The sequence below is a fragment of the Nipponia nippon genome, unplaced genomic scaffold, assembly GCF_047370975.1.
Source record: "Nipponia nippon isolate SJK-2023a ecotype South Korea unplaced genomic scaffold, ASM4737097v1 scaffold_5, whole genome shotgun sequence".
NCBI classification, from domain to species: Eukaryota; Metazoa; Chordata; class Aves; order Pelecaniformes; family Threskiornithidae; genus Nipponia; species Nipponia nippon.
In genome coordinates this window covers 26,241,315-26,492,212 of record NW_028262369.1, presented here as the reverse complement: position 1 = coordinate 26,492,212, position 250,898 = coordinate 26,241,315, and the positions used below count along the sequence as shown (strand labels likewise).

Sequence of the window (250,898 nt, the reverse complement as noted above, 5' to 3'; positions counted from 1 at the left end):
ACAGTAATTATTTAAGACACAAATACACTGTGGTAATGGCCTAAACCCCAGTGATGTGAAGAGGCAGTAAAATTTACTGAGGGAAATATTATTCTGGAACGCAGTGTAACCAGGGTAATCCCACAGCTTCCAGCTCAGGAAAAAACTAGGGTTTAGGTGGATCCTGAACATGGCCTCAACTTGTGCAAATTATTACACCTATATCGATGCACAGTGTCTAAATATCTAAACTAGAGGGGTTTTCCTAGAAAACAGGTAGTTTTGGATACGTTGTATAACTTCCTAAAGGGATTTTCTTTCATGGTTAGGGATCTTCCCGCAGCAAGCAGAAAAAAGGACAGACTTCAACACTTCGGCTGCTCTCACCTTGTTAACCCACATCATTCTGAATTCCCTACCTCAGGCCACGCGTGTCCTGCTCTGAACCGCTGTTTATTTCTTTTTCTCACCATCACCATTATCCAGAATATTCTGCAAAATACCGGCAGGTGCCGCCACTCGCTCAGCAATGGCCCGGGGCTGGGCTGCCCGCAGGCAGGAGGGGGCACAGAGCCTCCTCCATGCTCCGAGCACCCTCGGAGGGGGGAAAAAAAAAAAAAAAGCCTTTTTCACACAGGTGGCCAGGAAGGCTTCGGACTGAAGCATATCACAGCTCCAAGCTTCAACAGCACGTAGGGTTAAGGCCCTTCACAGCGAGGTAAATTTCTCCATGGTAGATCATCTGACAGAGATGCAGACTGCATAGCTCAAGCTGCAGGTACCCCCATTCCTTCAAGCCCAGTAGGAAATGAGGCCCCATGGCCTCAAACCTTCTCTTGCACCACTATTTCCTCAGTTTCAAGCAAGACATTTGGCAGCTGCCCTGTCTTTGCCAGGATTATCCAGCTGGGGATGCCCATCCCTGCGCCTGAGCAAGGGGAGCAGGCGGTGGATGGACATCCTCCTCCAGACCTAGCTGTGCCTGATAGAGACTTGACACCCAGCGCTCTTCCAAAGCAACGACGACTTGGCTCCTCCGGCAAGTCCACAGACCTGGGAGGAACAAGTGGTGGGAGGAGCCTCCCTGCTGAATCAGAAGCTTCATGTGTTTTGGTTCTGGAACGAAGGCCAAGCACGTGCAATCGTGGCTGCTAAGACTGTTTTATGCCCTGGGTCACCATGACTTTGCTGTCTGCACAAGCTGTGCAGCAAATACTGATTCACCCAATGTTGTCACTACATCCACAAGCTAGATAGGTGTGTCCTTGTGTAAACCTGACATTGCCTCTCTCCCCATGACAGCAATACCCTCCCTTTAATAGGATGGGGGGAGATTTCTCCATATTAGCCTTCTTGTTCAACATTCCTGGTTGCTGAGGGCTGTGGTCATGGGTCATAGCATGACCCACAGCTGGCCCAGTTGCCTCTTCCCTCTGTTAATGAAGTTGCCATCACCAAAGCAGACCTTCCAGTTGAGGCAGATAGGACACTCTCAGTCCCTGCAGCTAGTCCCTGGGAGTTGCTTCATTTCAAGTCAGGTGTGAAAAGTGTGGTTGCAATCTGGGTTAAAAAACATATAGAGGAATGCAACTGCTTGCCTGAATATCCTCTCCCTAGGTCAAGTGGGTAGGACAGAGGTGATAAGTGACCACAGACTTGCCCATCTGCCCATTCACTCCTAGTTGGTGTCCAAAGAAAGAGAAAAGAGTAGTCTCAGGTGAGGGGCTCAGGCTAGGGTGAAATCTTATCTCACAGCAACTAAGAAAAAGCCAGGACAGACAATTGCTGGTGCAACAGTGCTGATTGTGCTGACTGGTGTCCTTGTAGGCAGACGGAGCTGAAACACCAACAAGTTCCCTGCCCTCGTGGTTCTGGGCATTGGTGGTGGCAGGACAAGTCTGCGACACCAAAACCAGCTCCTGGACCATGTTAGCCACAGAAACCAGGCAGTCCTGCACCACCACAGCACAGTTAGCATAACTGTGCCCTGAGCACACACAAGGCCATATCACACTACGCCCAACTCCAAGATTACACAGAGCAGTGAGGAGAAAAACAAAGTTTAAACAAGTTTGATACTTCAGTTTTTCCCTGCTGATACCCACCAAAATCAGGTCATTGCCACCACAGTGGTTTTCTCAGGGTCTCCAGGTGCTTTTTGCAGACACGCAGCCTCTTTGCTCTGGACAGCATGAGTCCCTATGGTCACAGCTGCACAAGCAAGGGCGCAGCTGTCCTGACTTGAGATGAATACGCCTGGGAGGTGAATACACATGACGACAATGAGAGATCACCTGTAAAATGTGAGGGAAACAGGAGGGGGGAAAGGACATTACCTGAAGGGGACCCCAGTTCACCAAATCTAGTCTTCAAAGCATGCTCTTTACCTTTGTCAGGAACGGATGGTTGTAACTGGCCTCAGCATTACGGCTGGTCACAAACCAGATCTTCAAGAAACTTGTAGAAGCTGAAAACTCCAGTTCCCTGAGCAGTTCTTCTGTGGGAGGAGAGGAATGAAGCAGAACGGATACAGGTAAAGTGAGCTGCGCAGAGCAAACAAGCAGAGTTGAAGTATTAATCTCTAGTTCGCATACTGAAATCCCTGCTTCTACTCCAGCAGGCAACAAAAATAAATTTCAAAAGGACACCATTGAAATTGTGAGGCCTTTGTGTACCTGCTACAGTATAGACAGAGGTGGGAGGCGTTAGCATAAGCATTCTGTTAATATAGGGCAAAACAAGCTCTCTGGTGGGAGAAATAACACACTTTGTTATAAATAACCTGGTTGCAAACGAGCTGTCGATTCACACACAGCAGTTTATTTACTGGCACTGCATGCCAAGTCCAAACTTGTTTTTGTTTTAATTTACTGCATCACAGATAGTAAAAAAGAAACAAGCAAACAAAAACTGAGCCAAAGGGATTGTCTCTGTAAGTATGCCTGTTTCGTAGAGATTGCCCATATCCCTTTAAGGCAGCACAAAGCCTTTCTTTATAGTGGTTTTAAAATGACCTCCTAAATTAAGACAGCAGGGTCAAACTGACCACACATTATCTAGCGACGTACTCAACTATTGCCTCATAACTTACAGATTTGTTTATAGCTCTTGTAGTTAGAAAAAATAAATTTCTCAGATCACTGTGACTTATCTTTTAAAAACAAGTCTCTTTTCAATAGCTAGCATATTTTAGAAAAATCATACGATAATCTTGAATCCACCTTTGTCTTGCAGAGACTGCAAGACACAACCAGCATCTCCAAAGGCCACTGTAACACTACAGATTTCTCCTTCCCTCCTGCCTCCCCAGTTAATTGGCAGATTGTTCTAGAGGACTTTGAGGGGAAAAAAACCCTTCAATGAAGGGTTCAACCAGCCTTCGTTCACGACGTGGTTGTTTACACCTGAAGTTAGCTTCCTCAAACATTCATCTGTACTTTCTCTGCATCAGTCCATAAGTAGATTCATCTCTTCCACCATGCATACACAACACAGGTAGTAAAAGAAGCTTAAGTTATAAACAAACAAACAAAAAAACCCAGGACAGCACAACTTAAGAATGTTCAGCTTGTAAAATCCAATCCTCAGCATTGGGACATGTCAGGACTAGAATTACTGGTACAACCTCAATTCATGTCTATTATAAATGAGTTATAGTACTGGCTTTATAACATGGCTCCACAGTCATTTTGCCTGGGGATCCATATATTCAATGCACTGAAGATAGTCATTGCTGAATGAGCAGCTAGTCGCTCTTCTCTCTTTATTGGCATAGCGTCTGGACCACACATTGAATGTATTTACTACACATCAGCCAAGCCCTGTGAAGAATACAGATTTATTAATTTGTGAACAAGTATTTACTTATCATCGTTGGAGGTGAGGGAGGGTGGGGTTAGACTAAGCCCCATTTTACAACAGAGGCCCAGAAGCCAAAAGCTTCAGTTTGAGTGTGAAACCTGTGACAAAGACTGACTGCTTCCCCCACCCCCAGCTCCAGGTTATTTAGCATTTCCCATCATTATATATGGCAGAGCATGTTTCTAGTTCCATCTGTTAAACTCAACCCTTGGTGTGCCAAACGGAGCATGCAGAAACTGGGAGTCTTACACAGAGCGGCCACCTGTGAAGAGCTGAAGTGCTGCACAGGATCTCTGTGATAAAGGCAAGGACAAACCATTTCTCCCTGGCTGTGTCCAGCTTGCGCTATGAGGCTGGGCTTTCTCTTCCTACAACGCATTGTGGTTGCTGATCAGTCCTTCCCCAGACCCAGCTGCCAGGGTCTGCAAAGGCGACAGCTCCCTCAGTACCTAACTTTGAGCTACAGCCCTGTGCTCAACCCAAAACTTTGTACTATCAAAGGTCCACAGCCTGGTGCATCCCCAAACCTTTTTTGAGCAGTGACCTCTGCTGGTGACTAGACAGGGAACCCAGCGGTTTACAAAGCTGGTGCCCCGCCTACCTAGTCCTCAAAGCTTGCCCTGAAGGTAGTCATCCAACCCGTCTCTTCATCTAAAACATCCTAGCATTAGTAAGCCCACAACTGGAGCTTGCTAAGTGAGAGTGGAGAATGATGTTTACGCATAACCTATAACAATCTTTGACTCGCAGGAGGCTATATAATCCAACTCCTGATTTCTTCAAAATTCACTCCAGGGCTCTCACGGTAGCTTTTCAGACAAGATGCAGTTAAATACAGCAGCCTACCCCAGCACTGTTGTTTTAGTAGTCTGATTTAAAAATTGAGTTATTCAAGACACCAAAGGCAAAGCCTGTATTTTTGTGTGCAAAGCCTGTATTTTTGTGTGTGTGTGTTTTGGGCAGGGGAGGGAGAGGACCTCACAGTTCACTCCGCACTTGGTTCCTTTGATGACTGCGCGAACACACACACGTGCTTCTTAGGCCACAGTTTTCTCTGAAATTCTTCCTACTCCTGGAACTGACTCTTTAGGGGGATTAAAAAAAGAAAGAGAGAACTCCTATGCCATCACCACCTATTAGAAGAATCGGCTAGTGTATCCAGCAGGCCATGCAGGGAACTATTCCCCCTTGAATTTGTGCTTTGATCTCATGGCAGGCTCCAGAGACACCATGTTCATTTATCTCCTGACTGACTAGCTCTACTATAATCCCAAGATGTTTGCAAGGGCAGAAAAGTGAGGTCTTCTCTAATTTATTTTTTGTCCTCTGAAATCAGAGTAGAATGTAGGTTTTGCTCTCTCTCACAGCCTGTTTTCTCAGACACAAGGGAGCTGCGCAGTTTGTTTATACTACAGGTTTGTCCAAAGCTGATATGCCAGATGCAAATCTTTACCATGAGTCTGCAGTGAGGGGAAGCAATATTCTGATGGGAGAACATCCCCTTACAACACAAGAGCTTGGCAAACCACACTCCAGGTATGTCCACAGCACCCAAATGCGTTTGATCCACATAGCAAATATGTTAACACACTACCCGTGACGGAAAATATCAAGACCACAGCAAGGGGAGGGTGTGTGGGTAGTGGGGAGTGTCCTCAACTTGCAGCATCTGTGAAGATTCAACCCCGACCTTCCATCTTTTTATTGCATCTTTGTAGAAAGGTGGCAATGGGAGTGGTAGAAGCATGGCTGCCATCAGCTGTGAAGGCCTACAGCTATCAAATGCCTGCCTGAACACACTGCAAGCTGCCACCTTTCATGAATTTGCTGGTACCTGGTCAGTCACAGGCAAGTCGTGCAGCAAATTCATCAGTAGGAGACTGATACTTCCATAGTTGCAGCTGGATGCATCTGCAGGGGTGCTCGCCTTGCCCTTGGAGCCATCCGTGTATCTCAGTAGGTGGGAAGATGGCTGCTCGAGGCCTTAGGACACCAAGCGCAGTAGATACAATACAGCCTCTGTTCAAAGTAAGCAGCAACAGAATCAAAACCACTTCATTTCAAGGGTGCATTCAGGCCCTGAGCTGCAATTGGCATCAAGACAATTCTCCAAAGTGGCAAAGTGCTCCTGTTGAGGGAGCAAGTCCTGCCTGGCTCCCTCAGACAGCAGTGTACAATCATTTCAAGAACTAGGGCCACTGCATTTGTCCACCCACAGCCTGAATTTTCAAAGTTACATCTCGGAAAATGAAGCAGGATAGGGTTTTTTCCATATTTATAAGAGACTGCTTAAGAGCTAAAGCCTCTATTTCATTACTCCATTCTAACAGGAAAGCAGATTTAAACCATCAACTGCGTACCTCTCCGCAGCTGCAGTGGAAATAATTTCAGATACTCTTGCCTACAGCTAACCTGTAGGGAGAGGCAGGTAGTTCACAGGGCTACCAGAACAGCAATCAAACCAAATGCTGGCGGTTTCACTTGTGCATTTGGTATGCAATCCAGCAAGAAGATGCAGCTCAGCTTTGAGATGATTAAACAGATGAGAAATATTATCAGGCTTGAGGGATCCAATGTAACTACAGTTACATTAGAAACCAACTGTAAAAAGGCTTTATTTTTTTCCTCATTACCCAGAATGCAGAAATGAACTCAAGAGACTCCTCCCATACCTCACAGAGGCTTCACAGACTCATTATTTTTATGTTAAGACAGAAGTATATAAAAGAACTTGAAACACCAGCAGTTTTCCAGAGGAATATAATTATTCCCAAAGCCAAAACTAGAATGTTATCCCTGTTTGAGTTCTGTAAGCCAGCTATTGCATCTTCAGAGGGCACTCAACGTAGAGGGCACCCAACGTACACTTTTTATATTCTTGTACACTTACATTCATGAGCATGAGATACTGTTAAAGATGCACTTTTAAGTAAAGGCTTAAAAAAAGAAGTCTTTAAAACTTGGAGCTTTTAAAGAAACCACAAAGCGATCAGCTTTCGAAAGCTCTTGTCATAGACAGAGAATGCCATAAATCACACATTAGCAGATGTCGTGTGCAAATCTCTACTGCAACACAAAGAGGACAGACCTCAAGCACTTTGGCATCAAAAAGAAGTCTACATTTTAAGCCTGCTGCTGACAGCTATAACACTGTTAACTACAACTTACAGCTTATAGTTGTGGGAGTGTTGCAGAAAATACCAGAGCAATAAAAAAAAAACAACAAAACCAAAATATTCTGCACCTGTTTAAGTGCATGAAAAACGTTATTTTAAACTTTTGGCTGAAGTATTTGGGTCAACAGTTGCACCGGAGGTACCAGCTAAAGCACCATTTTAACTCCAGGTGCACATTGCAATACCAGAAAATAATCAAATTAAATTATTTAATAAGCCAGGCAGGCAAGAGGCTTTGACATGAGTCAAACCTGTGATAGAAGTTAAGCTTGGGGAAGCTTTAAAAGACTTTGTGCCTAACCTTTAAATATAGTGAAAGGCAGTCCATCACCTCGCTGCGTTTGCTGTAAGCTACCTCAATGCAGAAGGAACAATATAGTTCTAATACCCACTATCACATCTAACACATGCAGTGTCTGCATTACAAGAAAAGTTTGCGTCTGTCTACTGAGGAAAGCGATATGCAGGTCTCATTGTAGATTTGTTTTTTTCTTTTACCCAAACCTTACAGGCTCCCTAAAGAATTATTATATACAACCACTCACTATCAGCTGATCATTTCATCACACCAACATAACTGACACTGTGGCCCATCTTCAGATCTTAGGTCCTCTAGCAAAAAAACCCCATCCAAAACCCCGTAGGGCTAACAGCACTGAAGGGAACGGAAGGAAAATTATCCAAATTTTGTTTCCCCTTATCACACTAAATTAATTTGCAAGACCATTTAGCTTACTTTTACCTCAAGGAAAGTTCAGTGAGGTACTGCAGGTACATCTAAGCGCTTCATATTTTCTAGTGTAGGTATCACAATAAATGGAGTCAGTTTAAAAATAGAGTAGTTAATTTTCAAACAATTCGGACAGGTTTACTTCCAGATGAGAAGTTTAAAAAAATGCTTTGAAAAAGTCATAGTTTTCACCAGAAGCTACCAATAATGTATATTATTTTGAAAAAGTTGGATATGCTGCAATCATCCTTGTTATCCACCTTAACAGAAAGCTGTTGATCCAAACTTTAATTCATAGTATCATTACTTGGAGTTTTACTAAATGCACTAATGTTCCTGTATGTTTCAGTGTAGATTAGAACTTAGTTTCCTAGGTCACCTTAAAGATAAAATCCAAGCTGCTAGCTTTTTAAGCAGTATTTGTGTCTTAACAATGTCTTTCTGTCTGACCCATTTTAGTCTGAAGGAATATTTCCATCTTACAGAAGAGTAGCATGTTTTATTCCTGGGCACATCTGTTTCCTGCTCTTAAAGTACACACTTCACCTGCACTAAAAGTGTTATCAACTAAATTTATGAAACACTTAGGCACACTAAGTATCTACGTAAATCTCTACTCAGCCCTTTAACAGGAAAGGGTAGGAAAAGAATACATTGTGAAAAACAGTGAAGGATCTCAGTGGCAAAGTAACTCTAATAATCTCAAATGTCATAGTCTTACATAAAATAAGAACTGACACCTTCTCATTTGTAACTGATATTAAAAGAAGGCAAGATGAATGTTAGAAAAGTTTTATTATACAAAAGATGATCCAAACCCAGAAGAGCTCTTCTACAGTTCTAAGAGTTTTGTTCTGTGACTTGTACTTCCATATGCTTTTCCAAAAAGCCAAGATAAAAAGGCTCATTAGTCCCACTTTCTTCTTACAAAGACTGTTGAAAAAAAGACGTAGCTGCATCAAAAGCTGTTATTTATTCTTTGTATTCCAAGAACTGCTGGAGTCTTTTCTTATGTTCTGCAGACACTTGCACTGCACTAAAAACAACAAATGCAGAACATAAGATTTTACATGAATTGTAATACACCACAAAAACAAAGCCTCATGCCAAAATTAAGTATACATTGAAATCAACAATTACACTGAAGCTAAATTTTAGAAAACCCAGCTGTATGAAAAACCTACATTCTGAGAAAAAGACAAAAAAGTATATTAACCCTTAAAACTGACAATTCTTACTCTCAACAGCTTCCACTACTAAAAGACACTTGTCCCGAGAAACCTAGCCTATTTCCTTACCTTTAAACACACGCAAGCAATTGTTTATCATGCAAGAATGACTTAGGTAAGAAAGAATCTCTGAAAATTATCTCTCCTGTATATCTAGCACTTCCAAAGTGAGTAACATTTCATTCCCACAGGGTGAGATGGGCAGATACTGCAGGAAGTTTCAGTCCCACGTATTCAGAGGCCAAGTATGAAAGTCTTCCTGCTGTAACAGTAGCTGAGAAAGAGCCAGACAACCAAGCAGAAAGGGAATTTGATTATTTGGACTCTTCATAGGATTCTCTGGATTCTCTCCCTACAGAACAGACAATTGTCTCTAGTTGATTTACTTTCTTTTCAACAGTTAAGATTTATTAAATGAGTGGTATTCATGGACTGCTTCTAAAGAGTTCATGACAAGTCACTAAGAAAAATTGCCCAGAAATCTATGAATAATAAGTTTCTAAAGGGGACCATGTATCTACACAAAAATTTAAGGTTCCACAAACGAAAAAATGCTAAAATACCATGTTAGAATAATGACCTGAAGGGGTTTTTGCCCAAATCTCCCTTTCCACAGGTCCTACAATAACATTAATTAAAACTAAATTTAGCAAGCAAGCAATCATGAAAAAGTTCTTACTTTAAGTGTTCTCCAAAGACAGTAGTTATCCGGTATAGTGCTGTTTTCAGGGATGCTCTAAGTGCAAATCGTAGCGTTTTGTAGGATGTGTCCACCAGTCTTCCTGAAATCCTGGGGGACTTGCTGGAAACATGAGGGAGTTTGAAATGTCTGTCTACAACCTGATTGAGAAAAACATAAATGAACTTGTTTCATCTGTTCAATTATTTCAAGATGTGACTAGCAACAGGTTTATGTCAAATAAAACAAAAAGAAAGTGCAAGTTCAGAAATTCCACCAAGACACACAAAAACATATTGGAGACTGAGCCTGACCTTGCATTTCCTGGCCATCGACATGAACAGAGAACCAAGTTCCATGAAATAAGATTCTCTGTTAACGAGTCTTAAATGCTAAGCACAGCACAAGCTGCACTAGAAATACAATTCTGTCCTGTTTCTTTCAGAAACAAGGGTATTGGTCATTGTTTTTTTTTCCCTGGTGCCTGTTCTTGGAATAGATGACTTACTGAAGAACTTTAATAACCTCTAAATTCTTTCCAAGAATCTCCATTAAGGCAGTGTAAAGTGATTACGTCAATAGGACATGCATAGCCTTGGAAACAAATCTGGATTTTTTTTTTTAAAATACACATTACACAAACACCAGCAATTTGAGAGTAGTATCTTAGTATTAGTAGAGAAACACCACACAGATCTTATCTCCTGTGACTTGCAATATCTCCAAGTGCTCCAGGTTGCACAAGCAATTGTGTACAGCCAAATAACGGTGAAGTCCTAACCATGCATAAAATATAGTATTATAATTGCTGCACCCCTAAAACAAGGTATTTAACTGAGCATATAGTACCTTTTTTTTTTTTAATTAAACATTCCATTAAAAACATGCTTTCTACTTCTACATTTTAAAAACCTAACAAGTTTTTTTTTATTCAGTTGTTTCATAATGCACTTAGTGGCAACTAGCTGTTTTGTTTAGATTAATTGCAGAAGAGAAGCCATTTACAGTGGTAACAACTTGAATGTTGTGACTGGTCAGCAATGTCAAAATATAAAGTTAAAACTCCTTCTCTTCTCCTAAACTTGTTCTGCAGTAAGAAAAAGTTAACAGTTTTTACCTCCTGAAGAGTCAGTAGAGTATTCAGGATAGCCGGCAGTGTAGTTTGGACAACTCCAAATTGGTCTTCAGTAAAGGAGGCTGCTACCAAATGAGACAGACCTTTAAAAAAAAAAAAAAAAAGTTTGCTGTAATTACTGAATTCTCAACTTCTGAAGCATTAACAAAGATCATGGTTTTGCCTGAAGATTCTACTAGTGTGGTGGAATTCTTCAGGACTTACTGCAGCCAGGTGACAGTTACCTCAGCTTCAGCTTGCTTCAGGACTAAACCAGTCACTGGTTTGACAGGTGTGCAATAGTTTAAAGGTTGATGATAATGCAAGAGAGATTATATATTAAATAAAATTTAAAAAAGCATTGGCTCCCTCTTTCCACTGCTCTGGAGCTGTACCTGACATCAACCAAGAGACAGGACCTACTTCACACTCTTCTAGCCACACACAAACATTTCCAGATCACTTAACTTTCTTTGTTCAGCTTGTATGAGGAGAACTCTCTACTACTTTGAGGGAAACCTTGATTTAGCTTTAAATCCCTTCTCAGTTTACTTGTTTATCATATTTTAAAAAATTACAGCCTACCCCTCTGCCCTTAGTTAAAACACAAATGGTATCTTCTGCTTTTCTGCAAACTGTGTGTGTGATTCCTATCTCCCGACTCTGTACGTCCCAACTCATCACCATCACTCTGACACAACCTGGCATATCTCCCCATAAAACATAACCTACGAAAAAAGATCACCATTTGCACACACGAAGCTAACAAAAGATTCTATCAATACCGGTATTTGCTCATGACTTTGAAACAAACAAGAAAATCCCATAGTGCAACCACATACTGTCACTGTTTTTTTAATTCTTTGCAGACCATCTTTTTCCATTTAAGTTACTGCCCGAGTGCCTCTCTCCCTCAACTCAACTCTCCATGATTAACAGAGAAAAACTCAGAGCCTTTAGTGCGAAAAGCTGTTGTAAAGAGACATCATAAATCTGTTACTGAAAAAAAAGTAGAAGTGATACATAGGTTCCTGTGGGAGAGAAGCAACAGAAATCAAGTTTAGGAATCTCTACCAAACGTCTGCAGAACATAAACTAAGAGATCTCGCGTGGTACGCCAAAACTAACAAGTGAATTAGACCTTTATTCATGTTGGTATCTCAAATGCAGCTGCGTTTCTGTCAAAATACATTCAAAGATTTTTCTTCCATTACGTTTGTAAAGAACAGAGCCCCAGAAACCTGGAATCAGATCCTTTTAGTTGTAGTTTCATGAGCCAGAGTGGATCACCTGGGAATAGAAACTGCTTACCTTCCAAAGCCCAGATGTGCATTTGGGCATCAGAGAAGACAGCTTGGATGGAGGCTTCTGGGTGCTGAGAAGAAATCAAGGCATTCTGAGTGCACTTTATAAATAATATCACCAAAATTGCAGGTTTCAATGAAGGTATTACACATTTGACAGGGTCATCTCCCTCCCCTCAGAAAAGACCTGCAAGGCTGACAGATCTCAGGGAATACCCAGAAAAATCTGATCTTTTAAGAAAGTAAAATTCTTTTTGGACAGGAGCTGCCCACAAAGCTATAGCTACGGTTGGGACTTCCAGAAAAGAATGTATATTAGCTAACTAGTTTTCAAGGGCTAAATGGGCAATACAATTCCCCCAGGCCTATTTCATGATCTTGCTTGCCTCAGTCTCTGCTCCAGTCTATAACTGATCAGAAAACACTGCTGTACATGTAAGCGTAAACCATTATCACACACACAGAAAAGATCTGCACATAAAAATATGATCTCTACTTGCAGAAAACGTTTAAGTCCCTGAAAAACAAAGACCTAAGGTAGGGGGGGGATGCTTCTGTAAAACTTGAGTTATTGTTCAATTATGCTAAGGGAAATACCCAATTGGTTTTCTGTGTAAATACTATGCAAACTTAGTTTAAGTATTCAAGTTCACCTGAAAAGTAGTAGCAATATTAGCACCAATATTTCATAAGGAGAAATTCCCAACATTCTAGCTACCAATTCTCCCACAAAAGAAAACTGCAAAGAATTAATTTGGTACACTGATCTAACAAAAGGTAGTTAATTGAATTTCAACATTAACTAGAAGCCGTGTCATCTTACAATTAGTATACCGAGACAATTGCATTTGACTTCTTAGTTGTGTTTTACTAGTACATGATGCTTTAAGCAAAATGCAGCTTATAATCAGATGAGTTTAAACAAGTGTTATTCCTTTTTTATGCAGGGATACTCCTGCTATGAAACTCATAGTAAGTACGAAGTTGTACTTATGGAAAACCTTAGATTAAAAGAAAGGTTTTAGCATCATTACTATATGCAAAAGGTACATAGTGCCACAGCAGAAGCTATACGCTCATGCATTTCTAGTCCATGCCACTCAGTCACAAAACATAAGATCATTATTACCTTGCTGAAGAAATACATTATCAGCACTCGTTTTGACAAGAAGTTTTTTATCTGGAAAGAAACAAAAGGTTAAATATAATCTGTATTTATCTAAAGGTATGCACAGTTGGCCCTCCTCAGCCCTTCTCAGAGTATAAAGGGATTGAAGGGGAAGGGGAAGGATTTTTGTTATGTAAGCTAACTGGAGAAGGAAGTATTCATTAACAAAAATGGAAAAGTTCTTTCAGAAGAGAGAACACCTAAGCTGCACTGACTGTAACCTATCTGTACCGCAACTTTTACTCTACCTGTTCTTGCTTGTTCTGAAGCCATGTGTAAATAAAGCTTGGCTGTACTGCCTCACTGCCAACTCTTGCAGCAGAGAGCACTGGGAAGGATTCGTGGTGGGAACCATTCATTTGCAGATCTACAAAAGAAACACAATATCTTCAGAAAAACTAGTTGCTGTCGCTTTAATCCTCAAGATACAGATCTCTATTGACATGCCTACTACACTTATGACTACAAGGCTAAAAAAAGTGCCGTGGAAAAATCTCTACCTGAACCTGACGTCCACAGCTTTGGTCCCCTTCTCATAACATGAGGACTTTGCACTGATCCTTGCCAAGGAGAGTTTACATCCAGAATTCCCGTCTTGCAATTTAAAGCAGGTGAGCTGAAAGGCGAACCAACATCAGACCCAGGCGATGTCTTTAAAGGCATTAGGGATGATTTAACCAGTGAAGACATGGAGGCTCTGGGAACGATATTAGACCTCTGTGACTGGGAAGACATGTCTTCTGTCACAACAGCTCCTAATGACAAAGAACACACTGCATTAAGACAAACAGGCTGGAACATATGAAATAAAAGATGGGTTTGTTATTTGAGTGCTATTTCAACCTCCTCTCTATCATTAGAGCTTTTATTAAAGGACATTGTTTCCACTGTGGTTTTGCAAAGAAGTACACATCCACATGAGCATGAAGTGTTTTAAAAGTTCATCAGTTTAAGAACAGCAAGTGATGAGACAGATCCCTGTGGATTTCCTTCTTTTTCTCCTTTTGCTAGCTAGCATTATATAGATATATACCAGGGCATAGTAAAGTGTGCTTTTAGGATTAAGTACTAGAAAAAAGGCTACCTATGGAAGAATGGCAATTCTTTCTGATTCTGCCTGGTACATAAGAAAAGACGTCAGTCACAAAACCCAAGGCACAGCAACACTAGAAGAAATTCACCTCTGGCATACCAACAGTCCCCTGCTGTTCCTAGGGCACTGACTGCTAAGGGATTCAATTACCTGGCACCCCTTGTGCTAACACAGCTCTGCTGCCAGGAATGATGCCTAAGTCTGGCATCTAAAACACCGGAAATGCTTGCAGGCTGCACGCAGCTCAAGAGTCAGACTGGCACTTCTTATTCTACAGTGACATTAAGTTCTCCCTGTACTAGGTTCAACCACTAACTAAAACTGTAATAATTAGACTTCCTTAATTCATGCAAGTGTGGAAAAAATACTGCATTGAACATAACATCATGCAAAGTAAACAAACTGAGTAAACATGATCCTTCCAAGTTTTCTAGTTATTTTGGGATTATTTCAACAAGAATACCTAAATTGAAATTGGGGGAGAGACTTTTTTTCTTTGCATTTATTTGCAGAAAACCCTGTGACTCATTTTCCCCATACAACTTAGTTGAGACTAATGTACCTATGTAATCTACTGGTACTTTCATGCTTTACAAGTATTATGAGTGTTTCCTCACGTACCTGGAGTCTGCGGAGACACTTTCAGCTCTCCTGCTGGCTGCTTTGCTCTCCCATTTGCTGCTGCAGCGTCCTGCTGTGTGATCAGCCTCTGGGTCAGATCACTCAGAAGACTCAAACACTCCCTTGATATTGCAGTCCAGTTGTGCGGGTGCCCACCTAGCAGTACGCACACAAAAAGAAAATACAGTAGGTATGTTTAACCCAGATGATCATCCTTGCATCTATTCTGATAGTGAACACGTGCTCTCATCTAAAAAGACACAGTGCATTTTCACTGTGATAGTTTATTTGTATTGAGAGGAAGATGAAAACATGGACAGACTCTATCCTCCTGTCAATGCATAACTCTAAAAAGACTTCAGTGAAACCTGCTAAGCAAGCAGGAAAAACAGGCATTTTGGCCCATCAGACCCAAAATCACTAAACAACTACAATGAACAAAGTAATACCAATGGAGACGGTAAAATTTTGAAGTAGTACAAACACTAGAATTCCTGATGAGGTGTAACAAGAAATTCCTGAAGGCTTTTAAGCAGTTTTAATTGACCTTCTCTGCCATATCTTTGTATATAGCAAGAGGCTTGAATACTAATTGAAATTATAGCCATTGTTTGCTTTCACAGCTCTAGTGGTGACTCACTGTTTATGCTTGATTTCACCTCACTCACATCTCAACATTAGGCTTTCATGCCCATCTGTTAGATTATTCAGTTTGGACTATTTGACTGGTGGTGTCAAGAGGACCCTGCTTTCAATAGCCTAAGACCTGTGTTTCCTCATGGTTGTCATTTAAATCAAACAACAGGCATCAGAATTTGTTGAGTTTCATAGATAAAACAATATGAATATAGATAATGAAGCATCCTTTTGGAAAAGGCATCGCAGGGATACTTTTACTTATGAGGCCTTCCAGCTTATGTAGCATGTATCACAGCATTAAATAACTTCTAAAAGCATTTGACTAACACACTAAAAAAAAAAAAAGAATCAATATGGAATAGTTTTTATAATTACCTGGCTGACTAAGGCTAAAGACTTCCTGTCGTCGAACAGGAGAATATTGGGAAAGTAACATCAAGTCTTGTAAGGCTAAAAACTACAAAGAAATGAAAATGTTTTAGTACATGCAAAGTCCAATGTATTTCCTTAAAAAAATGTAGTTATCCATACAAAAGCAATCCCTAACAAAGAATCAGTTCACACAGACTAAAACCAGCCATGTAACAGAAAAAGAAAGAAGGCAAAGGATTGCACACATCCCCAGAACCACTCTGGATGGGACTGCTGAGTTAGTAAGAGCTTCAGAGAACTTTACTGATAAGTCATTTCTTTGGAGTTAAAGAAGATCTAACACCATTTTCTATCTTAACAGCTAACAGCTCAGACAGAAAGAACCTAAGACACAAAAAAGTCTAAGGAAAGAACTGTTTTGGCAAGCCAGAGCTCAACTACACATACAGTATCGCGCCTAATACTGCTTCTTCATGTGATTAAGTAGTTAATGTGGCAAACCAAAAATAACCAGGTTTTTCCCACTACACAAGATACAATTAGAAATTACACACTTTAATAACAGCTGAGATTATAAATTAGATTTCCTCTAACTTTAACTCTGCTGTGCTCGACTCTTCCCCACCCATCCTTTGACAGTGCAGCAAAGCTTAAAAAAGGATTCAAATGGATTGCAGCCTATTGTATCTCCAGTCTTACCAGAGATCTGTATAATCAGTAAACGTGGATTTTGTACATGCATGAGAATATTCTTATCTTTATTTACATGATACTTCTTATACAAGGTCTCCAATTTTTAAGTATTACATTCAGTAAATCCCATTAATGATTACCATAGTCAGACCAAAATTACTGTCCGTTACCCACAGGTTTTAAGTAGTTTTTTAGTATTTTCTTTTTTAAAAGAGAAACCCAACTTCCAACATAAATGTGGAAATAATTTTTTTTAATTTCAAGAGAGAACACACATGTAAGAACTCAAATATAAGTAGCAGGGGCAAAGCATTAAGAGCGTACAAAGAGATAAAACACCTGTTTATGTGACAAAGACTCAAAGTTGAAAGAGTTAAAAAACGTGAATGCCACTAACCTTCTGTTTTAAGGTCAGTACACACTAACATACTTATGCTGCAGACAAATAGATCTTACCTCCAACTAAATGAGTCTGTCCAACTCAAAGTAACACAGTGTGGTGAGCACCAGCAGATGTCACTACTAAACAAATTTTCACCATTAGGTGTAACTGCCTCCTCCAGTGTTCTCAGGCAGCTTTTTAAAGAACTAGCACCTCAGTTAAAATAACTGGTACCTAGAAGGTCTGATTACATGCTTTGAGAAACACCTTCTCAGCACACACCTAGCTGGGAAGATGGTGGGAATTCAATTACCTTTATAATGAGGGGAGGGTTGCTGTTTAAGATTTTAGGCAGGCACTGGTCTGTCTCCTCAGCAAAAGTTGGCTGGACAGGAAAATGATGTATCTAAATATAAACATCAGAAATTGTGTTACACAGAGCAAAACACAAGAACACCTTATGAAAGGCCACACCTGAGCTGCTACTTGTCAGATGAAGGATGAACTACAAAAGCACATACCCCATTGCTTCAACTTACTGTTAACTAGCCTGAAATTTCTAACATTGAAACAAAAGACTTTACTCCTTATGTTTAAAATTGAGAAATCTTATAAAATCCAGGTATCTTTATCTTCAAATACATTCCATGTACCCATATAATTCGTATTCCCATATAAAGCTAGGGGCATCACATCATTATGAAAAGAAATTCCTCTAACCACATACCCAGTAAAAACTAGTGACACCATATTCAGAAACAACACTGAAATTTAAACTGTGATGTCTATGTTTAACACTATGACCACTCTGGTGAAGAACTGAGGGTTCTTTTACCAAATAATAAAAGATATTTTTAATTCTTTCGCACTGTTTCTCTGATAAACTAATTAATTCTTATTTTTATCATCATGATATTCATATTCTGTGTTTTAAAATGTAAATTGCAATGCTTAAATTGTATCAAACATTGCGTCTTTTTAACGCTGTTTAACATGGACCAGTTTCGGCACAGATTACCTGTCAGTTTTGTGTTACTGCACTCATTTTACATATCATAGCTTTATCCTCCTGTTTCCAACTGCAAAACTGAAATTTGAGGTAGCAATTGCTTTCGGAGTGTTAATAAAGTGACTTCATGTGGACTAAGTTCACAATATCTTTCTTGACTTTTCAGTTAGTGCTACACAAATATTTACAAACAGCTTTGGAAGTTTTTTAGCTCATTAAAAAAAATAATGTGGATAAACAAATCTTTTGTTCAACAGTCAAAAGGGCAAGGTCCATTTTATACCTTCAAAACTGTATGTTTCTTTTGTCTTCCACAGTTTTATAAGCAATACAATAATTGCAGACATTGACACACAATGTTCACTGGTGCTTCAACTATTACCCTTTGAGATAGGCTGTTCACACCTCAGAGTTGTTGTTGGAGCGGTCTGCAGATTCTGACACATCATTACATCAGTTATGCTTAACTTATTGTTAATCTTTTCTCCATGCAGTCACAACAACTAGACCTTTTTAATTAAAGCTAACCCTCCAAGCACTGTATACCATTTAATTCCATAAGTGTGTTTCACCAGGATTTAAACCTCGCTTTTTTTTTTTCGCTACTGACCTGCACTCTAGCAACGTTTTTAAAAAAAAAAAAAAATCAAGTTAGATGAACAATTTTTTCCTCTGTATTCTTACAAAGAAATATCTGGATTTGTCAACAAAGATCAAGTCTTCTTCAATTCTTTGTTGGCAAGACTTCCCCCCCCCCCCTTCAATCATTTGATGGTCTCACATTTATTCTAATATGATTCATTAGATATTTAAACAGTCTTTTTTTAGCCATATTAATTTGTAACTTTATGATTGAATGAAAAAGCACAAGTGTCTTAATTCCCAAGATTGCTTGAAGTCTATTTTAATACTGCAGCCTGAATTAGATTAACATGTCTCTGCTTTGCAGAACTGTGTACTTTGATAGTTTGCTTAAATTTGAGATTTCTAGAGCTTGGCTCACAGAAAATTGACTGCATTTTGTTCTCTTTCGTATTGTAAAATTGGATTAAGAGCTATACGGTTTCTGAATATTATCTTCCCATGTAACCTGTAGGTGTTTGTCACAAGTCTTCAGCTAGTCTCACACTCAAATACAAAATCATTGCATGGAAACACATGCAGAGACCAAGCTAGTAAGCTCTACCAGACACATACGGGCCCTGCGCTGTCTTATCTGTATTTACACCTAAAGAGGACGAAGAACACGGTGCAGACTCCATGAAGCACAAAGTGGTTCTTTGTTAGGGTGGCCCCTACAGCATCTGCAAGGATTTAGCATCAAACATGAACAGGAAAAGAGGGACACAGAAACAGAAGTAGTGGAGTAAGAAGAGGAGGTGGAAATAAAGCATTACTTTTGTAAGCAGCACAGGCTTGCCTTGCTATAAGAAGAGAAAGGGAAGGTCAGTTAACACCCAGGCCTCTTTTGACTGTTCAGTTATCAGATATTATCTGTAGTGCATGCTTTGAAAATTCAAAAAATCATAATAGGTTTTTTGCTAGTAAAACTGCTTTGAAAAGAAAGTATTATCTGTGAAACACTGATGTTATACCTTTAGCACTGTCACTAAGTACTAACCTCTGTAGCATAGATTTTGAAGAGTAACCATGCAATGTACCAGGTAATCAGAAGAAATACGCCACATAACCAGGCATGGTAAACCAAGGAGAGATCCAATAAGCCAGTCAGAGTGTCAAGAGGATGCAATTTACTGCAGATAAAACAATCAAGAAGATATAAGTATTTTTATTATAGAAGACATCTATAGTAAGCTGTTACAGTAGCAATAATTGCAAGAATAAAGTTGCATTTTTTTTTGCAAAAACAGTTTCTTAAAGATGCTTGAGATACCATTTCTTTATTTTTTCAGTAACTGTGATGAAATGAAGTTAAGAAAAATTAATGAAATCAAGGAAAAGAGAAAAGAAATATGAAATAAATAACGACTACAGTTTTAGTCAATTAAGGTATTAAGACTTCAGCTTCCCTATTTTAAAACAAATGTTAGCTATATAAAAACGAAGACACGCCCCCCTAAAACACATGTGTGAGATTTGGAGAGATTTGCCTTTCTAATATTTTAGAGACTTACAGAGATGAAGGAAACTAGAGAGGATTTCTGAATGACTATCTACAAGATGGTTCCTACAAGGGGATGTTGGTTCCTTTCAGATCCATTTCAGAAGTACCCAATGCTCCTCACGTTCTGCGTGCGGAGGCAAGGAACCGAGTCCTACTACACACAAAGAACCAGCTGCTAAGCTGGACTTCTTCAGCAAAGGGAGCTGTCAGCAATGTTCTCCCGCAAGTTTTCAGCACAATGTACTACCTACCTGTCTATGTGAAGATCCATTGTGGTACTTATCCATACCTTTGGGATATAACCTAGGGGATCAAAAAGAAACACTGAAACGAATATGACACTGCAAAACACATACACAAGAGGCCAAAAAGACGACAAAAGTAGAATGCACGTATAGACAAGCAACGGGTCTTGTAACACGTGTGCACCAGGCAACCATCTGCCTTTGGGGTTTTTTTGTTTTGTTTGTTTGTTTGTTTTTTAAGAAATAGAAACAAGAGAATGAAAAAAGGCTTCAGGCCAGCAACTATACATTGAGAGATGTAGACCTTATCTCTTACTGCTAGCTTCTCAGCACTGAGTTATTTGTGTTTCTTCACTAACAAGAGGGTTAATAGTAATTTAATATTAATTTTCACTACAGCTCAGGCAGCAGCAAAGTGCTTTTAAAGACTTAATGGAAACTGATATAGAAGCACCATACTTCTAATTTATCCCCTAATGTAAATAAAGTGGAAATAATTCTAGCATATTTTGACATCATTTAGGAGGATAATTACAACCATAACATTAAAAATTCCTATTTTCAGAGTCCAGTGCAATCATCTTCATCAGCACAGATTTTTTTACCATAGTTTTAAAGACCAAACTTCATTTTCGTATGGGAGGGAGCCATACTGCCTTTGTCTCCCTTGCTTCCTCTAAATAATATAAAAGGCACTTCAGAATACAGCCAAAGTGCTAATTTTTACTTAAAAATAGTGAAAATATAGCAACATTACATACAATGAAGTCATGCCCACTGCTGGTATGTCAGGTTCAGCTCTGTGGTTACGTTTCCAATACCAGGTAATGGAAAGAGCAGTTCAAGGCATGGAGGTGTTTATCCATGTTAAAAAATATTTGGGAATATTTAAAGAAAAAAGGGAATAAAAATTACAAACAAAAACTTTTTTTTTAAATTTCATTGTGTTTTCAAATTTATAATCTTTTTCCCACAAACCAGGACAGGTATGTAAACAGTGGCCCAAAGCATCAGGTTTTAAAATGCACACTTGTAAACCACCAGCTGATTAGAATTTGGTAGCTCCTCTTACATACAAGTTATTTCACAACTGCCTGCAATAAGATTTCCTGCACAGAAGAGATCACCAGAGACAACAGTCTATGTTTTGGCACAGTGACCAAACACAGACTTCAGGTTAGAAAACTATTGCTCCCCGCTCCCTTCTCCTTAGAATATTGCCATCTTCTTATAACGTTATCAGCTAGACAATAAATTCTTATAGAAGGTGTTAATCTCTTTGGAGAAGAGACATTTCTCACACGCTAAACAAGCTTCTGTGAGGCTGTAAGAATTGCTGTCATACAAATACTGCTGTACAAACCCTGGGCCTTTTCTTACTGTTAGAGAAGTGTTAGATCTCTTTATTTGTTTAAACAAGTCTATGTGCCTTCAAGCAAGTTACCTGGAAGGCTGAAAAACAGTATAACAGGCCTGACTGATTAAAGATAAAGTTTTCAAAATACAGGAATTAAAAAAAAGAGAGAGAATTTCAGGAACCCTTACCAAAAAAGTAATATGCAACACAGAAGTTCCTAACAAAATATAGTGATTCCACACAACTGTGTTTAACCAGGAGAGGCAAAGATCTTCTGAAACGTAAGTACTTGTATTGCTAAAAACAAACAAAAAAACATTTAGTATTCCACATTCAGAACAAATCAATGAAATGGTAAAAAAAAAAAAAAGGGACAAGACACTTGAAAACCTGAAATCTAGATGAATTAAAAACATTAGTTTAAAGCAATTCCATGTGTTATACCTACTATTTATTCTCCTGATCCCTTTCTGCCATTTTATAATCATCTCTAGTTCTCATGCCTTTTCCTACTTGTAGCAGTATGAAAATGGAAGGATGGGGTAAATTGACTCTATACACAGGGGAACAAACTAGAAGAATGCTGTCTAATACAAAATGAACAAAAAAACCCAAGGAAGGCATATTTAATCGACTAGATTTCATTTAGATTAGAAATGTTCCATTAAAATATAGGGAAAATTCAGACAAGCATGAGTTACAGAGTCAATAATCCTCCAAGTAGCGAAACCAGTGTAATACTGATGCCTTTCTCCATACGAACAAATTATATGTCTTTCCAAACGACTAAATCAACTGTCTGACACTATATGCAAATGAAACCAAAGTGATTTAATTTTTTACTTGGCTTAGTTGCACTAAAAAAAAAAAAAAAAGGAGAATTAACAATATTCAAATAATAGAATTTTTAAAAATACTGTAACTACAGCATTGCCAAAATGATGTTTGGTTAGCTGATAACCTGAATGGTCATGACTTAAATGTTTTCCATTAATACAACCAACCTTGTTTAAAGATAACTTTGCATGACTCCCAGATTTACAAAGTCCAACCAATTTGGCAAAAGGTAATGGCTGCTGTGAGCTTACACCAACAGAAGAGATATTTTTAAGATGATGCTTCACAAGCCACTCCTCACCATTTTGCATTGGTATAGATTTCTGTAGAACTGCTAGAGCCCCTTCCAAACGAATTAATGGAATTTCAGTTTCCATAGCACTACACACATGAACAAGCTTTGTATGTGGAGCTTTAAGCAAGATTTAATGTGCTATTTAGACTTCAAGTGAGCTGGTACCCAGTTACAACTGATAGTATGCTTTTTTTTTTTTAAACTCTCAAGATTTTCAGCTTTTAGGTGACCCTTGTTGTCAGTCCCAGGAGATAATATTCAGTTTGTGTATATTGTCTCTTTCCTGTAGTTCACTTTCTGCAATGCTCCACCTCAGCCAGCCTTTAAGATGGATCAGAGGGGTGTAAGTTTTATAGTCACAGCATCCCGGATTTCTGTGTTCATTTGAAAGGAGCTGAGCAGGAAGGAGGAAGATGAACACTACCGGCATTTAAAGCTAACTGAGCATTTGCTTCATCTATTAGTGAAAGCACGCCAACAGACAGCTGCTACTGCCATATTCAAAAATATAAACAATCAAGGCTTTTTGATCACTGTTTTACTTAAATATGTCTTTCTGCAAAAGGATTTAAACCTCTTACCTGTATGATTGGAAACGGCAAATAATTCATATTGTTAATAAGATACAACAGACTATAACTGTATCCCATGAAAGCTCCAGAGAGTAGAAAAAAGAGGTGATACTCATTTAGGCACATCTGAGGAACAGCATCATCTAGGCTAAAATAGAAAACTTAGAATTAATTCTGAGTTAAAAAAAGAAAATCTTTCTAGCCTTAGGAAATTCAAATCAGAAGTTTGATTTTACTTTCCTGATCAGTACATATGATGATATCTCAGTAAGTTTTTTCTAAGTTAGGAATCCCACCACCTATTTTTGTAATTTATGCACGACGATGCTTCCGACATTTATGAAGTATGTCACATTAACCAGAAGACCAAGACTTAGTTCAAGTGACAACCAAATTGTCATCATTCAACTTTCCATTAAGAATCCTGGCAATTTAGTTTTTCTGGCCCAGTTATTTCTCTGTGCATTGTAACATTTACAAATGAGGGTATTTCCTATCCTTTAATAAAGGGTATCAACATATAATTGCTTATTTTTGACAGTACTCAAATTTTAATATTTTGTTTGAAAGAAGCCATCAGTAAATATATTTTACAATAGAAGTTCTTTGCACAATTTAACACACACAAATAATTACCTTTCTGAAGGCATGCAGGGCACAGCAAGAAACTGGAACTTCCCTTTTGTCATAACTGCAGCGCACCAAGCAACCAGCATTCCCATTACAGCATGAACAACTGAATGAATAACTTGCTGAGGGTGAATAATCTTTCCTATCAGTGCTAATCGAGAGCATGGTATTGATGGCACAACTGTAAATAAAAGCCGAAAGTAAATTTCCACTTCTTACTAATAAAACCCTTCATTAAAAACAAAAACAAAACAAAACACTGTCACCAAAGAACTTCTCACAGTTGGAATCAGTCACTAAAAGATAAAGAAATCAACGAAGCAGCTGAGCTAAGAGGGTCTCAGCCACAAGGTAAGCAGGAATCTGGGATGGCTTACTTAAAAATAAGCTTTGCATACTGTCTATATTAATTTTAAAGGAAATCTACCAACGTTAAGTATATCAAATGTAAATATAAACCTCTTTAAATGGTCATGCCATTTAATTCGGGTGTCACAGACAGTTTGGCAATTTACATAACCCACCTGCATAAAATTCAGCATTGAAGATGCTTATTACTAATATCACCACAGACATAAGGAGGATACAAAAGATGACGTAGGAAGTATATAAGTCATTGAAAGAATCTAAAATTAAAAAAAAAAAATTATTGCTCAGAAGATTGCAGTAACACAACAGTGACACATTAAGTAACAGAAAAGAACACTTAAGCAGTTAGCAATTATCCATTAAGTGCATAAAGGGGAGTAACATTCAGTGGACTATAATCTCATACCAGATCTCCCAGCTGCACATTTCTGCATAAAAGCATATTTATATTTTACAGAAACTGTTTTATACCCTTGTAACTGGTTTTCTCATAAGTGAACACTCAGAAATTTGTTTTTTTTAAAAAAAAACCCAAAACTTTCAAAGTTAATTAAACTATGGCTCAACTAACACAGCTTCCCTTCACTTAATAAAAGCTGCAACCATACCCCCACACTTAAAAGGTAAGAAATTCCTTACAGAGTAAATTGCTTTTGATTGGTTCTTTTGGGCTTTTGTATTTTTAAAGGGGGGAAAGAAATCAAGTCTCTGCCTGAAGCAACTAAATGATCACAGGTATCAAGCTTCCATCTAAACATCTCTCAATTTTCTGTGCGTGCACTCGAGGGAGTTATTCTCACCACGTAGAGCAGCTGTTTCAGGAACTTCACTTCTGATTCAATGCAGCAAAGTTAGAGGAAACTTAAGCTCTTTATGCAAACAGCAGCTGCACACGGCAGAAAGGGGAAGCATGTCCAAGTACTCGGAACAGACAACTAAGTCACTTCACCTAATTGTTTCTCCGAAGGATATACTTACATGAGCTTGCAACAGTTATTTCTACCTAGGGAGGATTATGGCTATTATGGTTATAAGCAACACAGAGACTTACATTTCAAAGCCTAAAGACCATTCAGAAACACGCAAAGTAGAAATGCGACACAATACCATAGTCGGTTCCCCTTATATGAGACTGAGCCCAAAACAACAGATAGGGGAGAAAAAAACTGCAAATACAAACACGTGACTGTGAAAATACAAAAACATCAAAGGGCACCTTGTCAAGTACTGCAGCAGAAACTATTTTACTTTATAAACGGATTTCAAATATTAACATCGGGTCACTTCATGTCACAAAGCACTTAAACGATCCCTGCCATGATCACAAGCAGATCCGAAAGGTAAACGAAAGCACGCATCCACGCACTGCGTGCTCTACTCATGCACCGACACACGCTCCCCTCTCTCCCAAGAGCCCCTCAGCAGGCGAGTCCCGGGCTGCTTCCCTCCCACCGCCGCGCCTGCGGTTCACACCGCGGCGCGCACCGCAGCTCACGGTTCCCGCGCCTGCCCCCAGCCCCGGCCGCCCCCGGCCGACCCCCGCCCCAGCGGGAGAGGCCACAGCACCTACTCGAGATCCAGCGCACCGGGTGGAAGGGGTCGAGGCCGCTGAGGACGACGAAGGCCGCGGTGCAGACAGGCAGCAGCAGCACGGACCAGGCGACGGCGGCCGCCACCCTCCAGCCCAGCACCTGAGGGAAGCACAGCGTGAGGGGCCGCGGCGGACGGGGACCGGGGGCCGCCGCCCCGCCTCAGGCCCCGCACTCACCTGGCGGAGCAGCGCCCGCTGCCGGCCCGCCCCCGCCTCCATGGCCGCGGCCCGGCCGCCCGCACCGCTGTTCAAAGTCTCCGCCGTTCAACGGCCACCCCCGCCGGCCGCACGCCACTTCCGCCGCACGCCGGGAGGCCGGACGGTCAGCAGCCAATGGGAGGCGCGCAGGCCCGCTTTCCCCGCCCCTTGAGTGGAAGTGACGAGCGGACTACCGCCGGAAGGACTACAAGTCCCGGCGTGCCCCGCGCCGCGGCCTCAGAGCGGCCCTCCCGCAGCCGCGCCCCGCCGGGCCCGGGGCTCCCCGGGGCCTCTGCGCGACTGCCGGGCAGGGCCCGTCAGCGCCGGCCCGACCAACAACGGGAAACGTTACGGCGCCCCACGGGGAGGGAGGGCGCGGCTGAGGGGAAGGAATGCAGCGGGGGCCGCTTTCGAGGCGGCCTTTGCTACTGGAAGCGCTCGGTGGCTACATACGCGCGCCTCAAGGCGGTTCAGTAGTAACACGGCAAAACCCTGCCTCACCTCCGCCCCGCCTTCACACCTCTTGCCAGCCCTCCCTCGACAGCTTTCGAGGAGGAGTATTCACCTTCAGAACATTTTATTTTGCCTCTGAATAGCGTGGGGAGTGCAGACAATTAAAAAAAAAAAAAAAAAAAAAAAGAAAAACTGCTGTACAGGATTAAGATCAACAGCGCGCTCTCCTTATGGAACCAGTCAGGCTGCAGTGAGCGTGGAGATGTCCGTCAGTCCGTGGGATGTCACTGTCCTTTCTTTTACAAGAGAACATCCCCTGTTCTTGCACTTCCCATGTTCTTCAGTGAAAAAATAATCTAAAATAAAATTACTGTACAGATGGAGAAACAGGCATTGTAATCTGAAAGAGACAAATAACTTCTATGAATATTACAGGTACCAGAGGACACAATAAGGCACATACTTACATCTAAACACTAAAATTCATTACTATCATATTGAATCTCAATAGGCACCTGGGATGAGAAACTGATTTTGCAGGAGGAAAGCTTCTAAAATTGCTCTGCATTATTAGATTGTGTCACAGCTGGTAACTTTTTATGAGCATTTTTGCTAGGCATATTTGGGCTTTTTTTTTTTTTTCTCCTTTAATCTAATCTAGCTTCTAGTCAGTAAATACTCTGATTTCCACATACACACTTGTGGCTGGTATAGTTCCAGAGGCCTGGCCTCTGCACGTCTATTAGCCTTTTCCTGGACCTGGTCCACGTCTCATCTCTGCAACAGAATTCAAATGTCATCTGCCGCTGGCAACACTCGTAGCTACCAGGAAGCAAACCATCCCACGCAAGGAATGCAGTCCGTAGGGATGGCTCAGGCTCCGAGTCAGCCCTGCTCTGAGAGTACATGGATGTCCCCGTACACAGAGCTGCGGCTCTGAAACACATTGTCGCAAACATCAAGGGGAAAAAAAAATCCAATTTTTAACAATAAATGGAAAGGGAAATAGGAGTATAATGGTTTATTGCTTAAGTTTTACTTGTGCAGTACAAATTCTAACAAACACTTTTGGACTTTTGCAAGGGATTGAGGGGGGAAAAAAAAAAAAATCTTTGAAAAGACTTATGGGACTGAGTAGATTATTTAAAGGTGTGTTTCCTTGCCAAGAGTAAATCTCAAAGAAAAGAAAGATAACATGTCTTTGTTCCTCAGAGTCTTTTATGTTTTTATGACTATACTTAAAACTTACAACTGGAAGAAAAGTTAATAAATGGTATTTATATGTAGGCATCACTTGGCAAAATTGGTCTGTTAAACCCTTTTCCACTCAACCATAGTAATGGGGAAAAGTTTAAAGATGTCTGTGATGACTACAGAAGAAAGTTTAGATTGGATTCTTACCTTGTTTACTGACTCTTTGTTATTACTGTTGTTCCATTGTGAGCAGGGATAATAGGTGCAGGAAAATCCAGTTCAGGGGCATCAAAAAAGTATGCCTACATTACAGAGGAGAAAAAGACTGCTTAGAGAGAAACAAGCAGTTCTGCCTTATCCCAGCTCTTTCTTCCCACACCCACTGTTCACAAGGCACAGACACAGCACTGAAATGGCAAATTTGGATCTTTTCTGTTTTTCTCAGATTAGAAATGTCAACTAAAACGGTGCTCCAAACTGTACTTTTAAATGTAACATTTAGCAGCTAAAGCCTTTGAAAAAGACCTGTACTGGAAGGGATTGGATTGCAGAAATTTGACTGTTTGCTGGTTTAACTGATGAAGCCCCAGGCCGTCTCCAGTGACAGGAGCCCCACTAAGTCAGCTGCAAGTCTCCTGCTGACACAAGAGTTGTGTTTTGCCTCCACCTCCCTGCACGCTGAGCTGCAGGGAACCAAATCTGTCTACTCTGGAATCTGGCAGGGAACAGAACTGAAGCCTGGATGATATCATTCTACCTACTGCAACAAAGAGCAAATAATTTAAGTTCTCATCACTATGTATTTCAGTAGCGTTAGGGACTTCTGTTTTCATAACACTGATATTTTACTAAGTTCTAGCAGGTTTATGTTTTTATACATAAAATTCATAAGCACACACTACATATTGAACATTTAATAATTTTAAAGGACTAACTAAGCATAGTACTCATTGGAATAAGCTGCGACTGGATACAATAAAGATTAATGCTTTGCTGATACTATGACGAATTCCAGATAAATTTAAGACTATTCTGTGAGTGGCATCAACTTTTGCTATTGGAAATAATTGGAACTCTTACTTTGGAGGTTTTTCAGAAGTACTATTTCTTTCTTTATTAAAAAAGATTTTCCATCAACCAGCCAACCCCTTCTTCCCTGCACCGTAATGTCACCAGTCCCAGGAAATAACAGGTTAGAGAAAAAAAAGGACAGTGTCATACCAAACAGCCGACAGCCAGCAGGGCGTGAAGCAGAACAATGGTCCCCACAGTCGCCAGTGCGATCCTCCGGTTGTCATCTCGGACAGCGGGCCAAAAGGTCATCACCAAAACAGACCCCGAAAGGCACAGGGAGAACATCACCAGGACCCAGCGCACCACTTTTTGTGGAATGATCCATAAAATCTGTAAAAGGGAGGAAAGTGATTGTTAAAGAGACTGTGTGAAATGGAGATTCATTTATTTAATGTATTGTTCTGTGACATTTCATCATTTCCAGCCAATTGTGCACACATTAATTCATGCCTTATCTGATATATCTCTGTTGTTTGAGGAAAGAATAACAGCAGCGATGAGCTTTAATCCCGGATACAACAAGAGTGTGTCCCCTGAGTTATGGCACTCCCTCCAAGGCCTGCCCTTTGCCAGAGTGGCCCAGGATGGTCCCTGCCAGGGAAACTTGTCCTCAGAGCCATCAGCATTGCCATCCCACACGCATGGAGGTCTGTACCCTGGGGACACACACATCCCGATTCCTCAAGTTGCCTCAGGCTGCCTGCCAGGCTCGCTAGCAGCACCCTTGCTTGGATTTGCTGCCTCTGGGGACATAACCGGTCCTGGGCTTTTCCAGGACCCACGAGACATCTTTACACTAGACAAGCTTCAACAAAAAGCTTTATTCTAGCCAAACAAAGGAGCAAATGATTTGCCCAGTCCCCGAGATTTTGACTAATGTGAACAATATTATAAGAAATAGCAGATTTTCTAAACCAGGACCTTTTCGCAGGGCATGTAATAGAGGTGCACTCTTCAGGCCGTACGTACCGCTGTGGGAATGTAAATGAAGAGGGAGTAGCCATATACACACACTATCTCCAGGAACGAGTAAGAGACAATGTTCATAACTTTACTGTTCCTCCACATCAGGAATCCCCAGAGAGCAAGGGGAACAAGCCAAGCGTATGCATAAATCGTTGTTGCTGCTATGGACACTGGAAATATGACAAAAGATTTCACGCTTTACATAGAATACCAGCCAGAATCAAACGTGTAGAAGCATTTAGTCTGAAAACTAGAAAGCTACCTTTGAAGTTACTTTCAAAATATACAGTTTGAATTATTAATAAACTGAGAAAACTTTGCATTTATATCCAGTTTACACCCACTACTTTTCCAGTGCTTCAAGTTAGTTTAAAAGTAAAGACTCCACAAAGTATTCTCTTGATATTTTGAATTTCTTTATTACACCTGTGTACAAAATTCTGTTGGTTTCGGTGTGAAAGGAAGAGCCACAGAGGAAAGAAAAACTTAGTTAAAAACAGAAATCCAGCTACTAACACCTACTGAAAAATGAGAATAGAATGCAGACATGCTAAAAAATTTGAAAGAGAACACAGACAAGAGTGTCAAATCTGAAATTATTCAAGTGATTGGATTCCCAAATGGCAGCATTTTTCCAAGTACGCTGGGGATTTTGGAAACAAACAAAAGCCATGTCCCTCTGCAAGGATAGCAGTCTCCTTCAAACTACAAGGACAGGTATAGACGATTGGCTCCTCACTCTGAGTTCCCTGGGGCACGTATCAGTTGAGCATCTTTTGCTTATTTTCAAGTTTGCCAGAAGGTAACAACTTCCAGCCCTCGGTAGGTGACGTGAGTAATACTCTAATTCAGTCATTTTCTGTCTGAGGCCTGCAGGCTCCTAGGAGGCCATCGATCCAAAAAAGGCACCTACAAAAGCACCACAGTGGCCACTGCTGGGCTTTCATTCGCTGTACAAGGGGGCATTCACTCAGGCTAGAAAAATAACTGCTCTAATTACTCCTGCCTACTCTACTAAAACCCTGTAACTACTTTATGCTCTGGAGGAGTAGGGTTCTGCCAGTTACAGCCCACTTTAAGGACTTATTTCACATCTCTAAAAATTTAAAGAAACCAATCAATCAAAAGACTCTGCTAAATCAAAGCTGTGACGTGTTTTTATACTACTTCATTAGCGCACTGAAAAAAACAAAACAAAACAAAAAACCAAACTCACAAACTCAGGACTGTATCGACTACTTACAAACCTTTTCTGAACTCGGGCACATAGTGGTATGTTGGTTTGCCCAGATGGATAAAGAAATTGGAGAGATTGCCACTAACAGCAATGGTAAAGACGAGCGTGGCACATATCCAAAAGGGACCTTAAAAGGAAACAAACAAGTTCAGTAACAACTCCTCTGCCTTCTTGTTTTTTTAAGGTTAGCAAGTAAAAGGGAATACAAACTCAAAACATTTAGCACAGAAGAGAACTTCTCTCACCTCATACCTACCATAAAGGTCGGGATTGCTGCGGATATACAGCCTTACAAAGTTCTTCCCTGGTACTGGGAAAACCGAACCTTTGATTCTGTCCAGGACCTGTGAAAACATACAGATTTGTCTGGCTGAAGATGCAAAATGGAAAAACCTCAATGTCTGGTTAAGGCATAGTTCAGACAATAGTTCTCCTCTGGACTGAAGTATTAACCTGGTAAGTGTCCACATCGAAGAACGTCTGGTAGTACTCAAATGTCCAGAAAGGGGCACTTTTCTTCTGTCCTGCAAGCAGCTGTATGGTGGGAAAGGCAACATGAAAAGCATTACAAGCATGCAATTTATGCATTACTAGTTCATTTACACAATAGTTAAATGATTGCTCTATGTGGGTAGAAAACAAACTTAACATGGCGGCGCTTATTATGGATTATTTAATGGTTTTCCTTTCCCCCTCCAGTATTTATTAGCAGCAGATAGTCTCTTATCTCCCTGCAAGCAGAATAGCGGCCTGGTGTTCTAAGGAGCAGCCAGATACTACCTTTCAGCCCATCATTTATAACACATGCCTTCATTGGCATCGCAAGTTCCCTTGCCGTCGTTGCTGGCTGCATTAGCTGAGCCTTCACACAAGCCCTGGCCATTTACAAAGTTTTCTGCTCTCCTGCCAGAGCCACCAACCCCACAGCAGAACAGACAGAAACAAACACAGTGCTGGGTTTTCAGCTGCTGCTGCGCTCATCTCTGGGCATATTTGCTTAGCTTAAGTCACCACCATTTCGGTTCAGTTTCCTGGGCTGCAAACCACAACAGCTGAAGAGCCAACGTGCGTTTGCTTCTGCCAGCTCTGCTATCGAGAAAGTAACCTGCAACGGAGAAGAAGCAGAGTTTTAAGTCACCCAGCATAAATCCCTGGTGTCCTCTAGAAACCCCTTAGTCTTGTCAGCACCGTTTGTATACATGCCGATGGAGGCACTGTAGGCATAAGAGCATTACCTCTGTTTTATCGGAGTCATCAGTCCCCAGTAATTCATCATCCTCTTCTCTTCCTGGCTCTTGCAGACGGCCGTGCTGATTCTTGGGGATTTCAACTGGCTCGTCGATGCTTATTGTGGTAGCGTCAGGATTTGCTGCAAGCAAATTAGCTGCATCGTCAAATTCTGCAAATAAGTACATTACAAGAGAGGCAATGATCAAGCTACCAAAATTGTTGGTTTTGTGGCTCAAAAAACTACATTAAGACCCCTACACAGCCCAAGGAAGGATACCTCACTAGTCTACGCACGTCAGATATGATCTGTTTCTTAAAGCCCAAACTGACACGGATCAAGCTGGATATTTACTTAGTCAACAAAGCGCGAGGCCTCCTTTCCTGCTGATCTGCCTTGTGTGACAAACCAGTACTGCCGAAACCTGCCTGTCCTTCCTGCAGTCAGCCCCGACCTGAGGACCAGAGCAATAAATATGCTTAAGCAAGTCTGAAGCTACAGTCCATTCCAAATTACAGAGTGCTCTGCCCGTTTTCAGCTTTCGCTTCCCATCACCAAGGATTTCAGTCAGCACAGGTAATGCTTTTTAGCTCACCGACAGCCCAATCTCATCTCAGAAAACGGGAGACGCTCCTGACACTGCTGGCAAAACCTGCAGGAAGCTTTTATTCAGAGGAACCCAAAGCGAAGCTCAGAAACCCTTCCAAGCCTCTGGGAGTTTGACCACTCCGTCGGCTGGGCCCCAAACCTGACGTTTACCTTGGAATTTGAGGTCATCCACAGTCGCCATTCATCCGCTTGGTTGAGGAACAGGTCCCCGAGGCCTCGACCCTGCTGGAAGACAGGCGGCAGCGCTGACCCGCAGACCCCGCGCGCATCCCCTCCCCTCCGTGCCAGTCCCAGCTGCCGCTCGCGTCCCCTGCGGCTGCCCCAGGCCGCCTGGGCCACCCCCGTCACCCCGCCCAGGGCTGGCCGCGACCCCGCCGCAGCACCGGGGAAGCCCCCGCACCTCCGGGCTCCGCAGCCCAACCGCTCCCGGCCGCGGCCGCTCCGCTCCCTTAAAGGGCCCGCAGGCGCTGCGCGGCGACAGCCAATCAGCGACTCCGCTGCTCCCCTCTCCTCCCCCGCCTCTCTGGCTCGGAAGGAACATACCGGCGACGCTCGTCGTGCCGGCCAATCAGAAGCCACGCGGTGCTTCCTCTTCCGCCTCCGCCCCCTTAAAGAGCCCGCGGCGCCCGGGGGAGGCCCCGGGACGGCGCCGCCCCGGCGCCCGCAGCCCCGCTGGGCGGGCGTGACAGGAGCGGAGCTCCGCCTGCTACGTTTGCGCGTGTTACACACATACACACGCGCATAGATTGTACATATGGGTTTACATATTCTATTATAAATGCACATTAGGTATTTTGATAATTTCTATATTTATATATATTGAGGTATATATATTTTGGGGGTATCCTTCCAGCCCCAAAGTGACAGATACCGGTGTGCAGCGGCGCACCGAAGGAGGCAGAGCCGTAGGAACAGGACACTCTGCACAGCACATGCAAAATGCAAATGGCTGCACCAGCCCGCGGCCCCGAGCTCCAGCGTTGCTGGTCCCGCACACGCAGGGACTGAGCGCGTAACCGCTGGCAGGATCAGGCCCTCGAGGACTGCTAACGTAATTCTTACTTTTAGTCTGTGGTTCTGGGAAAACGTCCTGATTCAGCCTCTGTCATGAGTAAAATACACCACATATTTGTGAATAAGCCTTATCACTGTGCAGTTCGCACTAAAAATCTGTCTGTCGCTGCAATTAATGCCTTTGGTGTAGACGGAGATAGCACAGCTGACGGGCTCTGCGCTCGCCCAGACGCTGAAGTCCCCGGAGAGGTGACGGGGTGCAAGGCAAGGCAGGAATTTGGCCAACCACGTGAATGTTTTTCCTCCCCCCCCCCCCCCCCCCCGCTCTCTACCTTTGCCCCTACTGTCGCGCTGCATTCCCATCGGAAGCGGTCAGACCTCCTCCACCACGATGTTCAGAGCCAGGGTATTCCTACAAAAAATTCTGATTCTTCTGCACGTTACTACGTGCGTCGTCGCTGGCAAAACACTGATGATACTGTTCCCTAATGCCATGAAAAGATACATCCTAAAACAGGGCGAAAAGAGCAGAATGAATGAGAATCCAAAGTTCAGCTACGAAAACTGGGGTCCGACTTTTTTCAGCTTCAAGTATTTGCTCTTTGTGCTGAAGGTGAAGTGGAAGAGGCTGGAGGATGAAGCCTACGAGAGCCATCCTGCTCCCAACACGCCAGTGGTGACTTTCAACGGGGAAGTTCGTCACCTCTTCGATTTCATGCGAGGTCAGTAAATCAGCCGCGTAGATGGGTTTAGTTTGCTAAGACGGTAAATGAGAAGAGGTTGCTGAGGGAATAGGGACAGGCAGCTGGTGTGAGAGTGCACGACAAAGCAGACCAGACCAGACGACAGCACCCATTCGATGGAAAAGATGCAGCAACGTTCATGCCAGCTGTCTGCCTCTTGGTTTTCAAAACCAACCTGTATTTATAATCCTGGTTACAATACCCCTTCATGCCAGTGAGCTTATGAACCTCTTGCAAAAGCTGGCTCTGCCTGGAAATACCTCTTCACTGAAAGCCAAGGTAATAATTCATTTTAGGGAGAGAAGACCCAGAATTGGAACCGTGTGCAGTGATTCATGAGCGTTGGCTGCCATTCCCCGTATGTGAAGTCCCACACCAGCTCCCTTAGCCAGCCTAAGGCCCAGAAAGCACACGGTGGTTTTTTCCAGATTCAAAGTGGCTAGAAATAAAACAGAAGAAAAAGAAGTTGCTTTGTACTTTGCCTGCTGCCTCCCACTGAGATCTCTGTAGAACGTGGAATTAATCATTAAGCTGCAGTCCCAATCCCCATGGGAGGGATTACATCCTTCTCTAACTCTGCTTTTCTAATTATATATATGTATTTATGTAGAAAATAGGGTGCAAATTTGGAAAAGAGATACACGGTATCTACAGGAAGGTACCCCCTTTATTAGCTTCTTTAGGATGTGAATCTATGCTAGCAGCAGTTTTTGAAGTTAAGCCCAGCCAGAAGGAAGATCTTGAACAAATTTCAGATAATTTAGCATGACCATAGACTAAAAGAGGTGCTTAAAAATCCTGCAAGTGCCCTTAAATTGAAGCCTTGCAATCCATTAAACAGATGCTAACACCTGTGGGCGCATACAGTGTTAATTTGTAAGCAACTGCACAGCCACTTCTGCCAGTCGCTTGTGTAACATTACTTTAATAATGTATAACCAGAGTTCTGTTTGGACAGGGAAATGCAGAAATACATTGAAAGCAGGAAAGCCTGTGATGCATGACCGCAAAGTGCAGCTTCCACTCAGCTCAGCCAGAACTGACACCTCTGAAAAAAATCAAGACATGTCCAATAGGTTCATTAAACAGCATTAAGACATCTCTGAACCACTGTCCTTTGAAAAACCTTGCAGATGATCATGTTCAGTATTTTTGAAGTTCCTTCGTACTAAGGATCTCGGGGAGGCTGTGATGTGCTACATGCTGTATCTCCGTTTTAGATCAGTTCCCTGTCCCAGAATGCTGGTAACTTGAGAAGTGGCTCTCGTGACGAGGACATGAGAGAAGCCGTGTGACTGCACGGTGCCTTCTGCCTTTACTGGGCTGTACAAAGGGCTTAACCCCCACCTCGGTTAAGCTCATTGCTGGATCTGGCACAGTTCAGAGCCAGGCTAGGGAAAAGAAAGCATCTTTATGCCTGTTTTGCACAGATGCCCATGTTCTGCTGCCGATTTTAATGTCCTTAGAAGTTATGGGATAAGTGACTTACCTACCATTGGGATAAGTGACTGACTTACCTACCATTGCCCAGGAAAGTGCAGCAGAGGCTCAATTCAGTCTATGGATTTAGTTCTGTCCTTCCTCCCTCCACTGATTTAACCACAAACTGTCCCGTTTTTTTCCAGATAACCGACCTTTAATCCTGAATTTTGGAAGTTGCACCTGACCTTCGTTTATGTTAAAATTTGATGAGTTCAACAAGCTCATCAAAGACTTCAGCTCAATAGCAGATTTCCTCATCATCTACATCGACGAAGCTCATGCCGTAGGTACAGTACAAACATCCCAGTAATGCCTACCAAAACTTCAGACACATTATCATTGCCTTTAGGAAGAAAAGTATGTTAGCAAAGGAGGGAACTGCAAACGGGAAAGAAATCTTCCGCAAATCAAAAGTGGCAACACCAAATCTAGGCACCAGTTTGTGTTCCTAATTCTCCAAAGATTTTACTCACACATCTGACTTTACACCGAGGTACTCCTGCTGAAGACACTCATCTCTGTGAAGGTGAAGCACATAGTTATATCTTTACAAAGTTTCCTCTCAGTGTTAGTATAGCTCCTTTTGGAAGGAAAAAAAAAAAAAAAGCATTTCATAGAACAAAGGTTACGTGTACAATGCCAGTATGTTACGTGTTTTTTTTTTTAAAAAAATCATTTTAACATGTCTCAAGAACAGGATGCAAACTCTAATTTGAAAAATTTAGCAAATGAACTATACACACTCTTTTATCTACACAGGTAACACATTTTATCCCAGGTGGTTTTCTAAAACTTAACATTTACCGTTTTCAAGTTTCCTAACAATACATCACTTTCAGTAGTTGAGAAACAGATGATAACTAATTCAGTCATCAAAACCTTTTACTAGTTTCTACTTTACTAGGAGGAGTTATGTGCAAATGTGTTTGCATACCTCTGAAAAAGGAAAGCGTGCCCTGGCTCAAATGTTTCACTTCTCACAGATCTGAAATTTTGTTTTATAGGCTTAACAAGTAGAATCAAGCAGAATGAACAGTACTATTGTTGCAAATGTGCTAAATGAACAGGTATCAGCTGATAACGCTACTTGCCATTTTACAATCCCCTCTGTGACAATAATTTTGACAAACCTTACCCAAATAGGATACATGTCTCCCACCTGATATCTTTCTAGGGTTGGCTTATGTGAGAAAATTTCAGCTAAAATACATCAAATATTTACAAATCCAGGGCAAGGGGAAAATACGGTTTGATGAAATCAAAGAAAAAAACCAAATAAGATCTTGGGACCATTTATTTGAAAAGCCCTAGTGCTCTCATACTCTGAGGGGGGGCTTTCATTTCATGGCAAGTTTTGGTGCTAGGAGTAAATTGCAGTATTCTTTTATCACAGTTTTGGGATATGACACACAGTACATCTCCGCCCTTAACACCTATTCAAAATGTTCCTTGCTAAACCCCTTTCTCATTTGTTTTAGATGGATGGGCTTTTAAAAACAATATTGTTATTAAAAATCACAGAAGCCTTGAAGATCGAAAAATTGCAGCACAATATCTTCAGAAAAATAATCCTTTATGTCCAGTGGTTTTAGACACTATGGAAAACCTGAGCAGTTCAAAATACGCTGCGCTGCCAGAACGACTGTATGTACTTCAAGGAGGGAAGGTCATCTACAAGGTAAAAAATATCAACAATAATAATGAACACAATATATTGAGATTTTGAAATTTCAAAATAATTTGAGGATGCTTTATATTTAACAGTATTTCATGCTGTTTGAGAGCTAAAAGTTTCACAATTCACTCTAACTGTGGAGAGAAAAGGACTTGCAGCAAACCAGTCTGGGCCTTTATAATGTACGTATTTGATGTACACCTCCATCTTGCTCAAATATTTATCTTTTGGCTCATTAGGAAACCTAGGTACATCTAAGCTGTGAGATCTAGGAACGCTTTCCAGCTCCAGGATCCAGACGTTGGCCCTGTCCCAGTTACACAGCAGGGTGTAACCTGTGCATACAGCATCTCCCACGCAACGGCTGTCATGCAAAGGAAGCCCAAGCACACCTGCCCACAGCTCTGGTGCAGCGGCTGTGCTCAAAAGGACTTCTGCTTTGTCTGCTTGGGCATCACTGTATAATTTTATTGTCTTTGCAGGGAGGAGTGGGGCCTTGGAATTATCACCCCCAGGAAATACGCGTCATCCTGGAAAAACTGAAATAGAAAAAGAAGAGGGCTTCAGGGTAAAGACTATCTGGATAAAAAAGCTCAATGAAGTTTTCATAGATATAAGAAGAAAAAAAAATTAAAAATAACAATAGAGACAAGAAGAATAATATATGTGTATCTAAAGAGCATCTGTAATGTGGTTCATTACATGTTTGTACAGAGGTTTTCAAGTCTCATCACTACAACCCCAACTACCGCACTGTAGTATCTTACTATGCTTATACTGCGTGCAGTAACGAGTAGTAGTTGGGTCCATTGAGCTGTCAGGACTGGATACCAACATAATGATGCAGGATAAACTTCAGGGGTGGTGACATTTGCAAAAGTCGACTGGGACACAAAACAACCGATTTCATGTTATTAAGATTCTCTTGTATACATACAATTTTCCTAAATGTTCACTTTCACTGACTTCAGAAGGCTTCTGAATAAGACAATCTCTATCAACATTTGTTTCTATTAATACTTGTTATGACAGTCATAGCATAAAGCACAGACGGCTGTGACCCGATTGTAGAAAATATTTATAGAAACAAAGGATTGATCTGCAACTATTAAAAATCTATCAGAGCACTTCATATGGCTTCAGATTATTTCCCTCCCCGCCCTGCCCCTCTCCCGCCCAGGTTATTTCTAAGCATTAGTAGATGTTTACAGTCATCCTATTAATCTTGAACAGTTTGAGTTGATGAGAAAATTACCAATTTAAGAACTTTTGAAGGACTTGTTTGATAGTAGGAAGTAATACCTCCCATTTAAATACTTCTCACTTGTTTTTCTATTTAACTCAGAGTGCAAGGGAAACATTTTACAGGAAATCAAGTTTTAATTCATGTATTAAGAAAGCCTGATATAAACATACTAATTTAAATGGACTCCGTTATGTTCAAGTGTTCTAGGGTAACAGTCTAGGTTATAAAACTGGAAAGCTGTTACTACAATTAACAGGAGTACTGCATTACATACATTAAACTGGTGGGGAATACATACTACATCCAAACCTTCAAAAACCACTTTAATACAAGGTTTTAATAATAAATATTCTCTGTGCTATAGATATCAAAGTGTAACTTTTTTATAAAAAAACCTGAGGTACAAATTTAAGCTGGACTTAAGTGTTTTCTGCTGTGCCCTCTGCCATCACCCGGTGCACTGATACAAAATGATCAAAGGCAGATTTGATGATAAAACGCAAGTAAGTGGCTTGGAAATCAGGAAGCTGTAGAAGGGAAAAAAAAGTTATTGCGTTCTCTGTAGTAACATAACTGTCAAACAACATTTGCAGAAGTTTGTTAGACAGAAGAATCTAGAAATTTCTGTGTCTGTTTTCAAATTACACAGAAATCAAGCTCTTTGAATACATCTAGCCAGCTTCAGCGCTTCTTTAGATGACAGCGATTCAAGAAAGTCCCATCGCTCCCAAACACTGCAGCCTTAAAGGCAACAATTGAAGGAGAAAAGATTGCCAGTCTTCTGCAAAGAGCTCCTTCATATAGTTGGGAGCAGTAGGCAGGTGCAATTTCATACTATAATCTACAAAGGAGCAGTTGGGAAATGCAGTTTCATACTATGATCTACAAATTCCTGTATCTAACATCAATTTAACAGTAACTGTAAATAAAGACGCTTCATTTTTTCATGGTTTCTCCCCAGTTAGTCTAGACATCCCATGTCATGAACCACTACTGATGTACACTGTAAATACTCACTAGAAATTCTTCCATTTGAAGCTGTCCTTCGGTGTGTTGCAAATCTAGAAAATACATTTTAAAGCAAATAATGAATAATAACGTGCAACGCTGTGAAAATTTTTCACTGGACTTCAGAGTTGAGGGGAGTTTAAGGACCATGAACTTACACTGCATATAGAAATTGTTCTTTTTTTACAAGGTGATTTAAGAGAACAAATACTTTTTGCAATATCCCAGTGTATATATATCCCCCTCATTACACTGTTTTATAAAATGTCACCCCAGAGGCATTAAAAAAAAACAAAACCAAACCAACCAAACAATGCAGGAAATGGCACTCTATTATACTATGTAAGTCTGGTTTTAATTTTTGGAACATAAAAGCGAGTGCACGAGTAGTGCTTTTAGCCCTTATACAGCATTTTACATCTCCAAACTGCTACACAGACCATCAGTGTTCATAAACTTCATTTAAATGTGTCTGTTACATTAACATCTAATAAAATAATCATCAAGCCACACTTGATTACTCAACAAATGGACATGGGGTTAAAGTGACTCACTGAAAAAATTATAGTGTATCAATAATAATAAAAAGGATGGTTTTATCTGTATGGCTAAACAGAATCTAACAAAATCTAAACTCAATTTTATAAGCATAATTTTACAGCCTACATATACTTAGTCAAAGGCATAAAATTAAGATTTAACTTTAGAATAAAGAGTATTGCTTCACAGTATATTTGTTTATCATTATCCATCTAAAATGCATTTTTCAAGTTGGGAAAATGGTGCTATATAGCACCAGGCTACATGATCAGACACCTGGCTCTTTCTCCAAAATGTCCATGTTTTCACCTGATGTTCAAAGAAACCAAGGGGGAACCCAAAGAATTTGATATTATGTATGCAAAAAGTGATAGTTCCCTCCAGAAGAGCATCACCGAAATTATTCAGGCAGCTAAGGTGAAAATGTAACTAAGTTACTGTGAGAACTACTCCGTGGTTTAACATCATAAGCAATTTTTGCAGGAAAACAGGGATCGTTGTGAAAAGCTCCAGTAAAATACTAACCAAGACTAACTAAAATTAACAAAAGTAGTCTAGGTCACAAGGCTTCACCAAGGGCTGACAATGTGACCGATCTTGTTTTCGGACACCTGCCAGGGCATCTTACTGTTATCCTCCCTTGTTTTGCTAGAAAAAAAATCATTCCCAAGCTTCATTAGCAAGTTTTATTTTTGATGAATTATTTTAGTAGTAACAAAAAAAAGTCAATCAGAATCCTTCCTAGTTTGCCTAACACAAGCTTTGGTATTCTTAAACCTAGAAATAGTAAATGAATCAGCAAATACAAAGATCAACATAATTCCCACAAAATCCCCACTGCTTCAGATTCAGAATCTTACCTTTTTCAATGCACTGTTCAAAACCTACTGGGTCTTTAGATACGCTTCTTTCAATCCTTAAGGTCCGCACTAAAATATATATATATTTAAAATATCAGTACAAATTCTTTATTGATAATGATATTTATTGCATCACTTTTCATCTACAAAGCACTTTAAAAGCATTAACTAATCCATTCTTCCTCTAATTTATGGGGTAGGACTATAATACAACCATCATCCTCATGTTCCAGGTTTGACAAATGACAAGTTTTCATGTCTTTTGCATAGCCTCTGCTAACGGTCAAGCTCCTGCCTCCATGCTCTGACCTTGTTTTAGAACTCACATTTTCCTTCACATCCTTTAAAAAAAGTAAGACTAAGAGAGTTCTGTCCTACAAAATTATAAAAATCAATATTCAAAATAAATAATTAAAAGACTAAGTATTGTAGTCCTGTCCATGGAATTAGAACAGCCATCACTGTGCAACAGAACAGTTAATTACAAGCTCAATACAAGGCGTTGTAAGAACAGAACGAATGCAGGTGGGGTAGATTTTCCATCTTTTTTCTGATTTATTTCTGAAAAACATTGGATGTGGAGGACAATGGCTTTGCTAAGCTAAATGAAACCTTATGAATTAAATTAAGCTTTATGAATGTTAGAAGTGACTACTTACAGGATGACACTACTGTGAGAATTTACATATAGGCGCACACACACGTATTTAACGTAGTATGTATTACGTACTGCAATACATGAAGTCTTACCCAAATAACACTGGATTGCGACTTTGCTGATTTTTACACATTTAGGAAAACCAATAATGAATTCCTGCGGGAACATGCCTGTCGTTGTCCAAAACGTTTCTGAACTTCTGTAGAGAAAAAGGGACAAACCCCCCACCTGCGGCTTTCCATCTATAACCATCTCTAAATTTATCATTTAAAAAACAAAAAAAGCTACAAAGCCTTTTTTATTTGGGGTATTTTAAGCAAACCCCAGTGTGACAATGGGGAAGCTCTCTGGAGGTATTAGAGGTATTAATACTTTAACGTTCAGACTCTGTACCCGAGCAGTACCACAACAGGGCTCACGATTGGGGGCGGGGGAGGGGGGTGTCCCCCTCAAAAAGTTAATTATGTGCCAACACGAGCGGGTAAGCAAAACACGGAGCCTGGCAGCGACGGGCTGCGGCACCGGCAGCACCGGGAGGGATCTCTGCAGGGAGCGGCCGCCCCGGAGGAGCGGCTTCCCGCCGGGGCCCGCGCACCCCTCACAGCCCCTCAGCGCCCCGCGCCGTCCTCACCCGTCCGCCATGTTCTCGGCGGGGTGCTGCTCGTCGCTGGAGGTGGCCAGGACGACGGCAGCCCCCGCCGAGCTCAGGCACCAGTCGGCGGCCCTCATCCCCGCCGGGCGGCCAGCAGCGGAGCGGCGGGGCGGGGAAGGCCGAGCTCGCCGCTACCAGGCAACGGCGGCGGCCCGGCGCAACCCGCAAAGCCGTCCCTGCGCGCCGCCCGCCCGCGCCCGCCGTTCCGCCCGCGGGAGCTGCGCGGTGCTTCGCGGGCTGCTGCGGGACCCGCCACCTCGGCCTAAGCGCCTCGCAGGCGCGGGGCAGCGAGAGCCCCTCACGGCCCCGGCGCCCCCTTTCCCGGCTCCCCGCCGGTGCCGTGGCCTCCCGGGAGCCTGGCGGAGGGGTGGCGGTGCGGCTGCTGCCGCGGGGGCGGGAGGTTTGGGAGCGGGGAGCCCGCCCCACACCCGGGCGGGGGAGGCTGGACGGGGCCCCGGCGCACCCCACCGGCCCTCAGCCCCCGCTCCCGGCATGCCCCGCGCCGCCCCGGCCCCGGCCCCGGCCCGGGCGCGGGCCCCGCCTCCGGCGCGGCTCCGCCCGCCGCCCGCGGGCGCTGCGGGATGGGCGGCGGGAGCGCCGAGCCGCGGCCCGGCTGACGGCGCGTCGGGGTGGCCCCTCCCGGGGCAGGTAGGTGGGGGCCGGGCCGGCGGCCCCGGCGGGGCGCGGGGAGCGGGGCGCTCGCCTCCCTGCCGCACGCCTGCCGGGCGGGGCGGACCGGGGGCCGGGCGGGGCGGGGACCCTTCCCCTTGCGCCCCTTGGGGCTGCCCCCGGTCACGGCGCGCTCACCCCCGGGCAGGGCCCGATCCCTTCACAGACCCCCCCGGGCAGGGCTCGACCCCCCCTCCCGCCCCCTCAGGGCCGGACCCGCTCCCCTCGGCCCCCCTCCTCCCGGGCAGCGCCCGATCCCTTCAGCACCCCCTTCCCCCGCCTCAGGCAGGGCCCGATCCCCTCCCGCCCCGCAGGACCTGAGCCCCCAGTCCCTCAGGGTAGGAACTGACAGGACCCCTCCATGGCAGGGTCTGCGCCCTGCTGCCCCTCGCCAGGACTCCTGCTCGCAAAGCAGAGCCCCCCGGCACCGGCTGGGCTAGGCTGGGGAAGGGGCACCGGGAGCCTGCCCACCCTCCCAGGGAGGGAGATTCTCCAGCAGGTTCCATTGCCCTGCTGCAGTCGGCCATTTGCCCTCCTCCTCCTCCCCCCCGCCTGCAGCAGAGCCAGGCCAAGCTGTGGGCCCTGCTTCCCACGCAGCCCCAGACCCCCTCCCGCTGCCAGTGCCTGTGCAGGACTGGGATCCAGCCCCAGGCCGCTGACGGGCACCAGGCACAGACCCTGCCAGAGCAAAGGCACTTCACCTCTCTGCCAGCCCTGGGTTGGGTTCCCACTTGACTGGTGTTTGCCGTTTGATGGCAGACGGCGCACACCCTTGTTCCTTGCAGTGCAGGGTTACGTGACCATGCTCAGGGCGTTGAGGAGAACTGCCAGGGCCTGGGGTCTTTCCTGACTGGTGTTTTCCCCTATGGCGATTCTTTACCTGTCTACGGTTTGTTTTTGCAGAACTGGACGAGGGGAATGTCTTACTGTCTCCACTCAGAAAGCCATTTGGATACTGGGCCAATATATGTGCGTGAAAATGGGAAGCTGCACGTGGTAAATCAGGGTGCAGGCGGCATACAGAATGTCACTCCCAAAACAAGATCTTTTAGGCTGTTTTCCAGAGGATTTTCGGTGGAGCTTTGTATGAACAGGGAGGACGATAGGGCAAGGAGGCAGAGGACTGATCATTTCATCTTCACGTACACTAAGGAGGGGAACCTCCGGTACTCGGCCAAGTCTCTCTTCAGCCTAGTGCTGGGTTACATTTCTGACAATGTTGATCACATTGACTCGTTGATTGGCTTCCCAGAGCAGATTGCTGAAAAGCTCTTTTCAGCCGCAGAAGCAAGACAAAAGTTCACAGAACCAGTAACGGGACTGAGAGCTCTACAGAAGTTTACTGAAGCATATGGCAATTTGGTGCTATGTTCATTATGCTTGCGGAATAGGTAAGTGTGTTCAGTAACAGATATCGTCGTCTACTAGTGCTTTTTGCTAGCACACTTAAAGTTTCCCTTAAATTATTTACTCTCAAAAATAATTTAAAAAAAAAATCTCTTGGGCCTTATGACACCACATAATTTTAATGAAATGACCTGAGCCTTGTCTCACTCTCTACTGCTTGATTCCTTTTGTCCCATTCCCATTTTGTCCCAAGTAACAAGTGATAGGATGAGAGGAAACAGCCTCAAGTTGCGGCAGGGGAGGTTTAGGTTGGCTATTAGGAAAAACTTCTTCCCCAAAAGGGTTGTCAAGCATTGGAACAGGCTGCCCAGGGAAGTGGTTGAATCCCCATCCCTGGAGGTATTTAAAAGACGGGTAGACATGCTTAGCGACATGGTTTAGTGGTGGACTTGGCAGTGCTAGGTTAACAGTCGGGCTCAATGACCTTAAAGGTCTTTTCCAACCTAAATGATTCTGTGATTCCTTTCCTACAAGTGCAGCTGCTGGTTTTATTCTAAGATAGAAATCATAACTCAGGTAATATCCATGTTAACTAACAGAGGTTTTTATGTGAAGGATTAAACCTGCAACTATTTTGTGTTTAATACCTTCTCAGGTATTTCATGGGATGTTTTTGTAGTTGCTGTTTATAAGCATTTCAACATATTTAGCTGACTGTACAGACAAAATACACCCTTGCAAACTGTCTGTTTATTTACGATAAGCTCGCTATCCTGTTTCATTTTGGGGGCTCAGAAGAAGATGCAGTCTTGTAGGTAAGTTACAGGCTTTGAAGTCAGGCAGGTTTTACCGTAGTTTATTGTGGTTCCCATCCCCCTATTGAATGTGCTTTAATGAGGGTCTGATGAGAGTCCAGCGCCAGTTTTTCCATCTTCTCAATGTCTTTCACTAGAAGAGTCTTACCAAGCTTAAAACTGGATTATGTTTTTAAAGCGTTGCTCCTACTGAAGTCTTTCCCAGTAATATAACCAGTCTATCTTCCATCTGTACACTTGAAAAAGGGATGGTTTATCCAGTTTAAAATCAAAGTACAGGCATATTCATCTGAAGTGCCAAGAGCGCAGTAGGAATGTTTGAGCAGAGGTCAATTATCCTTTGTTTTATCCTTTAAACGTACTCCCTTTTTATCTCCAGTACAGATACTTTTTATGGGATTAATTCAGAAATGAAGTTACCTCTGGCATCTTTTGCCATTACAGAAAGCTGAGTTAAGTATCGAGTCTTTGAAATCCAGGAAGTAAGATATTAAGGCATTTTCTGACGAATCTAAAGATTCATCATCTAAAGATTTCTAAAAGAGCCCACTCTTCTCTTTATAAGCCCCTGAGCTAGGAGTATCTCTCAAGAGTTGGCTTGCGCTCTGACTATATGTACTGCCTTCTGCATAGCTGAATTGCATGGCAAAGGGATTTGGTGGGGTAGTTGGATAGGTATACTTGCAGTGGGAGGATATTAAGGTCCCCTTATTTGCATGGCCAAGGAGGTGTGCCTTGAGGGGTTAAATTAGTAAGCACCCCTCATTTCAGCAGTGAAGATGCTGACCTCGGGGTTTGTCTTGCCATGGGGAATATAAGGTAAATTGAGGAGAGATTAGCGAATTTGGGGCTTGTCTTGCCACGGAGACAATAAGAAGTAAATTGGTGAGGCAGTGACTGCTACGTGCTTATTACTGGATATTCGTGCATGTCATTCGTTAGTGGTTTGTTCCAATCTCTAATCCTCCTACTGAATAGTTCCAGCACAGATGTTTGCATGGCTGCGGAGTGAATCAGATCAGGGAACCAACACAGCTAAAAAAATAACCCACTGAGTAACTACTGCCTGGGGTGTAGTCACAGTTCTAGTTGGAGTCCTGCAGGTGTCCTGTAGGACTTAGATATCTAGTGAAGTATTTTATTTACATATATGAAAAGTAAAGTTTTGCCATTTGACAAGCTATCCTGATACATTTGAAGTAGATTTTAAACCTGCATGAACCTGGGCGTGTCTACCCATTTCCTAGATACTGAGGAAGAGCAGTCTGTGAAGTTGATTTACGGTGAACTGGAATATATATTCTGCATTATTCTGAAATAATACAATAATAATCTGTAAAGAAGTCCCCAGTTGCACTGTTTGCAAGTTGAAGTCTTAATTGTTAGTCCAACATTTTGAATCAAAGCAAAACCATGACATTTGTTCAAGGAGAAGACTAGGAACTCAGATGTGTTGTGTGCAGACTGCACATAAAAAGGTACTTAAGACAGCTGGCTAATTTCTGTCAATTTTCACATAGATACTTAAAAGAAACGACTGCATTATGCTTGTGACACTTGAGGATATAGGTGCCGCCTGATGTGCCTGAACGCTTGTAGCTTTTTGGTTTTTTTTTTCTCTTTGCAGATACCTGGTTATCTCTGAAAAGCTAGAAGAAATTAAGTCTTTCCGGGAGCTGACGTGTTTGGATCTCTCCTGTTGTAAACTTGGAGATGAACATGAACTGCTAGAACACCTCACCAAAGAGGCTCTGTCTAGGTACCAAGTTCTTGACACATAGCTAAAAATGACACTTTCTTTTCCTATTACTAAACGGTTCAAAGAAGCAGGCTGCGACTTTAAAGGAAAGTTTCACAGGCAGCAATGTGTCAGTTTGAAGATACAGAATTTATTGTACACAATCCAAAGCACATACTGAATCATAAAAGGTGCTACAAATGTGCAAGATAATTTACTGTCTCATGTTTTTAAATCAAGTTTTTATAATTTCCATTGGCCAGGTAAAAACTGCATCTTAAGCATTTGGAACAGTTTTACGCTTTTATTTCCTTTTTTGAGAGGGAACAAGTTTTTTAACCAAACCGGTGTTCCAGATGAAGATTTCTGCAAGCAGTAGGTCGAATATTTAGTTAATTAACATTTCAAAAAAACCCCCCATAATACTAAAGATTGAAAAGTAGAATATTTTGGAAATCAATAGGCAGGATGACTGCTAATTAGGGGATATTATGTTACTATAAGATTTTGGTGCATTTTGCATCAAGGTTGTGTCTTGAAGTGCTCTGGAGAATGTTTTAGCGTCATGTTTTTCACTGAGTTTTGTTCATCTATGTTATAATACCTCATTGCTTACTTAAAAATCATTGCTGGATCTCTTACCAAATCTGTCCTCTCCCATTTTGCCAAGCATTTTTCTCTTTTTAGTTTCGAGTGGAGTTGAGATTGGCAGCCTTGGTTTAAATAACTTCAGCATATAAAGAACCTTATTGTCTCTGTTAGCAAACGCTTGTGCTCTAGGATTGGTTTGTCACTGGAGCTCTGGTCAAGTAAGCACTTCTGTTGAGCTAGCAGAGGCAATAAAAGATATTTGTTAGTCCTACTAACACAGGCTTCTTTCTTATTACTTTTTAGTAACATTAACAAAGTAGACTGAGGGGTAGGCACAGGAAGACCCTGGCCTTCCGACAGAGTTTTAGCACATTTTGCAAAACTGTCTAAAATAATGACTATAAACTATGCGTTTGTATCTCTCCTCCCAGCGTAAAACGGCTTCTCCTGAAAGACAACTCTTTATCAGATGCGGGCCTTCGCAGAATGACAGCACCAGTACGAGTATTGAAAAAGGGACTTGAGAATCTTTTGGTATTAGACTTGTCTTGTAAGTACTTCATGGTTTAATATGAGAAGCAACCTGTATCCTTTCTGATAAAAAATTTAGCCTCCTTAATATTGAAGGAATACAATTAATTTGATGGTTCCCATGAGCCAAGCACTCAACCCCAAATTTCACCAACAACTTTCCAGAAGGCACAGGTCATATCTGTAGTCTCAGCCACTTGGTACTTACATATTTTTTTTAATAGTTTGAGAATTGGTATTGTAATACTTGTATTTTGATCGTTAGAGGGAAAAAGTCAGTTTTGACTCGCTTTCAAAACATGATGCATACTACAAAAAAAGGCCAAACCCGCCTTGTTCCAATACTAGCTTTTGGAGCAAATAGTTTCTTGGTATTCTGATCATCTTTCTCAACATCTTGCAACTTAGCTAACTTTACTTGACCTTACAGGTAACCCTAAAATCACAGATGTGGGAATTGGATACCTTCTTTCTTTCAAGAAATTGAATTGTTTGGACATTTCTGGGTCAGGCCTCAAGGTAAAAGAGCATCTGCCTAAGTTTTACTAGACAAATGTAATCAAATGTTCTTTCCCTCTGACTACTTTATTTCCCTTTTCACTAGGACGTTAATGCTGTCATTAAGCGGATCCAAATGCAGATAGGCCTGGTTCACTCAAAAGTGCCTCTGAAAGAATTTGATCATAGTAACTGCAAAACAGAGGGATGGGCAGAGCAGGTATGGGGTTTTACGTCTGTTTTACTCTCTAGAAATTGTCCTTATGGAGCATTAAATCACTGAATAGGAAAGAATAAGGGATAGAGTTGTTTCCAGTGATATTTCTGTAAATTTTACAAGAAAAATGTTAACTCCTTCAAATGTTATTTCAGACAGTTTTGCAGTGGGAACAGGCAGTTATGGAGGCCATCAAGCCACAAGACGACTTGAGATCCAGAACAGCAGCTCTGCGCTTCTGTACGTAACTGCATAGAGACCACGTTGTTTGTTTGTTTCCTTTTCTACAAGGAATATTTTCATACTTTTTTAATAGTACAAATAGCATCTCAGGTGTGCAATTTCAGCCATTTGTGTGACTGCATTATAATGTGTTTGAGTTTTTTTCATTTGTTAGACGGCTGGATAACTCTTAAAGTACAGCATGGCAGCATGCTTAGGGCAACATATAATAACTGAGTTTTCTCCTTAAAATTCTGAGTCCAAAATATAAATGTTATTTTTCCCTCTGCACATTTCAGCAAAGCAGTCCATATTCCAGCTTGGCTTGGCCAAAACAATTTGCAGCACAAGTATGCATTTTACAGCATAATTCTGTTTTTCCCAAAATCTAAACTTGATTTATTTTTCCTGTAGATGGCAAGACACACAGAAAAGAGGAAGTAGGCAAATGCAAGTTGGTGGAGGCAGAAACAAAAGCATCTGGAAACTTGCAGTTTTATAAGGAAAAAGTTCAAAATTGCCACGTACCTTTGAAAAAGGAGGTTGCAGGCAGCCATGAATTAAAGAACAATAAAAAAAGAGCTTTGGCTGAACAGGAGAGAGAAAGGACTTCCAAACAGAAGCATCTGTGCCTCACGGTGGAGGACTGGGACTTGTTAAATACCTACTGAGTCAGAAAGAAGTGGGTCTTTTGTTTGTTGTTTTCTTGCTGATGACAGAATTTAGACATATTGAGAGGGAGTAACAAAGGAGACCAGTATTGTTAAATCTGGTTGCTGTGATATGCTTGTGGGTTAACCTATGCTTGGGGAGGGATAGAGTCAAGGAGAAGGTTGATGATACTACTGTATATTTTCAATACATAATAATTTTTGCAAATAAAGTTTTTGTTGTCATCCTTAACTAATTCTTCTGACATAGATATCATTCACAACAATAGCTGGTCCTATCCCTCCTCCTCTCTTGCCTCCTGAGGGGCAGAAGACTAATCACTGCAGCTCATCTGAAATGAAGCTGCAATGTGCTTGTCAAGTGCCCTGGGACTTTAATAGTGCTGGTAGAACATAAACCTCAGCCTGTCAGCACCAGGCTCTGCTGATAGAGCTCTGACAAAGGGAGGCAGCAAAGAGGATAAGCGCAGGCCCCAGGGGAGGGAGGCAGAGAGACAGTAACCCCTCACTAACAGTTATTGCCGAAATCCAAAGTAGATCAGCAGTCCCCTATCTCCCGCCTTTTAGCCCAGGAAATGAAAGCTGAAACTGGGTTACCGTAGAGATTAGACTCTGCAGTTGTAATATATTTTCCCTTATAAGCAAATTCCCTGCATTTGAGCACGTTCTGTGGTTTAGAACGCATTCTCAGTGTCCATGCATGCCTGCAATATACTGCTTCTCCGTGAGTTGGGCGCTGCGACCATCATTGTGCTCTTAGGCCTATAAGGCCAAGAATTTACTGCAAGTTTCCTCTACTAGTGCTTATTTAGAAGATACCTTCCTTTTACACTATTGTTTACCATAATTCAGCGACAAGAAAAGCAACACATCCTTGGAAATCATGAAGAGGCCAAGAAAAGGAACTTCACCTCAAAAATGCATAAAGAGCTAAACCCCCCTTTCTCTCTTTGTTCCTTTATTGCTGAATTTTCCTCAAAAAAGGACTACGCACAAACAAAACAAGCCTACTTGCATTCAAGCCCTACATTTTTTCCCCAGAAACTCAAGGCTATTAATAGCTTCCACTGACAACTAGATCAGCCCTCTGCTGAGGCAAGTAATGGCACAAATAGTGACTTAGCAAAACAGCATCTCAACAGGGAGGAAGATGGCCGTGGCGCTCAAGTATAATCCTCCTCCTGCAGCCGGCTTCTGGTTCAACAGCCGCCAGGGATTTCTTTTGCTAGCCCTTCCACCACTGTGGAGATCTGCTAATCTGACCGTGGAGAGGTGCACGTCTTGGAGAATCGTATACTCCATTTCACATCGCTAAAGCAGCCGGGAGCTGATGCCTTGAGCTGGAAAATAGGCACATTGTGATTTGACAGGAACGGTCTGCCCAGGTCACAGGCTTGTTGGTAAAATAATACAGTACAGCTTTCCTTTTCAGAAGAGGTGGTTTAGAGCACTGTGTTTCTTATGCTCTCCATCCCTGATACAATTATTCGTTTTCTTAGGTTTCTTGCTGACCAGCAGACTTCCTCTTTTAAACACACCACTGTGTAAATTTTATCATAGGAAGACTTAGACACGCTTACCACTATGTCCTCAACCCGCTAATCTCTGTTTATTGCTCTCTGTAAGGCACACAGCCTCTGCTGACCAAGAGCAGGGCAGCAAGTAAGGAAATTACAGGAGGAGACTCACCCTGAAATAGATAGGCTCAGCCAAGTGCCCGCTTAATCTCCCCACTGTGTCCCTGGCTGTTTCCAGGCTGGTTTCTGAGTCTTGCTGCTGGTGGACTGCTGCTTCCCATGTCTCTCTTGGCTAGTCTCTTCACAGATGTAAATCCAGAGCACGAGGAGTCCTCAGTTCCTCTGTCCTAACCTGGAGCCGTTAATCACAGCTCCAGCATCTCAGGAGCGCTCCCTGGGAACTGATCCAGGGACATCAGCCAGAGAGCAGCCCTGCACGTACCGGGTGGGTCAGCTCCTCTGACACCAGTAAACCTTTACTGGCTATCTTAGATGCAGAGATCACATTCCTGACCCCATTTCTTTGTGGTTCAGCTCAACTACAAAGCTTCTTAGGAGAGGGGAGTGTGTTTGGTTTCCTCTTTCCAGCCAGGGATATCCTCCATGCCCCCTAAGCCTGCCTCTGTTTCCTCACCCTCCTGCTGAAGGAGAGAGAAGGTGGCACAAGGATCTTTCCTGCCTTTAGCCAGGCATTTTTCTTCTTTATCCTGTCTCATAATAAAGTAAGAATTCCCAGATCCCAACATTGTCCCCATCCAGCCAAGGCAAGCCACTACTTGACCTCTGCTGTGATGGAGAAGCAGCCTTCCTACACAGCAAGCACAAACATCCGACTCCCCACACTCACACGTTGCATGCCCAGACCCTTTCCTCTTCGCCATCGGGAGCATCTTATAACTTGGCAGAGGTGAGCTGTGGCAATGATCAACAACTATTGGACTGGGAAAATACAGCAGTTGCCATATGGGTCAGCCTAACCAGCATCCTCTGCCCAACCACAGAAAACATCAGCAGCTCCAGAAAGTCATGGCTGTCCCGATATCTTTGATACAGAGCAAATTTTTTTTACCAATCATATTGGCTGGGCACTATGCTGAGTGTGAGGGTTTCTTTATTTTTTTTTCACAGCTGATTAGGTCAATACTTACTGACTACAGTTGTTCTGTTATCCAGATATAGTTCCCATCACGAGGGATGAATTCTTCTTCCCCTTCTCTCTCACCTTTCTTTGACCACTGCCCCGTAGAAGCACGCAGCAGCTATAGCCCACCTGCACCCTCCCAATGCGCATCCTCCTGCTTCAAAGCCAAGGACAAGGCTAACAGTCTGTGGCTGAACCCCATCTGAATTGGAAAGAAGCTCTTCTTCCCCAGGAAAGAGAGGCTGCCCAGTAGCGCTGCCTCTGAATCACCCCTCGCTGAGTTCCTCTTAAGAAATGCTGCAAGACTTCCTCATTGATTGCCCCAGAACATACTTTGGGCTAACAAGAGGAACAACAGCAACTACAATAAACCAGGCCTTATTTACCAACCCCAGCTCAGCCTTGTTGAAGCGTTAGATGCCTATGACTCTCCAGTAAAAATGTGCATCTCTATTTCAGGCTTTGATTGAAGCTGGAAGCTTGCAAGTGAGAAATGTTTACCTCAAACTTGTAACCTCTCTTCTGAGCTGCAGCACTGAATGCACTGCAGTAATGTTTTACAGGCATGGAGACGGCAAGCCATCCATGCTAGCCAGGTGTGGAGAAGGACAGGTTATTAAATGCAGCTTTAAAAGTTTCCTGTAGTACCGGTTCCGTCATGCAGAGTTTTGCCATCTCATTCCAGGTGAAGTATGAGTCAGAATACAGGAAAGCTATTTTTAAAAGATCTCTCAGATCTAAAGCTGTATCCCAGCTACAAATTAGAAGAAACATTCAGCATTGATACAAGCCATAGTGACATGCAGAGTTGAAGATCACAGGACAGAGAGGAAATGATTGAACAGGGTTTTCTTGTTAAAGATATATGACCTGGGATGGTAGTGGGAAGAATACTGCCTGGTGTTTATTTTGGGCCTAGAAAAGTAAGGGCACTCACTATAAATGCATTTTTTTTCTCAGAGATGATGTTTTAGAGACAGATGAGCTCTTCAAAGGAGCAGAGAAAAACCGCATCTTTCTTAAATTTCAGTGGCACATCCGTATCTATATCCTGAGGACTGCTTTGAAGGTTTGGCTGCCTGATCCTGCTCTGCTGGCAGACGAATGGAACGAGCAACGAGCAGACCCTGTGTCATCCCACACCGCCCCGGGAGCAGCTGCGGCACTTGGTTTTCTGCTGCTCTCTGCTCCAAGGCTGCGACATTTTTTTCTCCTTTCCTTGCCAACTTCAGTGCAAACTCATCCCAGCCCCATGGCTGTTCTCAACCTGCTGAGCTGCTGCTCCAGAGCTGCACAGCCCTGAGAGAAGTACATTTCATATACACGCTGGTTCCCTGCCCCTGCCCTGCAGGGACAGTTCCTTGGTGACAGGGACATGGTGATTCATCCTTGCAAACCCTGAAACCTCTTCACTTCAGTTTTCCTTGCCGTTACACTCTCCATGTTGGCCTTCATGGTTTGAGGTGAGCGCAGGGGGTGGCCCATGCATCAGCTCCCCACCGTGTCACCCTCAGCACAGCGTTCCTGAGGAAGCATCCTGGGAGCATCAATGCAGAGCCTTCAGAGCCACTGCTGAAACCATCTGCAGATGTGCTCTGAACACAAACACAGGCTTCTCCTCCTGCCCATGAGGATCAGGAGTGTGAAGAAGTGCCAGAGGGAAATGCCAACCCAAGGGCTAGAAAGGCTCACCGCACTCAGCTCCTGCTCTTTAGGGTAGTCCTCAACGTACCTTCATCCGGCTGCCTGCAGAGGCACCAGCATGTCCATAGTGGAGAAGCCCCTCGCCCAGGGTTGGCCAGACACAGTATCTGTGTTGCCAGCAGCTGGTAGTCTCCAGCAGCCTGCACACAACCCATCGAGCTATTGAGGCAATGCTGCAAGACAGTGCTCTGCCCAGGTAGAAAAGACTCACCCTCAGATGACAGGAGAACCTGTGAAGGTGTCCCACGGCTGGTGCCTAGCCTGCAGCATGGGCTGCCATAGGCTGGAAGCGCAGCGCTTCATCCCTGTTCAGTGTCGCTGGGTGCCGGTCAGAGCACTGCTGATGAGGGCTTGCTGGGGTTGGAGCTTCCCGAGCAGGTTGCAGAGCAGGAGCACAGCAAGGCTTAAAGGTGACAATGCAGGAAGCACCCTGCTGTCTCCAGCGCTGCTGGGTGCCAAGGCTTCACGGTCTGCAGATGTACTCATCGGACCAGCTGAGGCAGTGCTGGACGCCGTCCTGGCACAGCCTCCTGGGGACGCAGGAGCAGTACTCGTAGAGCACAGGGCTGCAGCTCCACCACTCCGATCCGCATGGGGGGCAGGCAGCCGCTGGGAGGGGTGGAAAACAGGGAACAGAAATGCTTCTGTGCACTGACCCCTTCCCTCCTTTATTATGTGGGTAGCTACCCTTTCGTCCCTGGCAGCTACTGAAAAGCCACTGGTGATGACCCTGAGCCTGTGAACCCACCAAAGAGGACACTTGCTTGATGCTACTTGTGGGAGACAACCAGGGAGCGTGACATTGCAATGACCTTTGTGGCAGACATGCCATCCTGGGAGGAACTAGATGTATTTTATTTTTTTAGCAAGCTACTCTAGAGAAAGCTGCTGATACAGGCGGGTCTCACCTGAGGTTCAAAACCACAGGGGTGACTTTGGAACAAATCTGCTGCTCATTTTAGCGAGAGAAGAATCTAGATGGCTTTGAAGCTGTGGAGGCACGCTCAGTCCCCCTGGCTCAGAGATGTACCCATCTCCTGACCAACAACCAAAGGCCAGTTTGAATGATCGCTGCTGCCTGCAGCTACACATCACGATGAAACTGCTCCACACTCAGCAAGCCACAGAGGAGGAGCGACTTTTGGGGCTGGGAGCAAAGCACAGAGCCTTTCCCCTCTCAGTTGCCACCAGGTTTTGACGCAGAGCCCTTGGCAGCTGATGGGATGGAGCCCGCATGGTTCATACGCACATCCTACCCCAGCTATTTTGTGTTTTAGCGGTGGATGCCAGCCTTCAGGTGTTTCCAGCAGGATCAGTGAGCACCACACCTGTACAATCTATTCCAATCCATCAGCAGAAAAGACCTTTTGCCCAACAGTAGCCAGGAGAGAGACTTACAGCTCCCCATCTCATCAGAGCAGTCTCCGCAGTCATTCATCCCGTTACACCTCTGATCGGCATAGACCCAGTACGCGGGGTTACTGCAGCGGAAAACCAAGTATCCCGGAAGGCTGTGGGGCAAGTCACCTGCAAGGGTGGACACAGAGGACACGTGCTCAAGTCCACTGGGCACAGATGCACCAGCTAAAATGGGGATGGCAGCTACTAAAGGCTGCTGTCACGGCGGGTCGGTCAGTCCTTCCCCGTGCGGTGTCAGGGCATGAACAACACCGCAGATGGGGAAACTGTGGTTGGAGAAGGAAAAGGATGCTCGTGGCTGAGCCGTAAACAGAGTCCAGGTGCCTCAGGCTTCTGCTTTAAGGAGGTTTTTTTTTCCAGGGTAACTGGATAATAAATTAACCATGTAGGCATACAGCTTAACCAATGGAGGAAAACTGCATCATGGTTTAAAAAAAAACAAACCCTAGGAAGATCAGAGGAACTTGGAGTCTTTGATTCCTGGCACTCCTGCTAGGTTTTGGGCCACCTCTCAGCATCTGCCCTACAAAGGATCTACCAGGCTTATCTGCTCAGGTACGCAGCCAGAAGCACGAAGCAGGATTAGAGGGACCCCGGCTGCTCTGTCTCACAACAGGAGGACCAGCACAGGGAGGGCGGTCACAACAAAACTGCTCACCGCAGAGTCTCTCTTGCTCATCCTCTCCGTTCCTGCAGTTGCTGATGCTGTCACAGACCTGGCTGGCCAGGACGCAGGTCACTCTGTCATTGCACAAGAAGCCTGTCTGGTTATTGGAGGCTGCACAGAAGCGGTTCACTGAAGGGAAAGTAAGAAATACTTTATTTTCCAACATTTTCATGGAATGAGGAACAAATCAAGGGGAAGAAAGTGGGATTTCCAAAATCCACTTGTTGTTCTGGGAATAACCAGGGGCCAGGATTAACCTCTGGTAGGTTCAGGGCAGAGTCTGAGAACTATACCAGTAGTCCGAAGCATGGCTGTGCCACCCAGAGTTACCACAGCCCTATGGAGCAGGACGCCAGAGTTGAGGAATGGCTGGTGCCGACTGGGGCTGTGCAAGGCTGGCACAGCCCTGCACCATCCTGCTGGTCTGTGCTAGGAAGCGCCGCTTTACGCACGGTGATGGACACAAAGGCTCTTCTCATGCAACATCATTTTCTGCCTCCCTTACCAAAAAAATGACTCTTGGGACACCGACCTGGCGCACGTGGCAGGAGTCCCAGTGCCACCGCCAAGCCCACGGCGGCCGCGAGGACGAGCAGCGCCGCGGCAGAGATGCAGGCGCGTCTCCATGTGCAGCCCGTGCGGGCCCTGCGTGGCTGGCAGCAGTCTGTTGGGAGGCAAGAGTGAGAGGTGAGGGGCTGGGGAAGGGTCCGGCAGGGCTGAGCGGGGTCGGGGTGTTTTGGAGGGGAACCACACAGGCCCAGGAAGGTGATGTTTCAGGGGCTCTGCATGCGGGACTGGCAGGGGGCCGCTGGGGTTTAGGGGTTGATAGTTGAGTGTGAATAGCCAAACTCCGACATTAAACACCTCCTCATAGGGAATTTCGCTGCTTGCAGTGTGGAAGAGCCCATGCTGCTGCTGCAGAGCACTGGGACCGAATGGCACAAATAACTGTGTCTCTGTCGGAGCTCACCCAATGCACTCAGATGCAGAAGGGTGGAGAAGGCCAAGCCCCTGCCCGACCCCATGGGACAGCAATGCCCTTTTCACGGCAGGAGCAGCCAAAACACAGGGCAGGCTGGTGTAAGGCTGGGAAAGGTACCCTCCCAGAGCCCATAGCAAAACTCCTCGAGAGGTAAAATTTCATTTTACAGCGCTTCAGGCTTTCTGCCCCAACCAGGACTTTTAACGTTCCCACAGAAGGAGGCTGAATTATCAGCTCAAAACGGTGAGAAGTGGCGGAAGAGCAGCCCTTTCCCCCCCCAAAGACATCTCCAGGATACAAAGGGCAGCAGCCTTCCACGGACTCCAGCCTTCAGAAAGTCACATACGTAAATCAAACCAAATCCGGAAGCTAAAGGCCAAACCCGCAGTCATTGCGACACAACAGCAGCGCGTGCAAGAGCAACCCCGATCAGCCACCCTGGTCTCTAAATCAACATTGTATCTGCTTGCATTGCTTCGTATTTCCAGACCAACAGAAAAAAAATTGATGTTGTCATCTGAGAAGCACATAACTGGTCACTTAAGACAACCTTGCATGTATAATTGGATTTTGGTATTTCTGAACTTAAAGAGCTTTGACTGAAAAGTTAGAATTTGTCTTAGCTGTGCTTTGTATTTACTTAGTTGTTGTGTTGTACAAACACAAGTGAAGGCACGGCCTTTGCTCAACAGCAAAGGATCCCGGTTGCGGTAGCCACCCCCTCCGTCACGCTTGAGCAGGAATCAAACACAGAACATTTCAGCTTGAAAGAAAAGTGGTGAATTACAGCATGTCTGTGTCTACAAGACAACACCTTTGACCAGAAAGCACAACAGTTGCAAACAGACACAAGTATAAAATAATGGCAGTGATGAAATGTTGTTGCAACCCAATCTACAGGTTTGCTATTGATTCTGTTTGATCTCACCTTCTCCTTCTTAAAATGGTCAAAATTTGCTGAAGTTTGGCTATTAAAAATGTATAAACAGCCTATAGAAAGTTCATTAGGAGCATCTTCTGTGACAGACAAGGGTTACCTATCATGCTACTATACCATACGACTGCCAACTCCAAGCCAACAAAGAACAGCTTCAGTTTATTAATTTTATAGTCTGGACGTTTCACTACACAGAAGGGGGGCAGGGGGAAATCAGTCTCAACAGACCATAAATACAAGTTGTATTTTACATTACATAGTTTAAATTGATTTATACTTTAATAATAAAAATGTTAAGCTCTTCATTTTATTTGTTACCTCTTTCTTCAGAGAAGGACTTTGTTGGATCAAAAGTAGCCACATCACCATTTCTCTAGAAGGAAAGGAATAAAAGACTGTTTACAGAAGCAGCGCGCAGTAACCACACAAGGTATGCTTTTCTAGTTCTCATACCATCTTACCCAGGAACACATAATGTATTCCTTTATTTTCACATACAAGCAAAAATCACCTCGGTGGAAACGTGGCCCAGATTTAGCACACAAAGCGATCAATCAGATCACCTTTTAAATCTTAGTTACCCATTTGTAAAACAAACACTAATGCAAGTCCAGCACTTTATATCAATATTGTGTCCAAGTAGGTTAAGTAGAAACAACTCAAAATCTCACAGAAACCAGTGATAAAGAGGTCAGACAAACAATGTTATCAAGAACACATGTCCTTTAGGAAACAGCTGCATGTAAGATTTTTCTGAAGAGAAGGATGGTACCTGGGGGTGAGTTTTGTTCATGCCTCCCAGAGCTACAGCCCTCACAGCAGCGCAAAGGACCACAGGGAGTTTTCTGCGCCTAACAGGAGCGATGTTACCAGGATACAAAACCCAACAGAGGCAGGAAAGCAAGGAGCTTGCTGCTGCCCAGGCACGCAAGCAGGAGAGAATGGGGAAGGCAGTGCCAAGCCTGTGCTCCAGCTCCGGTTGGAAGTGGGGTTTCTGGTTTGCTTCTCATTCCTCCTGGCTCTGTCTTGGTTTCACAACAGAGCACTAGAAAAATTGTAAAGGACACGGAGATTTTGGATGCAGAGAACCCCCTGCCACTCCTGACACCAGTTTGGAAGATGAACGCTCACCCCAGCTGATGCCGACTGCGTTTACCCTGTGCCAGCCAGGGAGACCCCCCCTTCACGATGGAAGCTTGAGGGAAGAGAGTCTGATCGTCTTCATGCAAGTCTCCCTTCTCCCCACCTCCTTCCCAAGAGAGAGCTGACACGCTGACCTCGTAGCAGCCTCAGCTCAGACTCCTGCAAGACGATCAGATCTCAGCAGAGCTGCGCATGATACAACCATCTGGAATAGTTTCCCTGCTTAGGCAACGAGCACAGGCATAGCAAATCCTCGAGGGTCCTCTCTTTTACTTGTGTACTTGAATTTCCAGGCCTGCAGTAAGTCTTAGCAGCTCAGCCAGTAACTAACATGAACTTACAAATAGATTGCAGCCTTTTAAACTGGCTGCAGGTCTCAGCACAGCACACGCAGAGTGGCGTTTTACAGCTTCAGGAATAAAATGTCATGAGCAGGCAGCTTTGGCACAGGGGTAGGGGGGAGAAAAAGCACTGGCATAAAGTGTTCAAGGTGCCTGTGTTCTTCTTGCTTGCAGGAGTGTCCATAGGACACAAGTGCCTCCAAATTCTTGCCACCTCACAGATCATAATTCCTGCCCAAGCACTAGCAAAACTAGCTTACGAGGGCTTCGGAGGAGAAGCTGGCAGCTATACTGCCTGTAAGCTGGCCCCGAGACAGTTGCCTCAAATTGATTCAAAGCACCAAATAATGCCCAACATGGAGGAACAATTACGGCTGCTTCCCTCTCCGTCCCCGCACACACAGCTCATTCTCAGTTACGTTAACATTGAGTCAATACACGCTTCGGGACAAGGGCATCTGCCAACGCTGCACTCACTTGTTCACAGACCAGCCGGAATTAAATACGGTCTTTTAGGAGCTCCTCCTTCAGCCTGGCAGCACCAATTTGTCCAAAGCAGAAGCTTCTCACAGGAATACATCACTGTTAAACTTGGTGCTAGAAAGCTTTCCTGTTCCGACAGGGATTTTAGGTGAAAACACCAAAGCCCAAGTAGCAAACAGTCTGCAAGTCTGAGCACCTGCTACAATATGGAAGACTGACAGATTAGGGGTTAAAACCTGTGTATCCTAAATTCTGGATCTGTTTAAAGAGGAAGTTTTAGTTTCTAATGAGACTTGATACAGAAGGACTATTTTGAGCCTTTAAAAAGCTTATTAGGTGAATGTGAGTTTGCTCAGAGTCCTGTGTAAGAGCCAGGTCAAGCAGGCTAGCTATCCATACCCAACCAAACAATCCATGATGAAAATGTTTAAAATGCAGAGTAAACCCACTCTTACAGGCAAATGTCCATAAGACCAGATACCTACACCCATCTGTTTCCTACACCAAGATTACCAAGCTCAGCTGTGGCCAACCAGGCAGCTGGGTTTTAGAACAGTTACCCCATATCAAAGACCGCCAGTTCAGAAAAATGAGTTCATGAGGATGAGGTAACAAACACAAGCAAGCCTTTCTGACAAAAAAAAAAAAAAAAAATCTTTGCCAAACATCAGAGGAGCTGGAGAGGGAACACAGATTAAGATATCCAGTATGACAGGAGACTATTGTTAATCCTAGCACCTAAAAAAAAAACAAACCACCACCCCCAAGCCCCCCCAACGTACCATGGCTATTTCTGCCAGCAGTGAATTGCGCACAAGTGAGAGGGCTGCCTCATTTGAGTCAAGCTGATTCCATTTAAAATCTGATACAAGTTCAATTGAACACACGCCTGAAGAGAATATAAGATGCTTTCCTCCTGCAATTTCAATAATTTAAGGCCCTTCATTTAAACAGTGGTCTTGGGCAGAGATGAAACCCAAATTGCAGCCTCTGAAAATGAAGATGTCGGGAAGTCAAACATTTAACAAAAAATGAGTAGGACAAGCCATTTTGCAAAGTCGAATGCCAAGACAGCTTAAATAGTCCATTTAGATTAGAAATCTTGAGAAACAGTTCAATTACTGCAGCCTAGCTAGTATCTGATTTTATGGAGGGAAAACACTTTGACAAGAGCAACGCTTACCAAATTCTTCAGACTCTGGCTCACTCGGGAAGCAGTAGTGCCAAGTGACAGATTGCCACAGGCACAGCGTTCCCTGTGACCTAACAGCCCGCTCCTGAATCGCTGGCTTCGCTGCACAGATCACTTAGCTGAGATGTCATTAAACAGCAAACAAAAGACAACACACCTAAAACTTCTGCCGAGCTTTCTCGCTTTCTCGTAGGCAGATACGACGCCAAATGAAAGCAGTTGTTTGTTTAACTCAAACCTAGGAATTTAAGCAGTGGAGTCAAAACTTTTTGGAAGAGAAAGTTTTGTGAAATCAAGCCATCAACACAACGGAGGCTGTACTGTACACATTTGAAACAGGCAAATAGCCATGTTTTTGTGAAGCTGTAACACTCCCTCTGCAACTACATGTAATAGTAAAGGAAAACATTTTAACAGACTTGAAACCGTTTCCATGTTAGTAATTCCGTTAGAAAACGTGGGACTGCTAAAGCGTCTTCTGGAAACGCAATTCTGAACAACATACTGCTAAGAAGACAGGCAATCACCAGTGAAGTAGAGCCGGTATTTACACAGCAATTTTTGCACATCCGTTGCACACACCACATTGGATAGCGCTCAAAGCGGAACGCTGGCATCCCGCACCAAAACAGGGCTGCATACCGAGGTTTGCACTACGCGAGCAGAAATGCGTGTTGCGACAGCATCACTGCTGCAGACAGAAGGATTTCCCACCCCCTGCTATCGTGCAAGTGAACAGTGTTCCAGAAATGTCACACCAGCGATTTTCACAACAGTCACGCTTGAGGCCTTTGCAATAATGCCACCTGCACACAAAGGTACCTGTCAATGGCTGCTGGCACCCAAATTTCTGGGCTACCACGTTGTCCCACTGAAGAATTCAGCATGAAGAGGTACCACTAATTTAAGGCTTCAAACTGCAATTTCTGCAGGTTGATACAAGCCTGTGTAAAACAAACATCGCTTAATGCTCTTTAAACCTCTCTGACAGAAAGACTGCTTGAGTGCTTCCAGGCTAGGCTTCTCAGCAGCACTGTACAGGCTACTTCATGCACATTCCCGTGTAAAGGCCCCTGCAAGGCTCCATCACCTGTAGTTACACAACCAACAGCGTTACAGCCGAATTCAGAATGCCTACTGAACCAGTTTTAACAGTGAGGGAACATATCACTGTATCCTCCAGAATCTCCACAGTCCTCACCAGCATTCAAAACCTGAAGAGGTGGTGTTTGGTTTTGTTTCTCTCGTAAACCTTCAAGGGAGTTCTGTATAATCAACAAAATACCACGATGAGTTGGAGATCCTGCATTCCATCCAGCTTTCAAACACTGACAGAAACCTCTAAATAAATCACATACACCCCCAACTTGCCAATGCTATGGGAACCAGCATACAGTAATCTCCGCAAAGAAAAGAGCCGCAAAAAATATATTAGAAATATGAGGGACATCGTTAATTGTTGTTGTGTTAGTGAATCACATAGCAAAATCAGGTCACATTGCCCACGAGAGGAATGCTACAGACAGGCTTTCATACTGAATATGTTGCGGTCAATAATTAACCAGAGCAAAAAGCTATATAGTCAACAATTTCTATACAGTCAATTTTATTTGTCTGTTCTCAGTTTTCAGGAATCAACTTGTTTCTGTAAATGAAGTTACAAGACTAGAATAGTTAATCAAGAACAGAAAGTAGAATTTCTTCAGAAAACACAGGCGCTAACTTTACAAGCAATTTAAGACTTAAAGGCTAAACTTTGACAAAATAATTGACCATGTTATGTTCTGCGTGTGAAGGGATATGTCCGTAAGTTTTAACAAAGTTTCCATCTTTCAAACGGAGTTCTAGCCTACAGTACCTCACAAATGCTTTCCATCTTGAATATTGCCACACTGTAGAAAAAAATATATTTCTATTTTTGGAGACAGGGTTGTTTGTGCATGGACATTAACAAGTACAAAAATTCAGCAGATAATTTTATAGTATTTTCTCTTAACTACAACAGAAAGTGCAACACTAAAAAGGCATCTCCTGCCTACTTAAAATTTCTTATACCTTTACAACGCTAACTCTGAATGTACACATTACATCCTAGAACACACAAATAAGTTTGAATGTGTCATGGCAGAATTAGGGAAAGCATGCTTACAGCTTTTGTAAGCAAAAAGACACATAGCAAACACCAGTGAAAAGTGATTATGTCTGGAAACAAACATAAATTCAAGGTGTCTGAATCTTCACTACCAGCTGAAGACGAAATCCCATGACATTTGTTGATTCTGTAACTTTATTTGCATTTAAAGACTGGCTGCTAAGCTTCTTAGCTGAAGAACCACCACAAACAATCAGGAGTTGCTAGCTCTGTTAGAATTAGTCTATTGGATCCAATGGAGACTTATTTAAATTGCCGATTGAGCCAGATTGACTTTTGTAGGAAGAGGTCCTGCTTCTTCATGTTCCTCAGTCTTGCATCTAACCACAACAAGTGCAGAGGATGGATATCTGTTCAGTTTTTGTTCATTCATGTATTCCAAATCTCCATAGATGCTCAGCTTCTGAAATATTTAAACAATTTAAGACAAATACTCTCCATACTGTGAATGAAATGCATTTCATTATGCAACTACATTGCTGGTTCTGATGGCTGCAGCCCTTCAACACAAAGTTAACCCAGGCTTTCTCTAGCATCTGAAATTCATGGCTGGAACTAGATTTGAGCCCAAAAGAAATGTATTAAATCTGCCAGAACAACAGTAGATACAGTGCTTGCTCCTTTAGTTTGCAAATACTGTAAGCCTTGCTTATATCAGAAGCGTGGGGATCCCTCTGGGCACTAGAGATGCTAGTTCAGCCAGCTCCCCTCTGATCAGACTCTCTGTGTTCACCAATAATATGCTGTCACTTCTGTTCCCACTACTGATCCTCCTGGATTAAACCCATACTGGGTTCCACCTACACCATCCAACCCTCAGTATAGCTCTATTCTCAGAGAAATTAGAAGCAGCCTCCATTTGTTAAGAGTAATCCAAAGGTTGTTGAGAGGAGAGTGCTACAAACAAAAAGACATCCTATCTGGGCTGCCTGAGTATGCTCAGGGCACCTGGCAGCCACAGGATTGAGCAAGAATTGTTCAGCTATAAAAATCAACATTTAAATAACAAAATTGGTTTGCTAACCACATCCACAAAATAAAAAACAAAAAAACCCACTCTTTCTAGTTGAAGCTCCTCCCAAATGTTTTAGTCTCTAGGCAGCTGTAACATTAAAAGTAATATAATGAATAAATTCAAAATATCGTAAGTTATAAAATAGAGTTACCTCAGATGGAACATATTGCTCTACAGCTGTAGCTACAGTTGCACAACAAATCCAGAGCAGCACCAACACTGACAGGACGAGCGTAGTGGTTAAAATCCAACTGGAATTTCTGAAATGAAAAGAATGTTACTAGATTTCGTATACTGAATACAAGAGAATGGACTCTCTAAAGTACGGCTCAATTTTGACTGCATTTCCTGCTGATTCACTAGTCTCTAGCTCTTCCAGCTACAAGGCCCACTTCAGGCTCCTGGGTACTCTAATGCTTTTTAGTATTTGACTTGAAAGACACAAAAGACTTGCTGGATTCCATTTATTCAGCCCTAAATACGCTCCCATTTACAGTTTTAAAAACAGATTATTCTGTTACACATTTGGGGTGCAATTCACTGATCCTTCATGTGTAAGCTTTTAAGGAGAAAGTGATCAGAGTAAGGGAAAGAAGAACCAACGTGCTGATCTTCAGCAAAGCTTTAATAAAGATGTACTGGGTATTTTCAGCCTGGAAATGAGACACAACAGTGTCTTTTTTATCAGACAATCCCAAAACAAAACACAAAATAAGTGCTTTGCCCTGAAACATATCCAGAGCTATAAGAACAGGCAAAACACGGTGTTGGTTAAACAGTTCACAGAACACACTCAAAAAGCAGTGTGGGAAATTATCAATGTGACATTCACTTGAAATGGAAAGGAGAATCAAAAGTTTGCAGAATAGCCTGCAAATAACATGGAGCCAGCATGGAAAAGCAGCAATAACAAATGGTCAGATACACAATTTTAACTGCTACGCATCCTGAACGTAGCAGACTTGTAGCACTTTGAGATCTTACAACAGTGCCCCCATACACACACCAGAAAGGCCATTATCCTCCTTACTAGGTACAGACATTCTAGAATATACATACATGGAAAGACACTTGAAAAAGCTGTCATTTTCTCGCTCTTCAAAAAGTCCTCGGTATGTCTGCGAACTTCCTGCACGTAGGTCTGCTGAAATACAACAGCAGAAACAGCTGTCAAGAAAGCAATAAGACCCAAATGCCCCAGTTTGTCTATACAGAGAGCATAAAGGGAAGCTTTTAAAATGGCCCTAGCTTGTATGTTTCTATTTCCAGCAGAGCTTAGTTTCTACCACAGAGTTTGCTAAGCGTACATAGTGCAGTCTACGTGGCAAATAATTATATTTCAGCTTTCTAAAAATTTGCTTTCATGTGCCACCTGCAACTTTTTTTTTTTTTTTTTTGCATGACAGGGAACATTTGCATTTGCTCTTCCAAAGCACAAAGAACAACTTACAGGCTGTTTTACTCAGCGACAAGGATCCTCTTGTATCTCCAGTTTCCTGATCAAGCTGTGGAACATACTGTACTTCTGGCTTTGACTAAAACAAAATAAGGAGTTAGGAGATCCTGCTAGCAGGCTTCCACTGATCTTGATTGTTTACATTTTCAGAATTAATACAGAAGTTAATCTTAAGACATGCACATTCACATAAGTTTGATTTTCCCCATCCCCTGCACTGGCCCTAAAGGCAGTGAAATACTAGCAAAATCTAAACACTTCCGATAGTGCTCCATAGTTTTTTCTGTGACTGGAAGGAGCAGGGTTAAACATTTAGCAGCCAGAACACCTTAATCTCAACAAAAAAGGCAAACACCTGGAATATGACAATTTTGCCATCATCTGCTTGAAGGTAGAAAGTCCACGAGGATGTTATGAAGCTCTGAGCAGAATCCATCATGTCACTCCAGAATGATCTCACCAGCGTCAGAGGAAAGAGGAGATGAATTCTTGGCATCAGGGACATTAACTGCAAGCACAACATTAACTGGTTTTCCATTTGTTTTTATATGAAAAGAAGTCATGTTCTTGCTCACCCCTCACCCCACGTCTAGATTTCAGTCCTTAGGAAGATTTATCTTCCATTTCAAGAAATTCAAAAAAGAGAAGACACACACTGAACAGAAAACAAGTAGGTGGTATTTGAAAAACATGTCATCTACTTACTTGCTCTTGCCTTAACTCAGCAAATGGCAATTGGTTCTGGCATCCAAGATGGCAAGCATATTGTTCATCAGATTGGGAGTATGCTTCAGTACAGGCTGCAAGGAAGAAGTTCCCCAAATGAGAAGACAAATTCTGCATTTTAGTTAAGAAAACATTTTCAGTATAAGTTGGATCAGAAACAAAGCAGCAGTTAAAAAACTGACAATCCCATTTGCAGGGAGAGATACGGCAATCACTCCAAGGCTAGCATTTGCTCTGAGCTCTAAAGACGGTTAAGGAATCAGAGCTCAGACAGATGAGGTAGCTGAAATCTGAATGCAACCAATCAGAAATGTTACTCCGGACAAACTCAGGGATGCAAGTTTTCATTGATCCTCCCACTACCACTATACTTTTTCCTCTACACATCACGTAAACATGATTTTTTACTTCAGAGAACAGAGCTGGAATCCCAAAAGACCATCAGTCCGTTAAATCCCTCAGAGGTAACAGCAGAAGTCATGGCATCACAGGAAAACCAAAGGAGCATTTTTCTGCTACTGTGAGGAATACAGAAACTGCACTGAAAGTATTATGGAATCGTTTTTTAATGAAAAATGAAGCCAACTCTTTGTTCTACAGTAAGCTTCTATTAATTGTTCACTAGAGACCATAAAGACCAAGAAATCTAAGTTATTCAGAGAGAATAACTTAGATTATTCTGCCCATGGAGATATTGGGCAAACAATACATGGGCATAGCTCTCCCCCAAAACGCTAAAGCTTAGGTGGACAACATTGCAGTACTACCTGAACTAAAGACTCAAACCAAGTAGCAACACATACCACAGTAGCTCTCTCAGTTTTCCACAAGAACAAATGGACCATCGTAAAGGCTAAGAACAGCATGACATCAGCAGCTAAACATTTTGAGTATGCAGCTCACAGCACCTGAGCAGCAATTCTATGGCAAAACTGCCACCAAACTAGTGTTTGTAGGCAGAAAGAAGCATCAGAAGATGGAATTGAGCGGATCAGCCAAGAAGTACCTTGCCAAGCACAGAATACTTAGTCAGGGCACCAACCAGTGTAACAGATTACAGAACATAAGCCAGCAAAAGACAACAGCCTCAGGAAGGAGAGTTAAACCAGAAAGTAAGCAACTGTTCAATTACCTCTACATGTGGTCTATTGCTACATTACTCTTTTTTATGGCATTCTTTCATGTGTGGTTTGACAACTAGATTGACATGCTGTATCACAGCTATACACAGTGTATGACAGACTACAGCATTAGCCCATTTCTAGAGTATTTAATGCAGTTTTGTATCACATTAGCATCTTTGCATGTCAGGCTTTCTACTTGCGTACCTTACATCAACTCTCTGAGCTAGCTGCTAGCCCTCTGGTTTTTATGAGCTACTGAGAGGACAAAAACCTCCTTTGAGTGCTGGCTTGGTGCTTAATTGTATTGGAAATATAGATGGAGGGCTCCTACGTTTGCTGCTTTGGGTGGTTACGTTCCACTTAATCTATGAAAAAGTTGTGAATCAGCTGTCTCAATATCATTGTATGAAAGTTCTATACAATTCCAGAACAATATTAATTGGCCTATAGTACACTTATTTCATCTTCACTATGAAATTTTTGCTCTAACATAGATAATCTGAGAGAATTAGTCACAAATACTTAATGGCCTATTTCAAACAAAACACATACCTCATTCCCAAGAGTTTAGCAGTAGGTAAGCCTCAGGATGTAGCCTAGACCACAAGTTACAAGGCAGAAAGCACATTAAGATCTGTGCTCTGACTCTGTCTGAACAATTCACTTGTATATACAAGTTTGTCAGGAATTGTAAATGGGACTGATTGTCACATGGAATTATTAAAGGCAAAGTGTTCATTTGACGGGATTTTTTGACTGGATTTTTTTCCCAGCCATTTTCTGTCTTCTATGACAAACTGTTTATAGCAAAATGAAGTATTTCTAATTTATTTACAGAGACTGATGATACTTAAGAAATTCAGGAAAATAGCAACACTAAGGATCAGGTAAGGAGAAACTCACAGAGAACAGATAACTTTTTTTTTTTTTTATATCTTGTACATGAATTTTAAGAAGTTGTTAAAACCAGAAAGCAACTGAAGTAATCCCACCAATTTAACAACACCATTTCAGACGTGCCTGCTCTTCCCTCTGTTATGCCTCCACATTACGGGATGCTGAAGGAGTAGTGAAGTCTTACCGGAGTCGCATTCCAGTTTGGTTCGATTCAAATCAATGCCATCGTCCACAAACTGACAAATGGAAAACAGTCTGCAGCCTCGCTGGCACGCGTACAGTTCCTCTTCCTGGGGAGGCACAAGAAAAGGCCTGCATCCCTCCATTCAAGAATAAATTGTCAGAAAACAAACAATTTTTTTTTTTTGGAAGGGCTATAAAAAGCCACCCACCAGAGCACCACCCTCCTTCCCTCCACTGGACCTAGAAACCAGCTAAACGTGACACTCTGGATCATCTGAAATAAAACCAAGCTACAGCTCTTTAACACTGTAGTACAACTATTGATTTATTTCAAACAGAGCTCTTCATTCTGTGGTGGGGCAGACCTGGAACAGCAAATTCTATTTTGTAATTCCAGTCCTACAACTCACAAGCAAAGTTGCACCGCGTTGTTTTAGAAAAGTGTTGCTTTTAAAAATAAGAGATATGGCTGTAAAAGATTTACTGACATTTAATCCTACAAAGAGTAGATAGTCTTCGATCTCAGAACTTAAACAATAGAAGCCAACAGGAGAGGACAAAAAAAAAGACTAATTTTGACAGCATATTACAATGTATCTACCAGACTCTAATCAGAACTACAACAGAATTGTCAAAATAAGAGATTACCTTCTGACGTACTAAAGTAGTTAACCAAGGTACTGGTAACTTGCCAAACCAGTTCCACAAACACACATTTTTATTTATGATGTTGAACTGCAGGGGAAAAGTGCTTCCTCACTGCAACTACTAAAAATATGCAAATATAGAAAACCTACACCTAGTATTTCTTCTGTCCACGATACCACAGGGATGGACGTGCACTTTCCACATACAGTGCACTCCATATTGCAGAACTAAAGACAGCTTCTGTCACGTGAGCACTCCTACTTATGATCAAAACCACTAAGCACATAACCACTCAAATGACTGCAGCCAGTTGCTATACAGGTGGAAAACGGACTTTGAATTAATTTAACAAAACCCAAACGTACCACACCTTCTGTATAACCTATTGTAAACTAACTGGCCACTGTTTGTCTCTGAGAGCACAAACTCACATGCTTTAAAGGCACAGAAGTAGAAAACTGTGAATGTAAATTAAAACTTAAGTCTAACAACACTGATGACGTGGCTAAGATAGTTATGCTGTTGCAGAAAACATATTTTGTAATCTGATATCCAGACAGAATTAGCTTTAGCAGACAGATTTCTAGGGCAGTCTTCCATGGAAGTCTCAATGAAGCCTGTTTTACTTTCCAGTAACAACTAAAACAACTTCCTTCAATTCATCTGGTAGTTTTGTGACAAACGGAACAAAGACTAAATATAAAGGAAGAGATGGGTGTATTATTCGACAGCTCCAACACCACACAACAAAGAATTCAAAAGTACAGTAAAAGTCACAGAATTATCAGCTTTCCCTGAACTTGGAAAGAGTCCTTTAACAGAAACAAGAGCATTGCACCAAAAGAGTGTGGAAATATATTAGCATAATGTTTAGTCCTGTTCTCTCAGGTTTAGTTATTTCTCCTCACTATCATCACACGAAGGCACCAAAACATGCCATAAGTACAGAGGTAAGTCTACCTGTATTCCACAACACTCCCTGTTACTTCCCTCTGTGGGGATACCAGTATCAGCTAGAGTCACAAAATCCGATTTAGGTTTCACATGAAAGCAAAGCCCTGTTACCTAACATTGTCACTGCTTCCACTTGTCCACTGCCCTCATGTGAAATCTCAAAGATGGGGTAAGAGCTCCCATCATTTAGAGTTCAACCTGCTACATAGCTGCAGCTGATAATGAAGTATGTTGCCAAGAAAGAACCAGGAAAAATGAGACTTTTGGTAACAGACTTTCCAAATTCAAATCACTAGTTAAAGGTTTACAACTTTGAACCAACAGCAAACTCTGGAGTATGAAATTAGATTCCCATTAGACACTATTTCAGTGTCTTATCATGAGATGAAAATGTGATTCATGCAAGTGAATCAAAACACAGGTTGAAGGTTCTGACAAGCTACTTGTTTATCATCATTCACGCTTTATCTTTCAATATCCAAGCGTCACACTAGTGCCCTGACTCAGGATCTTTGGCTTGTCATGCACACAGCACTGTGCTCTGCCCAAAAATATGGAACAGACAAAGTCAAATTACAGCTGCCACTTTAGGAACAGGAGGGAAAAAAAGCAGCAAATCCCCCAAAACCCACAAAAGTACCCAGCACTAACAAAGCTATACTTTGAAAGCAGCAGTTCTTTGGCAAGCTGCAGCCTAACCATCTATTTTCAAAATGAAGTATCTATCTTTAGAGCAGCCACTGCATTCCCTGCTTTGAGGGGAAGAAAATCTAAACCAGATGAGAAACGCCACAGAAGAAGAGCAGCAGGCTGCTGACTGCACCCGAGCACTGCCAGCATGAGCTTCCTTCGTGTTTATGTTTACTTAAAGACACGCCCAACACTGCCCGAGAAAACATGCCCGGGGACAGGGCTCCTGACCGAGAAAACCCCGGCTGTCTCCTCTCACTCTGGAGCACAAGGGCCTGCGGGGGGAGAGGGGCAAGCGACAGGCCAGGGGACGGCCGCGCCGGGGAGGCCGGGGCCGTGCTGCCCGCCAGCCCTGCAGCACAGCTCCCGGGAGAGGGAGAAGGGGAGCGAGGCCGAGCCCGGGAAGGGGCCCGCCCCGCCGACCGCCGCCGCGGGGAGCCGTGAGGCAGGGCCCGCCCGTACCTTGGGGTAGGTGTGCAGGGAGTAGGTCAGCTGGCAGGCGCGGTGACACGACGCCGTGTTGCCCAGCACGGAGTCAAAGGCCTCGGACGAGGCGGCGGGTAACGGCCCGGCCGCCCGAGCGCTGCTGCTGCCGCCGCCCGCCAGGAGCGCCAGGGCGAAAGGCAGGCAGAGGAGGCCGCCCCGCCGCGCCGCCATCTTCCTCCTCCCGCAGGCCGCCACTCACGGGAGCGGGCGCCGGGCGACTCGCGAGATTAACCCCCTCGCCTCCCCCGCGCGGTGCCTGCTGGGAGATGTAGTCCGTGCCTCGGGGCAGCCCCAACCACCCCATAGGGCCTCCTCTCCGGTGGGAACTACACGGCGGAAAGGGCGGGGCAGCGGCTTCCGGGAGGGCGGGCGAGCGGCACCGCCCTGGGGCGGCGGGGCGGGAGGATGGACCGGTTCGTGGTGCGCAGGGCCCGCTGCCCGGAGAGCCCCCGCCGGGCCGGGCCGGCCCCCCGCGCCTACCGGCAGGCCACCCTCGAGTCCCTCAAGGCAGGTCACCGCCGGGCGCCGGCACTGGGCGGGGGGGTGGGGTACGGCTCGCCCCGGCCTCCCGGGCCCGAGGGGAGGTGTGCACCCCTTGGCACCGGGTGCTGCTGCGGGGCCCGCTGCCTTCGAGGGCATGAGGCGGGGCCTTCCCCGGCCTTGCGCGGGGGCAGGACCGCGCTGTTCCCCAGAGGCTGTGTGCAGGGGGGGCGGGAGAGCCCCAGGAGGAGCCGGGCTGGCCCTGAGGCGCCTCGGACAGAAGAAAGGGTGTCAGGCCTTGGCCAGGCCGCCGTCCTGCCTGTGCGTGGAGCTGAGCAGCATGGGGTGACAGCGGGAGGGACGTTTTGTAAATTAAACCCAAACTGGTGTCCATTACGATCAGGGAAGATGGGGAAGGTGTTAATCCCAGTGTGCCTTCCCAGCAGGCGCTCTGCGCCCACGTGGGGATTCACCTGTCCTTCCAGTTCTTCACCAAAGTCTTTGCAGCACTGAGGTGGCATCCTCACTGAGAGTGGGGTGGGTGCGTTAGGAAACAAAGTTAGAAAGGTGCAGAGGGCTCTGCTGCATTGAAAGGGATTTCCTAAACTGACATGGGTTATAACATGGGTCCTTCCTGCCCATTTGGTGTGGCGTAGGGCCAGGCTGGGTGCACAATTCGAGTTCAGCCAACTGGCGCCACCAGCTTCAATGTTGCCAGCTGGCTCACTTCTCTACCCAGCGAGGAGAGCCCTTCTGTGGGTTGGACGGTGGTTCTGCATGAGACCTGTATAAGAGCTGAGCCCCTCTTTGCCACCTGTTTGTAGAAACAGAACAGGAAAACATTTGCTGCACCAAAGAGCTTATTAATGTAAGGCAGAAAGCAAAAAAATGGCGCATAAAGCGCCCCAGCTGTCTGACCACTGCTGAATCTTTGCAAGATGCCTCACATCCGAAATACGAGACTTGCACTGTTTGCAGCCTGTTCTGTCAACGTCTGTGGCAAAAACAGCTTGGGTGAAAAACATTGTGCAAACAGCCAGTGCACTTTAGTTTGTGTTCATGCTCCGTAATGCTTTGTTTCTCTCTCTGCTGTTATTTTAAATTTAAAGCCAATCTGAGCAGGATTCGGATTCTGCCAGGCTGCAAAAGATAATTAGCTGCCTCCCTCTTATCCCTTTTTCTATTAAGAGACATTTATACAATGGACTCCTTAAGTTCAAAGCACTTCTCTTCTAGCAGACATTTGCTATTACGTGCCTTAAGTTTGGCAGACCAAGGTTAAGCATCTCGCTGTGCTTTCTAGTTACTCTGTCTTGATTTGCAGTAGGGTGCTAATCTCAAGCAAATATCCATCATTCTGAGCCATCATGTATTCTGTGCTCTGGTTCATGCCATAATCAATAATTCGTGTGTTGATAACAGCCCCATTAGCTGAGAAGAAGCCAGCGTCCTTATTTATAAGAAGAATATTCTGCTTTCCTAATGGCTTTTCTCTTTTCCAGAGAGTTGTGGTTGTGGAAGACATAAAACGATGGAAGTCTATGCTTGAGCTTCCTGGGCAGCCAAAAGAGAATCTGATTGAAGCTTTGGAGGAGCTGAAGAAGAAAATACCTTCCAAGGAAGTGTTACTTTCAACACGAATAGGTACATCTTGTCTGATCTAGGCCATGAATATTAGACTGTCTTGTGTCTGCTTGGCTTGTCAGTACAAAAGAGACTACGTTGAAAGCTTTTTAAGAAATTAGTGTAGTTGTGGTCTCAAAAGGTTTATCCAATCACTGAATAAAAAATTGTTGGTATTCAGCCTGCAGTTTTCAGTAGTTGTACTGAAAAAGTCAGCTATCCTGTAATTCCTCCCAGGTTGCTTGCTTATTACCAAGTACTACATCACCCCTTCTGTGGTCAAATTTTTGAAGAGCTCTTCTTGGTGCACCTGTGTGTGTTATTCCTTCTCCTGCTATCTGTCAGGGGCATGGCAGAGTGCTCTCTTGCCATCCGAGATGTGGCTCATCTATTTGACCTGGCTGAATCCTCTGAACTCTGAATGTGAGAAGTTCTCAGATTGGCCCAGAACTGTTTGCTGCATCCTCACACTGAGAAACCCCCAGCAGATGGGCAGCTCTGTGCAATGACACAGCCCTGTGTCTGTCTCTTTTCCGTAGGACTTGAGGGAGGGATAATGTGAGACAACATGGTCCCTGCCTTTCCTGCCTATGGAGGGCATCCTGACAGAGAGACGCTGGTGCTGGCCTTTGTTTGCCATTAGAGCAGCTGGATCTCTATTCAAAGAGCCCCCCTAGCCTTAGAAAAGGAGATGTGATCTGCCCCTTTCCCCTTACTTCTGAATTATTTCATTTGCCACATTCAGCTCATTCAGGCTTTTCCCGAGATTTTTCTCCCAGTGCCTGCCTGAACGCGGCTGGGCTGGAAGAGCCACCAAAGCCTAACAGTGACATCTCCTGGCCAACAGCGCTAGTGGTCAGAGAGAAAAACCCCACTGGAAGAAGGTCCCTTTTGTCTCCCCTCAGAGGAAACCCTCTTTGCAGGCCCCGTCGATGGGAAAGATTCTGCTTGGAGTCACCGTGATGTTTGCACGTTAAAATGCTATAGCCATCACCAGCAACATCTGCTTCCTTAAAGGGGTTTTCAGGTTAAAACCAGCATTCTTTGTAGGCCGATCTTACAGACTTTCACCAGATCTAGTATCTGTGTAGAAAATTAATGTAACCCTGTGTTACATAAGTGTCTCTCCACACCTTGGTGACTTGGGAAGGTAATTTTCACATGTGTATGTCAATTCCTTGCTACTTGGTCAGGCAAAAATCACTGCAGAAGTCAATGAGTGAGAACTTCAGGCTTCATTCCTAATAATTTTATATTTATATTTGTGTCAATGCTCTGGTTATTTTGCTGACACTGCCTGAATTAAAAATGTGTGTGGCTGCTTTAGCACCAATATGATTTGACGGGTGTCCATTATATTTTGTCCACCTACCAAAGCTGAAGGGAGCTGTTGCTGTTTTCCAGGTCACACAGTGAATAAGATGCGCAAACATTCAGATCACGATGTGGCCAGCCTCGCCAAAGATATTTACACAGAGTGGCGAACTTTCATCAAAGACCATTCAAACAAGCCCTCAATAGAGGTCAGGAGTGATCCCAAGACTGAGGCTTTCAGAAAGAAGGCACGGAAGCTGCTTTGTGAAGCCCTGGATCTAGAGGTAGCATTCAGATCCATTTGTCTTTGGCTCAAAGAGTTACTTCTTGTAGGAAGAAGTTAAACAAACCTTTTTCAGCCATAGCTACTGTAAAGCTAGTCCTGCTTGCAGAGTGGGGACAGGGCCAGATGATCTGTTCCTATTTTCAGTCATTTGCTGCATGTCCCTACTTATAAGTAGCTTTGTTTTCGAGGTAGATAATTTTTTTTTTGGTTGTTAATCAAGTAAACATGCTAATTGTAAGTGAGGTGTATTTGCTCTCATTTACATAACCAGTCAACAGAATAGTTGTGTATCTACTGCAATTGGGCTGTATAAGAGAAGGAGGAAGTTAATAGAATATAAAGTTTTTCCTGCTACTTAACAGCTGTGAAAGCAACACTGGGACCTTTTGGGTGTTTCATATTTAAGTAATTAAACATTTGTAAATTTAAATCTATTGCAAAAACAGAGGCAAGGTTGACAGTATATAAAGTGGTGATAAATACCAGATCCCTCAGGTATCTTTAAGTAAATGAACAGGGCTTTGCTGTAAGGCTTAATGACTAGTTTGCTTGGTCTATGAAATGCCGTAATAATTATCCTTTTTAATTTATTCATTAATTATCCTTTAAATGGCAAGTCAAGTGATAAGCACTCAAGAGTTTCAAAGCTATGTGTTTGCTAGCCGTGAGAACCTCTCCAGCTTCCAGTCCATCTGGACTGAGGCAGCACAAAAGGATGGTTTGCTGTGGCAATGCCTCAGAAAGGTGGGAGCTCCCCTTTGCCAGACTGCTGGGTCAAGCTTAGTTCTTGGAAAGCACATCTATACATGGTGATAAGACTGGTAGGAAAGTCTGAACCTATGGGACGTAAAGGCTATGGTACCACCCTAAAACAAGTAAAGCAGAATCACCTCTGGGCAGGACTCATCTGAAAGCACAGTGAGGAAGACTACCCTTCTGGCTTACAGCTACCACCATATGTGTAAGCGGAGCTTACAGCAGCAGACGAACAGCGTATATAGGCAGGGGAGCCACAGAGGTCCAGCAAGTGGGGACAAGGACACCTGAGAAGGTGACAAAAAGGAGAAGGGAGGGTGGGGCTGAATGGATCCAAGGAGCTTCCAGTGCTGCCCAGCAGAGCAGCAATTTATTGATGGGTAGCAAAAACAGAGCGGGCAAAGGACTTGGAGGAATACTACTTGGCACGCTGGAATCTCCTGCATGCAAAGCATGGGAGAGTCCCCATCACAAAAGGCAGAAGTGAGATTAAAACCATTTTTGATGGGTGGGGGATTTTTTTCTAAGCTGTGCTAAATTACAGGTTTTGGCACATGTTGAAGCAATAACTACATAATTAACATTTAGCAAATCCCTTTCTGCGTTCTTAATTATACCTCCTTCTCCACACATTTCCCTTTATAGCACCAGGCAGAGTTGCCAAGTGTTTGGCATGTCTTAGAGTTGCTGTTGAAATGAAGTTTAAAATAGTATCCAAGGTACCTTATATCAGCAAGATCAAAGGTGAGCTTTATGGAGACAGTACAACGTAGCTTATAATTGCAGTTGAGCTTGATACCCAAAGCTAGTTGCAGATTAGTTTCCTGTTGTGACGGCAAAGTACTGCCACCCAGCTGGAGATGTAGATATGTTCCCTGCTACTGACCACGTTACCTTGTTCGTTAATCGCTAGGGTGGAATTAAATTGCTCTTCCTGTTGCACTTGTGATGGGAAGTAGATTTCCTTGAATCTAAGCTGATTAATGAAAAAACACTGAAAAGCACCAAACTCCAATTTCAATCAGTTGGTCTCCTTATTAAATGTAAAGATCTAATTTTATACTTTGCTGTTTTCAGATTGATCACCCACTGGCTGAAAATATTGAGCGAGAAGCTTTTCATCTCTCTTCCCGTCTCATTAGCGCACCGTATCGCAGAATGGTGCGAGCTCTTGTCTTCTCATTAAAGCACAAACCTGAAATCCGAGCAGAAGTCAAGACTGGCATGCTCACTGTCCCTGCATTTGTACAGAGCCATAAAAAGTGAGGTGTTGTGCTTGATCCTGAGTGAGAACTTCATCTGCCTACATCTCTGTGGAACTGGAAGCCCTTTCTGTTGTGAGGGGAGTGGAGAAGCACTGACAGTGTGACTCACTTGGCACCACTCTATGAACAGGGCTGCTGAAGACAAGAACTACTAATGATGAAAGTGGTGCTGTAAATCTGACTTGGTAGAAATCCGTGTGGGCTTGTTGCAAGAAAAGTTTCTTCTACTCTGCTGTATATTCTCCTGCTACAAAACCATCCTTGCTGACTCACCTGTTTCTCACCTCTGCCTGTTTGCCATATCCCAGTTTAGCTCCATCCCTGATGTGGATCTTCAGGTGTAATCAGCTGAATAACATAGAGGAGCAGCTCTGTGCTGCGCTGGTAGGAAATAATGGGAATTCAGGGTAATTGGTCCATGGGAGGAGATTCCTAGTGGATAACTGCAAACTTCAGTTAACCCTAAATCAGCCACATCTGCTGCAGCTGAGCACTGCCTGTAGCAAGAGCTAGCTGTTTTGCCAAGCCAGGTGATTTCCCTTTGCTGCATTCCAGAGTTGGATGCAAAATGGGTTTCAGTAACTTGCTATCCACCATTCCGTAGGCCCAGTAATCCTGCGATTGTGGGCATTTTCTAAAGCCCTGGGGTGAAAATCAAAATGCCCTGGAGTAAAGGTGCTATATAATGCCTCTGCTGTTTAATGAGCAGCTTGCTCAGACTTCCATACCTCACTCATGATTTAAATGTGGTGCTTGTTCTTACTGTAACATGAAAAAAACTTGAAATTAATTTTCTAAATAAAATTAGGTTATAAGCAAAATACTCATTTTAAAGGCTTTTTTCCTCCAAAAGGAACATGGTTCAGAATGATTGTGTTAACAAATCTAAGCAACAAACTATTGTTTTAATTCCTTCTAGTTATTAAAAACTGGAAAACTTGCCTCTCATATTTGCTCTGATTTCTTTAGTGCCACAAGTCATCTTGCTCTCCATAAGCTGTTATTAAAGCTGTGACAGGCACAGTGTTTCTCTACTGGTAAGTGATAAAGTGCTCTCTGTTCTCTGTGTGTGTGTGTGTGTACGTACACAAGGGACTGCTCACAAACCATTTTCTGAGTTATTGGGGTAGATAGCACCAAATACGGGGATGAGGGAAACCTCCCTATTCATAGTCATGGAAATTGAAGTCTAATACACCGCAAGGAAGTGTCTTTTGAGTTGTGGTCAGCACTCCTATTTCAGAAGCGTCACTTAAGGACAAATAATGCAGGGGGGGAAAAAAAAATGACACTTCATCCTAAAACAGGACTGAGTGTCATTATGTGGACCTGCTAAATACTTTTTTTCTTCTCTGGACACTAAAAGCTAAAGAAACACTCAAAACTTACCTGAGGTGTTGAACTCCCTAAATTTCATTAGATAATTGCAGGTTCTCTTAAGAAGATCTAAATCCCGTTTTGTTTGCTTGGGTCAGTGCAAGACCATTTTTTTCGGTAGACATTGTGACAGTATCTTCAAACAGCTGGTTTTTCTGAAAACAGTGATGCTCTGGTGTACAGACATTTCATTTGCAGAAAGTTATGGTTAAGTGTGTTGGACACAGTATGAGACAAACTGGTGGATATGTGAGTGGTGACTATACAGATAATACATCAATAAAGACTTGACACTTGTTGACCAGGCTGTAGCAAGAGATGTGAAAACCCTCAATTTATTTCTTACAAGTAATCAGCTCCATTTCCCACTTAAATAACTTCAAACTGCACAGCTGTAATTGAATTCTCGTATCCTGGACTGTCATGGAAGGGGTTCAGGATCAATGAACTACCTAGGTTTTGCTTCCAGAGGTGCAATGCCAAGATCTGCAGTATTTATTTTCAGCTTTCTGTTCCTGGTGCGGGGCTGTTTTCTCTGTTTAGGTAATGTGTGAGAAGCAAAAATCCTGAAAAACAAGGAACAACTGATTCCAATGAAAGCCAGGCCAGAGAAGTTCCCCACACAGGTCAGATACCGTCAGAGAACTTCGGTTTATCTGAACACACGGACGGTTTATGCTGTGCTGTGAGTTGGTTTGCAAGACAGGTCTAGGAATCACCCAAATTGTTTGTGATCCACGGTGCAGGTAACAACTGAGGGCGATTGCTGTCTGAACACGAGCCGCTGCATAGCGATGGCAGTTCTACTCTGAAAACAGCAACTCAGCGAGATCTGCTTTTGTTTTTACAGTTTACCCTTGGGAACCAACTGAGAGAGGGGAAAGTGATATGGATGATTCTTTCCCCTCTTATCAGTAAACAGTCCTGTGGACGGGATGCCATTCATGACACAACACTGTACAATTTAAAAGCAAGAGCAACATCGATATGAAGAAGGACCTGACAGGCCCAGACTACCCCGTGTTGTTTGCAATGTGTGGAGGAATGGGAAGATGGTGGGGAATACCAGCCTTGTCCTCAAGGTGTATTTAGGAAAAAAGCAAAACTAAAACCTGACCACATCTCATCCTTTGTGCATCCCTTTTGAAGTGGTGCAAGCCAAAAGCGATACCAGCCACTGTCAACAGGCCTGTCAGATCCGTTCGCTGTAATCTCACAAGCTGTCCAAACATCGGCTGGGGTTAGCGCGGGACAGCCAGTGTCTCCCCAAGTCCGCAGACAGCACAGAACAACTTAGAGGTGCACGTGAGCGCTTCTGCTCCACGCAAACTACAAGCTCAGTCTGTCCTATGCCATCAGACTGTTCTGGGATGTAAGCAAAGCTCTGCCAGGCCCATCTCTTCCAGGTGACTTTTCCCACGCCCTCTCCTGGTCCCTGACACCTTCGTTTTCAGAGCAGCCTCCAGGGAAGAGAGAGAAAACTCTCCTATGAATTTCCTCTATTTTATGGCTAATATTTTTACCCAACTTATTTTCAAAGGGACCTAAGCGTGTAACTCTGGGTCCAGCTCTTGCAACTTGATGTTAAAGCTGGCAGTATCATTTGGGCCGAAGATTCACAGACTCAGCTTTGCATAAAACTGAGTGTCTGGAAGAACTGCAAGAGAACCCTGAGAATTGGACTTGAGACCTGCAGCACAGGATGAAGTACAGAGAACAAGGGAATGGTTTAAGGACAAAAACAGAAAGGAAGGTGGGGAAGGAAGACAAAAAGAGAGACAAAAAAGCAATAGGCGAAAATAGGGCTTCCTTTTCCCAGCGAGTGATGCTGAATGTGACAACGATATACCTGATACCTGAAAGTAATCAAGTTTTTAATTATGCTATGAAGACCAGATTCCCCCATTGGAGCAATCTCACCTACACAACTGCATTTCCTTATGCCTAGTCATATGCCTCGGAAGCAGTTTGCTACTCCTCCAGCTAAAGCTGAGCGCAGCCCATTCTTCCCTCCCTCCCCTGCCCAGTGCAGCCAGCGGTGAGACCGAAGCTGTGCGGCTCATGGATGAAGCAGGAGGCCAGGGATGGCCGGTTCCCAGCGCTGTGAGCTGTTCTGCACTAGCTGTAGCCTGTGTGACTTCTGGAAATCTCTTGAAATAGAGGGTGTGGAAGGGCACAGGCACCTGAACGCTATGGAGTGCATCACTTCTAAGGCTGGCCTGGCTCTGAAACTTCTGATCTGCTATAGTTTGCCTGTGGCAAACTCACTCACAGAGGGTCCTGCAGGACCCTCACCAGCTTGGGTTCCCCACCACATGGGTTACACATTGGGCTGGGGGAAGAAGGGGCCCCTCACACATCCTAAAGTTTGGCCTCACTGGTCCAGGCATGCATTTCTCCTAAATTCTGCTCTTTCTCCTCTGGTTTTACTTGACAGCTGCTGTGCAGTGCAGACCAGCCACAGGGTACCAGTAAGACACATTGCAAAAGCAGGGACTCTCCACAAGCTCCTGTCTTCACGCTGGGGAAACCCTTTTAGATTAAAAGGGAGGATGAAAGGTCTCAGCGATGGCTCCTTTGTGCTAGGTTTCTCTGGCATGGTGCCTTTGAAATAGCTGGTTCCCTTTTTACAGGGGAAACATTAAATCAAGCAGCTACCCAATCTGAAGAAAAGGTTCTTCTTTTCCTTTTCTTACCAGATTAAGCCCAGCCCACAGATTTCTTTCAGTGAAAGAGTACATAAAGCTGACGGACCTATAGAGACCTGCTGCACCCAGCTGAGAGAGGAGCAAAACACCTTCTGGAGGTGAGTGACATCTCCTGCTCTCCTCCCCTGCCTGGGCTGCTGGTGCTTGGGGAATACAGGGTGGGCTCGGGGCAGCACCGGGAGGGATGGAGGGGGAATTCACCCCTGCCAGAGCTGACTTCTGACCTTGGCTTCTGAAGAGCAAGTTTGGGAAGGCACCAGGTGACAGCTTGCTCCGTTCCCCATCAGCAGCCACAGCTAAGGAGAGCTTTGTCCTGCTGCAAATTACTTGGGTGAAAGAAGACAGGAGTAGACAAGACCCTCCCTGTCCTTCAGAAAAGAAAGTGCACAGCAGCTCACCATTTTTCATCTTTTAAGAGGCTCTTCAAAGGTTTCTCCACAAAACCCCTAAACTTTTAGATCTCATTTGCTTCCCTGGCAGATCTGTAATATGAAGGGTTTGCTAGGCTGGCCCCAGATTAAGAGATGTTAAGGCAAGGAGCAGCCACAGATGTCTTTTGGAGCCCTGATTATTTGAAGTAGGCTCCAGGAACTTTCCTCCCAGGATATGTTAGCACACCATGGGGCAGGACCATAAGACGGAGCAGAAATTGGGGGCTGGAGCAGAGGAAGGATGGAGGAAAGTAGAAAAGAGGAGGCAGAGGGAGGGAAACACGTCAGGGAGTTCCCTAGCACAACTGGACGCAGCCAGCAAACCCTTACTCCTCTATGCAGCGCACAGCACCAGAAGCACTGAATCTCCCTTGCCGCTTTAAATGGCTGCAGCACCTTTTAAGTGGTTTTAATGCTAATGAGTGAGCCTTCCCACAGCAGAGATCATGTTGTGGAGGATACCACAAGGGCTGGAGAGCCCTCCTGCATTTGTTTAAACACCCACCTGCACAGGCGCTGATATTGCAGGATAAATCCCCCCCCCCCCCATTCAGGTGGATGTACTGGCATTTCACAGGAGGGGAAACTGAGGCATGAAAGGACTCCGACATGCCACAGGATACAGAAAAGGGAAGCCTGTGCCAGGGTTACACTGCAATTAATGATGCTCTAATTCTTCTGCTGGCAGTCCACTGAACAACATCCACGGTCTCTGTCAATTAGACTAGATTATGGGATAATCCTTGCTAATTATATATCATTATATAGCAAGCAGTTATCTCCTTATAAAGGGTGCTTCTATAATGGACATATGCTGTTCCTCTAGCACAGCCAGCCCCAATGGCAAAAAAAAAAAAAAAAAAAAAAAAAAAAAAGCTAAAACCATTTCTGCTGTGGCCAATATTTTGCCTAAGCTGAAATTTTCACATGGCAAACACTGCACTCCTGTCCTGGATGGATGGAGGAGGACGGCTGCAACAGGCTGAGCCAGCCACAGAGGGGATGCAGAGTCAAATCCACACCCCCTGAACCTCCTGTGGGGGCATGGCTATAAGCTCAAAATCCAGCTGTAAACTCTCCCATACATCACAGAGCAAATGCCCTATTCAACCTCCACATGCCAAAACCCCCGCGAGCAGGGGAAGAAGCCCTCGCTGTCCCCAGGGCCACGATGGCCAGGAAATGGGGTTTAAAATAAGCTGGGAAAACAACTCCCAGTAAACGCCATCATTGCATTTTTAATTGTCCATATGTGTGATCCATTATGTTTCCCCAGGTGGCAGGGCTGCTTGACTCCTGCCTCCTCATCTGTGCCACCACGGCTGGGGTCTCTGGCGGGTACCTGGATCCCCAAGGTAGAGATGCCCCCGTGGCAGGCTGGCATTGCCCACTGAGCAGGCAGGGTTATCTGCTTCCCTGCGGAGAGGGGGGCTTTGCTTACGGCTGAGGCCAAAGGCGTTGGAGGGTCCTGTTTTCCTTATCGCTGGTCTGGATCATGGGACTTCATTCCATGCAGGGATGCTGCAGGGAGACTGGATGACTGAAGGCTGGGCATGAGTCACTGATGGGGAAGGAAAGAATCCCAGGAGCGAGGTCTGAAAGCCACACAGCTCAAGAAACAGGGCTTTCTACTGCTCCCCCATCCTGGTTCTCTCCAAAACTCCTTTGCCACTTTACATACTCAGACGCAAGCAAAAGTGACCTGCCCAAACCATGGGCTCAGCCAGAGCAGAAAAGTACCTGGAATCCTACTTGTGCTTTGGCTTTTATACGGTCCCGTGAAGGAACAAATCGATGCTTCTACCAGATCTAGAAACAAATAACTCCCTTTTGGGGAGCCAAAACAAATCCCACTTTCGCAGCCCAGTGACCCCCTGCAAGCAGGGCTGGAGGCACTCACACCCACCCAGCAGGTTTCGCTGGGACAGCCGATGTGGTTTCTGTCCCCATCTGCCCCTTTTGCAAATGTTATGGTCCCCATCCCGGGGACAGGGGAAAGAGAGGGACAAGCTCCTGGTGGCCAACGCTGCTGCTCACACCAATACCCCAGCCAGCAAAATGTGCCAGCTCCAAACTGGTTACGCCTCCCTTTTCCCACAGGGTGCAGAGGATGGCCAGGCAGCCTGGGCATCTGGGACCAGCAAGTGCCTTGCTGCATTCCAGTCTGCGGGGGCTCCTTGCCCTGACTGGCACAGGACAGTGAGAGCCGTGGAGAGATGAAGGAGCGAGCTCTATCCCAGACCCATCTCCATTTAGGCTGACAGTTCCCCCATCCCTGTCCCCTCTGTCCCTGCAGAGGTGCCCGGCCACCCAGGCGTGCACTGCATCCTGCTCTACCCCAAGCACATGTGGTGCCGCTGGCCCCCGCGAGACGGAGCCCTGGCCAACACCTCCCTCCGCCTCCAGTGCAGGATGAGGTAAGTCCCAGAAAGCCTGGAAACCTTATCCCAGCTGTGAAACACCAGCCACCATGAGCAGGAGCAGCCGAAAGGAGGCATGGCATGGCTCGACGCACAGCATGGGGGGGTTTCCCTGCTCCCTCAGCCATCAGGGGGTACCAAAATGACATGGCTCTCCCCTTCCCCGTAACAGGGCTTGGGGAGATGTTCACCGAGTGGTTTTTCCACCCACAAATAAAAGGAGAGACTGCGGGGGTGGCTTCGTGCTGGGGAGCAGCGCTGGGGTGCAGAGCAGCACCACCTTGATGAGACTGCTTGCCTTGTACCCGCTGTGTTTTGGGGGGGGCTGGGGTCACCAGCTGGCCCCAGGGCATGGTGAGGAAGGGGGCTGCCAGCATCCTCACCGCCTCCTTGGGGTGCAGAGGAGCCCAGAAGTGGAAGAGTGCAAAGACTATTTCACTGCCAGCCCCAGCTCCTGCTACTTCAAGCTGGGAAAACTTCGGCCTCTACCCAACGTACAAAATCTGGGTGGAGGCGGAGGGCTGGGCATCCAAGAGGCTGATGGTGAACATGGGGGACATCAGTGAGTCCATCACTGTGCTGGGAGGGAAGAGGGGGAGCAGGAACGTGAACATGGTGGCACCTAATGGTGCGGGCTGGGTGGGGGGAGTCTCCCACCCCGACACAACCCCCTGTCCTCGGTCCATCACCAGTGGCTCAGGGGAAGCTGCCGAGCAGCCCCTTGCTGCCCATGGTTGATGCCAACCCTGTAGTTCGGTTCCCCCTACTTGAGCAGCCAAGACGGACTCCCCGCGGGGCATGACGGCCAGCGGCTGGGGCACGTACCTGTCGGTGGACAGGCACTACCCGCCGGGCATCACCCCCTCCTACTTCCCGCTGCTGTTTCAGCTGCGGTACCAGGAGCTGGGCAGCGGTGCAGACCTGTCCATGCCAAGGTCCTGGGGAGCTGTGACTGGCTTGGTGGCAAAAGTGGCTGGGGGCCTTCTGGCTTTAAACACCAAACCCCTGAGAAAACTACCCTGAGGAGCAGCAAAGCTGCTCCTGGTGTAAGCCCACAAACCGCCCTTGCCATTGCTCAGGGCCAGTTGCTATTAAATTAACCATAAAGGCCCATTTGAGGAAAGGGTGCACGTTTGAACCAGGGGAACGGATTAGGGGAGCCCAGCTGGCCTCATTCCTGGCATTCCTGGGGAAAGGGAAAAATAAGGTGAAGAGCCAAAGCAGGATCAGAGCAGGACTTCCCAGCTAGGCTGTCCCCAGCCGTGCCCCAGCGTGGGACTCGGGCTGGCCAGGCAGCGCTCACATCGGGGCTGGCAGTGGTACCAGCCTCAGTGTCCAGAGCTGCCCTGCACACATCCTGCATGGGGAGCAAGGAGCTTGCAAGCAGCTCTTTGCTGGCTGGCACCATGATCAGCCACTCCCCAGGTCTTCACACCGCAGCTTTTGGAGCTAGTGGATTTCAGGGAGGATGGAGGACCCAGCGCACACTCCGAGCCACGGGGTACATTTGGGAAGAAGGAAAAAACCCCAAACTATTCACCAAAGCAGCAGGCACTCACAGAGGGAGTGCAATGCTGCACGCCACGAGCACCGCTCAGAGATACGGGGCTCAGCTCCAGCACTGGCTCCCTGGGTGTCACAAGCGTGCCAGTTCTCTGCACTCCAGTCTCAGACTGTGGAACTTGAGTATAAAAGCTGAAAATACACAAATAACCCTCTGAGCAGAGGAATAGGGGGAGAGGGAAGAAATCACTGGAGGAGAGCTGTGAGAGTCATTTAAATATATTTCCCCTCCTCTTTCTCAGCATGAGCCTGACGTGGGGGAAGCAGACCAGCTACCACATCTACGACCCGAGGCCAGACATGTCCTACATCCTTATGGTTTGCTGCAAGAGCACAGAGGGAAAAACGGCTTCTGGAGTGGAGCACCCCAGCCAGCGTGAGCTCGGGGACCGCCGGCACCCACAGTGAGAGCACACACCCCACGGCAGCCAGGCTGGCCCCAGTTCCCGCTCCCCTTCCCGCCCCAGGCACTGCTGGCATCACCACAGGAAACTTCACTGAGTATTACATAGAATAAACCACCAACGGGTAGTTGCCTGGTAAGGGGTGAGCACCCAGCTGGTGCTCAGGAAGCTTTTCTCTTTCTTTCTGCAGCCACCAATGTAACACACTGGCCATTTTATTTTCATTTTAAGAAAAAGACATGAGTCAGCAGAACCTCACTGCGCCTCTCGGGCCACATAAATCTCAAGCGAGCAGAGCATGTGATGCTTCTGCTTAAGAAAGCATCAGGACATCCTTTGTTTTTTCCAAGCATGGAAACCTGGGGTCTATAAAGCATTCCTGGAAGGAGAAGGACCTGAGCTACCTGTCACAGCCAAAGCATCGCTTTGGAAAGGAGAAGCCCCTCAAACAGCCAGCTCCTGCATGGTGACCCCCAGGGCTGGGTTTGCAGCCCCTGACCTGCAGCATTCATCTGCCTGCAGGAGCAGGGCCAGACCTGGCATGCTGAGCTCGTGTGAAAAGTCAAGCACCCACTCCTTAATTACAGCACTGCAGTCAGAGGGGCCCCGTCCCTCTCCCCACGCCAGCAGCCCAACAGTGTGTGCAGCCAGGCAGCCATGCATGAACAACCGGAGAGCCCCAAGCTCTACCCCACGCTGCAGGGACAGACCCAGTGTCCCTGGGGGGCTCCAGCACAGCCACCAATGTGTCACCCAGCCCCAAGCGACCCCAGAGCTCACCCAGCTGCGGTGCTGCTCAGCCTCTTGCCTCCGTCACACCGGGTGGCTCCAGGGAACTGGAGAGCAATGATGCCAGCACAGGCAAGCTAGCACTCTGCCTGCACCACACTCCTTCACAGCTCCACAGTGCCCTCCCTGCTTGCCCACAGCTTTGGGGGCATCAGAGAGACTCTGTGCAAGTCTGGGCACAGCTGTGTCCAGTTTGCATCCTCAGGAGCATGCTTGCATCCTGGGGCTCCAGGTCGCTCATGGCCATCAGGGCATGACCGCCTGCACCTGAATGGGCTTGCTCTGGGTGCAGGTGGGATTTTTCCAAGGCTGCCAGACCCTTGTGCTGTGGATCATGACACCATGTGCTTGCTGGCAGCTCCAATGGGATGCCCCGTCCTGCCCAGCACCCCAGGGCTGGCCCTGTGCCTCCAGGCAGGGGGAGCAGGGTCCTGTGCAGGCAGTGGTGCCCGTTTTGGGGCACTTCCACCACTGTTGCACTTGCCCAACGCAGTAGCACAAAAGCATAGTGCCCGTCAGCACATCCCCCATCAGCACATCCTACCAGTGTGACACATTAGGAAAATCTTCCCAGTAAATAGAGAAAACGCAGGGAGCATGGCTGGGATTTTTAGGATGTTTTAGCTCAGCTTCTCTCTGGTAGAAGTGATTCCCCCAGGGAGGGAGAGGAATAAACCAACCAATCTCCTGGGGGCTCTTCCAGTCCTGTTTTCTATGATCTACGATTTTCAATGATTGTTCTTCATCAGATTTGCATGCAGACACTCACAGAGAGATAACAGAGGCTCTCCCTCCTGCAGAACAGCAAAGCCTTTGTCTGCTCTGGAGGGACGCGACTCCACATCCATAAGCAAAGCCAGGAGATGGAGTGGCTGCATTCAGCCCAGTGCAATCAAATCATCAAGCTCTAAATAAATAATCAGATGAGTAACGGGAGTGCTGCCTACACCCGCCGCTCTCCCTGCCTGCTCGGGAAGTGCTGCGCAAACACCAACGAGGGAAACTGAGGCCCGATGCGTGACAAACGTGGGCATGGCAGAGGGGAAGGAGCCCTGGTGATGGATTCCTCATATCTGTTTGCAACTCATCTTAGCGGCTTTTACATGAGAAAGAAGGTTTGTTTCACAAAATGACCTGGGCAGTCCCTCTCTTCAGGCTGTGGGCTTGCACCGTCCCCTTCCCCAGCTGGATTTCGCACCCGCTCACTGGGGATCTTCTCCCCTCCTGGCCATCCCAACGCGACCTCCTGTGCTGCTGGGGTCTTCACTTGAAGGGAGGAGGACGGATGTTCTTGCTGAAGGAGAACTGCTGTGGGTGCCACCCCTGCTCCGGCCCATGGTGTGGCCACACTCAGCAGCAGCGCGGGTGGTGGCAGGGACAGCCTCCAGGCCACAGAGATCTCATTCAATCCACTTCTGGAGAGCTTTGGTTGCACACAGGAGATCAGATGAACACAGATTTCTTATTAAAATTAATTTGCAAGGCCAGAATAGCTCCATCCCCTAGTTACACCTCTCCTTTCTCCTCCTGCCCCCTTTCCGTAAGCTCTCTCTGCAGCTCCCACTCATTTTGCATCGCATTGCTTATCGCAGTGACAAATGAGCCGGAGCCTCCCCGAGCCCCCTCCATGCCAGGTGTCCCTGTCACAGCCGGCTGTGGGCAGGGGCTGGCTGGGCCACGGGAAAGGCAAGGGATGGCTCTGGGAGAGCCAGGTGAGCCCCAACCCCGGAGGGGAGAGCACAGCCACTCCCCGTCACGCTTGGGAGCCGGGCGAGCACGAAGCGCCCTGTGCAAAGCCCCATTGACGGGGAAAGGTCGCCTGAGGCTGGGAGGGTGATGGCTACAAGGGGCTTTTGCCCTGGGTGTGACAGGGACAGGGATGGAGATGTGCCATCGGTGCTGCCAGGTCTTTCTGTGCACTGCTGTGGGATGCTGGGGCTGTCCTGCTCTGCAACCACATCTCAGCCAGCAGCATCACGCTCCTGGGCTGCCACTAGCCGCTGGGAAAAGGGTGCTGGGGAGGGGGACAGCCAGACACTGTGGGGGGAAGGAAGCTATTGGGTGATTTGGGGAGTGGGGAGGCAAGTGGGATAAACCAGCTGGAATCAGGTTTGGGCTGGAAATCCGGATGGAGTTATCATGGGCAGCGCAGGAGGCTGGGGGGCTGTTGCTGTTTTGGATGGAAGCCAATCCTGCATCATCTGGGGAGAGGTGGTGCTCCCATGTCCTGGCCACCAAACCAGGAGGATGACTGGGGCCCCAAACTCAGGTGTTACCTCTGTCCCCATGATGTCCCCTTTGCCCCATGCTGCCAGCATGGCTTTAATTCGGGCACGCTTGGTGGTGTTGGGTATCTGAGAGCACAGAGGACTCCTGGCCAGCGCTGGTGGTGACACCGCCAGGTTTTTTGCCGCAGCAGCTTCCCAGGGTGTCAAATTTGGAACAGAAAGGGAGGGCCCTGTATATCAGGGAAGAGGTGGTTTAACAGGGGACGTCAGTGAGCAAAATCCTGCGGGGCAGGGAGAGACTGGATGCCAAAACCTAATGGAGAAAATGAGAGGCTGAGACACGCCGGAGCATGACCGGAGGCCGAGGAGGGCTGACACTCAGTGAGCACGGGAGGCTTTCCTCGCTCCGAGGGGGATGACTGGCTCGAGTGGCTACATGGCCTCGCTCTGCCCCGTGCTCTTATGGCATCTTCAAGTCCTGTTAATTGCCCCGGCCATGAGCTACTGGATAATGCCCTGCAGGGCTGGGAGTGCTGGGGAACTCCTTGGCTCAGGGGAGCAGAGCTGCTCCTGCAGCACCAGTCCTGCATCCTGCATACATGCAGGCGAGTGCTGCACCTGGGGATGCTCGGGTGGCTTCAGACCAGAGCTGGAGCTGGAAACCCTCCCTGGGGCGAGTGCAGCAGCAGCCCATATTGCTGCTGGACTCTGGGGCCAGGTCCAGCTCCTTATTTGAGTGCACCACCAACAGCTGCCCAGAAAAGCCTTTTTCCTTGCAAATCGCAGGGTGCTGGAGGCTCTGGCAGGGCAAGGAGGTGCCTATCCTGCAGGTGAGGGGCTGGATGCTGTTGGGTGCTGCGGGGTCCCCGCCAGGCACGAGTGGGCTGCGGCGTTCTCCTGTTTCAGCAAAATCTGGGCTGCCAGGAAGGTTAATTATATCTTTAAGTTTCTTCAGTTGTCAAATCTTGTAACTATCGTCTCAAGCTGACAGTTACATACCTAGCAATTAACTGGTAGCAAGGCTTTGCAGGCAGCAGCGGGGTCTGGCCTTGTTTCCCGTCTACGTACACAACACACTCTCAAAATGTTGCCTTAATGGAGCTTAACAGTGCTGGCAAATATTTCACTCAGAAATCTCACATTTGCCGACGTGTTGCACCAACAAACACCAAATCAATCAGGGCTCCGATAACGAAGGCTCCTCATTAGGAGGCATGCGCAGATTTGTGCCTTCTTCCCTCCCCAGACACGCTCTTAGGCATCCATGGGCTGGTGCAAACCAGGAGGAAAAGCTGCTTGATCACCATCCTTTTCCTTTACTGCTGCTTCCTCTGATGCTCAGCAGCAGGTACAGACCTGTCCCAGCAGGTGTGGGAAGCAGGAACATCGGTCAGGAAAGCCTTTCACCTACGAGACTGTCCTGTTGACCCCTGCTAAAAATCCTGCAGGTGGATTCAGCAGCAAGTGGGGTTTGCTGTGCGGTGCGATGCTGTCACAGGAATAGCCAGTACCCTCCTTAGGGTGGATTCCCCTTGGGAGGTAACACTACCAAAAAAAGGGCTCCTGGATTACCTGCTGTCCTCAACTTCAATTTTTTGCCCTTGAATGACCACATTTGAACATTTTAAGATCTCTCCCTGCACCACAGTGTGTTTTACACAGGCTGGGGTGGGTGGCCCCTACGCCAGGCTCCCAGGGCTGCATTCACCCTGCTTCTGCAGCGAGATTTCACATTGGCTTCACCATACGCTGGCTCTGACCCATGCCAGGACAAACACAGGCTGCTCTGTGATAGCCACCCCCTGTGTGATGCTGAAAGGGAATTTCCTTGGTGTTGGTACAGCAGAAGAGGCAGGCGGGGGTTATTTGGCCATCCAGCAGTCAGTAGCATCAGGGCTCTTGGGGAGGAACCCAAGTTTTCTGGAGGTGCAGGTGGCCACAGGACTCCTATTTTTGTGCTCTCAGCTGCTGAGCTCACCTTCTGTGAGGAGCAAGGGTGGAGGTCTGGTGTCACTGAGGCTGGCAGCAAAAAACGTGTCAGTCCCCAGGGACCCAGCCCCTCCTGCTGAGGCCATCTTCAAAAGGTTACCAAAACCTCTGTGCCCATGGTTTCAGACTCCGGGAGCAATGCCAGTATGGAGCTCAAACGGTGGACACCTGGGCATGCTGGAAAGCAGGAAAACACAGGGAAGAGAGATCATTCTCCTTCCCTGCAGCTGCTGGTGGCTGAAGCACTCAGGTGAGTCCTGTGAGCAACAGGTGGATTAGACAACATGCGAAGATCAAACGAGGAGCTCCAGGGCACCCAGCGAATGCATCTCATCACATTGCCTGTGGACATCCAGATACACCGCCTGAAAGCATCTACATGAGCTACAACTATATTTGCCAAGCGGAGATACCTATAACACAGCTCTGCGGTACCCCCCCGAGCACGGGCGGGAGCGTGGAAAATATTTGTTGGGAATATTGCTGTATTAGGGGATGGTTTGTACCTTCAAGAATTCAGCTAGAAATAATTGACAGGATGATTTGCAGCCATCGGCAAACAATGTTACTTTCCCGAAAGCAGCAGCACCAGAGGGAAAACAAATTGAAGCAGGTGCAGGAAGAGTTAGGAAGTACAAGAATTGCATTCCTGAGCCAAATGGACAGATTGAGACAGAAGAAAACAAATTGGGAAGGGAAACGGCTGCCCATTGCCCAGATTTTTCAGGCATTGGGAGGAGGTGGATGTTGCGTTCAGGCTCTGGTTCGGGGCCTGGGAGCTGTGACTCCATTTGAGCAGCTGTGTTGCTAGTGCTCAATGTGGAGTGAGGGTAGGTTTTTGGGGTGTGTTTCCACCCCGAGCAGGGCTGGCATCGCAGGTTTGGGGAGCAGCATCCTACAGAAGCACGAGCCCCACCACTGCGATGACCATGAGAAGCCCAGCCAGGATGCAGATGCTGATGAAGACGATGTCGCTGGTGTCCTGGCTCTTGATTTCGCGGGTGTCCATCGGTCCCCCATCCCGCTGTTGGGCATCTACCAGGTTTTCTGCCTGGCTGAGCCTGGATGGGTCAGGGCCGGCGATGAGGGTCACTGAGGCTTCCTTCCTCTTCGGCTCACATTGCACCTCGTACTGGTGGATGTCCTCCCGGTCGCCCACTGAAAAATCGATGTAGAGGGTGCTGATGATGACAGACGTGTTGTTGCGTTTCTGCAAGACAAGGGTTGCGGCTTGTCAGGGCTTTGTGCAGCTCATTTTCACAGGGGTTTGGAGGGCAGTTGGCCATGAATTAGACAAGCATCTTCTGGGAAGATGGGAGAGGGACTGGGAACTCCTCTCTGCGGCCGGTACAACTGGCATGGGGCTAACCATCTACTCAGCTTGCTTTAAAGGAAGGTTTGCCAGCCGCTTACCTGGGATTCAGTGCCGCAGGTGTCAAACCTGGTGTGTATTTTAAAGTTCCCACCAACCACCTGCGCTGCACAGGAGGGGGTCCCCAAATAAATCCTATTCCTCTCCAGCTGGGCTATGGACTTCACGGGGATCTGGATGTGGAAGTCTGTCCGGGTGCAGCTGACGTTCATGGGCACAACTGTCGGGGCAGAAAACAAGGTACATGTGAAGGTCTGTCAGGAGGGGATTTCCCCAGGCTGCAGTGACTGCAGTAGCTCAGTGCAGAGCCACAGACATTTTCAAAGCTTGCTGTCCCCATCACACATGAAGCAGGCGACTGATGGCAGCAGGAGTAGCAGGGACATTGGCCTCATGAGTTTGCTGTCATCGCGCAGTACCTGGCCTTACTGCCGCAGAACTCACGTGATGAGATGAGTTTTCAGGCAAAAGGGAGCTACACCCAAAATGCAGAAAGCATTATTTTATACGTCCATATTTTAGCCCTGCCCCATGCCGAGGTCAGACACGGCTGGCTCCCAGGCACAGCCCTGCTTTCTGCCTTGGGGAGAGACACCACCAACAACCCTCTTGAACCTCATTCTCCTTCCCAGCTCTCCAAGTGACACCTGAGTGCCATTACAGGCAACACCATCATGCTGTCACTGCCATAAGCAAGGAAGGATATACCCTGTGAGAGGAGCTGCTCTCCATCATTGCAAAGCCAGCAAAACATTTGAGTTGCTGCCCAGGATTAGACCATGAGAGCTTTGCTGATGGCTTGCCATGGGCACAGAGCTCCACTACATGTTACAACACTCCTGTAAGAGAGACCCTTACAGTGACAAAATGGAGAAAACGCATCTTGGGGGACCTCCACACCTGCCTGCCCTGGAATGGTGCAGCTGCGAGGCTGCCACATGGTCCCTGGGGAAGGGTGAGCCGGGTCCTCAGCCCCGGGGCACCCTCCTGGGGATGGCCCAGGCCAGGTCCTGTCCCAAGCATCATTAGCCCTCCACCACACCCAGAACATTATTTTTTTAATGGGGAGCTGGCGAACAGTGCATGGAGGGAGCCGCTGTTGAGCTGCCCATGATGCCGAGGAGTGGGGCAATGGGGAACCCAGCCCCTCTCCATCACTCTCTGGCACCGTATTTGGCCCCTCTGGATGCAGAAAGCATCCATACAGGGAAAGGAGCAGGGAGAAAAATGCCCACCTCTTTAAAGTTAATCCTCACTCAGCTTGAACCAACCACTTGGGCAGTATGAATTATTGAATTATTCCAGCTCCCTCTGAATCTTGGCCTTATGAAACTGGTAAGACGCAATAAAATCAATATGAAAAAATAGTGTCACTTTGCTTCACTTAGTGCATTATAAAACCATTAGACGATTTACCAAATAACTGAAGTGCATTAGATCAAGAGGAGGAGGAAAAGAAAATGGATCCTCTCTCCTGGCATGAAGGCTTTCATTCAAATGGCCATAAATCATACATGCCCAGCCCAAGTCATGCCCTTTCACGGGCTCGAAAGGAATATATCTGCATGGTTGAAGAGCTGTGGATGTGGAGGCTGAGGTGCTCCTTTGCCACCGAGGGCTCGCAAGGAAGCCAACAGCAGGGAGAGGCTGGTGCCTCCCGGTGAGAGCAGCCGCTCTCCTGGCAGAGCGCTGGTGGTTGGATGTGCCACACAGGCTGCTAATTGCAAGCAGATGCCCGAATTGCCAGGCAAACATAGCAGGCAGCCTTAGCTTTACAGAGGAAGGCTTGGTTTTGTGTCCAAGCTTTTGTCCTCCCCCAACACACATCTGCCAGCATGTACCGGGGGATGCAGGAGAAGTCATGTCCCCCTCCGTGATGGGGCTTTCCCCCGCTCTTCAGCTAGCATCTCATCTATCTGTCTGCAAGCTCTTCCATTGGGAATAGGGTTTCTCCATGACCAGACACAGTGAGGCCAAGATTCCTCTCCCTGCACACTGCTGTAAAACAGTAAGAAATAAGCAGGACAAGAACACGGACAGACCTGTTGTGCACAATAAAGCCCTACTAGATGTCCAGTACAACCTCTCTTCCTCCAGAGGCTGCAGAGGCTCAGGACAAAATTCCATCTCCTCCCTTACCCCTAGAGCCACATACCACCCAATCCCTTCTGCCACACTGGAAACGAGGAACCATTTTGCTGCTGAGGGATAAAAGCTTGTAAACCCAGGGCCAGCCACCCCCAGCTCCTGTGCCACCCGTCCAGCAGCCCTGTTCTGGCTCCAGCCTGTCGGTGAGGCTGCCCTTGTCTGAATCATCCCTGACACACAGGGCAGCTCAGATGTAATTATCTTGAAATACAACAAACGCCATAAATTTGCTGGCTTTTGAAGTGCAAAGGTTGGCAAATACATGAGGAAGGTTACACACTGCTCCTCCCACCAGCTGCGGATGCACTAGCTGGGACACGGGGCACACTGGTGGTGGGGAGGTGCCGGGCAGGGCTGGCTGGGCGGATTTGGGAGCGCTGTGCCCCGGGGGTCCTGCCCCTCTGGTGCTGCTGCCAGTGGAGGAGAGGACATGGTTTATGTCTGCCTGCTCAGCCATGTGCCGGTGAGGCCGGAGCATCCTGGGGAGCAGGGAACAGGGTTGTGAGGCTTGAGCTGGTCACCTCCCCTGGAGCTCTGGTCCCCTAAAAACCCCCTGGGTTTTCTCTCCTTCATGCCCTGAGAGAGGAGCAGGAGCATGGCAGCAGCAGAGACATGGGGAGGAGAAGCTGGAAAGCATCTCCTGAATACTAAATACGACGTGGAGCATGTGCATCTCACACTCTGTGAGAGCTGGAGCTACCCCACTGCGTCTTCTCCACCCCATCCCTAAAAGCCATGTGCTCTGCTCCTGCAGACGGGTACCTTCACTGCAGGGTCTTTCTGGAAATTACATGGTCTCAGGCATGTGTCCCAATGGAAATAAAGCATTGTGGAGCACCCAGGTGAGACCTTACCTCCCACATAGGTGATGGAGAAGCCCCTCTTGGCCATGTTGCGGTCAGTGTGGAGGACCAGCAGCAGCTGGTTGTGGCGGGAGGTGATGGGCGCCGGGCTCTCTCGCCCGCACCACTGCCCCAGCAGAGACCCATTCTCGGTGCTGCCATCGAAGGCAGACAGGCGGTCATAGTCGCAGCTGCCTGTCAGGCTGCTCCGGTCCTCCAGCTCCATGTCCAAGAAGAAGACCTTGACCCGGTAGCCTGGGGGCAGGTGGATGCTCCACTGGCACTTGAGGTTGTTGGGGTAGAAGTTGGGGTACCGAGGGCTGGAGAAATTCCCTTTGATGGCAGTGAACACCTCCTGGCACTCACCTGCTCAGGGAAAAAGGGGAAAGGAAAAAATGAAAGCAAACCTAAAGCCCCCTCAGCATGGACAAGCCGGCAGCTGAGTGATCACTTGTTTTATTGCTAAAGCATACTCTGCTCTCCACCTCACTGCTCCCCAGCCTTGTGTTTGGTCAATGAACACCCATGAGTTTTGGGGGATGGCAACGCCCAAGGTGGCCAAAGTTGTACAAAAGCAGATGGGGAAAACCCATATCCCCAGGGAACGGCATGAGCAAGGGAGAAGGCTGTCTCTTGCTCAAGAGAAAGACAACCCAGGGCCTGGGAGAGACACAATGATGCCATTTGCATTGTGTGTTGGTTTACACTTCACACCACCATCTCATGAGCTCTCCCCAAAGGGCTCCCCTCCACTGTCATCTCCTCTTGCTGCCGCAGGAGGGAGAGCATCACCACCCCCACCCTGGGGACCCATCCCCACATCCTTCCCACCACCCCACCCCCCTGAGACCCCCGCACCTGAGTAGAAATGTGCCTTGAAGCCCCTGCCGCCGATGTTGAAGTCCGACTTGAAGAGGACGAGGAGGTGCGGGGCAGAGGAGACGGTGCGGGGCGGGCGGGTGCTGCCGCAGTAGCGTCCCAGGCAGGGGGCGGCGGTGGTGGGGCCATCGAAAAGGACCACATAGTCGAAGCCGCAGCCCTGGCCCCCCTCCACCTGGAAGTCTGCAAACACCAGGGTGAGGGGACCACTGCCACCAGCCCCCCCGATGCTCCAGCGGCACTCAGCATCATTGGGGTAGCTCTCGGGGTAGCGGGGGCTGGCGATCTCCCCGGACAGCCCCGTCAGTTGCCCGCCGCAGGCATCTGCAGGGAGGGATGGATGATGAGGATGGTGAGGGAGGACAGATGGACAGACGCTCCACCACTGCCATCCCTCCCCACTACCTTTTCGGTAGGCAGCGGCGAAGCCACGCTTGGCCACGTGGCGGTCGGAGTGGAAGACAACGGCCATGACATGCCAGGCGGAGGCAAAGGGTGGTGGGGGGCTGCGGCCACAGAAGGTGCCCAGGAGGTTGCCCCGGTCCCGGGCAGCCCCATTGTAGACCTGGAGGTAGTCGTAGGCACAGGCGGCATGGTACTCCAGCTCGAAGTGGCTGAAGGAGAGCAGGACGGAGGAGCCCTCGGCCACCACGATCAGCCACATGCACTCTGTCTCGTAGGGATACGGCCCTGGGAAGTTGGGGCTGGAGAAATTGCCAGAGGGTGCTGAGAGCACCCCCCCACATTTGATGCCTGGGGGACACAGAGGTGGCTGTGAAATCCCCTTTCCAGGGGAAGCCTAAAAGGACGGAGACAGGGTGCACAGCACCAGGTCCATCCCACCACTGGCACTACTGGAACACCAGCACCCTGCAGACCCCCATTGGGCTCGGCCACCCCTTCTCCCTGGAGGACACATGTCTCCCCCATCACCTTTCATCCCTCCACATAACCCCTTTCTCGCCCTGCTGCCCCCGTGCTGCCCTGTGGCATGGCTGCAGCAGGGCTCGGCCGTGCCTGTGAGCTCATCCTCCTGGTGACGGCACGGTATCCCCATCCATTTCTTGCTGGGAAAAAGAAAGTAGGGAGTGAGTTTTAATCATTCAGTGGTTCCAGCCTCCCCGGTGCCCCCGCTGCCCAGCCCTTCAGCTTTGTGCCTCCTGCTGCTGATGCTCCCTCCATATAACGGTAGTATTGGTGAATTCAAGCTGGGAGAAAGAGGGGTGAAGGGCTTGATGCATTTAACAATGAGTTACGCATGTAGGGATCGATTTTCTAATGAAATCTTTATACTGAGACATGGTTATTATAAAATAAGGCGGGGGGGAGGCGGCTGCCACCTGCCCCTGGGTCTGATTAGGGTTGGGGGTGAAGAGGCTGATATAGCGGGCACATACATCATGTCTGGGAGGGACGCAGACCCTGTGTAGCCCCCGGGAGACACGTGTGGGTCCCTAAACAAGACTGGGCGCTCACTGCCATCAATCTGGGCCAAGCATATTGCAAATCAATAGTCAGCCAGCGCGCATTGCTTTTCATCACGCTCGCTGGTGTGGTGACCTCCCGGTGAGGGGGGGATCCTGTGGATGTGTGTGATGCAGCACCACGGCAAATGGGTAAGGGGGGTGTGTATGTATGTGTGTGTGTGTTGGCACAAGCAGCAGAGCTGGCCAGATCTAAAATCGCCTTGCTAATTACTGGGGATAAGCAATAAAGTAATATGGGGCTGGTACTAAAGGAATAATGTTATTGAAAGAAATACCCAAGAGGGGAGCCCGCGGGAGGGGTGAGCAGCCACGGGGTGGGCAGACTGATGGATTAAGGGCTGGATGCCTCAGGATGCTCTGGGAAGCCCAGGTGGGTGCAGGCAGGGGTTGAGCAGGCAGCACCAGGCAGCGGGGCAGCCGCTTGCCCCTCAGGAACACCCACACCGGGGCCGGGATGGGTTTTGATTTCTGATGCAGCCCTTTTGTGAGAAAGACCCTGCTGTTTTCAGGGAGGGGTATTGCTCGTTAGCCGAGCTACTGGGCTGACCTGGCCCACCCTGCCCCCCAAATTAGTTGTTGTCTGCTAACCCCTGCCCCGTGTCCCGGGGGGCATTTTATCCAGGTAAGGTGAGGGGTTTATTACATGCATAGCAACATACACATGCATAAATACATGCACATATATTTGTATATGTGTATGTGTGTGTATATTTATATAGGCACGTGCAACTCCAGAAGATAACAAAGGCTTCAGCAAAGCACCTGGACACCACAACAGGACAACCCCTACCTGCAGTCTTCAGTAAAACAAGCATGAAGCAGAAACTCACGCACATGGCAGTGTCCTGCGCTTGCTGCCACGCATGGTGACCGCAGATCCCAGCTCTTTTCCCCAGGCCAAGCCGGGGGGCCCCTGGCCTGAGCAAGCTGCTCTCCTTGCTTGGGCTGAGAGCCGGGACCCGCTCGCACCCCAGAGCCACTGCAGTGCCCACAAATAGCCCTCTCCTCCCCGGGGACCATGGATGCCCGTTGGCCCCAGGGTCCGCACTGGGAGCAGGGACCGGGCTCTTACCTCTGCTGGGAGCATCCCCGAGAGCCCCGCACAGCACGGCCAGCGCTGCCAGGCAGCCCGCCCCCACGCACCCCATCCTCTGGCTGGCAAATCTTCCCTCACTGGTGCCCGAGCATCCTTTCGGAGCTGTCTATCTGGGAGGAAAAAATAAATAAAGAAAGAAAGAAAGAAAGAAAGAAAGAAAGAAAGAAAAAGTGGGAGGACTGTAGAAATAATAGCAGAATGAATAATTCATCGCTTGTTTGAATTAAGAGCAGCAAGGTAACTTGATCTATTCCTCCCTTCCTTCACTCAGTTTTAATGATCTGGATCAAATGTCCCAAGGATTTACACTATACCAGATACCTTGTCAATACACTATATTTAGAAGAGATATTAATGTTTCAGATATGGTGTATAACGGCAGTAAGTCTGGGCTGACAATATGCCCTTAAGGGGCTATGAAAATAATTTAGTTCACCAGGCAAGCCAGCGAACCAAAATGGGAATTTCAGACTTACCGCGGAAAAGCACCTCAGGAATTAGCGTGATTTATACTGCAGCACCCACTGCACAAAGCCAACCGGTGGTAAAGGCTAGAGAAACAGGGAATGGGATTTAAATGCAGCCGCGTCTCCACGTCGGCTGCCAGGTCGGCATCCGTGCAGCGAGTGCCCAGGCTCAGCGGGATGCTCAACCCAGGAAAGTGGCAGTCGTGAGCACTAAATATAGCAAATCCCACCTCCCCTGAGGAAGATTAGAGATGAATTGTGACTCACAGGCAAAAAACACCGATTATTATAGAACCTGCTAAGGCCTTGGAGAATTACCATCTTCTTCCATGCCAGCTCATGCTCCTTCTTGCCCAGGCTCTTGGATGCGCTCGGCTGAAGATAATCAAGCCTTTGCGTTTGGTGGGAAAGATGTGCTCCTCATGCTGTGCCACGTTAGCTGGAGAAACCCCAAACCCAGCAGCGTTTCAGTTCCTTCCCTCCTACCCAGGAGAGAAAAGACTTTCCTGCTGCCATGACCCACACCCAGATAAATGCCAGGAAACAAAAACCCACGAGGGCCTCCCGGCATGAGGGACCTGTGCTAAAAAAGTCACCTTCAAAGCAGTAGGGAAAGAAGCAGCGCGTGTCTGTAAATCTCAGGCGGGGAGACAAGTTGCATTTATTAATTAAGCAATGAGGATCGATGCCTGAGACTTTTCCTGTGGATTAATGATGGGCTGGGAGGAGCTGATGGCCCGAGGTGCAGCTAAGGACCATTAACGCCAACTGGTCATTAATCCCCAGGAAATGCTCCATGCCAAGGTCGTTAAGTGCCTGCATATATTTATGGGTAATAATAACAACAATAATATTTGTACAGGCTCCCTCCCCGCTGCCCGGCCTTGCTGGAGCCATGCCGAGGGCCGGTGGGAGCATTGGGGCATCCCAGCCAGGAGCCCTCTGTCCTGAGCCCAGCTGAGGCGGAGGACATCGGGGTGTCTGTCCTGGGGCGTTGGGCACTGCGTCACCCCACGAGCACCAGGAGTAAGTGCACGTTCAAACGAGGAGATGCAAGGCAGCCCTCTCTGTCCCGGGGCGCAGCGCAAAGCTCCCGCTCTGGTGCAGACTCTGGGAGACGGCTGCGGCACTGGCACATCTCCTACCGACCTCCCAGGGACACTGCAGAGCTTAGTTAGCTGCTTCCCTAACGGGCTTGGAGAGGAGGTCTGTCCCTGTGCCTTGTACAACACATGCAGGGCCAGCACCCACAGCAAACAGGCAGGAGAGGTCTGGCGCCACATGCAGCGGTGCAGGGGCCTCTGCTGGGTATTTCCATAGCACAGCCCCGGCTCAGCCAGGAGGAGTTCTCAGCCCTCCCTGCCACGATCCCCCGGGGTTGGAGTCAACGTGCTCCCTGACTTCGCCACCGCTGCGTGATGGAGCAACATGTTCATCCTTGCCTCATCTATCTCCAGCAACACCCACTGTCCTCCAGCCCTTCCACCACCAGCCTCAGCGCTGAGGAGCCAGTGTCCGGGACACCAGTACCTGTGCGGCCGCTCTTCTCCACCCCTCCAGCTGTGCTCTGTGGTCCTGCTTCGTGCCACGGATCAGCGATATCCCCAGGAGATGGGGGGCCGGGGCTGTGCAGCACAGCAGCTGTGCCCCTCTCCAGGGAGACGGCATCCATCAACCACCGGCACATTCACCCTCTCCTGACCTGGGGATGGCCATTCCCTGGCTGGGCCTGAGCCCAGGCAATGGCAGAGCCAGGCGGGAGGGCAGAGGGAGGCAGGGGGACGACGAGATGCGGCAAAGGAGCGGGCAGAGGAGCCAGGCAGGTCCTTCTGCACGGAGGTCTGGCCAGAGGTGCTCTGGATCAGCCCAGGGTGCTCCAGCTCCTGCCAGAGACACTGCGGGTGATTTCGAGGTGTGCCGTGTCCGGGCTGCCTCTATTCCTCTGTGGGCAAATTTATAAATCATGAGTCAAAAAGGCATTTGATTCATTTAAATAGAAAGGATGTGATCAGGACTGTGAGACTTCAGAGAAGATCAAAGGTTTAAATATGGTCCCCAGGAGAAACGGGAATTATTTAGGCAGGAAGTAATGAGATGAAATTAAGGTGTTCAGGCTGCACATGAGGAAGAAGAAAGGAAGCAAAGCAAAGCCCCTCTCCCCGGCACTGCGCTGCAGTGGACAGCGGGGACTTCCTGGGGGGCAGCCAGAGCACCAGTGCATCCCGCCAGCACCCCTGCCCCGGCAGGAGAGGCAGGGTGCGAGCCCCTGCCCCGGCCTTGCAGTGGCCACCCACTGCTGCCGGGAGCTCAGGCACCTCCAGCTCCACAGATCCCCCCATAATCGACAGCATCACCACCATTTCCCTGTAAAGCTGTCACCGTGGGGTAGTTCCTTGGCCTCCAAAGGGAAGGAAACCTGTCATCCTCCCTTGGTAGGGAAAATCCTGCCCAAGAGCCTTTCCATCCCACATCCCTGCTTTCGCAGGAGCACCATACAAGCCTCTGAAAGGGGCTGTCCCCACAGGGGACGGGTTGGGAAGAGGGGACTCATGTGAGAGCCAGCCTGAGAAATGACAAAAGGCGGGAGGGGGAAGGGAGAGAAGGGCAGAAAATAGAGAACAAAGCGCCCACATGTGGTTTAAAGGCCCCTTCGAGTTCATACTTCCAAGGACATCATCTTCCCCACAGAGAATGTCTCGCAAAGACCCCCGTCCCCTGCGGCGCAGCAAGCCGGGCTGCCGGCTCCGCATGCATCGCCTCCTCCTGCTCTGCCTGCAGCCTGCCTTTGCAGGATTGCAACCCGCAGCATTCACAGCTTGCTCCGTCTCTCACCACCCTCCCTTTTAGCCACGAACAGAACGGCCGGACCAGCTGGGTAAGGTTTAACCATCGTGGCCCATATGTGCTGAAATACCCAGACATATTGGGGTTGTGTTTAAAGGAACAGTCCCAGCTTTCACACAGAAAGTCGTTGCTTTCCCAAAGAGAGCGTGAAGTTTTACCTCAGGCCTTTGCAAAAAGGCTGGGTGGATTTTTAGCAAAATGTCAAAAAGGCAGAATATTTAAAGCAAGAGGTATGTAAGGAAGGTTTTCAGAGTATGTAATATCCGAGGGAAATACTTTCTCCGTGTCCCTAGCTAAGGCCAAAGCAGGGAGAGCGACCGGAGAAAGCAACTCCTTATTTTATCAACCCCACGCTGTGCAGAAGCACCTCTACTATGTCAGTGCCTTACGGCAGCTGAAGCAGGGTTTGGATAGGAGTTGAGAGCTTGCCTTGGACCCACCATGGACAACTTCCCTAGATCTCTCTGCGTTAAAAGCCAGAACCCTATTTTGGGTTACAAGATGCCTTTCTTGTCAGCCCTTGCTTCGATGAAGTTAACGTAAAAACTGCAGCTACACTGGATTAATTTCAGGCATTTGGTAACTGGAGACAAATCTCACTAATGTGAGGGGAACCTATGCTCCCTCCCAACCTGTGAATCAGAGCCATCATTTCAGTGCACACTGCTCATTTTGAGTAACTCTTAAACTACATCTCCTTTGTGTAAGGTGTACTATTTGATCCAGGTAAAAAATGAGACAGGAATGATAATGCAACATCATCTGTCACAGCCTGAGAAACCCCAACACAGGATAAACTGGGAATGAACGGAAAAACACAAAGGCATGCAGAAAGGCTGTATTTCCAGGTGTAGTTAGTTTTTACTAAGAAGGTAAAAGAGTGGACAGCAGGTATCTCAGAGGAAAGGCAGCAGCATCTTGGACTGAAAGAGGAGGAAGGGGCCGGGGTGCCCAGGCTGGGTGCTGTGCCAGGGCAACCACGGGGCTGCCATCCCCTGGGGCAGGCCCTTGCCTCTGGCCCCTGCCCCATGGGGGAGTGCCCCAGCAAAGCTCCATGAAGCTTTCACTCCTCAGGCAGCGTTCTGGTACGCTTAGGGAACCCCCTTGCACACCCGTGAGAGTCCTGTGAGAAAAAGAAACAGCTGTTCATTTGAAAAGAGGTTCAATTTAATGAACCAGGGCTATTATACAACACTTAGGGGACATGGAAAGCAAACAACCATCCTCCCTGACAGATAGCAGCTACATCCTGGATGCTTTCTCACACAGAGTTTTAGGACATGCTCTTTCTCTCCCCAGGCAGCATTTCAAGGGTTAAGGATCAAGGTAGGCAATGCAGGCTGTGCTAGGGCAGGAGGGCAGCCTGCCTAAGTCCTCAGTGGGCATCATGTATAATTCCATCCCCATGTATAGCCTTCTCCGCACATGGTGGGAAAGGCTCTTTTCAGAGGAGATCTGTACCTTCTTCTCTATATTAGTGTATAATGGGGCAACTGAGGCACAGAGAGGTTGAAGTGACTTGCCTGGCATCCCCCAGTAAGATAACGACACAACTGAAATGAACCCCATGGACTCCAGAGTGCCGGGCCAGTGCTCTGCTGTTCCCTTGGCCACGCTGTCTTCTCCTCAAGGATTAAATCTCTCCTCTGGACATCTGACAGGGCACAATACCACTGCAGCCTAACATGGAATGCAAAGCAAGTCACCGGTCTTCGTATTACAGCAGAGCTGTGTACTTGGATGGTTTTTAGTACCCTTAGGAGATCTCTCTCTTAAAACTGCATGTGAAGACTTCCATTAACATTACCATGCTGTTCCCTGAGGTGTGGGTGATCACAGCAGCCACTTTGGAATGGCACCTGATCCTTAAAACACTTTCAAGAGCGAGAATCATACCGGAAGCAAATATTTGATCCAAAGGCCTATGAAAGTCTATGCACAAGGAACTCAGTCTATGGAGATGACTGAATTCGAGCACTGTCTGCAGAGAAACAAGGATGTCCAAGGCTCAGCCTAAGATTCCTTAGGTCAGGAATATCCTGCTAAAAGACAAAATAGGAATTTTCTTCAACTCCTGAGGCTTTTAAGTATCTACTCATATCTTCATTGAATGCAGAAGAGCCACAGATTAATACAAATGGCTTTCTTCGACAGGAATTTACTATCGTCTTCATCAAGTCTTCATTGAGACGACCGGTGTATGTGTTTTCCTGATAGCTCCACGGAAGTTTTTCCAGTGATGTTTCCTGAAAAGACAAAAGATTTGCAGTATGCCATGTTAAAAAGGACAATTGATTGCTTACAGCCAAATCTCCCTCTTCCCCTCAGTGTACTGCACAGGATGTTTGTCACCCTTGTGACTCCATCTGAGCAGAAGTGACCCATCCAGAGAGCTACGTTCCTCTTCCAAGCCCAGATCAAATCTTTCCCTGTCACGAGACCTAGCCACTCACTCAAGAGTGGACTGAACAAAACTAGAGTGTAACTATTGCCAAGAAACACTGCAGAACCTTCTCCTTTGAGAACCACTTCTCACCATGCCTTTTCTATTCCCAAGTCCTAAATCCCAAGTCTGTTTCTCTCCATTGCCTCTTCCATTCCCAAGTCTCTTTCAGTCCCATCTCCCTCAACCAAAACTGAAAGAAGCCACCCCTGCTCCAAACACAGCTCCGATCCCATGAGAAATGTTAGATCCCATGGCATTAGATCCAGCAGGGACTCCCCTAGTGCTATTAATTAGAAGCAGAAGGTGCTCAGATGTGTGACAGGCAGCAGAGTGAACTACTGAGACAGACAGATATATAATCCTAAAAGGGAGGATGCACAAGTCAGTGCTGGACTACAACAAACCTGCTAACAGAAGAGAAGGAAGGGAGAGATGTACACGCAGGGCAGACAGTGTTGACAGGGGTCAGGTGGGTTTCTTGCCCTTCACTGACTGAATTTCAAGACCTCCTTCATGCTCTTGAGACAGCACTGTCCTGAAAAGGGTATTTAAGCTATGTCACCAGAGACTATTACCAGTTACGCTCCTATAAAGTAGTTGGGGGGGGGGGTGCCTAAATCACAAGTACTTTTCTCTATACCCAATCTCAACTTGCTGAGGTCATATTTGGAACATAATGTATGAGGCAGATCCACCAGGAGAGATACAAAAAATCATTCATCTGAGAAACTAAAAATGCAATGGGATTCATTCCCTTAGCATAAATAATTCTTTCTATATCCTCCCTGCAATGAATCCTCATTTCTGAGGGAAATAATTTTCAACTACCAAATCTGTGCAGAACACAGGCAACTTTGGGACCAAATGGAAATGAAAAAGACTGCTCAAAATGTAAGACCACTGAGAGGTATGCTCTCATCCCATGGATTTGGCAGAAAAAGTAATTTTACAGAGGGGGAAACAACTTTAAGAAGTTTAAAAATGGGTCAGCTGGGAAAAATAATTGCTGGGAAGTTGGTGCTAACATACTAGAAGAAGAGAGCTCTAGCCATGAGCAATGAATAGAAGATAAGGACAGATTAAGGCACTGGTATTAGGAAAGAAGAAATAGTTTATTTGCTGTGAGTCTCCCAGAGTCAAGTTTTCTTTGCACAAATGTTTAGGTGCAACAACAACCATCTGAAGTGGGGGAGAATAATCAACAGTAACTATGAATCAGTGGGTCCATCCCAACAGAACAGCCACCAAGGAGGTAAAGAGGAACAAGCAGCGACAGTTGCTTCCCTGAAATTCTCCAGACTGGTAGCAGTGTGAGAACATGTAGCAGATTTAAGAACAGCAGCTACTGGATCACAAAATACCCTCGATGACCGGGAAAGAATTAACACCATGCTGACGGAAAAACAGAGGAGGCAGAGGCTCATCCAGCACCCAGAACCCTCACACAAACATGCTTCATATCCATTTATTCACCTGGCTTAGGACGTAGAGTATTCTGATGTTCCAGTATCGAGCCAGATCCTGGAGAAGAGGTTTCAAATAAATGTTGTCAAACGTACGGAAGCAGCCAACAAGAGTTACAAAGGTTTCATCCTCTTCATCATCTGTTATGGACTGGAGGATGGGAAGCATTGGTGTGAGGCCGGTACCAGACGCCAGCATGAGGAGTTCTCCATGCTGACAACAAAACAGAATTTTGAATGAGCTGTGGTGACTGGAAATGGAGGTACTCATTGTCAGTTCCTCCTTGCTGCCACACTGGTAAAGGGCCCCTCGAGAGAGAATGTATCAGAAGGTCATGAACTGGCAAATTCAATTCTCAATGTATTTTTCTGCAAAGGATTACAGATAGCACTTTCAGGGTTTATATATCACATCTAACAAAACTGTATTTTACCCAAATATGAACATTTATCCTAACTTTAGCCTTGATTTCAGTTAATTTATATTTCAGTTTCAATTCTGCAGTACATTTGCTGACCCACTGTGTGTTGTCTTCCCACTGGAAAAGATCCCTGTGTTTATCTTGGATGCTGTAAGGCATAATCCTGAATGTTCTCTGGAGGAATTGGTTTCGTCTCCATCCCGATCCACATATCCTCCTGGTGTATTATCTCACTTTTCTCAAAGAGCTACCCACAGCACACGATAGTGCTTCCCACCTGCAAGGGGGGACATTCACTCTACTCGCGATAGGGGTGTTCAGGCAGTGAGGTGCTGCGTGTAGGAGGACAGAAGGTTCCCCGCACTTTCCCCGGCTGCCAGCCAATGCCAGAACTGGGACTTAAGCCCCTATTAAGCCCACAGAGGCTGCTTGCGCTCTGTTTTGACTGGGCAGTTTATTGTGAATGGATCTGATCTGCCTGAATCCGAGTCCTATTCTCCTGGCAGCAAATAGAGATAAAAGAAAATTTTACTATGAAACTAATATTCGGGACCTATGTTATAATTCCTAAATAACAGACAGTTCTTCTAGAGCAAGTTGTTTTAAAGATTGCTCAGGTCCTTTGCAAACTGCATGTACACAGATCACCCAGACAGTCCCTGAACGCAGCCACTTCTAGGCATGACTGCCATGTTCTGTCCCAAATGATTATCTGGAAGCTTTTAAGAAGAGAACAGTAGCCTAAACCAGCAGGGAGAGTATTTCAGGAAGCAGAACACAATTGTTCTGCATGGAGCTCGGCCACTGGGATTTTACAGCCTTATTTTTGTTGGGGGGGGTGGGGGAAGAAAAAAACCCAAGGCTTTGGGATCTTAAGAAACCAGTGTTTCAATTTTGCTCCTCATTTGAAAGGTCAGAATTAAGTAACCGAATTACTATGCGTGAGAAGCCTTCCCCTGAAACTGGATCTGCCTTTCTTTGCAGCGAGCGTGGTATCAGCAAGTGGGATCAATCAACATTTGCAGAGTGGCTGGGTGACGTGACACCTCACTGGAGCTGCCACAGTTCAGGGAATACCCAAGAGAAAAAGATCAACACCTCCCCTTCACTTGTGCTCAGTCACAAAACAGCAATATGGTTCAAACAAGGCAAAACCCGATCCACACTCATTGCTGGTGCAAAATAAGTTCCCTTTGTTAAACACATCAGGAACTTCTAATGCAAGTGATGTACAGAGAGCCTTGCTAATATTTTCCAGTCTCCCGTCCACCTCCCTCTCCTCTTCCTTCTTAAATATTCTGCGGTTCAGTAAGGTGTACTTTCTCCAATTGACTGCTAACGCTGTAGCACTGTACAGTAACCCAGGAAGTCCCTAAAATAATCATGAAAACAGTAATCAAATTGATGTCTTCCCTTTAGAGTATTAAACAAAGCTAGCTGCCACAAGCTGAAACATCCTATGTCTCTTAGGGAACTAACCTTATTAGGTTGATACGGGAACCCTCCAAACGGCCCACGCCAAAAGACCATGTCTCCTTTTTTCCACGTTTTTATGTATTGTGACATTAGCCCAGTTTCATAGCACTAATAAAAAACATTGCACAAAAGAAAAGAATAATTATACTCTGTTGGAAAGTTTCCCAGCTTAAAGTCAATTATAAAGTTATCTACATTTAAACAAGAATGGGGCAAAAAAACATTTCATGCATTTAAAAAGAAAGATCATTCTATTTGAAAAATAACTCAAAGTTATACCCAAAACAAAGACATTTAAATTAAATCATACTGGATCCATTCCAGCTTGACTATAATGTAAACACAGCCCACTCTTATGCAGTCTGAATTTCCAAAACTGGAAAAAGCTTATCAGAGTTCTTGCTTACAAAGCACACAGAGAAGAGTGTCTTGAATGCAAAGCACAGTCCAAGCCTTCAAGTGTTCTCCAGATCTCAGGGTATGGGGTCTGGAAATGCCCTCTGGGTACTGATAGTTATATAAACACTGCATAGCTCTTGCTTTATTTTAGTCTCTCAGATGCTGTGTTGATACAATTAGTGACCCAAAGTCAGGTTTCTCATTTATAAAACTTTTGTTTTCAGAGGAGATCATCTGCATGCTAAGGGATGCCTTCACATTTCAAAAAAAAAAAAAAAAAAAAAAGTTAATTTGGGCCTCACGGAAGAAAAACATTAGCAAAATCCACCTTACTTTCTACCAGGCACAAACAATATTATCTAGGCTTTCGCCTGCAGGAATGCTAACCTCACTCATGACTGATGAAGAAGGATCACTGCTTGCTAGAAACACAGAAGCAAGGAGAGGCTGGAAAATGAAGGGCTCATCCAAGCAGTCTTGTTGCTATGTGCTATATGTATATGCCCTATACGTATGACCACTTTATGGTTAATGAGAACAAACACGCACAGAACGGCGAGTCTATGGGATCTGGCTGGAGAACCAGGTCTGGTCCAAAGAGCAAGAGCAGATAAGCCCAACAGCTGCAGCAGACAACTGGTTTTGCACAGAGGCGATGCCACTGATAAGCCTGAGCGAGAGCAACACAACCAGAGGTCAAAAGATGGGATGTGACATAAGCCTTCAAAGATTCCAGCCCATATGAAAGAAGCATATTTTGGGGTATTTTCTGTACACGCATTGGACAGAAGCCCAGCTCCACACCCCAGTGCGTTGGCTGGCCACCAAGCTGCACTGCAGGCAAACGAAATTGGTGAACCACAAAGAAGCTAAGAAAAAATGAGTGAGTAAGCCGTGCTTGTGCTTGCAGGCAGTGTTAGCTAATCAAGAACACAGATGCTCCTCCCCTCCTAACAATCTCACTTAAACAAGATACCTGAAGTATTAAGAATTATTAGCACCAGTTGTTACATTCAAAAGGTAAATGCATAACATACACGCATCCAGGCTCTGAGTTACTGTCAGAAACATTTTACCTTCAGAGAGCTCTGGGCAGGTACTAAGCCTCATGCAAAGAGTGCTCAGTGGCATCAAAGGAGCAGTATTTTACACCTGCCTTCTTCAAACATATACGGAAACCCAAGGCAAGAGCAGAAAAGTCAGCCCCACTCACTGCCTATTCCCAATGGACCAGGGTAATGGAAACTAAAACAATCCTTCTTTCACCAAAATTATTTCCAAAAATTGAAGTGAGAAGTGATTGAGTGGGTTTAAAATGAATTTTTCTAAGTAAAACGAAAAAAATAATTATCTCCTGGGGGAAAACTTCTACACCCAGTTTTACATGGAGAGAAACCCTAACATTATAAAATCACTCAAAAAGAGGGTTATGCTCTGTAAATGGCAACTCCCTCACTCTTAACTGTAGTATCACAAATGCAATGCTATAATAACAGGAGACAGAAGGGTTTGAACAGTGCTTGGATTGCATAGTAATAATAATAATATAGTACTTTCCAAAATTGCCTGAATAGTGTGAAATATACCACAATCTACAGAGTGAGTTATAAAAATGGCTGCTTTACACTGGGTGTTACCAACCTCTTTTGTCACTGCCAGAGAATAACTATAGCTCCCTTTGGGATGAAAGGTTCTGTATAAAGGAAAGGTATCATTACAATCATTACTATTATTATTGAAATGCAAAACCTGTGAGTAATAAGCAAGTATACATGAAATTTCACAGTCATCCTGTGAACGTATCCTATTAATGCAACTCAAATGCAACATTTCTCTCCCCTACCACACACCAATTGCCACAAGAATGGTGAAATGACCCTCCCACAGGTGTCCTATAGAAGCTGTACACTTTTCTAAAGAACAGGGTTTGTGTTCGAACGTATAATGCATAACAAACCCCAAAAATGTGAAATCCTGGAAGACAGGCAGAGGACGAGTGGTCATTCTCTGCAAACCACCTGGGATACCCAGCACTCTGAATTTCACACCTATACTGAAGTCTGTGTCTGCCCTAAGGAATCAGTAGTGACATATAAATGCAAGATCAGAAAAATTTTCTTCAATTCGATATTCTCCACAGAAAGTAATCATTTCTGAGGGCCCTGCAGACTTTATTCAGACAAATTTCCAGCCACGTTCTCCTATAAAATCCTTTTGAACTCAACCAGCATTTTGTGGTGGCCTCCAGCAAGGCCAGGACACTCGTCCAAAACAGGGCTCTGCCACCTCATCCACCCCGATAGGGGCAGCCTGCGCCCATGGGCCACCTCTCTGCCCCATGGGCCACAGGGACCCTCTCAGACTGCAGGCAGCTCCAGAGCCCTGCCCACAAACCAGAAACAGCTACCTATTGTCTATCTACATTTTTAACCAAACTGAAAAATTTTTCTGAGGTGTGTTCTTAAAGTAAAATAGAGGGGGGAGGATAAGGGCTGGGCAAAGACTTCCCAAAATCAGTGGTTCAACTGGGCTGACAACTGGGTGCAATTTCAAAGACAGATTGAAAAGGCAAAATTAAATCAGGGAAGTGGAATGGGCACCTCTTTCCATGCTGGCAACCGCGGGGCTCCCGAGAGGCCCTCCCAAGTGCTTAACAGGGCTTATGCTGCACAGCACTTGTTTGTGTGTCACCTTCCTCTGCTTTCAGTTTTGTGGGAAAAACTGCAATTTTTATCAGCAAAGCACAACTGCTTCAAAACAACACAGAAACAGTCCATGAGGGATTTGAGAGAGTCTCACTTGAAGTGCTGACAGAGTGCTTGGTTCCTAAAGAAAACACAGTCCCCAGCACCTTAGACTCTAATCCATATTGTACAGGCTTACTTACTTTCATTAAAACTTCAAAGTAACCTTCTGCATTCCCTGGACTAATCGGAGTATAGGCTCGCTGGACCTCCAAACCATTCACCATTCCTCTGAGAAGAGAAATATAGGAACCCACTGTGAGTTGGGTCATTGACTGGTATTACCAAACTTCTGCAGTTCTCTGGGGAGACAAGGGAGGCAGCAGGTCCTCTTCCCAATGGCCCAGCCCATGCACAGATGCAAAACATTTCCCTACCAGAGGTAAAAATCCAGGGGGAACATAATGGCTAAATGCACCTTTTGTTTTCCCAGTAGTGGCCCCAGCTGTACCACATATTCAACTCAGGGACACATCCCTGGAAGGATGTTTGAGCAGTTTTGTGAGAAGCAGCTGAACATGCAAGACTGGCAAAGGGGAGAGAAAAATGTTTTTGTGGTAGGTTTGCTATATGTTTTGGGCTGGGGTCTACTTTCCTTTCTGTGTTCAGACAGCATCTGGTAATTAAATAATGAAAGCCAGGGCACGGCCTTGACCTGAGGTCTTGTCAATAGACACTGTATTTTCCTGTAAGTCTTCTCTTTCCATAGAATATATCCACCCTGCTCTTTACCACTGACTATGGTAATTGATTGAAGTGACCGAACCTTTTCCTCTACTGCATCATGAGAGATGGCTGAAGGGAGAAGCGTGTACTTTCAGCAGCCAGCCAGCTGTACACATCAGCTGTTAACGTACAAATAACGTCAACAGATACAGATCAATGGCATCATAACATGACTTTTTCTATCTGGCAATGATCACCACAGATGGCCGAGAGAGACACAAACTTTTCCCAAGTGGCTCCTTTCTGGCAAGGAATAAACTATGCAGGAGGGTTGTTTTGTTAGAAATCAGTCAAGAAATTCCTGGACACTAGAGGTAACACCCCAGGTGCTGAGTTACCCCAAGATACACGGGCTCAAATACCAAGCTCTGGGGTAAGCGCAGCTCATTGTCTTCATCCCAACACGCTGGAGTAAATCATCTGTTGTAACATCTATTCTTTGACTCCTTCTTTCTGCAAATGCATTTTCTTAATCACACCTAGTTCTTTCTGAACCACCGACGCAAGGATAATGCTTAAGAAAAATACAGCTTTGGAATGGCTTCTACCATAAAATTAGTAGAGCTAACGAGCTCACAAGTTCTTTCATCTGTGTCATTGTGGAGGTATAGAAATTATGATTTGCCTGGTATGAAGCCTTTGTCTATTGACAAAAACCTACGTATTAGGTTACATAATGCAGACTGTTTAACTAGCACAGAGAACAATACCTTAACACGATATGTTGTCCTAAACTCAATTGCAGACTGCTATTTCCTGGTAATTCAAATTTGTACTGGTAGGTGTCCTCTGTTAGCTGCTCCACTGAGCTTATGTTGAATGCAGTAAATGTATCTGGATTCAGTTCTGAATTACTGCTCTGCAAGAACAACAATAAATAATTACTCGGTTAGATGGTGTCTTTTATTATTTTATTTTTCTTTGGAAGCAAACGTGCGTGCTAATTTAGTGCCGGAGATACTCAGGACTCCAGAAGAACATGGATTAAATGCCGGGACCCAGCACAAATTTCAGCACTCTGCTGATTCATTATCATGTTCTGCGGCACACATTTTGGGATCTTGCATTCCCCCCCCCCCCTTTTTTAAATTACATTTTTACACCTTACAGCAAGGTCATCCTATTATGACTCACTGCAATCATTTTCTCACGTCTGGAAACAAACAGAAATAATACTGCTAAAAGAGCTGAGCGTTGCTTTGGGGGCAACTTTGAAACCTGCTGATGACCACTGTGAATAGGAAATATTGTTAGCAGTTTCAACGCTGACCATTTTTGCTTGACCCAGCATAGTTAATCCTATGCAAAAGGGTACTGACAAGGTTAAAATTATGCTCTGAAGACAACTACTCCACCACACACAATGCAGGTTTCTTCGTCCTCAAAGTATGAGTCTAAAAATCAGGAAAAGATGAAAAAGGTCACGAAAACGGAGCTTCTCCGAGGAAACTGTCAAAGAAAATCATGAATCTTTGTACCTTTCACCCATTCCCAGTTTCCAGAGAGGCTGGCTCTGGCTGGCTGGGGTACCCCAGCAAGGAGAAGCTGCAGACCCAGGGCTGTAATGCGACACCAAGGCGAACTCGACACTTGGAAAATCACATTACAGCAGGGAGAGAGCAGGCAAGGGGGAGGGTGGCTGTGAAGGCAGAGTTTAGGGAATTGCATTTACAGCCTTCTCTTAAGACATCGCTTTAATCTATTGCTGCATCCCTTGCCCATCACCACAACCCCACACGTTAACAAGTACGATCAAAGCACTGGCTCTAGGATGTGATGAAGATAAATTGACCTGCTCCTTCTTTTCCATGAGGAGGCTTTTGTCTTGCTTTGCTTTGGCCCTCTCCCATTGTGCAAGCTCCTTCTCATACACATCATAGATGCAGGGTTTGCAGCCGCTGCCGCAGCACTGGGATGGAGAAGGTTCCTGGGGTTTGAGAGCCAGCCAGTCGTCCTCATTTCCACTCATTGTCTGCAAAACACAAGCCCTGCATCAAAAACAGCATGATGAAGAGCAGCACGTGCTCATCAGCTGAGCATTATTTGGAGGAAGACTGAGAAACCTCTCTCTAGCATCTTGCATGTGTATCTCAGGGGGCTCAGAAAACTGAAAACCTGCGAGCTGATCTGGCACCTGCAACAATCCATTTTTCATTCAAATGCTTGCTGCCTCTGCCTTGTCCGGTGCAGGAATGCCAGACCTTGCAGCCCCCGGCCCAGAGCCACGCACCACGCTCCAGCTCAGGCTCCGCTTCCCAGCCTGGCTGCCCAGCTAAAGCTGCCTCCAGCAGCAGCAAGCACACACTTATTTCTGCTTGTTCCGATGTGGTGATTTCCAACAAAAGAGCAGCCTGGTCACCTGGAGCGGAAACATCTTAAAAATCTGCAGCTCGGTCCATGAAAATGGACAATGAACCCCAACCGCCAAGACATGGCCTGCTGGAGCACTGCTTTAAAATGGTGGGAGGGCAGTGAGCTGAAAGTGGGGTTCAGAGCCAAGAGACCAGAGGCAAACGTGGTAAAGTCACAGGCAAGCAAACGAACACTGCTTATGAGCAGATTTGAGTCTGGCTTTAAATGCAGACATGTAGGAAAGGGCCAGAAGCACATGCAGCATGTTTTTTATTCCTTAGCGCTACCCTTGCTTCAGACAGAGCTGTACTCAAACCAAATGCTCTTCAAGCCAAAATCATGATGCAGATCTCTCAGGGACTCTGCTATTTTCACACAAACGGTTGGCTTAACGCTGTTCCCAATGCATTTGTATCTATATCATTTAAACAAAAGGAAGTCCAGAGGAAATTATAAAGCCACGGGTGACGAGGCTGAGGAAGAGACACTTAGCACTTAGAGCAGCTTCACTTCCAAGGTGAATTAATTAACTAACCTTCATCCCTGCAACACAAATACGTTTATTCTAACGCTATGGGGGGAGAACGGGGAACCAAAAGGCGAGTGGTCCTGCTCTCCACAGCGGCCGATGGCTCCATGCCCCCCGAGCGGGGCTCCCCTGAGGGCTGTCAGGAGGGCGACCGCGACCAGGCCGCGGGTGGAGCCCGGAGCCCCCAGGCTCGGGACTGGCCATTTATCGAACATATATAAAATTATACACGTTTATAGAGGGTCGACCACTTACTGAGCGTGCCCGGGGGCTGGGGCACGCCGCCCCGCAGGCAGAGCAGCCCCGTCTGCGCAGGGCCCCGGCGCCCCCGGGGCACAGGCCCGGGGCACAGGCCCAGGGCCGGCCCCAGGCCCCGCCCCGCGCCCCCTGCCCGCCAAGGGCCGGTCTCCCAACTGCACCCCCCAACGCGAGAGGGGAGGTGCCTTCCCCCGCCCGCCTCCTGACTTACCAACATGGCACCTGCCCTTCACCCGCCGCCCCGCCCCGCAGCCGCCGCCGCCAGGCAATTTGCCGACCCTCCCTTACCGCGGGGCGCCTGTCCTCCATTGGCCGCTCCCGCCGTCAGTCACCCGAAGAGGAAAGGGAGGGGGTGAGCCTGCCTGTTGTGCTCCCGCCGTGCCGCGCGCGCCAAGATGGCGGCGGGCGGGCGTTGAGGCGGCGGCGGGAGGATGGCGGCGGCGGCGGCGACGGGGCCGATGGCGCTGAGGCGGGCGGGGGCGACGGCAGCGGTGCGGGGCCGCGGCTTCCTCACCCGCGGCATCCTCACCCCGGCGGCGCCGCCTCGTCACCGCGGGCCGCTGCCGCGCACGCCCTGGACCACCCGCGGGCCGCCGCCGGAGGAGCTGGCCCGGGCGGTGGAGCGGCGGCCGGTGCGGGAGCAGGTGGAGCTGGACACCATCACGTACGCCGGGCGGCAGCACTACCTGCCCGGCCTGGCCCGGCCGCGCTTCCCGCCCTGGGACCGCGGCTGGCACGACCCCTGGCACTCGCCGGGGCCGCGCTACGAGGACATGCCGCTCTACAAGGAGCGCGGCTGCTACATCTGCCACCGGGGCGTCCGCATGCTGGAAGGTACCGGCCCGGCGGCCCTTCCCCCGGGCCGCCTCGGCCCGGGCCACCCCCTCTGTCCCCCCAGCGCTGCCCCGGGCCGCGCAGCCTGTTCAAGCACTCCCCCTTCACCGCCAGCCAGGGTTCCTCCTCACACGGTGTAGACACAGAGGCGGTGGGGAGCCCGCCCTGCCTCATCGACTAACTGTGCCGCCAGCCCGCCCGGCGGCCTCGGTAATGCCTGGTTTCTTGGGTTTTGTTTCAAGGAGTTCGGCAAGCGCAATGGCTCACCAAGACGAAGCTGGTGGAGGGCTTGCCCCCCTCGGTGCTCAGCATCGTCGACAGCCCGGCTCACCAGCTCGAGGACCACGAGGAGCGGGTAAAGCGTGCCATCTCACACGCGCGGCTCTGGGACACGACAGAAGTTGCTCCCAGGAGAGAACATTATTGGTAAGTCCTCGGTCATGGGGAAGACCTTTCTGCTGCGTGGTTGTGGCTTTAGCGTAAGCCGGTCATCAAGCAGGTAACCCGAGAACCAGAGTTTTTAACACTGCAAAGATAATTCATACATAGATCTGCTGTTGAGAGATTCACTCACTGTGCAAAACTGCTAGACCCTTTGTATCAGGCTGTCAACTTGTAAAACAAACAAAACCAAGAACAAACAAAACAAAAACCCCCCCATTTCTGCATATTGACAATAGTACCAATGTAAACACATACTCTACATTAAAGCTGCTTTCAGGCCAAGGTCTGTGTTTCAACTTGAGTTCTACTTCTAGCTGATGCAGAATGTCAGTTTTTTGAATAACTAATGATAAGCATTACCTCTGCCAACTTGGAACAGGACCGGTGTGTGGGATATTAATCTGAAATCTGCATTAGCTGTTTGGAAATGTTACGCTATTATATGTTTTACATACAGCAACGTTATGGCATTCATGTCCCAGAAGCATCTGCCCACCATTATGATCACTTTTTTTATGTAACTATTTTTTTTTTTTTACTCGTTCTAAAGCCCAGTACTGTTTGAAGACTTGATACATTTATGTCGGTTAATGTCTATGAAGTATCCTTCTCTGGCTAAAAGAATGTTGGCTAGAAACTACAAGATATCAGCTACGTGGGAAAGAGGTTAGTTGCTGCTGTGGTGCTGTATTAATTTCATTAATATGAGAGGGGTGACAAAGCCGCTAGCTTTATGGATGAGGACTTGGAGAAAATGAAACCATTTCTGGAACCAAGTAATTCTTTCAGTTTTAAATAGTTCTGTAAGGATGGGCAGCCTTGGAAGATGGCAGGATACTTGCCCTGAGGAGATTTATTAGAGTGTTAGACAACATCAACAAGATGGCAGGAGATGAAAACCAGTGTCTTAGAACTGATTGTTAATTTTTTTGTGTCCAAAACCTGTACTGTTGTTTCTCTACATATGTTAAGAAAATAGCACCAGCAATTAACGTTGGTATTTTAGAAGAAGAACCTACAGCTGAGGTACTATCTAAGTTTAGTTTGGAGGTGAGGGGGAGAGAATGAGCCTTGCAGAACAATGACTTGCTAGAACGCTGCCGCCCAAAAGGAAATGTATGTCTTTCCCTAATGTTATTTTGGCAATGTTTGAAGGTAGCCTAATTTCCCTTCCCAGAATCCATTCTCCTTCAGGTTCGTGGCCTGAATGGAATACTTATGAACTCTCTGGCCCCAATACCACCAGTAGCCTCCAAGGAGGAGATACTGGCCACTGAAGAACATGTTCTGGACACCTTCTATCCCATTTCTCCTACAATTGATCTTCAGGAAGTGAATGTGTACAGAGAGCTCAATGATACAGGTAAATCTAGCCGTTGATGATAACTTTCTGTCAGACTAAGTGTTTGGGTTAACCTGGAGTCCTTGCCCTTCTGTGAGACAGCTGTGGGTAGGGGGTGGATGGGAATGAGGGGACACAGTAGCTGGGCACAGGGTGTGCACTGCAAGTGCTCCAGACCTGTGGCGAGTATACTGTGGCCAAAGCAGGACTGCAGATAAGAACTTAAATCCCAGCAAATTAAGAGTTCCTGAGGATAGGGTGGAAAACATTGGTTGTGTAGTCTCTTACTGAGCAATTCCTGACATGATTATCTGCCGTTTAGGTTTTAAAGATGGTTATCCATACTCTCATCCTCACACTCTGTTCTTCCTGGAATCGGCCAACATTCGTCCTAACAGGTTCAGACCAGAACAACTTCGTGCTAAAATGCTGATGTTTGCTTTTGGCAACGCGCTGGCAAAGGCTAAGGTGCTGTACGGGGTACGTATTGGAGACTGCTGCTGACTCGCTGGGCCTTTGTTCTTTCTCTAAAGCTGCAGCTAGTGGAAGGGGTCGTGACATTCCCTTGCTGTGGCATGTTACAGTAGCTTTCAAATCTGAGCTTCCCAGTCCAGAGGTCTAACTCCAACGTTCAGGTGTCGTTCTGCTAATCCAGAAAAAGATCTCTCAGCAATGAGCGTGTTTGTGATGTAACATGCAATAGAGTGGTAATGGGTAGGAACCAGGGAGTAGGTTCAAATGTAAAACTCTAACCCATCCCACAGCTCAGTATGTAAATTGATACTTCATTGCTGGCTGAAGGAGGAATTTTAATTAAAATACAAAATCTACATTCAAAACTTGTTTGACTACAGTAATTTTCTGGGCAAGGTAACAATACATTTATTAAAATCTTGGCTTTAAACCAAGTAGAAAATGCAGAATCAGCAAGTACTCACACAATTTCTGTGGTAACTGGCTTTTTAAACATTCTTCACCCCCCCCTGCCCCCCGCCTTCTTTCCTAGAATGATCCCAAGGTTTTGGAGCAGCCAATAGTTGTGCAAAGCGTTGGCACAGATGGCCAGCTCTTCCAGTTCATGGTGTTCCAGTTAAATACAACAGACCTTGTCTCTAGTGATGGCATAAAAAATCTAGTCTGGATTGACTCTGATCAGAATCTGTATGAAAAAGCCCAGTGTACTCCAGAAGTCAAGAAAAGAGTTGTTACGGTAAGCAAAACTTGGGAAATGGTCTTGGAAATCCTACCCTTTCACCTCTGCTGGAGGTTTGGGAGCTGGCGTAGAGCTGCAGTGCAGGTTTTAAACCAGCCGAAGGGACCCGACACAGGCACTGGCCTCGTTCTTATTTAAGCAGGTGTTACTGACAGGGAGTATTTGTAGTGCTGATGTTCTGCATAGCGTGCAAGCTGCATGCCAAGCTTAATATGAACTCCTACATAAAGATATCCCCATCTGTAATCTACCGTCTCATAATATGCTTGTTTAAAATCAATTCGTGCTCTGATGAAGGAAGTGCTTACATGCAACTGTCAGCTTCACTGTAGAGTAAATAGAGCACAGTGCTGTCAGCCCTGGTTACGCTGGGAGGGTGTCTTGGTTTGATGGGCAAAGGGTTTATGCCACTTGAGATGTATACCAGTGGAAGTACCCACACACAAATCCATCTGGGGAGGGAGAGCACAATTTGGAAGCTACCACGTCTGAAGTCTTATTCAAGAGTATTTAAAGCTGTTGTTTGTCTACATTAATCACTTCACTGCAAACTGAGCATCCATGTCTTTTTCTCTGCAGAAGCCCGCTGGAATATATGGCTTTCAGCCAGACACATTCAAGAAGTTTCTGGCACTGTATCTGCATGGAACTGTGTGAAATTCAGCTCAAATGAAAATACTTCACCAACTGTACCTGCTGCTTCTCTTTGCCAGAACCATCACATAATTAAAAAAAGGTGGATTAATTTACGTTCAAAAATAAATTATATTGTTACTGAAAGTAAAATTTTTTTTCTTAACTAAATAGTGCATGAAGAAACTCTTTCATTTTAGGGGCTTACCTCTGGATTCGGGTTAGAGAGTCATCAAATGCATCCTCCTGCACTCTTCCACCGTTGCCTAGAAAGAACATAAGCCAGTCATTATTCCTCTGCGCAGGTTCTGCTCTCGGTGTGCTTTTGCACAGAGCTAGACTCAAACCTATTTTCCGAGGTTGCTTTGAGTGCCTCTGAATGCAGTGTATGTGGAAGAGACTTACAAAGCTTCAAGAGGGGAGCCTGAGACATGAGCCTTTTTCATTCTGCCTGGCTTTCACTTTGTTTTACTCCTGGCTGCTTTGGGATGTGTCGTGCTGCCCTGCGCTTAGTTCCCAAAGCACTTAATCGGTGAGATTGCTTTGTTGGATCTATAGAACCACAGTTCTTTTATCCCCCAATCCTGGATGAAGAGACCTGTCCATTTTGGGAAAGTGGTGTAGAATGTAGCGTGAAACTTTGGTGCCTGGTAGCTGGTATTTGCCGCTAAAAACACAAAGGAAGAATTTCTTCCTGCCACACAGAGTTAACTGAGCAGGAAACGTATTCTTTTTAAGATGGGGGATTAGTGTGGTTTTTGTAAAATGAAGGCTAAATTAGCTCCAGCCAAATGTAGAATGTTTTGCAGTTCTGCGCTGATACCCTCCAGCACATGGGAAGGAGTAGGACAGCCTGCGCTATTTTAAGGTGTGGAAGAGCATATTTCCAAGAAATTAGTCTCACTTCAGTGTCTTGTGTGAGAGACTGGTCTGTGCTTGGTGATCTTCTCTGGCCGTCTGGATGAACACCCCAGTTGTGTGTTGCAGTCTCAATCCATCAGACAGCTCTGCTCTGCAGGTTTCAGAAAACAGACTTTCGCTAGTCAAATTTGAGATCAACAGTTGCACCAGTAAACTGGGATGCATCGGCTGCAAGTTAAATTAACAAATCCCTCAATAGTTAGGAGAAAATGTGTGAAAGAGAAATAATCTAGTAAGCATTGCATTGATTTAATTCAAGTTAATTCTGCCTGTTCCAGGGATGCCTAATTCACCTCATCAATTTAAATCTGCTCAGATCTGTAATTTGCACCCTGTTATTTAGGAATATATTTTAATACACTCGTGCTCTGTGAAGGCTGTTTGGTAGGTGTTTCTTTCTCAGGCTGTTGGCTCTCTGCTATGTCACACGGACCGTGCTGAACAGCTCTAGGCAACAGCCCTTGGACTATTGACATTCCCTCAGCCTTCCAGCTTCGGGTGTTACCTGTCTTAGGGTGGAAACCGTGCAGGGCAGCCAGCCGCTAGGTTAGCGTTCCTGAGCAGAGCGGTTTCACTAAGGCAGCGTGGTAGGAGAGCGGCTGTGGTGGAGAGGGGGTGCGGAGAAATGAAACGCCTCGCATGCTTCCGGTAGATGTGGGAATCTGTGACGATGGTCTACGTGGGAAAGAGCCAAAGCCCCTTTAGATGCTTTTACCTCTCAGCAAAGACATCTCTGTTAGGACAGGCAGTAGAAGAGGAGAAACTAAGTGAAGCTGGAGTCCTGTTGTCTCCCAAGACTGAGCAGAGACAAAGCGTGAGCACAGGGAGAGATGGATGAAGGCAGAGCAAAGGCAATTTTGAAAAACGGCAGAAGCAATAAGACATGGGATAGTCAGCAGGGGAATGAAGGAGGCTTCAGCATGTTACAAGAGGCATCAGGAAGCCACTTGAGATGAGGGGACCATACACAAGCACGCAAGACCGTGTCCCTGGTTTGCTCAGGGCACAGCTGATCTCACCTGTGGTGATGGGGAAAGCAGTGTTCACATGGTGCTGGAAGGAGCAGCTGATCCTCGTGCTGGGTAAGCAACTCTGAGGTCCAGGAGGGGAACTCGAGGGGGGCAGAGCAGGCTCCCAGCTTGGCACGGGGGACAGATGCTGGGGTTGGTTTGTCGTGCAGGTATGAGGTCCGTGAACCAGGCAGCCCCTGCAGAGCAGCCCCCTTAGCACGGACAGCCGTGCACACGTGCGTGGTGTCCCGCTGGTCTTCCCAAGCACACTACACGTGGTTCACCTGCTCGTTCCTCTGGTGTGACCTGCTGGAATTAGCCCAGCTGAGGGAGGTGGGGCCAAGAGCAGGACAATGGGTCACAGAGGCACATCTGGGTTGGCATCAATAAATTATAAAGGCTTGTCAGCAGATGAATGGCATTACCTCAGCATGGACCAAGAACCAGGCATTAACTTTTAATGAACAGCAGCTGGGGGAAGCAGAACATACAAGAACAGGGCAGCTGGAGTCCGAGATGAAGACCTGGCGGTGCCTGACTGCCCGGAGGAGAGCTCTGCAGCCCCCAGCCTGCCGTGGGGATGAGGCATGCTGCACTGTCCTGGCTCCACCACTCCACACTACCTGCCCCTGAGCCGCTCCTGGTGCACAATCCGACTCCATGGGCTGCGCTCGTCATGCCAGCAAGTACACACAGTGCTCAGACCAGAGCCCCTGGTTGTTCAGATCCTCCTCCCGCATTTAATTTAATGAAAACTAGTGTGGAAGACAATTATCCCTAAGGTTGGGCTCAGGAGATGTTTAGAGGAGGGAACTTGGCAGTTTCTCATGGTGGTGTTTAATAAAATTAGCCTGTAACCCAGTAAGAACCAATGGGAAGGGCTTTTCTACAGCCTGTAATAAACACAACAGGCAGCAATGCTGCCCGTTGCTCCAGGCAGCTGAGCGGTGCTTGGCTGGGCAGCATGGGCAGGGATGGCCCCAGGGAGGCAGGAGGTCCTCATTAGCATCAGCTAATTACCCTTGGGGGTCACGTTTCCAAATGATGGACAACACTTACACGCTACTTTCTGCAAAGCACGGAGGGATGTGATTGCCTGGACTGAAAACTGCATCGGGGCATGACTGCAGACTCCGCACAAGGACATCTGTGACGTTAATCCGAAAGCAAACCTGCACAGGTAGCAAAGGGTGCGAACGCACACCACTCCTTGAACTCACCGTTAATTACATGCTCTGCAGGCATGATGATTTTTCTGGGTGGTTCCCAAACCCAGCAGACATCCAACACATCGCCCCCTCGCCCCTCTGCTCCATGAGCATCTGCGACCGCATGGCTCTTGCTGCTGGAATTGCAGCAGTGGCATGGCTGTAGGTGCCAGTGCTGGGTGGGAGCGTCCCCCAGGACTGGCAACGTTCCAGGATGGCTCGCAGCCCCCTGAGCCCACAGCCCACGCTTGAATGTTCCCTCAAGGAGGGAGAGAAGCTTCACAACAGCAGCCAGCCATATCCTGCCTGAACTAGTCAAAGGCAGACAACAAGGCTCAGACGGCAGCTCCCAGGAGCGTTTCAGGCACCCAGCGCTTGCAACCACCCATCTGAAGACCTAAAAAGCCCCAATTATTTCCTCAAGTGCTGCAGCAGCCTCTGATGCAGCCCGTCAGGGAGCCAGGTCAGCCTCACCTGGGTTTCTCCCATCTCCAGCAGCCAGTTCAGAGCCAGGAGCTGAGGTGGATCCTGCAACGGTGCATGCACCCACCCTGCACCACAGCCAGCCCTTGCCTGAGGAGCGGGTTAGCAAACGCCATTGCAAGCCTATATATGTGTATATGTATATTTTTTTGAAGGTGATGCTCGCACCCCTTCCCCTCCCTTGCTTACCTCCCAGCGGTGCAGGACTCCAGCAACAGGCGGTAGAAAGACCCAGCTCCTCTCCCAGTGCATCCCTGATCTGTAACCTGCTGCATGGGATGCCATCCTGCATCGCCACACTGGCATCCCAACTCCTCCGGCCTCTAATGGGGAAACCCTGGGGGACAAGGTGCAAAAAACCACCACCACCACCCTTTTTAGCTCCAGAAAGCCCCCCTCTGCCTGTAGCCAGGCAGGCTGGGGGCAGAGAGGGCGAGGATCCTGCACAGCACATCACATCTCCAGCCCCGTGCAGACAAGAATGATCATTTTCCTAGGCTGAGTTGAATTTTCAAAATGCTTAACAAAAAAACCCCCCTAAGAGCATCATTAAACCAAACCTCTCCCAGCCCCCCTGGGTCCTGCACCCCAACCAAATCCCTGTCCACCATCCCAGCCTCAGCCAGAACCCCCAGCGTCGGCCACCTCTCAGCTCTGCATCACCTCTGCTCCTGCACACCAAAGCCAGGATTTGGTCCTCGATAAATAAAAGGTCGAAAAAAATCCATCCACCCCCCCCAGGTCTGGCAGCAAACACCAGGAACAAACCGCAGAGCACCGAAATCAAATGTTTATGTTCATATTTATTACAGCATGGGGAGGGGGGAGAAGGGGGGAGAACCATTTCATTCAAAAAAACCATCCCATACCAATGAAGACAATAATTTAGCTATTCATTTTAAAATACATTAAAACCGGTCCTTTCATTTCCTCACATCAGAACAAAAAAAAAAAAAAGGAAAAAAAAAACAAGATGGGAAGTAGAAAAGGAAAAAAGTTGACCCCTCGGGGAGCCCCCGAGTATATTTGCAATGCAACAAATCTGCGTTCGGTTATTTCTCAGCGTTACTTGGAAAATATTAACCTGACTTTAACTATGAGACTGACACCCTCAGACCTCCCCATCCCACCCACCCCTCCCTCCCCAGCAACTTTCTACAGGTAAAGCACAATTAAAATGCCTAGGAAAAAGAAGGCAAACATTTAAAAAAAAAAAATCGTATTACACACTAAAAAAAAGGTTTTGTCATCTCATGTCTTGCAGTCAGAATAATAAAAACAAGCCAAATGTTCCCCAAAAACATTTCAATGAAGGGGTGCGGAAAAAAGACATCCCTTTAATAAAACATTATCAACAAATATCGTACACAAACTACAATGTATAATAATTACTTTTTTTTTTTCCCCTCTCGGTAATTTTCGAACCAGACTACAAGGTAAGAAAAAACACTGAAACAAGATACAATGCTTTCAATAATCCGCACAAAGGTCAAATCCAAGGGAGAGAATATTTTACAGAATATGATATACATGGAGCAGAAATGGGAGCTGGAGAAAAACAAAGACCAAACTACAGGGTAGTGTCATGTACAGAGATCCCAACCCGCCGCCTTGGCTCGTCCCTTCCTCTCCCGCCAGAAGGAATGGCCTTCGATGCTTGCCATTAATTTTTATTTTCTTATTACAGAGTGAGCCTACAGAATAGCAAGGTTACATTTCAACAACAAGAATTCCTTAAAAAATATCTCCATCCAGTTCCAAATCGTAGATAAGTGAAACCCTGACAAGAGCACATCTCTAAAGAAAAGAAACCCCCCCCCCCAAATACCCCCAAAGCAAATAAACCCCCCCCCAAAAACCCCAAAGTTAGCTGGAGATCACAGTTCAAAGTCCCAGGTCAGATTAACCCTTTCTTTCGGTGGATTTAAAAAAAAAAACATTAAAAAAAATCAATTTTTGCAGTGAACCAGCTGAAGGACTCTGGGGAAGGGAGGGACAGAGATTTCTTCTTGTACTCAGAGAGGGGGGGAAAGACTAACACAGTGCATGCCACAGTCACAGAGAGCAAGATCACGATTCATTCGAGGATGTGATCCTAGAAGGGGTCACCTGCGTTAACAATTTTTTAACGAGGTGGTGGAGTCTCTTCCCCAAAGCAGATCTTGTTAACTGGAGGAGGAAGCGTTGTGCTGCAAACGAACCAAAAAAAAAACCCCAAAAATAGAAGGGAAAAAAAAAACCCAAAACCAAAAAAACAGGCCTTCTGAACGAAAACCACCATTGTAAACTGTCCAGTTTATTTAAAAAAATGACTACAACAGAGACAACATGAGATTTCATATCTAGACTAGCTTCCTGGTGTCGCACGGCACAAACATACAACAGGTTCGGTTTCTGTCTTTATTTAAAAGAACAAAGCAAAGAGATCGGAGTTGGGTGCTAGAGGCTTCCGTTTGTTTCCAAAAAGAAGTGTCATGTACATATATAAACCCTTCCGCACAAAGAAGGGTCTTGTCATGTCTTGAAATATTTTAAGTTTTGTCCTTCATGTTTTATGGAATAAAAAGTTCAGCCTTTTTATTGCATGAAACTAAACCTGGGGTTTTGGCCCCCACCACGCGTCTCCCTGCCCATACACCTAGCTTCTTCTTCTTCTTCTTCTTGCATAATTCGTTGAGATCCTCCGAACGGCAGCTGACTCTCTTGATCCTGGAGAGGAGGAGGGGGAGGGAAATCACACACTCATCGTCATGCTGGGGGAATACTGGAAGAGAGACAGAGCCAGGGTGAGAAAGCAGGCGGGCCAGACCCCCGGACACCGAAGGGGGGTGCAAAAGGAGGCTGATGACAACTACGCAGCAACCTAATTGGATCTAATAAATCAGGAGGAGAGGATATGCTGGAGACTCGAATTTATCAGGGCATAATCTACTCTGTAACTTGCATTTCCAGGGACAAAATCAGCAGAACAGTATGGGGTGAGATGCAATTTAAAACAAATAATTAACATGCACATGTGTATATGCTGCTAATAGAGGAAGAAGAGGAGGGGTGTCTGCAGTCATGCACAGCGCCTTGAATCAGCAAGGTCAGCACAGCTGGCTGCAGCTGCGCCAGCTCCTCTCCATCCCGTGGGATCCTCTCCCCTCCCTTGGTACAACCCCGTCCCGTCGAGGACCCAAGCTTGCACCCACAGAATATTTCCTCCTCCCCACTTTCTGTCCTGGAGCAGCTCACACACATCACAGCCCAGGTCCAAAAGGCACCCACCGCCAAGCCCACCTGCCCCAGTGCCGGGACGCCCCAGGGAACGTCCCCCCGTCCCCAGGGGGGCACTCACTCACATTGTCATTTTGGAAGGAATGGAGAAAGTTGCCTCCCAGCTCCCCGTCATCTCTTGGAGTGCCCGGGGGATTGCTAATGCCACTTATGTTGTTTGGAGAATTCTGCAGGAGATGAGGGGGGGAGGCGATGAGCAGGTCCCTGTGCCCCCCGAAACGCCGTGGGGGCAGGACGCAGCCCCAGCTGCCCCAGTCACGCCCCCCGCGATGTGTCCCCATCCACTGGGGTCACACCGGCACCCCAGTGCCGAGAAAAGGGGGGACCACACACCCCCTCTGCAACTCACTTACTTTTGGAAGTCCATCTATGTCTCCTGACCCTGCGCAGGGGGGACACAAAAGGAGAACAGCCTTACTGAGCATGCAGCAGTGGCCCCCGCGCCTCCTTGCCCTGCTCCCCCCAAGACCCTGCTTCTGATTTCCAGTCAAAGGCTCTGCTTCGAGCAGTGGTCCAAACCGGGGGCTGACCCCGGGACGGGAGCAGGCACTAGGATGCTCTGCCAGCATCCCTGGGGAGCGAAGGCACAGTGGGGCTCCCCGAGCCGCAGCCCCCCGTGCGGGTGCTCACCTAACGATCCGTTCATGTGATGGGGCTCCATGCCACCCATGCCGCCCATGGGGCCGTCAGAGCCAGGGCCCATCGGGAACTGCGGAAGAAAAAGCGAGAAAACCAAAATCAGCCACAAAACCACCCCACACGTCTGCCACGGCCCCAGCGGTTCCTGGGGACCATCCCCTCCCTAGCCATCCCTCCGGAGAGGGGAGAGAGGAGGGACACATCCACCCCCGAGGCTGCGGGGCACATTGGGGCCCATGGTCCTGTGGGTTCACCTATAACATTTGGCCGGACAGGCGTGGGCAGACCCAGACCCGTGGCAGTGCAGAGGGCTCCCTCCAACCAGTATTTAACGAGATTTAAGTCTGCCCGTATCCCGCAAAACACAGCATCTCACCAGGCACACAGCTGCCGCCACCTTGGCCGGAGCAGCAGGACCGCCGCTCTCTTAATAAGCATAAAAAATTAACAAAGTCACCGAAGAGTTAATCGCTTTTTGATGGTTTGTTTTATTTCTGTTTTGTAACAAATGGCTGAAATCAATTAAACTGCTTTACTCTGAACTGATGAAGTTAATTATGATTTGTTATGGTATCTGATATGTAAATTATTAGAAAGCAGACTTACATTCGATCGACTGCCTGCAGGCGGTACTGGATTAATCATTGTGTAGATGTTGTCACTTGAATTTGTTGAATCTGTGGAACAGTGAAGCCCAATAAGTCGGGTGATTAATTCATTTCTTAATTAAAACAAACTCATGCCACTTGAACTCATTCTTTTGTATTTTATCACCTAAAATTCCCTCTAAGTACCACCATTTTCTGGCTAATTTGTATTTAATGAAGATCCACAAAGTTTTTAATCACAGAAATTCAACTGTGAAAAATAATTCAACTCCTGGCTGGGAAGCGTGGGGAGGTAATTCCTCGCCATGTAGCACTCCTCACCTCCCCACTTCCCTGAGCCCTGCAGCATCCAAATCTGTAGGGGGATATAGGAACATCCCCAAATGCCATCCCGAAGCCAAGTGGCCCATGCCGCTCGCTCCCCGGAAAGGCAAAAGCTACATAAATTGGTTATTGCTGGTTGGACAGGGGTTGCCTGTGCTTGGCGGCGCAGCCCCAGGGATGGGGGTCTCCTGACAGGGGAAGTGGCAGGAGCCCGGGAGGGCTGGCCCCAGAGAGGGGGGGTCTTGGGGGACTCCTACCTGCGGGACTGGGCATGATGGGTGTCCCTGGAGGACCGCCGCCGCCGGGCGGACCCTGCGGAGAGACAAAGCAGGGCTCAGCCATGCAAACGCGAGCATCGCCCACCTCCCCACATTTTGAAACACCTCCCCCAGCTGGACCTTGCACCCCCCAACACAGCCCGGCCACCCCAAAGGCTCCAGTTCCCCCCCAAACCGCATGTGCTCCCCAAGCCATAATGTCTCTGGACCCTGACAACAGGATGGACAGATGGAGCAGGAGGACTCACCACGTATGTACCAGGCGATGAAGAAGAGTATGGGATCTATAGAGAGAAGAGAGCCAGGTTCAGCTGTGGGGTGCATGAGGGCTCCCATGGGCTGGACCCCAGCAGGGCACAGCTGAGAGCCCCCGCTGCCTCCCCAGCCCGGCCAGGATGGGGGTCCCAGGGCCCAGCAGCCCCCACAGCTGCACCCCACCGCAGGAGAGCAGCACAGGAGCAGGGCTTAGGCTTTAGATGCAGCGCCTAAACAAGAGGCTGGGGAACCCCCCCTCGTCAGCAGGATTCAGCTAACAGGGAACTGGCCTCATTTGCAGGATGGTCCCCAAACAGCCCCACTCTTTCTTCAAGGACTGCAGGATACTCACTGAATTAGCACTGCTGGGGTTCGGCCACGGTCTGCCAGCACCCGGCCCCCTGGGGTCAAAATTAAACAGGGAAAAAAAAATATTGTGTTTCTATCAGTAGGTCCCACAAAGCCCAAGTCAGCGGCCAAACATGCCCAGTGCAGGGTTTGCCTTACATGTTAATTCCAGGCATGCCGGGACCTAGGGAGTTGGGTGGAGGTCTCATGCCGCTGCCGTAGTTCTGCAATGATAACCAAGGGTCAGTCTACCGTAATGGGAAGGGAAACCGGAGAAGACAAGAAAAGGGAAAAAAACCCCAACACACAAACAAAAAACCAAGAGGGTTAGTTTGCAAAAACGAGCTTTAAAAAAAAAAATTAGATGATGATGAATGTAGAGGCAATTAGCAATTGCGTTTATAAAAAAAAAACAGGCAGCTGAATATGGAAGGGAGCCAGGCTGAGCCCCAAAGTCTTCCCCCCTCCCCCTGCCCAGGTCTCTGATGTCACGCTGGTGGAGGGAAAACAGCCCCCTCCCACCTCTGGGAGACAAATCTGCCCACGGCCCCCAGGCACCAACAACAGCCTTTTGGGTTTGTCTTTTTATGCAGGAGAAAACAGGGGCAGGAAGAGAAAAGGCGGCATCGCTTGGAAGGTTATTGCTGCAGCGTAAGGATGGGAAAAGGCTGCATGAGCTCCCCCCGAGATGGAGCATCCCCTGCTCCCAGGATGACGGCTGGAGTAGGGAAAACCAAGCCAGGCTTGTTTTCCCGTTGCTTCCAAGCTCTCTGCTACATCCCCCGGAGCAGGTCTGCAGCCACAGGGAGAGAGCGAGGGCAGGCAGCCCCTCGGGGCTCCTCTCCTGGCTTATTCCACCCCAGCTTAGCCTCCAGCTGGGACCAGGAGCCTCAGATCTGTGTCCCTCATCTCCTAAAACCAGCTCTAGTACAAAGCCAAGCCCAAGGCAGCGAAGGAAGAGGAATCCCCTGAATGCCGCGCTCCATTTGGTCTGCACTTTGCTCCCTGTGCCCTCCGGGTGACGTGCAGCTGGATTTAGGTCGCGCTGCCACTTCTCCCCTCCTACTTTCTCCCTGCAATGCATCTTTTTGGGCTGTATTTCTGCCATTTAGAGAAAAAATTGCTTGGGCAGAAGGGGGAATGGCTGGCCACTTCCTATTTTGCAGCTCCTCGGAGTGCTCCAAGCTGGATTTTAAGTGCAATACTTCAGCGCTGTTGATTTTTCCCTGGATTTAAGGATGCACCGGAGCATGGTACTCTGCTAGAGGGCATTGCCAAAGTTTGTTTTGAAGAGGCAGAAAAGGGTTTTCCCCAAACAAATTACTGGCAAGTCCTTAATTGATGGAAATTCCAGCCATTTACACTGAATAGCAGCATTAAACCCCTTGTTTTAAAAAAAAAAAAAAGCTCAGCATTTTTAATTGGAGCTGAAAGGCTGGAAAACGAAGCCATCTGAAAGATGCTCAGGGAGGGTGGGGAGGGAACACAGCTGTGCCGAGCAACCTGGATGCCGGGCTTTGGCAAGCTCTGGCAAGACACCGCTGAAAACCAGTTTGCTACAAACCCTCTTCACAGAGGCACCAGCAAACCTAATCCCGGCTTCTGCAGAGCTAAAACTGGGACTACTAAAGGGAAAAAGGCAGCGGTGATCGGCTGCAAGGGATGATTCATCATCGGTGCGTAATAAGTAGCTGTTGTCAGGACGCCGGGATGTCCTGGCTGGATGCTCCGCAGCCCTTTGGAGTAATTTAAGGAGTATTTGGGAAAGTCCTGATGCAAAGCTTAAACAAAAAAAAAGTCCTGGGCACACAAGGCGTGAAGGGCTGCTGGGCTTGGTTCGATATTTTTGGTGGTTGCCTGCGCTCGTTCCTGGATGGCTGTGGGGAGGCAGCGCCCCGTGGGTGCCAGATTGGGAAGCCCAGCACTTCCCTGGGGGAAGGCTGCTTTTTAAAAAGCCTCTCCCTAATGTACGTACACAGGGAACGGCACAGTCAAAAATAAAGCTCTGAACATTTCACAACTCCTGCCGGCTCCCAGAGCCGCCGCCATCCCACGCGGCACTGAACGCGCGCTTGCGGCTTCCAAGTTTCGCGGTGAGCTTTGCAAGTGGGAAGCGAGCAGCCTCCCCCAGGCAAACCGCCACCGCTCTCCTTGGCGCAGGCCGTGCTAACAAATGTCATTTTTTGTGGGTGCAGTCCTCCAGGAAAGGAGGATTTTAAGCAGAGCAGCAGCACTCAAAGCATCCCTGGCTTTGCTATTGGAGGGCCTGTCCGTGAAACGATGCTCATGCAGGCTTTTTATCCCCTGCCATAGCATGGCTCTGGGTGCCTGTGGAGACGGCCGGGCATCCCTGAGCAACATCCTCAGGCTGGTGTTAAAAAGAGATGACACAACTCCCTCTTTACACAATATTTGCTTATCTCAACAGTCTCCAGGGGAAAAACAAAACAAAACTCCAGCGCACCCGCTCATCTCTTGACAGACTCTGATCCTCGCGCTACAAACTCGACGTAGGCGACGATGCAGAGAGGATAAACCTCCAACCAAAATATGGTAATCTGGTTTTGAAGTCTCGTAGAAGGAACAAACAGGAGTGAGTCAACAACAAGCCACTCCGTAAAGTGAATTAACGGAAAGACAGCATATATTAACCCAGATCTGCTTAATTTCAAGAGTTTACTCCCCTTTCCTGAAATAGAAGCTCAAGCAGGCAGCAGGAAGGGCAGCCGGAGGGGAACCTCGCAGAGGAAAGCCTTATTCCCCTGCTAAAGGGATCTTTGCCATTTATTTTTATTTATTTATTTTCAATGCAAGCCTCCTTTCCCTTTCCTGCTGTTAGGGTCGTAACTATTTCCCAGGCAGGCAGTGTAATGCACTCAAAGGCTGCTCCGACGTGGCACTAAGTGCCATCCCCTTTGACGGAAGGGCAGGAGGGAGGTTGCAATACCCTTAATGAGCTCTGAAGATCTCACTCATGTTAAAAGGAGGGATTTCCAGATGCAAGACTAATGTAAAACGCATTAACACTAATGGGGGGACAGGGTGTGTGGGGGGGAACTCCCAGTCCTTTGAGTCCCAGGAGGTTGTTTCGATGGTGCGCGGCGTTTGCCGAGCTGTAAGATGCTTTTTGGCACTGGGCTTACCTGCGGACCGGGACCCATGGGGCCCATCCCTCGCGGAGGATTCATCCTTTGCATGGGGCCGCCCATGTTAGGGTGCCCTGTTGGGAGGAAAGCAGGGGTGTTACATGGACAGCAGCCACTTCAGGTCCCAAATTAACAGCTAATGAGAAACATTAACATTCAACCCTCCTCTGCTGGGTTTACCTTGCTGTCGCGTGGGATCCATTGAATTGGGCAGCAACGGCTGTGTACCGGGAACGGCACCCGGGGGCTGTGAAAAAAAGGGAAGGAAGATTAAAAAAAATAATAATTGCTAAAATGCAGCCGACAGAGATAGATTTGGGTTGAGGCTTTAGGCTTTCAGGGGGCTCCTCGGGGTGCTCCCTGGGATGCACCGCCCCTCCTGCCACAGCACAACCTGCGGCTGCCCAAGCATCCTGCATCCCGTTGCATGCCACATCCTGGGCATCTTCTTACAGCGTCTGGGTGTTTGCCTCCCCTTTCATTTCGCAAACACTGTCTAAAAACCAAACAAGGCACCAGTGTTTCCTCCTCTCCCAGCAGCCTGCGCGCTGTCAGGCTGCCGTATTTTAGGGGAGTGGGGGAACGCCCGGGCTGCATGAGGCAGAGGCATCAAAGCCGGCAGGGGAAGGAGATGGGCAGCGTGGCTCCCCAGTACTGACACAGCGCCAGGGCCAAACCACGCAGGTTGCAGGGCTTCATTGGCTGCCAATGGGGAGATGCTCCGTTTGCAGCAGACCAGCATTCAGACCTGTCCCCACACAGGCAGGAGGGGAAGGCGGATGCTCCCCCTCCCCAAACCCAGCTCTGCTTGGGCAACGCGGCTATTTAAAGTTCAAAGGCTGCTCCGAACAGATAAAGGGGGAGAAAAATGTAGATACCATCTGCCTGAGGGAAGCAAACTGTAAACAGTTTTGCTACAGCACTGCCTTTTATTTGAATACCGACACAGACAGATCCCACTGCTGGAGCACAGTGTAGGCACCGGGTGTGCACAGCCATGCCGAGGCAGAATCTGCCCAGTTCCAATTTTTTTGCAACTTGGAAGCTGGCAGCAGGAGGAAGATAAACCGGGGGCGTTGTAGTGATGGATATTTACACTTCTGTTGCCTGACCTTCCTGCCTGCCTATTTATTCCTCTTGTCCCTCTGGATGTGACCATAAGCTTGCCAAGCTCTGGGTAGGTACAAACCTGTGTTTTATATGTGGTGTTTGGAGGAAAAAAATGACATCTTTCTAATTAACTTTACCCACTCCTGGATGCTTGACCCCGCTGCAAGAGCAGCCACCCCAAACGGGTCCCCTGCCTCTCCTGCCTGCCCCAGCTCATCATGCTCACCTCCAGCGGTGCTCACGACCAGCCTGGGGACCACAGCAGGATGAGGGCCCGTTAAAACTGCCCCATGAGAAGGTGCCATTGATTAATACCTTGCTAAACCAGCCACCAGTGCCCTGGGTGGGAGGCTCTTCCAGCCCAGCTGGGCTTGGGGGTCCCACATCAGCCCCCCCTTGAGTTTTTCTCAGCTACATCTCAGCTGTTTCACCATCGTTTTGCAAGTTCCAGTGCTTCAAGTCTCAAATCCAGCAAGCACGAACACAAAGCAAGCTGCTACATCCTATTTCCTGACTATTCTGCTCTTTCTGCTAATAAGAGCTATATAAATATAATGTTATTAGCCAAAAAACAAGCTCCCAAGACAATTTGTGCACAAGTCACCTTTGCTACTCAAAGGAATTACAGGTTTCCTTTAATTTCCCTTTAATGACAAGTGACCTGTGGTTCAGTCATTACCCTATGGATCTGCACGGCATTGTTGGGAACGAGATTAATTCCTCAACCAAAGGCCACGCGTTCAGGCAACGCGTGGGGTGGAAGCCTCCGTCCCTAAGGCCAGAAACAAACTGCCCTTGTTTAAGCTGGGATAAGAGGATAAACCCTACCCAAAAAATTCAGCAGTGACCTGCCCCGCTTGACCCCGCCGCTGATCTAAGCGCTCGGTCAACCTAGCAGCAGGATTATCTCCATCACTTTAATTTTCTGCGATTGCAGGGAAAATCCAGCCGGGCAGCGAGCCTGCGGCACAGCACGGCTATGCTGAAAACACCACAAATAAAAAGTGGCACATGCCCCACCACTGTTCACACCCTGGATACACCCAAACCTCCAAAAAAATTAAAATAAAATGGTTATGTGACACTTGATGCTCCAGCATCAAGAAAACAGAGGATGCCTGAGGGAGGTGATGCCTCCCATCCAAACCCAAGGAGCGTTTGCAGGACACCTGGCCTTTGTCCCCCTCCCCAAATAAAAGCCATCCCCAGGAAACCCGCCGGCACGGAGCCCGGGAGCGCAGTACCTGGTTGCCCATCCTGATGGGGGGCCGGGGACCTCCGGCGTAGCGCGGCGACATGAACGGCTGCGGGGACACAAAAGGGAGGTCAGGGCCAAGCTGCAGGGAGGCAGCACACTCCCCACGCACGCTGGTTAGACTGTACACACTGGTTTTGGTTTGGTTTTTTTTTTGTGTTTTTTTTTTTTTTTTTCTGGAGACATCCTTTTTAAAAAAGTTAAGTTTCAAAAGAAAAATAAAAAAAAGGTGTCCGGAGTCCATTTTTTAAACATTTTGTCTGTAGATTTATTGTTTGAGAGCGTTTGACATCGGCAATACTAGGTGAGGCTGTTAAAATTAGTGCATGGGAAACCCTGAGTGTTAGATACTGTTCAAGTTTAAATATATATATATTAAAAAAAAAAGTGGCAAATAAGCACATACAGACACGCACACACAAAAAAAACCCCCAATGCTAAGTACTGAAAAAAAAGAAGAAAGACTTAGTTACTTTTTTTACAACTGCTGCTACTAACAGAAGCTTAAAAACCCACATCAAGTTAAATTTCTCAGGCTACCTTGGGAAGGTAAAATGGTCTGATACCCACAATTGACTTCTCAGTCTATTGACAACTGCACATCCAAAAAAAGAAAAAGAAAAAAAAAATGGGAAAAAAACAGTATTTCACTTCGGAGCTGGGGTGCCTGGGGGGATGCTCCCCGGGGGAGCGGGTACCCGCTGGCCCAGCATGCTTATAGAGGGGAAAAAAAAAAGGCAAATCGAGCGCACGTCCCGGTTCACAGCCCTACCCATCGCTAGTGTCTTTACCTGACTGTGGGGTCCCATCATGCTGTTAGGATTGTGGGGTGGAGGCTGTGCGTGTGGCGAGGGCTGTGACCCAGGCGGTCCCTGTGAGGTCAGACAGTAGAAGGAGGTTATAGATTAGCACATGAAAGCGCAGAAAGAGCTAAAAAAAGGATTGACGGGTGGACCTGTTTTGTCAGGGAGTCAGTTCTCCCATTTTTAATTTTTTTTTTCTTTTTTTCCTCTTTTTAATTTGAGTTTCTACTCATTTGTAGCTGAACAATGAATAATGATATATGCAAAAAAAAAAAAATTAAAAATCAGAACATCTGTCAAAATACAGCAGCCACATTGACAGTAAACGGTCCGGTAGTTCAACCAAGTCTGCAATGATAAACACACAGGGAAACACTTCGCAAGGGCGTGCAACGAGGAAGAAAAAATATGCAGGAGAGGACCAGAGAGGTTGGGGGAAATAAAAAAACACCCCCAAACCAAAAAAAAAAATATCATTTTTCCTCTCTTATCCCAAAGGTTGGAAACACCTCCGGGGTTTTTTTTTTTTGACCGTGGTTCACTGGAGGTGCTGGAGCGAGCGCAGAGGACGAGGAGCACGTCCCAGCTCGCGCCTGGGCAGCGTTTGGCTGGCACAACCGGGGCTGCATCGCCAGACTGTACGGATGCAACATCCTTCCTCGAGGTGGATTCCCTAAGGATGCGAGTAAAGTGGCTTGCGAGCAAAGAAAGGATGTCTAGGGGAAAAAAGGAGAGATTAGTCGGTGCAGGTTTAAGGCTGCAATGCAGCAGCCGCTGACATTTTGGGCTTGAACGCCCACTTTTTTTCTTTAAAATTTCCCTTAAAAGCACAAAATGAAAATTTGCTTGGAAAAACCACGAGCTCAGTGCAAGAATATACCGGTGTGTGTTAACGCAAGGAAAAAAAAAAAGTATTTTTTGAGTCAAAGGAGGTGTAATTGGTAGCGAAAGCAAACGAGCTTTGTCAGTAGGTGATGGGAAGCGACGGCAGGCTCCAGGACTGGCGCCGGAGCAGATGTTCTCTACCTGCCTCGTTACTAATTTCAACAAGTGTTCGCCTTCTAGCTGCTGCCAGCAATGGCATGGTTTGTTACCATGAGCAATTTTCTTAATTAACAGACATTAATTAGCCATTTAGCAATTTTGCAAGCATTTGTTTAGCAGCTTTCCTAAACATGAATACCACTGTGATAATGGTACTGATTAGAGGGTCCCCTAATTAACAGTACAGGGAAGGAAAATTGAAATCACATAAATTAAAAAGGGAGGGGAAGTTAATGAAGGCAGGACATATTTGCACCTGCAAATCTTTTGTACAGTGGAAACTTGAGTGCAATGTAAATAAAGTAAGAGGGTGGGTTTTTTTTCCCCTCTTTTTTTTTTTTTTATTTGAACGGTTCAGCGGCGAGATGGAGCCAAGCAGATTTAAACCAACAGCCTCCTGCCAGCCTCCCCGCTCCAGTTGCTGCACCCAGGGAAATGAAGTCCCACCATTTACACCACCATTTATTCTCCAGGAGCCAAAGGCAACCAGCCCCTGCCCCTCCTGCCTCGCAAACCTTGGCTGGAAGAGGTCACAGCACCTCAGGACAACCCTCCCGGTGCCCACACAACTGCATTCTCCATCCATGTCCCACCAAGAAGAAGACAAACCTCTGTGGTCCAACTGTAGCATCAACCACCTTTAGCGGAAGTCATCTCCATGCATGAAACTTGACTTATTTTTGCTTCTGGGGTGGCTAACTCTGTCTGTGTGAATGCAAACCACACTGGGGGAGGCAGCGACCTCCCACCACCAAGGTCATGAAGGACAGCACCCCTCAATGAGGTCTGGCCACCACCAAAGCCCTTCCTACACATCACAGCTGCAGGATTTGGGGTAGGGAAGATTGGCAAAGGTGAACGAGCAATGAAACCAAGTGGAAAGGACAAACCAGGACTTGCAGAGGCCAACCTTCAAGTCCCATCAACGGAAGAGTCAACAGGTCCTCCACAACGCCTGCCTTGCTGGGCCACAAGGAAAAGGTTGTTGTTATCCAGGTACTGACTGGACAGGCATGCAGATCCCATCCTGAAGTTACTAAACCCCTGACGTCCTGCCTCTTGTATCCCTTGGCGTGTGAAGGTGTGGAGTTAACAGGTATCGAATGCATGGGGGACATGGCCACCTACATGCACCCCGGCTGGGCCCAGAGGTGAGGCTTTGGGGCTGCATTTAAAGCCTTCGGAGCAAGCAGCGTTTGGTTATTGTACAAAAAGCATCTATAAAAGACATGGCAGCATTTTCACTGGAGAAAAATCCCCTGCAGCAATTGGATCTGGAGAGCATCAGTTGTTTGTGCTGCTGAAATGCATCCTCCAGAGCGTGGTCGTGCCCCGCTGCCCCAAGGCTGCACCTCGGGATGCTCCAGGCTTGGTGCCGTGCTTTGCCGGCCAGCAAGCATCATCCTCGCCATCGCATTATCCCATGTGGAACTGCTCCCAGCAGAGACTTCTGGATAACATGACTGCAGACGCCCAGCTCGTGCAAACGTCTCAGCAGGCAGAGAGGAGACGAAAAGGGCTTTTTTCTTTTCTTCTTCATTCTTTTCTTCTTTTTCACAACAGCAAGGAGCAGCAGCATCCGAAATGCTCGCTCTGGGCTGCAACCGCCGCAGCCCCCTCCCGCGCCCCTGCGGCACGGCCGCGCTGCTCTGTCAGAAACGCAGACCCTCTGGATATTGTTATCTCCATAAATATTTGCAGATGTTTCAGGGCCGGGACCTGCATTCAGCCGGGAACGCCTGCTGGATCGGTTGCTTTTTCGCACGGGTTTCCCTCACTGCAGAGGAAGCGGCAGATGATCCCGATGGATCACGGCGGTTGAGACAAGTGTTTTGCAGAGATGACATGTGGGCTCCAACCAACAGAACAACCCTTTTTTCTTAAAAAATGTGTATTTAGCAGTTATTAACTAGTGCTGTTACAAGAGAAGGCTGAATGCACACACGGTCCTGCTTCCTCCGCACCACCTCCCTCCAGATCCCAGATGCCCGAGTGCTGCACACCCTCAGCAGAGCTCCATCCGACACACCGTGCCGGGTGAGCAGGGCCTGCTCTGCAGTTAATTCACTTTCATCTCATGACCAGCACTCTCCCCAGCCAAAGAAACCCCATCATCTCTCGATTTCTCATTTTTTTCTTTTTTTTTTTTTTCTTTTTTTTTTCCAAACTGGATGCCTTGCACGGGGCGGTTACTCTTCACCTTCCTGTAGCTGCCTCAAAAAAACCCCAACAACCAACCCCAAACAGCTAAAATGGTGTTAGAGGAAACTGTTTCCAACAGCTCTTGCTGCCCCAACCTCCTCTCTGCTTCATTTCCCCCCTCCCTCTACATTATGGGGACTTTAAAAGCCCAACCTGGCTGGTCAGAAGACTGAAGTTTGCTGCTACCGCTGCTTTCCAAGGGGAGTTTCCAGGCGATCAGGTTATTTCCACTCCGTCTTTCACAAGCTTGACTCCTCAAACTTCTTGTAAAATATTAAAGATGGAAAATGGCACGAGCGATCGTAGCTCTGCGTGTGTCAATTTATGTTTCCAGCGTAATTCACCACAAATGGATCGTGTTTTATGGGCTACATACTTTCAGCTAATGGGGGAGTTTTTCTATTTAAAAACATTTTCAAGCACCTCTGGGGGTGGCAGAACAATGCAGGATGGTACGAGAAGGCAAAGCATCACTGCCACGAGATACCGACAATTTAGAATTAGCAATAGGAAGGCATCTTGTGTTTAAAAATACCTGCCCCTGCCTAACGGTTTTGACATTAGAAAATACTAAAATATATTAGATGGATATTAATTAAAGATGTGCCTGGGTTTATTGGTTAGAAACTGTATTCCTACCGAAGGAGAGAGAAGTTTTGCAAGTTGTCAACAAAGAAAAAAAAAGATATCCCTGAAGGAGCCTTTAGGAGAGATGCTCCAGGTGCCCTCGGAGAGGAGGACCATGGCCACCTTCCACCACATGGTGCCGGGTGAGGACTCAACTGCACCTTCCCGAGAGAGGGCAAGACAAGGCAAGGCAGGGCAAGGCAAGGCAAGGCAAGGCAGGGCAAGGCAGGGCACGGCAAGGCAAGGCAAGGCAAGGCAAGGCAAGGCAAGGCGGGCGAAGTTCCTCTGCAGACGGCGGAAGGCAGCCGTGGGCAGGAGCTCTGCCTCGCCTGCAGCTGGGGCTCCCAACTGCAGAAGCCTGGTTTTAAGGAATATGTTAAACACAAGCTCTTCAGGAAACAAACCCATGTCAGCTGGAGCCAAGAACAGTCACCTCCATCTGGCTGGAGCACCCGAGAGAAAGTTGACTGCAAATCCCACCATATGCTCCAGACGCTCGGTACAAAAGCCTCGGGCATCCTACTAAACTTCCAGAAAAAAAACTTTCTCTGATGCTTGCTTTTCCTTTCCTCCAGCTCATAAGCCACCTTCCTTCAAACCCTGCCTGGTGCAAGGCTGACATGGAGCTCTGCCCTGGGATTTCGGGAAGGGCAGCTTGGTTTTACAGCTCTTGTGCCACCTTGCTGGAGCTGGCTGACCATAGCTGGTGGCACCTGTGGAGCGGTGGCAAATCCCACTGAGATGTCAGGATAGCTGAGCAGGGGGAAAATGGTGGAATCCAAGGAGGGAGCAGGACAACATGGACCCTTCCTATTGCCCCTGGCTTTACCATCCTCATTCCCGTGGGCAACCTTACCCAAAGAGATGCACCCCAGGACGCAGGGAGGAGAGGTGGGGAGGGCAGGGGGTGTCAGGGGGAGCCCCCCGGGCTCCAGAGCCCCCCCGTCCTACCCAGCTCCCGAGGTCTCTCTGCATTAGGGGGCAGTGTGGGAACACCGAGCAGCCGGCGCTTTGTTTTGGTGCATCTCGGTGCCGAGCTGCTGATGCATAGCTAACGCAGCCGCCGACATTGATTTATGGTCAACTTTCCATTTCATCAGCGTGCAGGGTATGGGGCGGTGTGGGGAGTCTGCACTGGGGAGATGAGGCACAGCCGCAGTGGGGGGCTGCTGACTGGATCCCTCCCCCCCCCCCCCCCCCGTTTATTTAGTGGTAGGAAAGTGTAGTATTAATTGCTTTCAATTTTTGATTTTCCTTTCTACATTTCCCTGGCACCCCCCTGTCCCTCCTTTGAGGGATCTGCACCCCGGCATCAATCCAGCTTTCAAAACAAAAGCAGGAACGCCTCCGATGACCTTTACGAGGATGAGCAAAGGGTTTGTTTGCTCATCTCAAAGGGACAAAGAGAGAGATTTAAATAAAAGCATCTACCCACGCTGGCAATCAACCCGGCCACGTTTTGTCCAGAGCGCAGCCCAACACTGTGCCACCGTCTGGCACCATGCAATGCCCCGGCAACCCAAGCATGGCCAGGGCCTTTCCTTTCCCATCGTTTTGGGAAGGTTTTGGGAGATTCTGCAGGCTGTGTTTCCTTTGGCCTGCAGCCCCAAGGTCACTGCTGAGCCCCAGCACAGGGAAGGGCTCTCCCTGTAAGACAGCAGCTGCGAATGGGCACTGCAGCCTGGGCTCCTCCTCTCTTCTCCCCTTCCCAGCATTTCACTTCGCCAAGCTCGCTCCCGTGGGTTTTTGGGCCACTAGCTCCCAGGAATAGTCCGTATCATTTTTTCCCTTTGCCAAACAGCGGCACACATCTGAATGTGCAGGGCTGGAGGCGTTCATGAACCCCCAGGGCAGCAGCATGGGGTTTCTGCAACCTGAGCTTTGCTGGTGACTCCCTTCTCAGCTCCCGGCGTGATGCTCCACCATGCCAGGACAGGACCAGTCCCTCTAAAACCTCTCAAAACCCCATGCCTACTATCCTCAGGAATATCCCTGGAGGTCCCTGGTACCTGCAGTATGGTGCAGAAGAGTGAGACGCCGAAACCAAGCCCTCTCCGTCCTCCAGTCTCCTGGCACAGGGAAGGCACTGGCTGGGGTGGTACCACCAGGAACCTCCCCCACTCCCACGGCTGGCATACCAAGGGTCAGGGAGAAGTCCTTTGCATCTCCTGTGAACTTTTTGGTTTTGCCCTCTTAAGTTCAGCACTTTAATTTCCTACAGAGATAAGAAATTACCTCCAAGCTGTAACCGGCTTGCTGCTGAGCCACGAGCCCACCTCTGCAAGGGCTGATCTCCAGCACCTCCCAAAGCTGGAACGAGCTCCAGCACCCGCAATAAATCAGACAGGCTTTCATGCAGGCGATGTTCAGACTGTGTTAAAAGGTGGGATTTTTCTTCTCCCCTCCATCCCCAGGGCTGGGAGGAGAAACCAGATGTTGGAGGGCTTTCAGGAAAGGCAGGCTCTTGAGATGTCACATGTGAGCCATATGCATCGGCACCCATCCTCTCTTCCCTTCGGCAGCTCCGGGGACGGGCAGCATCCCCGCACACAACACCTGCACCGGTGCCATTACTTTTACTGGCTTTTCAGGACCCCCCTCCAAAGGTCCTAAGAAAGCAGGGCTGCTTTTGAGCCCCCCTTCCCCAGCGGCTCCTGGTCCAGCCGCATGAGAGGCAGGGAGCTAGGATGGGTTGTTTGCTCATGAATCGGACCCTCAGTGCAAAAATGCTACAAGAGGGCAGAAAGGAAAGCAGGGGGGACAGCTTGGAGGCTGTCAATGGGAAGAGTCAAGACGGGAGCATGCACAGCACATCTGGGGAGATGTGATTCCTCTTCCTCACCTTCCCCTCTCAGGGAAAGCCAACCCATACTCTTGAAGCCTTGCCCTAGCTTCGTGCCAGTTTTACAGCCCTTGCAGCTCTGCACGAAGCAGGAGCCCCAAAGGACAGTCAGCTTTGCCGCGGGGCGAGATCAGGACTTTTGGAGACACATTTGTTGGAAGCAGCAGCTTGGCACTCGAATTGCTGGCAGCAGCTATGACCTGCGAGATAGCATCTCTGCTGTTGGCTTCACCCCGTGCCGCCAAGCGCTGCTACAAGATTCGCCTGTTTTAGGGTTCCCGATCAATATTGGATATTCTTACTTTGTCAGAAGCATGTTCAGGAAATGGGATCTCTCTAAAAAAAAAAGACAGGACCCTCCTTCCCCCTTCCTATACACACGCAAACGGCGATATCGGGCTCAGTTATCACCACAATAAATCACAAGTGCCTTATCGAGTCTGCCCTGTCTACTGCCCAAGAAGTTCTCCCATATACAAATCACAAGCCCAGATAAAAAAAAACCAGCATGCCAAAACAAATATTCCTTTCAACTCTTATCCCATTTGTTACACGAACAAGTGTTTCTTCCTCAGGAAGGAAGATTTTAATGCACCGAGAGCTTATGCCGCTGCAAACCAGTGTGGCTCATGCCGTGCAAAGAGATTCCAGAGAAATCAAAAAAAACCCCACGGTTCAAGTTTTGAAAACTCCTTTTCTGCGTGCTTGTCGAGATCCTTTCCATCAGCGTCACTCCAAACATACGTTGTCCCCTCCTCAGTCACAGCTCGGCGCGGGAGAAGGAAGGAGCAAGGGGACTTTGGGGACTTTGCTAGGTATTTGCTTACAAGGTGCCTCCACTGCATGCAGGGACTTGGCTGGAGCTGGCTCCTGCTTGCAGCCGCAGCCAGCGTTTGTTAATGCTTTCAGTGATTGCATTTGGAAAAAATCAAGCGGTTAACCAGAGGGGGGGGGAAAAGTTTCAGGAATCAAAATCCAGAGTGTTTTCAATTATGCACGTCTGTTAGGACGGGAGAACAAATACAATTCCAACCCAAATACAAACCAAACAGCTTTGGAAAAAAACATTGGTTGTAAATACCCAGTAACCTCTTCGAGCAAGAAAGAAATTTGCTTTAAGGCCACAAAAAAATAGAAAGCAAACGTGGAAGGACAGCAGAACACAAGTTATTCCTAGACAGGTCAGCTACACGGGCATGCTGCTTCCCTAGCATCCCCTTGGAAAAAAAACACAGGCACGACAGCGCTAACACCCAGAGCGTAAGCAAACACGTGCGCGGTGTGGAGGCGAGCATCGGGAGGACCGGCAGCCTACCTGGAAGAAACCCGGTGGGATGGGGCCCCCGGGCATCCCGTCGTTCGGGGGAATGTTTCCAAGCACGGGACTCGGGGCGGCAGCTGCGCTCTGTGGGGAACAAAACCATGACAAACATGGTGGGTTTGAGTTGGAGTTAAGAAAAAAATACATTAAAAAAGCCGTCTCCCCTGCCACACCACATTCAATTAGTGAGTTACCTCCAGAGCCCCGAGAATTGCTCCCCATGCCCCGAGCATCTTTCCCCTACAGGGGAACAAGCAGAGGATGCTCAGAGCCAGAGGGGTAGCGGCCTCTGCAATTCGCCCACGGAGAAGATGGCCGCACAAAACCTGGGGATAATTCTGGGGCTTATTTATTCATTTACCCAGGCATTTAGTCTCGTTAATCCACCAAGGAGCCTCATCCAATGCATCACTTTGAGGCAGAAGCTGTTTTGAGGCTTTTTAAATGCTTTTCTTACCCCACCTCCCCCTGTGCACTCGCCAGTTTCGTTCTGTCCTCCGAAAAAGATGCTTCCCTGACCTCACCAGCACACCAAGGTTTTATTATGAATTTCCAAATTCATCGCACCCGATCTGTGGGTGTCACTCCCGCTCACATGTCCCCAGGACAAGCCACCTGGGCGGCTCCAGCCCTGAAAAGGAGGAATGGGGGTGGACACGGGGTACCTGGACACCCCGCTCGCTCCTGCTCAGCATCTCTGTTTGTATTTACTTTCTTACTGCACTGTGGAATTGGCAGTGCTGGGAAAGCACCAGCATGATGGGAGGCTCCGACCCAGAAGGAAAATGGTAAGAAAAAGATTTTTCCCTAAAGACAACTGCCGGCAACATGTCCCTGCTGGGTTAGGAGAAGCACCTGTGCTGTTGAAGTGCACTCGTTTACCCACCACCAAATGAGCCCCCATTCCTGTGGCAGTTACAAGGGAGCCTCAGTGATATTAATTGGGTTTGAATCACTGAACTACTCCCTCCACAAATTTTTATGATGGACTTACTTACCCACCTAAAACCACGAGGCAGGGCCAAGGAAAATCATCCACCACAAAAAAAAACGGTGGAAAATTTTCCACCAAGGCAACCCCAAAGGCAGATGGAGTATGTGTGAGCCTGCTCAGGCTTGGTTTTACCCCAAAGCCTGGAGCACCCTGACCCCACCAAACCCTGCATCCCAACAGCAGCCGAGCCAGCCCCGGCCCCCGGCTGCATCTGATGCAGCAACAAGCACAAGATGTGAGCAGAAGGGGGAAGCCAGTGTGTCAGGCCTTGGGCAACCCCAAAAATTAAGGATTATTATTAAGGACTAAGGCTTGCCAAGGTGGGACCCCAATATCTGGTTGGGAATCTCGTTATTCTGGATCAGAAAGCCTTGCAGAGGCAGGAGAGCATCACGCTAACCGCTGCCTTGTGCCTTCCCAGAGGCCATCCCTTGTGCCCCCTCCATCACGCCCTCCGTCAGGAGCCGGCGTGCAGGATGTAGGATGAAGGCCAGGACCACACCAGTGCAGTGGTTCCTTTTCCCACCCCAGCATCTCAGAGCTGCAAGCGCCAGAGATGACAGTGCAAGCCGATACCCCAAAAAGAGACCCCCTTCCTGAAACAACCAGGGTACGCCTGCGGCTATGGGGTCCTGCACCCCTAGCACGGCCCATGCCATGCTCCCCCTGTTCCCCTGAACAAGGCATCCCAAGCAGCCTTCCCCACATCGACAGCAAAGGCCAGATCTGAGTGTTTTTACAGTTAATAAAAAAAAAGTCCTGGCAGGAAAAATAAGCCTGCCCGTTCCAGGCTCTTTTTATACATCAGACGGCAGCAAAAATAGACGGGAGAGGGAGTGAACCCAGTTCTCCCCCTCCCTCCATCCCCCCAAGTGGGTCAGCTATAAAAGTAAAACCAAATCTTAATCCAAGGCCATGAACATATTGCAGTTTCTCTGCAAAGCAGATGACGGTTCTTAATGCAAAAATATATAAGACCGAGCCCCAAACTGCAGTGAGCCCATTTGGAATTTCCTTTATTAAACCCTCTATCACGCAAAACGCTTCTCTCCCAAGGCGGCGAGCGCTGCAATAAAGCTGCCAAGGTGATATTTTATGGTTTCAAGAGATTTCCAACACACCATAATCCTTCGCTGGGGGAATCTCCCAAAGCGAAATGGATCCCGAAGCGGTGGGGAGTGAGGATGGACACGTATTTGGGGATTCAGGGGTAAAGTACACTGCCCTCCTCCCTCCCTCTGCAACAGGGAGTCGAGGGAGGAGGGCAAAGCAGCCAAAGAAAATCTTGAAGCAAAATGCCCATTTTTTTGACAAAACCACAGAGTATTTTTCCGCGCTAAACACCCCAAAACCTCACCTATGCCTTCGTGGCATAAACGGGGATTTAAAGTTCGTCACACATGTGGTGTTTGGCAGAACTCAGTAATTAAAAACCCACAAGTGCCCTGAGCATATTGTAGGATGGGAGCCAAATTGGTCAGCCCTTGATGAATGATTTACAAGGCTGCGAAGTGACATTTTATTTCTTTTTTATTCCCCTCCCCATCACCGCCGCTAAGGTAAACACGGAGGCACCTTTAGCCCTGCTGAAGCGATGGGAGCGCAGCCGCAGCTGGAGCAGCTCTGCAAAACCCTGGGGATGTGCCAGAAAAGGAAGAAAAAGGGGAAAAAAAGACAGTGGGAATAAATTTCTCAAACCCTCAGGGTGAGCACCCAAACCCCAAGGGCTTTCCAGCACCAATTTCCAGAAAACCAGGAATTTTTGCCCTCCCAGCTTCCCCCACCCAGCTTAATTTCACCATTTTGGTTAAGAAACTCTTTTTAAGGACTCTGGAGATTTCATCTGGAGTTTGCCTGCCAAGCCCCTTTCACTGGGCAAATATCTAAGCATCTCCAAGCCTCCCTGGTGCAGGCAATGGGCAAGGCAGAGATGCCCAAGGGGCAGGCAGGAGACGGGCAGCGCCAGCATGGTGCAGAAGCACGAAGCCTGCTGTGCCACTGTGTCCAAGCTGGTGCTAAACCAAAAGCACGTCCAGCCACACGAAGGTCCCCGTTGGCATGTGACACCCCAAATTTCCTTCCACCAAAGCATGCTGGGGACCGCTGCCGGAGATGAGCAAGGACAGCTCTGGCACAACCAGCATGTCGGCTTGTTTGCCTTTTATTAGATGGTAAATTTGCTCCATGCTGGAAACAAAATGCAGTTCCTGGGGCATGCATATATACACACACACACACACACACACACATATATATGCATTTTTTTTTTCCCCACATACGTTGGATTTTTCCCCTTTTTTGGTGGAAGCGAGTGGAGCGACGACAATCTGGATCGCTGCGTTTCGCTTCCAAACCGAAGCTCTCAGTTAACACACCAGCTCGGTACGCCAGCAGATGCCGTCTAAGCCTTTAAATCGCACACTAATTGCACTAATTGAGCTAACAGTCTCTGTTTCGTCTCCCTACCCTGAGTCAACCAGCGTCTTCTGGTACTGCTGTAGAGATCCAAGCTGTTGACTGTAGTGTTATTTTGTCAGCCATTAAACGATTCATCAGAGTCATTAATTGATTTATTACCGCTGCCTGCGAGTATAGCTTTGCAAATAAAGAAGGATGGAGGTCAGGAGGCAATGGAAATCGGACAAAACAGCACAGCCAGGAGCTGGGCACTTGAATTATCAGTAGGAGCCCGCTTGTGCAGGACCGCTGGCATCAGGTTATGGGGGAAAAACAGGGGAAAAAAAGAAAAAGACGTGCCGTTTGGCTGCGCTGCCAAACCAGTTAGGTTTTTCAGCTAAAATCTATGTAGGATGTAAAAAGGCTATTAAAACTGTCTTGTTTTCTTAACCTAATCCTTAGGAAGAAACCAGGTTATTCCACTGTATTAATCGCGTTTAAGAGCAGCAGGGAAGAGGCACCGGTGCGGCTGCACCGAGCAGCTCCCCAGCTCCTGGAGCAGCCCGAGCATCCTGAGCTGCCCCGCCAGCATTTTGGTGTCACCCAAATTTGCATTCCCAGGCCGGCTGAGCCAGGAACACAACTCACCTCCGCTCGTCCCACAGCCCTGGGAGGAGCTGCGGACTGGTGCTTTTATTTATTTACTTTCTTTAATACAGAGTTTAGGTCTTTGCTAGGCGTGAAGGTTTGCTGAGAGCAGGGTGCGGCGAGCCGTTTCCTGCCCCCCGCCCTGCAGCAGACTCGACCCGAGAGGAGCTGTGAGGCACCACTGAGGCTGAGAGGGTTTCGGGGGCTGAGTTTAAAAACCGGAGCAGCCAGCGCAGAGCTGGGGGACTGAAATCGCTGCCAGCGACAGCATGCCACTGCTCCCAGCCCCAGGGTACCCCTGGCAATATAAGACAGCTCCAACAGGGAGGCTTGGGAAGCTGGGGAACTTTCTGGATGTGCTGTCCACACGGCAGCCCTTGGGATGCTGCAACAGGATTCTTCCTCCTCATCCCCGCTGCTGGACAAGCCTGAGCCACCTCCAAGAGCATCTCGAAGGTGGGCTAAGGCACTGCAAACCGATGCACCCCATCCTGCAAGGCCCCCAGCGTCACAGCGAGACGATACCCTGCAGGGTGGCAGGGCATCAGCTGAGCCCCAGTTTGCCAGCTGCCCAAACCTGCCACGCTTCACCAACACAAGTGATGGTTTCTATTAACTATGAAAACCAGGTTCCCATCGGCGGTATTTACTCTGCTGTTAAACGCGAGCTGGTGTCCCCACCGCATGCTCCGGTTGAGCAGCTTCAGGTCGCACAAGCAGCTGTGCAGCTTGCCCCAGCATCCCGTGGCTAGCTTTCACCAAACACTTTTTTTTTTTTTTTTAATAAAAATAATCTCCAAACAGTGGTGCAAGGCGCTGGCAGGCAGCAGAGACGATGCTCCCTTCACGGGAAGCATCACCAGCACTGGCCGCTCTGCCAGTCCCAGCCTCCATCAACCCGGCAGTGAGATGGGGAGAGCAAAAACATCTTCATGGCACAGACCTAAAACCAAACTAAGGATGGCCAGACATTTGCTTTTTTGGCTCAAGATGTTTTTGCCCTCTTCTGGAGAGAAGAGCGAACCGGAGGATTTTGGCTGCATCTCACACCTCGCAGCCACAGCAGGAGCAGCACAAGGCACTCAAGGGCAGCTGCCTCCCGTACGAGCATGTGGAGATGCTCAGGACACGCTGGTGATCTGGTTGGTATCTATCAGTCTCTTTTGATTTTATTTTTTTACCTAGAGCACAGGCTTTGGAGCCTAAGGAAGAAATCAGTGTGCAGGTAAGGACTCAAGCAGGCTGCGTAAACAGGTAATATGGAATTTAATTGGACTCCAGTTAAGCCTTTTCATCTCATTAAAGCTGCCTTCATCTTACATAGCCAGGTTTTAAATTTAATAATAGAACCCTCCCACACCTCGCAGTAACCCGATTAACGCTGGGGAGGACGGCACGCCGACGGCTTCCTCTGGACCGAGCCCTCAGATGCTCTCCTGCATCAGTCCCCTCCGCGGGTTGGTGCCAGCATCTGTGTTGCATCAACGTGCATGAAAATAAATAAAACACTGGCCTGCTGCAGCTGATGCGAGTGTGATCGCCAGCCCACGTGCCAGCAGCGAGCACCCGCTGTGGCACCCAATTCAAAACCACAGTGCTTGCAGAGCCTCTTGGGTGGGCTCAGGGTGGTTTTGGGGCATGCTATGCTCCCCAACCAGGGTACGCCGGAGACCATCCTGCTTCCTCTGGTGCAAGCCACTTGGCTGGATGCTCCAGGACACAAAACAAACTGGTTTTGGTTTATTTTAGCTTAAGAGAAGGTAAGAGGAGGCTGGGATGAAGCTTTGCGTACTGGCAAGAGGAAAATATAAAAAAAAAAAAAAAAAAGAATTAAATGGGCTTGTAGCAGTACCACCATGCATACCACCCAAACGCCATCACCGTGCTCTCATGGGACACCACGCTAGGCATACAAGTTCAGCTTAATTATACTTCTATGATAGCACAAGCTTTTTGTGCTTATTTTAAATACATCACCTGCAAGCCGCCCGGCACGGGAAGCCCCGGCACACAAAGCACTAGCGTACACCCTGGCTGGGAACAGCCACGCTCAGCCACTATTTTCCCCTCCTTTAAAAAGAAACAACCCTCAGTCCTGTATTTTCCTGAGCTTTAAAAAAAAAAAAAAAAAAAAAAAAGGCACAACAGTTGAATGGTGTTTCAAGCTAATACGGGGCTTGCTTTTTTTTAGCTCCCCCCTTGTAAAGGATAATCTGAGACAGCAGCTCCAGCCACGAAACAATAGGATTTTAATCTCTTAAGTCGGCGTCCCCCTTATCCCTGGGAAGGAAACCCCTTCAGTCATTTACAAGTTTGTAAATAAGGCTCTTGGTAGCATCTCGTGGACATCTGCTCCGCCAGCCCGACAGCGTTCCTGCTAACATTTACAAACATCCTTACGCAAACACCCAGCGCTCTCTGCTGAGCTGGCTTTCTCTAAATATATCCCAAGGAAATAACTTGGCAGGGTTGCAAAAATTTCACAGCAACCGAATTAAAGGGGTGGGGTGGGGGGAAGGGAAGGGATAAGTTTGGGAGGTGTAAAACAGACTAAATGCAATGAGGCTCGGTTTTGCACACACGTGTGTACGGAAAGGTTTACAAAGGGCAACTTCTGGGAAGTTAAGCCGGGCGTGCTGGTAGTGCTTCCCCTGACTTAGGAAGGGCTTTGCAGAGGAGAGTGCTCTGGTGCTTCACGCCGCATGGCTGGGTGCACGGATGCACCCCATCCCTGGTATTAGGGATGCTTTGCCATAGGCATCTCTGAGCCCCCCCTTCCCCAGCTTGGAGCAAAGGTGAAGCCGAGGTCCCAGCTCGGCGTCAGCAGTGGCAAAGCTGCTGGCATCTTCCCTGGCACAAGACCCATGTCCAGCCCACACCTTAAAACCAGTGTACAAATCCTCCCCACTGCCAAACAGCTCAAATGGATCTCGTGCAATTAGCAGCCTGGAAAATGCTGTAAATACACAGGTATTAATTACTATCCATTCTCCTCTAATAATTCTAGCAAGAGACAGGCCAGGCTCTTTTCCAGCAATCAATACCATCCATTTCAGGGTCCACCTGCCAAAAAAGTTATATAAAATAATTATATAAAATTTTCATTAGATAATGCAATTGCTTAGGACTATTAATCTACTGCTCATCTATCAGCGCGGGATGCTCAGCTCTACTGAGGGCCGCCCGGCCGCCGCCGCCATGCAGCTCCTCACACTGATGACCTGTGTTTTCTCCTGCACCAGACACTTCGCGGTTCCCCCTGGATTTGCTCCTGCTGTACCTACACAAGCTTTATGCAAAGCTTGCAGATTAATTTCAGACTTTTAAAAATTATTATTACTTTTAAAACCGAAAGGGAAATTGCCCCAGCAAGTAAAGCCACCAGGAGAAGTAATTTGACAGAGTTTTCTGCAAAGTTGTGATGGTTAAAGCAGATGGGTGTTTACTCCCTGTGACGCCCTCCACTTTGCACTGCTGCTGTTGGGGTGTAATTATGTGGGGTTGCATGGCTGGATGCTTGCTGGTATGTGCACTGGCTCGCCTTCCATCCCTGCCTTGAGCACCACGGCTGAAATCAAGTCCTCTCCTTTACCAGCCTTTGAAAAGCCCAGATTAAGGAAAAATAATGCCTCCCTCTTAGAAGAATAGTAATAATTTGGTGATGAGGTGCAAGGGAGGCTGCTGGCGCTGGCAGAGCAACTTCTGCTTCCCAGTGCCTGTACAAATCACCACTCCTGTGCCTTCTGCCTTCTTCCACATTGAAACTGCCAAGCAAATTTTGGAAGGGGTTATAAGAAAAGCTAGATTTAAATTGGTAATCTAATTTAAAAGAGGAAAAAAAATATATAATCCATGGCTTTAGAAAAACGCCACACCATTGCACCATGTGCATTTGAAAAAACATAGTTTTAACTTGTCCAAAGGATTTACTAACAACTAACGAGGATATTGCCAATCCTGTCGGCTAGCCGGCGCACCGCAGAACACCCTGAAGGCATCCAGCGCCCAGCAGTGATTTCCCCATTAAAGACAGGTGCAGATAAGAATATATTTTTTATTTTGCCACCATGTGTTTCAGCTAGCCGATCTCATCGGTTGCTGTTTGCAGTCAAAAATAATACAAAATAAGCTGCGAGTTTGGATGGGGAGAGAGTGATGCCCAGTACCTAACCTTCATCTGGATCCAGGGAAGGAGGTGAGACTCCCCCCCCAGTGCCTGCCTTTGCAGTGCAGCGGGAAACACTGTGACCTCCCCTGAAAAACATTTATTTCCATTGTTTGGGCAGCACGATGCTGAGGGATGCTGCGGGATGGAGCACCGACACCCTGGCACAGCATCCAGTGCTTCCCCCCTCCCAGGCCAGCCAGAGAAAACCAGGACCCGGCTCTGCCCCGCGGGAAAACATCCCCGTTTTCTCCATCATCTCCCGCCGCAGGGAAAGAGAGGAGTGAATTAATGCAAATACTCCCATTCTTGTCATGCACTTGAATGCCAAAATATCCCATTTGCTTAAGCCTATTTTACTGCTAGCAGCTGCCCTGGTATTATTCCCCGACACCAAAGGCAAAGGGCGAAAGAAGTTGGTCTGGAGCAGGTGAACGCCATCTGCCCGTCCCCGACAAGATGCTGACGGCTACCATCTTCGTGTAATAATACAAAGCCCGTTTGAACGCCTGCGAAAGGTTACGGCGGTGCTTCAAAAGCACCGCCGTAACCTTTCGCAGGCGTTCAAACGGGTTTTGTGTACCTACGGAGGCAGTCAAGCATCCGTCCCCGCTCGCAGCGGCCCCTGATGGATGTGCCTGCTGATCTGTGAAGAGTAAAGTTTTTCCACAACGAGCCTTTAAAAAAAAATTATAAAATATAACAATAATAATAATAAAAAAAGGAAGAATCAAATCCCCTCCTCTAACAAAGTGGCACGTTAACAAAACAAAAAATCTTCATTTTTAACAAAAGTGGCTTTGTTGATGTTTGAAGATGCTTTGTAGCATCTTCTCTGCTCAGCATCTTCTATTAAATATGCTGGTGGAGGATGGAAAAGCCTTAAATTGAGGCGGAGGTGGCAGCTGACTTAAAAAAGGGCTGTGACTTGCTGCGCGGATACAAAGTCCAGCACCTCATATAAACCCTGGCGAGGCAGATGGGGAGGAAGGCGGTGGACTTTGCACAGGAGCAGCTGGCACCGCTGTGGCCAGACCCAGGGTGGCCTGTCAGAGCCCTAAATTAACCAGGATGGATGGACTTATTGCCAATTTTGACGACTCCTGTATTCTGTAGCAATGATGGCTATTGGCTTTTGTCCTCCCCATCACCCAAACACCACTCATCCTATAGGACCCATCCTATAGCACCGACCCTCCTGGGAGCATTGCCATGATGAGCCCACCAGGTTTCTGCACCCTTGATGAATCCCAAGAAGCAAGTATGGGCTTGGAAGTCCTTCGTGAGGCTGCGGTCGTGCTCTGAGAGCCAACCCAGCCCTCGACGAGCCTTTGCTGGGATGGCAACACCAGGGTGTCACGAGGCAGCCATTAGCAAACCCCAATCCCAAGCAAGATGAGTTTTGCGATTGAGTGATGCTCTCGCCGGCATGCATGGAGAAAAGCCATCGCGCCTCAGCACGATTCCTACCATTTCCAGGGTGACGTTTTAAAAATGGTAAAAATATTCTGTCCTCCATGCAGTGCTTTATACCAAAGTGCTGCCCAGGTACAGAGCTACAGAGCATCCTGCACCCTGGCATCCACGCAATGTTTTGCTGTGGAGCTATGGAGCTGCAGAGCACCCTGCACCCCTGCGTCCCGCAGCAGCGGTGCCAACCCTCCCCGAGCCCCAGACAGCTGCTGATTAGGTCACACCGCGCGCGACCTCCCGAGTGCCGTATCCCAGGCTCGCTCATCCCTGGTCCCTGGGGAGCGGGTTTGTCCGAGCAGCGTGTCGCAGCACCAAGCATCACCGACGCTCTCTCCGGGCGGGCTTAAAGCTTGAGCAAACAGCTCAAGTTTGAAATGCGTCAAGCTCAAGGGAAAACGCAACACGTGGGTACGAGGTGGCGGCAGGATGAAAATCCCAGCTTCCCTCATCACCTGCCAGCGCAGCATCCCACCCCGGGCCGTGGTCATCGCTCTCCCCCAGCAGCACAGAGACTGGGCCATGGCTCTGGGGGCACAGCCAAAACCCAAACAGTGCTAAATGTCCCCAGAAATCATCCCTGCACATCTGCTGGCGGTCAGAGATGAGGGGTTTTGGGGAGGGAGGAATTGCAGCAACTTTCCCCTCCTCTCCGCTCATCTAATCCTCCGGGCTAATCCCTTCCAGCCATATGGAGCCCTCACATCCCAAACCTGCCCCTGGGAAGCACCCGCTGCCACTCCTCTGCACCCCGTATGCCCCCGGGAGCAGTGCTTTGGACCTCAAAAGCTGTGTACGGGTGGGGAAAGGGTGTGAGCCCCCCTGCAGCCCCCCGGGAGATGCTTCCCTGCAGCAGCCCCCCAAGAGATTGTGTATGCACAGCTTCTGACTAAAAATACTCTTTAAACCCAGGTGCGTGCTGTCCCTGTGTCCATTTCCCCCACCCCCCCTTTTTAACAGCAGGGTTTATTTATTGCAGTTATTTGTGGGTGCTGCTCCCAAAAATACTGTTTCCCAGGTCTGGTAATTGCTTGAGGCATTTGAAAATTAATAGAGCAGCTAGAGCAAAGGACAGGAGGAGTAAATCTGACGTAAGCCAGCTTGTAATTCAGTGCTCCTCCCAAGAACTGGTGGTTTTCTCTGCACCCGGCAAAAGCCAGTGGCTAAGCTAGCTTGGAAGGGGCGCAGATCTTCCCTGGTAGGCTGGGATTTTTCAGGAGGAGGAGGGTGAATGGGAAAAGTTTAATTGCCAGAGCCTTTTAAGTATTACGGCATGTTCTAGAGAAGAAGAGGTGTGTGTCCATGGGACGGGAGGGAATTCACCTTGCCTCCAGCCCTGCTTTCTCTTGCCTACCCCTACCTGGGATAGGAAATACCGCTCCAAAGTGGCCCCAAGTTTTATTTACCTTAACGCCAGCTCTCCACATTGCTTTGGCACTGCTGGCAGCGGCAGTCCGGCCACAGCCGAGCCACGGGGCTTCCCCATGGAAAAGTCCCTGCGGGGTTGTATAACTCAAAGAGCAACCTGACAAGGTGCACGTCGGGCTAGGGGAGGATTTCTGATAAAAATGTGGTTTTTAAATTAGTCATTTTTTTTGCATGCTCACAGAGCAGTTTGTTTAGATGAAACTCCAAGCTACCTTACCCTTAAAGCTTACAAAACATTAATTATTTCACTTCTAAAAGCACCTCTCCCCATCAAAATAAGGCGGTTAATACAAACCCCCCATTTATGAACTGGGAGCTTTTTGAAGCCGGCTCTGGAGGGACCCTATAAAACCAGCATGCAAACCTCTGCCCCCTGACCCAGCAATAAACTAGTACGTGAGCCAGGAAAACTTAAAGTCTTGAGAGCAAGAGGGAAAAAAAAAAAAAATTAGCCCCAGGCTTTCAGACAGCAGAGGGGGGAGGGAGCGATGTGAGAGCACTGAGCATCACTGCAAGGTCTTGTTTAGACTGGCAGCGCCGGGGAAAACCTGGTTACAGAGTGGGTGGGCAGAGTCCGAGGGATGGACGGGAGGATGAGCAGAGGGAGGGGGCGGGCATGGTGGTCATGGCCGGGAACTGCCGATGTGAACTTCCTGATAGGCTTTTTGTCTTTCTTTTTTTACATCCACCATTTGACATCCATAGGTAAGAGCAGCCCCTCAGCTCCCCACAGTCAGAGCTGCTCTCGCTACACCCTGATGCAAGCCCAGGCACACCGTCGGCGGGTCTGTACCGGCAGCATGGCCCTGACAGCACGCTCCTCTCCATGGTGACATGCCCACAGGTGCCAGGTTGCGGCCTCATCCCCGTGGCGAACCCTCCTCGGTCCCCAAAGCTGAGCATCCCACAATCTCCCAGCTCTGATGGCCACTGCCCCTCGCCTCCCTGGGAGCAAAACACCCCCAAACCCCATGGGGAGCTGCGGGCAAACCCCAAGCTCCCCAAAAGGCAGAGGATGCCCCGTGGCACTCCAGTTAATTTTTCTAAGCCTCAGTACAAGCTGGAGAGGACACCCTTCCCTTGCCCACCCCTCCTGGGGCACCCTGCAGATCCCCGAGTTGACAGCAGCCCCGAGCCATGCCGGCGAAGCTCCGGTGGTCTGCGGGGTTTCTCCCTCCCCCTGTCCCAGCAGACTGGGGCACCCACCAGAGCAGCCCCCTGCACCCACCAGCATTTCAGTGGGCAACGGCCCCTCCTGGGAAAACTCTTCCTGGCCATGGCATGGAAGCAACATAAGGGACGAGGGGCCTTTATGCAAGCAGCACCCTATTAAGCCGCACAAAGCTGCAGCGGGGGGGTTCAAAGGCTCCTGGTGCAGGGAAGGGCCCCCTCCATCTTCCCCCCTCCCTGGGCACCGGCTTTTGTATTGCCTTGGCTGGATTTGTGAACTCCCCTCCCGGAGCTGGGGCCTCCTCCGCCTGCAATCCCTGTGGATTTTACCTCCGGGCAAGAGCAAGGGGAAAAAAAAAGGGGGAGCAGCCCAGAGCCATAAAAGAGCCTGGTAAAAACAACAGACTGCAGTTGGGGGATAGATACACGATGGCTTTAAAAAAGCGCACCGCCGAGGAGAGTTTGATGGCTCTGCCAAAAGGAAAGAAGTGTCTTCCCACTTGCAAACAAGAGTTAATTATAGAAAAAAAGGCCCAGGAAAGTGTTAAAACCATCTGTGCCATGAGGAAGAGGCTGGGGCCGAGCGGGCGCAGGCAGCAGCGCTGACAGCTGCTGTGTACAGGCAGCCTGGACCGCTCCCCCCGCACCCTGCCATGCCGCGCTGCGCCATGCCGTGCCCTCCTCCCGCCCTGCCAGCCTTGCCCTGCCATCCTCCCGAGACATTGGCGTTCATAAGCCACAGTGCTGCAAGGTCCTACCTGCCCCAGCACGTGCCGTGGATCCCCAGCGGGACTCCCCCAGCAGCCGCCCTCCCGCAGGGGCACACGGGGCAGGAGCTCCAGGTTCAGCAGACAAGGCCACCGCCAACCCCAAAAAGTGCCCTGGGTGGCACAGAAGGGACATCCCTGGGATGCACACAGCAGCCTCACCAGGAGAGTTGTCCTAAATATGTCCCACCAAAGCATCACGTCGGTACGTCCTAAGGGACAGACCTCTAAGCACCCATTTTTACCCCAAACCCTAGGGAAACGAGGCTCATGAGATGATGCCAAGCGCTCTGCATTGCCTCTGCCATCTCCCCGATGGGGCTGAGGATGGACGTGCCTCCTGCCGTGGGAAGGATGGGGTCCATGGGAGGCCAGAGACCAGCCCACATGGCTGCAGCAGTGCCGCCCGACCCCGACCCCGCAGCTGGATCCCAACTGCTTCACAAATATTTACCTAACTGGTTTTTAAACAAATCCAAAATGCTGGAGAGTTTAAAGTCCACATCCCAAACAGCTCCCGTCTTGCTCTCTCCTGCCCTCGGGTCCCCAGCCGCCTGCCCAGGAAACGTCCAGGCTCCTGCACCGTGCTCTGACCCCCTGGTTTTAAAGAAACTGCAGGCAGGCAGGCAGGCAGGCAGGCAGGCAGGCTCCTGTCTGGTCAGGCAGCCAGGCCAGCGGCAACACTTCTGCCTCTTATTTTATTAGGGACATTCAGGCTAGATGATGCCTGAACACGCAACTGGTGCATTTCAGAGGAGACCTCATGCTGATGAGCTTGCATATAGATTCACCACAGAAAATAATTAGCCATAATTAAGGGCTTCTGGTTTATGGCTCCAACAATTGTTTAAACAGCAGAGCCCTGTTCAAATTAAGTTCAGGACTCGCCAATAAATATTTCTTTACTGTGATACAGTTTCGTTTCAAACTCCTGCTCCAAGCAGCCAGCCTGGGCTGCTCAGATCGGGGCCAGAGATGCTTCTCCTGCGAGGAGGCACAGGACGGCTCCAGCTGCATGGCTGGACCCAGCCCCCAAATCCTGCTCTTTTGGACCAAAAACCTGCTGGGGGTAAGAGAAGGGAAGGAGGAGAATGGTAGGAAAAAACTGCCAGGAGCTGGAGAAGACAAGAGCAGATGAAGAGCAATAAGGTGCCACCAGTGGGCAGCTGGCTCTGTGGCACAATGTGTGCACCAACGCCCATGGCACGGCCGGACCAGCTAGCATTTTGGCTCACTGAGTCAGAGGTGCAGTTTGAGGCTCTTCCTCACAGCATCTACCCACAGGGCTGGCCCCCGCCCCACCTGCGGGGCTCCCTCCCTGCGGACAACATATGGCACGTCTCACCTCATTAGAGACATAACTAGCAGAAATAATAAGCAAGTCTTAACACAAAATCTAAACCAATGCACTAGAACAAGCTCTTCAGCACCCAGGTTTTTTGGTGTCCCCCCAAAACCATGCTCCCAAAGCCAGCTGTGGTCTTGCAGCCTGCTCGTGCTCCACAACACCAGCCTGGGCAATATCAACTTGGCAAAGCAGAGTTAAATGTGAAGATCAATATTCATACCAAGGCAGCTTCTAAGAGGTTTCAGTTGGTTAAGTAGCCTTGAGATTTTGGCTGTGAAAGGCAGCACTGCCAACATGGCCATACGCTGCCCAGGAGCACACGGGGGTCATCTACACAATTGCGATCTCCAGAGCAAGGGGCTGACGAGAGGGAGTCCCAGGCTGCTGGGGTACGATGCAGGAACCATGCATGGGTGGAAACCTGCAAGCAGCTCCACAACACATATGCTGAAAGTTTACTTTTTTCCACTTTTTAATTAACACCAGCCCTTTGTTAGTGCTGGCGAAGAGGGAACCCATCGGTGTGCCACTGTCCACCATGAGGCACCATGCTGTGATGCAGTCCCACCATGCTGGACCAGGTAAAGGACAAGAGAAGAGGAGCCCATATGATGGCCTGCGTGGGAGCTCTGTCCCCAGCATGGTGCAGATGTCGTGTGAGGATGCTGGCCCTCAGCCTGGGTAGCTTCTCCTCTCCAAGGCATGTCCTGAAGCCACCTCAGGGCCACCAAGTATGGAAAGTCCAGATGTTGCTGCAAATCAATAAAAGTCTTTCTGCTGTTTTCCTCAAGGAAAAGGGATGTTTTCCCCTGTGGCTGCTTCTTCCAGCAGAAAAAACTTAGAAAGTCCTGGGAGCAAAACCTCAGTGCTGCTCTGCCACCCAAAAGGGCATCTTCTTACAGGTTTGGTGCCTCTCCAGAGGGACGAGCTAGGAGCACCACTGGCTCCTGCCAACTGCAGGGTTTTTCTGAGTATGATCTAGGAGCACCATGGGAAGCACACAGGGAAAATGGCCGTATCATAAACCAACTCAACTTTATGACCTGACGTAGCAGGAGCCTTTGTACTGTGGACCTAACTGCAATATATCAGTTAGCCATCGCTTCCACCAAGATCTAGCACTCTAGATTTTGCAGCAAACGCTGACTTAAAGACCCATATCAAATACATTATGATACCACTGTTTCCCGTTACCCACGCTGATGATTCAATTAATTTAAAAACAGCAGTGAAATTTAATTTCACCATTAACCCTGCAATCCCCGGCAAGTGCCAGCTGGGAAGACGGCAGCCGCCTGCCCAAGTTTGGATGGACCGGACGGATGGGAGGAGAGCAAAGGGATGAAAGATGAGGAAATACAGATGTGAGTGGAGAAACAGGGCAAGGCAGAATCTTTTCTAAGTCCTTTCCAGGGGTAGAAAGTGTAGGAAAGTTTGCAGGAGAGATGGGACGGGGAGCAGGTAAGGGGCCACAGAACAGCGCCTGCAAAGGGCTTTATTCCAAACAGGCTTTTGCGGGAAAGGCTTGCTCTCCGTCCACCAGCATGGCTCGAATTCACATAGTCCTCCTGCACAACTTCAAAGACAAACACGATGCAGAGTACAAAACACAATGGCAGCTGCCCTCCAGAAGAGCAACCCCCGGAGCCTGCCCGGGTCTCGCCTTGGATCCATCAGTAGGGCCAAGGGTTAACAGGAACTGTCAAATGGAGTGCGAACTACATAAAGGCAAGCTGTTCTTTCGGGGAGGGGGGAAAGGTTGCCCTTTAGAGATCTGCAGTGATGGTTTGCACGTAGGCTCAGGCCTCAGGTCAAGTGGGGCTCACCCGTGGCTTCATCGGGCAGCCCAGCTCACTGCAGAGGAACAGCACAGAAGGGACACGGCCGCCCGACGAGCTTTCCTCCCTGACACACGGCCGGAGAAGAATAGTTAGCCCAAGCAGAGCCCTCCCATCTGCTTTTGTTTTCCAGTCTTCAGTGCCGGGCTCTGCTAAAGCCCCTGAAGTCACCGGGCATCTGTTCTCCTCCACCCATTACAATCTGCCAGCCACCGCCGCTCTGACAGCCATCCATCACACCGTAATACGCTGACCACGAGACCCAGTGGGACATCATTTTCAAGTCAAATGCAGCAGTTAGCATAAAATAAAGCATCGCCCTGGTTTGGGTTTGGGTTTTTTTTTTTTTGACAATTCCGCAGCTGCAGCGAGGGACTCGGTATGCAACAAAAGTGAGGGGGGGAAAAAGGCACAGGAAAATGGCAATTCTACTCTTCTGAGTCATAACAATTATGACGTTGTGATAAGAAACGTTTTCTATGAATTTTTAAGTACCAGTAATCCTGTTTTGCAATTGTCCCCTGGGAACAAGGCGACAGATTGAATGGGGCTGACAGTTATTTCCATCCTGACGAACGTGGCTCCGACGCGCCATCTCCTCCCTCCAAACTTCCCAGCCTGGCGTTCAGCCCACCGCTCTGGCTCCGGTTTGTTTGGTGCAAGCGAAGCAGAGCTGGCTCGGCCACTAGTGTGACTGAGGACATCCCCAATAATCCTGTGAAAACCACCCTGCTGGCCCCAAACCCCAAGCGTGTATTTATTCGTGTGCCCATAAAGCAGAGCTGCTCTCCAACAGCACGCATGGGGAGGAAACGCATCCGATAAAGCTCCTTTTCCTTCCACATGCAGCTCTCCCCTTGAGAAAGCTTAAGCTGTGAGCTATGAGGCAAGTTGAGCATCTTGGTCCTCCCTGGTCCAGCCACAACAAACACCCTTGTGGGTCCCAGGAAGATGGGGATCAACAGCACTGGACACCAGGGAAGAGCATTGCCCCATGTTTCAGTGTTTGAGACTCCAAAATTTCCTTCATCACCCTAAAACCCTGCAGATTTATCTCACTGACACCGAAACAGGCTGCGGGAGAAAGCGGTAGGGAAACGCACCTTTTCGTTGAAGTCTTTTAGACCGGGAACAAAACCAGTTCCTTTTACCTGTTTTGTAAAATGAGCATCGTCATCAGAATCAGTGCTGAGGAGTGAATTTGTTTTGCAGAGGATCAAATAAATAATGGATGATGAAGGAAAGCTGCCACAGCGAGACTGCTCAGGCGATGCTCTGCTCTACGCAGCCTTTCCCAATATGCTTGTTTTTATGGTCCCTTGTGCAGATGCCAGCTCCAGCCCCAGCCCCAGCAATGCTCCCCAAACCTGGGTACCAATGGGTGCACTGGCCAAAGCGACACGCTCCAGGATATCGGTGCCTTACGGCTGTTGTCTTTGACAGCCTGTATGTACGATGGGGACGTGTTTTAATCACCAGCGGGCAAGGAGAGAGATGCGGGATATGCTCCTGCAAACCCAGAGCATTGCATGGTACCCAGAGTACAAGCAGCCTGGCACAGAGTAGCGTTCCCCAGAGGGAAGCCCGGCTTGTTGTCCTCCAGAGCTGTCCATCCTCAGCCACCAGCCTGTCAATAAGTCTCAATGCTTTCAATAATATGTAAAAAAAAAAAAGAAAAAACTAAGCTTCTGTTTCCCTGCAAGCAGTCATCCCGTGCCTCTCCCACCTCTGCCCTGGGACTGCTCCATGCCACCATGCCAGCACCCTGCATGAGCAGGGACGATGCCCCACGCCCACCTCCGAGGGAAGCCTGGGCCTTTAAGCACTATATAGCCAGAAGACATTAAAACCAGCTTGTCAATTTAGATGCAAATTTATTTTAGATGCGACAGAGGGCTTACAAAAGAAGGTGCGCTAGATGCTGTTTGCTTCTGCTGAGGCTGTTGTGATTTGGCTCCCAAGAACTGGACGGGTGTTGGGATGGGTGATGTGGGAGCTTGCGGGATGGGCGCCGGGATGCAGAAGCTTTCACCTCCAGATCAGTCCCCGGCTGAAACCCAGCCTGGCTCCATAATGACCAAAAGCCCTTAGTCTGAAAGCTGTGCAAGCTGCTGCCATCAGAGAAGTGCAAGCACAGAAGCGTGCCCACCACCACTGCCTCCTCCGCACCTCTTCCCGGCAAGTCCTCCTCGGTGTGATGCCGCCGAGACCGGCATCCTTTGTTTTCCGCTTTGTTTTCCTTCCCCAAGCCTGGGCAGCCCTCCTCCTCCTCCTCCCCATCCCCACCGCCACTGCCCCGGGCCAGGCTGCAGCCCGGCAGGTCCCCGGGGCTGTTTCTCAGAAAGCGTAACCGTTTCTGCAGAAAGTTTGGCAGCTCGGGCCAATGGCAGGAGTTTCTTTAATCAACTCAAATTGCATTTTCTGCAGATAAGTCTCCCACTCTCAGCCGCCAAGAAAAAGCCAGCCGGACGGCAGCAAAAAAAAACCCAACACACCCCCTCCACGGAGGCTGCAAAGTCACCGCACAAGCTCGCGGGGTGATTATTTATAGCCTTTCCCTCTGCAAAAGCCAAAAATAATTGTTCCAGCCCAATTACCGAATTTCTGAGTGCTCGGCTCAGGGGTAGCCAGTGAAGCGCCGCACCACGAGCCACTTGCAATTAGCACCTGGCGAGGTGGGATGGCTAACAGCGGAGGGCATCTCCGGAGAGCCGGCATGCTGTTGGCACGGCGGCGCTTCCTGGATGATGGATTTTGGTGAGAAGGACGTGTCTTATGAACGTAACCTCCATGGGGTTGAGCTGGGGCTCCAAAGAAGTTCCCCAATAAAGTGCTGGGCTCTAACAAGGCTCCACTACAGCCTGTGCTGAACCCCAGAAACCCCTGCAAAGGTCTGACCATGCACACCAGCTGGGAACACGCACGGGAAAACACTGAGCTGGGTTCCTTCCACCCTGTCCTGAAGCCCAGCAAGACCAAAAGCCTTCTGCAGCCCCCTGTTCAGACACCTCCCCCAGCCACTTCAGCCCTCCCTCGGCTTCCCATCCCTCCTTACGAGCCCTCTGGTTTTGTTTGGAGAGTGTTTTGCTTCTCCCTCAGCTCAACCCACCCACGCCGCCACTGCCTTTTCTATCGGCAGCGAAGGCAGGCAAAGAGGAGCGACTGTTTTGCATGGGAAGAGGGGGAAAGCGCCAGGCTCCCACTCCAAGTCCCCTACCTCTGAGCACCTTCACAAATTTAAAAAAAAAAATTACATATATACACCAAAAACGCTGGTGGTGGAGCCAAGCCAAGAGGCAATTCAGGTCTGTGCGGCTGCCGTGCTTGCAGTCAAAACTGATCTCCCAGGCTGGGTATCACACATTTTGGGGATGTTCATCTCTTGACAACCCCGTAAAGAACAACCCAACCAACCGCAACCCAGCATGAGCCCCCCTGGGCAGGCGGAGAGCCCCTGGCATGGCTGCCAAGGACAGGCAGCAACCACTGCTACCTTTGGAGGGAGAAAGCCCAGGCTCCCTCTGCACCCCACTTCTGCGTCTGCTGGCTCGACCCATTAGGAGGTCTCAAAAAAAATACCAGTTTTGTAAAAAGCAGGTAAAGCAGAGGGAAACCCAGCTGCTCCAGTGGCCCCAGCTGAAGAGCCAGCAGGAGCCCGGCTGTGGAGGAACCTGCATGGGAACCCAGAGACGTTCCCAAAGCAAACCCACAAATAAACGCATACATTTCTTTTCAGAGATAGCCTAAAATTTTTCCATACTAGGGAGGGAGTTTTCCTTCAGTATCTCCTTTGGGAGTACCAGATGTGTCGTGCTGAGCTGCTCTCATGACAGCGATTGCCTGAGGTCCCCGTGAGATGCACCCTATGCTGCAGAGCACCCAGTCGCCAACACGTGCTACCAACTCAGGCAGCTAGTGAAGCTGCAAATGCTTAAAAAAAACAGGTTCTGAGCACCCAAAACCTGCCCATTCCCTTCTGCATGGACTCATCCTACCCCACAACTATCCTTGTCCCGGGGATGACCTGGGGAGCAATTCCTCCCAGGTGCAGAGGAGGGGGCTGCAGACCCCCCTGGGGATCCACCTCCATGGGACACCTCCAACCAGAACCAGCTGGGGCTCAAGCACACCAGCCTGGGCTTCAAACCTACCTAGAGGACCACCAAGCCCCCAGCTGGGGGGATACAGGGTGGGGGGACCCCATCTTTACCCCAGCAAGCTCTGCCCCCCCTCCCCACGAGGCTGCGCCGGCTCCAGCCGCTCCCGCGATCCAAGCGGAGCAGATGGCACGCGCAACACTTACGGCTTCGCTTTCCAGCCACCATCGCAGAGCCGCTTCTCAGCAGGGCGGAGGTGGGGGGGAGACGGCTTTTTTTTTTTTTTATTTTCCCTGGGAATTTTGATTTTCTTTAAAAAAACATGTATAATCCTGCACTTGAGACCCAAGAGCCTCTGGTAGGCAGAGCACAGTGCTCTGCGGATGGACAGTGCATGCCAGCTGATCAGCAGTCCGTCTGTCTGTCCATGCCTGGGGAACCGGCTGACTGCCCGAAATCCCCATCAAGAGGGACAAATCCTGGAAAGCCTCACAAAGCAGAGATGGTGGGGAGGCATGAAGCGATCAAAAAAAAGGACTTTCTAGGGATTCTGCTGGCTCGTCTGGATTTCCTCCCTTTTGACGGCTCATCCCCTGCTCATCGAGGGGCAGCTTCTGCCCAATGGGGCAGGCAAGGGGTCAGAGAAGCATGCCCCGAGCAGAGGAGACCCAGAGGGAAAGCTGAGCCATGTTTTGGCTCCCTGGCACATTGGTCCTCCTGTCTCTCTTGGCTAAGACGGAGCAAGGGAGATGCTGTCCCACCCAGGGCGATGACGGGCTCTGCGGGCATTTGCCAGCTGGGGGACCAGACCTGCCTTGGTCCGATGCTGCAGCACGCCATGGTCTTCTTGTCCTACACCAATGGCTCAAACCAGGTTTTCTTGCTTCCCGGTGGAAGCCAACACCTAGAATGAGGCTGGGAAACCATAAATCTGGGCATTGTAGACACCAGATTGCTTTCAGCAGCCACGCTCTGCACAGAGCTCGGCGATAAGTAACAAAAAGTCTGCGCTTTGCACTGCTGATTTCTTGTCTGGGGATGCATAAAACCTGGGAGATGACAGATCGGCACCTCGATCCAAGAGCATCCCCGCTCTTGCTCTGCTGGAGAGGCGGATAAACAAAGACAGCTCTCCCCGGTGTCCGCAGGCAGCTGCCACTGCCGCCGTGCAATAGCAGGAGGGGGAAAAAACAAAAGAGGTCGGCACCGCCAGGATCCACGGGACTGGGATGCTCCCAGCACTATCCCGGCCCCTTTATTCCCCTGGTATCTGCAGGGAGTTTGGCCCCGGCCCCTTGGACACCTCCCTTCCCTGGAGGTCTCCTTGCCCAGCCACCGTGGCTGGATCCCGAGGGCAGTGCCATACGCTGCAACCACTCGGCATCGCACGGTGAGGAGGAAAAGACCCTGGTTTTGGGCACAGAGAGCGGCTTGGCCATCCTGGCAGAGCTCAATGATGATTTGGACCAGGCTGCAGCAGTTTTGTGCCGATGGGCACTGCTGGGGGTGATAAATGCCTGTCTGAATCCCATGTGGGACTGCGCAAGCAGAAGAGTTTGAGTGCCCATCCAACAGCACCGGGAGATTTGGTGAGGTCAAATATTTGGCAGGGAGGTTTTCTGATGCAGTTTAATTTAGACAGCCTCATCGCTGGCAAGGAGTGGCAGGCACTCACCGATGCTTCGCACGGGGCAGTCACGACAGCAAGGGAAAAGGGAATGTGCTGGGAAATGCCAACTTGAGGATATTTCCGAGAAAGAAAAAAAAAACAAAAAAGGAAGAACAAGCCCGTGACTGCAGCACTGAAATGCCCAGGTCTTGGCCCATCCATACGAGGGCATGTGCTGGTTGTGCTCACCTGGCCTCATGAGATCAGAGCAGCCTAAAGCAGCTGGAATAACACTACCGCGCTCCTCCCAAACCCACCCTCCTTCCCCAAAAATGCTTGCTGGACCCCTGCATCTCATCTCCATCACCTTTACAACTGCTGCAGAGCCACATTCCCCTCTTTGGGCCCCAACAGTTTGTCGCTCGAGCCCCAGCTCCTCATGTGTCACCTCGACAGAGCAGCACGGACCCCAAAATTTGGGTTTTGGAAGTGCCAACAAGAGCATCTCCAGCTCCCGGGGTTATTTCACCAGGCCACCACGGCGAATCCTTCAGAAGGAGGGAAGGCAAGACAGGAAACCATCTTTGCAACCCCCGAAGTTGAATAATTAGCAGCTGGGCTGCGGGAAGCCCTCTCCCCAACACGGGCGCCAGCTCCCAGGACTCACCAGCACCCAGGGAGGGGACTGGGGAGAGGACTGTGCCACCGGCCCCCCCGGGCTTTGCCGAGGAATGCCGGGGGCGGTGGCGGGGGGAGCAGCCGCGGCGGCGGCGCTGGGAAGGGAACCAGCTGGAGAGCCGCAGCCTCATGAAATAATGAAATGCCAAACCAACCCCTGCATCTTCCACAGTCTCTCAGGTCACCTACCAGATTAGGAGGCCTGTTGCTAAGGCAACCATATCTTGCAAGTGCTAGCTGAACTTCCCCATCGTTTTTAACCCTTTAAGGAGCAAAAAAAAAAAAAAAAAAAAAAAGAAATATATAAAAAAAATAAAACAAAAGGATAATGTCGATGATGCAACCCACGGGAGACCGGCGGAGGAAAGGGGGGGCAGCTGGGAAAGGGAAATAAAAGAAAAGGCGCCCCAGCAGCCGCCTCCCGCACGATGCACGCCGCGCTGGCTCCCTTCCAGGCGGCTAATAAAATTATTCGGCATCCGCACACGCACGCGAGACCCAGCAAACTTTCGATGTGCCTGGCACGGCAGCGGGGGGTGAAAAAAAGCAACAAAAAGTCAGGTTGCGCATATGAAATGGGGGCAAACAATGCAAAAATGGAACTTTTTCTTTTTTTTTTTAAATACAAGCCCTCATGGCCTTGCAGACGCTGGGCAAGCCCTGCCACCACGGCAAGCAGCCGGCAGGCCGGCGCCGTGCAGGAGGGGACAGATGGCCGGCGCTGTGCCCGGCAGCAACGCCGGGATGGAGGCGATGGGCGCCTGTGGCCACCCCGCCAGTTTTGCTGCAACCAAGGGCCAGGAGCATCCACGACGGAGATGCACAGCTTGTGCTCTGCGATGATAAAATAAAATAAAAATACTCCCTCACCATGAAGGGACCATGGTCCCCTCCTCTGGGAGAATAAAAGCCCATTTTGAATGCACACAAGCAGGGAGCCCCAAATATTGCAGCTTGCTGGGATAACAGAGAGGCCTGCAAGCAATAAGAAAAAAAAAAGGAGCAAGGCGATGCACAGGCAGCACAAGGGAAAAAAAAAAGGAGGGAGGGGAGAAAGAGGCATGGAAACGAGGAGAAAATGTGGAGCGGCATAAATCAGGCACGCGGGGGGAGCGGAGCCGGGGAGGCACGGCAGCACGTGCTGCGTTCCAAGCGCGCAGGCAGCACACGCAGCCGGCTCCTGCCCGGCAGGGTCAGCACCGGGAAGCAAACCAGCCTCGTGCCCCAGGGAAAGGGGCTTCCACCCCTCCAGGTGCTAATTTGGCATGGGGTATTGGCTCTGCCACCCAACACACCATCCTTGTTCCCTCCATCAAAATCTCTTTGGGAAAGAAAAAGCCTCCGCTCGCGCTGGTGCAAAAGACGCTTGATAGCAAAAATTTAGGAGATCCCCCTTTTTGCATCCCCCTTCCCACCGTCGGGTCAGGGTGGGAACAGCAACTGTGACAATTCCTGCTGGATTCCCCTCAAATGAGGGCAGCAAGACAGGAACTTGCTCCCAAGGCCACCTTCTGCCCACCAGACTGCTCCAAAATCATCATAAAGAGAGGTGCAAGGGTCCATGCAAACCCAGGCTCCGCTTTGCTCTGGGGCCGCAGTGACATGGGCTCGTGGCTGGGCCACCACGGCTGGGCCACCATGCCAAGGGGCTGCCAGCATTGCTGCCTGCTCCGGTCCTGCCCTCCAACCTCACTCCCGCACCAGCACCCCTGCACCTTGCCAACTGGCTGGCGGGAGAAATTTAATTAGCCGTGTCTGTCAACCCCAAACATCTGTAACCAGCAAAATTTACAACCAGAAATAAAGAGGAGTGACCTTCGCAGTGTTGAAAGACAGTTGGGTTCTTGTATTACAGTGGCGGGGACAGGCAAAATTCATTATCTCTAATAGCCGTCCTTATAACCAGATTAAACACAAAGACAGCAATTCCATATTCCCTGACCCACCACCATCCCCATCCCGAGCGGAGGGGAGATCCCCCCTGCCACAGCGCCACTCACACAAACCCCATCGCTGCAAATTCAGCTGATGTTTATGCATGCGACAATCTCCATCCCTCCTCCCCGGGGAAGACAATACCCCAGTTCATCCCACCCCACCAGCCTGGGGACACCCAGCTGGTGTCACATCCCTCCTGGTCCTTCTCTGGGCAGCACTGGGCAGATGCTCTGCTCCCCTGCGAGCATCCCTGGGGTACCAGCAGCGAGCTCTCCCCCACACCAGGGATGCTGCGGTGGTTTGCTCAGAGGATGCAAGGGAAAACCACCTTGTTTCCAGCACACAACCGAACAGAGCCCAACCCTCCAGAAATAATTATCATCATGTCCCAGCACACATACGTTCCCAAGCACGAGGGCTTTTGTCCTGAAGACGTAGTCAAGGCTTTCACCTCTGGCTGCGAGACACATGCGGTGCCAATCACTGGCCGGGGAGCGAGAGCCTGTTATTTTCATCAGAGGATGTTCTCCAGGGGGACCTTCAGCTGCCAGCTAGGAGAAACAAGCCACTGGAGAAAACTTGAGCCTCCTAATGGCTTTTTCTTCACCAGCCCCAGCCCTGGCAGCGGCGCGAGGGCAGCTCCTTCTCCAGAAGATGAGCACCAGCGAGGCCAGCTGGTTTCTCCCAGCAGCAACAAGTCAAACTGCTTGGAAAACACTTAAGGTGGAGAGGAAGCTTCAAATGGACCAGGCGGACGGTGCACCATGCTGGAGCAACGGTAAAAGTTAAAATTAATTAGCTGGCAGGATGACAAAGAAGCCATTGTGCAGCACGGTGGAGCAATCCAAGTACAAAGGCTTTATATAAGTCATGTTGAAAACTCCTTGATGACTGCAGGTAAGGACAGACAAGCTGTCAGGATGTGCCACAACACCCTGAAGGGCTCCGGGACAAGCAAGTAAATATCTTTTTAATGATGAAACAAGCCCTGGGAGCTCCAGCCCGGACCTCCTCTCCAGAGGACACTGGCAAAGGTGTGAAGCGCTGCAATGTCCAGGATAAAAGAAAACCAGCTGGTTTGTTTTTTTCCATGGAAAATAGCCCTCGAGCTGGCCTGAGGATGCCCATGTGCAACATGGACCAGCATTTGCTGCCTTGTGAGCTCCCACCCCCATCCCCAGCCATACCCCACCAAGCACACCGCTGCCAAAAGCCCCCTGATGAGACGAAGCATTCTGAGATGTGGCTGCCCCTGCCTCAAACCCTCAACAGAGTCTTACAAAACCAGACCTACCTCCTGCTTCACACCTTCCAGAGAAAGACCCCAACAGCCAACTGGTCTCCATCATAAACAGGCAGACCCAGGTTCTGCTCCTCGGGGAGGAGCGTGCCCCCTCCCAGAGCCACTGGGGATGCAGGAGGGGGGCAAGGGGGCTGAAGTTGCAATGGAGAGTCACCCCAACACCGCTACCAGCTGCAACACTCCCCCCCGCTTCACCTCCCTGTAGGCAGATGGGCGGTGGCGCGGGGGGAGGCCGGGTGTGACTTACACCCCACCAGCTGCATGGCTCTCCCGCAGAAAGGAGCCAAGGGGGAGGGAAGCACCTCTCCTCCTCCTCGCTGCAAGCATGGCTTCCAGGCAGGGGGATGTGGGGTCTCAAAAGCAGCCCCAGTGCCCCACAGGCTGCCCTTATCCCAATGAGGCTCCCCCCAAAAAAGGGGACAAGCACCCAGCGAGGGCAGGGCAGAGTAGGAGGGCAAAGAGGATGCTCTGCCAGGCTTTGGCAGGGGAGCGGAGCCAAGCGCGATGCTGTAGCCTTATCTGCCCACCCCAAACCAGGGCGCGCTGTGAGGAAGCGCCCTGCCCCCTTCCTAAGCGTGCACCGCCTTTTTTTCACTTTAAAAAAGCCAAAACAACAAACCAAGCTCCCAGCTCCTCCCCAGCCCAGAGGCTGAGCTGCAAGGAACAGCTCCAGGCAGGCAGCAGCATCCTGCCTGCTCAGGGAGGGCAGAGCCAGGCACCGCTAGCTGCCCATGGGGGTGATGCAGGGGCTTTTCCCCCTTACAGTTGCCAGAAATTAATAAATAAGCAAAGCCAAGGCCTGGGACACCCTCGCAGCAAGCATGTTTTGGGAGGAAAGGGGATGCCAGCCGGCCACTCGCCTTGGCAGGCACCCATCAGTGCTGGACCAGGCGCCCAGGGCGAGATGGCAGCCACACAGGTGGGAGCTGGGGCAGAAACAGGATGCAGGAGAAAACCCACGTCAGGTAGGAGTGACTGGCTCTGGTCTGGTGTGCCCGCTGGGAACGCCATGGGATGTCGGTGCCCCAGCTATGCTGGGCAAGTCACGCTCAGCAGCGAGTCAGAACTGCTGCAGTGCATCCTCTGCTTCGGTTTGTAGCCAAAAAAATCCCAATTATAGGTGCGAGCTCAGCCCTGTGAGGTTGTAAGAAACCAGCCTAAATCCAGGGAAAATGGGAGGGAAAACCCCCCGCCCCAGACCCTGTTTGAGGCAGGCAGGAGGGGCAGCAAGAGCTCATTTTCACTACAGAAAGCTGCCGCACCTCGGGGGGAGAGGCGCCAGATCAAATGTTCAAGGGTTGATGCAGAAACATTAAGAAAAAAAAAATTAAAAAGAAAATGTTAGCTTAAGACACAGCTAGAGGTCTTCCTTTGGACTTTATCTTGAGGCGGCAGGCTGCAGCAGTGCTGCCTTGCACATGGATGGACAGACAGATCCCGCAGCCTCCAATCCAGCCGGGGAACACAGAGGTGGAAATCACCTTGCTAAAAGCCAAGGGTCGTGGTGGTGATGGCCATGAAGGAGGAAGGATAAGGCAGGCAGGAGAGCGCTTGGTGGCCAGCTGTGAAGCACTGCCACCCCAGCCAAGCACCAAATATATAGGCACGTGCACCTATGTCTATCTATATCCATATGTGTTTCTTAATGCTGCATATTGCATAGATATAATTACATACACACACATATATTTTGCTTAATTCTGATATTAATGGCCTCCAGCACACAGCATTGAACTCAGGCAGGAGAGTGTGCATTTCCCCTCTTCTCCGAAAAAATGTATGATACAAACCTGAGACAAAAGAAAAGCTGGCCTTACTACAGGAGGAGCTGTGCCCCACCCATGCCCAAACCTTACCCAAAGGCCCCCAGGTGCCCTTCTCACCCCGGCCAGGCACAAGGAATGGCAGTCACCATCGTGGGATGCGGGGATGGAAGCAGGAGGTGGCGGCGGGGGGGCAGCTGGGTCCCACCACACGTGGGAAGTGGCACCCACAAGCAGCCGCCCCGTATTTTGGAAATCCCCGTGACTGCACAGCTGTAGCTTTGAACTCAGCTCCTGGCACTTGTGGCCATCAGCAGGAGTTTTGAGAGAGAAAAAAAAAAAAAAAAAACAAAAAACACAACACCAAAGCGAGGCGGAGGCGAGGTATTTGTTTACTTGCAAAGAGCCGTTTTCGCTCCCCACCAGCCCGGAGGAAAGTGCCGCTTCCGCCCCGTCGAGCTCCCCAGCCCTGGGGGGGGTCTTCCCCTGGGGCTCTGCAGGGTCAGGACTCGGAGGGAGAAGCTGCCGGGAAATAAGGGGGGGATGTGCTTGTGGTCAGGGCTGAGCAGAAGCCTCAGCGGGAGTTTCATAACCTGACCCGCAAGCGGGTTGTTGGCGAGGTGGCTGGCATGATGCTCACGGGGATACGGCCTGCTCCGTGTGGTCCTTGCGGGCAGAGCGGGGCAGACCCCCGGCACCAGCCGGGCTGGGATGCACTGGGGCGGGCACGAGCTGCTCCAGGAGCTGCACCTCTCCCTCTGCCATCCCCTCTGTTTATATGGATCTCAAGAAAAAACAGGCCTAAATGCCACTGCAGCAGCTCCCCCAGCTCCTCTCTAGAGCACCCCTGTCAGCGAGGGTTTCGCACAGCCAAGTGCCATTCAGGTGGTGCCAGCTCTGCCGCGGGAGCAGGCACAGTGAAAGAGGAGAAAGAGCTGGAGCCCCCTGCCCGTTCCCCGGGACCAGCTCCGGCAGCTGTTTCCAATAGATCCAGGAACGGCTTTACAAGAGAAAAATAGGGAACAAAAGGTAGGAGAAAATCCAAGTTTCCAAGGTAAGGAAGGAAATGATCAGGAGAACAGGAAAGCCTCACTCGTACCCAATACACGGCGTCCTGACCTAACGAACCTCCCCGCTGCCCGCCCCAGCAGGACGGGGAGCCCCCCCACGCCTCACCGCCGGCCGGCCGCCCCGGCACGGCACAGCACGGCAGCTCGCGGCCCTTCGCCCTCTTTGTTCCTCCGAAGAGACCCCGGAAAGCAGAGGAGGGCAGGGCTGCGAGCTTTGTGCTCGCCTGGAGCCGAGCATCTGCTGGGGGCGGCTGCTCCCCCCACAGCCCACCGTGCCGGCGGCGGGTCCCCTCGCCGGCCTCACCGCACTCGCCCACGTGGCCACGGCTCCACTGGGGCAAACAATGGGATGGCGCGGGCTGCCGCGTCGCCACGCAAGGCCTTCCTCCTCCTCCTCCCCCCGCCGCGGGCTTCGCCTGCCACAGGGAGCTGGCCCCTCTTGAGCACCGGGGGGATTAAAAAAAAATAAATACAAAACCCAAAAAAGACTCAAATCTCCCTCATTGCTGCACATCGGTTCATGCAAGGTGATGGCACACTGCCCCACACACACCGAGACAGGCGACGGGGATGGCAGAGTGGGACCTCCCCAGGTAGCACTCAGACACCCACCCCAGCACCCAGGGGTGCAGGGGGTCCCTGCCCTTGCACAAACCCCCACCCACCCTCCCATCGTCAGCCAGGATTGAAGAAATCCACCCTCTCCTCCTACCCCACCCCTGGATTTTCAGGAGAAACCCCTCCCAGATTGGAGACAGAGAAACTTTGCATCTTCACACCATTTGTTGACATAAAATACATCCCCTGCCTTACTTTTACAGAGGCACTCGGGGTGGGGTGGAGGGGGGGAACGTCTGTTTCCATTTGAAACTGTCAAAATTAGCATTCAGTAATTAAAAATCACACCCTTTCTCTTAATAACCTAACCAGCATGATACAATCAGGTTGTGCCAACTCTTTAATCTAATTGACTAATTACAGATTTTAATTTAGTCAGTTACTGAACAACTGTTGACAATTTGTTTTCATTAGGGACAGAACAGGATAAATATTTAGGCTCCCCAGTCAAAGACTAAGACATAAGCTCTGGGCTCTGACCTCCAGTTTCATGCCGGCAGCTTCTCTATCAGCATCATCCATGGATAGGTGCTGCTCCGAAACGCCCCCGTCCCGCCACCGGGCAGTGGGAAGTGTGGCAGTGGAGGTCGCTCCACTTTGCCAATATTGTTTAAAATATAAAATTAAACTAATCCAGCTTTACATGGCACTCCAGTAAAAGCAGGGTTTAAGGGACACTCAGGCTTGCAGGCAGGATGGGCACACCAGTACCCTAAACTGGGAGGGAAGCGTGCTGCCGGGAGAGGGAATTTCTGTATTTATTCTATTTTTTTTTTTTTTTTTTTAAGTGATGTGGAGTTTTGCAGCTGCTCCTGGCAACCTGCCACTCCCAAAGGAAACTCCTCTCTCCGGTTACCTACCGGGGAACCCTGTCCCTGCAGAGCGGAGCTGGATGGAGCCCAGATGGAGCGCAGTCCTGCACAGGACAGGACGGAGCTGCACGTGCCGCCGGCCGAGCCCCATGCCCAGGGCTCCGGCGATGACTGTGGGACTCCCAGGGACCACGCAAAGCTGTTCCGAACCCCTGCCCTGTGTTGCGCCAAATCCGCCCCAAAAACGCCTGCTCTCCTATGCAATAAATTTCTAACAGGCTGGCTGCAAAGGGCACGTTGCAGAGGCACTCACAGACCTCCACCACCATCATGCACACTGGTCCCACGCCCACCCCATGTAGCCGTGGGTGCCTGGAGCAAGTGTCTTGCAGCCTTTGCTGGTCCTGGAGCAAGACAGCTCGGCACAAGAGAGGCGAAAGTCACACCAAACCCCTCATGCATGCAGAGCATCTCCTCCCAGGAGGGGTCCCACGTGCCCATCTCGCCTGCCGAGGTGCCATACCATGAGGTGGCCCCATGGACCCCGGGGAGCAGAAGATGCTGTGCCCCCCTGCAGCCTGGGCCACCCAGGCAGCAATGCCGGGACAGGGTGCCTGTCCTGCAGCCAGCTGGGGCACGACGGGCAGATCCAGCAGAAAAGGACAATTTCCCACACCTCACCTCCAAAGCGTGGCTGGGAGGGTGCTTACAGCAGGGAAATGGCTGGGTTTGGAGTTCACACTCCAGTGCCTGGGTGACACCCCCAGTCTGTACTGCCAACGGGCCAAACCCTTCCAGCCCTTTGGGTTTCACCACGTTCCCCACTGAGCAAAGTCTTGCACGCTAACACCAGCGAGCCTAGATGCTACGTCCATCCATCTCCAGGGGCTTCAGAAACCCCCTCACCGAGATCTCGATCCAAGGGGAACTGTTTCAGATGGTGAAGAAAAAGGAGGAGCCCTGATTGTCCCCAACCAGGATGAGAGGATATGAGCCCCAAGCACCCCACCTTTTCCCAGACCAACCGCCACCTTTCCAGCAGCAACCACCCCTGCTGCAGCAGAGCATCCTTCCAGACCAAAGTTAGAAAGAACTGCAGTAGATTCCCAAAGTTTAAAAAGAAAAGAAAAAAAAAAAAAATCAATGCTTTGCTCTAATGGCAAGCTGAAGCCACTACTCCCTAGACCTTGCATGGCAAAGAACACATCATTTCAAATGCTCCCAAGCGTGGGTCCTTCTTAGGGGGGAGAAGAGGAGGGGAAGGATGAAGTCAAAATCTCCAGCAGCCAAAGGCTACCCTGATTTTTCTCTCCTGCACACTGATGCTCTGAGCTGGCCGTGCAGGCAGAGCAATACCACAAAAAGTATGTAGCAACAGTCAACTAGATTTAAGTTCATTTTCTGTAGCTCGAGGCCAAAATCGACTGAAGTGGTTCTGGTGATCAAGTTTTCTGCAATTCCCCTTTCTATGTATTAGCTCTTTGACAGAAATTCACTGCGGTATTTAAACTGGCAGTCATCACCGCTAACTCAAATTGTATTGGCTTTCACGGCGTTGAAATGCTCAACTGCGACCAGCCATCGGCCAATTCCCAGATAACACGGTGGCTGAAATCCCCTGTCATGCTGAGCGATCCCGTTGCAAGCTTGCCGGCTCTGGGAGCGCACCGTAACACCGGCACGCTCACCACGGGGCTTTGCCTGGTGGAGGAGCCCAAATCGACAGCTACGGGTTGAGTTTTAGGAGTTGATGGATGCACATGGTGCTTTTAACTTGGAGAAACTCCTTTGACACTGGTGGCAAAAGCTGACTAATAACCCTCTGACCAGCACAGCTCGTTAGCTGCGTTAGCAGTCAGACTGGCAGCCATGCCTTTCCTCCCACCTGTACCTGGTGAATCCCCGCTCCCATCACCCCTATCCCAACAAGCACCTTTCTACCAAGTCCCAGCAGCCTTTTGCCCCAGCTTAGGAAAAAAAACCCTGGGGGAAAGATAAAAAGTAATATTCCTCAGCTGTGGCAAGAGCCCACGGCTTTCAAGAGTACTCTCCGAAAATGAGGGGTGGGATTTCTCCTTTTTTTCCCCTCACTAAAAAGAGTTCAATATTAAAAACTGGAGGGAAAAACTGGCGATTTGTCCTGCTGCTCCTAATAGTTTTCATACGGTTACACTGCGAAATGAAGTGGAAATGACGCAGCATGCAAATCCCACCATTAGCACCCCGCTAACGAGGCGCGCCGCCACTCCCCCTCCCAAAGACACGTCTCCCGGGCAAGCACCCCTCCGGCGCTGGCTACAGGAGGGCGGCATGCCAAACCCCGGCTGGCCTGGCGCTGCTGCGCTTGCTCCCGGCGCATCCCCGTTTTGTCCATAGAGCGGCACAGTAAATACATTGTCTTTGGGCAAAGGAACACCATATTTTGGGCAAACACCAAGCTGGCCACACAGAGGTTACCCATCATCGGCCAAGTGTAAATATGATGCTCTACCAATCTGGGCCAAGGCTTGTATGAGAATATTTTTAACCACAACCACCATATGAAGTGATTCATGACTCACTGGTCCAGCCCCGTTCGGGGCTCGTACCCCGTTTTAGCTGCCATGCATCAGCTGATGGGTGGTGGGGTTTGGTGCTTGATAAAAACCTGCACTTCGGCTCCAGTGCCCATCGGCGAGGCTGGCCGCCACGCTCACCAGCACCATGCCCCAGCCCAGAGGCTGGCGAGAAACAAGGCACTATTCACACTCCCCCAGTTATCATTCAGTTCTTTGGTCAATATTTAAGTTTTGGCCGGGTAGGTCCCTCGCCCTGCAAAGTACACGTTGTGCCGGGAAAACACCGCTCCTCAGAGAGGGAGCACGCCGTGAGCATCTGCCACCAACCACGCTGGGGAGGAGAAGCCCAACCCCCGTTTTGAGGCCAAAACATGCCCAGGGAAACCAAACCAGTGCCACCAAGCCAAGGCATGGGGGAGTGAAAAACCTTCTTACGAGTCTTCACGGTAAAACCCAAAAGGTAAAGCACTTGGGGCTGTTACAAAACTGCATTACACCGAGAATTAAAAACAATCAGGATTGCGTCTATCTACTGTAAGCTTAAAGCAACATGTATTAAAGAAGTTTATGCGAATCATCTAATACACTCAGGCCTATTGTTAGAATTATTATAAAGCTAAAAAAAAGATTAATTTCTCTAAATGCACTAAATCCTCAGACATGATAAAGAGACTGCTGTAAACAGAGCATTACCACGTCTTGGTTGCTAATGTCATCTTCACCTGCGGCTTTGCCGCCTGAAGATCTACCTTCGCCTTGCTCCTGATGAGCCTGCTGTCCCAACCAGGCTCCAAAAAACCCAGAATTTGGCCCAAAATGCCCAGGAAGCGAGCGCCTGCCCACACCGAGCTGAGCACTGGTGAATGTGCTGCCAGTTGTCAGCTCTGACCCTTGGTTCAGGAGTTCACCATCTTAATCCAACCCAATTAAAACAAGCGATACAGAGAGCGGCCGCAGGAAGGGACAGGCAGACGGACAAACCCACACCTAGCAAACACTCAGACCCGCTTCCCCCATGCCCCAGCGGGACAGGCATCTTTCCACCCCAGGCAGAGAGAGGCAGCTCAGCAGCCAGCCGAGGCTCTCCAGCAGCCCGGCGCTGCCCGCGCCCCAGGGCGACCGCTGCGTCCAGCACCAGCACGCAGGAGCGCCGCCGAGGTCCCTGAGACGCTCGCCCAGCGCTGCTTGCTGGCAAACCCTCATGCATCCCAACCCAGGCATGTCGAGGCAACGAGAAACTCAGGAAGGGAGAAAAAATGGTTTCCATACCATAGGCTCCCCAGAGCAGACAAAACCAGCTCCTGCTACAGGGTTTAAACTCACTTGACTGGGGTCCAAGCCCGCAGCCAGGTGATTAATCCTTTGATGCAAATTCCTTCCGACGCTGCGGATGCAGGCGACGCGCGCGGGACAGGAGCGGGCAGCCCACCCATTGCCCACCGGAGCAGACATGCTGTGCACCCTCGCCAAGAGGTGTCTTTTTGGGAGGCACCTCAGCCCCGGCATCCCACCCCAGGAGCATCATCCCTGGGTCACACCAACACCTCTGCAGAGAACAACCCAAAACACCAACAGACGAGATGCACACTGTCAACCAAAGGGGGTCTGCAACACCACCTTCAACAAGCAAACACCTTTGCCGTGCTGGTTTCAAGGGAGGACTCAGAGAACCAAGGAAGCCCCCAGCCTTACCAAAGGCAGGGAGATATTCACTAGAGCACTCAACAGCATTTTGGGGAATCCCCCCTGCCTCCCTGCCGCAATCCAACCCCTGCCCACCCTTCGAGATGTCCTCAGCATGAAATATCTCACCATCGATCCTCTAGTAAACGTTTGCTGTCCATTGCTATGCAAAACTGCTTAATTCTACCAGCAGCCTGAATACCTTTAAGTGCTTAAGATAAGTATCTGAGCTCATTTGCATAATTGCAACATTATGAAATACTGTTCAGTCAAATCAGAACATTGTTGGTTAAAAAAAAACACACTTTTGCCAGTCGGTTATGCTGGCTCTCGGCGTGCCGGAGAAGCCGGAGCTCCCCAACGCTGTAATTACCGCGAGGATTAGAAACTTGTTACTCACGTAGTCATGAAAGGCTTTCGCTTCACTCGAATGTTCACAAGTGTCTCGCCTTTCGGGAGCTGCGCAGTAAAGGTCCCAAAACACGCTGCGTGGCGGAGAAAGTCAAGAGAGGAGGCAGTTACTCATCAGGGCTCGCGCAGCGAGACGGGGGGTCACCGGAGGTGAGCAGCTTCCCACCCCCTTGGGCCCAGGGTCGGGGAGGGGGCCTCAGCCGGATCCGGCTGCGCGTCCGAGCTCGACGCCGCTCGGACCTCTGGAAGTGCCTGACCTGGCGCCGCTGCCCCCCGGATGGGTGACGCCGGGTGTTTCAGGAGGCAAAAGCAGCCTCTGAGGGGTAACAACCACGGCACTTCAGGGACCCCTCCAGCCCTCGCAGCAGCGCTGCCAGCTCGCCCTGCCTTCCCCCGGGCGCCCCAGCGGCCCCGCCACAACCCGGTCTCTCCGGCCGCCGCCGGCGGCTTCCCGGCCCCGCTGCCGCCGAGGCCTGCCCGCCGCCTGCGAGCCCGCCGCCGCTGCCCGCCCGCTCTCGCGGGGCCGGGGGTGGCTCCGCCGCCGCGCCGCGCCTCGGCGCCCTGCGGGGAGCGGGAGCGCGGAGCCGGGGCGCCCCGGGGCTCGGCGAGCCCACGGCGCGCCGCTGCTGACTCACGCCGCCGCCGGGGCTTTACCCCCGTGGGGCCGCGCTCCGCCGGTGCAAACCCTCCCCCCGGGGCTGCCGGGCAGCCTGGCCGCTCCCACCCGTGACGGGACACGGTGGGGTGCTCCCCCCGGCCCGGACGGTCCGTGCCCCCCGCCCCCGGCACTTACCACCACCAGGAGTGCAGGAAGCCGGGGGGCTCGCCCAGCGTGATGTTCTTCTCCCACCGGATCTGCGGGCGAGAGGAAGGCGGGGGGGGTGGGGAGTGGGTGGGAAGGGGGGGGGGTGGTCACGAGTGGGCGTGGGCCCCCACGCGCGGCGACCCCCCGGCGCCGCCGCCGCCCCGCGCAAGATGGAGGGCGGGCGTGCGTGCGGCGGCGGCGCACAAAGGGCGCGGGGGGCGGCGGGGCTCACCTCGGACAGGAAGGTCTGCGCCGACTTCTGGGCGCCGACGTGCAGCAGGTACTCGTAGACGTACAGCGCCAGCCTGCAACAGCCGAGCGGCGGGTCGGCGGCGGCGGCGGCGGCAGCGGGGGGGGGAGAGGAGGAGGAGGAGCAGCCCCCCCCCGCCCCGCACAAAGCCGCCCCGCCGCCGCCGCCGCCGCCGCCGCCCCGCTCCCCCCGCTCCTCCCGCCGCCGCGCTTACTTCTCCCGCGCCTGTCCGTCCGAGGGCACCGCCGAGCCCTTCCCTTTGGCGAACATGGTCCGCGCCGAGGAGGGGGGGCGGCCGTCGCCGCCGCCGGGAGCCGCTCTGCCCGCCGCCGAAGGAGCGCCGGGGGCTGTCAGAGCGCCGGCCGCCGCCGCGCCCCCATCGCCCCGCCGCCGCTCGCTGCGCCCGCCGCGCCGCTGGCCGCGCACCCGAACGTGGCCGCGCCGGGCACCGCCCCCCCCCCGCCGACGGGCGCTCGCCCCCGCCAATCACCGGCGAGCGAGGGCGGGGCCGACCCGCGCCACGCCCCCCTCCGGAGGCGGCGGGCGGCCTCCCGCGGCGGGGAAGGAGGGAGGGCGAGCGGCGACGCGCGGTCCTAGCGCTCCCCCGGCTCAGCCGGCGGGTGGCGCAGCTCCCCCTGCGGGGCTCCGCGCCATGGCCCTTTAAGGCGCCGGGCCGCGGCGCGCAGCGCCCGCTGATTGGTCGGCGCCGCGGAGACCTCGGAAGGGGGGGGCCTTGAAACCGCCCGCCGGGCGGCGAAGGGGAGGAGGGGGGATCGCGTCCGTGCGCCCGGGCGGGCGCTGCCTCTGGCCGCGGCGCCGGGCGGGACCCGCCGGGGCCGGCCCGGCCCCCGCCTCCGGCCCGGCCCCGGCGGGTCCCGCCCGGCGCCGCGCACCCCAACCCCGCGCTGCGGGCGGTTACCTCAGGGCCAGGCGTCCTGGCTGTGAGGAGCCCTGAGGGGAGCCTGGGGCCGGCCTCCCCCCCCCGGCTGCCAACTTCGTCGCCTGTAGTCACGGGGCGAGGCTTGCGGTGGGGCCTCGCTGCCTGTTTTTGCTTCGCTGCCCTTAAAAACAAGGGGGGAAAGCCACCCCCTTGGGGCGGGGGAGGGCGGGGGGTCTGAGCCCCGCCGCCACGCTGGGGTCCCTCGGAGGGGCCGTGGGGAAGCCGCTGTGGCTGTCACGGCGGGGTTCGCTGCCCCAGAGCACCCCTGCTTCAGGAGCCTGGGTTCTGCACCCCTTGCCCCACCAGCAGCCGTCCCGACGGGGAACGCAGCAGCCCGGGAGCCCGACTAACCCAGCGCTCCCAGCTTCTGGTGGCAGTTTCCACGGGAACAGATGTTGGAACAGCACAAAAATAAGGGCTTCAAAGAGCTCTTCCCCCCCTGCCCTGGCCTCACCTCTACCTCCAAAATGACTCGCTGAACAAAAAACAGCCGAGATGGAGGCTGCGTGCTGGGTAGGGGTCATGCGATTAGTTACCCATCGTTAAAGTCGGGAGGTTGCGCGCATCGAGCCTCCCGCTGCAGGACGCCCGAAGAGCTTGGGGAGCCTGAGCAGGGCAGTGGGCGCCCGGCAGCCCTGCTGCGAGGTCCGGGAGGCTTGGGGCGGCGGCGTGGGGAGCTGCGGGACGTCGGAGCAACTCCTGCGGCGGCGGGGAGTGCTGCTGCGCCCCGTGGGAATGTTCACGGCCATTGGGGCCTGCCTGAGCAGGGCCAAACTCGCTTTAAAGCAAGGTTTAAAACAAACGGGGGGGGGGGGGGGGAATATCTCCTTGCGATGCGGTAGGTCGAAAAGGATCAAAACTTGAAGGCGTCCAAGGTCCTCTCTTTGGAAAGAGAAAACCTGGCGCTTTGCACAAGTTTTGCTTTGCAGGGTGGGGGCCAGGGTGACGGCGGAGACGACAAGACAGGCTTTAGGGTCTGGCTCCACGCACGCCTCTGCGGCAGAGACCGGAGGGCCAGGCCAGGCAAATCCCAGACTTTGTGTCTCCCGAGCCTTCACATCCTTCTGCTCCTCTGCTGCTCCGAAGAGCTCTGAAATAACCAGGAGCCTCCCCTGGGACTGAGGCTATGGGATAAATTTGACCCTCCGGCAGCACGTGAGGCATTTGCTAAATATCCCCGGTTAAAAATAATACCCGCATATTCTGTACCTTATGCTTGGAGGTGGAAAGCATTAATGCCACCAGCGTGATCGGTGCCATACCCTCGACAGCAAAAGGGCCTCTTCATGCCCAGAATATCACCCTGCCCCGCTCCTGTTCATCAGGAGTTTGTTTTCTTTTAACTCGCTGACTTTCTGGGATAGGTGAGTAGCCAAAACCCAGCCACCTCCTTCCCCCAGCCTCTGGGGTTGTTTGGGACATGAAGCAAGCCCAGGGAAATGCAATGGGAGCCAGGCTCTCTGCCTCCTTAGGTGCCTTCAGCGGTCTGATTGCAGGTCTCCGGCCGGGAGGGGAGGACATCTCTGAGATGCTCAGAGGAGAGAGCAGCCTGGGGAGGGTCGGGAAGCTGCCTCAGCTCTCCCTCCTCTCCTCCGGACCAGCTCTGGTTCTCGGCTGTTGCTAGGGGAGATGGAGAAGAGCAGTTGATGGAAAGCTTCCCGTAAGGGGCACCAAAAGAAAAGTATCAATATTACCATCCCAGGGTGGCAGAGCCTGGCCTGCCAGCCGCCAAACGCTGGCACAGCGAGGGCAGAAACTCCCGGCCCGTGTGAATTCACCAGGTACCAGCCCTGCCTTCGCATCTTCCGCGACCTGGTGATTAGAGCAAATTATAAGCCGGTGCTTTGGACCAACTTAGCTAAAGATCAGAAGGGAGAGTAATTTCATATCATCACCACCGCAGAATGCAATTAAATGGCTCTGCGAAGTTTTAACGCAAGTTATGACAAGAAATTTAGGAAAAAAAATAAATCCCCACACCCAAAGCCAGCAGCTCTGTCTAGCCGAGTCACAGGAGGACGTACCAAGGCTACCGAGCGCTCCCAAGGTTTGGAGGGCGACCTGTGGGCTGCCTGACTTGGCCGGGCTTTTTCTTCATTGGGAGTTTTTCTTGGGTTGCAGCAATTAAGGCACCAGAATTCATTAAAACCCCGAAACCAAGAGCCCAGCTGGGTGTTTTAAGCACCCTGCTGTGGATTTCTCCCAGCCATCGGGGTGCCTCCCTTGCCGGGGCCGCATCGCACAGCACGCCGCCGTCGGGTACCCAACAGACCCTGCTCTGCCGAGCCTGAGGGCAGGAGAAGATGCCGGGTGCTGCGGGGCAAAGGCAGCGTCCCCCCAGGCACGGCGGGGGGAAGGCACGAATGCACCGGGCGCTGCCGGCGGCTCGGCCGGGGCTGCTGTGGGATCCCCGTGGGCAGGCTCCCGTGGGCAGGGATGCACAGCAGGAAGGACAGGTTTGGGAGGGAGTAGCTGTGGGAAGAGTGGCCTCTCCACGTTGCATATTAACGCTCTGCGTGCTTTAATTGCGGTGGGACCTATCGCGTGGAGCCATTAGCATGCAATGCGGAGGAACACGTATTTTTGGGATGCCTGCCTAGCTCGCAGACTCTCAGCCACGGGGAGGTGGTGGGCCGTGGGATGCAGGGAGAGGTGTCTCGTCCCCGCCCAGGGACGCCGCTGGAGTCGCAGCTCCTTCCTCGAGCCCCTGAATCATCCCCGCTGCCATCTGCTGCACCCTCGCTCTTCCCCGCAGATGTCCTTCTTCCTTCCCCAGAAGGAGATGAGAACCGAGGACGAGGTGCCAAACGCGACTTCAAACAGCATCTAATAAAACATGGGATTAATTTCTTCTGACTGGTGTTCAATGGCTCTGATTAAGCAGAGCAGGATTTAATTAGCTGTTTTGGGCTGCCTCAAAACCCGTGCCAAAGGTGGGGGAATCTCAGTGGCTGGGTCCCCCCAGGCCCCGACCACAAGCTGATGGAGGCCAGCAGGAGCTTCCCCCCATGGAGCAGAGCCCGCTGCCTGCCCTGCCAGGCTGGCAGCTCCTTCGGGATCCTCCGACCGCCTGTTACCTCCCGGGACGCCTGCCCTTGGCTGTGCTTAATCCCAGTGACACCCACGAGGCAGGCACGGGGGGACGGGGAGGAGCAGGACGGGGGTGATGGGGACACAGACAGGTCAGTGGGCCTGCCAAGGCGACACTTTTGTCTTCCCAAACTGTGTCTCATCCTCTAAACCCCGGGCCTCTCGGCATAAACCAAACTCGCCCTGCCACCGAGTCCTTGAATTTAAAGTAAGCCTGTTCTCTCCCTGATTTACTACCAGTTGCTGGCTCCTCTCCTCTCCCTCCGCCTGTCTCCTTTAACCCATTTCATTATCTATGCTAGCTTAGGCTTGTCTACGTGGGAACATCACGGTGAAGTTATTGCAAAATAGATGGGCTGTGAATGTAAAGCGCAGCAGCTATTCCCCAGCAGCTCCCTGCGTGGCGGCTCGGATTCCTTACCCGCAATACCTGCATTAACCTCGGCTGCAGGCAGGCACTGCAAAGTGCTGAGCAGGAGCACCCTTGTGGGACGCAGCTCCCAGGCTTTCTCCGGCTACAGGGAAGGCTGGGATGCAGCGCTGCATTCCCAGAGCTGGGACTCTTGGGATTTTAACTCTGCGGGTCCCTCTCCTTGCACAGGAGACAGAGGCAGAAGGCTCAAAGGGAGAAAGCACCAAAGATAACAGCCGGGGAGCAGGATTTCCCCATCTGAGGAGCAGGACTTCCCCGTCTGAGGAGCATGGACAACTTGTGAGCCCCAAACTTGCGCTCTGGGGTGCGGTTGGACTCCCGAAGAATGGGGCGGGCTGCGCAAAGGCAAAACCCAAAATGTCAGACCCTCGTCACCCCATAGCCCTGACAAAGTGTCACCTCTACCCACTGCCTGCCGGTGCCAGCCTCTCCAGGCAGGTCAGGTCCCTCCTGGTCTCCACCTGCCTTGCCACTAGCCTACATCTCCCGGCAAAGGATGTTTTGCAATTAATTATCCCCTCCCCAAGCAAACCGGCACGCAGGAGCTGCAGTCCTGCCCTGCACGGTGGCACGGTGATAACACCCAGCCTGGCTCCTACCGGTGACGGTGGCATTGCCGTGCTGTGCTGTCTGTGTCTGACCCTGCTCGTCCCCTGCGGCTGGGCTCTGGTGGCAGCTACGTGGGGCCAAGCAGGGCACCGGCGTGGGGCGAGGATGCTGCAGGGGTTACATATAAGTGCTGCTTGCAGCTCTCTGATGGTAGTGGTATAGCAGAGACCTTCCTGGGGGGTCCCAGCAGAGCTGTGTGTGCCTGCAGCCCCTACAGACAATGGGATGGTGTCTGTCTTGAGGTTTCCCTCTCTACGGGCTATCCATCATCCCACAGGGATGGCCTCCAAGCTGTGCTACGCCTGGTGTCAGCCATTCTCAAGCGAAGGGTTGCAGCCTTGCCGGGGTAGCAGCAGTTCTCCACTGCCTCAGGAGCCAGGCAGAAACCCCATTGCACTGACTAAGTATTTGCAGTTTAACGGTGGTGGTTTCCTTAACCCCCTGCCCTCGGCAAGGAGGGGTTTAGGTGGGGAGCGGGTGCCCAGCCGGCATTACAGGATCTGAATCCGGCTCTGCTGGGTCTGGTCTTGAGCCTCCTTGCTCTGACGGGGCAGTGCCTTTGGGTCCTATCACTCCCGTTTCTTCTCCAGGCTGAGTCCCTTATCAGTCACCTCTTCCATCTGCCTCCGCCTGATATGCGCCGCCGGCAGTGCCCTGAGCCAGCCGCCCCTGCCGGCACCCTGCAACGGGCAGGAGCGTCTCTTCGGCTCCACTTTCCCGGGATGCTTAGCGCCAGAGGGTGACCTTGGGTTTTGGAGCAGACGTCCCCCCTGCTGCCACCGGCCCCATGGGTGCTCCCACGCCAGGGTGGGCGGGTGCTGGGTGCATGCGTGGAGTTGTAAATCTGCTGCGAGCACGGTGGCAGCATGTGTATTTATTTTAGCAGCCTGATTTTAGGCAAAAAGCTGCTGCAGGGTGAGCTGTGGTCCAACTGGCTCTGCTGCCTGCAAGGGTTTCCTCTGCCGCTTCTGGGAGCTTTTTGGGAGAAAGGGGGACCTCAGGAGCTGGAGGAGAGGCTTCCCAGGCAGCAGCCTGCCAATGGAGCCAGCATCCTCTGGGACATTTGCCTCTGCAGCACCCTCCAAGGTTTCAAAACCAGCCCTTGCTGCTTGGAGGCCTTGCCCTGGCTCTGCTCACACACCCATCTATCTGTGCGTGACCATGATGCTTCCCCGCAGGCAGAGAGGGGACCTGGGGTGCTCGTCCATCCCGTTGGCTGCAGGATGCTGCACGCATTGGGCTCACTCCCAGGCCACGGACCATACGCCCTTCCCCGCTCCCACGCTGCGCTGAGCACCCCTTTTCCTAACTCAAAAAAAAAAGCCTTTTCATTGAGCCCATGTTTTCCTGGCTTCCACCTTCATTTGTCATATGGAAACGCTGTGACCGGGCTCTCCCCCTCCAACCTTCAGGCAGGGAGCTGCTTCCCCCTGCCTGCTTTCACCTTTACGTTTTAAGCGCAGTCTCTTCCTTCTCCCTCTGAGTGCTCATCGTTTGTGTCTAGCCTGCACGACTTGCTGACCCAGCACTCCTGCCCGCTTCTCCATCCGTTTTGCCTCCATGCGTAATGCGCCTCCATAATCTTTCCTGGGAAGGACGTGCCGCATCGGAGACCGTGGCCGCACAGGAGTCCTCATGCACCGGCCCGTGCTCCGCTCAGGGCCCCATGCTCACCTCCTGCACCTGGGTTTTCTTCGCCATCCACCCCGGTACTTGGCCCAGACACGTCCAGGCATGTGGGAAACTCCAAAATATCTAATTAAGGGGCTGCCTGCAGGAGAGCGATGCTCCTCTACGATGCCCCCCGCTGTGCCGGCTGGCTCGCTGGCCCCGGGGACCTTTGCACTAAACCAGGCTCAGTGCTCAGGCTGTCGACAGCCTCCTCGCATCCTTGCCCTGGCTGCTGCCAGATGAGTGGGGAGGAGGCAGGGGCTTGCAACTGCCTGCAACAGCCCGGAGGGGAACAACAGCCCAGATGTGAACAACAGCCCAGATGTGAATAGCCCAGATGTGTACAACAGCCCAGACGTGAACTATAGCCCAGCTCTGCTCATGCCACAAGCCAAGGGATGCTTTGTGCCAGGGCCACTACTGCAATGCCTCCCTCCACCCCAAAATCTCTTGTCCCGCCGTGAGTGCTGCCTGTGCCCAGGGCGCAGCCTCCGGGGCTTTGCCATGCCCACAGTGTGCCCCGGCCACCGCCGCCGTCCCACCCGGAGAGAAACACAAGAGCCATCGCACGAGACCCAGGCAAAGCCTCTCCTGTTTTGATCAGCGGAGGCGTGGGCTGCTAACTGCAGGGCCTCGTTAGCTTAATGAATGAATTTCGAAGCTGGGCTTTCGGATGAGTTTTGGGCATACAGCAAACTCTTTGGCAGTGCCACGTTAGGACATGGTCTCGGTGTCTCTGAAAAGTCTCATCTTCTGGTTTCTGAGCGAAATAATAACCAAAGCAGGAGATTCTCATAAAGGAAATCAGCAAAGACAACTACTTTTATATGTGCGCTTAAGTATTTAGGTCAGTATTTTTAGAATAAATAGCCGTGGGTTGGTTCCTATCTTTTCACTTTCATTTTTCACACTTCAGCTTCATTTTCCCGAATCTGGTTGTACTGAAGCAGCAATTGGGTTTTTCAAGCTCACACCTACCAGCGTGCTGACCTCGCTGGCTCCCGTTTCTCCACCGGCTCCTCTGGCCTTTTATTCTCCCTTGAGCTATTAGCACAATTACGAGCTGAACCCAGCCCCTCTGCCTTAAAGATTTCCCTGAGAGCGGGCGAGGGAAGGGAGGGAAGGGCTGCAGGGGGTCCGCTCTGCAAGGGGGTGGGGAGCTTTGCTGGTCTGAACTGGGAAGGGGGTGCACGTGGTGCATGGCCGTGGCCCACGATGGATGCGTGTGGCTCCGTGCAAGGCTCGAATCCTGCACCCAACGCCACCCAGTCCCTTTTTGCACCAGGGAGAGCCCCGGCCGCGAGCTGGGCGTTGCACCCTGCAGCCTGCTATTAAAAGCAAACCATCTAGAAGAGTCCTTCGGAGTGAAAGCAGCTTTTAAAGGAAACATTGGCAGTCTCGTTTGGCTGCAACAGTGCCTGCTTTGCTAACGGCCTCCAAAATTAGAAGAGGCTCAGAAACTTAGGATGGATGTTACTGCAGCAGAGCGGGGAGGGGGGACGAGGGGGAGGCTCGAGCCTGCTCAGCCTCAGCTGTGCTTCCCCAGAAATTGGGATGCTGCTCCACAGCCCATAGATACAACCTTTTTTTTTGGGGGGGGGGGGGGGATAAGCTTGCTGTGGGAATACGGGCAGCAACGCCTGGCCGGTGTGGAAATCCCGGGCGCGCACGTGCGGCTGGAAAAAGCAGCGATCTCTGCTGTGCTAAACGCGCTCCGCGGGAGCGACGGAGATGTGCCAAAGCCTCTTCATGGCTTAGCTCCTAATAAACACGCTGCGGATGGGAAACAAGCCTTTGGCTTTCTCTGGTGTGGGTGAGCAGGGAGCTCGCCCCGGCAATGCTCCATCCCCACAAGTTGGGGGGACCGGGGGGTGCGGGGCACGTCCCTGCAGGTCCCTGGGGCTGCAGCTGGGCTCCTGCCCATGCTGCATCGCCTGTGGGGGAGTTTATCCCAAAATAAAGCCCTCCTCCTCCCCAGCTCAACGGCTGCTTCACCTCCGAGAGTTATTCACAGATAAACTCCATAAATTTGGGGGACAGCCATTTTATCACTCCTGGCAGTTCTGTGCATTGCCTGCCACAAGGTGAAGCCAAGGGAGCTGGGAAGGGATGGAAAACCGGCTCCCTGGAGAGCCGGAGCATCGGAGCGCCCAGCCAGGACAGGCTCCGCTCTGGGGCAGCCGGGGCCACTGCATGGCCGTATCCTGCCCCGGCTCTTGCTGCCCGCCTGGGGTTTCCGAGGCTTTGTTAGATGCAGGGAGGCGCGAGAGCAGAAAACCTCCTCCTCTCTGCCTTGCTTCCATGGATGATTTATTTCGACATGCAACTCCAGCCTGTTTTGCTGCATCACTCCAGGCACTTTATTGCCTCTGGCCTGGGCTGGCGACATCCCCGCACCCAGCCCCGGCTGCCCAGGAGCAGAAAGGAGCCCTCAGCCCCTGCTGCTGGGTCTTGTGACGATACCAAAATGCTCCCAAGCTTGGGTGGTTAGTTGGCCTTTCCTGACCTTCTAGAGCAGCTCCCTTTCTCCCAGACCCTTCCCTGAACTGTCAGTCCATCGCTGCCCACCAGCTCCCACCCAGGGCCATTTAGGGTGCCCATGGCCGGGGAGGATGCCTGTGCTTGTCAATGCACTGGGACTATTCTGCTGGAACACCACCTGTAAAAATACAGACATTTAAAAAAAATCCATCCTTAATTTTGCCCTGCACTTACAAAGGTGCATGGGTCTATTCAATAGCTAATGTTAAGCTATAACAGCCCCGTGAGCTCCTGAGGTGATGTGGCCCTTACCTGCAGCCAGTGTGTGGGCAGCGTCTTGCTGCAGATGGGCACCGCTCCCATCCCGGCTGGGCACGGACCTGTGCGGGCTGCATTCCCGCACGGCACGCTGCACCCCCAGCCCGTCCCTGGGACCGGCCACTCACCAAGCACTGCTACCGCTGCCCGCAGCACTCTGGCGGCAGGAGCCTCCTCTGCTACAAGCAGGTTTGGATTTTGAATTTTAATTTTAACCAAACTATAGATTTCCAGGTTGCTGCCAGCCTGGTATTCCCTTTTCCCATGGGACAACCAAATTCCAGGGCGTGATGACTGCTGGTGATGCTGATGGGAAGGACGGGATAGGCTCCTGGCAGACTGGGGCACTACACGTTCCCCGTACCCTCCCTGAAAATAACTCCTCCATTTCACAGCCTTCCTGGAGTGCAAAGCAGCCATTGAGAGGGGACGGATTTGGGTTTGCTACTGAGGACCTACCATTTGGTGTCTAAAATTTCCCTGTCTTCTAATAAGGCTTTTTTTTTTCCCCAGACCAGCTAGCAGGAAGAAACCCCTCCTCGGCTGGGCGAGATTTCCACACCTCAGTGGCGGTGGCGAGCGCTCTGCATGGCTCGCATTCAAATGAACTCGGCGCGGGCAAGCAGGCAGCGGCGGTGGGTGCTGCCACCCACCTCCTCTCCCACCCCGGCCCCGGAGCCGCCGATATTTTTCGGAAGGAGTCATTCACCAGCCTTGGGGTTGGGGTTTCTGGGTCCCGCGGGAGCCGCGGTGTTCAGGTTTCCTGTTTACCCGCGCAGCTGCGCTGGCGGTTGGAGGGAGGCCGGCGCGCGTTAGCCGCGATGCCGAAACATCACCGGCGCCGTAACCGGCTCCTCGGCCGGCGTGGAGTTCAAGGCCTTCCCCAACGCCGGCTCCTCAGCTGCGGGCTTGCAAAAACCCAGCCAGTGAAAGGCTTTTTACGAAGGAAGACGGTAGCAGCAATCTGCTGGTGGATGCTGTATGCACATCATTAATTAAATAGCATAATTAATAACATTGCATTATTTATAAAGGGCCAGGGGATGTCCCTGGCGTAAGCAAGGGGCGAGTGCCACCCGAGCCCGGCGTGCGAGGGAAAGCAGAGGCGAAGCCCCGCACTGCCTGCACCCGAAGCCCCCACGGCCCCGGGCACGGTCACGCGTGGGAGCGCGCTCCCTCGGGGTACGCTGCGTTCCCCTTCCCCCCCCCGCGCTGGGCTGGCGCCGGGGGCTGCCGGCGCGGGCAGGGGGGCGGCCGGGGAGCGGGGCAGGCTGCTGGCAGGGCGGGCGGCGGGGCTGGCGGCCGGGCCGGGCCGGGCCCCCCCGGGGCCGCCCCCCCGCCGAGCAGCGCAACGGGGCGGGGCGGGGCGCGGAAGGGGCCTCTTGAAACCGCCGCGCGCTGATTGGCGGAGCGCTCGCTCCGCCCCGCCCCCTCCTCCTCTCTTCTCCCCCGCCCGTAGGGGCCCGGGGGAGCCGGGGGTGCCGGAGGGATCCGTCCCCCCGCGCCCGCCCCCGGTCCTGGCCCCAGCCCCGTCGGCGGGCGGGCCGCAGCCGCCGGAAGGCCGCGCCTGTGCGCCCGGGCGGGGCGGGGCGCTGCGCTGGGCCGGGGCGGCCGCGGGCACAGCGGGGGAGGGGGGCGCGGGGAGGGGAGGGAGCGGGGAGCGCAGCGCGGCCTGCGCGGCCGCTCGGAGCAACGGCGCCCCCTGGCGGCGCGCGGCGGCGCGGATGGCGCCGGTACCGCACGGACCCCCCGGGGTCCCGTGCCCGTGTGCCCACGGGTGTCCTGTGCCCCGCGGGTGTCCCTGTCCCCGTGCACCCCCGGGGTCCCGTGGCCGTGTGCCCACGGGTGTCCTGTGCCGACCAGCGTTCAAACAAACCATGCTTGCTCTGAGATTTAACATTTGAATTAAAACCAAAATAAACCCCACAGCGAGCCAGAGCCCAGCTTAGCCTGGTGGCACATGGCCTCCCTCCTCCTCTCCATTGCGGGGCAGGCAAGCTGGCCTTAGGAAATTAAGTAAATACCAATGGAGGAGTTGAAAAATAGGTTACCTTGTAATTGAATTTTTTTGCCTGCAGCTAAAGAAAAATTAGCCTTCCTGCCATCTTGTGCTGCCTGTGTGTTTGAGAACTTACCGGGGTGTGTAATAGCTGAAAGGGTGGCGTGACAGCTCCTTGGCCCAGCCTTTTCAACTGCCTTACTTCTGAGCTCTTGCTTTTTTTTTTTTTTCCTCTTTCCCTTGCCTTTAAACTCCAAGTGCTGCCAGGGAAATTTAGAGCTTTGACAGCTCGGAGGAGCCAAGAACAGGACTCCTGGCAGAGCGATGTGGCCCCGATCCTGTGCCAGGAGCTGGGGGAGAGCCCCTCTCTGAGGGAGACCCCCGGCTCGCCGGGTGCTGTCACCCCATCCCATCACCCAGTCCCATCGCCCCATCCTGCAGCAGGTGCTGCTGCAGCTGCTGTCCAGTAGCAGAGGCCATCAGGGTGGGAGGGTGGTTCAGGGCAGAGGACTCTGAGTGCCTGTCCCCGAGTGGCAGGGGGGGTCATCCTCCCCTGCTCAGGGGGACGTGGGACCCCTGTCCCGGGTGGGCAGTGTGGCCGCAGTGTGGCTGTCCTCCCTGACCTCCCAGCTCCTGATGCAGCAAGATGACACAAGGGTTTGATTTATTAAGCTGGTGCATTAGTATAATTTTTTCCCCTTTTCCATAAAGAGCCCTTTGCTTAGCGGTCCCTACTGTGCTGCGCTCCCTTCATTCCCATCAGCATTCAGGTTTTGGGGGGCATTTCCTGGGGAGAAGAGACCTGCAGCCCAACCTCAAGTACCACACCATCATCCTGCAAAGAGGGAGACGTGCTTGGCCCCCCCAGAGGCAGGGATGCCTCGAGCACCAGCCTCCTACCCCTGCTACCTCTGAAGGCGTGGGATCGCTTGCACAAACCCTCTGGGGGCTGTGCCTCCAGGTGCCGTGGGTGCTGAGCATGGGTGGCTGCATGGCTGGGGGCTTGTGGGTGGTGGGTGCATCCCATGGTGGGGAGCAGGGTCCCTGCTAGGGGTACATGGAGCAGCCTGGGGCACCCTGAAAGCATCTCCAAGCCCCCGGCATCGTGGTCCCCCCGGCAGCAAGTCCCAACTGCTTGGCTCGATCTCCACCAGCCCTGTCCCTGGTGCGGGTCTCACTTCTGGCCTCAGGGGGCTGCTGGGTTCAGCTGCGGCTGTGCAGGTACCCTTAATAGCCAAGAAAAACTATGTTTCAGCAAAGATCTGACTTACGCTGCAGACCCTTTCTTCCGCTGCCGAGCCCGTGAGCAATTTATCCTTCCGACTACTCCAAGAAGCAATGAAACCAATAGGTCACTTTTTTTTTTTCCTCTCAGCAGTAATTAATGGTTTAATTAACACTCACGACATCCAATTCCCACTGCTTTGCACGAGCAGCCTCCACTGCCGGGGCCTCACTGCAAACTCTCTGGTAACTGGGGGTGGAAAGGGTTAGCTGGGGAGCCAGCAGGAGCTGCCGGCTGGAGGCCGCCCATCTGGCCGTGATTTCATCCGAAGCTGGAAACTTCTCCTCCTCCCGAGCAGCAGTGGGGTTTCCAACACGTTTCACAGCCTGCTTTGCTTTTGCATGGGCTTGTTTATGGTGCAGCGGCTTTTACGGTTGAGGGAAGAAACTGGGCGCCATGAGCGCGCGCTACGCACAGCCCTCGTTATTTACTCTTAACAATTTTCCAGTATTTTAACACCAGTCCCCAAGAAATTTTAGCTGTCCCAAGGAGAATAGCTGCTTGTAACCGGTTGCTAATTACAAGTATGAATGTCAATTAATTCATTTAGCTAATTATCCACTCTCTGAGCATCACGCACCAAAGAACTGTAAAAGACGGACATATGGTGATGGATTGGAAGGAAGAAGCTGGCGCCCGCATGCGCTCGCCGGGCGGCCAGGGCCGGGCGCACGCTCGCTGGGTGTGCCGGCGCGCCGGGGTGAGGGGATGCAGGCAGCGTGAGCGCTGGGGAATACGGCCGCTGCAAGCCGTAATTACAGCATTATGCTAATTGGGCCTGGAAAGCATCAACCTTCTCCTTGCAACTTTTGTTTGGAGGCTTGAGCGCAGGTCAAGCATCTAAAGTGTTTCTAATCGTGCTGCTCCCTCCAACACAGAGTGGGGGAAGAATCATTTTCCCTGCATTGAGCAAAGCTCTTGATCATAATCCCTGGTTGCAGAAACAAACAGTCTTAAGGAGGGAGGAGAGATCCCTGACGAGCTTCCTGGCGAGGGGCCTCCGTGCTAAAGGTGGGGAGATCCGCTGGAGGATGATTGTTGCAACCTGGCTCACAAGACACCTGGGCTGCTGCAAGCGGGTAGAAAACCATCTTGGTGAAAAATAATCTTATTTGCTGTCCCAAAAAAGGAAAATGTTTTAAAGGCAATGTTCTTTTCTGAAATGATCGGAGTTAATCACATCTGTGTGTGCAAAGTTACCTGTAAGGCATGGAAGGGGTTGTGGGGGGAGAGCAGAGTTGACGCCCCTTCCCCACTCTCAGAAAGCCAATGAAGAATTGCAGATTTTATACTAGCAGCTGAGCAGTGAATGCTCAGTGGGGTTAAAGTCCTCGGTCAAAGTGGGGCAACAATCTTCTTCTGGAGGGAATCTCCATCACGGCGCTCGTATCAATCACCTGGTGAGGCGCTGCCTCCTCTGTCCCCCAAAGGCTCCTAACGCTTGGTGGGCAAGCATCACCCCAGGCTGGGCCACCAGCTCCATCCCTGCCCAGCCCAGCCTTCACAGAAGTACCAAGCTGTCCCACCTCCCCTGCACCTGGGTCTGGAATTTTGATGAGCATTTCCCATGTCCAGCCTAAAATTTGGGTCGCTGAGGCCCCAGCGCTGCAGGGGCAGCACCCACCGCATCAGATACTGATGCTTGGTGCCTGCCACGAGCGTTTGCTCTGTTCCAGAGCTTCATTATTCTTATATCTACCCAAAAAGTGAGGCCTTATTTCCTGTTGAATTTGTTTAATTATTTCACCACTGGATTTCCAACGGCAACGCTTGTGCTGCCTGTGCCTGCGAGGAGCTTTGATCATACTCTTGTATGTCTATTACCAAGATTCACTTCTAAAAGTGTGTAAATAACATACAAATAGAACAACATCTCCCCAAAAATCCCAATAGGCTGTATTGTTAATGCGGTGACACGGCAATTTGCATTTTATTTCCTTGTCACAAAAAAAAAGGCTTTTATTATAAGCCCTGTTAGAGGTACTTCAAAGGCAGCAGGGCCAGGGAGCAGCTGTGTGGACTGGAGTGGCTCCGAAGAAGTTTGCGGAGGCTCTCCTGGCCAGCGAGCCCAGCGTCAGCACCTGCAGCTCTGGGGAAAAAACAAATATTTTCAGGCAGGTTTAACTGCGGGGGGGGGAGAGATGAGGCAGGCTGGGGGAGCATCCAGGCACCCCTGTGCCCCTTGCTGGGGTGATGGGGGGAGAAGAAGAGGGGGTGATACGTGGGGCTGGGGAGGGGACCCAGGACCCCACCTCAGAGGCTGCTCGCTGGGGAGAGATGGAAGGAAACTGGCAGCGCCCTGCTCCGCAGAGCTGTTGGCAGCGTGCCGGTGCCTCCTGCGCGCTCCCTGGCTCTGCCAGTGGCCCAGTGCATTCGCTCCCGTGGCGGAACGTTGGCCAATGTGCAAACCTCCGCAGCGCCAGCCATTTTTCAGACAAGAGCGGATTTGCCAAGCGCTACCTTAAGAAAAGTTATGCGTGACTATATTTAAGGAAGCAGGGGGTGTGCGCTGGCCCCGTCCCAGGGCCCTGTGCCAGCCCTGGCCTTGACGCCCGCACCCGGTGCCGGCCGCGCGCGCAGGTGTCCGGACGCTTCTTCTCCGAGCCAGCCGTCGCCTTGCCGCCGCCTGCAAATGCTCAGCTTCTTCTGGCTGAGGTGAGGGCTGGGGGCGATGGGGACAAGGTGGGGGGACCCCGGTGCTGGATGAGCAAGGGCCAGCATCCAGCACCGTTGCGGAGGCTTCCACGCCAGGCAGTGAAGCGGTGGCTTGTCCTCGCTTGTCCTGGTGCTGGCCGGCTCTGCCTGGGGGAGGACGTGGGGTGAAAGCCCCTTGTGCCCTCCCCGCTCGCCTGGGTGATGCCCTCTTGCCTTTGGGATTTGCAGCGAGCCATGCCACAGCTCCATCGTGGCTGGCACCGGCAGCTTGCCGAGGGGGACGTGGCACCCTCTGGCTGCAATGGGGACAGCGGGAGAGAGCCGGTCCCCGCTGGGGCTTTCTGGGTGTGCCAGGAGGGATGCTGGGGGGGGGTTGGCTTGAATCAGCCTTTTTTCACTTAAAAGGGGGCACAGGTGTTTGGGAAGTGTGGGCACAGGGTTGCTGGGAAAGCTGGTGTTGTGGGGAGGGCAGAGGGATGCGCCGGGGCTGGCTGGGTCAGCTTGGGTGGCCGGATGGGGCGGGTGGCATGATGCCATGGTGGTCTCCACCCTGGTGGTCTTGACTGAGGTGGTCTCGACTGAGGTGGTCTCGGCTGAGGTGGTCTCAACCATGGTGACCACTATGGTTGAGACCACCAGGGTGGAGACCAGTGCACCACCATGGTGTCCGCCTTGGTGGTCTCCACCCTGGTGGTTTCAGCCATGGTGGCCATCACGGTCAAGATCACTGCAGTCAAGACCGCCAGAGTGGAAACGACTGCACCATCATGGTCTCCACTGTGGTTGTCTCCACCATGGTGGTCTCAGCCATGGTGGTCTCAACTGTGGTGATCTCCACTATGGTGGTCTCCAACTCGGTGGGCTTGACTGTGGTGGTCTCAATGGTGATGGTCTTGATGTTATGGCATTCTTCTCCCTGGAGAAGCTGTGGGAGGCAGGGCAAAGGTGCCTGGGCTGTGCGATGCTGTTGGGTGTCCCCACGCTTGTGAATTTTGGCCCCCGTGGTGTTTGCAGCCCTAATAGGGTGACGTGCAGCTTCGCTCTCCCCCTGGGCTGGAGGCAGCAGTGCCAGGGGTCCTTTGTTCCCTGTCACACTCCCTGTGGGGACTTTGCCCCTGTGCCAGCAAACTGGTGCCAACCTTCCTGGGAGCCTCCCAGGAGCCACAGAGAGCAGCTGGGATGGGACGTGGATGGGGCTGGGGGCTGCAGGCACAGCCAGGGCTGGGAATGCTTCACCTGGCGTTGAACCAAGTGGTGGAGAGGAATGTGAGGGGGCTGGAGGGGTCCCCACTGCGCTTGCCCTGAGCAAAGGTTTCTGGCACCAGCAGATATAAAAACGGTGGCCCCTTGTGAAGGGGACTGTCCTCGTGGCCTGCCGCTGCCTTTGGCCCTCAGTTTACACTTTCCTGGCCCCATGCCTTGTTTTGCTCCATGAAACCCTAGGGAAAGCATGATGTGTGGTCCTAAAAATACTACTCACAGGGCGCCCTGGCCTTTCTTCTGGGCTGGCGGCCCTCCTGGGGTGCTGCCGAGACCCGCCACAGGGAGCTGCCGTGTCTCCTTGCTGTGCCGTGGCCCAGTGATTCAGTCCCTCTTGTCCCAGTGGGGCTACCACCCTGATGTCCCCACAAAGGAGCTGGCAGCCCATACCCCATACCCGAGCAAGCACTGCGGGTCTCATCCCAGGGACCCTGCTCCAGCCTCGTGGGCATGGGGTCTGATGGAGCTGAGCCGAGCTGGGCATCTCCACTACTGCTCGCTGGTGGGTGTCCCACTGGAGGGGACATCTCCTCTTGCAGAAGACCTGCTCATCCTGTCCCCAGGAGCACCAGGGCTTTGCCACTGCCAGCAGTGGGACTGGTGGGCTGGGTCTCGGGTGAAGGAGACCCCTCACTGCCCTGTCGAGATGGCAGAATTTCCCAAAGTAGGTCAGGTTAATTTTTTAACGCGTGCAGATTTGCCTGTTACCATGGATATTGCTCAATTATACACCAATAATCCCCCATGAGAACTTCATTGTCGCCACTTCCCACCCCCCAAGGATTTTCCTCTGGGCTCAAGGATTTGGGGGAACGACCACTCTCCTGCATCCCCGCCCGGCAGTGTCCTCGGGGGCTGTGGGACCCGAGGGTGTTTTGCAATGGAGGCTCCCCCGGGCTGATGGTCCCCTGGTGATTTTCCAAGAGGCCAGCATCCAGTTTGGCAGCAGAGACCATCCCTGGAACTTGTGGGTGCTTTGGCACTGCAGGACACCCCCCCTGCTGGGATATGGGAGAGAAGTGGGGTCCCGTGGGGTTCCTCTCTCACATATTTGCGGAGCCATTGGGGTGTCTCCCCCTCCATGCTGCCCCCCCCAGTTTGCTCTGCAGGCTCCTTGCACCTTCAACAGTGCAGGAAGTGAGCATGGCAGGAGGCAAGAAAAATATTCTGCTGGAAGGGGTTTTTTTCTAATGCGAACTTTTTTTTTTTTTTTTGGGTAGAAGTGGGTCACTCGAGGGGTGACAGAGTAAGAGCATCATTGCCTGGGTACTGCATCCCGTTGCCATGGTGACCCAAGGGCTGCATCAGTCAACAGCTTTAAAAATGTGACAGCTGAGTGAGGCTGAAGATTTTAATGAGGACAGACACTTGCTCGCTTAGTTTCGATAACTGAATACTCTATAAATACCCACCAGCTGACTGGTTCCGGGTCTCTGGAGTGTGTTTGCGATGCGTGGCCAGGGCGCTCCCCTTCCCTGGGCAGAGCCCTGCGCTCCAGGGTGGGAGTGTGGGTTGGGGCTGCCTTGGAAATAACGCAGCGGAGATGGATGCAAACCAGACGGCTCTTTTTTTCCCCCCCTCCTGCTAACCCAACCCAGGGGACAAGGTGACACGGTTGCAATCAGAGAGCATGGAGCCAGGAGCAGGTTTGGGTTTCTAAGGTACAGCCCAAGCCGCATGCCCTCTGGCATTGGCCGTCACAGTTGCGGGGTGTGATATGGCCACCCCTGGCCACCGCCACCACCTTGCGCCTGCACTAAAGCAAACCCAGGGAGCAAACACAGCTTGCTAAAGAGGAGATTAACTCTTGCACCAGGGTCTTGCAGGGGTGGGTGGGTGAGCTATAAGCAAGCTCCCAAGCCTCAATAGCAAGCCCAGAGAAGTCACGGGGCTTGGGATAGCAAAGCCCAGTGCTTCTGAGGCAGGGGTGGGAGGCTTTGAAAGGCTCAGCGGTGCCACTTGCATCCATTGGTGCTCTGAGCACCCTGATTTCATGCCAAACACAACGGGTGCGTGCCATGCAATGCCCCTATGCCGGCTCCTGTGAAGGGCTGACAGTGCAGGAGGCAAATCTCCACTTCCACTTTTTTGACCCTGTGCCAGAATCAGTCGATCCCACGCCTTGGGGAAGGAGCTGCCACTTCCGGCAGCCCGTCTGGACCTGCGTGGGAGTGGGATGTTTGCTGGGACAGCTGAGGCCTGCCAAAGGCCCGTCAGTGTTTAAAAGCAAACAGTGAATATAAAGTCTCTTCCACTTGTTTTTGCTGCAGGTCCCCCACTGCCTTTCCTTGTAATGCCACCACTGTGTCCAGCCAGGACCCGGTCACAGTGCGTGTGGCTGAGGAGCCTGCGGGCACCCAAGGGCACACGATGCCCTTGGGGGATGCCAGGGTGTCACAGGCAGAGGGGCTGGTGCAGGGCACAGTGGCGTTGCCGGCAACGGGCGCTTCCCATTTGCTGCCTTCAGTACCACCTGTGTGCAGCGTGAGTCCTGCCCGCTGCCAAAAATATGCTCCAGGCTGTCTTGTGACCGTGGCAGTGTCACTGTGCTGGCCGGGGGAGCTTCAAGACACAGCCCTCTGTCACACATAGCAACATGGAAAGTATTGACACAGCGTCACTGACTGAGGGATGGGCCATGGTACCACGCCCTGGGCTCAGTCCAGCATCCCAAAATAGCTGGAAGCCTTTCCATCACAGCCAGCGAGCACTGGACCTGACCCCTAAGGAATGGCAAGTGCCAGCCCTGGGTCTGCCCTTCTCTGTTTCGGCTCTGGCAGCCCCCTGATAGGTGCAGCGAGGGGCTGGTGGCGTGAGGAGGGACGTCAGCATGGGGCACGGGGACAGGGTGTGACAACCCACCGTGCAGGCGGCTGTGGCAGACGGCAGCTCTGCGGCATCAGCCACACACACTGCCTCCTCCCTGCCGGGGGACAGCCACGGGTGTCCTCCACCCCTAGATCTGCCGGTCCTGCTGTAACCAGAGCCACTGTTCTCCTTTCCAGGTGTCTCTTAAAGATGGTCAAGGAGAATATTGTTGTCCCTGAAGAGATCTTGAGCTTCTGTTGCAATGGCCTCCAGGTACCCCCATGCCGTGCAACTAACCTTGGGGCTCCCCATTGTGCCGGTGGCTACTAACCAAGGCTGTGCCAAGCAGATGCCACCCCGTGCAGGGAGCTGCCTCTAGCCCCGCACCGGCTCTGGCTGCATCCACTCCCCACGCGTTTCCCCATCAGCATCCCCAGCCTCTTGCTGGCTACCATGGGGTCAGGGCTGTCCCCATGGGGTGCCGGCTTTTTCCCTAAAATTTAGAAATGGCAAGCGGCAGGAAAATGAATGGCGGGAGCTCCGGCCAGGCTGGCTGCTCGCTTTGCAGCAGGCGGCTTTGGAGCTCTTTGCATTGCTGGCTCGTGCCCCAGAGCCTGCTGGCTTCCCAAAATAGCTCCGTGGTACTCGTGTAGGCACCTCGACATGCTGGGAACCAGCCTGGGAGGTTCACAAAGGGGTTCGGAGCCTGCTGGAGGGTCTCTGGCAGCCGGCGATCTGTCTCGCCATGGGATGGGGGGGCCCTTTGCCGTAGGCTTGGCTTGCCGCATTTGCCGCCGTCTTTGCTAAGCCAAGGTTTGTGCCGTTCCTGGGATGTCGTGTACCAGTAGCTATGGAAACAGAGGTTAGACCCGCTAGAGAAAAATGCTATTCCGAGAGGCGGTGAGCCCAGGGTAGTCGGGAAAGCTTCATTTTCAGCATAAACTCATCTTTAAAAGAAGCTGGGCAAACCAAAGGGCAAAGAAGCTGCTGCAAAGGGGCTCTCACAACAAGTGCTGTAAACAGAAGCCACAGTGGGAGCAGAAAGCGGAAGGAAGGGCTGTAACGAAGTCCAGACAGCTCCTCGTGTCTCCTCAATTACTCACCGGGCTAACCGAGTTCACCCCTTGTGTAACACAGCTTACTTGACATCTAATCAGCTATTTCTTTTGTCGGCACAGTCGCAATACCAGCCTCTCTCTTCCAACCCACCTCCCACCAGGGCAGCAGGCAGGAGTGGCTCTGTGCCCAGCAAACTGCGAAGCCCATAAGGACTGTATTTAACTGCGCAAACAACCCCAAACCGAGGATGCTTTTCCCTCCTCTGCTTGTACCAGCCAGGAAAAACTGCTTTTGGTGTTTCCTTTGGCAAAGGGGGGTGTTGGTGGAAGGCATGGAGCATCACTGCCTGCCCAGCCCTGGGTGCAAGCCCTGGGAGCGCAAAACCACCCTTTGTTGCAACATCCTAAAAATGAAGCTGCCGGGGGAGCAAAATTCCTTCCCAGAGAATTGATTGACTTTGGGAGGGGGTTTTGCACAGTTTTCGGGAGGAAGCAGAGGGATTGGGTGATAAATGGCCTGGAAACCTGCAGCGATCACCCACGGAGCTCTTTATAGAGGGATTTTTTTTTCTCTCGGCTGCAGGCATCATGTCTTTGGCAAGGGCTGGGTGGGTTTTCATGGTGCCCAGGGCCTTGCAGGGCTGGGGGTCCCACTTATTCTGCGTGGGGAGGGGGGCTGCTTGAGTCACCATTTTCTCAGGGGATTTCCCTCCTATTTGGGTAAATGGAGCTCTCGTCCCCCGCAGGGCTCGACCTCTCCGCTGCGTGCCCAGGAGCCAGGGGACCGTGAGGAGGTGCCGGGGGCCATGGCGAGCCCCTCGCCCACCCGCAACCCTACTGAGGTGCAGATGAGCCAGCTGGTGCTGCCCTGCCACACCAACCACCGTGGCGAGCTCAGCACTGGCCAGCTGCTGAAGTGGATCGACACAGCCGCCTGCCTCTCTGGTAAGCCATCCTCTCCCACAGAAACCATCATCCCACTGGACCAGGAGGGAAGGGACCTGGCAGCATCCCCTGGAGCTGGCTCATCGGCGGTATGCCTGGCAGTCCAGTGCCCTGACGCCAGCTGGGGACCCACGTCATGCCATTTTGCTGAGTAATTAGAGGGCGAATGGGAGCAGGATGAGAGGGGGAGGAGACGTGCGCTGCAGCACTCAAGGTTGCTCAGGGACAGATCAAAATCGACATCTGCTTCTTCCCAAACGCTGCCCTTTTCCTTGCCTGGTGTGCAGGGCATGGCGAGACCCGGCTGGTGATGTCCTCGGCATCCTGGCAGCGGCCGGAGAGCTCTGCTGGATGGGGCTGAGCTCCTCCACTCAGTGAGAAGCTCACCCTGCCAAGCGCGCTGTGGGTCGCTGAGCACGGGGAAAGGAAAACGGGTGCAGTATTGCAGTTTGATGAGGTTCCCAATGCAATTTTGCAGTTTGAGGTTCCCGGAGTCCCACGGGAAAGCCGGAATGGCAAGATGGCTTTGAAATATTTGCTGCATACAGGGAGATGATATCGGCTGCTTGTGCATCCCCACAGCGGCTGAAAGCATCAAGGGAAGGCAAACAGCAGGGCAGCATGCCTCCTAGTTAGAACACACCCTCCAAACCCTTAAAACATCTGCAAACTCATGCTGCTACAGGGTGGAGAAACCCCAAACCCTGCTCTCAGCCTCTGCAAATGCGGCAGGCCGGCATGAGCAGAGAAAGGGACGCCAGCTGGGGTCTCACTTGGTGTCACCAGCCCCGAGGCAGCGGCTGCGGGGCGGAGGAGCGTGCGTGCCCCTCTCACGCTCAGCATGTTGCTGCAGGTAGCTGATGCAGTTTGTTTTTCCTTTCCAGCTGAGAGACATGCCGGCTGCCCGTGCGTCACGGCTTCCATGGATGATATCTATTTTGAGCATACCATTAGGTAAATACTCCGCTCTCCAGTGGGGCATGTGTGGGGGAGGCAGATCGGTTTTTCTCAGCTGATGGGTGCAATGTGGACGGCAGGGCCGAAGCTGGGACAGGGAGCAGCGTGTTCAGGAGGGGAGGAGATGCAGTGGCAGTGCCAGGCTCGCAGGGCAGCCAGGGATTGAGGCTCCGGCTGCGGACTGACTGTCTGCTCTGATTTATCCACTGTCTGGTTGCTCAGGGAGCTCCTGCTGGGTTGGCTTCCCAGTATTTCCCCCGATCCCAGCTCCTCCCTGTCTTTGTTCAAGAAACAACGATCATTTAGTGCTCTGGAAAACTTAAATCTTGCAAATCATGCCTCTGTAGCGGCTGTGTGGGTGGCTGGTGTGCTGCAGAGCTCACCCACCCACCGGGTGCTGGGGGGAGTGGGACCTCCTTGAGCATGGCTTTGTGAGATGCACCAGGCTGAGCTTTGCCTGGCCAAAATCCCCTCCCAAGCTTGTCCCAGCATCCCTTTGGGTGCTGCCCCAGCAGAGGTGCCCACCCCAATGTGCACAGCCCCTGGACTGCCACATTGCAGAGGACAACATAAGCATTCCCACCAGGTGTAGGTCTTAACATGCCCAAGGTGGCCTCCTCCCTTGCCACCTCTGGTAAGCTCAGGTGCTGCCACCCTCCTTTACTTGTCTCTCAGAGCCCCCATACCCCCTGTTCAGGGGGTTGCCTGCCCGCTCACCCCCTGGGTACCATCTCAGGGGGCTCCACAGGTGTTTTAGCACAGGGTTTTGGTGCACCTACGAAGGTGCCCACAGGGCCTGATGGCAGAGGTGCCTGCATGCCAGCAGAGGGGTTTTTGGCACCCCCATTCCGTGGGGACCTACTGGCCGAAGGCTGGCCCAGCTGAGCAAGCTGTGCCATATAGGATCCATGCTGCCTAGCAGCTCCCCACCATGCAGGTCTGCCCGCTGAGGAGAGAGACCAGCTGTGCGTGCCCAGGGCTGGCATTGGAGTCCCAGGCTGTTGGCTGATTTGTTTGGTTCTGGGAAGTCCAACTTGCTCCTGGGTTTCACCATCATCCCCAGGAAATGTTAAACTCCCACTTTCTCCATCTCATCAGATGCCACGGTGCTAGTGGGTCGGCAAGCCACTGGCAGAGGCTGGGGTGCCTGTCGGGTGGCACTGTCAGGGTCAATGCCCTGCACAGAGCGGGCTCAGGGTGTGCCGTGCCCAACACTGTGTGGCTCCAGCTCCTGGGGCAGCTTGGCCTGGGAAGCTTTTCCCTGTGGGTTTCGGAAGCGGGAGGACGGACCCGAGCTCCACTCCAGAGCATTAAATCAAGCCCTGCAAGGCATTCGCCGCTCCTTGAGGGTGAGCCGGGCACCACTCCAAGGGGTCACGGAATTTGTGCTGCTCCTGGCTCAGATCCTGCTTGCTGTGGTCCAGCTTAATGCGCCGAGCGAGGGGCCTGGCAGGGATTTCCAACAGAGCTGTTTGAAGGCAGAGGAACTTTGGGCAGTGTTTGCTGTCTGCTCTCTCCTTGCCTGGCTGTTTGTGCTTTCTGCCGCCCTCCCACTGCAAGGGAGAGACCTCCTTGGCCAGGGAATGGCTGTGGGTGCTGGGAGGCACAGAGGAGACCCCAAAACATCACTGACTTAAAAACTCACCGGCTGGGCATCAGATGCTCCCCATCCCTCAGCCCTGCCGTGTGGAAGTGCAGCCTTCTGGGAGGATTTCACGTCGGTTCATGTGGCTTTTATGGCACCGGCTTGTGCCATTTGATAAGGAGATAGAGGATAAAGCACTTTTGGGGCTCTAATATAGACAGCCGGGGCTTCCAACATGCCTGCCCAAACCCCTGCCCTTGCACACACCTTGCTGCACACCCAGCTGGAGCATCTGTGCTCCAGCCTTGCCCTGCCGCCATTTTCTTCATCTCTAACCTTCTCCCCCCATCTTGCTTTTTCTTTTCGCACCAGCCAGCCATATATAAACCCTCCTGGGCAGCGGGACGGGAAGAGCGGTGTCTGGTACGGACGTTTGCAGCCCTAGAGCAGCCGGCCTAATGCAGTGCTGCCGTGAGTTGGGAGCATTAACCCCACTGACACGGCATGGCCTGGGAGGTGCACAGAGGCTGCTCATGTAACCCTGCTAATGTTTTGGCATGCTGTGGCAGGTGCAGGGTTGCCACTGGGCCCAGAGTCTGTGCCAGGGGATGGCCAGAGGCACCGTCCCAGTCTCGTGCCGCCCCTGCTCCAGCCAGAGCCAACGTGCAAAGCGTGTCGAGTAGCTGAGATGATTACAGCCATTTGAAGCCAGAAGTCATGCGTGGGGGCAAGGGGGAAATTACAGCACACGCTGACTCTTCCTTGCTCCTGGTTTTGAGCCCTCTATGGTGCAAACCCACGGTGGTGGTTATAGGGTTTATTTTTCCACTGAGTTTTCTAACATTGGTCTCTTTTAGGGGATGAGGAATATTGCTGATTTAATAATGCATTTGGTAAAGACTGTTTGCTGTCAGTGTTGCCAGTAAGCTGCATTTGCTCATTTGGTACCAGTCTGGAGTAGGTTAGGCTGCAGAGCTGAAGCTGTCTGTGTGTTTACTCTGAAGCCTACTGAAGGCCCACAGGAGAGCTCCTGGACTCTGCGAGCAGCAATTTGCTGCCAGCAGACATTTCATGTGAGAGATGGTTCAAAATGCCCCTGGCCGTATCCTGCCTCCTGCCATCTCCCAGCATCCCAAGGTGTCTGTTTCTGGGAGGCCCTGGAGAGGAGGAGGGACGGGAGCAGTCAAGGTGCCTGCAGCTTTGGGGCTGCTGCCGCCAGCCAAGGCCCATGGGAGGCCCCATGGATGCCTCCGTTGTGCAGGACAGTGCATGTGAGGCTGGAGGAGACGTTTGCTCTGGCAGGAGTGTGCATGCCTGCATGGCAGGGGGTGCCTCGGGCACCTCTGCACCTCTCAGGTGTCCTGGCAGCACCCCAGATCTGGGGACCCATTTGCACACAGATGCTCAGGGGTGATATCTCGCCGCCAAGCTGGACACCTGCAGGCTCCCATGTCTTGGGGGTGGCTGTCCCCATGTCCTGCTGGCCATCCCAGCATGTCCCTACTGTCCCAGGCAGCCGCTCCCACAGTGGGCAGTGAGCTGTAACGCCGTGGCACCTCAGTGGGGAGCTGCTTGGCACCAGTGGGTGCACTGGATAACCACAGGCCATCATCCCCTTGTAACTCATGTGCACTTTCTCCTCTTTCTGTTTTTCAGCGTTGGGCAAGTTGTCAACATCAAAGCCAAAGTGAACCGAGCCTTTAACTCCAGCATGGAGGTTGGTGTGCCGCCCCCTGCCCCTATCCTCCTCATTGCACGCCCATTCGCGCCAGCTGTGTGCACCCATTCACCACAGCCAAATGCAAAATACCCAAATCCTCCTGTGGTTCCCAGCTTTGATCCTGCCTGTTGGTCCCCTCCTGCTGTGCTTGGCGGGATCTGGGTACCCAGGGAGCAGAGCCGGCTCTCAGGGGTGCTGTGCCCTCTCCCAGGTGGGCATCCAGGTGAGCTACGAGGACCTGTGCAGCGGGAAGCACTGCAGCATCTGCAAGGCATACGCCACCTTCGTGGCGCAGGGTCCCTCTGGCAGCAAGGTGAGTGGTGGCTGGCGGCTGTGGGGGCTCGGTCGGCCCCTGCACAGAGTCAGTGAGGAAATGGCCTCTCTGGGAGGAGAGACAAGCTGGGCTGGGCCTGGCTTTCCATCACGGCATGTGCCATCGCTTCGTGGCTATCTGCACACGATTGGGTCGGTGATCCCTTATCCTGTGGGGAGGGTGCACAGTGGGGTGCCGAGGTTCTCAGCCCTGCTCTGAGCAGGGAGGGCACCTGCCCACTGCTGCCATCCCCTCCTCTGTGCCTGGGGAGGGTGGGGACATACCTCCCCGCTGGTGCTGTGGGATGGCTCCTTAGCATTGGTGTCCATCACTGCTGTATTGACACCTCCCAGGGGATCCCTATCCAGTTCTAGGAGCCATTTGCCCTCTGGCCTCTCCATGAGCAGCTGTAATATAGCCCAGGAGGAGCATGGCTGGCTCCAACACACACAGTGGGACGTACGGTGCTATAGGAGAGCATGCTGGTGCCCAAAGGAGCCCTGCCTTCTCCTGCAGCAGGACTGCACCCTGCCTGTGTCCCCTTTGCAGGTGAAGCTGAAGCCACTGACCCCACAGACGGAGGAGGAGAAGATAGAGCACAGCATTGCTGCTGAGCGCCGCCGCATGCGGCTGGTCCACAAGGACACCCTCAAGGACCTCCTCAGCCGCAGCCCCCGTGAAACCGGTACTGTGTCCCACAGCCTGGGCTTCCAGCCCCAAAATAGCCCCGACACCCACCAGTGATGTCCTCCTTCCTCAGCAGGGTGCTGGGGAGGAAGAGTGGTGATTGCCATGGAGGTTTGGGAATGCCCTGGCCATGGAGGGGTAGGGATCAGCCCTACCATCCCAGACCCCCAAGCCAAGAGGAGTGGGGGGAGTTGATGCAGTGGGAGGGTGGCTGTGGGGAGCGGAGGCAAGGGCTGGTGGGGTGCCTGGAGCAGGGGTCTCACCGGCTGGCTGGCACTCTGAACCCTGTTCTCACTCCACAGCAGAGCTGGAGACGCGGGATGGCAGCGCAGCAGTGCCGGCAGAGAAGACGCGGGTGGAGAGCGTGGAGCTGGTGCTGCCCCCACATGCCAACCATCAGGGCAACACCTTTGGTGGGCAGATCATGGCCTGGATGGAGAATGTGGCCACCATCGCAGCCAGGTGACCTGATGGGGATTCAGGGCGGAGGATGGCATGCCTGGAGGCGACACACAGCCAGGGCAGCATCCGTCTGGGTCGGGCCACAGCTGGGCTGTAGGGACCCTCCAAAGGGATGGTCCCCAGCACATCATCCTTGGGCAATGCTGTACAGGGAGTCCCACGGGTGCATGGTGCTGGAGGACCCCAGGGAAAGGTTCACACTCACCACAGTCCGCTTATTGTCCCTTCTCATGGCTGGTTTTGGCGGTTGAAATCCAGGGGTGACATTTTTTGGGGTCCCCGGGGCTCTGGCTGGGCCAGAGAGGGTGCGCAGGGCTGCCAGGGTGCCATGGCCGGGCGGTAACGCTTGCCCCCCTGCAGCCGGCTGTGCCATGCCCACCCCACGCTGCGAGCCATCGAGATGTTCCACTTTCGGGGACCATCACAAGTCGGGGACCGCCTGGTTCTCAAAGCCATCGTCAACAATGCCTTCAAAAACAGGTGGGTGGTGGTGGCGGGGGGTCCCCATCCCACCCTCCCGGTGGCTCTCCACACCCTCACACCTTCTTCTCTCCCCCCCAGCATGGAGGTGGGGGTCTGCGCTGAGGCGTACGGCCAGGAGATGTCCATCAGCCGAAGGCACATCAACAGTGCCTTCATGACCTTTGTGGTGCTGGACCAGGAGGGCCGGCCCTGCACCCTGCCAATGGTGGCACCCGAGCCGGGGGTAAGGACGGGCAGGGCTGGCTTCTCCCCACTGCAGTGACATGGGACCCCCAGGAATCCTGCTTAGTGCTGAAAGGCTCTCAAATTCACAGCAAAACAAATGCAGCTTTATGATGATGGAAACAAAATTGCTCGATAGCAAGTGAATTAAATGGATTGCTCGGTATAACTAATAATAAAATAAACCACTTGCCCGTGCAGAGATGGAGATGTGTTAGCCATGCAAGGCTTAACAGAATATTGCCTGCAAGTTCGAGCTCATCTTTTCTATAATTTAGGGGAAGGAATGCAAACCTCTTAGGTTGTTTTTACCTTTCAAAGCATCCTAATCCATAATTTGCTTGGATCCAAATATTTAAGAAAATCTGTCACGCGAGCACGGCACTGAAGCAAACACCCGTGTGTCTCTGGGCACATCGTAGCGTGAGCGGGTGACAGTGTTGTTTTTCCTTTGGCTGATCCATGCCCACCTACCTGATTTTTTTGATGCCTTAAAACTAGGACTCTTCTCCCACCCTGCAGGAGAGCATCTCATGGCCAGAGTCGGGCTCCCTGAAACCGCTTTTCCACCTGCTTTAAAGCACTGCGCTATTGCTTTCTTCAAAATAAGCTGCTTTTTTGGGGGTTTTTACTTCCCGGGAGGGGATGTTTGCACGTGCTAGGGGATGCGATTTGTGTTTCAGTGGCTGTTTGCAGCTCTGCAGCTGCAGTGAGGGCTTTTTCCTAATGTGCCAGTGCCTGTTGCTTGATCACAGCGCGTGGTAGCGATGCTGGAACAGTTCACAGTTAATCACTAACCACCGCTGCCAGCGTAGCCGGAGCAGCAGCTGGCAAGCGCAGGGGCTTTTCACTGCTGAATGTTTTGCCCACTCCCGATATCTGTTGGTTTTTTTTTTTCCCCCTCCTTTTCCTATTAACCTAATGTGCTTTTCCCATTTATCAGGATGGAGAGAGGAGGTACAGAGAAGCCAGTGCTAGGAAAAAAATTCGGCTGGACCGGTGAGCAGAAAAACCAAGTGGGATGGGGGGATGGAGGAGGGAGGAGAGAGGGGCTTGGCATGGGGGTACAGGGACAGTCTGTGGGTGGTTTGTGTCCCACCATACGGGAAATTGTTCCTTTCCTGCAGAAAATACGTCGTCTCCTGCAAACAGACTGAGGTGCCGCTCTCCGTGCCCTGGGACCAAAGCAACAAGGTAGGGTGCTGCCCTGCGGGAGTCACTGCCTCCTGCCCCCCTTCCTGCCCCTGACGTGCTGCCCCTGCCCCAGGTTTATTTGAGCTACAACAACGTCTCTGCACTGAAGACACTCGTAGCCAAAGCGAACTGGGCACTCGCCAGTGAAAAAGGAAAGGTACTAAACCCTGCCCCTTCCCCCCGAGCTGCTTATTGCCCCCAAAGCGTGGGCAACCCCAGGGCTTGGTGGTGGCGAATGTGTCCCAGCCTGTGCCCTGTGCTCCCCAAGGTGCGGATGTACACACTGGAGGAGGACAAGTTCCTCTCCTTCCGCATCGAGATGTCGGTCCACATCGCCGCTGGCCAAGCCTTCTCCCTGCTCTCCGACCTGCGGCGCCGGCATGAGTGGGACAGGCACTATGCGTGAGTGCTGCGGGGCTTCCTGGGGACACCCCGCCCTTTCCAAAACCCACATCCTTAAATTTAAGGCTCATTGCTTTGGGCTTTTTCTGGGAGCAAGTGTTTGGCCTTGGAGCCACAATTGCTCCTAGAGACCTTTCACCGCACACCCCTCTCTCTGGGGAGTGCTGGTTCCACCTGTCCTGATGGCTGCACTTTGCTGCAGAAAACATCCATTTTGGGTCCCCCAAAATATTTTGGGTACAGCGCCGGGCTGTAAATGTGCCCCCAGGCTTGAGGGCCACAGCAGGGTTTCTCTGGGTAGTCCCTTTGGGGGATGGCGCGGTCCCTTGCACAGCCACCCTGCGACAGGTCTCCACCTCTCCTGGCGTGACCGGTCCTCTCTTGCCTTGCAGGAGCGCCGAGCTTGTCCAGCAAGTAGACGATGACGACATGATCTACCACGTGGTGAGCCAGAAGCTCAGCAGCGAGAACAAGCCGCAGGACTTCGTCATCCTGGCATCCCGACGGAAACCCTGCAGCAAGGGGTAACTGTTCCTGGCCCCGGCCCCCTGCTACCTGCAGGCTGCGCTGCGCCTGCTCACCAGGCTGTCTCCTCCCCAGGGACCCCTACGTGGTGGCCTTTCGGTCGGTGACGCTGCCCACCCACCCCGCCACCGCTGGCTTCACACGGGGGGAGACGCTCTGCTCCGGTTTCTGCATTTGGCCGGAGTCAGAGGAGACAAGCAAGGTGGGATGCTGCGGCCGTGCTGCGGGGCCGTGCTGCCCGCAACCCCATCAGGGAGGGCCCCCCTCCACACGTGCCCCTACCAACCATCTCTTGTGCCTCGCAGGTGGCTTACTACAACCAGGCTATGCCGGGGTACCTCAACTACGTCACCACCAATGTGGTGGGACTGTCCTCAGACTTCTGCGCCACCTTCAAAGCCTGTGAGAAGTTCCTGCTGAAGAACAAGGAGGACCTGATTGTGCGGCTGTAGGACCTCTAGAGCCATGGCACCCCTGCTGACAGACAGACAGACAGATGAGGGGACACCTCCGTGGTGGAAGGAGACACGGGATGGTGGCACCCAGACCCTGCCTCCCTGGAGGTCTTTGGCCCGAGCGAGGTCCCAGGGGCTGAGGTGGAGGGGCATCACTCTACCGCCTCGCCCCTTGCACTGACGTGCCGTGTCTTTTCTTATTCCTTTTTTTTTAATTTAGCAATTTTATAAGCTGATGTACAGGACTTGGTTTTCTAGTTCACTTCACACTACTTGAATCTTTATATGATCCAAAGTCTTCCTAAAACAGATTATTTTTTTTTTTTTTTACTATTTCTTTGTGGAGGAAACTGGTTCCCTTCAAGGCAGCCAAAGGGAGAGAGGGGGCAGTGATGTGGGGAGGGTGCCGTACCCCTCCCCGGTGCAGGAACGGCCGGCAGAGCATCCCACTCCCCCTGCTCCCACCGGGCTGAAATCCCATCCCATGGGGCTGTGGAAGGAGTGGCAATAAATGTGCATTTAAAGGAAAAAAATATCTATACGTGCTCTGGGTGAGTGTCTGCTCTGGGGTTCGCTGTGTAGCTGCCTGGCCGGCAAGTGTGGGGTGGGGGTCCCACACCTGCAGCACAGCCCAGGCAGGTGCCATTTCCCCAGGCGAGGAGGGGAACGGGGCTGCTCAGGGTCACCCGCCCCGAGAGCTGCTGCCTGGGGCTCAGGAGGACGCGGCGGTCCTTTGGGGCAGGACTGCGCGTTGCAGGAACGGGGGGGTGTCAGTAAGTGCTCCACTTGAGTGGCTTTTGGGGACTGTCCCGAGGCATTGCCAGCACGGCAGGGGCAGCGTGGGCTGGTGCAGACCCCAGAGGCTGCCCCTTGTCCATTGGGTGCACCAACAACGCCTTGAGCTGTAAACCCCAAACTGCCTCAGGGGCACTGTAAAAGCAAAAAAAAGACAAACCCAAACCTTGTTTCCCTAAGTCTGAGCAAGGCTGCTGAGGACATGGAGAGTGGTTGCAGGCAGATGCAGAAGCCCAGAGCCTCAAAGGCTTTGATGCCATCCCTAATTGCCCCGAGCACTAATGACCTGAGTGCCTCCAGGGGTGTTTCCCTCCTCACCCCCCAAGCTGCTTTGACAGCAGCAGAGAGCGGTTTGGCAGATGTCCGCAGCAGCAGAGGATGGGGTTAGGACCATTGCAAAGACCTTGCTGCCAACCTGCTTCTCCCTAAGATACTCCAGGAAAGCCACCAAAATGCCGCATGGGTGACAGTGGAAGTGCTACTCATTCATCACACCCCAGGGGACATCTGCCCTCAGCCACAGGCCTTGCTGAGAGCCCCCTCCTGGGCTTTCTTGGGTCACATAGCCAGAGACTTGCTGATGGCATTGAGGTTTTTGAAAGGCTTGCTGTTGGCTGGGAAGGGAATGAGCCCTTTGGGCATGCAGAGCCATTTAACGTGGCCCGGGGCGCCAGCCCCTTTGCTAGAAAAGCCCCCGTGTGCTTAACCATGAGCAAGGGTTTTGCAGAGCTTAACCCTGAGCAAGCAACAGTGATGCCGCGCTCGGAGTAAGAGGAGGCTGTGGGGTACCAGAAATGAGCGCAAGGTCTTTTCCAGGCACTCGGGGTGTTTTTTCCCCTCTCCGCAACACCCAGTCCCTAGAAAGGCACTTTGCCACCCAAACTCCCCACTTGGTTTATAAGCAGAAGGAACTGCCTGCCCCTCTCCTGTGGGCGCTGGCCAGTGGCTCCCATCCCTGGGGCTAGCTGCGGCCATAAGCTCCTAATCTCTGCCATATCTCAGATCATAAACATCTCCCTGCGAGGCCTGGCACGGCGCTGCCCCGACCTCCCCCTGCTGCGCTATCACCACAAGATAAAGCCATCTCAAGCTGAACGTGGTACAAAGCATTCAATTTTTATAGAGCCCTCTTATCTCCCGAAACTCAGAGCAATCCTCCCTTTTTATCACCGGGATGCGAGCCATCCTTTCTACTTATCGTTAGAAATTGCTGCTGCTTGATTAAGTGCAGGGAATGATGTATTCTCCTGAACATTAAACTTTAACTGACCTCCCCTTCTCTTCAAGTATCATGCTTTTTGCTGCTGTGAGGCCACGGTCAGCCCTCACCCCGGCCTGGCTGGGTCCCTGGGGGTGCAGGGTGATGGAGCGGGAGTGACTCGGGGGCACGACAGAGAGCTGCAACGGTGTGAAACATCTTGTGGTTTATGTGCAGGCAGGGAAAAACTGCAGTCCTGCACTGTCTGCTGGCCCTCGGGCACAGGGGAGTGTGGACAGCAGGACTGGGTGGCTTGGAGCATCCCTGGAGCACCCATCTCCAGCTGCTTCATCCCACAGCCAGCTCCCAGGGAGGAGGGACCCGCTGGCGGGTGTGTTGGAGCCTGTTGGGAGCAGCCTGCCCTTACCAGCCTTTCCCAGAGCCCCCTGTTTGCCCTTCCCACCAAATGCACCGCTCTGGGGCCAATGTAGCAATCAATCACTATTTTTTTTTCCCTTAAAAAAAAGGAATCCCTGCAGGGTGTTACCCCCTGCTCTGAACAACCCTCTGCAGCTTCTTTGCATGAAAGCACCCAGCTGCCTTGCTGCTCTCGGCTGCTAATTCCTGCATGGAGGCGAGCGATTTGGAAAAGCAGATCTGGGACCCTGGCAGCAGGAGGGCTCCGTGCCGGTGCCTGCAGCACCCGTCGCTGCCTTCCTGCACAGCACGATGCAGGGAACAAAGCCTCACCAAATGAGCATGGCTGCCTTCCCCGGGCCCCTGCCATGTTGCAGTGGACGAGGCTGCTGGAGGACTGAGTGGGGAAGCATCCCAGAAACGCCAAGAAGCTTTCGGCAAAGAAAAGGCCATGAAGACATCTGGGGATTTACAGGCCAGCACTCCAGGTGGGATCCAAGTGCCTTCTCCAGTATGTGATGCTACCATCATGAGAAGGTTTCAAGGACCTGATTTTATAGATGCCTAAATAAATACATAGGAATTGCTATATAAAAACACAGCGTATATTTATCTATTTTGCAGGGGGAGTGGGATGTAATTAGATGGCAGCGTCTCTCTCAAGGCTATCCCTGCTGTAATTCATGCCCTGAGGCGGCCAGCCAAGGGGAGGAGGAGGAATAAAGCAGGCAGCAGAACTGATGGGCTGCTCCCAGAAGCTTTGTTTTAATTAATTTCCAAAGCGCTCCTTGTAGAGGAGCAGGCAGCTCCTTCAAAGCCTCCACGCCCCCCACTGCTGCCCATGCTCTCATCCTTGTCCCAGCGTAGGGTCTGGGGCAGCGGGGTGAGCCCGGGAGCCAGCCCTCCTTCTTTGAGCCCCCAGGCCTTTTGGTTAAAGTGTGCAGAAGCTGTTGCTGTTTTTAGACAAGGGGACTTCTCCCTGGTCAAGAGGCCTCTTTGACGGCCACAGCGTGGGCAGGCGTTTGTCAGGGCAAACGCCTTTTCCCCTTTCATTGACTTTCTGCTTATTCCTGCTGCCAGGGGTCAGACGGGGCTTTGGCTGGACTTTGCCGAAAGTCCACCCGAAATGGCCGGTTACCAGGTGCTGACGCAGTGCCCTGCCCCTAAGATATAAGGGGTCTGAGAACTGGATTCACAGCCCGGTTGGGTGCATGGTGGTGGGGCTGGGAAGGGGCTGTGCCAGCTCCAAAGCTCTTTCTGAGTAAGCGGACTTGTGAAGCTAAACTGCATTTGCTGGATCCAGCAAGGTGACAGCAGTAACAGCAGCTCAGTGCTGAATTAGGGGCAGCTTGGCCGACATGGAGGGACCCATCCCCGGCCGGGAAACCATGCCGACTGACACGGAGCCCTCCAACACCGTCAAACTGCTGCACCTGGTTTTCCTCTCCACCTCCTGGGGAATGCAGATCTGGGTGACCTTCGTGGCTGGTAGGTTGTGGTCTGTGCACACTGCTGTGGCTCTCTGCCTGGGGGGAGGCCCAGGGGAGGGGGCTTTGCCCCGGGACCTACCTGCTCTCCCCCCTTGCAGGGTTCGTGATGGGCAGCCGCCTCCCTCGCCACACCTACGGCTTCATCCAGCACGAGCTTTTCCCCTACTACTTCCACATTGGCTCCGCTTGTGCCTTCCTCAACCTGACTCTATTTGCCATGTACCACCCCAGCGAGATGCTCAGCGATGAACAAACGATCCAGGTAGCCTCCCGCTTTAAAACACGAGCTGGCTGTAGCTCAGATCCCTTCCTCTGCAGGGTCCCGGTCTGCTCTGCTCCGCTGAGGCTGGTTTGCAAACGATGACGAGGTCCACACATGGCTCTGGTTAAAAGAAACCAGTTAGCATCCAGACTGCAGCGAGCCGTGTGTGTAAGCGGGGCTGGGGGAGAAATTTAATCCACCACATGCGCGAGATGTTCACAGCGGGTGTTGCTCCCCCGTAGATCATCGTCTTCTTCGTCTGTGTCGCTGCTTCTGTGCTGAACACACAGTGGTTTGGGCAGGCCACCTCCGACATCGTGGCAGACATGCACCTCATCGAGCGCAGCCACGGCCTCGGCCAGGAGGTCGGGCTGTTCACCAGCAAGTCCTGCAAGCAGCTGCGTGCCTCCAACCCCAGCTACCGGCAGCTTTCCGGCCAGCTCACCCTCTACCATGCCCTGTCCTCCCTCTGCAACCTCTGCTGCATCGCCTGCAACGGCTTGAGCTTGTACTACTTGGCTGCCCGTCTCTCTGCCCTGTGAGAGCGGGACGCTGCAAGGCAAGGGCTAGCTGGCCAGAGCCAACGCTCTGGGAAAAGGGAGCCATCCTGCTGCCTCCTTGTAAAGTAACCCTAAAGCTTCGGAGATTAAATTTCAGCATCATTAGATGGAGATATACTTTTAACTGTATTTGTGCATGGTGCAGAAATTCAGGAATAGCAAAATGGAAATGCTTGCTTTAGAGCTGTCTGAATCCAGCTCTGGAGCGAGAAAAATCCTCCATGATCTAAGCAAAAGTGTTTATGGCTGAACAGCTTTTTAATGCCCTGTGCGCTAGGCATGTCTAAAACTGCAGTGTATTTCTGCAGTCACTGAGAGAGTGCAGAAGAAATGAGAGATTTCGAATTACTTTTAATTAAATGCTGAAAGCTAATACAGATACACAGAAGACCCCGTATGTTGGCTTTACTGGTTAGTGTAATGGATAATGTTGTTATGTTTGGGTTTAGAATTACTGTTTGTCATTCTCTTGTAGTATTTCATGAGGTGAGAAAAATGGTTTCATTTATTAGGCAGAAGTCATTCTACTTAAAATAGACATGTTTATTTCCAGGTTATATAGGACAATCAGTAAGGTAGGAAAAGGGTCAGTAAAACACACTGCCCCGAACAAAGAGCTCTGCTTTACCCTGGCCAGCAGCAGAGCCAAGCGGTGAAAAAACAGCAGCTGCTTAATCCCAGGCAGGAATCTGACTGCATCCATCCCGCTGCAGCAGGCAGGAATCTCCCCAGACCACTGCTGTTAAACCCCAGCAACTACAGCCCACCTCCAAGGAAATCAGTGATTTTTCACAGGTAAGTAAGTACATTCCCAGCTGCTGTTGCTTCAACTGCAGCCAGTGTTTGGCACTGCTTCACGTTTATTTCAAAACCACATGCAGCCTATCAAAGAGGACACCTTCTGCAAGCCAGCTGGATTTCTGTTTAAACAAATAATCCTCTTTTGTAACCCTTCATTCTCTTATGCTGCTTTCCTGTAAGTTTCCCTGTGTGCCAAGATTATTTCTCCCCTGAAGCGTGCAAGGTATTTTTGTTCAAGCAGAAGTTTGCAGTCTGTAGCTGGGATAACAAACAGCAGCCTCTTGCACAGGATTCCTCATTTCGTTCTTGCTCATTATAGTCGATGCACCTTCTTGCCAGAGAAGTACTTCGTAGAGAAAGGAGAACGCTTTACAAATGCCAAAACTGTCGGAGTCCCAGCCTTTACAAAATACCTGCAAAGATTAAAAGGAGTCCTTTGGCTTCCTTGTAGCTGGCCAAGCATCATGCAAAGTGAGTGACTTCCACCCAGCTCAATAAAGACTGACCTCCCCAAGGCCACTGACAGGCTTTTTTGCTGACTGGCAGAGCCTTTTGTACCCAGGGCTACACACATCCAAGGAAGAGTGTTTTATGAATCAACTCTTCTCCCAACAGCTACTTCTAATTAAAACAGCTGTTATTCTCCCTCTGGAAGGAGGTTTCTTTTGCAACTGCCCTTACAGCCTGAAATCGGAGGGCTTATGCATGCCACTGAGTTTTATGGAGTGACAGTTCAGACATAGCCCACAGCAGTCGACCTAGAGCTCTGCTCCCACTGCGACAGACCATGCCACTAGTGCTGTGCAGCAGGCTTTCTCCAGCTAGCTACAAGATGGTGCAAGTTAACAGCACAGGCTTTACAATAACTTTTCGGCTTCACAAACAGCAAATTCTTCTCTCTAAATAACTGTGTAACACTTTAAAGTCAGTTTCAGAGTGAAATGGTGCTGCATGCTGTGTTGGGGGCTGCTCACGCAGCATCATTAACAGTGAGAGCATCGTTAACCTTCAACATGCTCTCTTTATATGCTGCTGCCTTTTTTTTTTTTTCTAAAGTAGCACTGTGCAGACAGAATCTGAAACATCCCTTTTGTGCTGCTGCTTGTGTGTAGCCCAACTCCATCCAGTCCTGGAAAGAGTAATTCATTTTTTTTTTTTTTGGGGGGGGGTGGGGTGGGGTGGGGAAATATGTAAGTCGCTAAAGCCAGGGACAAAATCCATGCAGTCCCACTGCTTCACACCTTCCCCACTTAGATACACCAAGAATTAGGGTGATTAAATCAGAGAACAAACTGCACTTAAAGCCCAAAACTCGTACTTTTTGCCTTCGTGCTCTCTCTGGACATGAACAGGTACAGCCTCACCTTTGGTGCTGCAGCACTTGTAGCAACGTGTGTTCTGGGTTCAGCTCATACATTTCTGCTCTTTCTTCATCTTCAAAATAGAGCTGAAAAAATTTGGGAGGGTTATTAAATACTTAAGATACATGAAGGCAAACTACTAAGCTGTTGAAAGTCCAGTAACAGCACACCATATATTGACTAGAGGTTTATCAAACTTCTGTACCTTGAACTGACTGTGTCAGATGCCAACTTCAGCAATGTAGAAACTGTTTTGTGTAAATTCCAAGTCTTCCCTGTATAAACCTGCTTAGCTTCTTATGGCAGTGGCAGCAGGAAGGCAAAATACATTGACTGTTCCTGTGCTTTACGGAGAAGCAATCCCAATCTATGGGCTGCTTTTTAACAGGTGAAATGCAGCAATGGTATGAGCTAAACTGAGCAAGTTTAAGAGATATTTGAACAAAACAGAGCAGATTTAAGAGATTTGAATCCAGCAACTGTGCCTTAGACTGTACATATACACAGAGCTACAATCCCAGTTTTTAACCTGGTAAAGTACACAGCCACTGTACTTTTGGACCTGCCTGCTCACTGCACTAAGGGAAGTGCTGTTGCCTGGCAAGTGTGACACTGAAGTGGAAAAGGAAAGACAAACATCTGTATCCTTCTATGTACAATTTCTGAAATATTCTCCAAACCTGCCATAGCCACAACCAACTCGCATCCCACATGAGCTAAAGCCTTAACAGACATATATTGTCTTGATGGGATTAAGTGTTTAAGCACCACCAGTTAGATCTGAAAATAACCTTTTTTTTAAAAAAATATTTTCTCATTTGTATTGAACAACTTCACAACAACACAGTTAAAAACCTGGTAGCCTATCAGCTTGATGCTCTAAATCTTAATTATCGTTACAAAGATGGGAATCCAAGCAATATCTATAAACCCCTTCTATCAAATACAATGTAAGTGGAAGACAAAAGAACTTCAATTTTCATTAATGAATTCTGTGTCCATGTCAGCACAGCTGGAAAATGTTTGAGTTAATAAATGAACGTAGCTCTCCAAATCCTTATTTCCCATCCGTGTATGGTAAGCAGGTAACAATGCCATTGCTTTCATATGCTCAAAGCTGCTCAATCTCACTCCAGAAAAAAAAAACAAAAACAAAAACAAAAAAACCCAAGCAAAACACAACAGACAACCCTGAAATAGAAGGAAAGTCAAACTTCTCACCTCAAGATTGCTGGGAAGGTATTTTCTTTCTAAATCCCAAGGAGGTAACTCAGCAAACATCACCATTAAATGATCAATAAACCTAAAAGCCAAAATACACTTGGTTAGCTTAGATGAAGTGTTCAGCTTCAGTAATTCATACAGTTGCATTTGAATGATGGTAAAAATACATTAGCGAATGAGTTGAAAGTAAGTTTAGATCACGAATAGTTTCTTCCCTTCAAACTCACTGCCTTCCCAGTGAGACCGATGCCCTGTTGTAACTCATGCTTTCAAACTTGAGCAGTGCAACGGCAAATTATTTTTAACTTTTCATTTTCACACTGAAAAAGATGTCAAAATAAACACCCTGCATTTCATCTAAAATTGATTTTCCTTCTACATGGTCCCACCAGCACCACACTTCATCAGATCAGAGTGCTCAGAATATGCTTGTGTGTCAGAGGCTTGTTTATTTTGGTACTTCAGGAGTGCTGGTGGCCAATTTGTTCTAAGAATCCATTTTCACTTCCTTTGGCCATGAAAAGGCGTAGTGAACACTACTGTATCAGAACCACAGCTTTATTAATCTGCTTGCACTGTAATTTTAAGTCCTTAACTTATTAATAGATCTGAGGAATACATATCTCCCCACAAAAAAAAAAGTTACAAATTCCAAGTTTGTTTAACATTGCAAGATCAGAAATCGAAGTTAACATCAAGAAAAGTGGAATTCCCACCTTGCCAGTCACTTGCTTATAGTCTGAAAGGTCTGCAGCACTTCAGTCAGGCCTGCTGTAAGCCCTAAGGAAAACTGGGTTCGCTGGTGGTTACGAGAGGTCCCCTTTTGGAAGTTTTTTATAATTTTTAAGTTTAATCTTCTTTCCTAGATCCCATATTTGGAGGGCTTCGAAACAGCACCTTAATGAACCTCTACAATCCATGCATGCAGACGGGTCACTGGTATTACTGGCCACTGGTCTAAGCTTGCACTGCAAGCTCCTTTAATCACACTGGCTAAATATGTGTTTCTCTGCGCTATAAATTTAAACATTAAAATAAAACGTTAAAATAAAAACGTTTAAATAAATAAATGTTGAGATTTTGGCCCTCATATTTTAAAGCAGCATTTGTAAATCATAGAATAATTCAAGTTGGAAAGGACATCAGGAGGTCATCTAGTGCAACCTCCTGCTCAAAAGCAGGGTCAGCTATGAGGTTAGAAATCTGGAACTACTTCACGAGCATGGCGGTGTTTCACTTGCTGTCTGTTCTCATCTACTCAAACATCTCCTTTACGCAAGGACACTGCCGACAGTGCATTTACCTGGAGTTCTCATGAAAAGCCGCAATGAAGTCTGTTTGCTCGTGCTCAGGGTACAGAAAGAGAACAGGCCAGTTCAGGTTGCCATCAGCATCTAAGTGCACCTTTGCCCCCGTGGCATTGTCAGAGTGGAACCCATCTAAGGATACCTCAGCCAGGCCATCCGATATTTCCTTTTCTTCATTTGAAGGCTCAAGAACCAGCTTGATATTTCTTTCCTGGGGGGGGGGGAACCAAACCCAACCAAAAACCAAACAGGTATGGTGGGGAGAATAAGAGCAAAAAATTAGCAGTCAGTAAAAGGACAAATCATGCCATTCTTATTAATTAGTCAGCTCTTAAACGTGCCATCAAAAGCCTTCCTATGCTATCAGACTCAGGTGAGCGGTCTTCCCAGTAGAATCCAGAAGCTCAGCCAGACACCCAGACTCCTCATAAAATGGATGAGGAGAAGTGGGAATCCAGAGGAGCACGCATGCTGAGAGAAGAGCCTGAGAAAATGTGGGGAAAGGGATGCATCCGAAATCCTGTTCTTTGGAACCTAGCAGGCATAACTTCAGGGTGCAACTACATGCACCAGCGCCTGAGAACATCCACTCTTTCAGAAAACTGAAGCTCACTCTTTTCTTTGGAAAGACAACTGCAGAAGAGGAGGTTGGGTTCATATAATAGCCCAAAATATTTTAACATAGCCCAAACATTTGCCGAGGAAGGAGAGGATCCAGCATTGATTCCTCCACCCTAGCGGATGGGTATCTTCTATCCTTCCACTGAAGTAAAGCCCATCAGTGGCAACGAAAGCAAGGTTCATTGGGCCAGTGTGATGCTACAGCCCAGCAGTGAGAGCACTCTCTTGGATGCTCAGTCCATCGCCTAACACTGGGTTTGTATTTTGCATTAGTTGTTACCTGAAATATGGACACGTGGGAGCTGGGGCTAGAGCCACGCAGATAAGGAGAATCATGGTTTTAACTCAATTTTTTGGCTCTAGCCCTTCAAAAGCCTGCGTATGAGAACAACCTCTTAGAGACAAACAAGAGAGCTCTTAAAAAAACAACAAAACAAACCACACAAAACCAAACCCCCTCACTGACCCACCTTTATTGCTGCAAGCAAAATTTCCTTTTGACGCTGCTCTTTCTTCTCCATCATCTTTGCTTTCCTTGCATCCCGCTCCTCAGCTCGCTACATGTAAGAAAAGGTTGCACCATGGTCACACACAGCAAGTCAATGCCCATCACTGCTCTACTCTGCCAGTGAGTGGAGAAATCAGCTCAGATCTCCAGAAGGGTCCCCTCCAGCTCTTTCCCCTACGCATCTCAACAAAACACACTATGTGGAACCACCACTCAGTTCTGTGTGGGGACATTATACTACACAGAAACTTGTACGGAGCACTCTTCAACCAAGGATCCCAAAGAGCTTCTTGACACAAAGCAGGCGACAAGCATTGTAGACGCTAGACTGCCTTAATATTTACCTTTAATTTGTCAGCTTTAGCTCTCATTTCCACAAGCTTTTTCTCTTTTGAATCTATTCGCAAGCCCTCCTCACACCATGCTATGGCTTCAGAGAAATTCTTTAGCTCCATGTGACAGAGAGCTCCTGGAAGGATTAAGATTTTAAGTTGCTAGTATTGGAGTCATTATACAGCTACCACACAAAGTGGTGGTTATAAAGACACCATCAGCCCTAGTGCTTTCAAGAGGCATATACAGCAGCGCACGCTGTGTCTTGCACGGTCATGTTCAATCGTAGGCTTCCAGCAGTTCTGTTCAGCTGAGAAGAAAATCTAAAAGATTTCAGCAGTTCTTATATCATTTGCTCATCTAGTCACAGAAATCAGCAGAGTGATGCTAGAAGTGTCTGTTACAAGCAAAATTATAATTAACATATCAGTATTTGTCTCATAAGGAAAAATAAAGCAGGCATTTCCATGGAGTGAGAAATGCTGGGGGGGGGGGGGGGGAACAAACCCCCAAAACTAGTATTGTGGAAAACAGCAAAAGTTATGCTGTGCTCTACAGAAACAGGTCCAATGCCTCTTTGACAGACATAGAAGCTGAAGAGCAAAGAGCAGAAAGCTAGTGTTTTGACTGAAAAAACAAAGCAAAAGCAGACTTCTGTTTTGGGGAGAAACAGCAATAACAAAACAAGAGAAAAAATCTCATAGGGTGACCACTTTACTTTTCTGACATGAATGCTGTCCAGAAACAAAGTACGATGCATGCACACAGTAATTTAACGTTTATAACCACTGCTATTTAACACACAGAAACATGCAGCGAAACAAAGCAACATCTAACAACAGTCTGTTCCAGGGCTTGTAACAATAACAGCATAATAAGTAAAACTAACACGTGCAAAGCTGTTCTGAAACCATGTTCCTTGCACTCCATGCAGTAACATGTGCTTTAGCTCTTACCTCTTATGATCGCTTTGAGATGGGTGGGCTTTAGTTTTTTTGCTTGGATGGCATCATTGAGAGCAGAACGGTAATTACCTATAAAGCAAGCAAAACTGCTCAGAACCTTTCATTTAAAATCCAAGAAGATCCCAAGGTGACAAAATAGCTTATGTGGAGACTCTGGAATTCACTGTTTCTACAACCACTGCGAGGTGAGTGGAAGAAGAAAAAGCAAATCAAGAGCAAGAAGTGAAAGGACAGGAATCAGTCACACAGGTGAGAAGCAAGTAACATGACTGTGAGCAAACCATCTCCCAGCTGCAACACACAACAGCCTCAGACGGCCAAGAACACCTTCCCTGCTGCACGGATGCTGTTGGTGGTAGCTTGAGGACAACACAGCCAGGAAAGAGCGATAGAATATGTTGCTTCAACAGATTTTTGAGGCTGGGGCATCCCCCTGTAGTTCCAATCACCCTGTGAATCTGTTCAGCATCAAAAACCACTGGTTTTGCCCTCTCCTGGAGCCAAGGCTTGAGCAGCAAGCAACAGCTGCAATGAACAAAGCACAAACCCTGCACGCAGCCACGCTTCGAAGTGAGCCAGGTCTTCAGGATTCAAGGTGGCTTTTTCTCATTAATAAGCTATTTAGCATGCTGTATCACAAAAAAAAAAAAAAGTAAAGAAAAAGAAAACCCAAAGTGGGGAGGAAGAGCAATTTTGGACCGCAGAGCCCCCTTCCCAGCCCCGTCGGGGCTACCCAGGTGAAACTGCGCGGCCCCCCGGTTGGTGTGCAGCACCGCCTGCAGCTCCGGCTCCTCGCACTTCTTCTTCAGCCCCTCGGAGTAGGCGATGACAGCTCTCCTGTAGTCCCGCTCCCTGAAGTACTCGTTCCCTTCGTTTTTGTACATCCTGGCCAGCGCTGCAGGGGAGGGAAGGGGGGACAGGGCCTGAGCGGGGGCCGCGGCGGCCCAGGGGCGCCCCACGCCCGCTCCCCCGGCCGGGGCCGGAGCGGACCGGCAGACCCCCCCCCCCCCCCCCCGCCGGCCCCGGCCGCCCACCTGCAGGGTCCTGCTCCTCGTCGAAGAGGAGGGACTGCAGACAGGCCAGCTCCGGCTGCCGCGCCGGGTCGATCTCGTCCGGGCACCGCTTCATGAACATGGGGATGGCCTCCAGCTCCTGCGGGCGGACACACACCGGCCCTCAGCAAGGCCAGGCCAGGCCAGGCCAGGCCCCCCGCGTCCCCCGGCCCCGCCGCCTCACCTGCTCCCAGGTGTCGGGGTGGAGAGCGCCCCGGTACCGCGGCGCGGCACCGCTCGGCTCGGCCTCCGCCATGCTGCTGCTCCGCGCCACGCCGAGCCCCGCCGCGCCTTCCCACCGCCCCCCGCGCCTCAGGCCCGGCCCCTCCCGCCTCAGGCCCGGCCCCCAGCGCCCTCGGGCCCGGCCTCTCCCGCCTCAGGCCCGGCCCAGCGCCCTCGGGCCCGGCCCCCAGCGCCTCAGGCCCGGCCCCCAGCGCCCTCGGGCCCGGCCTCTCCCGCCTCGGGCCCGGCCCCCAGCGCCCTCGGGCCCGGCCTCTCCCGCCTCGGGCCCGGCCCCCAGCGCCCTCGGGCCCGGCCTCTCCCGCCTCGGGCCCGGCCCCCAGCGCCCTCGGGCCCGGCCTCTCCCGCCTCGGGCCCGGCCCCCAGCGCCCTCGGGCCCGGCCCCCCCCGCCTCAGGCCCGGCCCAGCGCCCTCCGGCCCGCTCTCGGCAGCAGGCTGGGGAGGCACCGGCCGTGGGGAGGGCAGGTGGAGCTGATCCTGCCTGGGACAGGGAGGAGAAGGACGTGGTGCGGGAGCACGTAGAGAGCGTGGGCCCACCACAAAGCCCGACATGACAGCGGCACCATCGCTGCTCGCCAGCTCTGGATCTCAGCCCCCGGAGCTGCGGCACGGGGCAAGGCGACTCCCTCCAGAGAGCTCCCTGTGCGGGGCAGGATGGCAGTCACACGAAGGCTCATGGGGCAATGGCACCGGTCAGTGCCGCTGGGATGGCGGAAAGCTGTTCCTCACGGGAGCCCCGGGGCCCGGCGTGGCAAGCCCCACGCTGCAGCAGGCACGTACAAGCGGGATGTCACCGCCTTGAGTGACAGGGTTACTTACAGCCTATAAGCAACAACGTGGCCTGGACACTTTTACCCCTAGGCTTTGCAGGTCCCCAGATTTTATGTTTCCTTGTTAATTTTTTTGCAAAGATTTTCTACCACCTTGAGGCCGCATCCCCGAAATCACACCGTCACCACCCAAGCCTGGCAGATCCAGGCGTCTCACCAGCTGGACTGACCTGCAGGACTGGGATGCAGATGCTGACACCGTTCTTCACCTTAATTCCTGCAGATTTGCAGTGCTATGGCATCTTCAAGGTGAACAAGGCTCTAGAGTTCACCATTTTGCTTTAACTAAGATTAACCCCCACCTTCATGGAACCTGGGTGTCTCTAAAGAGAAGATGCTAATGGAGGAATGGCGCCTTCCTTTCTCTCCCTCTTAAAATCCCTCGTGCTGAGAACTCAGCACCTGAATAGGGCGAGGGAAGCCCTCCCATCCCCACTCCTGCAGCCTCTGCTGCTGTGTGTGCTCAACAGAGGCCATTGCCAGCCCATCTGCTGTGGCCGGGCAGCGAGGGGCTGACCCTGCCAGCGCTCCCACAGCCGCACGAGGCTACATGCACTGGTAAAAGCAGCCTGTGGGGGCCTGTAGCCAGAGGGAGAAACGCCCCCGGCCCCACAGGGGAACGTGGGGTGACCCCAGCTCAGCCCCAGCAGCCGGGGGGCTCGCAAGGCACCCTGGCTGGCTCTGACACGAGCTGGATTCAGCTCACCCAGAGCCACTGCAGACAACCTGCACCTCCTTGAAAAGGAACCAGGGCTCTTCAGATAAACTTTGCAGCAAAGATGAGAGATTCAGAGACAGGGAGTTCAAGAGACTCGCACTTTACTCAGCAATTCAATGACACCTTCCTTGGTGAGGAACAAAACCTTGCCAGCGTTCTGATTCCACACCTCGAAGACGGGGGGGTCCTCGCAAACCCTCTTCCCGGCTATGACCACGTAGGGATAACCCAGCTTGTTGGCGTCCTTTAGCCGTTTGCCAATGGTCAGCTGCGTCCTGTCATCCAGCACCGAGTCACCGGCAAGGTGGGGCAGCGCTTCGGCAAGGTCGTCGTACATCCGCTCCAGGAGCGCGGCTCCCTCCTCCTCCTCCTTGCTGCCTCTCTTGGGGGGAATGAAGCAGAGCTGGTAGGGTGCGATGAGGCTCGGCCAGCGGATGCTGTCCTCCGTAGAGAGCACCTCGATGGAGGCCGCCAGGATGCGAGTAACGCCCAGGCCGTAGCAACCCATTTCTGCCAGCTGGGGTTTGTTCTCAGGGGAGTAGAAGACAGCGTTGGAGACAGAGGAGTACTTGGTGCCCAGGTAAAACGTGTGCCCCACTTCGATCCCTCTGGTCTCGGTCAGTTTTTCTCCGCATGTGGGGCAAGACGTTTGCTCCCCGTTTAGCGTTTCCATGTTGGCCGCAAAATGTCCGCCAGGGCACACCACCAGCCTGTCCTCGCCGACGTCCGCCGGGAGCTGGAACTCGTGGGACATGGTGCCGCCGATGCTGCCCGTGGCCGCCCGCACTTTGACGAAGGGAAGGCCCAGGCGGTGGAAGAGGCTGCGGTAGGCGTCGCACACCAGGTCGTAGGTCCGCCGGGCCGCCTCCTCGGAGGCGTCGAAGGTGTACATGTCCTTCATGTAAAACTCCCGGCTGCGCAGCAGGCCGAAGCGGGGCTTGGGCTCATCCCGAAACTTCCTGGTGACCTGGTAGAGGCGCAGCGGGAGCTGCTTGTAGGAGAGGCCGCTCTGAGCGGCCACCAGCCCGGTCACCGCCTCCTCATGCGTGGGGCCCAGGCAGTAGCCCTTGCCGTGCCGGTCCGCCAGCCGGAACAGCTCCGGCCCCATCCGGTCCCAGCGGCCGCTGGCCCGCCACAGCTCCGCCGAGCACAGGCTGGGCATGTTCAGCTTCTGCCCCCCCACGGCCCGCATCTCCTCGTCCATCACCCTGACGAGCTTCTCCATGGCGCGGACGGTGGGCGGCAGGAGGCAGTAGCAGCCGGGGCCGGCGGGGTGGACGAGCCCGCCCTGCAGCATCAGCCGCTGGCTGCGGCAGGTGGGCTCCCCGGCCCTGCCCTCCCCCGCCGCCTCGCCGCCCGCCGGCAGGTTGCGGGGCTGGAAGAGCTGCGAGAGCAGCAGCCGCCTCCCCGCGCCCGGGCCGCCGTGCCGGGGCCTGCAGCCGCGCCGCCGGGCGCCCGGCGCCGGCAGCCGCCACCCCCGCAGCGCGGCCCCCATGGCGGCGGCGGGGCCTGCGGGGGGCGCGGCGGCGGGGCGGGGGGGGCGCCCGACGACGGCACCCCACGCGCCCGCGCTCGTGCCTGCGCGCGCCCCCGGGGCGTGCAGGTGCCCGGGCGCGGGTGGGCGCGGCACAGGCGCACCCGCCTGCCTACGCGCGCGCACGAGCGCACCCACAGACACGCGCGTGCGGACACACGCGCGCACACACTTAGGCGACCGCGCGGCCCCACCCCCCGCCTTCCCGCGCGCAGCCCGCTGGGAGGACCGCGCGCCCCGCCCCGCCGACACGACCAATGGGAACCACAGCCCCCGTCACGTGCGGGGAGCTCACCCGCAGCCGGTCGGAAGCCGGAAGTGAGCGAGGCCGGGACTCTATGGTTCCGGCGGCATGGCGGCGGCGGCGGGGCGCCACCTGCCGGGCGGGCAGGGCGGCCTGCAGCAGGCGGTCCGCGGGGGGCGGGGGGGGTCACCTCGCCGCCCCGGGCCGCAGCACCGGGGTGGGCGCCCGGGGGGGGCCTGGTCCCACCAGCTCTGGTGTCACCAAAACCCAGCGGCCCCCACCGCGAGGGCGGGAGCGGGGACCCCCGGCGCCTGCGGCTGGGGAGGTGGCCGAGGGGGGCCCCCCGGCTCTGCCGCCTCGGGGCTCGGAGCGGCCTCAGCGGGCCGCCAGCCGCGGGCAGGGGGCGGCCACCAGTGCCGGGGGCAGCGGAGCAGCAGCGGGGCGCTCACAGGGCCAACACCGCCAGGGACTCGCCTATTGCCTTGTTAATTATCAAGGTTTCGGAAAGCTGAGGAGGTGCCGAGAGCTCACGAGGGAGGCGGCCACGGCGCAGACCTGCCGCCGCCCCCGAGGACTCGGCGGGACGGCGGCCGCTGGCGCACCCTGCCCGTGGAGGAGCCGGCCCTCACGGCTGCCACCAGCAGCTCCGCCAGCGCCATCCTGCCCCGGGGACCAGGGCTGCGGGGCGCCGGATCGCTCCAGCACCAGGCTGCCGCAGGCCGCCAGCAGCTCCGGCTCAGGCGTCTCCTTGGCTTTCTCAACCCACCGCCCCACCTCCCTTATCAGCATCTCTGTCTTCAGCTTCTGACCAAAGAGCACGAGCGGTGGCTCCAGGAGGCACCGCAAGGCCTCAGCAGAGCCCACCTTGGCCAGTTCAATGGCCTGCTTGAAGCACTCGATGGCGAGTCTTTCCTGGCTTTTAAGCCACAGGCGTTTGCCCCTGGAGAGCTGCAGTTCAGGTATGGTATCACCCAGGCCAAACTCCATGACTTTGTCCAGGAGCTTCATCCACCAGGAACAGTTCTTGCACAACGTCCATGCTCAGGTAATAGTAAAAAATAGTAAATAGAGGGGGGGCAGGACAAAATGGGGCTGTCAGGAGAAAAGAGGGATCAACGGCCGCCTCCAAGGGTGACGTTCCCCATCGGCCTCTGGGGAGAGGAGTAATAGAGTGCGGCTGACCTGCTCTCAGCACCATGTCCGTTGTGTATGTGCGGGGCTGGAGTCTTGCTCCCATCCTGTGTTTCATGTCTCCCACTGCTTGGTTGCAGGTGGCTCTTCACTCCCATAAGCTCTCTGAGTTCCCTCCCGGCTGAGGCTGACGGTAACCGTAGCAATCCCACCGTTCCCTGTTCCTGCTGTGCCTTACCGTCTCCCTTGCACCTGGAACCAAGCCCAACAGGAGGCAGAGGCAGGCAAGGGCCAGTCACCTCAGTCTTTGTGGTCTAACTTTAGGGCTGAGAGTTCATGAAAGCCTGGAGACACTGCAAGGAGCTCCCCGGGATCTCAGGGGTATGATGTGCCCATCCTCACCTGGCCCATGTCCAGGTTTCTCCTCAGGCATGGACAAACCTTGAGGACCCTTTCGAGGTCATTTTTAGCGTGCACGAGCTTCCTTCTGTCAGGCACTGGGCCCTGTCCTATCCTGGCACGTTCCACATCTTGCAGGTACATCTTCGTGTGGACCTGGAGACCAGAGGAAACTCATCAGCTTGTGCCCAGCGGCAGGACGGATGACGAAATGATGTGAGTACAAACCACTAGCACACATCGGGTCAGCTCCTTGGCCATGCCAAGCTGCACCAGAGAGCCAGGCCAGCTTGCCCAGCACCAGCACCTCGGTGTCCAAAGCGTGACCCCATGGTTAGCACTACCAGGAAGGGTGGTGCAAGCCCCTGAGATGCTGCTCATCCTGTTGACCTTGGCTGTAAATTTGGTTCCTGGCAATCATGGGGTCCTTCAAAACAACTAGCCCATCCGCTCCCCCTTCCAGGCTCAGACATGGCGGCAGCACGCCCTAATGTGTTCAGAGGTTGAACCACTTGGCCGTAGGAGTGTGCCTGAAGAAGGGCTGAGAAACCAAAAGCCTTTTTTAAAATGTCATTTCAGCTTTCTCCAGTCAAACCTGGCAGACAGACACCACCCGGCACTTGGTGGTCACCTCCATGCTGCACCTTTCAGCCTCCTGCCTCTAGCTCAAAGGAAGTTAAACGCCTCTGAAGAGCAGTTGTAAGCACATATTAAAGTACTCCACTAGAGGAGATTTCACTTCACTGAGCCTCCTTTTATGAGGAGTTAAATAATCCTGTTTAAATATAAGGGAGTCAGAATGAGTCCTGATTTTATTGAAAAATGGGATTTGAAGAAATCTTCATGGTTCTTCTATAATGGGAAATACTCACTAATGTGCACTTCTGTTTACAGGGGGCTGGAAATGGGCAAAATCAAGGGATTAAAGAGCACATTTTTTGATGCTCCTGAATGATTTATGAGCGTTAAAGTAATTAAATAGTCGAGCCAGTTCTGTGAGGTGACTGAGCATCTTATGAAACGTTGCCCAGAGGGACCTGGGGAAGTCCCTCAGCCGCTCAGTGCCAGAGCCAGGATCTGGCCCAGATTGCCTGGCTGATAGATAGCAGCTTCACTCCCAGACCAGCCTTCGCTGGTTTTGTCAGGCAATTACTTCTGCCTACGTGTTTCTCACCACAATTAAACAAGCAACACAAGCGCTGTCTGGGAGAAGTGCCGCGGCTGTCTCGGAGGCTGGAGGAGCAGGACAGGTCCTTGCAGGAAGGGGATCTGCCCACGCCTCGTACACCCAGCACGCTGCGCTGGCCCCGACAAGGACTTGCCTGTGCCTGGGTGCAGTACGCCTGCCGGCTGAGCTGCAGGTCCCTCAGGACATCCAGTGCCACACTGCATATCCCTTTGGCTATCTCCTGCTTGCCCAGGACGTGGAAGATTTTCGCCAGGACGGGAGGGTTGTCTTTCACCGTTTCTATCGCCTGTTTGAGCCACAGAAGTGAAACACATTTCCGTCGGTGACTTATTGCCTGCTGTGCTGATCAAAGGGACAAAACCATCTTGGATTGATTCGCCAGGGCGGTGTTTTAACCGAGAGGGTTTAAGGCTATACAAGAGACGCGGTCTGCGGGGAAAGCTGATCTCTCTTGTTAAATCAGCAGGCAGGACTGAATGTGGGGCTAAGCTCAGGGGTTACGTGCCTGAAAGCTTGTCTGTGCTCCTTATTTTTTCCAGCTGTGCTGGGGGAATCTAATAAAGGTACTGCTGTCCCTGCAGCCTTTCACTGAACTGCTTGCCTGCTGCTTTGCCAGGGGCTGATTTATGCCATCGGGGCCAAACATGTGGCCTGAGAGGGGTGTGCCCTGCACATGGTGGGACCCAGGGTCTTGGCTCCCGCCTGGGACCTCCCCTCTTTGCCCCGGGGGATTTTCAGGAGCAAAAATGCCAAGGGTGGGGGGAAGATGAATGAAGGACCAAGCAGGCGATGGCAGCTGCCTCGAATCGGTCCCTGGTGCGGCAGCGCTGTGTATAGCACCATGCCAAAGCAGTCGAGGGGTTTGGTCTCAGAGAAGCCACAGTCCTGGGTCCCTGTTGGGGTGGTGGAAAACGTTTCTTTCCTTTCCAGCAGCATCCCCAGGTAGCACCAGGCCAAGGCTAGGGAAGAAAAGTCAGGGCAGGTAAGAGGCCAAGTCATTCAGCAGCCGAACCTCTCTCCATCCTGCGGAGGATTTGTGGTTTGGGGTTGGGGTCTCAGCACAGAGAGGCAGCACGTCCCAGCCGCCCCTGGACGTGCTCTTGCACAGCTTGTAGGGTCCGTGAGCCCACAAGTGCTGCCTCATGCACCCGGCTGACTAACTAACTTTCCCGAGTACTTTCGTTCCCTCCGGTGATGTTACTGTGATTGCAGGACAATGTTTTTATGCCCAGGGAAGCAGTAGTTGCAGGGCTTGTCTTAGATTCGCCCTTCGGGAAGTTACTGGGGGATATAAAATTATTGCACATCCCCTGCACCCTGGCAGCCACCCAAGGTGCAGGCGCTCCTGGGTGACCCTTGGGTGCTTTCAGACAGCTGCTCCCGAGCAGACAACACTTTGGAAAATAAACAACACTGATAAAAATATAGTAATTAAGCCAATCAGAAGAATGCATATCATCATCTGAGGTTCGGGGCTACCTTGGATGTAGGTACATACAGCATCCGTCAGTGCTGGATGCATCACACCATCAGTTACACACGTGTAGGGACCAGAGGTGGGTTTGACACAGATGAGTTTGGGGTCCCTCTCCTGCTGAAATAATCCATTTCTCCTACCTCTGTAGTGAGTGTTGGAGGACTTGATGACTTGTTGGAGCATCGCCAGGGTCCTGTTGAAGGCGGGCAGCCTCTTCTGCTCCTTGCTTCCCTGACTCAGCAGGATCCCATTCCAGCCTGCAATGGGAGGTGGGCAGCATGGCTGGGACTGGGCAGCAAACCCCACTTTCTGCACCAAACAGCAGCCCAGCACCAGAGAACCGGCTTCCCCAGACCTGGCTTGCTCTTGTCTGAAACGCCCCAGGCATTAAGGGGGCTGGTGAGCCTCCCCTGCTAATATCATGGATGTGGATCGCCTTGTCCAGGCCCACCAGAGCTCACAGATGCAGCAAATACAGTGCCACAGAGGACACGACCACCCAGAGCATCATTTTATTGCCCAAAGTGGAATTGGCAGGTTGGGTTGTTGCTATAAGAACATATTTTTTAGCAGCTTAGATATAATTCATCCCTATGAAAGCCTGGTAAACGGTTGGATCGAGCCCTGAATATTTTACTTTAGCCAGGCTGGGAGCCTCCCTTACAACCAGGATCCCTGCCTCGACCCTGCTGTCTGCCAGCCCTGTCTGCTCCCAGGAGGGGACATTCCCTGGGGAGCCGTGATGCTGGCTGCCACGGTGACAGCTGCCATGGCAAGGGCTGCCACATCCCTGCAGCCCTCGGGGACCAGAGCTGCCAGCACGGGGCTGCAGGCGCTCCCCAGGGTCATGGGCAGCCAGGTGAGGCCACCAGCTGGGCTTGCCTGGATGTGTGGGGAGAGCTGGACTTAGCGGTGTAGGTCTCCTCACCTCCTGGGTTGTCTGTGCCCACTGGGAAGCAGCTTCTTGCTCGAGGACTTATTGCACATGACAGTCCGGGACACCCAGCTCAGGCTGGGAGCACCCCAGTGTGGAAGTGTGGGATGTGAGCTGCTCACGCTGGAGCTCGCTGGTGCCTTCCCAGTGCTCAGCAAACACAGAGCATAGAGGAGTGGGACATGGAGCAGCAGATCCCTGTGTCCATCTCCCCTAATCACCCCTCTGCACCCAGCTGTGGAGCCACGGCTGGCTGACTGTGGGCTCACCCTCGTGCTCCAGTCCCAGTGCTGCTGACAGCAGTGCTCCGGCTCTGTGTTGCAGGGGAAAGCATCAGCCTCTGGCTGGGCTAGAGCAGAGAAGGGCTCCTGGCTTAGTCAGCTGCCCCATTTCCAGTTCAAGGAGATAATGAAGAGGCGCAAACACCAAGTACGAGCTGGGTTTCATCCACCCTCCGTGCACATTTGCTGGGGGCGAGTGGTGCAGGCAGCGCTGCCCAGCCCCATCCTCATCCTTCCCGCTCTCCTCCTGCAGCAGGAAAGGCTGGGCCTGGGAACGTACAACATTAGGGACTTTCTGCAGGAGACACGGCCCTCCAGCCTCCGGGGGATCTGCGACACGAGGGAGCAGTGCTTCAGAGATACCCACAGAGTACGTCTCACCCTGACACAGGAGATGCTGGGGAACGGTTCCCACTGGCTGCAGGATTTGGCTCCGGGGTGATGCCTCCAGAGAACAAGCCTTTTGCAAGGGTTAGGAGCTACCATGGGCACCATCTCCTCCTGTTGGGCTGGGGACTGTCCCCCTTGCTGAGGCTGCCCACAGCCACCCCACCACTCCCACAGGACTGCTTCCCTGGCCCCGGCACGTGCGGCCCCCGGGGGAACCCCTACGCCCACCTCGAGGAGAGGGACAAGCGCTCTGCCGGCATGCAAGGGCTGATGGACAGCAGGATGGAGAAGTGTGCCCTGCCGGCAGCCATGGCAAGTTCCGCCTCTTGCCCTGGGGACACGCTGGTGGGGTGGCCCCGTCCCTCCGCTGAGCGCTGCCCTTGCCTCCTTTCCCCCCTGCCTGCAGGGCAGCGGCCTGGGACCCGGCACCTACCACCTGCGGAGCAGCATCAACGAGGGGCTGCGGCAGGCAGCTGGCCCCAGCCGGCTCTTCTCAGGAGACAGGTCGAAGCCCACTGATGGTGGCCATCACACCTTGGAGGTGCGTTGCCCTGGGGCCCGACACCCAGACGGGGTTTGTCAGCGAGCCGCGACACTGCCAGCACATTGCTATAAGGATGGAGAGCTGCCTTACACCAGCATCTGTCCCACTTGGATCCTGCTCTCTGACTTCCCTTGGATCCTGGAAAAATATGCCCACGCAGCAGCGTTTGGGGAGTGAGTGGGCTGCAGGCACTGTGCAGGAAAGCGGGCTGGTGCCCGTGAGCAGCGGCAGGGCTCAGCTCTCACGGCATGGGATGGATGGGGTGGCTCGAGAAACCACTGACAGCTGAGCCTCTCACACCGCTCCCTTGTCCCGGCAGAGGAGAGGCACCGAGCCGAGCACTGGCACTGGCAAGGGTTTCCTGGACGAGCTGACTTTGAAGGAGAACAAGAAGAAAGGCTGCTTCAGCACCCTGCCGAGGAACCCCAGCTGCCCCACAGAGAGGATCTTCTGGGCCACGCTCAGCCAGTGCCCAAGGGAGGAGGTCAGTGGCAGCACGGACATCGGCACCGGCCGGTGTCACCGGCATCCCCGGTGGTGCAGCGGGTGCCTGCGGTGGGGATGCATTAGGCCCTGCGGGGACGGGCGGACGGCTGGCTGGCTGGCTCTCTGACATTGTGCAGCTCTTTTTATGAGCAAACTGAAGCATAACAGGTTTCCTTCTGTCCAGTATGCGGTAGGGCCAGGCTCCTACAACCCCAAGCCCATTGAGAGATCAACGTACTCCAGCCAACCCCCATTCTGGTCGTCTGCCAAGAGATTTGACAGAAAGTCCTACCGCCTCTTCACTGGGAGCGAGGTGAGTGAACGGACAAGGCAGTGAGGGATGCAGGAACAGTCAGGCTCTGAGCTTCCTCCATGCCCATCCCCAATCCATTACCAGCACGCCCGGGAGAGGACGAAACTCTTCTGAGGCAAAGTAAGGGTGGGCACTCCTCACCAGCTTCAGCCAGCTGCGCGTTAGGTGTGTCCTCTGAACGGAGCAGCACCCCAGCAGAAGTCCCACATCGGGTGGTTGGCTGTGACAGCAGGGCAGACTGACCTCAGGAGGTGCTTTTCTCTACCCGTTGATTATCAAGGAAACCTGGGCTACTTGGGCAGATATCCATTCTTTAGAGAGGAGATGAGTCCCTCCCTGGGTGCTGTTGTTCTTGCCCAGAACAGGTTGCTAAAGAATAAATGGCGAATAAAGGCCCACGGCCCAATGTCCTGCCAAGCCAAGGGAAAGGTGCCCCTGCGTACAGCAGCACGCTGAGCGCCCGCCACTCAGCGCACGCTGCCCGTAGGCTGGCGAGCTTGGCTGGTGCTGAACAGAGGGGCAGGAGCTCAGCAGCGACCAAGTTATCTCTGCCTGCATCCTCAGGCCTTTGCCCTTTTCAAGGGATGCTCAGACAACCCCTCCCATTAGTTTTGCTCTGCATCAGCTGCAAGCAAGTGGATGCACTTCATGGATGAGAGCAGCTGGGTGTGAGTCCTTTTAGGTGCCAGGAGCTCCTTGTATCCTCCCAGAAAGTCATATTCTGCTGCTTGAAAGCCAGTTTTTTCCTCTAGCTGTATCAGCAGCACGTTGCAGAGCCAGTGCAGGTAGAAGCCCTTCCCTTAGTACCCGTTCCTGGAGCTGTATTCATCTTGGCAGCTTCCCCATGGAGAACAAGAACAAAGCCTAAAGGGCTCAAAGCAGACAGAGAAAGCTTTAGTCTGAAATAGTCCACCTTGGCTAGGGATGAGGAGCAGGCTTCCACGTGGCTTCTCTCCTTTATCCACCTGAGTGGGGAACAGGCAACTTGAAAGAGGTCAGGGATGAAGACACCTTCATAATTGCTGGGGAACTCGACAGATTAATTTCAGTGGGGAGGTTGTGACATGGCAGCCTTTCACTACAGCTAGGAGTAGGCGACCGGTGAACGTGCTCGAGCCTGCAGAGCTCATCAACTTCTTTATAGATGCTGTGACAAGAAGAACTGCTTGTGAAGGGGACTGGCCAGGCTAGCACCGATTAGTGTGTTTTCTCCTCCCTCCCCTGCAATACAGGCTTGGTTTGGTTAAGATACGCCACATATTGTATTTTGTGCAACTGAAGGCCTGGCCATGTGAAGGCACTACCTGTTTTTGCCCCACTCACATCCCCCATGCTGCCTCTGGATGGGGAAGCGCATGAGACCTTCTCCTTCCAGAACCCTGTAGGTGTTGGTTGCTACAACACCACTGAGCATGAAAAATACCCTCAGAAGATAAGATACCAGTCCCTGTACCAGTGTGATGTGCAGCGGTACCTGAGCAACTTGAAGCGGGATGCCTACCTGCTGTAAGTCTGACAGAGAAGGGGGCTGTAAGTGTTTTCACACTGGCTCACAGGAAAATCATCTTGAGCAGCTCTGGGGAGACAGAGTGCCTGTTACTGACCCTACAACTGATGTGAGATGGGATGATCGCGTAGTTAAGGCGCTGGATTGGGACTGAGACACGCTTGCCAGCCCCACCACAGGTTCCCTCTGTGGACAAGGCGGTTGGTATTGCTGCACCTGTCCCCTCCCCAGAAAGCGAGGAGACCTTCGTGCTTCCCCACCGCATCGGGGTAGTGGGAGGGTTAAAGAACTGCTGGCTCTCAAGGCATTTCACAAGAGCCAAGGTGGTGGTTGTAGCTTGTGAAATGCAATTTGCCTGCAGCAGAGGTGTAGGCAAATAGTTTCCATTGAGTTAGAGGAGGCAGCCTGGGAAGGAACTGGGAGGTGGGTGGATAATCAGGCTGCCTGGACTCATTCCCAGTGCCAGCACTGCTCAACAGCCCCGAACGAAAATCACCTTCTCAGGCCGTGCCTTGGTTTACCCATCTGAGGAAGGAAGATAACAAGGCTCACTTTCACCACAAAGGGCTTTGAAATTGCCAGCGTGAAAGCCCTGTGGAGCTGTTAGGAACCGTACTAATGAGAGACCTCAGGATAGCCCTCCGCTCTCACCTTTGCTGGTGGCCAAGATTAGCAAACTGCTGCAGTGGCACTACGGGCTGACGGCTCTGCGAAGGTCTTTCTTGATCTCCAGAGAGTAGTTAGAAATCGGTCTTGGCTGAATATAACTCGGCAGCTTTCAGCGGAGCAGCCAGAAGTTAGCTATCCTGTGATGGAGAGAGCATAATGAAATCTAGCTTTCAATATTGCCCAGCTTTATTCATTTTGTGCTTCCAGTAGGAATAAAAAAGAAATCTGAACAGTGAGCAGGACTTGGAATTCAAACACATCTCTGATCAAATCGCACTACCTCCAAAATCACTTTTCAAGCTACAGCTTTTAAGACCTCTGTTCACCTCCATGCTCATTAAGACTAATGAGATTAATCCAGCCAATAATTTGAGCCCATTGAATTGCATCCTCTTTCCACAGCGAGCGGCTCAAGCCCGTTGCTAAAAACAACTGGAGTGATTTGATTTCTGCTCCACGTTGTCCAGATACCTCTGAAGAAATCACTGCTGTTTTCCAAGCATAAGATGGTGCTGGGAAGCCCGAATCAGTGAGTAAATGGCAGACACACCAGCGGATGAGACAGAGGAGTTGAAAATGCAGTGTGCTGGCACGCAAGTCAAGAGATAAGAAACAACTCAAGTCTTGTTCTCTGGTAATAAAACACTCTTAGACAATCAGCAGTCTAAGTTTTCTGTTGTGTAATTCATTATTTCCACGTTGGACTTTATGAAAGTGACATGCTTGAGACGACGCCGCCAGAGACCGCATGGCCTCCGAAGGAAGGGCTGCTGGCATGCACCGCTCATTCCGTGTTAAACGCCGCCTTTCCAATGGCGCTACCGAAAGAAGCCGCGCGTACCTGTTACGGTGGTGGTCCCACAGCTGGACGCCCCCAGGCCCGCCAGCGCAACTCAGCAGAGAGCAGGGCCTGAGAAAGCGGTGCTGCGGCAAAGCAGGTGGAGCGCGCAGGCCTTCGGCACCTGCCTACGTACCCGTCCCGTCTTTGAAGCAGCTGCGTGCCAGGGTCTCCATCACGAGCTGTAACACACGGCTTCACTTGAATTGACAATGCAAAGGTTTATAAGCAGCTGGGGGGAATTAGGGGGGATTTAGCATCATCGTTCCGAATTCTGTAGGATATTAAAACGTAGAGGCGACGGAAAAAGTGAAGAGAGAGCTGTGTCAGTGGTAACAGGACAGCCATAAAAATGTACTGGGAGTACGCTGGTTCACTTAGAGTTAACCTTTATATAAAGTCTCATACTAGTGTTTAGACCAGACTGGAATAATTGAATCTAGGTGTAATTACATGTTAGTTGTGGCTGATTAAGTATGCTAATTAATCTGCAATTATCCTTTGGTGGGGGAGATAATTGAACACAGGTAAAACTGCAGTGATTTAAGAAAATAGTGATTATTGTTCTAGAGAGGCAAGCGAAGGAGAAGGAGGGCTCGCAAGGGAAATGCCCGAGCAGCGACGCGGGTGAGCGCAGGGTACAGAAATCCTGCTGGGGCAAGGAGAGGGCTGGGAAACGCAGCGGCAGTCAGGGCCAACACAGAATGGGATTAAAGGAACACAGGGCTTTGGCACCTGAGCTGTGGTTTCAGTGGGCCTGAGGCATCTGGCAGCCAGGATTTCAGGAGAAAGCCCAGGAGCTTCTCCCTGGGAAGAGGGCAAGGGAAGAGGACGCACCAGCTGTGGCCGAGGGAGGGGCAGGAATACCGCCGACTAAGCCTACAGAGCTGCTGCGACAGCGTTTTTCAAGGAAACGGAAGACGTGGATGTGAAACTCCTCAGGCTGAAGAGGGCACTGAATCTTCATCCTCGCTTCTGTGGCTGCTCATTCAAACCAGGGATTAGATTTATTAGCGTGACGTGAGAAGAATGAAGTAGCTATCCATGTCACCGGCTGTAGCACCTACACCCAAAATGGGGTTTTGTCCTCCTCGGACAAAATGTCACAGGGAAAGAAGGGGGTTGGGGGTGGAATCAGGAAAATTGGCATCATGAGCCCATGTGGAGTTAGTGGGGCATAACTGAAGGGTTAAGGCTCAGCTATGAGGTGTTTGTTTTGTACAGGTGTCTCTCGGGCCAGAGATAAGGGCAGACTCACACAGACTTCAAAGACATTCCTTCAAAACTGTTTGCAGCACTAGGCTCCTCATCTCCCCACAGCCCCGCCATGCCCCTGCTCTCTTACCCAGCCAGCAGCTTTCCTCAGTAATTGCTGACCGTTTGTAACAATACAATAAGCAGGAGAAATGATAAACACAGCTGTTGAAAAGTAAGTCATCGCTCATTAAAAGACACCACTTCAAACAGTATGCTGGCTAGATCTTTATTTTAAACAGCCTGTACAACCAAAAATTAAGAGCAACAGCAATTGTGCATGTGTGTGACTGATACAGTTACAGTACCCAATCACATCATACCAAGTTTCCCAATAAATTAAGGAGTGAAAAAACAAATACAGTGCATACCTAAAGATCATCAGTACATAAGTGAGAGAAACACAGCCTAAGTAAGGTATTTGCATACCCTCTGGCTGTTTTAACATTGCCCTTTGAAAGCTAACCAAACCCATTCTTGCTCTGTGCAGAGTATCTTACAAGCACTGGGCTAAATCGTAGCTTTGCCCCAGGGACAAGGAAAGGGCTCTTGCACTGCTTCCTTCCCAGGGGCAGGAGGGCAGCTTACACCCCCAGAACCAGCGTTTGCCTTCCTGTGTACCCCGAGGCCCGGAACGGTGTAGCAGACGCTCCTGGATCACTGACGCAGCTCCATCTCCTGCCCGGCTCCGCGGCTGGGGCAGCAGTGCAGGCGCTCTGCATCGGCTGCATCTCCCCTTGGCAGGCTGCCCTCGCTACCAGTCCCCCGCGCGGGGTTTTAAGGGGTTCCTTATTTGCACGCAATTTGCCCAGCATGCATCACTGAGTAACAGGCCAAACTTATTCTTGTTACTGCTTTATCATTGGTTTCATCTGGACCATAAACATCCATCTATCAATAAATAAAATCATTGGTTTAGCACTCATATAAAAATTACAACGCCTCCCACTGGTAACTGTTTAAAAAGTTCTTCATGTTACGCCCGACGCAAGCCTCAAGAAAATGACTTTCTTCTCCTTCAAGCTCAGTAAGGTTTCAAGTAACTAAAGTACTGCTTGGACAAGACATGGGCTTGCTTTGGAACCGTGTTTCTGGCTACCGGGTCAAAACATTCCCACACTTCTACGCTTGACTGTATGAAGTGCGTGACTGTGCCGTTTTCAGCAGCGAGCAGCAGAAGGAGGAACTGAACAGTACTTGCTGTTGATTTCCTCTCCAGGTGACTGAAACAGTCCTTTTACAAAGCCTATCAATCTAACCCAGCTAAAATGAAAAGCAAAAATGTCACTCGAGTCAGAACCAAAGCCTGTGTGTATCAAGATTCGCAACAAGAGTTCTTATCCACAGCCACTTGCTCTAACAAATCTCACGTAAATAAAGCCTTGACTTCCTTTTCTTACCGGCCAGGACAGAACGGTTTGAAATAACCCACGTCTTCCTCCAACTGAGTATTTATAAGGCACTGAAATTAAGCAACAACCAACCCCCTCCCAAAAAAAACCCCAAAAAACAAAACCAAAAAAATCCAAAGAAACTGACCCACAACAAGTAAAAACTGAAAAGAAAACTTGGCTATACATAATAGCAGCATTTTTTTCAGTAGTCTACGAAGCCAGAACATTGATATTTTGGGGCAAAAAACCAATGCGCTGTTAGCCAATTACAAAGTACCTAAAACCGACATCCGCTTACACTTTATAATCAAAATCAGTATAAACCTGATAGGCACGTGTAAAAAGCATTTTCTTCACACCTCAATGCTCAGTTTGAGACTGAAGCCACCGTTAGGGAGTTTAACTGCTCTGTTGAGATTAAAGTACGGTATAACCCAAGCAGTGTAGTACCACGCAACACCATGCAGCGCTGTACAGCCGGAAGATGACGGTACCATTGCTAAGCTGTTCTACAGGTTACCAACTGGAGGCAAATGTGTTTAACATCACAATTAATTTGACAATGCATTCAGCTTTGGCACCTATTTCTGAACCCTCCCTACCATTTTCAAAAGTAATGTTAAATATAGCTATAGCATACAGCTGGTGTAACTCCAGTATCTTCATCCTTTCCCATTATTTTTCTTATGCTTGGAAATAGGTGAATTCACCTATGTCACTACATTAGATACAAAGGCTAGCACTTAAGATTTCTTAAGAACAATCACTTTGAGTTTGGAAAACTGCTTTTAAAACATACGAAGAAATACTAAACATAAATTTATAAAGCAGAAATTCATACCTTTAAACATCAACAAGAATGAGCTTATTTGGAGAGCAATAAAGCTTTTTTTTTAAAGGATATATTGACTAGCTATAGGTAAATTCATCTTTCCCTGATTGCTTGATTAGATCATCCAGGCTCAGTGCCTCGCAGCTTTGCAGATTTTGTCATACACTTCTGGAAAGGCATCCTTGCAATTCATTTGCTCCCTCAGCTTGTGGTATAACGAACCATCAAACATATCCCAGAACTCCTCACGGGTCATATAGCAATCTGCATACAGCATCTGGAAACTTGAGGAGAAAAAGAAAGGGGAAAAAAAAAAAAGGAAACAGAGATTCAGTATTAATTGCGCCACAAGATTTGAAATAGAATATTTAAAAAAAAATTCAGAGCAAGCTACGAACAGCAAATATTCAACAAAAAAAACCCATCAAAAATGCTTTTTAAAAACAAGCAAATATAATTGCTCACATGGATTATGCTGGGACGCTCGGCCAATTGTATTTTGTGGATTTAACATTACCATAATCGCTCTCCCAAGAGGAGATAACATGTAATGGTGAAAACAGCAGAATACTGCTACAGTCATTTTGGTGAAGGGGAAGATGGGAAAAGAAAGCAATTAAAATAACTGTTGCTTTGGTTCAGAACACTTCTTTAGCCATCAATGTACTGATACTTTCATTAGTTTTGCTACTACCAAGAGAAAAGGAGGACTAAAAAATATGCATAAGACAGTAGTTCACATTTAGACATCCTAACCACGCGCAGCCAAACCTTCTGACAACTCGTATTCTAACAACTTGTGTTCAGAGAAACACAAGTCTAGAGAGAACTTCAAAAGTTGCCCAAATCAAGAGTCTGGCCCCTTGCACCAAAAACCACACATAACCTAAATTCTCCCTGACAAATACTTTTCTAACTGTTTTTTGAAAGCCTGCTTTCCTTTTTCTTCCATTCAAAACCTTTTAATTCCAGCTTCAAAAAAAGGGAAGTATTTTTTCTGCATGCTTTCTTATGATCCATGGAGGCACAGTCATGGCGTCTCATATTAGCTGGCGTTATAAAATGCATTCAAGGCAGATGTAGCAATACATTCTTTGACTTTTTACGGTTTCTTTGAACTGGGCATTGAGAATATAACTAGGAAGGCAAAAGCCTGCCAAATCAGACCAGGCCAAGAAGATAAATTTGTAGTGTAAATGAAGCACAGTGTAACAAAGGTCCATTTACAAAAATAAATTAAATCCTTATTTAGCTGTGGACTCTTCCTTACTTTCACACTGTGCTCTCTAAAGCGCAGTTCACATGAGTACAGCAGTAAAACACAAACTGTTACATAAAAGCTCTATTGTTGTATGCGATTACAAAACTGTAAGATTAAGCATTTATCCATTGTTCATTTCCCAGTGACAGGTAAAGAGACAAAACTTTGTTAGTAAAGAGCTTTAAATTAAAAGCTTAATTTCAAGCTAATTAAAAAAAGCTTAAAATTAACTTTCAGTTGCTTTGTTCTCTGGCCGATCGCTTATTGCAGCTACAGGTCATTTACACTCTCCAAATCATCTTGAAGCAGACTCACCACTGTTACTCAGCCCCTTGGGCTATAATCACTGTTAGACTGAGAAGTAGGTCAAAATAGAAATGTGGATAAATTATACTGATGGTGTAAAAATACCGCGTAGTTGTTTTTTGTTCCTGAGAAACAAGCCTGTAACTGCTTCTTCACTGACACTACTACAGCAAATTAGGTTGGCATGAATCTGTGACAGATGGCAGGCACACATCTCACGCCTACTGCGGTCCTATGTAGTAAGAATTGGGGCAGGGAAAAGGAAGCTATGGAGGTACAAGCTGTGAGGGAGGAAAGACTCCCACCACCGCACAGGGACTGCAGGGAAGAGTCAGGGCTGGCCTCCCCGTGCAAGGACACACCAGCGCAAGGACTGGGCAGAGCTGCGGCGTGACGCTGCAAGGACTGCAGGGAGCAGAACAGTCCCAAGGGCAGGCAGGGAAGCTGTCCAAACTTTAACAGCCTGTGGGATTGCTGGAGGGAGTGCGGCCAACACAGCACTTGCTCTGCCCCGGCCCGAAACAAGTCAGCCTCAGCATGCGAGCTCAGCGGCCGCCTTCCCGAGGGCTGGGCTAGCCAGCCTTGCTGAGTGCGGCCACCGACCCACGCTGACACCGCTTCTGGACAGCAACTGGTTTATGCACAGTCAGTAGAGACTTGCTGAGGTCTTTTTGCACCTGGGTGCATGGATGTATTTCGTAACAGCAGAGGCTCTACTCCCAGAGCAGCCTGGAGCTGAAAGGATGCACAGGTGACCTGAAGCTACCCAGCTCCCAAATGCACGGCAACAACTTCAGCCAGTGAGCTTGGTTGGTTGGTTGGTCGTGCAACCAAATAATGAAAGTGAAATCATATTTAAAAATCCTAACATCAAAATTAGTAATTAAAATTAGTTTTCAATCATTGTGGTTGTTAAATTATTGCAATATTAAAGTGCTGTGGGATTAAATAATTGTGATTAAACCACACAGGTGTAAATTATATGGCATCATTACTATTCTAAGGAGCGGGTTCCTTACCCATGCACACTTCTTACAAACTTTTCCATTTGCCTCATTGAAGCCCTGGCTTCAAATTGTTTCCTTTTGGGCTCTCCATAAGCTCCTATATCCACGTAGAGTTCTGTTTCATCCCCTTTTGGGTGGACCATACCAGGATTATTGGGCAATATGAAAGGACATAACCAAAGAGGGTACACCTGCAGAGGTAAGAAAACACTTTATCACTTATTTTTAACGAAGCAGTCCTTTAAGTGATCTCTTAAGAAAGGTGACAAAATGAACGGTTCAGAGGAATTCTTCCCAATTTGGGACTGAAACTTACACAGCTCTTCCTTTCCAATTGTTTTGCTGTGGTTCTTAGCTGCACTTTCTCATGACCGTAACACAAATAGATTGAGATGCTCAGAATATGTGCTCTGTCCTCCTAGAATTACATCTCCTCCCCCTTAAATATTTGAAATGAAAAAAAAAAAACAACCAAACCCAAAACATCCCTGATCCCAAAGCAACAACTGAATATACATTCTGAGTAAAAAGGGAAAGAAGAGTTTTCTTTTCAGGTCAGGCTAAAATTGAGATTGCCAAGTTTTTACTTCTTATACTAACTAAAATAAATTCAGAAATAAAAGCAAGAAAGGGAAATTAATTCCCACAGCTGGGGTTTAGCGAGACTGCCAGTCATTTTAGGTGAAAGAAAAATCAGTTTAAGTATTACGAAGTGATAAAACCTTTTAGAAGTGTCGGCCTTCTACGGAAGTTTGAATCTCACTTTTTTTAAACTCTTTTTTTCAGAAAGCTGTGTTCATTTCTTCTGCAGCCTTGCACCAGACTCGCAAAGCACAGCACTTCCCAGGATACAGTAATGACCTTTTACACAAGCAGACTATTATGTCTTAAGATCAACAGTCACAGTTCCTGTTACACACAGTCCAAGATTCGCTGCATTTTAAAAACGTGTTCTTACATTAAGGTCAGCGTGGAAGGTTTGGATAGATTTTTCAAGGCTCTTCATTGGCACCAACATGTCCTGCACAACATGGTGTTGCTCGTACAGCTTTCGAATAGCTTCTCCTTGGGTGAGTTTTAACAAAGAAATTTTTGGAGGAACCATCCAGCCAAACAGGTAACGGAAAACAGGGTTATTGCCAAAAGGAATGATATCCTTTAAAGAGGAAAGAAAAAAAAGTTGACTTAAGAATGTGTAAGTGAACCGAAAGACAATACTTCAGAATCCTCAGAGCAATATTAAGCCAGATTTTCAATAAATGTAACGGCTGATACTTTTGCAAAACTACTACAATACAAATACGAACAAATAAGAGGCCTGGAGTGAACTTAGCTACACAGCCCTTCCCTAAGCCTCCTCTAGTTACGACGACTGATTTTCAGTCATATGAATCACAGCATACTCAGTCCCAAACACTTTGAGAATGAAGTTCAGAGAACAGTAGGCTATTATCTTAAAACAGCTAAGGAAGGATGCATACGAAGCTAAACTTACAGAACTCTTGCAAGAATAAACACATACAAGATCAGTTCTTAAAAGAATTTTAAAGCTGTAAAATTTTGAGTACTTCCTGCAGAGCCAACTCCTGTTTAACCTCTCTGGGAGCTGAAAGGATCCGGTATCTCACTCCAGAGATTCAAAATGTAGCAATGGGAATCTTTCAAAATGCCAAATAAAGTTTTGCGTAAATGCACATCACAACAAACACATTTACGAAATTCAAAGTAATGACCTTACTGCATAATTACTATTCTGAGTTTAGGCAGGGCAAATTTTCAGCCATAATTTCACATTGATGTTTTTTCCACTGTCTGTCTTGGAAAATCACTTAGTAGGTATAAAAGCTTAATGCTGAAATATGTACCTAAGGTCTAAATTCAGAAAAGCACTAAAACAGAAATTAGGAGGTGATGATATAACACCTTATATATGAAGAAGTGCCGTTGGATTTGTTTTGCCCAAATGCGGGACTTTTAAATTTGCCATAAACTTCACTGTTTTCTTCTGTCATGAAAGACAGAAGTGTTGCCAAGGGGAAGAAGGTACACTGTACCTACACTTGGAAAGAGCAGAGTACCTTCCTGCAGTTGTTATTTTAATTTTGGAACTGGTCTTACTTGGAGCTCCCAGAAGATACTGCGTGTATGTCTATGGTAATAATGTCTTGAGGGAATGTATTCTACTCCAGTCCTGTCAGATTTCAAATATTTCTCCACATGCTTAAAGAACCATGGCTTGTAGTAGTTGCCAATTCTGTTTATCTGCAAGAAAACACGCATTCATTAGCAAACACCAACACAGTAACAGTTATGCCTTACTAGACAACATTACGTATGTCCCCAAATTCCTTTACTGTGAAGAATCAGTGTTACACCCTCTGTGACAGTTTGAATGAGACTGTCACAAGAGATCCAGGGAGCCTTCATTTCTCCACATGCATGGCTCCTTCTTACCTTTCTTGCCATTAAGGTTTAATTTAAAGAAGGCTTGCTAAGGCTTGCCTGTTACAAGCTAATTGAATGAAATGACCATGAATGTGACAGAACCGGATCCCTAAAATACCAATCTCTCAACCCATCATTAATCCAAATTCTCATTATGGCAGAGGAGAAATAGCCAGGTTGAGGGATACAGTGAACAGTTAGCATGTCCCTCCTGTAAATGTCCCTGATGTGCTTTACCAATAATAACTGTATTAAAAGCTTGCTGGGAAAAGAGTTACTGTGAATAACTGCAGTTTAAAACAGCATTGTTCTGCATATGAGAAAAGATACTCCTCTTCCTCCTTAGGGACTGCAATGAAAAGGCTGTAGACTAAATTATTTGCTAGAATAATGAAATCAGTGGGTCATTTCTTATCAATTGAAGAGATTTAGAGTACAGGCTCTGTTGTAGTAACAAAGAGCTATAATTTAAAATATTCTGATTGGCAGATCTAACTTTTAATCCCATGTTAAGAGATTGTTGCAATCTTACGATTCTTGTTTTACATTGGCATATAGTACAGCTTCGGTTAAACTTTGGGGGTATTTTTTTTCTTTGTGAGTAACTTCCCTTTAGTTACCTTGCTTTGCTCAGCTTCATCAGTCAAGACTCCTGTCATGATGACTGCTTCTTCCAAAGAATACACAAGTCCTTCCACAAAATTATTCTCCTTTTTCTTAGATTCCTCAGTAAACTTCTCACAAATCTTCTGCAGTCCTCTCACAGGCTCATAATGTATTTTGACATATTTCTTGGCAGGAATCATTTGTATTTCTGCTGCAACCAGGAAACCCAGAGTACCACAAGACCAAGGCACTGCATAAAATAGGTCTGAATTTTCAGTCTGCAAAAAGTATGTCATACTAAATCATATATCCATACCGATAACTGTCAACGACATTGTAAATGATAGCAAAATAACATTTTGTCTTACTGGTGAGCATCTCACAAGGCTTCCATCAGCAAGAACAAGTTCATAGGCTACGCAGGTATGTTGAAAAAGTCCATATATATGGGATGAAGACTCAATGCCAGTTCCCATGATCAGGCCACCTTATCAAGAGAGCACATAACAAATTAAATGAAACACACTCCAAAATGAAGGTGGTTCACGAGAACAAAACCTCACTTTTAAGCTCTGGGGGTGACTTTTAAGACTATTTAAAAAAAAAAAAAAAAAGGAAGGGCTTATAAAAACCACAACAGAACATAAGGTTCAACAGAGTATTTCCAGAACCCTTAAAATAATGCAACATGTCACTGCATAAAAAGCAAATGCAAATGCAGCAAAATCAGTGAGTCTCTTGTCATCACAACGACCCTTACCTACTGTAAGATCATCAAGCTCTGGTACCACAGGAATAGTCCAGCCCATGGGATTCAGGTGTGCAGTCAACTGGCCCATGGTCACCAAAGGTTCCACACGAACAACCTAAAAAGCAAAAAAACCCAATTCCCCCCACCAAACATAAATTAAGTGTTCAGCATTAATGATGACAAAATATGGCTAACTGGATTGTACTTCCATCTGTTATCAGAATTCAGTGACTTACTTTCCTAAGAGCACTACTAAAAATAGTTGAAACTGTTTAGTGATTCCTCCTCTGCCTCAACATCTTGTTGCTCAGTCCCCAAAACCATGAATCAATCTGGTCTTTTAGACTTCAGCACATAAAAGCTAAGCAATTCCATATGCTGGTTTTTTTTGATAGAATGATCCAAGCACACATTGTAAAACCTGAAATTTGGTGGGTCTACTGCTACAAAAATCTTTTGTTCTTTATGGAATCTAATCTCCTCATCAGCTACACATACGGTAAAAAAAAGCTGTAAACTTCTTTATTATGACAGCATTGTGATGAATTTGTTTACCTGTCTTTCACTGTCCACTTCCAGAACATCCATTAAATTGATCATGATGTTCTTATGAGTCTTCTTATACTTTCCAACACGAAGTGATACAGTCAACCAGCCAGGCCGGCCAGTGCACATGTATCTTTTGCTGCCTTCATTTTTCCATTCCCGAACCTGCAAGAGGTAACAACTGAACTGATGCTGTAAGGCATACACATGTCGTCAATAACGTACACCAGAAGCATTTTTTCCCTCGCTGTGAAAAAGCATTCAGAAATATTGTTACTCCTCTACATGTATGTTACCTGCAAGTAACAAAGCCTGGATGTCACTGCGTTGAGTAACAACACTTTGGAAGTCTCTCTGCAGACCTCTGAACTTCTAAATAAAATACCACCAGAGGGGCCTAGTTATGTAGAGGAAGCATTTCTAATACCCCGTAGCTTTTGGGTTTTTTTGGAGATGGGATTCAGGAAACTAGAATGAAAGTTTTAAAAATCCACAGGAAAACCTGTACTCGAAGGGAGGTATTATTATCACTGTCATAAATAATGTCAGTTCCTTGAAGGGTAATGAAACAATGCCTCCTCCTAGACACACTGAAAAACGGTCTGAGCCTGCAAATGAATGGGCAAAGAGAGAAAAGCTGAGAAGGAAAATGTGTAAGCCATACACATGATCCACGAATTTTGCAAAGCCACAGTGGTTAACATTTGGAGAACAAACATTAATTGTAGCATTTTCTTCAAAGCTCAACTGCTACTACAGCTGGTGATAAAAAACCCAACCCCAAACCCTAAAAGAATAACTCCATGCACATTAATATCCATCTGTATCTGCAATGAACATGAGAGTCAAGGAAGAAAACAGAAGCAGACGTGACAGAATTACCACAAATACTAGAGAGCACAGAAACATTAAAGACATCTGCATTTCTCGGCGGAAGACAAGTTTCAGCTCCCCTTCAATCATCTCTTGGAACTAACAGTGCCGGGAAGCGGGATGTAAGTGGCGTTAAAACACGGTACTAAGGTAGCCGCTCAAAGACTAAGGGTTTCACGTTACACATGCGCACACACGAACGTGCCCGAAGCATGTGAGCGTACCGAGACCCACGGCACACCTCTACGGAGGTTACAACGACAGCCGCATCCCGACTTGCCAGCTGTTGACGCCGCAACTTCGAGAGGAGTTTCAGACGGGGAAGAAACAAAAACCCCACAGGGGCAGGAACACCCGCTGGCTTTTATTCGTTTGCTTTTCCCCGCTCCGGCTGCCGCAACCGGATTCGAGGCTGGATTTTGCCCCGGCGCCGGGCGAGGCGGCGGGGGTGGCGCCTGGCCGCCGGCCCCCGGGCAGCCCCGGTGTGCAGCGCGGCGGGGCGCGGGCTGGCGAGGAGCGGGGCGGGGGACAGGCTCTCCCTGGGCCGGGGAGGGGGTGCGGGGGTCCGGCCGGGCCTCACCTGCGCCTGGATGTGGCGGACGCGCTGGGCGTGCTGCCGCGGGGCGCTGTGGAGGCGCCGGACGGCCCAGGCGCGCAGCTGGTAGTAGACGTCGAAGAGGACGGAGAGCGGCAGGAGGAAGAGGCAGACGAAGACCCAGCGGTGGTGCACCAGCACGGCCTCCAGCCCCCGGTGCCGCACCCACAGCAGCAGCAGCAGCAGCCCCGCGCCCAGCGACCACACCGGCGACATGGCGACTGGCGACCGCCTCCCGCACGCGCTCCCTCACGGCCGCCGGGACCCCGCCATGCCGCCCCCGCCGCTCGCGCCTTCGCCGCCCGGCCCCGCCCCTCCTCCCGCGCGCCCGCGCCCCATTGGCCGCCGCCGGCCTCCGCCGTGAGGCGAGGGGAGGGGAGCGACCAATGAGGGCGCTCCGGGGAGATCGGACCAGGCGCTGAGGCCGCCGATTGGCTGCGCGCGGCGCGCCCCGCTCTCCCCCCATCGCCGCGGCCGCCGGCCCCCGCCCGGCCCGCCACCCCCGCCGTGGGGTGTCCCCGCCGTGGGGCAGCGCGGGGCCGGGGGGAGCCCCGTCCGGGGCTGGTAGGGGGCCTGGGGCAGGGTCAGACCCCCGGCCGGGGCTGGGACGGCGCCCGAGCCAGGGTCAGACCCCCGGCCGGGGCTGGGGACGGGTCATGGGGCGGGGGACAGGGCCTGAGGGGGGGTGTGGGACACGGGACAGGGCCTGAAGCAGGGGGGACCCCCCCAATCGGGGCCGAGGGCTGCTATGGGGCTGGGCACAGGCCCTTGGCAGCTCTGTGGTGGAGGTGCTGTGGTGGCCAGTGTCCCTCAGGCAAGGGGCTCACCCCGGTGCCTTTGGGTTGGGGAGCAGGAGCAAAACACCTCTGCACACCTCTCTTGGGCATGCTCGTGGTGTTGTTTTCAGTTCCAGTGAACCTGGCAGCACAGGTGTACCCACAGAAACTCCAAAGTGCCGTGCAGTCCACTTCCTGGGAGGAAGAAGGAGATACCCCCCTCCAAAATGCAACTTGCTCTGTAAAACCCTGGCAGAAAATTCCTCTTCTCCCACTCTCCACGATGGAACAGTGGGAGGGAAGGTATATAAACTCAGTGAGGAATACAAGGCATTTTTTTAAGATAAAATCTGTGATGTCCCTCAAGAGGTGTGCTGTTTGAGGGGACAGTGGCAGAGGTGGCGCACAGGCAGTGACCGCCTCAGGACACGCTGAAGCGGTGCAGTGCTGTCGGGGACCCCGGAGTGGCACAGAGAGACCCTGCCGCAGCACTGCTGGGTTCAGAGAAAACCACGGTGTCAAGGTGTACCACACTTAACGTGTCAAATGGTGCCTCTTTGTCAGCAGTGGACAAATAGCCACCTTTGCCTGTAGCTGCCACGGGAGACACTCGGGAGCACCAGATTGGGAGGGATCGCTGCATCAAGGTTCAGAGCTGGGCTATGGCAGGCAGCCACACCTTGTAGTCTTCTTCAGACAACTCGCAGGCTTTGTTTTGACCCCAGTCCATTTTTTGTCCCACTGTTTTTACTGAAAGACTGGTCTGAAACTTCCCTGCTTTGATGTTTGAAAATGGCCTCCTGATTTCCAGCCTAAATTTATTCACGGCCAAATTATATTCATTGCACTTGTGCCTAGTCTGCCCACTAGCTCTTTTCCTTCTTACATCTGAGTTGATGTTATCTGCTTTTGTTTACCAGTTTTTCTGCTGACTGGAATTATGCATGGAAAAGAAGTTTCCCATGCCCTAAGAGAGGTTATTTTAACCTCTCTGAAGGAGCTAAATAATTATTCTTGATCTGAGTGTGATCACATGCAGGGCTTATTGGATAACAGCATCATTTATTCATAAAGGGATATTTATACCTTCAGTGTAAATACTGTTTTGAAATTGTTTTTTATGAAGACCCATTAAAAGTGTTTATAATGTTTTCCATGTTCTGCTCTTGTTTTTGTAAGGCCCTAAGCAGCAAGAAGGGAGTAGGTGAGCTCAAAGATTGTGATGTGAAACTGTGCTTGATAACAGAGGAGTGAATCACCATTAAGATTACGGCGAAATTGCCTGTGTACCTAGTGATGCCAAGCATAGAAAATACAGGAATCAGAAGGGGATGAGGGAAGGGAAGAGAGACGTTTTAAATGCTGACGTTTTTCAATTTTCGTTATTTTAGGTGTGAGCAAAACATCATCCAACAATCTTTGTAGGCTTAGGAAAACATCAT

At 50.1% G+C, this 250,898-nt stretch overlaps 18 protein-coding genes across 42 annotated transcripts; 7 read left to right on the top strand and 11 right to left on the bottom strand.

Annotated features, from left to right (window-relative positions):
• Positions 1-1,277: 1,277 nt before the first annotated feature.
• Positions 1,278-26,427, bottom strand: NDC1 (NDC1 transmembrane nucleoporin). 6 transcript variants are annotated; one of them, XR_015698974.1, is made up of 20 exons: positions 26,248-26,427; positions 26,050-26,170; positions 24,635-24,736; positions 24,117-24,291; positions 23,490-23,628; positions 21,965-22,073; positions 20,426-20,477; positions 19,671-19,803; positions 17,354-17,446; positions 15,969-16,050; positions 14,955-15,110; positions 13,741-13,995; positions 13,489-13,607; positions 13,202-13,252; positions 12,080-12,143; positions 10,772-10,872; positions 9,655-9,815; positions 5,675-5,859; positions 2,367-2,476; positions 1,278-2,273 (listed from the first exon to the last, which is right to left on the bottom strand). XR_015698974.1 is itself a non-coding variant. In XM_087733119.1 (19 exons), exons 1-18 carry the CDS (start codon positions 26,287-26,289, stop codon positions 5,679-5,681), a joined length of 2,136 nt encoding a protein of 711 aa, XP_087589245.1. In that variant the 5' UTR covers positions 26,290-26,427; the 3' UTR covers positions 2,345-2,476; positions 5,675-5,678. The 6 variants fall into 6 exon arrangements, 4 of the variants coding, with proteins under 4 accessions (XP_087589245.1, XP_087589247.1, XP_087589248.1 ...); XM_087733119.1 differs by lacking the exon at positions 1,278-2,273 and having other exon boundaries at positions 2,345-2,476; XM_087733121.1 differs by lacking the exon at positions 1,278-2,273 and having other exon boundaries at positions 2,438-2,522.
• Positions 26,428-26,905: 478 nt separating this feature from the next.
• On the bottom strand, positions 26,906-33,516 carry YIPF1 (Yip1 domain family member 1). 5 transcript variants are annotated; one of them, XM_087733129.1, is made up of 10 exons: positions 33,430-33,516; positions 33,180-33,251; positions 32,428-32,561; positions 31,646-31,726; positions 31,449-31,536; positions 31,203-31,319; positions 29,959-30,125; positions 29,137-29,319; positions 28,123-28,217; positions 26,906-27,121 (listed from the first exon to the last, which is right to left on the bottom strand). In XM_087733129.1, the coding sequence occupies exons 2-9, from the start codon at positions 33,208-33,210 to the stop codon at positions 28,128-28,130; spliced, it is 891 nt and encodes a 296-aa protein (XP_087589255.1). In that variant the 5' UTR covers positions 33,211-33,251; positions 33,430-33,516; the 3' UTR covers positions 26,906-27,121; positions 28,123-28,127. The 5 variants fall into 5 exon arrangements, with proteins under 5 accessions (XP_087589255.1, XP_087589256.1, XP_087589257.1 ...); XM_087733130.1 differs by having other exon boundaries at positions 33,180-33,254; positions 33,430-33,508; XM_087733131.1 differs by lacking the exons at positions 33,180-33,251; positions 33,430-33,516 and adding exons at positions 32,001-32,297; positions 32,775-32,968 and having other exon boundaries at positions 32,428-32,591.
• An 865-nt stretch (positions 33,517-34,381) lies between these two features.
• DIO1 (iodothyronine deiodinase 1) lies at positions 34,382-39,075 on the top strand. The gene is made up of 4 exons (XM_009461249.2): positions 34,382-34,765; positions 36,412-36,555; positions 37,747-37,946; positions 38,426-39,075. Exons 1-4 carry the CDS (start codon positions 34,435-34,437, stop codon positions 38,489-38,491), a joined length of 741 nt encoding a protein of 246 aa, XP_009459524.2. The 5' UTR covers positions 34,382-34,434; the 3' UTR covers positions 38,492-39,075.
• A 3,812-nt stretch (positions 39,076-42,887) lies between these two features.
• Positions 42,888-50,442, top strand: LRRC42 (leucine rich repeat containing 42). Its single transcript, XM_087733124.1, has 8 exons — positions 42,888-43,555; positions 44,480-44,967; positions 47,366-47,497; positions 48,499-48,617; positions 49,029-49,117; positions 49,203-49,316; positions 49,469-49,553; positions 49,950-50,442. Exons 1-8 carry the CDS (start codon positions 42,896-42,898, stop codon positions 50,204-50,206), a joined length of 1,944 nt encoding a protein of 647 aa, XP_087589250.1. The 5' UTR covers positions 42,888-42,895; the 3' UTR covers positions 50,207-50,442.
• Positions 50,443-50,568: 126 nt separating this feature from the next.
• Positions 50,569-59,366, bottom strand: LDLRAD1 (low density lipoprotein receptor class A domain containing 1). The gene is made up of 6 exons (XM_009461245.2): positions 59,346-59,366; positions 58,892-58,946; positions 57,187-57,318; positions 56,646-56,783; positions 55,967-56,095; positions 50,569-55,177 (listed from the first exon to the last, which is right to left on the bottom strand). Exons 1-6 carry the CDS (start codon positions 59,364-59,366, stop codon positions 55,032-55,034), a joined length of 621 nt encoding a protein of 206 aa, XP_009459520.1. The 3' UTR covers positions 50,569-55,031.
• TMEM59 (transmembrane protein 59) lies at positions 58,706-72,364 on the bottom strand. 3 transcript variants are annotated; one of them, XM_087733125.1, is made up of 8 exons: positions 72,040-72,364; positions 69,287-69,392; positions 67,061-67,155; positions 66,711-66,863; positions 66,350-66,434; positions 65,959-66,043; positions 65,051-65,159; positions 58,706-64,284 (listed from the first exon to the last, which is right to left on the bottom strand). In XM_087733125.1, the coding sequence occupies exons 1-8, from the start codon at positions 72,232-72,234 to the stop codon at positions 64,132-64,134; spliced, it is 981 nt and encodes a 326-aa protein (XP_087589251.1). In that variant the 5' UTR covers positions 72,235-72,364; the 3' UTR covers positions 58,706-64,131. The 3 variants fall into 3 exon arrangements, with proteins under 3 accessions (XP_087589251.1, XP_087589252.1, XP_009459608.2); XM_087733126.1 differs by having other exon boundaries at positions 58,706-64,287; positions 65,959-66,040; positions 72,040-72,362; XM_009461333.2 differs by having other exon boundaries at positions 58,706-64,287; positions 72,040-72,359.
• A 55-nt stretch (positions 72,365-72,419) lies between these two features.
• Positions 72,420-78,735, top strand: TCEANC2 (transcription elongation factor A N-terminal and central domain containing 2). The gene is made up of 4 exons (XM_087733133.1): positions 72,420-72,570; positions 74,046-74,187; positions 75,571-75,764; positions 77,600-78,735. The coding sequence occupies exons 1-4, from the start codon at positions 72,469-72,471 to the stop codon at positions 77,786-77,788; spliced, it is 627 nt and encodes a 208-aa protein (XP_087589259.1). The 5' UTR covers positions 72,420-72,468; the 3' UTR covers positions 77,789-78,735.
• Positions 78,736-92,117: 13,382 nt separating this feature from the next.
• CDCP2 (CUB domain containing protein 2) lies at positions 92,118-100,323 on the bottom strand. Of its 2 annotated transcripts, XM_087733258.1 has the most exons (7): positions 100,293-100,323; positions 99,497-99,630; positions 97,343-97,736; positions 96,917-97,261; positions 96,071-96,424; positions 93,110-93,288; positions 92,118-92,906 (listed from the first exon to the last, which is right to left on the bottom strand). In XM_087733258.1, exons 1-7 carry the CDS (start codon positions 100,306-100,308, stop codon positions 92,592-92,594), a joined length of 1,737 nt encoding a protein of 578 aa, XP_087589384.1. In that variant the 5' UTR covers positions 100,309-100,323; the 3' UTR covers positions 92,118-92,591. The 2 variants fall into 2 exon arrangements, with proteins under 2 accessions (XP_087589384.1, XP_009459519.1); XM_009461244.2 differs by lacking the exon at positions 100,293-100,323 and having other exon boundaries at positions 97,343-97,690; positions 99,497-99,572.
• Positions 100,324-103,182: 2,859 nt separating this feature from the next.
• On the bottom strand, positions 103,183-116,069 carry CYB5RL (cytochrome b5 reductase like). 3 transcript variants are annotated; one of them, XR_015699067.1, is made up of 8 exons: positions 115,935-116,069; positions 114,300-114,479; positions 113,218-113,366; positions 111,925-112,012; positions 108,642-108,746; positions 106,751-106,954; positions 104,355-105,077; positions 103,183-103,954 (listed from the first exon to the last, which is right to left on the bottom strand). XR_015699067.1 is itself a non-coding variant. In XM_087733598.1 (7 exons), exons 1-7 carry the CDS (start codon positions 115,953-115,955, stop codon positions 104,874-104,876), a joined length of 951 nt encoding a protein of 316 aa, XP_087589724.1. In that variant the 5' UTR covers positions 115,956-116,069; the 3' UTR covers positions 103,183-104,873. The 3 variants fall into 3 exon arrangements, 1 of the variants encoding a protein (XP_087589724.1); XR_015699068.1 differs by lacking the exon at positions 103,183-103,954 and adding an exon at positions 105,682-105,812 and having other exon boundaries at positions 104,954-105,077; XM_087733598.1 differs by having other exon boundaries at positions 103,183-105,077.
• On the top strand, positions 116,068-120,282 carry MRPL37 (mitochondrial ribosomal protein L37). The gene is made up of 7 exons (XM_087733597.1): positions 116,068-116,480; positions 116,723-116,906; positions 117,475-117,590; positions 118,102-118,287; positions 118,589-118,746; positions 119,273-119,476; positions 120,059-120,282. The coding sequence occupies exons 1-7, from the start codon at positions 116,078-116,080 to the stop codon at positions 120,134-120,136; spliced, it is 1,329 nt and encodes a 442-aa protein (XP_087589723.1). The 5' UTR covers positions 116,068-116,077; the 3' UTR covers positions 120,137-120,282.
• Positions 120,283-126,009: 5,727 nt separating this feature from the next.
• On the bottom strand, positions 126,010-180,239 carry SSBP3 (single stranded DNA binding protein 3). Of its 5 annotated transcripts, none has more exons than XM_087730306.1 (18): positions 179,850-180,239; positions 179,618-179,690; positions 179,374-179,435; positions 178,570-178,654; positions 143,810-143,899; positions 135,768-135,848; positions 134,966-135,025; positions 132,792-132,858; positions 132,609-132,685; positions 129,625-129,689; positions 129,470-129,518; positions 129,111-129,146; positions 128,842-128,896; positions 128,259-128,329; positions 127,644-127,722; positions 127,367-127,395; positions 127,079-127,180; positions 126,010-126,443 (listed from the first exon to the last, which is right to left on the bottom strand). In XM_087730306.1, exons 1-18 carry the CDS (start codon positions 179,903-179,905, stop codon positions 126,312-126,314), a joined length of 1,269 nt encoding a protein of 422 aa, XP_087586432.1. In that variant the 5' UTR covers positions 179,906-180,239; the 3' UTR covers positions 126,010-126,311. The 5 variants fall into 5 exon arrangements, with proteins under 5 accessions (XP_087586432.1, XP_087586428.1, XP_087586429.1 ...); XM_087730302.1 differs by having other exon boundaries at positions 126,010-126,498; positions 179,850-180,229; XM_087730303.1 differs by lacking the exon at positions 135,768-135,848 and having other exon boundaries at positions 126,010-126,498; positions 179,850-180,235.
• Positions 180,240-194,985: 14,746 nt separating this feature from the next.
• ACOT11 (acyl-CoA thioesterase 11) lies at positions 194,986-210,750 on the top strand. 5 transcript variants are annotated; one of them, XM_087731796.1, is made up of 18 exons: positions 195,005-195,116; positions 199,382-199,457; positions 200,989-201,187; positions 202,072-202,141; positions 204,102-204,152; positions 205,386-205,446; positions 205,661-205,762; positions 206,312-206,447; positions 206,755-206,911; positions 207,272-207,391; positions 207,473-207,617; positions 208,560-208,615; positions 208,744-208,810; positions 208,884-208,967; positions 209,079-209,212; positions 209,605-209,736; positions 209,813-209,939; positions 210,043-210,750. In XM_087731796.1, the coding sequence occupies exons 1-18, from the start codon at positions 195,094-195,096 to the stop codon at positions 210,187-210,189; spliced, it is 1,887 nt and encodes a 628-aa protein (XP_087587922.1). In that variant the 5' UTR covers positions 195,005-195,093; the 3' UTR covers positions 210,190-210,750. The 5 variants fall into 5 exon arrangements, with proteins under 5 accessions (XP_087587924.1, XP_087587922.1, XP_087587921.1 ...); XM_087731795.1 differs by having other exon boundaries at positions 206,752-206,911; positions 210,043-210,749; XM_087731798.1 differs by lacking the exon at positions 199,382-199,457 and having other exon boundaries at positions 194,986-195,116; positions 206,752-206,911; positions 210,043-210,749.
• Positions 210,751-213,960: 3,210 nt separating this feature from the next.
• Positions 213,961-214,993, top strand: TMEM205 (transmembrane protein 205). The gene is made up of 3 exons (XM_009461329.2): positions 213,961-214,090; positions 214,191-214,354; positions 214,597-214,993. Exons 1-3 carry the CDS (start codon positions 213,961-213,963, stop codon positions 214,894-214,896), a joined length of 594 nt encoding a protein of 197 aa, XP_009459604.2. The 3' UTR covers positions 214,897-214,993.
• Positions 214,994-215,391: 398 nt separating this feature from the next.
• On the bottom strand, positions 215,392-223,428 carry TTC4 (tetratricopeptide repeat domain 4). Of its 3 annotated transcripts, none has more exons than XM_087733853.1 (10): positions 223,271-223,428; positions 223,069-223,186; positions 222,768-222,929; positions 222,026-222,103; positions 221,081-221,205; positions 220,699-220,785; positions 219,604-219,818; positions 218,298-218,379; positions 217,034-217,162; positions 215,392-216,128 (listed from the first exon to the last, which is right to left on the bottom strand). In XM_087733853.1, the coding sequence occupies exons 1-9, from the start codon at positions 223,340-223,342 to the stop codon at positions 217,076-217,078; spliced, it is 1,026 nt and encodes a 341-aa protein (XP_087589979.1). In that variant the 5' UTR covers positions 223,343-223,428; the 3' UTR covers positions 215,392-216,128; positions 217,034-217,075. The 3 variants fall into 3 exon arrangements, with proteins under 3 accessions (XP_087589979.1, XP_087589978.1, XP_087589980.1); XM_087733852.1 differs by having other exon boundaries at positions 217,080-217,162; XM_087733854.1 differs by lacking the exon at positions 222,768-222,929 and having other exon boundaries at positions 217,080-217,162.
• Positions 223,429-224,813: 1,385 nt separating this feature from the next.
• PARS2 (prolyl-tRNA synthetase 2, mitochondrial) lies at positions 224,814-226,596 on the bottom strand. Its single transcript, XM_087732650.1, has one exon. The coding sequence runs from the start codon at positions 226,367-226,369 to the stop codon at positions 224,960-224,962; it is 1,410 nt and encodes a 469-aa protein (XP_087588776.1). The 5' UTR covers positions 226,370-226,596; the 3' UTR covers positions 224,814-224,959.
• Positions 226,597-226,774: 178 nt separating this feature from the next.
• TTC22 (tetratricopeptide repeat domain 22) lies at positions 226,775-231,359 on the bottom strand. The gene is given in 7 exon segments (XM_087734869.1): positions 226,775-227,652; positions 227,654-227,708; positions 228,185-228,338; positions 229,505-229,657; positions 230,212-230,330; positions 230,989-231,218; positions 231,310-231,359. Coding segments are annotated over 7 exon segments (1,269 nt in total). The 3' UTR covers positions 226,775-227,144.
• A 231-nt stretch (positions 231,360-231,590) lies between these two features.
• Positions 231,591-235,306, top strand: CIMAP2 (ciliary microtubule associated protein 2). Its single transcript, XM_087734868.1, has 8 exons — positions 231,591-231,707; positions 232,107-232,211; positions 232,317-232,433; positions 232,628-232,765; positions 232,860-232,994; positions 233,317-233,552; positions 233,634-233,796; positions 235,172-235,306. Exons 1-8 carry the CDS (start codon positions 231,591-231,593, stop codon positions 235,304-235,306), a joined length of 1,146 nt encoding a protein of 381 aa, XP_087590994.1.
• Positions 235,307-238,277: 2,971 nt separating this feature from the next.
• DHCR24 (24-dehydrocholesterol reductase) lies at positions 238,278-248,984 on the bottom strand. The gene is made up of 9 exons (XM_087734347.1): positions 248,666-248,984; positions 247,222-247,377; positions 246,676-246,781; positions 246,284-246,402; positions 245,930-246,193; positions 244,983-245,126; positions 243,823-244,020; positions 242,877-243,055; positions 238,278-240,574 (listed from the first exon to the last, which is right to left on the bottom strand). Exons 1-9 carry the CDS (start codon positions 248,894-248,896, stop codon positions 240,421-240,423), a joined length of 1,551 nt encoding a protein of 516 aa, XP_087590473.1. The 5' UTR covers positions 248,897-248,984; the 3' UTR covers positions 238,278-240,420.
• Positions 248,985-250,898: the final 1,914 nt, after the last annotated feature.

Excerpts from the sequence above, each read along its gene's own strand:
- YIPF1 (XM_087733128.1), bottom strand. The coding sequence starts at position 33,210 with ATGGCGACTGTGGATGACCTCAAATTCCAAG. Across the intron at positions 31,537-31,645 it reads TCGATGTGGACACTTACCAG|GTCCTGGACAGAATCAAAGG; the intron begins GTTAATACTTCA and ends ATGTTTTCACAG. Across the intron at positions 31,320-31,448 it reads CAGCAATCCCGACCTTTATG|GTCCCTTTTGGATATGTGCC; the intron begins GTAGGTATGAGG and ends TTTCCTTTTAAG.
- PARS2 (XM_087732650.1), bottom strand. The coding sequence starts at position 226,369 with ATGGGGGCCGCGCTGCGGGGGTGGCGGCTGCCGGCGCCGGGCGCCCGG.
- DHCR24 (XM_087734347.1), bottom strand. The coding sequence starts at position 248,896 with ATGTCGCCGGTGTGGTCGCTGGGCGCGGGGCTGCTGCTGCTGCTGCTG. Across the intron at positions 244,021-244,982 it reads GTATCTTCTGGGAGCTCCAA|GATATCATTCCTTTTGGCAA; the intron begins GTAAGACCAGTT and ends TCCTCTTTAAAG. Across the intron at positions 243,056-243,822 it reads CCTTCCACGCTGACCTTAAT|GTGTACCCTCTTTGGTTATG; the intron begins GTAAGAACACGT and ends TTACCTCTGCAG.
- NDC1 (XM_087733119.1), bottom strand. The coding sequence starts at position 26,289 with ATGGAGGCGGGGGCGGGCCGGCAGCGGGCGCTGCTCCGCCAG. Across the intron at positions 19,804-20,425 it reads ATGGATCTTCACATAGACAG|TAAATTGCATCCTCTTGACA; the intron begins GTAGGTAGTACA and ends TTTTATCTGCAG. Across the intron at positions 13,996-14,954 it reads AGTGTCTCCGCAGACTCCAG|GAGCTGTTGTGACAGAAGAC; the intron begins GTACGTGAGGAA and ends CTTTGTCATTAG.
- TCEANC2 (XM_087733133.1), top strand. The coding sequence starts at position 72,469 with ATGGACCGGTTCGTGGTGCGCAGGGCCCGCTGCCCGGAGAGCCCCCGC. Across the intron at positions 74,188-75,570 it reads GTTACTTTCAACACGAATAG|GTCACACAGTGAATAAGATG; the intron begins GTACATCTTGTC and ends GCTGTTTTCCAG. Across the intron at positions 75,765-77,599 it reads GTGAAGCCCTGGATCTAGAG|ATTGATCACCCACTGGCTGA; the intron begins GTAGCATTCAGA and ends TGCTGTTTTCAG.
- CDCP2 (XM_087733258.1), bottom strand. Across the intron at positions 97,262-97,342 it reads CGCCGCTGCCTACCGAAAAG|ATGCCTGCGGCGGGCAACTG; the intron begins GTAGTGGGGAGG and ends CCCTCCCTGCAG. Across the intron at positions 93,289-96,070 it reads CTCCATCACCTATGTGGGAG|TTGTGCCCATGAACGTCAGC; the intron begins GTAAGGTCTCAC and ends CTGCCCCGACAG.
- MRPL37 (XM_087733597.1), top strand. The coding sequence starts at position 116,078 with ATGGCGGCGGCGGCGGCGACGGGGCCGATGGCGCTGAGGCGGGCGGGG. Across the intron at positions 116,481-116,722 it reads GGGCGTCCGCATGCTGGAAG|GAGTTCGGCAAGCGCAATGG; the intron begins GTACCGGCCCGG and ends TTTTGTTTCAAG. Across the intron at positions 119,477-120,058 it reads TCAAGAAAAGAGTTGTTACG|AAGCCCGCTGGAATATATGG; the intron begins GTAAGCAAAACT and ends TTTTCTCTGCAG.
- ACOT11 (XM_087731795.1), top strand. The coding sequence starts at position 195,094 with ATGCTCAGCTTCTTCTGGCTGAG. Across the intron at positions 204,153-205,385 it reads GACGGGAAGAGCGGTGTCTG|CGTTGGGCAAGTTGTCAACA; the intron begins GTACGGACGTTT and ends TCTGTTTTTCAG. Across the intron at positions 208,811-208,883 it reads CCTGGGACCAAAGCAACAAG|GTTTATTTGAGCTACAACAA; the intron begins GTAGGGTGCTGC and ends CCCCTGCCCCAG.
- TMEM59 (XM_009461333.2), bottom strand. The coding sequence starts at position 72,234 with ATGGCGGCGCGGCGGGGCGGCCTCCTCTGCCTGCCTTTCGCCCTGGCG. Across the intron at positions 66,864-67,060 it reads CTGAGTTAAGGCAAGAGCAA|TTAATGTCCCTGATGCCAAG; the intron begins GTAAGTAGATGA and ends TTGTGCTTGCAG. Across the intron at positions 65,160-65,958 it reads TTTTTCAAGTGTCTTTCCAT|AAATTCCAGTTGGATTTTAA; the intron begins GTATGTATATTC and ends TTTTCATTTCAG.
- CYB5RL (XM_087733598.1), bottom strand. The coding sequence starts at position 115,955 with ATGGAGGACAGGCGCCCCGCG. Across the intron at positions 112,013-113,217 it reads GGACAACATATCGTGTTAAG|AGGAATGGTGAATGGTTTGG; the intron begins GTATTGTTCTCT and ends TTCTCTTCTCAG. Across the intron at positions 106,955-108,641 it reads TCCCGTATCAACCTAATAAG|CATGGAGAACTCCTCATGCT; the intron begins GTTAGTTCCCTA and ends TTTTGTTGTCAG.
- SSBP3 (XM_087730306.1), bottom strand. The coding sequence starts at position 179,905 with ATGTTCGCCAAAGGGAAGGGCTCGGCGGTGCCCTCGGACGGACAGGCG. Across the intron at positions 129,519-129,624 it reads GGCATGCCTGGAATTAACAT|GGGGCCGGGTGCTGGCAGAC; the intron begins GTAAGGCAAACC and ends TTTTGACCCCAG. Across the intron at positions 127,181-127,366 it reads ACATAGATGGACTTCCAAAA|AATTCTCCAAACAACATAAG; the intron begins GTAAGTGAGTTG and ends CATCTCCTGCAG.
- TTC4 (XM_087733852.1), bottom strand. The coding sequence starts at position 223,342 with ATGGCGGAGGCCGAGCCGAGCGGTGCCGCGCCGCGGTACCGGGGCGCT. Across the intron at positions 222,930-223,068 it reads CGAGGAGCAGGACCCTGCAG|CGCTGGCCAGGATGTACAAA; the intron begins GTGGGCGGCCGG and ends CCTCCCCTGCAG. Across the intron at positions 221,206-222,025 it reads TCTCAAAGCGATCATAAGAG|GAGCTCTCTGTCACATGGAG; the intron begins GTAAGAGCTAAA and ends TAATCCTTCCAG.
- LDLRAD1 (XM_009461245.2), bottom strand. The coding sequence starts at position 59,366 with ATGAACAAAACTCACCCCCAG. Across the intron at positions 58,947-59,345 it reads TGAACAAAACTCACCCCCAG|AGAAATGGTGATGTGGCTAC; the intron begins GTACCATCCTTC and ends CTTTCCTTCTAG. Across the intron at positions 56,784-57,186 it reads ACTCCTGCCACGTGCGCCAG|TGAACCGCTTCTGTGCAGCC; the intron begins GTCGGTGTCCCA and ends CTTTCCCTTCAG.
- TMEM205 (XM_009461329.2), top strand. The coding sequence starts at position 213,961 with ATGGAGGGACCCATCCCCGGCCGGGAAACCATGCCGACTGACACGGAG. Across the intron at positions 214,091-214,190 it reads CTGGGTGACCTTCGTGGCTG|GGTTCGTGATGGGCAGCCGC; the intron begins GTAGGTTGTGGT and ends CCCCCCTTGCAG. Across the intron at positions 214,355-214,596 it reads GCGATGAACAAACGATCCAG|ATCATCGTCTTCTTCGTCTG; the intron begins GTAGCCTCCCGC and ends GCTCCCCCGTAG.
- CIMAP2 (XM_087734868.1), top strand. The coding sequence starts at position 231,591 with ATGCTGGCTGCCACGGTGACAGCTGCCATGGCAAGGGCTGCCACATCC. Across the intron at positions 232,212-232,316 it reads TGAAGAGGCGCAAACACCAA|CAGGAAAGGCTGGGCCTGGG; the intron begins GTACGAGCTGGG and ends CTCCTCCTGCAG. Across the intron at positions 233,553-233,633 it reads TGGTGCAGCGGGTGCCTGCG|CAAACTGAAGCATAACAGGT; the intron begins GTGGGGATGCAT and ends TCTTTTTATGAG.
- LRRC42 (XM_087733124.1), top strand. The coding sequence starts at position 42,896 with ATGTTCTCGGCGGGGTGCTGCTCGTCGCTGGAGGTGGCCAGGACGACG. Across the intron at positions 49,317-49,468 it reads CAGAGGGATGGGCAGAGCAG|ACAGTTTTGCAGTGGGAACA; the intron begins GTATGGGGTTTT and ends ATGTTATTTCAG. Across the intron at positions 49,554-49,949 it reads AACAGCAGCTCTGCGCTTCT|ATGGCAAGACACACAGAAAA; the intron begins GTACGTAACTGC and ends TTTTTCCTGTAG.